Source organism: Oncorhynchus mykiss, chromosome 1, assembly GCF_013265735.2.
Source record: "Oncorhynchus mykiss isolate Arlee chromosome 1, USDA_OmykA_1.1, whole genome shotgun sequence".
NCBI lineage: Eukaryota > Metazoa > Chordata > Actinopteri > Salmoniformes > Salmonidae > Oncorhynchus > Oncorhynchus mykiss.
In genome coordinates, this window is record NC_048565.1 from 47,408,705 (window position 1) to 47,633,162 (window position 224,458).

General features: G+C 42.7%; 2 protein-coding genes and 1 long non-coding RNA gene across 5 annotated transcripts; 1 reads left to right on the forward strand and 2 right to left on the reverse strand.

Moving 5' to 3' along the window:
* Positions 1–21,947: 21,947 nt before the first annotated feature.
* On the forward strand, positions 21,948–170,458 carry LOC110524112 (mitochondrial inner membrane protease subunit 2). Of its 2 annotated transcripts, XM_036979007.1 has the most exons (7): positions 22,031–22,096; positions 49,959–50,014; positions 50,623–50,760; positions 57,730–57,836; positions 155,476–155,541; positions 158,581–158,683; positions 168,720–170,458. In XM_036979007.1, the coding sequence occupies exons 3-7, from the start codon at positions 50,626–50,628 to the stop codon at positions 168,858–168,860; spliced, it is 552 nt and encodes a 183-aa protein (XP_036834902.1). In that variant the 5' UTR covers positions 22,031–22,096; positions 49,959–50,014; positions 50,623–50,625; the 3' UTR covers positions 168,861–170,458. The 2 variants fall into 2 exon arrangements, with proteins under 2 accessions (XP_021459140.1, XP_036834902.1); XM_021603465.2 differs by lacking the exon at positions 49,959–50,014 and having other exon boundaries at positions 21,948–22,096.
* On the reverse strand, positions 132,520–152,519 carry LOC110524104 (leucine-rich repeat neuronal protein 3-like). 2 transcript variants are annotated; one of them, XM_036978980.1, is made up of 2 exons: positions 152,269–152,519; positions 132,520–135,337 (listed from the first exon to the last, which is right to left on the reverse strand). In XM_036978980.1, exon 2 carries the CDS (start codon positions 134,964–134,966, stop codon positions 132,855–132,857), a length of 2,112 nt encoding a protein of 703 aa, XP_036834875.1. In that variant the 5' UTR covers positions 134,967–135,337; positions 152,269–152,519; the 3' UTR covers positions 132,520–132,854. The 2 variants fall into 2 exon arrangements, with proteins under 2 accessions (XP_036834875.1, XP_036834881.1); XM_036978986.1 differs by lacking the exon at positions 152,269–152,519 and adding an exon at positions 140,422–140,878.
* Positions 170,459–187,999: 17,541 nt separating the features above from the next.
* On the reverse strand, positions 188,000–195,576 carry LOC118964710. Its single transcript, XR_005051934.1, has 2 exons — positions 194,758–195,576; positions 188,000–188,401 (listed from the first exon to the last, which is right to left on the reverse strand). It is a non-coding gene; the product is annotated as an uncharacterized LOC118964710 (long non-coding RNA).
* Positions 195,577–224,458: the final 28,882 nt, after the last annotated feature.

Consider the following 224,458-nt stretch of genomic DNA (forward strand, 5'->3'; position numbering starts at 1 on the left):
TATATGAACTGTAACTCAGTAAAATCTTAGAAATTGTTGTATGTTGTGTTTTTATATTTTTATATTTTTGTTCAGTGTGTGTGTGTGTAATGTAATATATGTAATATATATATATATATATAATTATAATTTGTAAAAATCCAAATAACTTCACAGATCTTCATTGCAAAGGGTTTAAACAGTGTTTCCCGTGCTTGTTCAATAAACCATAAACAATTAATGAACATGCACCTGTGGAACGGTCGTTAAGACACTAAAAGCTTAGACAGTAGGCAGTTATGAGACCTTAGGACACTAAAGAGGCCTTTCTACTGACTCTGAATAACACCAAAAGAAAGATGCCCAGGGTCCCTGCTCATCTGCGTGAACGTGCCTTAGGCATGCTGCAAGGAGGCATGAGGACTGCAGATGTGGCCAGGGCAATACATTTCAATGTCCGTACTGTGAGACGCCTAAAACAACGCTACAGGGAGACAGGATGGACAGCTGATCGGCCTCGCAGTGGCAGACCACGTGTAACTTCACCTGCACAGGATAGGTACATCAGAACATCACACCTGTGGGTCAGGTACAGGATGGCAACAGCATCTGCCCTAGTTACACCAGGAACGCACAATCCCTCCATCAGTGCTCAGACTGTCCGCAATAGGCTGAGAGAGGCTGGACTGATGGCTTGTAGGTCTGTTGTAAGGCAGGTCCTCACCAGACATTACCGGCAACAACGCCGCCTATGGGCACAAACCCACCATCGCTGGATCAGACAGGACTGGCAAAAAGTGCTCTTCACTGACGAGTTGCGGTTTTGTCTCACCGGGGGTGATTGTCGGATTCACGTTTATCGTTGAAGGAATGAGCGTTACACCAAGGCTTGTACTCTGGAGCGGGATCGATTTAGAGGTGGAGGGTCCATCATGGTCTGGGGCGGTGTGTCACAGCATCATCGGACTGAGCTTGTTGTCATTGCAGGCGATCTCAACGCTGTGCGTTACAGGGAAGACATCCTCCTCCCTCATGTGGTAATCTTCCTGCAGGCTCATCCTGACATGACCCTCCAGCATGACAATGCCACCAGCCATACTGCTCGTTCTGTGCGTGATTTCCTGCAAGACAGGAATGTCAGTGTTCTGCCGTGGCCAGGAAGAGCCCGGATCTCAAACCCGTTGAGAACATCTGTGACCTGTTGGATCGGAGGATGAAGGCTAGGGCCATTCCCCCCAGAAATGTCTGGGAACTTGCAGGTGCCTTGGTGGAAGAGTGGGATAACATCTCACAGCAAGAACTGGCAAATCTGGTGCAGCCCATGAGGAGGAGATGCAGTGCAGTACTTAATGCAGCTGATGGCCACACCAGATACTGACTGTCACTTTTGATTTTGACCCCCCCCCCTCCTTTGTTCAGGGACACATTATTCAATTTCTGTTTGTCACATGTCTGTGGAACTTGTTCAGTTTATGTCTCAGTTGTTGAATCTTGTTATGGTCATACAAATATTTACACATGTTAAGTTTGCTGAAAATAAACGCAGTTGACAGCAAGAGGACATATATATATTATATACAGTGCCTTGCGAAAGTATTCGGCCCCCTTGAACTTTGCGACCTTTTGCCACATTTCAGGCTTCAAACATAAATATATAAAACTGTATTTTTTTGTGAAGAATCAACAACAAGTGGGACATGATCATGAAGTGGAACGACATTTATTGGATATTTCAAACTTTTTTAACAAATCAAAAACTGAAAAATTGGGCGTGCAAAATTATTCAGCCCCTTTACTTTCAGTGCAGCAAACTCTCTCCAGAAGTTCAGTGAGGATCTCTGAATGATCCAATGTTGACCTAAATGACTAATGATGATAAATACAATCCACCTGTGTGTAATCAAGTCTCCGTATAAATGCACCTGCACTGTGATAGTCTCAGAGGTCCGTTAAAAGCGCAGAGAGCATCATGAAGAAAAAGGAACACACCAGGCAGGTCCGAGATACTGTTGTGAAGAAGTTTAAAGCCGGATTTGGATACAAAAAGATTTCCCAAGCTTTAAACATCCCAAGGAGCACTGTGCAAGCGATAATATTGAAATGGAAGGAGTATCAGACCACTGCAAATCTACCAAGATCTGGCCGTCCCTCTAAACTTTCAGCTCATACAAGGAGAAGACTGATCAGAGATGCAGCCAAGAGGCCCATGATCACTCTGGATGAACTGCAGAGATCTACAGCTGAGGTGGGAGACTCTGTCCATAGGACAACAATCAGTCGTATATTGCACAAATCTGGCCTTTATGGAAGAGTGGCAAGAAAGCCATTTCTTAAAGATATCCATAAAAAGTGTTGTTTAACGTTTGCCACAAGCCACCTGGGAGACACACCAAACATGTGGAAGAAGGTGCTCTGGTCAGATGAAACCAAAATTGAACTTTTTGGCAACAATGCAAAACGTTATGTTTAGCGTAAAAGCAACACAGCTGAACACACCATCCCCACTGTCAAACATGGTGGTGGCAGCATCATGGTTTGGGCCTGCTTTTCTTCAGCAGGGACAGGGAAGATGGTTAAAATTGATGGGAAGATGGATGGAGCCAAATACAGGACCATTCTGGAAGAAAACCTGATGTAGTCTGCAAAAGACCTGAGACTGGGACGGAGATTTGTCTTCCAACAAGACAATAATCCAAAACATAAAGCAAAATCTACAATGGAATGGTTCAAAAATAAACATATCCAGGTGTTAGAATGGCCAAGTCAAAGTCCAGACCTGAATCCAATCGAGAATCTGTGGAAAGAACTGAAAACTGCTGTTCACAAATGCTCTCCATCCAACCTCACTGAGCTCGAGCTGTTTTGCAAGGAGGAATGGGAAAACATTTCAGTCTCTCGATGTGCAAAACTGATAGAGACATACCCCAAGCGACTTACAGCTGTAATCGCAGCAAAAGGTGGCGCTACAAAGTATTAACTTAAGGGGGCTGAATAATTTTGCACGCCCTATTTTTCAGTTTTTGATTTGTTAAAAAAGTTTGAAATATCCAATAAATGTCGTTCCACTTCATGATTGTGTCCCACTTGTTGTTGATTCTTCACAAAAAAATACAGTTTTATATCTTTATGTTTGAAGCCTGAAATGTGGCAAAAGGTCGCAAAGTTCAAGGGGGCCGAATACTTTCGCAAGGCACTGTATATACACACACATTACAAGCTATAGTATACTTTTCCTACACACAGTTCTTAATTAATTTCCAGGACGCCCCCCAGTTTGGAGACTTCACCTTGCAGTGGGCAGAGTATAACTGCAACTCAGGCAGCGCCGTCTAGTTGTTGGAGAGGGGAAGGATCAGATCAAATAAAATGTTATTTGTCACATACACATGGTTAGCAGATGTTAATGCGAGTGTAGCGAAATGCTTGTGCTTCTAGTTCCGACAATGCAGTAATAACCAACAAGTAATCTAACTAACAATTCCAAAACTACTGTCTTATACACAGTGTAAGGGGATAAAGAATATGTACATAAAGATATATGGATGAGTGATGGTACAGAGCAGCATAGGCAAGATACAGTAGATGGTATCGAGTACAGTATATACATATGAGATGAGTATGTAAACAAAGTGGCATAGTTAAAGTGGCTAGTGATACATGTATTACATAAGGATGCAGTAGATGATATAGAGTACAGTATATACGTATACATATGAGATGAATAATGTAGGGTATATAAACATTATATTAGGTAGCATTGTTTAAAGTGGCTAGTGATATATTTGACATAATTTCCCATCAATTCCCATTATTAAAGTGGCTGGAGTTGAGTCAGTGTGTTGGCAGCAGCCACTCAATGTTAGTGGTGGCTGTTTAACAGTCTGATGGCCTTGAGATAGAATCTGTTTTTCAGTCTCTCGGTCCCAGCTTTGATGCACCTGTACTGACCTCGCCTTCTGGATGATAGCGGGGTGAGCAGGCAGTGGCTCGGGTGGTTGTTGTCCTTGATGATCTTAATGGCCTTCCTGTAACATCGGGTGGTGTAGGTGTCCTGGAGGGCAGGTAGTTTGCCCCCGGTGATGCGTTGTGCAGACCTCACTACCCTCTGGAGAGCCTTACGGTTGTGGGCGGAGCAGTTGCCGTACCAGGCGGTGATACAGCCCGCCAGGATGCTCTCGATTGTGCATCTGTAGAAGTTTGTGAGTGCTTTTGGTGACAAGCCAAATTTCTTCTGCCTCCTGAGGTTGAAGAGGCGCTGCTGCGCCTTCTTCACAATGCTGTCTGTGTGAGTGGACCAATTCAGTTTGTCTGTGATGTGTATGCCGAGGAACTTAAAACTTACTACCCTCTCCACTACTGTTCCATCGATGTGGATAGGGGGGTGTTCCCTCTGCTGTTTCCTGAAGTCCACAATCATCTCCTTAGTTTTGTTGACGTTGAGTGTGAGGTTATTTTCCTGACACCACACTCCGGGGGCCCTCACCTCCTCCCTGTAGGCCGTCTCGTCGTTGTTGGTAATCAAGCCTACCACTGTTGTGTCGTCCGCGAACTTGATGATTGAGTTGGAGGCGTGCGTGGCCACGCAGTCGTGGGTGAACAGGGAGTACAGGAGAGGGCTCAGAACGCACCCTTGTGGGGCCCCAGTGTTGAGGATCAGCGGGGAGGAGATGTTGTTGCCTACCCTCACCACCTGGGGGCGGCCCGTCAGGAAGTCCAGTACCCAGTTGCACAGGGCGGGGTCGAGACCCAGGGTCTCGAGCTTGATGACGAGCTTGGAGGGTACTATGGTGTTTATTGCCGAGCTGTAGTCGATGAACAGCATTCTCACATAGGTATTCCTCTTGTCCAGATGGGTTAGAGCAGTGTGCAGTGTGGTTGAGATTGCATCGTCTGTGGACCTATTTGGGCGGTAAGCAAATTGGAGTGGGTCTAGGGTGTCAGGTAGGGTGGAGGTGATATGGTCCTTGACTAGTCTCTCAAAGCACTTCATGATGACGGAAGTGAGTGCTATGGGGCGGTAGTCATTTTGCTCAGTTACCTTAGCTTTCTTGGGAACAGGAACAATGGTGGCCCTCTTGAAGCATGTGGGAACAGCAGACTGGTATAGGGATTGATTGAATATGTCCGTAAACACACCGGCCAGCTGGTCTGCGCATGCTCTGAGGGCGCGGCTGGGGATGCCGTCTGGGCCTGCAGCCTTGCGAGGGTTAACACGTTTAAATGTTTTACTCACCTCGGCTGCAGTGAAGGAGAGTCTGCATGTTTTCGTTGCAGGCCGTGTCAGTGGCACTGTATTGTTCTCAAAGCGGGCAAAAAAGTGATTTAGTCTGCCTGGGAGCAAGACATCCTGGTCCGTGACTGGGCTGGTTTTCTTCTTGTAGTCCGTGATTGACTGTAGGCCCTGCCACATACCTCTTGTGTCTGAGCCGTTGAATTGAGATTCTACTTTGTCTTTATACTGACGCTTAGCTTGTTTAATAGCCTTGCGTAGGGAATAGCTGCACTGTTTGTATTCGGTCATGTTACCAGTCACCTTGCCCTGATTAAAAGCAGTGGTTCGCGCTTTCAGTTTCACGCGAATGCTGCCATCAATCCACGGTTTCTGGTTAGGGAATGTTTTAATCGTTGCTTTGGGAACGACATCTTCAACGCACGTTCTAATGAACTCGCACACCGAATCAGCGTATTCGTCAATGTTGTTATCTGACGCAATACGAAACATATCCCAGTCCACGTGATGGAAGCAGTCTTGGAGTGTGGAATCAGCTTGGTCGGACCAGCGTTGGACAGACCACAGCGTAGGAGCTTCTTGTTTTAGTTTCTGTCTGTAGGCAGGGATCAGCAAAATGGAGTCGTGGTCAGCTTTTCCGAAAGGAGGGCGGGGCAGGGCCATATATGCGTCGCGGAAGTTAGAATAACAATGATCCAAGGTTTTTCCAGCCCTGGTTGCGCAATCGATATGTTGATACAATTTAGGGAGTCTTGTTTTCAGATTAGCCTTGTTAAAATCCCCAGCTAGAATGAATGCAGCCTCAGGATGTATGGATTCCAGTTTGCAAAGAGTCAAATAAAGTTCGTTCAGAGCCATCAATGTGTCTGCTTGGGGGGGAATATATACGGCTGTGATTATAATCGAAGAGAATTCTCTTGGTAGATAATGCGGTCGACATTTGATTGTGAGGAATTCTAAATCAGGTGAACAGAAGGATTTGAGTTCCTGTATGTTTCTGTGATCACACCACGTCTTGTTAGCCATAAGGCATACGCCCCCGCCCCTCTTCTTACCAGAAAGATGTTTGTTTCTGTCGGCGCGATGTGTGGAGAAACCCGCTGGCTGCACCGCCTCCGATAGCGTCTCTCCAGTGAGCCATGTTTCCGTGAAGCAAAGAACGTTACAGTCTCTGATGTCCCTCTGGAATGCTACCCTTGCTCGGATTTCATCAACCTTGTTGTCAAGAGACTGGACATTGGCGAGAAGAATGCTAGGGTGTGGTGCACGATGTGCCCGTCTCCGGAGTCTGACCAGAAGACCGCCTCGTTTCCCTCTTTTACGGAATCGTTTTTTTGGGTCGCCGGCTGGGATCCATTCCGTTGTCCTGGTTGAAAGGCAGAACACAGGATCCGCTTTGCGAAAATCATATTCTTGGTTGTACTGATGGTGAGTTGACGCTGATCTTATATTCAGTAGTTCTTCTCGACTGTATGTAATGAAACCTAAGATGACCTGGGGTACTAATGTAAGAAATAACACGTAAAAAAACAAAAAACTGCATAGTTTCCTAGGAACATGAAGCGAGGCGGCCATCTCTGTCGGCGCCATGGCAACATATGATCACTGCCATCTGTGGCAACTCCAAGCACTGGAGCAACTACACGCTGCACCTGCCCACAGGAAGTGGCATCACAAAACACTGGAGGATATACTTCCCCAGGATGACCTACCTCGTTCGTTCCCCAGTTGGTGTCCTGGTTCTGTGGGCTGAATATGCTCTGGCTCTGCAGCATCTGTCTACAATGAGTCAAACTCAGAGTCAAACTCAACTCATTCCCCCAGCCATACTTGACACGGGCCAGGAGTTCAAGGGTTAAAGCTGGTCAAATCTTCGAAATGCACCTTTGTGTGAATGATACTGACTAAAGCTTCTTCACTTTGTCTTTTATAATAGTTTTTCACAGTTCGGGAGCGTTTTCTAAATCAGGTTTTGTAGTTGATTAATTGGTTCTGTGATATTGAGCTCTGAGTTTTTAGCACCCTCAGTAAAGGCAGCTGTTGATGGGGAAACCTTACTGACCAACCAGTTATTGATACACAATGTGTGATCTATACGTTTAGCTTCTGAGTGCTATTAGTTTACTCATTTTGATGTACCACTACCACCACCTCTTTACCGAAGTGTTGGTAGGCTGTTTCTTACCAGTTGCTCTATGCATTGGTGGTGGTGGTGGTGGTGGTGGTGATTTGATTGATTCCATTTTTTGTTTTAAATCAATTAATTGATCATCTTTCGGTGGGTTTATTGGGGTAGTGATACTGTTTTCTGAACCCAAGGTGCTTATTCCCACCTTGTTGGAGTTCTCTCAATTTTGATTGAATTCTATCAGTAGTGATGAGGGGGGAGGGAATCGCTAGTTACAGTGGTTCGTTCTTTAAAAGTTGCAGCGTACTGCAGCACAGCTTGCGTGTCCCGCAGAATTGTATGGCACGTTATTTAAGTGCCAACCACTGGTACCATTGATGCTTGTTAGTGCTAGTTTGACCACCAGAGGGCATCTTTGAGAAGCATTGAGAGCCTTCACTAGTGGCTGTCCTAGAGAATTTAAAACCTTTTTTTGTAAGAAAATAGTATATGGGACTGATTTTAAGAAATGTTGCTTAATTAATTTGATTAATATTACACGGAACCCAAACCGGCTGCGCGCATGCGCCATCGTGCGCTATCGTGCATAAATGTATTTTGCCCCCCCCCCCCACACCAAACTCAATCACGACACTCAGGTTAAAATATCAAAACAAACTCTGAACCAATGACATTAATTTTGGGACAGGTCGAAAAGCATTAAACATGTATGGCAATTTAGCTAGTTAGCTAGCACCTGCTAGCTAATGTTAATTTGTCCTATTTAGCTTGCTTGCTGTTGCTAGCTAATTTGTCCTGGGATATAAACTTTGAGTTGTTATTTTACCTGAAATGCACAAGGACCTCTACTTCGACAATTAATCCACACATAAAACGGCCAACCGAATCGTTTCTAGTCATCTCTCCTCCTTCCATGCTTTTTCATTGTTTAACTTATATGGTGATTGCATCTAAACTTTCATTGTATTACCACGACTACCGGCAAAACAGTTCGTCTTTCATTCACCCATGTGTGTATAACCAATGAGGAGATGGCACCTGCTTCTATAAACCAATGAGATGGAAAAGGCAGGACTTGCAGCGCGATCTGCGTCAGAAATAGGAATGAGTTCAATTTTAGCCCTTGGCGTCGCAGACGCTCGTTGGCGCGCGCGAGCAGTGTGGACGCAATAATTGAATAACAAGGATTTCCAATTTTATTTTGCGACTCTCGCGCACGCGACGTGTCTGGTCTGGTCAGCATGTTATGGTGTATCTTTTCCAAGAAAAAATAAAAATCCTCTAGGTTTCCGTTAGGATGGAACGGAAAATATGGCGCTGTACAACGTGATGGTCGGAAGTAGGCTACAATACTTGGCTATTTAGCTAAAGAATCTCCAGGGTCAAAATAAAAATCTCATTGATTTATCAAGATCAGTCCCTATGCAGCACGAAACGGTGCTAAAATTGTTGTAGGCTATTGCTTCAAATCCTATTGCTTCTAATTATACTCTTTAAATAAATAAGATCTACACCACTTTTAACAGCGTATTACTCAACACTAGTGAGACTCATGTCACCTAGGGTAGGCCTACAGTATATCAAAAAATATGACGTGAATCTCTGCCAATAATTACATATAGAAGATTGGAGGATATTTCTGTAATTCAGGGATATTTATTCCCATAGTAATTTGTTATGGATCCATAACTAAATAAACATTGGCATTTTGAAAGCGTATTTTTATTAATTTATTAACGAAAGCATAAAGATTACATTCTTAGATGCCATTCTTGGCACTAAGAACAGCGGGAACATATCCCTTCCCTTCCTCCTCCTCCCTTCCCCATGGGCTAGGTCCATCTTCTGTGCGCGGCTCTGAGGCCCATCCCGTGCCCCCTGCCCTCGCGCCTTGAACCGCTTTCAGTGGATACAGCTGGAGAACTGCAAGGCAATCCCATTGTACGCCACTTGGGAGCCATGACCAATATACAGTGCCTTGCGAAAGTATTCGGCCCCCTTGAACTTTGCGACCTTTTGCCACATTTCAGGCTTCAAACAAAAAGATATAAAACTGTATTTTTTTGTGAAGAATCAACAACAAGTGGGACACAATCATGAAGTGGAAAAACATTTATTGGATATTTCAAACTTTTTTAACAAATCAAAAACTGAAAAATTGGGCGTGCAAAATTATTCAGCCCCCTTTAGTTAATACTTTGTAGCGCCACCTTTTGCTGCGATTACAGCTGTAAGTCGCTTGGGTTTTGTCTCTATCAGTTTTGCACATCGAGGGACTGAAATTTTTTCCCATTCCTCCTTGCAAAACAGCTCAAGCTCAGTGAGGTTGGATGGAGAGCATTTGTGAACAGCAGTTTTCAGTTCTTTCCACAGATTCTCGATTGGATTCAGGTCTGGACTTTGACTTGGCCATTCTAACACCTGGATATGTTTATTTTTGAACCATTCCATTGTAGATTTTGCTTTATGTTTTGGATCATTGTCTTGTTGGAAGACACATCTCCGTCCCAGTCTCAGGTCTTTTGCAGACTCCATCAGGTTTTCTTCCAGAATGGTCCTGTATTTGGCTCCATCCATCTTCCCATCAATTTTAACCATCTTCCCTGTCCCTGCTGAAGAAAAGCAGGCCCAAACCATGATGCTGCCACCACCATGTTTGACAGTGGGGATGGTGTGTTCAGATGTGTTGCTTTTACGCCAAACATAACGTTTTGCATTGTTGCCAAAAAGTTCAATTTTGGTTTCATCTGACCAGAGCACCTTCTTCCACATGTTTGGTGTGTCTCCCAAGTGGCTTGTGGCAAACTTTAAACAACACTTTTTATGGATATCTTTAAGAAATGGCTTTCTTCTTGCCACTCTTCCATAAAGGCCAGATTTGTGCAATATACGACTGATTGTTGTCCTATGGACAGAGTCTCCCACCTCAGCTGTAGATCTCTGCAGTTCATCCAGAGTGATCATGGGCCTCTTGGCTGCATCTCTGATCAGTCTTCTCCTTGTATGAGCTGAAAGTTTAGAGGGACGGCCAGGTCTTGGTAGATTTGCAGTGGTCTGATACTCCTTCCATTTCAATATTATCACTTGCACAGTGCTCCTTGGGATGTTTAAAGCTTGGGAAATCTTTTTGTATCCAAATCCGGCTTTAAACTTGTTCACAACAGTATCTCGGACCTGCCTGGTGTGTTCCTTGTTCTTCATGATGCTCTCTGCGCTTTTAACGGACCTCTGAGACTATCACAGTGTAGGTGCATTTAAGAGGAGACTTGATTACACACAGGTGGATTGTATTTATCATCATTAGTCATTTAGGTCAACATTGGATCATTCAGAGATCCTCACTGAACTTCTGGAGAGAGTTTGCTGCACTGAAAGTAAAGGGGCTGAATAATTTTGCACGGCCAATTTTTCAGTTTTTGATTTGTTAAAAAAGTTTGAAATATCCAATAAATGTCGTTCCACTTCATGATTGTGTCCCACTTGTTGTTGATTCTTCACAAAAAAATACAGTTTTATATCTTTATGTTTGAAGCCTGAAATGTGGCAAAAGGTCGCAAAGTTCAAGGGGGCCGAATACTTTCGCAAGGCACTGTATATTGTCCTGCCTTTAACAGAGTTAATAATATATCTGAGAATATCCAAGGGGCTTTTATATCACTCTAAATTAATAATAATAATCGCTTTGTTAAAAAACAACTATATTTTTAAGGTTATTTTGTTTTCAAATCATGTAAAATGAGAGAAAAATGCCATTTTTTATCATGTGGTGAGACATTGTTACTAATTTGTAAATAAAGCCAGATAATTATTTAGAATGATTTATTTCTGTTTTTAGAGGGAGAGAAACCAAAAACCTACAGTCATCTCATGGGTTGCCCAGGCGAGACCGGCATGGGTATTGAACCAGCATCTGTAGCAACACAGCTTGCTATGCAGTGTCTTAGACCTTCCGACACTCAGGTGCTGCACAACGTGACCGGTCGGGAGTGGGCTACACTACTACAGTAAGAGCAAAATAAAATAAGAAATACGTTAGTGTAACAACAGTTTTAGTAAGTAATACTGAAGTCGTGCACAATTATCAGTTTTTATTTAGGTTGATGTCGCTCATTCATTGTCAGTTAGAGACACAGTAGGACCCAAAAGCAGAATCAGTGCTCTAACTCCCCCTTGCACTGGTCTGGAGCAATAAAGTGGTGACGCAGGGTACCGTAGTAAACCACAAACTACCTCTAAGTCCCGCAGCATAATCACAAAACATTTAGTGGAGCAACCACTGTACATATCGCAATATTTTTGGACAATATTATATTGATATTTGACTCAAAGTATTGATTAGTAAAAAATAAAGTCTGCTGTACCTGTGCCAGAACTCCAGAATTTTTCATCCAAGGCTTGTTCTCCATTTTCTTTTAAAATTGTGAGCCAACATGTTTTCAGCACTTATTTCCCAGACTGATCAAAACATTTCTCATGCTCTCTAGTCTCTCTGCAGCAGACGTATTGTGAGCAATATGTTTGGAACATCGAATCGCAGTATCGAATCGCAATAGATATTCTATCGGTACCTAAGTATCATGATAATTGCATCATGAGGAAGCTCCCTAGCAATTTCCAGACCCATTTATCAGTATTTGAAGCCGAGAATGTTACCGTACCACTGTTGATGGAAGTGGTATCGTATTGTCACTCTCCGACATTAGATTCTCATGCAACAAAGCGGTTACACTGATTGCACCATTCAGACATTTTAAATTGTGCTTTTGTATTATGACCGATACATGCATACATCCAGCTCTGTGAAACTGATCATATTTTTCACAGGTGGCCTTTGTCCCACTCCCAAAATGTTTCTCAGTTTACTAAGATATTGTATTTGTAGCTATGTTGTTTATTTTCAAGTGTGGAATGTTTTTGATTTATAATTCGATAACTTCATTTTATTCCTATCCAAGTATTTCCATTTGTATATGCAGCTTTTAATGCACTATTTTATATCAAAGCCTTGAAAAGTGTCATTGCTGTGCCACAGCTGCTATTCATCTCTTTTGTATGATTTCTTTCTTTGAAGAGTATAATTACTGCAGGGACTCTAATTGTTGTTACTGTACCTATACCGATTGCAATACTTGGAGGAATGGAGTGAGGAATATGGAGCCAATTTATGTGATCTTGCATTTGTGTGTTTTGTTTTGAGGTTTATCATATCCTACAGGGACTTTGATGTGCAAGCTTGATCTTAACTGTTTGTATATGGAAATGGAAATATTTTCATCTAAAGCGTTGACTGAGGTCTCTATGCAATAAAAATAAAGATTTCACGGTCTTTTTAATGATATTGATTGATATACAGATGCGTTATGGCACACTTTCGGTGGACAAATTATGCCCCCTGCTGGTAAGAAATAAACTAGGCATGTCTATTCCATTTTGCTTTAAAATTATTTTCTGTAATCAATAATAATCTATTTCATCATGAATTAATACATAACATTCATTAGTGTAAATTACTAATGCAGCCACGCACTTTCTTTCAGGCTATCGGAGAACATTCCCTATTATAGGAGTTTACAGGTTTGGAACAAACTTTTTTGTAAGTTTGTAAGTGTGACTCAATGCACATGAATCGTACACCAGTGTTTCTTATTCCTTGTCCTGGGGACCCACAGAAGTGCAATGTTATGTTTTAGCACAGCACTTACCTGATACCCCCCCCCCCGCAACTTGAGCTCGTGAGTGTGTGAAGACATTTTTAGGGCTTCAACTTGGGCAGTGATGCCTCAGTGAGTGATGTAAACAATGTTGATGACAGTGAACCAGCGTGGGGTCTGCGAGAGGCAGGGAACCATTCAGGGATGCTGTCGCTGAATTTGATGATCTGTGTCCATCTCCCTCTACTCCACCTGCGGGTGCTGAGTCTACAACTGAATGCAATGTGGTGATTAGGCTCTTTTGTCATTTGTATCATTTGCTACACAGCTATACTTACTTAAGCAATAACTTGTCTCAGACGCAACGCGGAGTGCTAGGACAGCCCTTAGTCGTGGTATATTCGCCATATATCTCAAACCCCCGAGGTGCCTTATTGCTATTATGAACTGGTTTCCAATGTAATCAGAGCAGTAAAAATAAATGTTTTGTCATAACCGTGGTATAAGATCTGTGTTTCGTGTAGGCTTACCCTGGCGTGACGTTTTGATAACCATGGAAACTCATTGTGATTGGCTGGGCCTGGCTCCCAAGGCCCACCCATGGCTGCGCCCCTGCCCAGTCATGTGAAATCCACAGATTAGGGCCTAAGGAATTCATTTAAATTGACTGATTTCCTTATATGAGCTGTAACTCAGTAAAATCATTAATTCTTACATATTGCATTTATATATTTTTTTCAGTATAGTTAGGATTTTGTACAAAAATGTTCAACTGACCAGTAGCTTAGCGAGTAAGGAACTATGGAACATTCAGGAACTTGAGGGTATGAGGTGAAATGCCAGTTGAAGGGTATTTTGAAAATTGTTTTGCGAAACCACCCTTTCTGCACTGTTGTTCAAATAATTAGTTTTATTTAGTCTTGTATAAGCTCCTGTCTTGAGTGTCCTAAATAATGCCATAGATTCAGTTTTTTAAGTATTTTAAACTTGAAGGCGAAAAGGGAAGCATGATATAAGATGCAAACGATATTCCAACTGATTACAGGCTACTAAAGCCAATGATTTACAGCTGCACCACAGTTTTGCTGAAAAAGTGGAGAAAAAACACGTCTCTCTAAATAATCACACACTTATTTATTACTGACCAGCAGATGTCACTAATGTGCACAGATGTGAACAGATAATTAAGCTCAGAATAATGAACCGTTTTTCAGCACAATTTGTTGAAAACAGCGAAGCCTTCAGAAAGCCTTTGTTTGCCATCACTACCACAGAGAGTCACACAAAGAAAACATTTGCAATTCCTATCATATCTAAAGCATTCCTTGATAAGGAGTGCTTTTTCAACATCGGAAATCTGTGAGTCTCCTTAATATTACCAGAGTGAGACAGTGCAGGAGCAGACCAATGAATTCAATGATGTCACTTTTCTACTCAAGCTTAACGTTATTGTCATCTATCGCCCACCAGGGGCCCTTGGAGAGTTCCTCAATGAGCTTGACACCTTGATAAACTCATTTCACGACGATGGCTCACCGCTCTACGTACTTGGCGACTTCAACCTCTCGACGTTTCCCTTCGATTCATTTCTTCCCCACTCTCTCTTTCCCTTCCTTGCCTCTTTCGACCTCACCCTTTCCCAATCCCCTCCAACTCACAAGGCAGACAATATGCTTGACCTCATCTTTACTAGAGGCTGCTCTCCTACCAATCTCACTGCAACCCCCCTCCGGGTCTCTGTTTCTTTTTCTGTCTCCTTTTCTCTCAACCTGGATGTCAGCCCACCACATCAAGCTCAACCTCAAGCTGCTCTTCCTCCCGGGAAAGGTCTGCCCACTCAAAGAGCTCTCCATCATGTTTGACAACTCCACAGTGTCGCCCTCCTAGAGTGCAAAGAATCTTGGTGTGACCCTGTCGCTCTCTGCAAACATCACTTGCACTTGACCCCCCCACTTCTAGCTCTGACTGATAGCTACTTTATTGAGGACAAATGTACTTTCTAGGCCTGTGATATGTAGTTGTCCCACCAAGCTATCTTAAGATGAATGCGCTAAGTCGCTCTGGATAAGAGTGTCTGCTAAATGACTAAAAAGTCAAATGCATCAGTGGACTCACCAATGGCAGGCACCAATGTGCGTTTCCTGGTATCAAGGAATGCCCCGAATTGTGGTCTACAATTACACCGTATTGAGCAAATATAATTTGACCAAATCAAATTGAGAAAAGGCCATGGTCTAAGATCCCTCCCAACGTGTTTTCTAATCTCATAAAACATTTTAGGCTCAGTGTCGCCATCTTCGCAATGGGAGGGTGCTAGAGCAATGAAAGCAGGGGTGCCAATCATTTTGGCCCCTATCCTTTTAAGATATGTTTGTATTACTTGTTAAACAACATGTTGTTCTCTGAGCAACTGTATAAGTATAAAATAACATACTTTTCCCAAAAATGTTTTGCATACAATATAGCTCAGTATTTTGTATGATTTATTTGAAACAGTCTTTGTTGCTCATCTTCATCAAGGGTGTAATCATACACATGCTCAGTGCATTCCAGCTGCAATGTGTACAAAATCCACTAGATGGTCATCTTGTAAAGGGTTTTTCATAGCATTTTCAAACCCATTTAAATTTGTCATAGACTTAACAAAAAAAAACGGATTTTAACCCACTGCATTTCATTTATTGTAGACAGACATGTATCTATCATGTTCACATGAGTGGATAAATGTATTTTATTATCTTCTATGCCATAGCCTTGGAGGGTACCAGTACATTGGGGAAACTTCTTCCTACATCTGTTAAAAAAACAACGAATCATCTCTCCCTCCTTCCCTCCCTCCCGCTCTATCCCCCCCTCTCTCACTATCCCTCTCTCTCGCTCTCCCTTTCTCTCTATTTCTCCCTCTTTTTCTCTCTTTCTGTCTGTCATTCTCTCTGTTTGAGCAGAGCACATTCAGGTGTGCTCAGGTGTTGCAATACTCAGACAGCGCTTAGAGAGCCTAATTAAACTCAAGGGATTGGGTATAGAGGGGTGGCTGTGATGGTAAGGGAAGATGGAGGTTAGGGTACCATTCATTTCATTCCAGCTGTTACTATGAGCCGTCCTCCCTTCAACAGCCTCCACTATGGTGGTGAGGGAAGATTGCTCAACCAATCTCAACTCCAAAAACTGAAGAGAGAGCAGGATCTTATTACCTGTGAATATAATGATTTCAGATATAAACTGTGTGTGATTGCTATGGCAATATCCCCTTTAAATGTAATTATAACAGCACGCTCAAATGGAATCTAATTGGTCATGAAACTGTTGAACCAACTGCACTAGATTTTTTTTTTTTATACACATTTTCATACACTCAGTGTATACTTTATAAAAGGTTTATAAATGACTTGTTTTTCCCCAAAAGCTGGCCGCATTAGTAGACAGTACCTGACACTCCACCAATGACTAAAAATAACCTAAAACATTCAATGTTAAAAAAAGCATACAATTTATTTTTGTTAACAGAGCATCTCCAGAGTCAACTTTATTGCATGAACTTCTTGCATGAACAATTTCAGTTACATATTTCATAAGCTTCATAACTGCAGCCATTAACAAAGGCCTGATAAATCACAAGTGAAAATCAACTTAAATAGCATTTTTTATTTAATTATGTTACGGTGCCAAGTTAACCTAAAACCTGCAATGAGCAAGTTTTGGCTGTTTTTTTGACATTGGTGGAGCGTCAGGTACTGTCTACTAATGTGGCCAGCTTTTGGGGAGTAACAAGTTGTTTATAAACCTTTTATAAAGTACACACTGAGTGAACAAAACATTAGAAACACCTTCCTAATATTGAGTTGCACCCCCTTTTGCCTTCAGAACAGCCTCAATTAATCGTGGTATGGATTCTACATGGTGTCAAAAGCATTTCACAGGGATGCTGGCCCATGTTGACTACAATGCTTCCCACAGTAGTGTCAAGTTGGCTGGATGTCCTTTGGGTGGTGGACCATTCTTGGTACACACGGGAAACTATTGAGTGTGAAAAACACAGCGGAATTGCAGTTCTTGACACACTCAAACCAGTGCGCCTGGCCCCTACTCTACCATACCCCGTTCAAAGGCAGTTAAATATTTTGTCTTGCCCATTCACCCTATAAATGGCACACACACCCAAGTCATGTCTCAATTGTCTCAAGGCAGAAAAATCATTATTTAACCTGTCTTTTCCCCTTCATCTACACCGATTGAAGTGGATTTAACAAGCGACATCAATACGGGATCATTGTTTTCACCTGGATTCACCTGGTCAGTCCATGTCATGGAAAGAGCAGGTGTCCTTAATGTCTTGTACACCCAGAGTAGGCCTGTTTAGTGGCAGTGCACACTTTAGATTAGTGGCTGCAAAATAGTTTATTAATATTATTAATAATTAGCAAATCAGCTGGGCTAGACAATCTGGACCCTCTTTTCCTAAAATTATCCGCCGCCATTGTTGCTACCTGCCGATTCTAGGTTTAACTTTGGATTGGAGATGCTTAATGTGAGTCTGGAAGGAGAGTTTACAGTCTAGCCAGACACCTAGGTATATATAGTTGTCCACATATTCAGAACCGTCCAGAGTAGTGATGCTAGTCAGGCAGGCGGGTGCGGGCAGCGATCGGTTGAAGAGCGTGCATTTTGTTTTACTAACATTTAAGAGCAGTTGGAGGCCACGGAAGGAGAGTTGTATGGCGTTGAAGCTCGTTTGCAGGTTTGATAACACAGTGTCCAAAGAAGGGCCAGATGTATACAGAATGGTGTCGTCTGCGTAGAGGTGGATCAGAGAATCACCAGCAGCAAGAGCGACATCATTGATATATACAGAGAAAAGTGTCGGCCCGAGAATTGAACCCTGTGGCACCCCCATAGAGACTGCCAGAGGTCCGGACAACAGGCCCTCCGATTTGACACACTGAACTCTATCTGAGAAGTTGTTAGTGAACCAGGCTAGGCAGTCATTAGAGAAACCAAGGCTGTTGAGTCTGCCGATAAGAATACGGGGATTGACAGAGTCGAAAGTTGACATCAATAAGGGATCATATATTTCTACTTGCACATCCTCATCTGCACATATCACTCTAATGTAAATTACTAAATTGTAATTACTTTGCTACTATTGGCCTATTTATTACCTTACCTCCTTACTTCATTTGCACACACTGTATACAGATGTTTCTATTGTGTGATTGACTGCACATTTGTTTATCCCATGTGTAACTCAGTGTTGTTGATTTTGTCGCACTGCTTTGCTTTATCTTGGCCAGGTCGCAGTTGTAAATGAGAGCTTGTTCTCAACTGGCCGACCTGGTTAAATAAAGGTGAAATAAATGAGGATCTCCATTAATCATCCACTGAGGTATTAGTAAGTGCATATACTCACATGTATAAATGCATTTATTAACAATTCATAAATATACCATTCACAAGATATATAAATACATGAATACATATGTATGTCAATGATGAGTCAAACCATTAATAAACCATTAACAAATGCCTTATAAATAATCTTATGAGTTGACAATAACTCCTTCATAACATTGTTAATCATTTAGAAATTGTGAACATACTATGATCAAACAACTTATTAATGACATTACAAATAATGAATAAATCATTTAAAATAGTGTTGATAAATGCAGCAATTACTATTTAGAGATTGCTTATTAACATTCACAAATGCCGGAATAATCATTTAGTAATTGGTAAGCAAACTGTTAACAAATCATTTATTAAAGGACTTTGTTATAAAATGTTACCCTTCTTTCTATTTATGTTTCAACGTAAATATAGATGTCTGGGTTGTAGCATGGTCATACAGAATGTTCCTTCTATGATACAATGGGCGTGAATTGAAGCAATCAATACCGCATTGTACATTTACAATAACGCTTTGGATTAAATGCTACTCTGAATTTCAAACCATTTAGATTTTCTCTGACAATAAGAACCACTACGCTCGACTCTTTACCACCAGATGAGCCTGAGCTGCACGTTGCCTATTAACCTGGTAAAGTCTCCTCCCCCCCGTGGTTTCGGCAGCCTTTTAGAGTTCCCCACAGTGTTTTTGAAGGGTGTTTATTAACCACCTCTGTGTGTGCTCACTCCTTTCTCCTGAAGCCCACCTGGCTGCTGCGTGCATCGCACCCGATTGTTGCATAGCAACCGCCTTCTCAGCACCTGTTTTTATCATTTGCGAGTCTGCAGACTCAAATGTGTGGGCAGAACCACCCATGTGGGTCAGTGTCTGACTCTGCCAGTGTCCAAAAAAATGCGCCTTCCTTTTCGAGACAGTGCTGATGCATGCTGGGTAACCAGCTACTGTTACTCATGGGTTGAGTACCAAAATGTCATTGTCACTATAGTGCTCTACTTTTGAACAGAGCCCTATAGGCCCTGTACAAAGGCAACACACCATATAAAGGGAATAGGGTGCCATTTGGGACACAGACATTACTCCATTGAGCATGCTCTCTGTGACACAAATTATGGCTAGATATCATGCCATATAGCCCCCTAGAGAAACACATCCCGTTTATGTCTGATATATTGTTACCTAACAAATATGGTGACTGATAGGTAAAGTGGCCACGGTGTTGATGGCACTGCAGGGCTATGGACTGATAATGGCTCTTAGATTGTCAAATTTAAATTAAGACCTCAAGGAAAATCCAGACTGTATCACCAGTGAAGCCTTATACATCTAAATTCACATTTGGAGAAGATAAGTGCATGCATGATGGCCCCATTTAACACTGTGCTGCTTATCGACCCTCTAGTCTATTCGACTCTGAGTGACTTGTTTCTTAGGCTAATGCTGAGCTTATTAATCTGTTTACTTCTACACACGCAACCAACAACTGGAAAGTAATTGATTACTTTCTTTGTAAACAGCTCTTCTGTTGTGTTCAGAGGGTAAGTTGAGCAGCACATCTTCTATGGGAACATTGGTTGGCTTCAGTGTGCACTTTGTGCCATTTGCCAAGTTTAAATCATTGAGTCACATCGCCATTCACTCAAATGAGTTGAATACTTAATGGATTCCCGTAACCCATCTATAGCGGACTTCATTCATTACATAATGTTTTCATATTGTGTTAAATGCTTAGTTCTGTGATGCACACATGAAGATGTCTAGATGACAGCTTGCTATTATAATTAATGTCACGTGGAGGTATAGTGAAGGCTTTGATATAGTACATAAACAGTATATATGGAACTATTCGTAGAGTGTGTAGCTCAAGCCGTTGGCACTCTCCCTGTTATCTATTTCCAGGTGACCCTCAATAAAAAATAAATATTCTGAACATTAATGGAGAAAATAATATTGTTCCCTGTAGATACCAACTCTACACTGTTGTGCGGTGTTCATAGAATCAGGGAAGACTCATGTCTGTACTGACCTTGCCTTTGGTAGCTCTGTGTTGAGATGATGTCCACCCTGCAGCTACTCCAGCATTATCAAAGACAACCGATATGAGAATCTGATAGGCTCTGTAAACAAATCCAACTGTAGAGCATCCTCCAGCTTTTATTCATCCATTCCTAACCAATAACCAATAAGCCAATAAGCCTGTGAATGAGGAGATATTGTAGCCAACACCCAATTTATCTTCATAGGCCATTTAAGACATTCGGCTGAGAGTACAGTATGTTCTGTCCCAAAAGAGATAAGAATGATATAGTGTCCAAGGTTCTGTCAGAGGACATTTGTCACTGCCCTTATCACTAAACTTAATCGAATGCTCAACAAGATTCAGGGCTGAATCTCCAACGAGGAGAAAAGTTACCTGCTCTAGCTATTAATTGGCACATTTACTTCTGCATACTTCATTAAATACTTTCGTTATCGCCCGTTTCCCCTCTCAGTTAAGAAGTTCTTATTTGACACCCAGGCTTCCAATATACTGTAGCTGTGAGGCTCAATTTCTCATCTTAAATGGTTTAAGGAGTCAGGATGAAAGTGCTGTGTGAGTAATAATTCACTCCTTTTGTATTTCCATAGCTCTAAGCATGTGAATGAGAAGATATTGTAGCCAATACCCAATTTATCTTCCTAGGCCATTTAAGACATTCAGCTGAGAGTACAGTATGTTCTGTCCCAAAAGAGATAAGAATGATAGTGTCCTGTTCTGAGCTCTCTTCAATCGGTTCCTTTTATTAAACCCATAAGTATCTGCCCAAATTAGAGCAACACTAGTTCAAAAGTTTTTGATAACTTTCTATCAATAGAAAACACAAAAATCAGCATGTTTGTAGATTCACGAATACAACAATACATTCTAGGGTTTATACATGTTAAAGCTTCACTGCATACTGTAACTATCTGTGTACAGGTGTTTTTGGATTCCCCTCTGGCAAGAATTTGGTCTTTTATTTGTAGATTTGAACACGATTTCCCATAAACCCCGTTCTCATAGGTAGTTTTGCTGAGGCCCAATGCAGCCGTTTTTATCTCAATATCAAATCATTTCTGGGTAACAATTAAGTACCCTACTGTGATTGTTTTCAATTAAAATTGTTTAAAAAAAATGATTCTTAGCAAAGAGCAATTTCTCAAACAAGAATTTAGCTAGGACTGTCTGGGAGGGGTCTGAGAGAGGGGAAACCTGAAAACTAGCTGTTATTGGCAGAGAGGTTTGGAACTCTCTTTCTTATTTGTCTATTAACTAATTTACAGCCTGGTGACGTCACCAGCAGGTCAAAACCAAAACCCACCAAAACAGGCAGAAATTTCAGGTGGTCTTTTCAAACAGCTCTTACACTAAAGGGCATTATCATAATTTCACAATATTATTTCAACCTTGTAGTGTGGAAATGTATATAAAACACAAGACAATCAGGTTTTTGACAGCACTGGGCCTTTAATATAGAGGAGAAAAGTTGAATTTGTATGATAAGATCAAGCACCCATATATGAAGTAAAGTCAACATAGCAGCTTACTTGGGGGAGGCAACAGAGGAGACGGAAAGAAAATGCCATGCACAAAACTAAATTGACTCTCGCTAGGACCTGGAGGGGTGCTGGTGGGTGTTCCAGAAGTGACAGAAAGGAGAACGAGCACGGAAGTCAAATATCTGGTAGGTGAAATGAATGTAGGCTGCTGTTGAGTGAGAACGAAGGATTTTAAGGGGAACAGAAAGTATCAAAGAGAAGGAAATTGGTTATATTTTCCCCTGTTTTAGTAGTAGGAGATTGGCGTGGTTTGCTTTCAATGCACATTGACAGCTAGTGCACGCGTGAACCTTGGCTGGCTAGCTAGCTAGCTAACGTGACATAATCCGTGCAGTGATGAGGTCGTGAGGTGACTGGGTTAGTTTATTTCAAACATGTGGCACAAATATATGAAATAACTATTTATATTTCTTTGTAATACATTGTCATGCTTTTGTCCCGAAGCTGTCATCAGTATTCAAAAGTATGCTACACACATGTTGTGCATAGTGCTGCAGACCAAGACAGGGCACATTGTTTACCATCGGAGAGTCTAACCTACACAAATGAAAGTCAATTATGCATTTTATTATATTTTCACAATCAAATTCAAATAGCACGTGATGGCAATGTTGTGGTGGTCACTGCTCAATGAATGCCATTACAAGTTTCCCATGACGACAACATTGAAAAAGTATACTTGTTTTTTTTCCCCTGATAAGGTCAACGTGATCAATTTCATTATATAAAAAAAACAAGGCACTCTAAATACTAAAATGCCCTTATTGCAGTAGTGTAGCATAAAAAACGCACCAGTGGTGAGTGAACATCTAGAAGGTTAAACTCAACTCCACGATTTATGATGGACTAGTGCGGTGACTAGTGTGGGCGGACTGGAGTTCCGAATCAAATCCCATTTTATTGGTCGCATACACATATTCAGTAGATAAGTTGCCGGTGTAGCGAAATGGTTGTGTGCCTAGCTTCAGCAGTGCACTAATATGTAACAATATACATAAATCTAAAAAGTTAAAAATATAGAAATATTAGGATGAGCAATGTCCGGAGTGTGTATCTACAGAATTGATAGACAATCTGAATACAGTGCCTTCGGAAAGTATTCAGACACCTTGACTTTTTCGACATTTTGTTATGTTACAGCCGTATTCTAAAATTGATTTTAAAAAAACTTTAAAAAAACTCAACCATCTACACAATACCCCATAATGATAAAGCAAAACAGTTTTTTTGAATTTTTGGCAAATTTATTACAAATAAAAAAACATACCTTATTTACATATGTATTCAGACCCTTTGCTATGAGACTCGAAATTCAACTCAGGTGCATCCTGTTTCCATTGATCATCCTTGAGATGTTTCTACAGCTTGATTGGAGTCCACCTGTGGTAAATTCAATTGATTGGACATGATTTGGAAAGGCACACACTTGTCTATGAGGTGCCACAGTTGACAGTGCATGTCAGAGCAAAAACCAAGCCATGAGGTTGAAGGAATTGTCCGTAGAGCTCTGAGACAGGATTGTGTCGAGGCACAGATCTGGGGAATGGTACCCACAACATTCTGCAGCATTGAAGGTCCCCATGAACACAATGGCCTCCATCATTCTTAAATGGAAGTGGTTTCAAACTTCTTCCAAGACTCTTTCTAGAGCTGGCTGCCCGGCCAAACTAAGCAATCGGGGGAGAAGGGCCAGAACTCGATGGTCACTCTGACAGAGCTCTGGAGTTCCTTTGTGGAGATGGGAGAACCTTCCAGAAGGACAACCATCTCTGCTGCACTCCACCAATCAGGCCTTTATATTAGACCGGCCAGATGGAAGCCACTCCTCATTAAAAGGCACATGACAGTCCACTTGGAGTTTGCCAAAAGGCACTTAAATACTCTCAGACCATGAGAAACAAGATTCTCTGGTCTGATGAAACCAAGATTAAACTATTTTACCTGAATGCCAAGCGTCACATCTGGAGGAAACCTGGCACCATCTCTACGGCGAAGCATGGTGGTGGCAGCACCATCCTGTGGGAATGTTTTTCAGAGGCAGAGACTGGGAGACTAGTCAGGATCGAGGCAAAGATAAACAGCAAAGTACAGAGAGATCCTTGATGAAAACTTGCTCCAGAGCGCTCAGGACCTCAGACTTGGGCGAAGGTTCACCTTCCAACAGGACAACGACGCTAAGCACACAGGCAAGACAACACAGGAGTGTCTTTGGGACAAGTCTCTGAATATCCTTGAGTGGCCCAGCCAGAGCCCTGACTTGAACCTGAACTCTCAAAATACAGGTGTGCCAAGCTTGTAGAGTCAAACCCAAGAAGACTTGAGGCTGTAATCGCTGCCAAAGTTTTCTTCAATTAAGTACTGAGTAAAGGGTCTGAATACTTATGTACATTTTATTTCTATTTTAAAATGTTTAATACATTTGGCATTATGGGGTATTGTGTGTAGATTGAGGGACAAAAAAATTATATAATACATTTTAGAATAAGGCTGTAAAGTAACAATATGAAAAAGTGAAGGGGTCTGAATACTTTCCGAAGGCACTATGTACAGCAATAGTTAAATAGGATAGGCCTTGACTAGAATACAGTATATATATATATATATATATATATATATATATGAAGTGGGTAAAACAGTATGTGACATTATTAAAGTGACCAGTGTTCCATGACTATGTACATAGGGCAGCAGCCTCTATGGTGCATGTTAGAGTTAATTGGGTGGTAGCCGGCTAGTGACAGTGACTAAAGTTCGAGGCAGGGTACTGGGTGGAGGCAGGCGAGTGGTGACTATTTAACAGTCTTGGTCCCTGCTTTGATGCACCTGTACTCACCTCGCTTTTTGGATTGTAGCGGGCTGAACCGGTCTTGGCTCGGGTGGCTGAGGTCCTTGATAATCATCTAGGCCTTCCAACATCATAATTACACACAACATTGTTCTGTGTAATTGGTGGCTATTCTTTGGGTGCTACAATCAGTCGTTTTTGATAAAAACTTAATTTTATGTGACATCGGAGATCCAGTCTGCCCACACTAGTCGCTGCTCAACTCCATTGTAAATCGTTGAGTTTTTAGTCGGCTAGTAAACATCATGCAATGATAAAGTGGGCTAATTCACAAGAAAGTATTTTTGTGCCTGGCCCCTGCAGCAAGCAATCAGATTGTTTTCTCTGGCATTATTTCCCTGCTGCATCAATAATGACTGAGGGTACATTTGTGACCGACCGTCTCGATTCGGTCTTACATTGGATAAAAGTAGTAACTCAGAAAATGGTATATCATACACTACAGTTGAGGAACAATTGGAAAGTAATTCTGATTTTGAAAGTTGATAAAGTAACCCCACTTTTGAGAAAATGGCCTTGAATGTTTTGGTACACCTACTGGAGAGCTCTTCTTTGTCTACACCCATTCAGCATCGTTTACACCTTCTTAAGCCTTAGCCCCACCCATCTCTTTAAGGATTCACATGTGAGGCCATGTGGTAAACACACGCTACATCAAATAAAATCTATGTTTATTTGTCACATGCACAGGATACAGAAGGTACGTTATGTTACAGTGAAGTGGTTACTTGCATTGTAGCAATGTCATAAACAGAAAGTGTCCAGATAAATATTTGATCATTATTAGATGACGCTTACCCGATACACTTGTCTAAATTGATGGGTCATGTGAAAGAAATGCTATAACCCCCCCCCCCCCCCCAATAGACGGCCGTAATCATCCCCAGACGCACATGGCTAATTTGATGGGTCATGTAATAATCTGGCCAAAGTGGTCTTTTGTTTAGAAATGTAGCTAGCTAGCTAAACAATAAACCGGCATAATCCCAACTCATACTACTACCAATACAACATGATCATAGCTGTAGTAGGAATCTACAGGTAGCTAAAGCTAACAAACTAGGTTCAATGTTAGCTAGCTAACATTAGGCTATAACTAGCAATGCAAATGGTTTCTGATTCAAATAATATTACTACACAGATCATACACGTAACGTTAGCTAGCGAGGCAGCAAGCTAACGTCTGCTAGCTATCTAACAGTAAGCTTTAATTTGCAATAAAAATGACTTTCTCACAAAACTTGAAACTTCTATCTGAAAGTGTAGCTAGACTTTTACCCGTATACAGTGGGGCAAAAAAGTATTTAGTCAGCCCCCAATTGTGCAAGTTCTCCCACTTAAAAAGATGAGAGGCCTGTAATTTTCATCATAGGTACACTTCAACTATGACAGACAAAATGAGAAAATAAAATCTAGAAAATCACATTGTATCATTTTTAATGAATTTATTTGCAAATTATTATTTATCTGCCTTTTTCTGTGGCTAAACCAACTAGGCTCGTAATTTAACAATTTTCTTCGTATTTATGAATGGAATACAAGGTTGTTATTAAAGCACATGAAAGTTCACATGGTGCAGAAGGCAATTCTGGCAAAAAACACATTTTTATTAAAAAAATAAATGTTTACGTTCAAATGCCGCTCCTGTGAACTAGTGACGTGCCACCTAGTTTCCTAAAACGAGTCACATTTGATTTATTCTACACTTCTGAGTGGTATTTACAGTATTATGTCTCAAAAATAAGTAGGCTATACCCTTCATAGTGATTAGCCTACATTTGGCACTGACCTCAAACTCCCCATTGAATGCCCAAGGTATCAGAAGCTGGGATTTGTTGTAATGCTCATTCCAAGTGCAGGCAGACAGTGAGTCTGATGTTCTGCTTGAGAGACAAATCCCATTTGTGGGCCTGGGCAGTACCCATGAGCTCAATTAATCACCTTAGTTTTGGCTGAGCGACCATGGTCCTGCCCTACATCACACCAGGCTGCTCGGTGTCTGGAGGAGATGAATAAACAGTGATTAGGGTAAAGGGATTAGTCGGTGTACAACTTATTTTATACAACCGTTTGAAGACTTCTGAAGACTATACCACTACCCAGCCTCACTACTCAAACTAGATTGTAATACAGTATATGAATCACAAATGAAAAAAGATTGATTAAATATATAGCGTCAGCAAAGCAGACATTCCCCCCCTTCTTCGGGAACGATACATACATCTGCCATGCACCATTTCACACAGCTTGCTGTGTGGACTGGCCACATGGACCCTGCCTGCTGAGCAGAGCGATAGTGGTAGTCACAGACGGAGGCAGTGAGGTGCTACTTCTCCATCTGCGGGGGACTCTTGTCTTTAATTAAGCACTCATCAGGAAAAGTCTATCTACTGCTCGCTGGCTGGCTCTCAGTGGTGTGCTGTCTCTCTCTCTCTCTGGGGTCTCATGAAAAAAAAGGGTCTCTCATATTGATAATGGGATTCTCTAATTGGTGCTTTAGTCCTGTAGTTGGTGAAAAGATGGAGAGAGAAATAGTTGGTGTTTTTGAGCACACTGGACAAAGTTTACTTATTTGTTTGTTGCTTGTTATGAGGCTGTTTCTTTCGGTGTAGTCCATGCAGAGTCTGAACCCACTGAACCTTTCAGGACTGGTGAGATGGGCTAACTGACGACAGGCCTGGTTGTGGTGAGATTTGCATGGCAAGCTCTCAGACCAATGTTTCGCTTCCTTTAGGCTATATGGGCGGCAGGTAGCTTAGTGGTTAAGAGCATCAGGCCAGTAGCTTAGCGGTTGAGTGTTGGGCCAGTAACTGAAAGATGTCTGGTTCGAATCCCCGTGCTGGCAAGGTGGAAAAATCTGCCATTCTGCCCTTGAGCAAGGCAGTTAACCCCCAACAACAACTGCTCCCCGATGACGTCGGGTTAAGGCAGGCGCCCCGCACCTCTCTGATTCAGAGGTAGGGTTAAATGCGGAAGACACATTTCGATTGAATGCATTCAGTTGTGCAACATACTAGGTATTCCCTTTCCCCTTACTAGCTAGGCGCCTAGCTCTGTTGCCCTCACTCCCCCACATGACAATGGTGATTATTGATTTCAAATGTGTTGCTGTCTGAAGCTCTGAATGTTGCTTCAGGGTTCTTAAACATCTAGAAAAATACTGTCTTCGTAGCCGATTTACCAAATAGTTACCATATTTATTTTTCAGAAGTTTAGTATTTTTGTAAGCCATTACATTTGGAACTTTGGGATCCCAGAGGCATACTACTACCCATGATTACAGTGCTCTAGTAATGGGGCAGTGGTCTGCTTGCTACATCTATGTGTCTTCATCTGTGTATTCACGAGTGTTCTCTTGATGAAACTGCTTGAGCCTTAGCTAAAACAAACCAGAGACGAGCAGTGATTGTAGCCCTACGTGTGTTAGAGGTCATCTGTTTATGCTGTGCTCCAAAAGTTTACGTTTCCCAGTGCAACATACATTAGGCATGGCTTCGTGAGAGAGCAGCTGGTACTTGGCTCAATTGTTTTGCTTCTAGGTAGGCTACTGACTTCATCTCTCGCATCAGTGTTTGTTTGCTGATATTCCTGTAGCCTAAATGTCATCCAAAGAAATGATCAATCATTGAGGTTATTTGACCTTACAGCATTCATTACCTACATTTAATTGATTCTGAAGTTTGATCCATCGCTCAGTATTATGCATGGTCTTGACATGGTAAAGTCTTGGTTGGTACCCTGCCCTTTTCTCCAGTTTATTCTGTTGCTACAGCCGAGCTATGGCTTTTTTTCAAGCTCTAATCAAGCCCCTTCTCCGGGTCATGGGTTTTGTGGGGATTGGAGTGCTCTCCTGGTAAAACTGGGGAGAAATGCTGCGACGGCAGAACTGCAGAGAGTTTTGGGGAAAGCTAGTGACGTCTGGCTGTAATCAGTATCCCTCGGTGCCTTAGTGTATCATCCCTGGTGGATTTATTGGTCTGAAATGCCTTTCCTGTGTGAACATTACTCATTGGCTGATATGATACACGGAGCCCTGGAAATCCAATTGTAGCCAAATAGAACTCATCATTTGATGTAGGGTAGAGACAATGGGGAAAACACAGCAACAACGGATCTACTTTCTCATGCATCTGAATATGGGGCCTTTGTGAAATGCGTTTGTTGTGCGTGCGCCCAATGATTTTTATGGTTAAATTCGTTCCAAACCGTAAAATGATGTGACCAACGGAATATACTGTGCATGGAACAGAAATGTTACAAAAAGAGCTTTTACATTTTTTTTTTTAATGGGATAATAGCGAGCCTATCATCTCATATTATTGAACATGCAACTACTGTAGCCTGGTTGCCATCTCTGTTCAGCTGTTACATTCCGCTCATTTAAAATGACAGGAGTGGCAAGAAGTGGAATGTTAGCTGTCGTCTGGGGACCAGTCTTTTTAACTATGTAATGAAGCAGCAGGGGTTTGAACCAAAATAATTTTCCAATCGTTTCATTCTGAACAGAGTCATTTTTGTTGTTGTTGTTCCGTTCCACTGTTCCAACCAGCAAATTACAGTTCTGAACCGGTTCGAACGGTTTATATCGTTCCTTTCTAAACCTAAACCTGAAATTAGCACATTAAAAAAATAATTTAGCTCTACATTAAAGTACTTCACCAATGGATAGAGCAGCTTGCTATGGAGTGGGCAAGTGTAGTGTAGGATGCAACAAAAACTTTGCGGGTGAAGAGAGAATGCTGGGCGTGAAGAGTTGGGCATCTTGTTGTTATAACATGCATTATCTGAACAAAGCCCACAGAATTATACCTACGAAAGAGCGGCTTCTATGAAGGAACTTCAGTGATCACTATTCAACGGCTCAGACACGATACGTTATGTGGCAGGGACTCCAGACAATCACGGATTACAAAGGGAAAACCAGCCATGTCGTGGACACCGACGTCTTGCTCCCGGACAAGCTAAACACCTGCTTTGAGGATAACACAGTGCCACCAACACGGGCCGCTCCCGAGGCCTGTGAGCTCTTGTTCTCCGTGGCCGACGTGAGTAAGACATTTAAGGCTGCCGGCCCAGACAGCACATTTTTTTTGTCCATTTAAAATAACATCAAATTGATCAGAAATACATTGTAGACATGGTTAATGTTGTAAATGACTATTGTAGCTGGAAACTAGAGGTAGACCGATTAATCGGAATGGGCGATTAATTAGGGCCGATTTCACGTTTTTTTTTTACACCTTTATTTAATCTTTATTTAACCAGGCAAGTCAGTTAAGAACACATTCTTATTTTCAATGACTGCCTAGGAACGGTGTGTTAACTGCCTCGTTCAGGGGCAGAACGACAGATTTTTACCTTGTCAGCTCGGGGGATTCAATCTTGCAACCTTACAGTTAACTAGTCCAACGCTCTAACCACCTGATTACATTGCACTCCACGAGGAGACTGCCTGTTACGCGAATGCAGTAAGCCAAGGTAAGTTGCTAGCTAGCATTAAACTTATCTTATAAAAAACAATTAATCAATCAATCATAATCACTAGTTAACTACACATGGTTGATGATATAACTAGTTTATCTAGCGTGTCCTGCGTTGCATATAATCGATGCGGTGCGTATCGTTGCTCCAATGTGTACCTAACCATAAACATCAATGCCTTTCTTAAAATCAATACACAGAAGTATATATTTTTAAACCTGCATATTTAGCTAAAAGAAATCCAGGTTAGCAGGCAATATTAACCAGGTTGTGTCACTTCTCTTGCATTCATTGCACACAGAGTCAGTGTATATGCAACAGTTTGGGCTGCCTAATTTGCCAGAATTTTACATAATTATAACATTGAAGGTTGTGCAATGTAACATGAATATTTATACTTATTGATGCCAACCGCTAGATAAAACATGTAACGGTTCCGTATTTCACTGAAAGAATAAACGTCTTGTTTTCGAGATGATAGTTTCCGGAATCTACCATATTAATGACCTAAGGCTCGTATTTCTGTGTGTTATCATGTTATAACTAAGTCTATGATTTGATAGAGCACTCTGACTGACTGGTGGTAGGCAGCAGCAGGCTCGTAAGCATTCATTCCAACAGCATTTTCGTGCGTTTGTCAGCAGCGGTTTATGACTTCAAGCCTATCAACTCCCGGGATTAGGCTGGTGTAACCGATGTTAGTTAGCGGGATGCGCGCTAATAGCGTTTCAAACGTCACTCGCGCTGAGACTTGGAGTTGTTGTTCCCCTTGCTCTGCAAGTGCCGCGGCTTTTGTGGAGCGATGCGTAACGCTGCTTTGAGGGTGGCTGTTGTCGTTGTGTTCCTGGTTCGAGCCCAGGTAGGAGCGAGGAGAGGGATGGAAGCTATACTGTTACACTGGCAATACTATAGTGCCTATAAGAACATCCAATAGTCAAAGGTATATGAAATACAAATGGTATAGAGAGAAATAGTCCTATAATGCCTATAATAACTACAACCTAAAACTTCTTACCTGGGAATATTGAAGACTCATGTTAAAAGGAACCACCAGCTTTCATATGTTCTCATGTTCTGAGCAAGGAACTTAAACTTTAGCTTTTTTACATGGCAATAAATTGCACTTTTACTTTCTTCTCCAACACTTTGTTTTTGCATTATTTAAACCAAATTGAACATGTTTCATTATTTATTTGAGGCTAAATTGATTTTATTGATGTATTATATTAAATTAAGTAAAAATAAGTGTTCATTCAGCATTGTTGTAATTGTCATTATTACAAATGTAAAAAATAAATAAATCGTCCGATTAATCGGTATTGGCTTTTTTTTTTGGTTTTCCAATAATCGGTATCGGCGTTGAAAAATAATAATCAGTCAACCTCTACTGGAAACGGCTGATTTATTTATTCCCCATTATCAGCAACCATCACTCCTGTGTTCCAATGGCATACTGTGTTAGCTAATCCAAGTTGATCATTTTCAAAGGCTAATTGATCATTAGAAAACCCTTTTGCAATTATGTTAGCACAGCTGAAAACTGTGGTGCTGATTTAAAGAAACAATACAACTGGCCTTCTAGCTGAGTATCTGGAGCATCAGCAGTTGTGCATTCGATTACAGGCTCAAAATGGGCAGAAACAAAGAACTTTCTTCTGAAACTCGTCAGTCTATTCTTGTTCTGAGTAAGGAAAGCTGTTCCATGTGAGAAATTGCCAAGAAACTGAAGATCTTGTACAACACTGTGTACTACTCCCTTCACAGAACAGTGCAAACTGTCTCTAACCAGAATAGAAAGAGGAGTGGGAGGCCCGGTGCACAACTGAGCAAGAGGACAACTACATTAGTGTCTAGTTTGAGAAACAGATGCCTCACAAGTCCTCAACTGGCAGGTTCATTAAATAGTACCCGCAAAACAACCCGCATCTCAACGTCAACAGTGAAGAGGTGACTTCGGGATGCTGGCCTTCTAGGCAGAGTTGCAAAGAAAAAGCCAAATCTCAGACTGGCCAATAAAAGAAAAGATGGGCAAAAGGACACAGACACTGGATAGAGGAAGTTTGGAAAAAAGTTTTATGGACAGACAAATTTAAGTTTGTGTTCGGATCACAAAGAAGAACATTTGGAAGACGCAGAAAAAATGAAAAGATGCTGGAGATCGACGTCATCTGTCAAGCATGGTGGAGGCAATGTGATGGTCTGGTGGTGGTAAAGTGGGAGATGTGTACAGCGTAAAAGGGATCTTGAAGAAGGAAGGCTATCACTCCATTTTGCAATGCCATGCCATACCCTGTGGACTGCGCTTAATTGGAGCCAATTTGCTCCTACAACAAGACAATGACCCAAAGCACAGCTCCAAACTATGCAATAACTATTTAGAGAAGAAGCAGTCAGCTGGTATTCTGTTTATAATGGAGTGGCCAGCACAGTCACCGGATCTCAACCCTACTGAGCTGTTGTGGGAGCAGCTTGACCACATGGTACGTAAGAAGTGCCCATCAAGCCAATCCAACTTGTGGGAAGTGCTTCAGGAAGCGTGGGATGAAATCCCTTCAAATTACCTCAACAAATTGACAACTAGAATGTCAAAAGGTCTGCAAGGCTGTAATTGCTGCAAATGGAGGATTCTTTGACAAAAGCAAAGTTTGAAGGACAATTATTATTTCAATTAAAATTCATTATTATTTATAACCTTGTTAACGTCTTGACTATATTTCCTATTCATCTTGCAACTCATTTCTTTTATTTTTTTCATGGATAACAAGTACATTTCTAAGTGACCACAAAACCTTTGAACGGTAGTGTACATGGAAAACTGGTCACTTTAATAATAGAACACTTTTCACTTTAATAATGTTTACATACTGTTTTATAGGGCTGACCTCATTTACTCAACCGGTCGATTGTTTGGTCGATTGGCTGTTTGACCAAGATTTTCTTTAGTCGAGCAGTGGCAAAAATATCTATAAAAAAAAATATACGGCACACGAGACACCTGATTCATGCCTGTCTGATTGGACTAATCCATTGCGGAGGCTGCGGAGGTGGCACACCAGTGTCACCAGTAGTACATTTGGTTAAGTTAATTAGCATAATTTGTAATCTACAATGTTTGTTTGGTTACGGTAATTTCTGTTAATGCATTCAATATTATATTAATATGGAGGCGCTGGTGAGCAGCAACGTTTTCTCGGTGCTCCTGTCTAGGGAGAACAATTAACTATTAATACTTGACCAACACCTTTCCTACCGTGTTAATTTTGTAACATTTAATTAGGAATCAAACCCAACTCACTTTTTTTCTGACATTTGTGGTGGAAATGACAAGATTATGTTATAATGCTATTATTGCATCAAACGGTTAGTTTATGCAACAGAATAAAGGGTTGGTAGAAGGCTCACCTGTGTGTGTTCTACTGAGGATGGGCCTCTGGGAGATAACACTGACAGGAGATTTACCATGTCTTTTGGGTGATAAAACCTCAAAAGGCCGCATTCCAGAGCATGAGTTAATGTTTCTGTTCTATATGGTACCAGGGAGAGAGAACTGTTTTAACAGCAGATACGGTCTGCTGTGAATTATAAGTATCTTTCATACAAATCTTAACCTTGTGACCCATTCTATACATCTGTTGTTCGTCATGTATCTTGGCTATAAAATACCTTTTGTACTTTTGTCTCGGGGGTCTCAACGAATCATCTGAGGGTGATTCGTCGACCAGCCATCATTATCGTAGAGCACTCAATCGATTCACTTTATATGTGTGCGTTGTATCGACCTGCTCCCTTATTAATAAGTGATTCAATATTTAGTTGGATAGATCTCTACTGAGGTTCAGTTTAACACGGTAGTATTTTGCTCTAGTCTAGGGGAGGTAGATGCAGCCTTCCAACAGGGGGAAGGCCAGCATTGGGGTCCAAGGTTTTCTTCTGGGTATTTTTTGTTTTTAGCTGTTTTTTGTTGTTTTCTTTATATTCTTACACTGGCCATGTGATTGTACTAACATTAATTTCTAAGTTGGGGGCTCCCAGGTGGTGCAGCGGTCTAAGGCACTGCATCTCAATGCTAGAGCCGTCACTCCAGACACCCTGGTTCGTATCCAGGCTGTATCACAACCGGCCGTGATTGAGAGTCCCATAGGGCGGCGCAAAATTGTCCCAGCGTCGTCCGGGTTTGGCCGTTGTAAATAAGAATTTATTCTTCACTGACTTGCCTAGTTAAATAAAGGTTAAATAAAGAAAAACTTTAAAAAAACTAAACGATGAATGCCAGATTCACATACTCCAGGCTCCACTTGCTTTATCAGCTGGAACTTAAAAGGAATTAACCATGTGGTCAAGCGTAGCCGAGTTTATGCTCATCTTAAGTCTTTAAGTCCGGACATTGTTTTTCTCCAAGAAACCCATCTCCGGTAGCAACCATGATAAACTAAAGAGAGGATGGAATAAGTAGACCAAATATTTCACTCCAACTGTGGTGCTGAGGCCAGAGGGGCAGCCAGGAGCCAGGAGCCAGGAGCCAGGAGCCAGGAGCCAGGAGCAATCCCACTGCTAAACAGTACTCCTTTTTTCTCCAGTCCACCACTCGTACTCTAGGATTGACTTTTTCCTGCCGGACAATAGAATTCTAATAGCCAATATCACAGCATCATTATCTCAGACCATTGCCCTGTCCTGCTAGATATCCGCTTTCCGGGCAGTACTGCGTCACAACACGTGACGACTTGACCCACTACTACTATCCTGGAATTCCTTTAAAAAATACACATCTTTATACATATCAACCGCACCCCTGACGTGTCTCACTCTACTGCGTGGTAGTCGTTAAAAGCATATCTAAGGGGCCAAATTATTTCATACACAGCCTATGACGATAAACAGTGCACAAAACGCTTATGGGAGCCATCTCAACTCATTCTAGATGTGGACAACAGGTATGCCTCTTCTCTGACTCCTGAACTCTACAAAGAGAGACTGCTACACCAATTGGAATTTGACAATCTTACCACTAAACAAACGGAGCAGCTTCTGTTTAAGTCGAGTCAGACATTTTATGAACAGAGAGAGAAGGCTGGCAAGTTGTTATCTCACAAGCTTCGACAATCCGCTGCTAGAGGCACCATACCTGAAGTCTGTGTTGCTTCTGATTTAACTTCTACCAATCCCAAAGAAATCAACAATCAATTTAAGCAATTCTACTCTGCTCTTTGCTCTTCCTGACACATCTCAGATGCATGCATTTCTAGACAATCTGGACATCCCCTGTCTCAATTAAAATGAACAAACTAATACGGATGCCTGAATAAGTGATGATGAAGCTACTCTGGCAATCCAGTCCATGCAGAGCGATAAAGCCCCTGGGCCTGATGGCTTCCCTATTGAATTTGATAAACATTCTCTTCTAAACTATTCCCTATCCTCAGCTCAATGTACAATTAAATGTTTTTTTAGTCAGAAACGGCCCCAGACACTTACCCAGGCGACTATTTTGATTTTGCTTAAAAAGGACAAGAATCCCCTAGACTGTGGCTCTTACAGCCCTATAAGCCTTTGTGCTGCGATTTTGTAAAATTCTCACTAATGTTCTCTCATGCCGTTTAGAGACAGTGATGCCTCATAATTAACTCTAACCAAACCAGATTTATCTCAGGTAGGCAATTTTTCTATAATATGCGGCGGCTATTTAATGTTCTTTATACTGCCCACTCAACTCCACAGCCAGAGGTCGTAATCTGTCTTGATGCTGAGAAGGCTTTCGACTGGGTTGATGGGAATAACTATTTACAATACTAGAGAGATTTGGGTTTGACCCGTCATTCCTTTCCTAGATTAAGAATTTGTACTCGTCCCCAGTGGCTTCTGTTTGCAACTACAGTGTTACCTCCAGCTATTTCCCTCTCCACAGGGGGGCCAGGCAGGGTTGCTGTTTATCCCCTTTCCTATTTGATATGGCCATTGAGCCTCTTGCTATCACCCTGCACCCAGAGGAGAGGTTTAAGGGAATACTAAAACACATCTTATTTTATACATCTCTAACCCTGTGGAGTCTATACCTTATCTCTTGGACATGCTACAAGGTTTTGGGACATTCTCTGGTTATGTTAAACCTAACAAAGTGTGCTGCTCCCCATTAATCAGTTAGCAGAAGGTATTGGGTATGCCAATTTCCCATTTAAGGTGAAGCATCAGGTCTTTACTTATTTGGGGATAAAGGTGACGCTCATTTAAGGCTCTGTTTAAATATAAATTGGTCATCTCTTCCCATTTCATTAGCAGGTCGCATTAATTCTGTTGATGACTGTACTACCTAGGTTGTTGTACTTAATCCAAATGATTCCCACTTTTTTGCCAAAGTCGATGTTCAAACAACTGGAGAGCTACATTTCCAACTTCATTTGGAATAAGTCAAATCCACAAATGAGAAGGGCCCGCAGGCTGACTGGGCCTTCCCATTTTTTTTACACTACTACTGGCCAACAAATATATCTAAATGTGTTTATTGAGTTTCTAAATTTGAAAACTAGGATGGTCCAACTTGGGCCATCATGGAGTTAGTCAAGCCTTCCAACTTCTCCTGTCTCGCTCTTGTGCTCCCCACTGCTCATGAACCTAGGCGTGTTCTGAATCCCATTGTCAAGAACTCCCTTAAAATCTGGTTCCAATTCCGAAATAAATTTAGCCTTAAACAAGCAAGCTGCTTCTTTTTATTACATTTTTTAAATACATGCTGGCCTTCTAGGCAGAGTTCCTCTGTCCAGTGTCTATGTTCTTTTGCCCATCTTAATATTTTCGTTTTATTGGCCAGTCTGAGATACAGCTTTTTCTTTGCAACACTGCCTAGAAGGCCAGCATCCCGGAGTCGCCTCTTCACTGTTGACGCTGAGACTGGTGTTTTGCGGGTACTATTTAATGAAGCTGCCAGTTGAGGACTTGTGAGGCGTCTGTTTCTCAAACTAGACACACTTGCTCAGTTGTGCACCGGGGCCTCCCACTCCTCTTTCTATTCTGGATAGAGACAGTTTGCACTGTTCTGTGAAGGGAGTAGTCCACAGCGTTGTACTAGATCTTCAGTTTCTTGGCAATTTCTCGCATGGAATAGCCTTCATTTCTCAGAACAAGAATAGATTGACAAGTTTCAGAAGAAAGTTATTTGTTTCTAGACATTTTGAGCATGGAATCGAACCCACAAATGCTGATGCTCCAGATACTCAACTAGTCTAAAGACGGACAGTTTTATTGCTTCTTTAAATCAGCACCACAGTTTTCAGCTGTGCTAACATAATTGCAAAAGGGTTTTCTAATGATCAATTAGCCTTTTTAAAGTGATAAACTTGGATTAACTAACACAGTATGCCATTGGAACACAGAAGTGATGGTTGCTGATAATGTATGCCTATTCCATTAAAATAATCTGCCGTTTCCAGCTACAATAGTCATTTACAACATTAACAATGTCTACACTGTATTTCTGAACTAATTCATGTTATTTTAACGGACAAAATACTTACACTACGTTTGAACGGTAGTGTAAGTATTCAGACCCTTTACTCAGTACTTTGTTGAAGCACCTTTGGCAGCGATTACAGCCTTACAGCGTCTTCTTGGGTATGACGCTACAAGCTTGGCACATCTGTATTTAGGGAGTTTCTCCCTTCTCTGGTCACAGATGCATAAAAAAAGGTAGGGGTACAGTATGGATCAGAAAACCAATCAGTATCTGGTGTCACCACCATTTGCTTCATCTCCTTTGCATAGAGTTGATCAGGCTGTTGATTATGGCCTGTGGAATGTTGTGCCACTCCTCTTCAATGGCTGTTTGAAGTTGCTGGATATTATCGGGAAATGAAACACACTGTTGTACATGTTGATCCAGACCATACCAAACATGCTCAATGGGTGACATGTATGGTGAGTATGCAGGCCATGGAGGAACTGGGACATTTTCAGCTTCCAGGAATTGTGTATAGATCCTTGCGACATGGGGTCGTGCATTATCATGCCAAAACATTAAGTTATGGCGGTGGATGAATGGCACGACAATGCGCCTCAGGATCTCGTCACGGTATCTCTGTGCATTCAAATTGCCATCGATAAAATGCAATTGTGTTCGTCGTCCGCAGCTTATGCCTGCCCATACCATAACCTCTGTTCACAACGCTAACATCAGCAAACCGCTCGCCCCACAAACTGTTGCCACAAAGTTGGAAGTACAGAATCGTCTAGAATGTTACTGTATGCTGTAGCGTTAAGATTTCTCTTCACTGAAACTAAGAGGCCCATGAAGGTCATTATACTGCCAATGTTTGTCTATGGAGATTGCATGACTGTGTGACCTATTTTATACACCTGTCAGCAATCATAACTGGCACGCAGATTGGTAGAAATGGTCGGATAAATTGTAAGCATCCCCAAACGTAAAACTCACGAGCCAACTATGGTCTTTACTGTAACACCCATTAAAGAAATTGTGCAAGCGCGTGCACACACAGGTTCCATAGTTGTCCCCCCTGTGAGATTGAATGTCGCCGGCCCTGGGTTTCATGTGGCAGAGGTGAGCATCTCCGTTAGAAACTTAGAAAGAGGGGAAATCTAAATATGCAACAACTAGGATGGGTTGTTAACAGGACTAGGATAATGCTTTTGGACAACGAAAGAAAGTTGATATAAAAACCAGTAGAACAGGAGAGAACATTCTGAAGAACTTTATCGGTTCCTAGCTTAGCTGTTGTTAGCTGCTGCGTGCTGCTCCACTCGGTCTCTCCCTCAGCTCCACTGCTGCAGCCTGCATCTGTGAGTTGCCTAGCAATGAGTCTCCACTCTGGCATTAGTTGATGTTAAGCAGGCTACTTCCTAACTTTATAAATTCACTGTACATTACTGTTTTGGGCAAAATAATAATTCCGGATTTATGACTGACGAGAATTGTTTCATTCTGACACCAATTTAATTCCATGAAAGTATGTTTGCATACTATAGACTGATAAGCATGACCTTTTACATTTATTTTTGGCGGCTAACTGACTAACGTTTAACTATTAACATCACTAAGCTGAACAGAACAGTATGCCAGTGGAAGGGGGGACAGTAGCAGGTGGTCAGAACTATGGTTTGTGACTACTACGATTTCCCATTGTAGACAATTCAATTGCAGTAATTCCGTTACAGATTTTTACCGATTTGGTAACAGAATTACGAGTTTTAATCACTTAATAATTTGTAAATAAATTTGATATCAGTTAAAGAAACTACAACTAACTACCTTGACTTGTTGCTTCTGTGAACATTCATTATCCTCCCTTCTCATGAGGGATAGAATTGAGAAAATATCTATGTGGGTTTTTGGTAAAGGAATTACCAGGCGCAAGGGAATGTTTCTTTAAAAAGTACAGAATGCAAATAATTTCTTCAAAACTGAACATAAGTGTTGATATTAGTTGGCATTATTGTGTTTTGATGTATTTCTATTGTAATCCCTTTTTTTGTGTGTGTATTTTACCCCCATTTTCTCCCCAATTTCGATCTTGTCTCATCGCTGCAACTCCCCAATGGCCTTGGGAGGTCGAAGGTCGAGTCATGCTCTGAAACATGACCCGCCTAACTGCGCTTCTTACCACCTGCCCGCTTAACCCGTAAGCCAGCCGCAGCAATGCGTTGGAGGAAAGAATGTTCAACTGACGACTGAGGTCAGCTTGCAGGCACCCGGGCCGACACAAGGAGTCGCTAGAGCGCGATGAACCAAGTAAAGCCCTCCCGGCCAAACCCTCCCCTAACCCGGACGACACTGGGCCAATTGTGCACCGCCCTATGCGGCTCCCGATCACGGCCAGTTGTGATACAGCTCGGGATCGAACCATGGTCTTTAGTGACGCCTTAGACCGCTGTGCCACTCTGGAGGCCCTAATACCTTTGAATACTTTTTCTGGTAGATGTTGTCTAAGACCCCTTTTCCATCTATTTGACCAGAAATCAAAGACTTAGCTTATTCCAATTCTTTGGGGATGGAAAATGGTTGAAAAATGTTTATATGCCTTCATTAAAAAAAAATATAGACTCTTAGCTTTCATTTAACGCTCAATTTGACATGCGCTTCACATGTTGGTGCCCATGGGTCCTTTTGAAATGGAAATGCCATTTTGTGTATTTTTCAGAGAGTATGCGACACCAATAGAAACTCTGTTTTCATAAGGCTTAGGCCTATGCTAGTTCCATTCTTAGTTCCAATGTATTTTTGGAAATGTTCAGATATGGGCTTCATAAACGGATTACTTTGGGTAGCTACACTGTCATGACTTTGTAACAACTACAGTCCATTGTCTTTTTCAGCAACAAAATCTCGGATGCCCGCTTTTACGGAGCAGCACAATAGAGTAACATCACCAGATAAATGCTTGTATATGATAACCTGTCTAGTGTATTGCCACAGCTCGTTACAGAGCTTGCTCCTGCACATTTGGGTATTGACATGAATACAAAATGCTCAAAGAGGGATGTAGTGCGTTAACTCGTTTGTCACCGTGTCGGCAGTATTAATGCATTTGCCTCAAGACTTGATGAAGGCTTTTTCCCTCAGTGGAGCTCACTTTTTAATGTGCTTTGAGTGCAGTTGTCAAATCACAGTAAACAATGCCACGCTAAGGCCCTCTGTGCACGATTGATAGGCCGACAGATAATACTGTAAAGGAAGATGTTTCGGGCCAGTGGCACAAAATGCAAAACCTATGGTAGAAAAGAACCAGGAGAGGTGAGGTTTAGGGTGGTTGGTCATGGCTCAGTGTGGGGAGGAAAAGTTAATTCCTCATGCATTAGCCTGTGTGCACTCACACACACACATGCTCACACACACACACACACACACACACACACACACACACACACACACACACACACACACACACACACACACACAGTGTGTTACCTTGACATACCATCAGCCAACTCCGGTACCTCGGGCTATACCTCAAGCTCTATAACCTCTGTCTCACCTTTCTTATTCTGACTCTTTCTTTGATACTGCATTCACGCTCTCTCCTCGCTCTGTAGTCTTGTCATGGCTGAATGGAGAAAACGCATGGGGAAATTTACATTGAGAAACTAGACTTTTGTTTCCCAGATACCGGGTAATGTGGTGGAAATAGTATCCTAATGGGTTTACAGATCTATACTGTTTTACTGTATTGTCTAGTAGTGATGAGGGGAAAACATCTATGCAGTTACATATCGCATTATTATAATTAGATTTTTTTTGCTACTGAAGGTAGTGTTAGCTAGAGATAGTCGGCTGTACCTGTGCCAAAACTGTTCTCCATCTTATTTTTAAATAGTGAGCCAACATATTTATCTCCCTGACTGATCAAAACTCATGCTCTCTCTCTCTGCAGCAGACATAAAATGAGCAATATACAGTTGAAGTAGGAAGTTTACATACTCTTAGGTTGGAGTCTTTAAAACTTATTTTTCAACCACTCCACAAATTTCTTGTTAACAAACTTTAGTTTTGGCAGTCGGTTAGGACATCTACTTTGTGCATGACACAAGTCATTTTTCCAATAATTGTTTACAGACAGATTATTTCACTTATAATTCACTGAATCACAATTCCAGTGGGTCAGAAGTTTGCATACACTAAGTTGACTGTGCCTTTTAAACAGCTTGGAAAAATCCAGAAAAGGATGTCATGGCTTTAGAAACTTCTGATATTCTAATTGACATCATTTGAGTCAATTGAAGGTGTACCTGTGGATGTATTTCAAGGCCTACCTTCCAACTCAGTGCCTCTTTGCTTGATATCATGGGAAAATCTAAATAAATCAGCAAGACATCAGAAAAAAAATTGTAGATCTCCACGAATCGGATTCATCCTTGGGAGCAATTTCCAAATGCCTGAAGATACCACGTTCATCTGTAAAAACAGTAGTACGCAAGTATAAACACCTTTGACCACATTGCTCAGGAAGGAGACGTGTTCGTTGGTGCAAAAAGTGCAAATCAATCCCAGGACAACAGCAAAGGACCTTGTGAAGATGCTGTAGGAAACCGGTACAAAAGTATCTACATCCACAGTAAAAGGAGTCTAATATCGACATAACCTGAAAGGCCGCTCATCAAGGAAGACGCCATTGCTCCAAAACCGACATAAAAAAGCCAGACTACGGTTTACAACTGCACATGGGGACAAAGATCGTACTTTTTGGATAAATGTCCTCTGGTCTGATGAAACAAAAATTGAACTGTTGGCCATAATGACCATCGTTATGTTTGGAGGAAAAAGGGGGAGGCTTGCAAGCCGAAGAACACCATCCCATCCGTGAAGCACGGGGGTCGCAGCATCATGTTGTGGGGGTGCTCTGCTGCAGGAGGGACTGGTGCACTTCATAAAATAGATGGCATCATGAGGTAGGAAAATGATGTGGATATATTGAAGCAACACCTCAAGACATCAGTCAGGAAGTTAAAGCTTGGTCGCAAATGGGTCTTCCAAATGGCCAATGACCTCAAGCATACTTCCAAAGTTGTGACAAAATGGCTTAAGGACAACAAAGTCAAGGTATTGGAGTGCCCATCACAAATCCCTGACCTCATCCTATAGAAAATGTGTGGACAGAACTGAAAAAGCGTGTGCGACCAAGGAGGCCTACAAACCTGACTCAGTTACACCAGCTCTGTCTGGAGGAATGGGCCAAAATTCACCCAACTTATTGTAGGAAGCTTGTGGAAGGCTTTTCAAAATGTTTGACCCAAGTTAAACAATTTCAGGGCAATGCTACCACATACTAATTGAGTGTATGTAAACTTCTGACACACTGGAAATGTGATGGAAGAAATAAAAGCTGAAATAAATCATTCTCTCTACTATTATTCTGACATTTCACATTGTTTAAAAAAGTGGTGATCCTAACTGACCTAAGACAGGTAAGTTTTACTAGGATTAAATGTCAGGAATTGTGAAAAACTTAGTTTAAATGTATTTGGCTAAGGTGTATGTAAACTTCTGACTTCAACTGTATTTGGAACATCAAATTGCAAATTAAATCACATTATCGAATCACAATACATATAGAATCGTGAGAATTGCAATACATATTGCATTGGCACCTAAGAATCGTGATAGTATCATGAGGTCCCTGGCAATTCCCAGCCCTATTGGCTAGAGATTGATATGAATCAATGAAAGGCTGTCAGTTACCATGAACACAACTCTGCAAGAAGTCAGCACAGGAGGAAAGCCGGCCTAATGCAGCACAGCTGCTCTGTGCCACCCTCACACCTCACTGAAGCGCTCTGTAGGCCTTATGCGATTCAATTTGTTTTGATATGGATTATGTACTCTATTAATGTGCAGGAATGGCAATATGTTCATGTCAGGATGGATTGTTATGCTACAATGGATTTTCTGCCAACCATGCTGGAGTGCCTCTCCCTCTAGCACATGGTAACTGATGTCTTACAATATCCTATGGTGGGTTCGGAAAATAGATTACTGTGTTTAATAGGACGTAAAAAAAAAATATACAGGGGCGCGGAAATCGTTCATTTGTTAAGGGTAGATGCTGTAGGGCTATGTGGGCAGGCTACATAATGTGTGTAGGCTACACACCCACTGGGCACCCAACGTCATTTCATTGTGGGAATTGCGTACTTTTTTTGCTCATCCATATATCGTCCATATATTTATAGATTCTTATTCCATTCCTTACTTAGATTTGTGTGTATTAGGTATTTGTTGTGGAATTGTTAGATATTACTTGATAGATATTGCTGCACGTCGGAACTAGAAGCACAAATCTTTTGTCACACTCGCAATAACTTCTGCTAACCATGTGTGTGTGACCAATTTAAAATTTCATTTTGATATTTGGTTGATCAATGAGATTACAACCTATTTTCACCTAGTCAAAAAAACTGCCAAAATGTTGTTGAATTCAAAATGTGTTATCACTATGCTTTCAACCATCTAAAAGTACAACCAAATTCCAATAGAAAATCAATGTCTGATTTTTTGGTTTAGATGTCACCTACAGTTGAAGTCAGAAGTTCACATACACTTAGGTTGGCGTCATTAAAACTTGTTTTTCAACCACTCCATACATATTCTTGTTAAACTATAGTTCTGGAAAGTCGGTTAGGACATCTACTTTGTGATTGACACAAGTAATTTTTCAAAACATTATTTGCAGACAGATTATTTCATAATTCACCATATCACAATTCCAGTGGGTCAGAAGTTTACATACACTAAGTTGACTGTGCCTTTAAACAGCTTGGGAAATTCCAGAAAAGGATGTCATGGCTTTAGAAGCTTCTGATAGGCTAATTGACATCATTTGAGTCAATTGGAGGTGTACCTGTGGATGTATTTCAAGACCAACCTTCAACCTCTGTGCTTCTTTGCTTGACATCATTGGAAAATCAAAAGAAATCAGCCAAGACCTCAGAAAAATAATTGTAGACCTCCACAAGTCTGGTTCATCCTTGGGAGCAATTTTCAAACGCCTAAAGGTACCACATTCATCTGTACAAACAATAGTACGCAAGTACAAACACCATGGGACCACGCAGCCTTCATACCACTCAGAAAGGAGACGTGTTCTGTCTCCTAGAGATGAATGTACTCTGGTGCAAAAGGTGTAAATCAATCCCAGAACAACAGCAAAAGACCTTGTGAAGATACAAAAGTATCTATAGCCACAGTAAAACGAGTCCTATATCGACATAACCTGAAAGGCCACTCAGCAAGGCAGAAGCCACTGCTCCAAAACCTCCATAAAAAGGCCAGATTACAGTTTGCAACTGCACATGGGGACAAAGATTGTACTTTTTGGAGAAATGTCCTCTGGTCTGATGAAACAAATATAGAACTGTTTAGTCATAATGACCATTGTTATGTTTGGAGGAAACAGGGGGAGGCTTGCAAACAACCCAAGCATACTTCCAAAGTTGAGGCAAAATGGCTTAAGGACAACAAAGTCAAGGTATTGGAGTGGCCATCACAAAGCCCTGACCTCAATCCCATAGAAAATGTGTGGGCAGAACTGAAAAAGCGTGTGCATGCAAGGAGGCCTACAAACCTGACTCAGTTACACCAACTCTGTCAGGAGGAATGGGCCAAAATTCCCCAACTTCTTGTGGGAAGCTTGTGGAAGGTTACCCAAAACTAATTGAGTGTATGTAAACTTCTGACCCACTGTGAATATGATGGGGGAAAAAAAAGCTGAAATGAATGATTCTCTCTACTATTATTCAGACATTTCACATTCTTAAAATAAAGTGGCGATCCTAAGTGACCTAAGACAGGGAATTTTTACTAGGATTAAATGTGAAATTGTGAAACACTGAGTTTAAATGTATTTGGCTAAGGTGTATGTAAACTTCCTACTCAACTGTAAATGAGTTATCACTGTGCGATTAACTGTCTAAAAGCACACAAGTTCAAATGGGAAAACAATGTCAGATACCGTTTTTATTTGTACACCAATTTAATTGCGTTATCACTGTGCTTCAGCTAATAGCACAACCAAATGACCTGGATTGCAGTTGAGATTACATTAAAGTACATGGTGCAAGTGGTCAATGCCTCTGCAGATTATTACAGCATTTGTGAACAATTCCACAGACCTGCGACCATTGCATGTTATCTTGAACATGCATGCTTTCTATGATTACATAAGAATACATTTGTTACAGTAACCTCAATGTGGCCATGATGTGTTATTCATTTTAAGGTCAAATAAATACTGTGACATTAGTTTGTAAGATAGCCTTAAAGGAAAGGCTCACCCATTTTTGAATGTTATATTGTTTTTGTGCATCTCTGAGTGACGTTACTTGCTGATGTTGTCTTTGGTATTATTGTGTATACCTACATTTGCTAGCTAGCCAGCCAATAGAGAGAGCATTGCATTGTGGGTTTGTAGATGTCTTAAGCTACAACAGATATTCGGAACAATATTCCATGTTTATTATAACGCCAAAATGAAACATTTGTTCGCAAAAATATTGTAAATGAAAGGAATGAGTGGTTTTGGGTGTTTTTAATTTTGTATTATTGTTTATTGTAGACTATTTACTGTATTACAAAGGTAATATTGAGTTTGGTTGTATTTGGTTGACAACTCAACCAAATATCAACATTTTAAAGGAGATGGATCTACTGCCTGGATAGTTCTGTCTGAGCCACAGGCTTAATCACATTCTTTAACTTTTTATTTTTGAATGAGATGGAGAATTGAATCGAACATTTTGATTGTATTGTAAAAGGGATATTGGTTGTCAACGCAACAAAATATCAATGTTTGAAGGAGATGTATCTTCTGCTTGGATAGTTCTTTCTGTGCCACTGAGTCTGGCTATAATTCAGTTTGTCTACAAATTAATAATTCACATGTTGGATTCACGTCTCTATTTCAACCAAGCATCTAAGTTAAAGAATGTGAATGAATCAAATCAAACTTTAAATGCACATTAAATACAGTCCTATTCTTTAACTTAGATTTTTGTTTGAGATGGAGATGTGAATCCAACATATTTGGTATTAACTTTTAAATTCCATTTAAAATCAACCAAAAGTTGGAATCCTAGGCCGATAGGGACTGTCTATATCATATTTTATGTAAGGTTTGTCTGTTGAAAATTGGTTAACATGATGTCAAACTCCTGTGGTTGAAATTTCACAAAACAGTTTTGTAAAATGGATTACTTATTTTCCACATATATTTCCAAATTACGTTGAAACAACGTTGATTTAACCAATGTGTGCCAAGTGGGTTTTGTGTGTGTTTCCTCAACCCTTTGTGAGTGCTATGGGTACAGGTTGACTCCACCTGCTATGTGCTTGGCCTTTTTAAAGCTGTAATATGTGACTTTTTGGGCGACCTGACGAAATTCACATAGAAAATGAGTTACAGATCTGTCATTCCCATTGACAGCAAGTCTAAGAAGCTGTAGATCTGTTTTATGTACGCTATTTCTATGCTTTCATTCTTAAGTTTCATTTTTGCGTCTTAAACTTTTGGTGTTGTACACCAGCTTCAAACAGCTGAAAATACAATAGTTTTGGTTATGGGAAATATATTTCACAGCAGTTTAGATGGTACAATGATTCTCTACACCATAGTTTCTTGTTTTGTCAGAAACTGAAATTAAGTGAACAATTAGAATTTTAGCAACCAGGGAATGGCGTAGAGATTTCTGCATAGCTTTAATTAGCTTCATTACAGCAGGTTGACTCGGGCTGGAGCAGAGCAGTCATGGGGCCAGAGGCTGAGAGGATGTGTGATGCAGGTTGGCCTTAATTGGCTAGGCGGTTGTGTCCTTGGGCGGATCTTGTTCTGTCCGGGTCTACTTTTCTACTTCTTTTACTTCTAACTCAGTCGCGTTCATTAACACTGTTTAGGCAACTTTTTGCACAAAAGGTTGATGCAACACTAATGCAGGAAGTTGAAACAATATTGTTGACAATATTTGCCAGCCATTGGAAAACAATATTTGCACGGAGGGTTGTTATTGTTTCAAAGCAATAGCCACTAGTGTTGTCATGATACCAGCATTTTGATTACAAAACCGATACCAGATTTAGTGTATTTTTCCATATCGAGACTGAAATCATCAACAATATATAGGCTACTTTGCCTACAAATTACTAAAGAGTGAGCCAGAGATTAATATATCTTAACCAGAAGAAGGAAAATACGGATCCCTACCCGACCCCCCTCCTTTCGCTGCCTGCTGCTGCTGGCAATCCCTGATTCTGCCTTTATGCTCCTGAAGTTTCCGGTAATAGGCTACACCAGCTTTCGGCAACCTTTTCCATTTGGAGTGCCAAGTAATTGTACCATTTATTTCTACCGATCTGCATGCCAGTTATGATTTTCATACGCACATTTTGTGGAACAGGTTAATTTAATTTATAATAAAGTCTCTAAGTGGTTAATAAAAATTCTATCTAATTGACAATTATACTTTTAGATTTGTAACTTCTATTGCCTTTGCCAATATGTAAAAATAGCCTACATAAAGCTAACAAATAATTATATTTTAGCCCACAGGTAGAAAATAACCATATTTTTAAAAATAAATATCCTATACATCGCATGGCCTATCTGCAAGGAACTTAACATTGTATCAACTATTAACTTGGGTCCAGCTTGATGCTGGTACTAGCAAACTTGCAACATTGTATAAAATATTCTGGGCCCTCAAGAGTTTCTGTGCCAGTGAGCTCTGGACAGACAGACACAGCTGTAAGCTATTTGCGCAAGGGATGAGAGGTAATCAGGTAGGCCTTTTTTCCACCAGATCAGAGCATGACATGTTTTCCACTTTCATGCTGAGCGGTTATTGAAAGGGAGAGAGCTGGAAAGACTTTTCAAATAGGCTACGTTAAGGAGCTATTGTCATTCTCAATGGATGTAAAAACAGACTTTGTTTACTTTGCTTTTTGAGGTCGAAGAAAGAATGACTTTGATAAGCTCCACAGTGATGCTGATTTTAAGACAATCAGAAATACTATCAAATCCCCAAATGGGAACATTCATGAGCCTACATTTGCGCACAGGCCAGGTAGCCTAGACCTAGTTCTATGCGTAATCAGGTACCCCATGTCCTTATTCATAAATGGAATGAGATAAACCAAACTTAGGTTGTGCGCTCTGCAAACGTGTCCGCTCCTTCAATGTGAACGGTAAGACTGTAATAAAAATATATTGAATGCATTAACATAAATGGCCATAACCAAACAAACATTGTAGATTACAAATGATGGTAATTAACACTAAATGTACTACTGGTGATACTGGTGTGCCATCCCTGTGGCCTCCGCAATGGATTAGTCCAATCAGACAGGTGTCTCATGTGCCAAATATCTATATTTTTTTTATATATATTTGCCACTGCCAGACTAAGAATATCTCAGTTCAATATCATTACATTATCATTTTTTATGTCAATATTTTTCAGAGACAGCCGTGTATGCATTAATTAATAAATTATACAATCAACTTGACTTTATTTTTAACCAACTACATGACAACATAATGGTAATAATTTATTTGAAAGGTAAATCTCTGTTGATAAACTTGGTAAATCAAGATGTAGCTTAGACCTATTCACAATACAGGTGAATTCATATTCAATAGGAGTGTGCGTGCATTGAGTTATTGAGCTTCTTTTGGCTGATTGCATGGGGCTACAGATGACAAACAATCAGTTTCCATTCCATTTCGGACTTATTTTTAATAATTTTTTTATTGTGCTTATCAACAACATTTGCATAGAAGTAGCTTATTTTTACAAGAATGTGTCTTTAAGCAGTAATGACATCATTCACGGGAGAAGAGGGGGCGGCCCGTCGGAGCACAATCAATTCGATGACACAATAGATCATCTTTGGGAGAGATGTGGGAATTAATTTAGTTTTTTGTGTCAATCAGCATATTTTGCGTAATGGTTTGCATATTACCATAAATAAAGTACTAGAGTATTGAGTTGATGTTAGCTTTAGCTGTCAGCTAGCAACAAAAGTTAGCCTGCAAAGTTGGAAGCTACCGGTATCTTTTTGCATTGTGCAAGTCTTCTAGCTTATATGGACATTGTTTTGCGAACAGTAATTAACAGTTTTAAAATTTCTTCATGCCGTGTCGGATTCAAATGTGTTATCTTCTGTGCAGCATGAGTGGGGAGCTAACATGACGCAGCCCAGACTCCCAGTGCAGGCTTGCAATGGGTAAGTGGAGCAGGTACGGTGCACGCTATAGTAAGGGATCGGCTGCGCTGACAGACAGGCTTGATTCGTGAGACACATTAACAGAAATACAGAAAGTAAAAAAATTATATATATATATTAGTACCCGGGACGTTATTCATGTTCTAGTATCAAAAGTACCGAAGTTTCGGTATAACGTGCAACACTAAGGATAGGTAAGGACATGCTACAGTACCACCAAGGAATATTTGATGCACCTCTGAAGCATAAACTTTTTGAAGCATCTCACGATCACAATCAGTAACAACAAAGTTTGAGTATCTGCCTGGTGGCTGTGTTATTTAAAGCCGCTGATGCATTAGCCTGTCCTAGGGTCTTTGGTCTGTCACTCTGTTATTTCACACTTGTCTTGCTGTCCTGCTGTCGTTTTTGAGAACAGAGGGCAGAGAAGGATGAGAAATGCCTGCATGCAATATGTGTTCTCTCTTTGAGTGAGAAATGACTGAAATTACATCCTGTTCTTGCCAATACAAACTGCCTACTATCTGATTCTCCATTTGCTGTTGCATGCTGAGTTCTTATGGCTGTGTTCCAATTATGATGGCTGAACTGTGTTCTTCTGTCCCTAGGTGATGGCTCAGCAGGCCGGGGCTGGGCGCAGGTATATCAGGGCGTTTGTGAGCGGCTTCTTCGTGGCAGTGCCCGTAACTGTCACTGTTCTGGACCGCTTTGCCTATGTAGCACGAGTAGAAGGAGCCTCAATGCAGGTGAGACACACGCTCTCTGCTTTCTCCATCAATTCCTACTGATCTTGTTTGTACTTTTTTCAAAGCCCCACTTTCCTTTTGTAACAGAGTTGATTGCATCTCGGTATCTACTGTATCATGCAGTAAAGAGAGGGAGAGGTTCTATTGAATGGAATGAATTGGCCTTACCTCAACCCACAATTCAAATACCAATACCACAGAAGACATTTAGCCGTGCTCGGATTCAGAAGCCATACAATACAACAGAAGTCATACTTCATGGCCTGGGTTGACACTTGGTCGTGATGAAATACATCAAATGCATCTCACGTCTTTGCTCACGTTACGAAAACGCACATAAACACTTGTTTTAAACCTCTATGCTCAATGCACGTTCATCTTTCATTCTGATGTCAAACAGAGTTAATCAGGCATACATCTGTAGCTATGTAGGCATCGAGGTAAGTCAGTCGGGCAGCTGAGACCCATTGGTATCGCGTCATTGGCTGGGGCTTGTCCTCCCTGTTGACAGTGTTGGATGGCAGTTTAGCTTCTTGTGAATGGTTGACAAGAGAATCTATACAGCGTGATATAGTTTCGTTTGTACCATCCCATGTGACGTAATTAGAATCCAAGTATATTTGCATGGTTTTCTAAGTAAGTAAGAAGGAAAGAAATGTAACAACAAATGTTTGTCTGAAGAAGATCGTTATTGATCTCCCTCCTCTCCTCCCATACTTCTAATTAGTAAGTCAATACGTTCAGATACTGAAGGCTGTTTACATTGTTGGAGTTGTTAGGATTTCGCCAGGTTCTAGTTGTGTAGACAGGCCGTTGCCTCACTTTGCCTCTCCTCCTACAAGACCGTGATAGTTTAAACAAGAATCCTTTCAAAACCCCTGCGTTGTCTTGCCTAAGGCTGCAGTGCTCACAAGATTGAATTGTTGACCAGACAATCTTATTTGATCTAACTTTCCTTGTCTCCTGTGTTGTTGTTTTTTTCTCAGGTTTTTATTAATTCTAGGGTGCTTTCAAGCTAGCAAGATAAACGTCTTTGAAACAATACAGCATGTAATATGGTAAAATATGACTGAAAGTGAAAATGATAACGTATCCAACTGTAACAGATACATTCTGCGGCTGGCAGCACTCGTATGGGATATTTATTTTCAGCAGACGGATAAGAGATATTCTGTCAATTACCCCGGCAAGCGTGAAATGGCCTGTGCACATCCTGTTTAATGAATCATTCTTCCTGTGTCATGTCACCCGCTGCTTGGAGTGGGGCTTCGTCACACACTAGCTCTTCGATAAAGTGACAGAAACTAAGTTGTAAGAATGAATTATTTCTGTGGGTGGGGGGGGGGGGGGGGGATTTCACAGACTATAGGCATACTACACTGTATACAATAGAGTTAGTCATGGTTGTTGAGAAACCCTCTTGTGTTTCCCATTGAGGGTGAAATTGTTAATTTTGTGGACTCACTGGGTAAAGAGAAAATTATACTGGGTCATGTTCACAAGGTACAAACCTGAGGGAAACTGGAAGGTACTAAACTTGTCCAACCCTGATGTACTCTGTAAGGTACTGTAGGAGATATGTGCATCATCTTGTTTGTGTTGTTGTTTAGATTATTGACCTCTGTACTGACCCTTGCCCCGAGACATGACTGTAGACTTCTATGGCGTCAGACTTTATAGTTAATTAGTCTACAGCCACATCTCAGGGCAACCGTTCCACTCCAATAGATTTTAATATTATGACGTATGTTTCACCCACATCTGTCGGTGTGAATCTGTAGGCACGGGAAGACATACAGATATATATATATATAAAATGGTGCCGGAAGAAATGGCTGCAGTTTAACAGGCGCCCAACTTATTGTGCTATTATGTGTTTTTTTTGTTGCATTATTTGTAGCTTATTTTGTACAAAATGTTTCTGCAACTGTATCTTATGGCAAAAAAGAGCTTCTGGATGTCAGGACAGCGATCACTCACCTCGGATTAGACCAAGATTTTTTCTCAGTCAGCTTTTTCTCAGTCAGCTTTTTCTCAGTCAGCTTTTTCTCAGTCAGCTTTTTCTCAGTCAGCTGTATAAGGAAATAAGCAAACAAGAAACCGCTCACCCAGAGGCGGCGCTCGTAGTAGCCGGATACTTTAATGCAGGGAAACTTAAATCAGTTCTACCTAATTTCTATCAACATGTTAAATGTCCAACCAGAGAGAGAACAATTCTAGATCACCTGTACTCCACACACAGAGACGCGTACAAAGCTCTCCCTCACCCTCCGTTTGGTAAATCCGACCATAATTCTATCCTCCTGATTCCTGCTTACAAGCAAAAATTAAAGCAGGAAGCACCAGTGACTCAATCAATAAAAAAAAGTGGTCAGTTGAAGCAGATGCTAAACTACAGGACTGTTTTGCTATCAGACTGGAACATGTTCCGGGATTCTCCCGATGGCATTGAGGAGTACACCACATCAGTCACTGGCAATATCAATAAGTGCATCGAGGACATCGTCCCCACAGTGACTGTATGTACATACCCCAAAAAGAAGCCATGGATTACAGGCAACATTCGCACTGAGCTAAAGGATAGAGCTGCTGCTTTCAAGGTGCGGGACTGTAACCCGGAAGCTTATAAGAAATCCCGCTATGCCCTCCAACGAACCATCAAACAGGCAAAGCGTCAATACAGGGCTAAGATTGAATCGTACTACACCGGCTCCGATGCTCGTCTTATGTCACAGGGCTTGCAAACTATTACAGACTACATAGGGAAGCACATCCACGAGCTGCCCAGTGACACGAGCCTACCAGACGAGCTAAATCACTCCTATTCTTGCTTCGAGGCAAGCAACACTGAAGCATGCATGAGAGCATCAGCTGTTCCTGGTCGACTGTGTAATCACGCTCTCCATAGCCGACGTGAGTAAGACCTTTAAACAGGTCAACATTCACAAGGCTGCGGGGCCAGACGGATTTCCAGGACGTGTGCTCCTGGCATGTGCTGACCACCTGGCAGGTGTCTTCACTGACGTTTTCAACATGTCCCTGATTGAGTCTGAAATACCAACATGTTTCAAGCAGACCACCATAGTCCCTGTGCCCAAGAACACGAAGGCAACCTGCCTAAATGACTACAGACTTAGCACTCAGGTCCGTAGCCATGAAGTGTTTTGAAAGGCTGGTAAGGGCTCACATCAACACCATTATCCCAGAAACCCTAGACCCACTCCAATTTGCATACCTCACAAACAGATCCACAGATGATGCAATCTCTATTGTGCTCCACACTGCCCTTTCCCACCTGGACAAAAGGAACACCTATGTGAGAATGCTATTCATTGACTACAGCTCAGCGTTTAACACCATATTACCCTCAAAGCTCATCACTAAGCTAAGGATCCTGGGACTAAATACCTCCCTCTGCAACTGGATCCTGTACTTCCTGATGGGCCGCCCCAAGGTGGTGAGGGTAGGTAGCAACCCATCTGCCACGCTGATCCTCAACACTGGAGCCCCTCCAGGGATGTATGCTCAGTCCCCTCCTGTACTCCCTGTTCACCCACGACTGCATGGCCAGGCACGACTCCAACACCTTCATCAAGTTTGCAGACAACACAACAGTGGTAGGCCTGACCACCGACAATGATGAGACTACAGGGAGGAGGCCAGGGACCTGGCCGGGTGGTGCCAGAATAACAACCTATCCCTCAAAGTAACCATGACTAAGGAGATGATTGTGGACTACAGGAAAAGGAGGACGAGCACGCCCCCATTCTCATCGACGGGACTGTAGTGGAGCAAGTTGAGAGCTTCAAGTTCCTTGGTGTCCACATCAACAATAAACTAGAATGGTCCAAACACACCAAGACAGTCGTGAAGAGGGCACGACTAAGCCTATTCCCCCTCAGGAAACTAAAAAGATTTGACATGGGTCCTGAGATCCTCAAATGGTTCTACAGCTGCAACATCAAGAGCATGGTTGCATCACTGCCTGGTACGGCAATTGCTCGGCCTCTGACCGCAAGGCACTACAGAGGGTAGTGCATTTGGCCCAATTCTTCACTGGGGCAAAGCAGCCTGCCATCCAGGACCTCTACACCAGGCGGTGTCAGAGGAAGGCCCTAAAAAGACAGGCTGTTCTCTCTATGACCGCATGGCAAGCGGTACAGTAGTGCCAAGTCTAGGACAGTTTTTACCCCAAAGCCATAAGATTCCTGAACAGGTAGTCAAATGGCTACCCAGACTATTTGCATTGTGTGCCTCCACCAACCACTATTTTACGCTGCTGCTACTCTCTGTTTATCATATATGCATAGTCACTTTAACTATACGTTCATGTGCATACAGTTGACGTCGGAAGTTTACATACACTTTAGGTAGGAGTCATTAAAACTTGTTTTTCAACCAGTCCACAAATTTCTTGTTAACAAACTATAGTTTTTGCAAGTCGGTTAGGACATCTGCTTTGTGCATGACACAAGTAATTTTTCCAACTGTTCTGTCTCCTAGAGATGAATGTACTTTGGTGCGAAAAGTGCAAATCAATCCCAGAACAACAGCAAAGACCCTGTGAAGATGCTGGAGGAAACTGGTACAAAAGTATCTATATCCACAGTTAAACGAGTCCTATATCGACAACCTGAAAGGCCGCTCAGCAAGGCAGAAGCCACTGCTCCAAAACCGCCACAAAAAAAGCCAGACTACAGTTTGCAACTGCACATGGGGACAAAGATCGTACTTTGGAGAAATATCCTCTGGTCTGATGAAACAAAAATAGAACTGTTTAGCCATAATAACCATTGTTATGTTGAAGAACTCCATCCCATCCATTAAGCACGGGGGTGGCAGCATAATGTTGTGGGGGTGCTTTGCTGCAGGAGGGACTGGTGCACTTCACAAAATAGATGGAATCATGAGGTAGGAAAATTATGTGGAGATATTGAAGCAACACCTCAAGACATCAGTCAGGAAGTTGGTCGCAAATGGGTCTTCCAAATGGACAATGACACCAAGCATACTTCCAAAATTGTGGCAAAATGGCTTAAGGACATCAAAGTCAAGGTTTTGGAGTGGCCATCACAAAGCCCTGACCTCAATCCTATGGAACATTTGTGAGCAGAACTGAAAAAGTATGTGTGAGCAAGGAGGCCTACAAATTATAGGCATTTAGCAAGACCACTTCTCAGTTCCTATGCTTCCTGGCTGATGTTTTGGTCACTTTTGAATGCTGGCGGTGCTTTCACTCTAGTGGTAGCATGAGACGGAGTCTACAACCCACACAAGTGGCTCAGGTAGTGCAGCTCATCCAGGATGGTACGAGGATGCGAGATGTGGCAAGAAGGTTGCTGTGTCTGTCAGCGTAGTGTCCAGAGCATGGAGGCGCTACCAGGAGACAGGCCAGTACATCATGAGACATGGAGGAGGCCGTAGAGGGCAACAACCCAGCAGCAGGACCGCTACCTCCTCCTTTGTGCAAGGAGGAGAAGGAGGAGCACTGCCAGAGCCCTGCAAAATGACCTCCAGCAGGCCACAAATGTGCATGTGTCTGCTCAAATGGTCAGAAACAGACTCCATGAGGGTGGTATGAGGGCCCGACGTCCACAGGTGGGGGTTGTGCTTACAGCCCAACACCGTGCAGGACGTTTGGCATTTGCCAGAGAACACCAAGATTGGCAAATTCGCCACTGGCGCCCTGTGCTCTTCACAGATGAAAGCAGGTTCACACTGAGCACATGTGACAGACGTGACAGTCTGGAGACGCCGTGGAGAACGTTCTGCTGCCTGCAACATCCTCCAGCATGACCGGTTTGGCGGTGGGTCAGTCATGGTGTGGGGTGACATTTCTTTGGCTCCATGTGCTTGCCAGAGGTAGCCTGACCTCCATTAGGTACCGAGATGAGATCCTCAGACCCCTTGTGAGACCATATGCTGGTGTGGTTGGCCCTGGGTTCCTCCTAATGCAAGACAATGCTAGACCTCATGTGGCTGGAGTGTGTCAGCAGTTCCTGCAAGAGGAAGGCATTGATGCTATGGACTGGCCCGCCCGTTCCCCAGACCTGAATCCAATTGAGCACATCTGGGACATCATGTCTCGCTCCATCCACCAACGCCACAGACTGTCCAGGAGTTGGCGGATGCTTTAGTCCAGGTCTGGGAGGAGATCCCTCAGGAGACCATCCGCCACCTCATCAGGAGCATGCCCAGGCGTTGTAGGGAGGTCATACAGGCACGTGGAGGCCACACACACTACTGAGCCTCATTTTGACTTGTTTTAAGTCCAAAGTTGGATCAGCCTGTAGTGTGGTTTTCCACTTTAATTTTGAGTGTGACTCCAAATCCAGACCTCCATGGGTTGATAAATTTGATTTCCAGAGATCATTTTTGTGTGATTTTGTCAGCACATTCAACTATGTAAAGAAAAAAGTATTTAATAAGAATATTTAATTCATTCAGATCTAGGATGGGTTATTTTAGTGTTCCCTTTATTTTTTTGAGCAGTGTTTATGCATAGTCACTTTTTAACCATATCTACATGTACATACTACCTCAATCAGCCCGACTAACCGGTGCCTGTATATAGACTCGCTACTGTTATTTTTCACTGTCTTTTTACTGTTGTTTTACTTCTCTACTTACCTATTGTTCACCTAGTACCTTTTTTTGCACTGTTGGTTAGTGCCTGTAAGTAAGCGTTTCACTGTTTTATTCAGCGCACGTGACAAATCAACTTTGATTTGGTAGGCTAGACACAGCATTTAGCTCAGTATGGCAGGAGTCCGCTTCACTTCTCTAAGAGGAATATGTCATTCAGTCTGTCTTCTGTTCCCTGGTTGCCCTCTGCTTGGCCCTTGCTGCTCTTTCTTCTTTCCAGGCCACCGATGACAATGTTGCTCGTTTCCCCTGTTCCTTGTTTCTTTCCGATGTGACTGACTCGCCTCTTTTTGTGTTTTGTGTGCATGTGTGTTGTCGTCTCAGCCTTCCCTGAATCCTGAGGGGAATGTGACAGGTTCTGACGTGGTGCTCCTGAACCGCTGGAGTGTGAGGAACTACCAAGTACGTCGAGGAGACATTGTATCAGTCCTGTAAGTAACCAAGTTTCAACCACGTTTACATCAACTCTTGTTTGTTTTGTTTGCTGTCAGACATGCTGGGACCTTGTTAGTTGCTAAGATCAAGTGGATTTGGAGACACATCCTCGCCCTTTCTCTCCCTCCACCTCTGGAGTAGGCCCCTCTGCCAATGGCTGGCTGAGCAGTGACGCTCTGCTCCCCTATAACTCCCCTGTGCTGTTTTTAAAATGGAGGACCTGTTGACACTGTTGGCTCCACAAGAGAGGGAGGGAGAGGGGGAGCGAGAGAGAGAGAGAGCAATTAGAGCGCCACACAGCCACGCGAAGGCTCCCTGCTTTCAGACATACTCTTTGTTCTGAAGCACCGTGGGAAGCCAAATGTGGCCCTGGCTGCTAATGAAAAAGACTCAGTCACAAATGGCATCATATTCCCTATATAGTGCACGACCTTTGACCATAGGGCTCTGGCCAAAAGCAGTACACTATGTCGGAAGTAGGGTGTTATTTGGGACGCAAGTCAAAATCTCCCCTGAAAGAAAGTATTTTCTCTCTCTTTCTCTCCTCGTATGCTCACGTCCCCGGGCGCACTTATCCCAGGCTACTTATCTCAGTCTTTGTTTTTGCGATGGCTTCTGAGACTTCAATGTGTGATAACGCAGCTGTCTGATGAATTTGTGCTGCGTTGCCTTGATGGGATTCAGGTTTGATGATTGTTTCATGCAGAAGAGCAGAGCAGAGGTCATGAATAGGCCGACATCGAGGTACGGTCAAGGAATATTACTGCATTATGTATTTGATGTGTTCATTAGTTAAACTGGGTTTGACAACCTCAGGGTAAAGTTTTGCCACGACTGGTTTAATAGGGTTCGACATGACTATTGTGATTCAGCACAGGTGTCCAGAAACCACCCATCCATGCAGGTTTCCCTTAGAAAATAGGTATTCTGACTACCTGTTTAAATATAATAATACCTCAAAGAAAATCCTATTAAATGCCACGATTTGCTGCTGTGGGGTTTGATGTGATGTGGATTGTGTGGGCTCAGACAGACAGACAGCGGCAGGCAGGCAGGATAAATCCCTCTTCCATAATTACCCCAAGATGGCAGCCTCTCCCTTCCCTTCCCTGCAGGGGACGTGTTGCGCTTGTGAACAGGACGTTCAGCCATTTATGAAGCACCATTCCTAGCAGAGCGGAGGGAGGGGGTGAAGGTGAGGGCGGGAGAAAGAGGGAAGGGGAGAGGGGGAAGTGATCGAAAGCGAGTGAGAGAGCTAGCGTGGAATGCTAATCTAATGTACACTGACAAACTAAATTGTAAGAATGAATTATTTCTGTGTGGGGGATTTCACAGACTATAGGCGTACTACACTGTATACGATAGAGTTAGTCATGGTTGTTGAGAAACCCTCTTGTGTTTCCCCTTGAGGATGAAATTGTTAATTTTGTGGACTCACTGGGTAAAGAGAAAATTATACCGGGTCATGTTCACAAAGTACAAACCTGAGGGAAACTGGAAGGTACTAAACTTGTCCAACCCTGATATACTCTGTAAGGTACTGTAGGAGATATGTGCATCATCTTGTTTGTGTTGTTTAGATTATTGACCTCTGTACTGACCCTTGCCCCGAGACCTGACTGTAGACTTCTATGGCGTCAGACTCTATAGTTAGTTAGCCTACAGCTGCGTCTCAGGGCAACCGTTCCACTCCAATAGATTTTAAAGTTATGACGTGTGTTTCACCCACATCTGTCGGTGTGAATCTGTAGGCACAGGAAGACATACAGATAGGCTAGACACAGCATTTAGCTCAGTATGGCAGGAGTCCGCTTCACTTCTCTAAGAGGAATATGTCATAGATACACCAATTAACCTGCATGCTTTTGAAAATGGTTTTTTTTCTTCTAAAGCAACATTTATGAGGAAGGGCAACGTGTCAAGTAGATCTGTATCAACAACTGTTGTTGGGTGGGAAAAAATGTAAAAGCCTATTTCTCATCTGCCAAAGAATTCCACCCTGGCCTGTACTGTATTTACATGTGAAGTGTGATAGTGGACTACTGCTTCAGCAAGGCAGACTGAATTCCCTCTTCTAATTTGAAAAGCAAATTGTCCAAGGCAATATTCTGGTCCTCTGAATAATTTCTTATTTACAGGATAGAATACTCCTCGTTTCAGGTCCATAGTAGTGGATGAGGAAAATGGTCACCGTGTTTGAGTGCAAATATGGCAATTTATCTGCCACATCGGGTTTTTGTCATGCTATTAATAAGCTGATTTGATTTTATGTTCTCCTTGTTAACATGACCATTTAATTAAAAACATTTTTTTTTTTTTTAGGCAGCTCCAGTAGGAAAAATGCTCCTCTCCGGGTTATAAATAGCGGGTTAATGAATCCCCTTTCCTGGCACCGTTCTTTTGTTAATGACAAGGTTTTAGGTTTACCATCCTGGTACAAGACGATAGAAAAACAGATGTTGAAAGTTTTGACGTGGTACGTTTGTTGAGGGTGTGTGAGTATTCATGGCATGCACAGCAGCAGTTGTGTAAACCTTCAAAAGCTTCAAGTCTGTAGTTGCTTCTCTTCCCGTAGCTTGTCTTTGAAGTGTGGATGCCAGGAAGAGAGAAACATCACCCCTCTTGTTCGTTTGGACGGTACTGAGCTTCTGTCATTTTTAGCATCAACAGAATCCAGTTTGGATTTGTTGAGGTGTGTTTTAGCCAGCCGAAACTAAAGCCCATTGTTTTGGGATTGGGTTTACCAAAAAAAGAGAAGACCGAGCTGGGGGAAAAAAGGAAAACAAAAACCTCTGAGATACTTAATCTAGGATACTCTGAGCTGACAATCTCTCCTCTGCAGACGTGTTGTTCGGGCAACAGTAGAACGCGGTCTGTGGAGGTAGGAATTCCTTCCTGGACACAGGAAAAGGGGAGCTGACTGGCTTGGCCACCCTTCCATGAGCCATTAGGCCACTGTGGAACACACTCTGGCCCCCAGGGAGGGGATAGGAGGGGAGGGCAGGGGAGGTTAATAGGGTTTGTTTTTGCCAAAAGAGATCGCTTCAGTCTGTCTCCTAATCTAGCAGATAGATAGGGATGTTTTGACATGTCTGCTGCCTGGCTGGCTGTAATAGTGTTATTATCTATCATTTGTGTGATTTCAGCAGCGTGATGGCTGGGTAATGGCCTCTGTTAAAAGGAAGACATTGGCCTCTTGAGCTAAGAATCCCACTCTGCGAAACACACACACAAGCTTGTGCGTGCGCACACACACACACACACACACACATGGTGCTCAGAGCACGCACACCTGCATTGATTACATGTGTTTCATTTTATCTTAAAAGTTCGATAAAGGTTGGCGTTTCCTCCAACCAGCTTAGAGGCAGCCATTTCATTCAACATGTAAACAAGAACGACCTGAATTAGTAAATTAATTCAATGCCCTGCGAAATCAAATTGAATGTAATTTGTCACGTGCTTCGTAGACAAGTGTAGACTAACAATGGAATGCTTACTTACACGTGCATTACCAAAAATAGAGAGTTAAAGATAAAATAGAATAAATAGAAATAGTGACATGAGGAATTAATACACAGTGCATAACGAATAAAAAAATAACAAGTAAAATAACATGGTTATACAGTTGAAGTGGGAAGTTTACATACACCTTAGCAAAATACATTTGAACTCCAGTTTTTCACAATTCCTGACATTTAATCCATTTGAAAATTCCCTGTCTTAGGTCAGTTAGGATCAGCACTTTATTTTAAGAATTTGAAATGTCAGAATAATAGTAGAGAGTGATTTATTTCAGCTTTAATTTTTTTCATCAGATGTTTACATACACTAAATTTAACTTCTGGTAGCCTTCCACAAGCTTCTCACAATAAGTTGGGTGAATTTTGGCCCAGTCCTCCTGACAGAGCTGGTGTAACTGAGTCAGGTTTGTAGGCCTCCTTGCTCGTACACACTTTTTTTTTTAGTTCTGCCCACAAATTCTCTATAGGATTGAGGTCAGGGCTTTGTGATGGCCACTCCATTACCTTGACTTTGTTGTCCTTAAGTCATTTTGCCACAACTGTAAGTATGCTTGGGGTCATTGTCCATTTGGAAGACCCATTTGCGACCAAGCTTTAACTTCCCGAATGATGTCTTGAGATGTTGCTTGAATATATCAACATCATTTTCCTCCCTCATGAAGCCATCTGTTTTGTGAAGTGCACCAGTCCCTCCTGCAGCAAAGCACCCCCACAACATGATGATGATGACCCCCGTGTTCACGGTTGGGATGGTGTTCTTCGGCTTGCCAGCCTCTCCCTTTTTCCTCCAAACATAACGATCATTATGGCCAACAGTTCTATTTTTGTTTGATTAGACCAGAGGGCATTTCTCCAAAAATTACGCTTTGTCCCATGTGCAGTTCCAAACCGTAGTCTAGCTTTTTTGTGGTGGCTTTGGAGCAGTGGCTTCTGCCTTGCTGAGCGACCTTTCAGGTTATGTCGATATAGGACTTGTTTTACTGTGGATGTAGATACTTTGGTACCGGTTTCCTCCAGCATCTTCACAAGGTCCTTTGCTGCTGTTCCTGGATTGATTTGAACTTTTCGCACCAAAGTATATTAATTTCTAGGAGACAGAAAGCGTCTCCTTCCTGAGCGCTATGACAGCTGCGTAGTCCCATGGTGTTTATACTTGTATACTATTTCTTGTACAGATGAACGCATACCTTCAGCCGTTTGGAAATTGCTCCCAAGGATGAACCAGACTTGTGGATGTCTACAATTTTTTTTCTAAGGTCTTGGCTGATTTCTTGATTTTCCCATGATGTCAAGCAAAGAGGCACTGAGTTTGAAGGTAGGCCTTGAAATACATTCACAGGTACAACTCCAATTGACTCAAATTATGCAAATTAGCCTATCAGAAGCCTATGAAGCCATGACATAATTTTCTGGAATTTTCCAAGCTGAAGGCACAGTCAAATTAGTGTATGTAAATGTCTGACCCACTGGAATTGTGGTACAGTGAATTATAAGTGAAATAATCTATTTGTAAACAATTGTTGGAAAAATGACTTGTGTCATGCACAAAGTAGAAGTCCTAACTGACTTGCCAAAACTATAGTTTGTTAACATGAAATTTGTGGAGTGGTTGAAAAACTAGTTTTAATGACTCCAACCTAAGTGTAGTAGAAAATAACATACAGGGAGTACCAGTACCGAGTCGATGTGCATGGGTACCAGGTAATTGAGGTAGATATGCAATAGTGATTAAAAAAATAAATAATTATTTAACCTTTATTTAGCTAGGCAGTGATGCACGGTTTGTGTCGCCCTCCTCGCGGGACAGTTGAGCTAACGTGCGCTAATGTGAATAGCATGACGATGTAAGTAACAAGAACATTTCCCATTTCCCAACATTTCCCAGGACAGACATGTCTTATATGGGCAGAAAGCTTAAATTCTTGTTAATCTAACTGCACTGTCCAATTTACAGTAGCTATTACAGTAAAATAAGAACATGCTATTGTTTGAGGAGAGTGCACAACAACAAAACTTGCACAGCAACTGGTTTGATACATTCACCTCTGAAGGTAAATAATATACTTACATTCAGTAATCTTGCTCTAATTTGTCAGGCTGAGGGTCCCAGAGATAAAATGTAGCATAGTTTTGATAAAAAACACTTTATATTCAAATGTAGGAACTGGGTTCTACAGTTTGAACCCCTGCTGTGTATCAATTGACCAATTCGGCACATTTGGGCTGACTTGATACAACATTTAGAACAGTAATGCAATGGTTCATTGGATCAGACTAAAATGTTGCACATACACTGCTGACATTTAGTGTCCAAAATGTAAATTGCGCCCAGACTCCCAAGGGATATATTGGCCTTTGTCTTGCATTTCACAGATGGATAATACAATTTTAAAAAAATAATGTGTTTTTCTTTATATTACCAGATCTAATGTGTTATATTCTCCTACATTAATTTCACATTTCCACAAACTTCAAAGTGTTTCCTTTCAAATGGTATCAAGAATATGCATATTCTTGTTTCAGGTCCTGAGCTACAGGCAGTTACAGTGCCTTGCGAAAGTATTCGGCCCCCTTGAACTTTGCGACCTTTTGCCACATTTCAGGCTTCAAACATAAAGATATAAAACTGTATTTTTTTGTGAAGAATCAACAACAAGTGGGACACAATCATGAAGTGGAACGACATTTATTGGATATTTCAAACTTTTTTAACAAATCAAAAACTGAAAAATTGGGCGTGCAAAATTATTCAGCCCCCTAAAGTTAATACTTTGTAGCGCCACCTTTTGCTGCGATTACAGCTGTAAGTTGCTTGGGGTATGTCTCTATCAGTTTTGCACATCGAGAGACTGACATTTTTTCCCATTCCTCCTTGCAAAACAGCTCGAGGTTGGATGGAGAGCATTTGTGAACAGCAGTTTTCAGTTCTTTCCACAGATTCTCGATTGGATTCAGGTCTGGACTTTGACTTGGCCATTCTAACACCTGGATATGTTTATTTTTGAACCATTCCATTGTAGATTTTGCTTTATGTTTTGGATCATTGTCTTGTTGGAAGACAAATCTCTGTCCCAGTCTCAGGTCTTTTGCAGACTCCATCAGGTTTTCTTCCAGAATGGTCCTGTATTTGGCTCCATCCATCTTCCCATCAATTTTAACCATCTTCCCTGTCCCTGCTGAAGAAAAGCAGGCCCAAACCATGATGCTGCCACCACCATGTTTGACAGTGGGGATGGTGGGTTCAGCTGTGTTGCTTTTACGCCAAACATAACGTTTTGCATTGTTGCCAAAAAGTTCAATTTTGGTTTCATCTGACCAGAGCACCTTCTTCCACATGTTTGGTGTGTCTCCCAGGTGGCTTGTGGCAAACTTTAAACGGCACATTTTATGGATATCTTTAAGAAATGGCTTTCTTCTTGCCACTCTTCAATAAAGGCCAGATTTGTGCAATATACGACTGATTGTTGTCCTACGGACAGAGTCTCCCACCTCAGCTGTAGATCTCTGCAGTTCATCCAGAGTGATCATGGGCCTCTTGGCTGCATCTCTGATCAGTCTTCTCCTTGTATGAGCTGAAAGTTTAGAGGGACGGCCAGGTCTTGGTAGATTTGCAGTGGTCTGATACTCCTTCCATTTCAATATTATCGCTTGCACAGTGCTCCTTGGGATGTTTAAAGCTTGGGAAATCTTTTTGTATCCAAATCTGGCTTTAAACTTCTTCACAACAGTATCTCGGACCTGCCTGGTGTGTTCCTTGTTCTTCATGATGCTCTCTGCGCTTTTAACGGACCTCTGAGACTATCACAGTGCAGGTGCATTTATACGGAGACTTGATTACACACAGGTGGATTGTATTTATCATCATTAGTCATTTAGGTCAACATTGGATCATTCAGAGATCCTCACTGAACTTCTGGAGAGAGTTTGCTGCACTGAAAGTAAAGGGGCTGAATAATTTTGCACGCCCAATTTTTCAGTTTTTGATTTGTTAAAAAGGTTTGAAATATCCAATAAATGTCGTTCCACTTCATGATTGTGTCCCACTTGTTGTTGATTCTTCACAAAAAAATAAAGTTTTATTACTTTATGTTTGAAGCCTGAAATGTGGCAAAAGGTCGCAAAGTTCAAGGGGGCCGAATACTTTCGCAAGGCACTGTAGATTTGGGTATGTCATTTTAGGGGATTGTTTAAAAAAAAGGGTACGATCCTTAAGAGGTTTTATCCACCTAGCCTGGAGAGGTTAAGAGGTTTTATATCATTTTTTTCCCTTCATCAATCTACACACAATACCCCATAATTACAAAACAAAAAACAGGTTTTTAGATTATGGAAAAAACCCCGCCTGAAATATCACATTTACATTTACATAAGTATTCAGACCCTTTACTTTGTTGAAGCGCCTTTGGCAGCGATTACAGCCTTGAATCTTCTTGGGTATGATGCTACAAGTTTGGCACACCTGTATTTCAGGAGTTTCTCCCATTCTACTCTGCAGATCCTCTCAAGCTCTGTCAGGTCGGATGGGCTGTGTCGCTTCACCGCTATTTTCAGGTTTCTCCAGAGATGTTCGATTTTGTTCCTGTCTGGGCTCTGGCTGGGCCACTCAAGGACATTCAGAGACTTGTCCTGAAGCCACTCCTGTGTTGTCTTGGCTGTGTGCTTAGGGTCGTTGTCCTGTTGGAAGGTGAACCTTCGGTTTTCATCAAGGATCTCTGTACTTTGCTCCGTTCATCTTTCCCTTGATCCTGAATAGTCTCCCAGTCCCTGCTACTGAAAAACATCCCCACAGCATGATGCTGCCACCACCATGCTTCACCATAGGGATGGTGCCAGGTTTCCTTCAGATGTGACGCTTGGCATTCAGGCCAGAGTTAAATCTTGGTTTCATCAGACCAGAGAATCTAGTTTCTTATGGTTTGACAGTCTTTAGGTGCCTTTTGGCAACTCCAAGTGGACTGTTGTGCATTTTACTGAGGAGTGGCTTCTACCATAAAGGCCTGATTGGTGGAGTGCTGCAGAGATGGTTGTCCTTCTGGAAGGTTCTCCCATCAGAGGATCTCAACAGAGGATCTCTGGAATTCTGTCAGAATGACCATTGGGTTATTGGTCACCTCCCAGACCATGTCCCTTCTCCCCTGATTGCTCAGTTTGGCCGTGCGGCCAGCTCTAGGAAGAGTCGTGGTGGTTCTGAACTTCTTCCATTTAAGAGTGATAGAGCCCACTGTGTTCTAGGGGACCTTCAATGCTGCAGACATTTTTAGGTAACCTTCCCCAGATCTGTGCCTCAACACAATCCTGTCTTGGAGCTCTACTGACAATTCCTTCAACCTCATGGCTTGGTTTTGTGCCTTTACACATTATGTCCAATCAATTTAAATTACTCACAGGTGGACTCCCAAGTTGTAGAAACATCTCAAGGATGATTAATGGAAACATGATGCACCTGAGCTCAATTTAGAGTCTCAAAGCAAAGGGTCTGAATACTTATGTAATAAGGTGCACTGTATGTGTCACCTTATTCTGAATTATTCAATTGTATTTGTCACATTCGCTGAATACAACTCTTTGCCTGTTTGATGGTTGATCTAAGGGCATAGCAGGATTTCTTATAAGTGTCCGGTTTAGAGTCCTGCTCCATGAAAGTATCTCCTCTACCCTTTAGCTCAGTGCGGATGTTGCCTGTAATCCATGGCTTCTGGTTGGGGTATGTACGTACTAGAGGTCGACAGATTATGATTTTTCAACACTGATACCGATTATTGGAGGACCACTAAAAGCCCGATACCGATGAATTGGCCGATATTTTTATTTTTTTATTTTTTTTTATTTTAATTTTTTTTATATATAAAATTTATTTTATATAATTCAAAAAAATATTTTATTTTTCTTATTTTTATATATATTTGTAATAATGACAATTACAACAATACTGAATGATTTATTATTTTAACTTGATATAGTACATCAATAAATAATGAAACATGTTCAATTTGGTTTAAATAATGCAAAAATAAAGTGTTGGAGAAGAAAGTAAAAGTGCAATATTTACCATGTAAAAAAGCTAACGTTTAAGTTCTTTGCTCAGAACATGAGAACATATGAAAGCTGGTGGTTCCTTTTAACATGAGTCTTCAATTTTCCCAGGTAATAAGTTTTAGGTTGTAGTTATTATAGGACTATTTCTCTCTTTTACCATTTGTATTTGATATACCTTTGACTATTGGATGTTCTTATAGGCACTATAGTATTGCCAGCCTAATCTCGGGATTTGATAGGCTTGAAGTCATAAACAGCGCAATTCTGGCAAATGAATTAGTCTTTGTTAGGAAGAAATGGTCTTCATGCAGTTCACAACGAGCCAGGCGGCCCAAACTGCTGCATACACCCAGACTCTGTTGCACAGAACGCAAGACAAGTGACACAATTTCCCTAGTTAAAAGAAATTCATGTTAGCAGGCACTATTAACTAAATATTCAGGTTTAAAAATATATACTTGTGTATTGATTTTAAGAAAGGCATTGATGATTATGGTTAGGTACACTGGTGCAACGATTGTGCTTTTGTTGTTAAATCATCACCCGTTTGGCAAAGTAGGCGGTGATTTGATGATAAATTAACAGTCACCGCATCGATTATATGCAACGCAGGACAAGCTAGATAAACTAGTAATATCATCAACCATGTGTAGTTAACTAGTGATTATGTTAAGATTGATTTGTTTTTTGTAAGATAAGTTTAATGCTAGCTAGCAACTTACCTAGGCTCCTTGCTGCACTCGCGTAACAGGTAGTCAGCCTGCCACGCAGTCTCCTCGTGGAGTGCAATGTAATCGGCCATAATCGGCGTCCAACAATACTGATTATCGATTGTTATAACTTGAAATCGGCCATTCCGATTAATCGGTTGACCCCTAGTACGTACGGTCACTGTGGGGACAACGTCATCGATGCACTTATTGATGAAGCCGGTGATTTATGTGGTATACTCCTCAATGCCATCAGATGAGTCCCGGAACATATTCCAGTCTGTGCTAGCAAAACAGTCCTATAGCTTAGCATCTGCGTCATCTGACCACTTGCGTATTGAGCGAGTCACTGGTAGTTTCTGCTTTAGTTTTTGCTTGTAAGCAGGAATTGGGAGGATAGAATTATGGTCAGATTGGCCAAATGGAGGGCGAGAGAGAGCTTTGTATGCATTTCTTTGTGTAGAGTAAAGGTGGTTTTGGAGACCAATAGGCTATTTTTCACATTGCGTTATCCTTTTAACAGGTAGACCTCTCAAAGTTACTACAGTACAAGGATGTCAGGAGTAAACCACACAACACACTACTATCTTTCCCTCTACCTCAGCCTTTTTGCCTCTCCCGTTGCAGGCCTGTTGTCCCTCAACGTGTCAAATTGGCAACCTACGTAAACCTCTACCTACTACAGTACAATGATTTTGAGGTTTAAATGACAAAGCAGACTACTATACTCCCTAACGCAGCCCTCTGCCTTTCTCCTGTAGGGACGTTCTCCCTCATCCCCTCTCACACAGTGACTCAGCTCCCTGTTCCTTTCCACTTATCAGATGTGATGAATGAATGCGTCCACCTCTGGTACATTTCAACGTTTAGATAGGTCCACTTGAACTCGGATGTGCCTCTGAAAAGTTGATTGGGGTAAAATTCCACAGTATACAACAGGGAAACATTTCTGAGAGCCCTTTAGTAGTTGTATATGTCAACATGAGCTATGAAGGAAGAGAGCAGCAGCATGCCAGTGTAATAAGAACCTCTGAGAGATTGAGAGAGAGGCGCTGCGGACAGATTAAAGCAGGGCTGCTTGGGTGGAATGAGGTTTGGGGTTCAGTTCATCAGAACTGCTGCAAGTACAGTTGAAGTCGGAAGTTTACATACACCTTAGCCAAATACATTTAAACTCAGTTTTTCACTATTCCTGTCATTTTAATCCTAGTAAAAAAATGTCTGTCTTAGGTCAGTTATGATCACCACTTTTATTTTAAGAATGTGAAATGTCAGAATAATAGTTGAGTGATTTTATTTCTTTCATCACATTTCCAGTGGGTCAGAAGTTTACATACACTCAATTAGGATTTGGTAGCGTTGCCTTTCAATTGTTTAACTTGGGTCAAACGTTTCGAGTAGCCTTCCACAAGCTTCTCACAATAAGTTGGGTGAATTTTGGCCCATTACTCCTGACAGAGCTGGTGTAGCTGAGTCAGGTTTGTAGGCCTCCTTGCTCGCAGACGCTTTTTCAGTTCTGTCCACACATTTTCTATAGGATTGAGGTCAGGGCTTTGTGATGGCCACTCCAATACCTTGACTTTGTTGTCCTTAAGCCATTTTGCCACAACTTTGTAAGTATGCTTGGGGTCATTGTCTATTTGGAAGACCCATTTGCGACCAAGCTTTAACTTCCTGACTGATGTCTTGAGATGTTGCTTGAATATATCCACATAATTTCCCTACCTCATGATGCTATCAATTTTGTGAAGTGCACCAGCCCTCCTGCAGCAAAGCACCCCCACAACATGATGCTGCCACCCCTGTGCTTCACGGTTGGGATAGTGTTCTTCGTCTTGTCGTTCTTTCCTCCAAACATAACAATGGTCATTATGGCCAAACAGTTCTATTTTTGTTTCTTCAGACCAGAGAACATTTCTCCAAAAGGTATGATCTTTGTCCCCATGTGCAGTTGCAAATGGGTTCTTCCTTGCTGAGCGGCCTTTCAGAATATGTCGATATTGGACTGGATTTGCTGTGGATATAGATACTTTTGTACTTCATCCAGCATCTTCACAAGGTCCTTTGCTGTTGTTCTGGGATTGATTTGCACTTTTTGCACCAAAGAACGCGTCTCCTTCCTGAGAGGTATGACGGCTGCGTGGTCCCATGGTGTTTATACTTGCGTACTATTGTTTGTACAGATGAACGTGGTACCTTCAGGCGTTTGGAAATTGTTCCTGAGAGTGAACCAGACTTGTGGAGGTCTACATTTTTTTTCTGAGGTCTTTGCTGATTTCTTTTGATTTTCCCATGATGTCAAGCAAAGAGGCACTGAGTTTGAAGGTAGGCCTTGAAATACATCTACAGGTACATCTCCAATTGACTCAAATGATGTCAATTAGCCTATTAGCTTCTAAAGCCATGACATCATTTTCTGGCATTTTCCAAGCTGAAGGCACAGTCAACTTAGTGTATGTAAACTTTTGACCCACTGGAATTGTGATGCAGTGTCATGCACAAAGTAGATGTCCTAACCGACTTGCCAGAACTATAGTTTGTTACCAAGAAACGTGTGGAGTGGTTGAAAAACAAGTTTTAATGACTCCAACCTAAGTGGATGTAAACTTCCGACTTCAACTGTATATCTGCAATGATACGTGCCCGTAGTCCTAATAATAGGATTTTACTGTAAATCAGAATCTATATACAGTAAACATTGGGTTTGCATAAACATAATGAGGTTGGCTTACATTCAGAGGGAACCACATAGATAGCAGCAGGTTTTCATGGAATGTGGAAAATACCCACTTGGCTGTGGTGGTCTGTTTTCAGCTTAATTTCTTTCAGCCATCCCTTGCTTCCTGGCTTCGTGTTCCTCTCTCTCTCCCTTCCTTCTGGTGATTTTCCTGATGTTCCTTTTCAGAACCTGCATTCACACGGAGACAACGTGGTTGAGGAGAAAACAACCTGTCTCCAAACACAAATGATGTTTTTCATTACACGGGAGCTCTGTCATCAGCCCCAGCGGGTACTTTGGTTATGCAGCGAGGAGATATTCCTCTCATTCAGCCGCCGTGTAATTGTACAAACATCAAAGCTGCTTTCCTGGCATTCACATCCATCAACAGGCATGCAATGAAATGGGAATGACCTCGACATGAAATATTCCCTCATTTCTCCCCGTTTTAACAGAAGCAGCTTGGAAAGCACCCTGCCGATACAGAGTGAGCTGTGCGTAGTGGGCAGGTTACTCACTTGACACATTGAGGGCATAAAAGCTTTAAATTAAAATTGGGCTCTGGATGGAAGGAAATTGGTGTTTCAAATGCCACAGGGACAGGATTTATCATTTAGGCTGTTACAGTGACACATTTCCAAGTCAGAGATAGTATTCGCATTATGCCCATGCCCTAAATGAAGGATGGTTAAGGAACTAAACCAGACTAGTTGGAACCTGGAGTTCGCTTGCTTCCGAGGGGTAGGCCTACAAACTAAGTGACCCTGAACTGGCTTCTTCATTGGTAAAATGTGACAGATAAAGGATAAGTGAAAAATGAAGTGACTCCTTGAGGGTAGAGTTCTCAACGAATGTAACCATTTACTGACAGAGTACATTTTGAATCCCCAGTGAATAACATATCTCATCCTTCCAAGCGTCTTATCCAGTTATAATGTGCCGTTTGAAACAAGAATCCGTCCCAGCTTATTTTCAACGCTCGACTGCTCCGTGGCCTATTTGAGAAATGGCTGATGGTTTGTGGTTGTCCCACATGCTACCTACAGGGCTCTGTGTTAAATTCCCTGACACACACACACACACACACACATACACACACATATATATACACACACACACACACACACATATACACACATACACACACATACACACACACACACACACACACACACACACACACACACACACACACACACACACACACACACACACACACACACACACACACACACACACACACACACACAGTGCTATGTTAAATTGGCTGTCAGTGGCATTTTAGAACAGTTATGCAAATTGGGCTGAGGGTTAGCATAGCGGCGGTGTCAGACCCGTGTGGGGTTTGGAGGGCTACAGATTAAGACACAGACAGCCACTGTCAACACACTGTGCCCATTAATAAAGACCCCACCCCTTGATATGACTGGAGGAAGAGAGCAGTCAGAGCAGGGCAATGTGTGGGTGGAGGGGGGGGGGGGGGGGGGGGGGGGAAATGTGTGTGTTTTGGGTGTGTGTGCGTTTGTCATCTTACTTCTCTCATGCTTGTTACGCTAATGCAGGTCAGGGCCAGGCGACATCATCTTGCTCTGGGGTAGCAGAAAAGGTGAGAAGGTAAGATCATAGAAACATGAATGTTCTTTCCTCTGGCAACAGAAAGAGCAAACAAGAACAGCGTTATCAGTAAGTAGGAGAAGGATGATTAATCCCTGTAATTTAGCTAAACTGTGCCTCTTTAATGTTCAATGCTTCATGCTTTGTGAAGTGCTTCTCCTCCAATAGCTCAGACTTTACTGCCCTCTCGCTCTCTCTCTCTCTCTGCCAGTTTGGCAGGCATACATGAACTTAAAAATAGATTGTATCGCTGTGCGTTGGCAGATCATTCCAGAGGTAAAGGTTTTTTCATCAAGCCTCACATGCATCATGGATGTTCATGCACGTGTCTCAGTCACACTACTGGTGACAGCTAGGCCTATACAGCTAGCTATAGGGGAGAAATTACAAATCAAATAGATATGCAGTCAATCTTCAGAGAATATTAGTCTCTGCCAGGAAAACTTCAATTTTCTCAGACTTATGCCTGAAAGTGGACCTTGCGTCTTGGTGTCTGCGTGTAGCAGACCTACAGTATATACATATGGGATGAGTTATGCAAGATATGTAAACACCATTATTAAAGTGGCATTAATAAAATGACTAGTGATCCATTTATTAGAGTGGCCAATGATTTCAAGTCTGTATGTAGGCAGCAGCCTCTGTGTTAGGGATGGCTGTTTAACAGTCTGATGGCCTTGAGATAGACTGAAAAATAGCTTCTATTGGTCCCAGCTTTGATGCACATGTACTGACCTCGCCTTCTGAATGATAGCGGGGTGAACAGGCAGTGGCTTGGGTGGTTGTTGTTCTTAATGATCTTTTTGGCCTTCTTGTGACATCGGGTGCTGTAGGTCTCTTGGAGGGCAGGTAGTTTGCCCCCGCCCCCCCCCCCCGGTGATGCGTTGTGCAGACCGCACCACCCTCTGGAGAGCCCTGCGGTTGTGGGCGGTGCAGTTGCCGTACCAGGCGGTGATGCAGCCCGACAGGATGCTCTCAATTGTGCATCTGTTAAAGTTTGTGAGGGTTTTAGGTGACAAGCCAAATTTCTTCAGCCTCCTGAGGTGGAAGAGGCGCTGTTGCGCCTTCTTCACCACACTGTTTTGTTGGTGGACCATTTCAGTTTGTCCGTGATGTGTATGGCGCGGATCTTCGAACGTTCCACCTTCTCCAATACTGTCACGTCGATGTGGATGGGGGGGTGCTTCCTCTGCTGTGTCCTGAAGTCCACGATCAGCTCCTTCATTTTGTTGATATTGAGGGAGAGGTTATTTTCCTGGCACCACTCCGCCAGGTCCCTCACCTCCTCTCTGTAGGCTGTCTCGTCGTTGTTGCTGATCAAGCCTACTACCTTTGTCGTCTGCAAACTTGATGATTGAGTTGGAGGCGTGCATGGACACGCAGTCATGGGTGAACAGGGAGTACAGGAGGGGTCTGAACACGCACTCTTGTGGGGCCCCAGTGTTGAGGACCAGCGAAGTGGAGATGATGTTTTCTACCGTCACCACCTGGGGGCGGCCCGTCAGGAAGTCCAGGACCAAATTGCGCAGGGCGGGGTTGAGACCTAGGGCCTCAAGCTTAATGATGAGCTTGCAGTGAACTATGGTGTTGAATGCCGAGCTACAGTCCATGAACAGCATTCTTACATAGGTATTCCTCTTATCCAGATGGGATAGGGCAGTATGATGGCGATTGCATCGTCTGTGGAACTGGGGCGGTATGTAAATTGAAGTGGCTCTAGGGTGACAGGTAAGGTCGAGGTGATATGATCCCTGACTAGTCTCTCAAAGCACTTCATGATGACAGAAGTGAGTGCTACGGGGCAATAGGCATCTAGTTCAGTTACCTTCGCCTTATTGTGTACAGGAGCAATGGTTGGCCATCTTGAAAAATGTGGGGACAGCAGGCTAGGATAGGGAGAGATTGAATATGTCAATAAACACATCAGCTGCTGGTCTGCGCATGCTCTGAGGATGCGATTAGAGATGCCCTCTGGGCCAGGCAGCCTTACGAGGGTTAACGCATTTAAATGTCTTACTCACGTCAGCCACGGCGAAGGAGAGCCCATAGTACTTGGTAGCGGGCCATGTCTTTGGCACTGTATTATCCTCAAAGCGGGCAAAGAAGCTGTTTAGTTTGTCTGGAAGCAAGACATTGGTGTCAGTGACGTGGCTGGTTTTCCTTTTGTAGTCCGTGATTGACTGTAGACCCTGCCACATAGGTCTCGTGTCTGAGCCGTTGAATTGCGACTCCACTTTGTCCCTATACTGACATTTTGCTTGTTTGATTGCCTTGTGGAGGGAATAACTACACACACTCCATTGAGTCAATAGGTGGACTTCACAGTCTGGGAACTGTGGTTAACCTACAGGCCACTTAACCGTTTCTCATGTTGTTAACTTGCGATTGAATTTACTGCAGAGCTAACTCAGTGTTACACACCCTAACCCCCTCAAAACAAGATTGTCAATAAAGATACATGATAAGGAGAGGAGAACTGCAACCAAGGTTATAGCCTACCAATGCTGTTAACACACTCCCCTCCCTGCTCTCAGGCTAAAGCTTGTAAACTACATGGTCAGTGTGTGCTCACAGCTCGGGGTGTGGTCCTTGGAGAGACTGACTCAATGGAGTGTGTGATGAACAGACTCCTCCAACACCACTGCTTGGCAGACCTGGGTTCTAATACTATTTGAAATTATTTCAAAATGTTTTTTCTGTGCTTGATGATTAAGCATGCCTGTGGAGGTCCAATAGAATAGTCCCAAAACTGCAAACCCTGCACCTAATATAGCACTGCAGTCAGGTTACAGCCAACGCTCAAAGTATTTAAAATATCTCATAGTATTTGAACCCATGTCTGCTGCTGGGGGGGGGGGGGGTCTCTGTTATCGCTCATCTCAGCTGGGCAGCAGATCCAGCCAAGCAGCAGAGGGGAGGAGAGGGGATGAAAAGAGAGGAAGATGACCCATAGCCTTAGGCTGGGGTGTCTGTGCCACACTCCACAGCTCAGGACCAGGGACGAGCTCCCACAGCGGCGCTGCTTTAAAGATGATAAAGGACAGGCACACCAAGGGTAGCCCCTCGATAACGTGAGGAAACGAAAGGGAAAGGTGGATAGCTAGTCAATTGTGCAACTGAATGCATTCAACTGAAATGTGTCTTCTGACCCAGCTATCAGCTGAGGAATAAAACCTCCTAATCGTTCAATAAAGGTGATGTTCTGTGACACGGAGTTCCAATGGCTTCTATAACTCTGAATGTACACTTACAAGTGCATTGGTTTAATGGGACTAACATTTTATAATGGAATAAGGTTGTCATTCAATGGCTCTCCGAAACGGTATTATGCATAATAGTCATGTGCCTTATACTCCATTGGGACTCTTCAGAAATATTCTGAAGTCTTGCACGTTGTCATGTAGCACCCACTCCTCTCTACCCCAACCCTGTGTGTGTGTCCGTTGCCGTAAACTGCCACTTCCACTTACTGTTGTTTGTACCATTTCTGACAGTCAGGTCACGCACGGTGCATCCAGCAGGCAACCTGCCTGTCTGTCACAACGCCCTCCCTCACTGGAGTACCAGGCCGACTTCCTCTGCCTGCGTGTGCACCCGTTGCTATGGTAACACGGGGACATTGAGCCTCTGCTGCTATCTGCCATCTCTACCTCCGTCCACGGATGACTTTTTTTTCTCATAGGTCACGCCCAAATTCGGCGTGCATGTACAGGTTGTAGCCATTTTAATGCAAATTGGAAAGGCAACGATGATTACGGAGGCGACATTTGAATGAACAGGACTGGAGAGCTGCGATTGACTTCAGGAAATTCCAACACTTAAAAAAAAATGTACTTCACACAACTACAACTTTTTTGTATTTTTGATACAAGTACAGCATTATCTTTATGCAGCCAGATATTCTATTTCATTTTACAATTCAAACGTGAACTAGGATTCGATGAAGGTTCTTGTATTATATATATTTTTATTTTACAGGGAAGTGATAACAACACATGACCTATTCAAGCAGTATGTTAATAAGATATTTCAGCACAATAGATTTCCCTTTTCTGTTTAGCTTTTCTTTTTTTTATGGGAAAATGTAAATCTTATGTTCTCGAGACTCAGTATGACAACAGTATTTTGTCATATGATTGAAAATTGGAAATGTGGAAATGTGTGCATTATGATTGTATGGAACGTATTGAGTATGATGGTGATATAGGCCTATATGGTCAAACTAACACAAGACCATGTAAGGGTACAGTCAGCAGTTTAAATGCTGTTCATACATTGCCTTTTCAGAGGTGTGCCTTAGACTGCACTACTACATCCTTTTAATTGAAGAGTGAAGGATTTCCTGCTCTTGTTTCATTCATTTTCATTTGCAAAGGTATTTGGCGATGGACACAAAGCCATTTGTCATCTGCTAATTAGACGTAGCTAGGGTCCTTTTTGAGTTCAAGACTGTCCCAACACAAACCGTAGGCTGTGTCAAACAGTGAATTCTCCAGGTTTGCATTTGACGTGTATTTTCAACAGGATTGAGTGGTACAGTCACTTCCTCTTACTCCAATGTGGATATCTTATGTTAGGCCTAGATGTATTGAAACAACATCAAAAGTGTCCCCCTCAAACATAATGTAATCGGCTGGCACACATAGATGTTCATAGGTGAAATCCAAAAAGATTTTTCTCCGGTAACCATTCTTTGATGCGTCAATCATTGTCTTTATGATATGGTTTCCGGCTGTCTTTTCCTTTTTTTAATTGAGGGGAAACAGCCTTGTGTAGGAATATGTTGCTCTCCCCCAGGAATAGCCCAGATATCTGTTATATTTTGTGCATTAAAAGGGGCCTGTGAAAGACCTGTGTCCTTTTGCAGACCTGTGTCCTTTTGCAGACCTGTGCTTCAAAGGGAGTGCTGTGTTCACCGACTGCTCAGGTGTATTCATTGGGCTCGCTGTCACTCAAGCACCAAAGTAATTTGGCACTGGATCAAATGTTTGGTCTTAATTAGTCGAATATTTAGTCGGCCCTTTATCCTTTTGCTCTGTTTTCTGCCGTGTCGTGTATGCAGTAATTATCTCAAATGAATTTTGCATGAGTGAGAGGAGAAAGAGCGAGCACTCATTTATATTTCGAGCACAGCAAGCAAGCACACAGTGCAAATGAATCTTACATTATAATAGGTCACTGAATTAATTTCCTAAATGGCAATTGGTGTGATTTCTCCCGGGAAAAGTGACTGGCGTGTTGGCCTGGCTGGTGTGTCACTGCACCTGTAGGTGTGCATTTCAAGTTATGAGGAGGAGATCAGATGCAGTCGACTCCACATGCTTTGACACAAATCACACCCCATTCCCTTTTATCGTGTCCTGTGGGCCCTGGTCAAAAGTAGTGCGCTACATCGAGAAGAGGGTGCCGTTTGGGACGTAGCCTAACATGCTATGTCTGTCGTGGGAAGATGCACGCAGCTTAGTGTGTAACTGAAATGGTTTCTTAGGCGTAACACAGAAAAAGAGACTTCTGACCGAAATGGCTGCTCAGCTGAGTCCTAGTCGCTCACTCGGTTCCGTCCGGAATGGAATCGGCAGGAAGCTCTGACGCAAAGGAAAACATTTTCAGTTGGTGGGTGTGGAATTGATGAGGCTTTGATGTAATAGAGTGAAGTGGATGCCCCTTGAAAGCCGTCATTTAAATCCGAGCAGTAGTGGTAGGCCTATTCACCTTTTAGTCAGTCACTGAGGACGGACTGGATGTTTCTATTTTCTCCCGTTTTTTTTTAAAGAATTCATAAATTTAATGGATTGATTGGTCAATCACCAATCTCATAACCTGGTTTCCCATACAGGTCCTAGTCCGTCGCTGATATAGAATTAAAATGAATACCTATGCCGTGAAGCTAGACTACAATTCTCTTGATGATCCTGTTGAGACACAACAATTTCCCCCCCCGTAGCTTTGTAACATTTGCTGAGGTAAACTGTTTATCCATTGAACCGTAGGAGACCATTAGGAGACCGGTGTGAAAAATGAGTGGATGTGACTTTGACTAATTGCCTCAAACGAGTTAGGCGGGAAGTTCAGGATTGTTTCCACTGATTAAACTTCAGCTGCTAAGTAATTGTTGCTCAGAGACTGCGATGTCTGTAAGTTACAATAACTGTTCTCTGGCCTCCATATTGGAAACAGGAAATGCCCCAAACAGCATCTTTCGACTAGCAAGAACAACTCCAAAAGCCTTGAAGTATTCTCTGTCACTAAACAAAGCTATTATCTCACAAACCCACTCATTAACAGGGCATGGCTATATTATTTCCCCCCGGCATGTAACTACTATTGGCATGGGACAGTTTGTTACTTGTGTACTTAAATCCTTGGAGAACCTTCTGGAATCAATGGGAAGTACCAGCATAAAACACAGCCATTGAGCTGGACACGGTCCTGTGTTGAATGCCATGGAAAGAAACAGCACGGCTTGCTGCAGATATGTTGCATCCCAAATGACACACTATTCCCTTTATAGTGCACTTCTTTTGACCAGGGCTGATGGGGCTACGTAGGTAATAGGGTGTCTAATGGGACATAGCGGGGCGGCAGGTAGCCTAGTGGTTAGAGCGGTTGGACTAGTAACCGGAAGGTTGCAAGATCGAATCCCCGAGCTGACAAGGTAAAAATCTGTCGTTCTGCCTCTGGCAGTTAACCCACTGTTCCTTGGCCGCCATTGAAAATAAGAATTTGTCCTTAACTGACTTGCCTAGTTAAATAAAGGCAAAAAGAAATATAGCCATTACTTAGCAATGACTGAGCAGAAGAGGTCTCGGGCAGACTCTAGAACATCCCATGAGGCTGGTGTCATCATTTTTTAGGCCACTTTTGACATCAAGTGCGACCTCTCCCTTTTGAAAGTCAGTGGGCCTTTGTACAGGTTGTCGCCATTACACAGGCAATTAAGCCTGTGGTGTTGCCTTCATTAATGTAGTGCAGTCGCCCAGCCTGTTCACTTTTAATCAAGGCCCGTTTTGGGAGATGGAAATGAGCATCGTTTGTAGTTACCGCAGGCTAATTTTCACCAGACTCAAGGAGCTAAGATCTGCCGGTACTTGTCAACGCCACTGATTTATACTGTTCATCATATACATTTAAATCACGCTTAGTACATTGTTCTCCAAGCCGAGACTAAGATACAATGGATCCAGTTCAGTACGACCAGCTTTTTTTTGTCAACGAGGACTGACGTGTCCCCAATGTCACTCTAGGTAATAGGATGGCATTTGGGAGATGTCCTTTATATACTCCTGTCTAGAGCAGGAGATGTGCTACTGCGCCAATAACGTCGCTGGACCTTAGTTTCAGAACCAACGCTCTAGTCTGTTTTAGATGGAATATTCGTCCTGTAAGGCATGGGAAAACATGTCTGTTTTCTCCCTCGTTTGAATTTTTGTGTGTCATTTTATTGTCTGTTCGGTTCCCCGTTTCTGGGTGTATAGCTCAGTGGCAGGTCATTATGCACCTGTCGGTTAGCTGTGTCTGGACTGGGTTGCATCCGAAATGGCAGCCTTATTCCCTACTAAGTGCACTGATTTTGACCAGAGAGCTATGCAGACCCTGGCCAAAGTAGCACACTATATAGGGAATAGGGTTCAATTTGGGAAGTAGCCAAGAATGTGAGCTGACTCTAAGCAGTCTGACAGGATGTTGTAAGAATAGTTTTGGCATGGCTGTGGTTATGTGAAGCTGTCTGTGTTGGCTGTCTCTCGCTATGTGAAGCTGTCTGTGTGGCTGTCTGACTGTGGTTATGTGAAGGTGGCTGTCTGGAGTCTCGTCTGCCTTCATACAGTGACAGGCCTAGTTTACTACCCTGCCCAAGGGACAGTTCTGTTCTTGACTCCATGTTAGCCTTATTCCTCTTTCAGATGAAGAGATGGCCCTGCAATCCCAAATGGCACCCTATTCCCTTTATAGTGCACTACATTTGACCAGGGCCCATCGTTTTAAAAGCCGCTTCTCAGATTGCTGCGCTTGACTCGTAATATAATTTCATCAGCGCGAGTTAGTTATCAGAAACCATGTGGGAGCCAAAACAAGCCGAGGAATCTAATTTATAAATAGGATGCGTGGTGTTTATGATCCACTGGCTCCTGTGCTGTGTCTTGAAGGCTAAATTCCAAATGGTGCCCTATTCCCTATAGGCTAGTGCACTACTTTTGACCAGGGCCCTGACCAAAGCATATGGGTCCTGGTTCAAAAGAAGTGCACTATGTAGGGAATAGGGTGCCATTTGGGACATTTCCTTAACCTTCGCGCACCATGATAAATGTGATTCTGACAGCTGTTAGAGACAATGCGATGCAGAGAAGAGGACAGGAAATGTGGCTTCAAACTAGTGTTTTGTGATGTGATCCGTCTCCCACCAGGACTCTGGCCGACTCGGGTTTAAGCATGTTTGAGTTCCCAGGCTGTCTGGTTTATGGAAGTGGTCTTATTTCGCAGCCGACGGAGACCACACCCTATTCTCTATACTTTTGACCGGAGACATGTGGGCCCTAATGCACTAAATAGGGAATAGGGTGCCATTTGGGATACAGTCTGAGCGAGAGCGCTGATCTCTCTGCGAATCTTGATAACGGAGACTGAAGTTCGACTGCAGCTGGAGAATCAGATTGCTGCTGCTGCTGTTCTGCTCTTTTTAGAGGCGTGTCTGTTGGAGCCTGAACGCCTCGTCTGACTTCCTCTTTCTGTTTGATAGAGTTAGCCTGTTGGCTGCTCACGACTCTTCCAGCCAAGAAGTGTATTCTGTCTGATATTTCATGTTCTCCTTTTTGTTTTTTTGAACCGAGGATGTTGTAACTTATTAGCTCCCTCCTGGGGTTTATTTATGCATCTGTCGATCTGAGCTTCAGAGTGTTGGTTTGTTTTGTCTCTCGTAGTTGTGTTTGTAGGGGTCGGTTGTAAGTGACGCTGCCTTTGGGTTGTCTCAACTACGCCCTGTTGGACAGTCTGCACAGTTAATTATTTCATATTCCCTATTTCCTTTCCTATTCACATTCCCTCTTCCCTAGTCCGTATTCCTAATTATTTATTTCCTAGCAACTATTTTCTATTCGCCACACCACCTCCTGCTGCTGTTTGGAAACTCTCTGGTTCAGTGTGAAAAGGCCAGAGCGTCTGGTGTGTGTTGCACTGTGCCGTGAGGGTGAGACGCCATCGAGGAGATATAACGTCACCTGTCACAGTGAAGCCCGGTAGCAAGGCGTAGCGGGGGATGGCTTCCCGCGATAAGACGGCAGAATGAGACGACGGGCCTCTCCTGAGAGGCCCTGTTTACGAGTCTGAGACGTCTTACAGTGTTATGTCTTTCTAAAGGCCTGTTTTCAGTAACACTCTAACACCAGATCATCTGTCCTTGTCGTTACATCTAGGTGTACTCCCTCCCATGGTTTGTTTCTGTCTCCCAGACTGCATTGTGATTTGAAATAATGCTGTGTGACATAATGTTGATGTCGCTTGTCTCGGCCACAGAAGTGTCCATTCTTTCAGGTAGGTGGACAGACAAACTTTTATATATTTACTTACTGTATTCTTTATTTAGCCAGGCAAGCCAATTCGAAAAAAAAATCTTATTTACGAAGACACCTGATCAACTGATATTGACACGTTTTGGTAGCATAGCAATTAGCTGGTTTCCTGACATTAACGTGGAGTTGGTTTGAACTGCGTGGTTGATAGCAAGACTACAAATGACTTGATTAGTGTAGAGCAGGGGGTCGTCGACACGGGACTCATTATTATGAAGATAGCGTTCTGTTTGTTTGGCTAATTGCTCGTCAGAACTCTATTTACAGCCAGGGTGAATGTAGATATGAACAGCCGCGGCAGTTTCTGTTTAAAAATGCGAGACCATTACACCCTGTAACATTTGTCTTCGTTTACCGTTTATCCCAAAAGGTAACCATATGGAAGGGTGCTTGTCTCTGAATGGCGATGAAATTCTGTATAATGCAGCGGTGGGCTGATAGAACTCCATTCCCCATCAGTCAGAATCGACAGTATGGAACCAACCGTTGACTCTGGGTGAGAGAAGTCAAGCTAGGCAACACTCTGCCCACTTCAGGCACAGTAAAGGCAAGTAAAGCTAACACTCCCAGTGATCGGACATTTTGATTGGTTGTCCTTTTAAGAATCTGTAGTATGTAACAAACCGTTGCAACCTACCGCTGACTCTTGCTGAGAGGAGTCGAGCTATACTGTGTCTGGCCCACAGCTAGGCCAGGGCACAGACAAGTAAAGTACAGCTAACACACAGGTATCCCAGTGAGTGGATGTTGCGGATGATTGTCCTTCAGAATCTATTCCACAGTATGCGACTGACCATTGACTCGGGCTGAGAGGAGTCAAGCTACACTGTCCAACTGGCCAGAGCAGGACACACAGGTACTTCAAGCAAGTACAGCTAACACACTGGTCTCTCAGTGAGTGGACATTATCTATGGATGGTGAAACAGAGTCGTCCATCTCTGATTCCGAGCGGTGATGGGTCTCTCGGGGCTTTAGTGCCGGTCCTTGCCGGCCCTCCCACTCACAGCAATTATTTTTTTGTATTATTATGTTAAGGGCCAGCCTGTGGACTCAAGGGCCCAGTCAGAGAGATATGATACTTTTTATAAATTGTGGCTGCCCTTTTTGCCACTGGTTCTAATTTTAATTAAACAAAGGGAGATGAGCGGGAGGGAGGAAGGGAGAGGGAGGGGGAGAGAAAGAGGGGGCGAGACAGAGATGAGAGAGGCAGTGGAGGAAGAGAGAGAGCGAGGTAGTGGGGTGGGGGAGAGTGGGAGGGGGAGAGCGAGCGAGCGAGGGTAGTGGGCAGGGGGAGGGAGAGAGATAGGGAAAGGGAGATGAGGGGGAGAGAAAGGGATGGTGTATAGGTTTTTTGATAACATAGTGGAGGACAGTGGTGGGATGAATAAGAGGCTGGTTGGACCTACCTGGAGAAAATACTCCCTTCACTGACAGCATTCTATCCTATCCAGTGTATTTCATGACTGTGGTATTATTATCTGCATGTAGAACCATACTGTTAGGAACATGAACATCGCATGCAGTCTGGTGGTGTCTGATATAGAAAGTGCAGGCTACAGTACAGAACCGTATTGTGTGTGCACAGATAAGAGTATTCATGTCAGTGTGTTGTGGAGTCGTTGACAGATGTACACACAGGATGAGGTTGATACAAGTCAAACCTGTTCCGTAGTACGAGACTCTGCTGCACAGCTGTCTAAACGCAAAGAAGCCAAAGAAGTCTGTTAAATGGTTCCCCGGGAAACGCTCCAGTGCCTTTACTTTCATGCTTCTCTCTCTCACTCCCCCCCCCCCCCTTGTATAATCTAGCTCCACAACTAGCCTACGTCCCCCCCCAAACCAGACACCTGCAGTCGCTCTCCCATCTCTGTCTCAAATTGGCTCACATCTACAGATACTGATGTCTTTTATGGTAGGAGCAGTGGAAGAGAGGAGGATAAAATGACAGAGAATTGTTGAATTAATGGTCTGGTGTGCCGCAGTACTGTGTGTGCGAGTGAGTGTGTGTGTGTGTGTGTGTGTGTGTGTGTGTGTGCAAGAGAGTACGTTGTGTGTGTATATGGCAGAGAGAGAGAGAGGGGAAGAAAAGAAAGAGAAGTGTTAGCTGCCGTCAGTGTGCGACAGGGTCTGGATCCATCTTTACTCGCTTAAACCCTCGTTTGTTAATGATGGCGAGGCGTCTGCGGGCTCTGCAGATGAAGGATGGGGGCGCTCGGAGGACAGAGCAGCCCACGGCTTTAATTCTCACTCACTCACCCCAATGTCATGGTATCCAATTGGTAGTTACAGTCTTGTCTCATCGCTGCAACTCCCGTACGGATTCGGGAGAGGCGAAGGTCAAGAGCCGAGCGTCCTCCGAAACACAACCCAAGCAACGCCGCACTGCTTCTTGACACTATGCCCACTTAACCCGGAAGCCAGCCGGGTTAACACATCCCAATGTGTCGGAGGAAACACTGTGCACCTGTCGACCGTGCATGATGGGACAAGGACATCCCTGCCGGCCTAACCCGGGCGGCAACGCTGGGCCAATTGTGCGCCGCCTCATGGGTCTCCAAGGTCGCGGCCGGCTGCGACAGAGCCTAGACTCGAACCAAGAGTCTCTAGTGGCACTGATAGCACTGCGATGCAGTGCCTTAGACCACTGCGCCACTCGGGAGGCCTTGTGGTCTCTTCTACCATCTCACCGATGACACAACACCATTAGCCTGTTTTCTGAGCTCTTTCTTTTGTATGAGCATCTTCTGACTTTGAGGGAGCGGCTGGATGGCTCCTTCCTTATGCCCCTCTGTCCAAGAGCCAGTCAGAAAATAGCTCCTTTTGACATGGAAGTATTTGTACGTGGTGTATTTTTTGTCTGCGTTTGGATTTGTATCAATGTATGATGTGCTTTCAGTATGTGTCCCTTGCTTTGACGAGACAAAGTAAACTATCCTTAGTGTCAAATGTTGATAAGATGCCAGCAGTGCTTGTTATCTTTCGAGTTGGACTGAGCCTTCATTTATGTGTGCCATCTTTTTGTGACGCAACTAGCGCAATTCTATCTAGTTCGTCAACACGTTTCTTCAGCATTACTCAGAGAACAGACTTTCATGTTTCTCTCTCTCTCTCTCTCTCTCTCTCTCTTTCTTTTTTTTGTCTCTCGCTGTTGCCTTTCCATTAACGGGGGAACATTTCTAAATGTCAGTGTGAAATTAGGCCACCTAATTGGCAGGCTAATGAGCAGATAGACGAGCATTAAGGGCTTTACTATGCAGTCGTAGCCATTTTAGGCACGCTCCCCCAATTGATGCCTGCTGTCTCCTCCTCTTTATCATTATTTCTCTCTGTCGTTGGGAGGACACCGTCAAAAAGAGCAGTGTCTCACCGTATGGCGTACCGTATGGATGGGGATAAACAGGCTGTTTTGACACAATGGTTTTGAGAAAAACAGAGGGGACTAGCAAGAGCAGAGAAGAAAAAAAACGTCTCCATTTACTGGCTGGGTTGAGTGAAGGAGCAGCGCTCTGCGACATTGGATTTCAGGAGCCCCGTGCAGAATGCTAACCTGGGGACCCCGGTGCTCTAAAGCAGTGGTTCCCAAACTGTGAGGTCGGTGGTGGGGGCACAAGGTTCACTCCAAACATCACTCCTGTGTTCCAATGGCACGCTGTTAGCTAATCCAAGTTGATCATTTTAAAAGGCTAATTGATCATTAGAAAACCCTTTTGCAATTATGTTAGCAGAGCTGAAAACTGTTGTTCTGATTTAAAAGAAGCAATAAAACTGGCCTTAGATTAGTTGAGTATCTGGAGTGTCAGCATTTGTGGGTTCGATTACAGGCTCAAAATGGCCAGAAACAAAGTCCTTTCTTCTGAAACTCGTCAGTCTATTCTTGTTCTGAGAAATGAAGGCTATTCCATGCGAGACATTGCCAAGAAACTGATGATCTCCGACAACGCAGTGTACTACTCCCTTCACCGAACAGCACAAACTGTCTCTAACCAGAATAGAAAGAGGAGTGGGAGGCCCCGGTCCACAACTGAGACAGAGGACAAGTACATTAGTGTCTAGTTTGAGAAACACATGCCTCACAAGTCCTCAACTGGCAGCTTCATTAAATAGTACCTGCAAAACTCCAGTCTCAACGTCAACAGTGAAGAGGCGACTCCGGGATGCTGGCCTTCTAGGCAGAGTTGCAAAGATAAAGCCAAATCTCAGACTGGCCAATAAAAAGAAAAGATGGGCAAAAGAACACCAACACTGGACAGAGGAACTCTCTCTCTCAAACGTTGAGACTGGTGTTTTGCGGTTACTATTTAATGAAGCTGCCAGTTGAGGACTTGTGAAGTGTCTGTTTGTCAAACTAGACACACTAATGTACTTGTCCTCTTGCTCAGTTGTGCACCGGGGCCTCCCACTCCTCTTCCTATTTCTAGTCCAGATCAACTAGCCCATGTCAGCAAAAACATTTTAGCTACAGTTGAAGTCAGAAGTTTACAAACACCTTAGCCAAAATCATTTAAATTCATTTTTTCACAATTCACATTGACTGGTTTGAAGACACCCCCCCCTTCATTTAGGCCTGTAGTTGAGGTCCATTAGGAATGCATGATCTCAGATCCCCAGACAGTCAGTGTATTACTTGGTATTCAGGTCACATTACTTAATTATCGCTTGATTTACTGGAGGAATATGTTCCTTAAAACCAATTCATCAAGCTAGTATCATGTGGATTATGGAAACCAGACTAGCTGTATTGGAATGTTGAATACTCATAAATTAACCGACGGCTGCTGGCAAGTTTTTAGAAAATTAGTAGCACAGGTTCACATGACATGAATCACTGTGGCTAGCCCCTTCTGTAACACAGTACTGTGTGTGTGTGTGTGTGTTTGTTTGTTTGTTTGTGTTAGGGTTGAATCGACTACATTAAACTAAGAAAGAGCTCTTGGTAGAATATTATGATTAACCAGATGGGTCATTTTTGCCCATACACATAAACACACGACGACCACCACCACCACCAACAACAACAACCGCGTTTAAATGGTTGTATCATGTCCTGCTGTTTCATCTCTCAGACTCACTGTGTTCTTCCCGCTGAGCGCAACACAATGTTTTCCTCGCCGCTACTAGGTATAGGCCTACTATAGTACACACACTACAAAACAATACAACTTTAATCTCACCCCGCAGGGCAACTAAACGGGCTGAAGTCAGCAGAGGCAAACGCATTGACGCATACCCTACTCTACACACAGTGGCTAGGTATGGCTAAGGCTTTTAACTCTGAACTTTATGCCAAGTATTACTGTCTTACCTTCCTTTTTTCTTTTATTTTTTGGTGTGGCTGGTATTTCATGACTTTGCATCCCCCCCCCACCCCCCGTGAGCATTAACATAACACAACCTGCACTTCACCACGGGATTCATTGCACCACAGCTAAGTCAAGTCCAGCCCTTATTCCTGCCAGGGATTAGCTTGTTATTCACATGGATTCTTAGAGCGTCTTCGACATTGACATACAGTACAGGCCAGGCAGGAGGTAGGTAGCTAGATAAGCCATCTGATAGCAGGGGTAGTGGGCTTGTATCTGGGGCTAGGTCCTAAATGGCATCCTATTCCCTACATAGTGCACTACTTTTGTACAGGGCCCTGGTCAACTGTAGTGCACTATATAGGGAATAGGGTGTCATTTGCGACGTGACCCGGATTACTCTCCACTTCAGGCTGTTTTTTTTCTCCCCCTCTCCAGCAGATTGCACTGGGACACTTGTCTGCTCAGAACCGTGGAGTCTGAAGCTTGCATATTAAAAAGAGCAGCCTATAGTTTTTTGATGTGGTAAGAAATGTTTACTTTAATGTGGACTGGACTTTTATCTTTAAAGCCAACTTCATCACCTCAGTTTATTTTATTGTTTAAGTAGACTTCCCCTCTAAGTGAGTTGCGCGAACTGTACATTTTTTAATTTCATCTGTCGGGAAATGGCTGGATATGAAGAGGTTTTACATGAAAGTATTTGGTGCTTTTCTTTCAGTCCTGTATTCTTATTTGCATCATGTGCACTTGGGCCTTGGCTAGTGTAATTACTTCAACTTGCGATTCAGAACTCACAGAAGCCTTCAGAAATCACGACAAACCAGCAGAATTTGCTCTAATCGTAATCGTTGACTTCAAACAAATGCATGTGCTGGATTGGGTTTCGAATGAGTCTAGGAACGTGTCGGAATTTTTGAATATTTACCTCGTGTATTGAAACACTTTGAATCTTGGTCCTGGTATGGAGCTTTAGATGATACAGCTACTGAACAGACAGCTCAGAGAGGAGAGGAGGTGACGGGACACTAGGGATTTATGATGTTCATCATAAACTTTCTTCACCGTGGAGTGGAGTTTAGTCCACTAAGCATTACTATGATTGACACACATGATTCATACCAGTTACAGAAGACAACGTGTACATACATTCCACTCCAGCAGTCATTTTGAGTGCATGAAATCAACAAAGACGATTTACATCTAATGTGGTTGAGGATTTAATGTTTTTTTTTTTTTTTTTCAAACTTTTATTTGCCATTCTATTTAGCTGGAGTAGTGGATGTTGTAGCACCTACCGCCATTTTTTTTTAGGCTAACCTAGTGGGGTTTATGCATGCTTATGCTCACTATTCAGTGGGTGGAGTGAAATAGGTCATTTCAGTGCAGTGACTCTGAAACGCTTGAATATTATGAGTATTCCCATTGTTCACATTCAGAAGACCTGGTAGTTATTTCCTTGATTTAAACTCACGAAAGGCAGCAGGCAGCGGACTAGAAGGGTCCATTCCCGACAGAGTCCAGTTGTTTTGGATGAAATTATATAGGAGGTCTGTTTTCCTTGTATAACTAACTCATTACAATTGCTCGTTTTAGGGGGTTGATCATTCATCATACTATTTATTATGGTTTTAGGCGTAATAGTGCATGAATAATGTCCCTTATTTATCTTATTCTGTCATGGCAAATTCTCAGCTTTACTGTAGTTGTGTGTGTGTGTGTGTGTGTGTGTGTGTGTGTGTGTGAGAGACTTTTTCAGAATCAACACGCATCACAGATGTTCTAATTGTTGGTTATAAATCTCGACACTAATGGTGCTGTCAAATACACTCATATTAGTGTGCAAATACTGGAAGCATTCGGTGATGCACTATGTCTTTAGAGGTAATTAGTCAATGGTAATTGGGATGCAACATTTAATGCAGCACAATGTTATCACTCCCTGTAATGGACATTACTGCACCTATTTCAGTCTGTGTCCCATAGATAAAAAAACATGTTGTGCTGTCTCCATGGTCTGTCCTCTCTAGTGGGAAAAACAGACCCTTTCCCTGTGGACAATTTGTGTGAAGTAGTTCAGGTTTCATATTTTATATGTAGTCCTATTAGATATGGGCAATTAGACACTTTGACTCCGATTTAGTTTTCTTCCCTTTTCTAAAAGAACATTGATTTAAAAGTTTTACAAACCATACAACTACATGCACAAGGACTACTTTGACAATTTACACAAAGTTCTACATTTAATGGAGGAACTATGCTGATGCACATTTTGGTAACAGAATTACGGTAAAATCTCCCTCCGTTTGTGACCACCTTTTTCCAAAAACTCTGTTATTTTTCTGCTTCAAATTAAGATTCAAAGATGTCTGCAGAAAGAATGGGGGTGTCAGCTATGACATGACTACTTGAGTTTGAAAAAATATATATTTTGGTTATTGAACTACAGTAGGTGAAGTGGATTTACATCTGGTAACAGAATTACATCATGGGTCCCTGATCAAATACAGAAATGCATAATTATGGATATGAATTTGGGTATCATTCCACACACGGGCTATTATTGTAATGAGCTCCGCACCCAAAAAAACAACCCCACGTTTGGTTGGACCAGAGCAAATCTGAAACAATTACAGAGATCCATGTTTCACAAGTTTGGACACCACAGTAGAGTAGAGTACCCCCTGTCCATCTGTTTCCACCAGAAATCAAAGCCTTTGCTTATTCCTAAAAACTGAAATACCATTCTTATAATAGATATCCAGACCCTTTGCTATGACACTCGAAATTGAGATCAGATGTATCCTGTTTCCATTGATCATCCTCGAGATGTTTCTACAACTTGATTGGAGTCCACCTGTGGTAAATTCAATTGATTGGACATGATTTGGAAAGGCACATCTGTCTATATAAGGTCCCACAGTTGGTCAGAGGGGTGACCGCTTGGAGTTTGCCAAAAGGCACCGTAAGGAATTTCAGACCATGAGAAACAAGATTCTCTGATCTGATGAAACCAAGATTAAACTCTTTGGCCTGAATGCCAAGTGTCACATCTGGAGGAAACCTGGCACCATCCCTACGGTGAAGCATGGTGGTGGCAGCATCATGCTGTGGGGATGTTTTTCAGCAGCAGGGACTAGGAGACAAGTCAGGATAGAGGGGAAAGATGAGAGAGATCCTTGATGAAGGACCTCACTGGGGGTGAAGGTTCACCTTCCAATTGGACAATGACCCTAAGCACACAGCCAAGACAACGCAGGAGTGGCTTCGGGAGGCTGCAATCGCTGCCAAAGGTCTTCAACAAAGTACTGAGTAAAGGGTTTGAACACTTTCAAGGGCACTGTAGGTAATGCTCTTCCAGCTGACTGGCTTTCAGCTAACCTATACTAACTCTCCCGCTGTTGAAGAAATTGTTAAATGCACAGACAAGTTGTCTTTTCAGGAGAAATCAGTAGAGCTTGACTCTATAACTAGTCACTTACTAATGCACCCAGGGAAGCAAGGGGGTGAAACACCACTGCGTAAAGGAGGTTGAAGTGTCCTGTTCTATGAAATAGTGTCACAGTTGCAGCCCCACTGTTCAGTACCATAACTAAAGAAAGGGTGTGCGTGTGCGCCTCAACGAGGATAGGTTAATACCCATAGTATTGATCCTGGCATGCTTCTGAGGAGTGTGGCTTAGGGACGTGTGACCTGATCCAGATGTAGCCACAGAGCCAGGCTGGATCAGGTCTAACGTACAGCACAAGCCGAAGGCCGCTCCGAGAGCAATTCTCAGAGGTTGAGGGAGGCCATGACAAACTATACCAGAGCCTTGGCTCACCGTGCATCTGCTTCCAAGAGAAATAGTCTTTACCCTTTTTCCTAATTCTCTCCTCCTGCTCTTCCTTTTCTTCCTCCTCTACCTCATTTTCTTCTTCCTCTTCTTCTTTGTCCACCACCTCCTCTTCTTCCTCATTGACTGTAGTTTCTCCTTCACATACTCCTCCCTGTCCTTTTCGTACTTATACCAATAGACTAGCTGTAAGTCCAGATTCACTTCTCTCCTCCTCAGTCCTCTCTGTCACACAATCATTTTAAAGCCGATCCATCAATCACTCTATTTAGTGCCAATCAATAGGAGGCTCTGATCTATCAGCTGTCATCATGTCTAAGGTTCTAAATTATGTCACCGCTGCCCTTGATTCTAACCAATGTTGTGCTGCTATTTTTATTGACTTGGCCAAAGCTTTTGACACGGTAGACCATTCCATTCTTGTGGGTCAGCTAGTATTGGTATCTCTGAGGGGTCTTTGGCCTGGTTTGCTAACTACCTCTCTCAAAGAGTGCAATGTGTAAAGTCAGAACCTCTGCTCTCTCAGCTACTGCCTGTCACCAAGGGAGTACCCCAAGGCTTGATCCAAGCCCCCCGCTCCGTTCAACTTACCCCTGCTCATGCAAGCTCTCTCAAGCATTTATATGCAGATGATAATCTTCCACACAGATGGCTCCTTCCCAGATTTAGTGTTTAACACTCTACAAAAAGCTTTCTTAGTGGCCATCAAGTTTTCTCTTGAATGAATGCCCCCCCCCCACCCCTTGTGGGAGTGTGTTTAGACGGTACTCTGTCCTTCTCTCAGCATATATCCAAGCTGCTGGTTAAGGTTACATTTAGACTTGGTTTCCTCTTTCGTAATTGCTCCTCTTTCACCCCAGCTGCCAGACTAACCCTGATTCAGATTACCATCCTACCCATACTAGATTACGGAGGTGTATTTTATAGATTGGTAGGTGGTACTGCAAATATCTTGTGTAACACCGCACTCTTTTTGTTACGCTGTACTTAAATCACTCCAATAAAGGTTTCTAAGTAATCCCGGGCATGAAACAGAACCAATCTCATGGGCGTGCACTAGTATGTTTTAGCACATTTATTTTCTTCAACGAATAAAACGTGGACAAACTAACTAAACATTCGATGATTTAAAAAAAAAAAAAAAAGTTTTAGTTTCCATTCCGTATTCACAGTCATACCATCTAGGGCTAAGCATATATTTTATAGGTTGTCCTGTAAAATGGTACACGGAATAATACATATTCCATGATGTCACCCCTGGGATGGAAAGGATCAAGGCAACTAATTGAAAAGTGTTTTCTAACTTATAACAGAAAGGAAACATGAAAGGAAATGCATGTATTGATGTCTTTTGATGTCTTTTGTTGCTGATGTTCTCCTTTGTTGCAAAAGTGCAATAGAATTTGAATTCCTTGTAGAGTGTTCAAAATAAATGGTTTCAAAATAGTTTATTTAACTGTTATTATCTAGGAAGTGACTGAGTTTTGTGTAGTATATTTTCCTAAGATTACCATGTGAACAGGTCTTATGTTCTAAGACTAGCCTATCTATGGTGTATTACCACGTGTACAGGTCTTATGTTCTATGACTAGCCTATCTATGGTGTATTACCATGTGTACAGGTCTTATGTTCTAAGACTAGCCTATCTAAATCAAATCAAATCAAATCAAATTTTATTTGTCACATACACATGGTTAGCAGATGTTAATGCGAGTGTAGCGAAATGCTTGTGCTTCTAGTTCCGACAATGCAGTAATAACCAACAAGTAATCTAACTAACAATTCCAAAACTACTGTCTTGTACACAGTGTAAGGGGATAAAGAATATGAACATAAGGATATATGAATGAGTGATGGTACAGAGCAGCATAGGCAAGATACAGTAGATGGTATCGAGTACAGTATATACATATGAGATGAGTATGTAAACAAAGTGGCATAGTTAAAGTGGCTAGTGATACATGTATTACATAAGGATACAGTCGATGGTATAGAGTACAGTATATACGTATGCATATGAGATGAATAATGTAGGGTAAGTAACATTATATAAGGTAGCATTGTTTAAAGTGGCTAGTGATATATTTACATCATTTCCCATCAATTCCCATTATTAAAGTGGCTGGAGTTGAGTCAGTGTCAGTGTGTTGGCAGCAGCCACTCAATGTTAGTGGTGGCTGTTTAACAGTCTGATGGCCTTGAGATAGAAGCTGTTTTTCAGTCTCTCGGTCCCAGCTTTGATGCACCTGTACTGACCTCGCCTTCTGGATGATAGCGGGGTGAACAGGCAGTGGCTTGGGTGGTTGATGTCCTTGATGATCTTTATGGCCTTCCTGTGACATCAGGTGGTGTAGGTGTCCTGGAGGCCAGGTAGTTTGCCCCCGGTGATGCGTTGTGCAGACCTCACTACCCTCTGGAGAGCCTTACGGTTGAGGGCGGAGCAGTTGCCGTACCAGGCGGTGATACAGCCCGCCAGGATGCTCTCGATTGTGCATCTGTAGAAGTTTGTGAGTGCTTTTGGTGACAGGCCGAATTTCTTCAGCCTCCTGAGGTTGAAGAGGCGCTGCTGCGCCTTCTTCACAATGCTGTCTGTGTGAGTGGACCAATTCAGTTTGTCTGTGATGTGTATGCCGAGGAACTTAAAACTTGCTACCCTCTCCACTACTGTTCCATCGATGTGGATAGGGGGGTGTTCCCTCTGCTGTTTCCTGAAGTCCACAATCATCTCCTTAGTTTTGTTGACGTTGAGTGTGAGGTTATTTTCCTGACACCACACTCCGAGGGCCCTCACCTCCTCCCTGTAGGCCGTCTCGTCATTGTTGGTAATCAAGCCTACCACTGTTGTGTCGTCCGCAAACTTGATGATTGAGTTGGAGGCGTGCGTGGCCACGCAGTCGTGGGTGAACAGGGAGTACAGGAGAGGGCTCAGAACGCACCCTTGTGGGGCCCCAGTGTTGAGGATCAGCGGGGAGGAGATGTTGTTGCCTACCCTCACCACCTGGGGGCGGCCCGTCAGGAAGTCCAGTACCCAGTTGCACAGGGCGGGGTCGAGACCCAGGGTCTCGAGCTTGATGACGAGCTTGGAGGGTACTATGGTGTTGAATGCCAAGCTGTAGTCAATGATCAGCATTCTCACATAGGTATTCCTCTTGTCCAGATGGGTTAGGGCAGTGTGCAGTGTGGTTGAGATTGCATCGTCTGTGGACCTATTTGGGCGGTAAGCAAATTGGAGTGGGTCTAGGGTGTCAGGTAGGGTGGAGGTGATATGGTCCTTGACTAGTCTCTCAAAGCACTTCATGATGACGGAAGTGAGTGCTACGGGGCGGTAGTCGTTTAGCTCAGTTACCTTAGCTTTCTTGGGAACAGGAACAATGGTGGCCCTCTTGAAGCATGTGGGAACAGCAGACTGGTATAGGGATTGATTGAATATGTCCGTAAACACACCGGCCAGCTGGTCTGCGCATGCTCTGAGGGCGCGGCTGGGGATGCCGTCTGGGCCTGCAGCCTTGCGAGGGTTAACACGTTTAAATGTCTTACTCACCTCGGCTGCAGTGAAGGAGAGACCGCATGTTTTCGTTGCAGGCCGTGTCAGTGGCACTGTATTGTCCTCAAAGCGGGCAAAAAAGTTATTTAGTCTGCCTGGGAGCAGGACATCCTGGTCCGTGACTGGGCTGGATTTCTTCCTGTAGTCCGTGATTGACTGTAGACCCTGCCACATGCCTCTTGTGTCTGAGCCGTTGAATCTATGGTGTATTACCACGTGTACAGGTCTTATGTTCTAAGACTAGCCTATCTATGGTGTATTACCATGTGTACAGGTCTTATGTTCTAAGACTAGCCTATCTATGGAGTATTGTGCATCATTTTATCTTTGCTATGACCAGCTTCACGTTTCTCCATTGTCCTCCTTAAATATATACTGCAATAAGCAAAACAAATATACTGCAATAAGGTTAAATGTTCTCAAGCCCGCTGGACTGTCTCTTTTTCTTCCTCTCTCTCTCGACACCTCGACCTCTCTCTCTCGACACCTCGACCTCTCTCTCTCTCGACACCTCGACCTCTCTCTCTCTCTCGACACCTCGACCTCTCTCTCTCTCGACACCTCGACCTCTCTCTCTCTTTTCACCTCGACCTCTCTCTCTCTCTCGACACCTCGACCTCTCTCTCTCTCGACACCTCAACCTCTCTCTCTCGACACCTCTCTCTCTCTCTCTCTCTCGACACCTCGACCTCTCTCTCTCTCGACACCTCGACCTCTCTCTCTCTCTCTCGACACCTCGACCTCTCTCTCTCTCTCGACACCTCGACCTCGACCTCTCTCTCTCTCTCGACACCTCGACCTCGACCTCTCTCTCTCTCTCGACACCTCGACCTCGACCTCTCTCTAGACACCTCGACCTCGACCTCTCTCTCGACACCTCGACCTCTCTCTCTCTCTCGACACCTCGACCTCTCTCTCTCTCGACACCTCGACCTCTCTCTCTCTCGACACCTCGACCTCTCTCTCTCTCTCTCGACACCTCGACCTCTCTCTCTCGACACCTCGACCTCTCTCTCTCTCTCTCTTTCTCGACACCTCTCGCTCTCGCTCTCTCTCTCTCTCCAGACCTCTCTCTCTCTCTCTCTCTCCAGACCTCTCTCTCTCTCTCTCTCTCTCCAGACCTCTCTCTCTCTCTCTCTCTCCAGACCTCTCTCTCTCTCTCTCTCTCTCCAGACCTCTCTCTCTCTCTCTCTCTCTCTCCAGACCTCTCTATCTCTCCAGATGTCTCTCTCTCTCTCTCTCTCTCTCTCTCTCTCTCTCTCCAGACCTCTTTCTCTCTCCAGATGTCTCTCTCTCTCTCCAGATGTCTCTCTCTCTCTCCAGATGTCTCTCTCTCTCCAGACCTCTCTCTCTCTCTCGACACCTCTCTCGCTCTCTCTCTCTCTCTTTCTCTCTCTCTCCAGACCTCTCTATCTCTCCAGATGTGTCTCTCCAGATGTGTCTCTCTCTCTCCAGACCTCTCTCTCTTTCTCTCTCTCCAGACCTCTCTCTCTCTCTCTCTCTCCAGACCTCTCTCTCTCCAGATGTCTCTCTCCAGACCTCTCTCTCTCTCTCTCTCCAGACCTCTCTCTCTCTCTCTCTCGACACCTCTCTCTCTCTCTCTCTCTCCAGACCTCTCTCTCTCTCCAGATGTCTCTCTCTCGCTCTCTCTCCAGACCTCTCTCTCTCCAGATGTCTCTCTCTCTCTCCAGATGTCTCTCTCTCTCTCCAGATGTCTCTCTCTGTCTCTCTCTCTCTCTCTCCAGACCTCTCTCTCTCCAGACCTCTCTCTCTCTCTCGACACCTCTCTCTCTCTCTCTCTCTCCAGACCTCTCTATCTCTCCAGATGTCTCTCTCTCTCTCAATTCAATTCAATTCAAGGGCTTTATTGGGAAACATGTGTTAACATTGCCAAAGCAAGTGAGGTAGACAACATACAAAGTGAATATATAAAGTGAAAAACAACAAAAATTAACAGTAAACATTACACATACAGAGGTTTCAAAACAGTAAAGACATTACAAATGTCATATTACAGACTAGACTCTCTCTCTCTCTCTCTCCAGACCTCTCTCTCTCTCTCTCCAGACCTCTCTATCTCTCCAGATGTCTCTCTCGCTCTCTCTCTCTCTCTCCAGATGTCTCTCTCTCTCTCTCCAGATGTCTCTCTCTCTCTCCAGATGTCTCTCCCTCTCCAGACCTCTCTATCTCTCCAGATGTCTCTCTCTCTCGCTCTCTCTCTCGCTCTCTCTCTCTCTCCAGATGTCTCTCTCTCTCTCCAGATGTCTCTCTCTCTCTCCAGATGTCTCTCTCTCCAGATGTCTCTCTCTCTCCAGACCTCTCTCTCTCTCGACACCTCTCTCTCTCTCTCTCTCTCTCTCTCTCTCTCCAGACCTCTCTATCTCTCCAGATGTCTCTCTCTCTCTCTCTCCAGACCTCTCTCTCTCCAGACCTCTCTCTCTCCAGACCTCTCTCTCTCCAGACGTCTCTCTCTCTCCAGACGTCTCTCTCTCTCCAGACCTCTCTCTCTCTCCAGACCTCTCTCTCTCGACACCTCTCTCTCTCTCTCTCTCCAGACCTCCCTCTCTCTCTCTCCAGACCTCTCTCTCTTGTGTAGCCGTGTGTTGTCTTCTCCGCCCTGATGCGCACCTCAATAACTTCCTGTAATAAGAGCGCGGCCGCTCGGCCCAGTGCAAAACATTTAGCATGGCGCCAGGAACTATTGATCCGCAGAGTTCATTGTTATGGTTATCTGATGTTCCTTTAGAGCCCTTAAATGCCCTTGGAGATAATGACAGAGATCAGAATCAACAAACGCAAAAACACATGCACTCGCACACCATCAAAAGGCTTGCTGAGCAGCATGTTAAGTTTGACCACGCAGTATTGTCAGTCACCTACAGTGCAGTGAGACAGCCAACAAACATGTTGTAGAAGCTAGGAACACAAGCATTTTGCAACAACTGCAATAACATCTGCTAAATATGTGAATGTAACCAATAAGATTTGATTTGAGTTAAACAACCCTGCTTGCCTGGTGAGGGCACTGATTTCATTTGATTGGCATCTGTCAATCATGCTATCTTTTAAGGCGAGTAGTGGTAACTGGCACTTTCTTACATAGAAATGGGATAAACTTTACATACATATGTTCAGTAACTGAGGTAGTACAGCCACTCACCATAGGCCGGAATTTAATCATTGCAGATAGCGGATTTTGCAAGTTGGGGGGGGATCCATAATCTGCAACTATTGAATTCCAGCCTTAGTCTTTGTACATTGCATGTATCCGAATGCCACAGAGTTTTATGTCATTTGACATAGAGAAACACATAAAAGCACCTTGTCTCCATTATTACTAGGAGGCATTATTCGATACATTATTTATTGTAGTAAATCGGCCCACCACTCTCTTTATTATATGGTCCCTGAAGGTTTTGCTCTGAAATTCTGTCTATACTAAGAATATGTCACGAGTTTGTAGCCTGGGATTGTTTAGGATAAACAATGTATTACAAATGCATATTCCTTAAGTACAGAGGCGGTTCAGCACGTCGAGCTGAGTGTGTGTGCGCGTGCGGGTGTGTGGACCCCATTATCCTCGTGCATGTGGAGGTTACTTGTGTAGTATCCAGCCAGCCTGAGACAGTGCGATGGGTTTCTCGCACAAGTTCCAGGCTTTATGACTCCACGGTATGTTCCTGTAGTTCGCCAACACGCCTGTACATTACAGACGTCGTTCAGCACGCGGGGTTGCGTGTGGACGGTTACCCTTGTGTCCGCGGAGGTAACCTAGTACTTAACCAGCCAGGACAATGTTCTCTCCTTTCCTAGTGGGGTGGGTTTCACTCTCTGTCAGGTGCCGTGCCAAAAGGAGGGAGTGCTGGTGTCTGACCTGCGGTGTAGAGGGATTTTATTTAGCTGTTTTATTCTCCCCTCTGCGAGGGCGAGCTACCCTTTGAACCAAGGCCTCTCTATAACCTCCACTCTTTTATTGGTGCCTCTCCTCCCCCCCCTCTCTCCCTCTCCTCCACCTTTTCTGGGACCACAGCTCTTTCATTATGGCCACTTCATATTTCACTCCGTCTTTCATCAATCCGCAGGCTGGAGAGGTGGAGTGGGAGAGAGCTTTTCGGCGATTCCACGAGGCTTGAAACAAACAGCTGCGTTGGGAGATGCACTGCAGAAACCACACGGGTGCAACTTGTGCCCGCTGAAGTCAAGTCTTCCAGTCCGCCAACCTTTTGCTTGTCATAAATCCTATTTCGTGTCATTCGAGGCAGACAAGAAGCATGTACATAACTCTCATCTGAAATTTTTTTGCCTATATGGAGTTAATATTTTCTACTCACAATGTATGTCTGCCTGATTCACTATCATTCAAATACTACACCCGATGGCTTGTTTGATAGCATGAAGCCACGCCTTTTAGACAAACAGTATAACATGTATATTAGGCAGCTACTTTTTATGTTTGAAAGTTCAAAGTAGAGCCGTAGAACAGCCTCCACCTCTTGGGCGACTTGTTTAGGTATTGGAGCCTATAATACAGGGGGTGGTATGGTGTAGGTCGACACAAAGCTGCCAAGGGAGTGTGTCTCTGACCAGACCGGTGAGGGGGTTGGCACGGTGACTGAGAGTGGGAGGGAGAGCAGTGCAGGGCGAGCAGCACAGGTGATGAGACGCACTTATTAGTGTAAAGAAAAGTCATACTGTCGGACAAGGTGACGCAGAGCAATGTTAGTATGTACGGGTAACTGCTACTATAATGGAATCGGCGCCTATTGAAAGCAGGTGCTTCCACATAGTTGTGGTTCCTGAGTTAATTAAGCAATTATCATCCCATTAGGCTTAGTGTCATGTCTAAAAATGCTGGGCAGTCCGTTATTTTGGCCGTAGGATGATAATGCCCCCATCCACAGGGCATGACTGGTCACTGAATGGTTTGATGAGCATGAGAACGATGTAAACCATATGCCATGGCCGTCTGTTCACCAGAACTCTACCCAAGCACCAAATAACGGAATTTCTGCTGGAAGAATGGTGTCTCATTCCTCCAATAGAGTTCCCAGACACTTGTATCTATGTCAAGGTGCATTGAAGCTGTTCTGGCTCGTGGTGGTCCAACGCCCTATTAAGACACTTATGTTGGTGTTTCCTTTATTTTGGCAGTTACCTGTATATCGTCTCAGTAGAAGGGTCATATTAACAGCTGAGAAACATTATGGAAAGGGTAATAAAATAGGGGAACAGGTATTCATCTATTCCCTTTTCCATGCTGTCCTACGCAAACAGGCTCACTAATCATGTTCAGCCACTGTTCAGTTATTGTTCTCAACGTTGTACCACCCAGAACAATTCCTTGAATGTCACCGGCAAAAACATTGAATGGTTCTGTCTTTGCTTTCGTTGAGTCTGAATGTGTCCGGAACATTTGTTGACTCAGTCCTCAATGACTATACAACTCAATGGCAGGAAACGATTCTCTCCGGGCCTCCAAAAGTTCACCCTGGCTGCGTGCCAAATGGCACCTTTTTCCTTATATATAGTGCACTACTTTTGACCAGAGTCCTATGGGTGCCCTATGGGCCCTGGTCAAAAGTAGTGCACTATATAGGGACAAGTGTGTCATTTTGGATGTAGGCCCTGAACCTGATGAGCCAAGGGAAGTCGTTATGCTAGCGATCTCCGGGGCATTTAACCAGAAGCAGACTTACTCCACGGTTCAGACTAGCCTGGCCCATTGATCTACCACACTGGACTCCTTACGTAAGGCAACAAATCCAATGGTACACAATGCTAAGGCATTCTTGAGAGTGGAACAGCACATTAAGACTCTTGCTCTGTTCTCTTCAAGATAGCTACATTTTTGGCATTCTTTCAAACTGCCGTTGCCTGAATTCGCTGCTGATGAGGTTTCAGGGGTTTGAATGTGGGGCTTATATAAGATACACAATTAGGAAATGTTACCAGCATCGAGGCAGCTCACTTTTCAGGACAGGTAAGGAAAGCATGTTGTGTCGTATTTAGGTGTGCCAGCACCACTAAATGTCCCCAGTACTGGGGTGCTTATCTGGGTATATGATGTTTGTTGTTGATTTTAGTACTTTTCTTTCTCTCTGATGTGGTGTCCATTGTCCAAGTGTGTTATTCATTTGCTTTTAAGTTCTTGTGAAGCAACGTTCACAGTTTGCGTAGTTGTTTTTCTTCCTCCTGATCCAGCCAAACCTCCTGCATGTCATGCTCGCTGTGCTTTGATCGTCCAGGGCCATATTTTTGCAGACGTCGACTCGACGTCTATTCCACCTTGGTGCAACGTAATTGAAATGACGTGGGGAAACAACGTTGATTCAAGCAGTGTGCGCCCAGTGGGTTCTATCAATAAAGGATGGGTTTTGGCCTTCTCTTTCTGTGTGATTTAAAAATAAAAAAAGATCAAAGAAGCATCTTTCCCCAGCCGTTTGGTCTCAGTAAAAGGTCCCTCTTAGCTGCTCTCTCTCTCTCTCTCTCTCTCTCTCTCTCTCTCTCTCTCTCTCTCTCTCTCTCTCTCTCTCTCTCTCTCTCTCTCTCTCTCTCTCTCTCTCTCTCTCTCTCTCTCTCTCTCTGTCTCTCTCTGTCTCTGTCTCTCTCTCTGTCTCTCTCTCTCTGTCTCTCTCTCTCTGTCTCTCTCTCTCTGTCTCTCTCTCTCTGTCTCTCTCTCTCTCTCTCTCTCTCTCTCTCTCTCTCTCTCTCTCTCTCTGTCTCTCTCTGTCTCTCTCTGTCTCTCTCTGTCTCTCTCTCTCTGTCTCTCTCTCTCTCTCTCTCTCTCTCTCTCTCTCTCTCTCTCTCTCTCTCTCTCTCTCTCTCTCTCTCTCTCTCTCTCTCTCTCTCTCTCTCTCTCTCTCTCTCTCTCTCTCTCTCTCTCTCTCTCTCTCTCTCTCTCTCTCTCTCTCTCTCTCTCTCTCTCTCTCTCTCTCTCTCTCTCAAGCTACTTTATGCTTTTTCAGAAAAACAGCTCCCTTCTCCCCTCTCTTAAGAAATAGTCACGGTTAATGCAGCCTACATCTCTCACGTTCTGTTTTCAGAAAGATACAATTATGTCCTTTGAATGTATGAGTACCCAAGGAGAGGAGGATGTGTAGAAAGCCAAATATAAGTATAATATGTCGCCCAGTCAGTAATGGTGGATTGGCTCGATGCACTCTGTTGGAGGCTACTGTGTACATTGTGCATCTACTCTTAGGTGAGTTGAAAAGATGGGCTACCATTTAGAGTCCTACCTAGCAGTAGCCACGCTCAAATCTCTTGTTAATAAATAAGGTTATACAGTGCATTCGGAAAGTATTCAGAGCCCCTGATTTTTTTCCTATGTTTTGTTACATTACAGCCTTATTCTAAAATGTTTTTTTCCCCTCATTAATCTACACACAATACCCCACAACAAAAAAACAAATGTTTAGGTAAAAAACAACAAAAACACTAAAATAGGACATTTACTTACGTATTCAGACCCTTTACTCAGTACTTTATTGTAGCACCTTTGGCAGCGATTTCAGCCTCGAGTCTTCTTGGGTATGACGCTACAAGCTTGGCACACCTGTATTTGGGGAGTTTCTCCCATTCTTCTCTGCAGATCCTCTCAAGCTCTGTCAGGTTGGATGGAGAGCGTTACTGCACAGCTATTTTCAGGTCTCTCCAGACATGTTCGATTGGGTTCAAGTCGGGGCTCTGGCTGGGCCACCTCAGGACATTCAGAGACTTGTCCTGAAGCCACTCCTGCATTGTGTTGGCTGTGTGCTTAGGGTCGTTGTCCAGTTGGAAGGTGAACCTTCGACCCAGTCTGAGCTCCTGAGTGCACTGGAGCAGGTTTTCATCAAGGATTTCGCTGTACTTTTCTCCGTTCATCTTTCCCTCGTCTCCCAGTCGGCAAACTCCAAGCAGGCTGTCATGTGACTTTTACTGAGGAGTGGCTTCTGTCGAGCGCTCTACCTTCTGTCCTTCTGGAAGGTTCTCCCATCTCCACAGAGGAACTCTGGAGCTCTGACAGAGTGACCAAGGTTTTTTTGGTCACCTTCCTGACCAAGGCCCTTCTCCCCTGATTTCTCAGTTTGGCCGGGCAGCCAGCTCTAGGAAGAGTCTTGGTAGTTCCAAACTTGTTCCGTTTAAGAATGATGGAGGCCACTGTGTCAAGCCAGGTGGGTCCTTCACCAGATTTGATTTCACGCTGACATATCGCCCAGGTCAAAAAAATAACATCAAAGCCGATGCCCTGTCCTGTCTCTACAATTTGGGAGAGGTTCCTGTCTTGAGTGCCCCATAATTCCGCCCTTTCGAGTCGCCAGGCACTGGAGAGGGAACCCGCATCTGCTAGTTGTCCTCCTGAGCGCACCTACGTTCCCATCGGGATAAGGGATCGGCTGTTGACCTGGGTGCACACAGCTGTTGTCGCTGGACATCCAGGTATGACCAGCACCATTCAGTCCATCTCTGGAAAGTATTGGCGGCCCACCATGGCGCAGGATGTCAACTCCTGTTCCGTATGTGCCCAATCCAAAAACTCCCGGAACACTCCAGCATGGAAACTCCTTCCCCTTCCCGTGTCTCAGCGTCCCAGGTCTCATCTGTCCATTTATTTTGTCACTGATCTTCCCTCTTCTGATGGTTTTACCACCATTTTTGCGATAGTGGACAGATTCTCTAAATCATTCCGTGTCATCCCTCTCTCTGGTCTCCCTACTGCTATCCAGATCACTGAGGCATTGGCCTTCCAGAGGATATTATCTCCGATCGCGGTCCCCAATTCAAATCACGTGTATGGAAGGCCTTCATGGAGAAGCTGGGGAACACAAGGCTTTATCGTTGTTGTTTTTTTACAGGAATGTTTGGCGATCGACTAGGATTTTTATATATTTTTTTACCTTTATTTAACTAGGCAAGTCAGTTAAGAACAAATTCTTATTTTCAATGACGGCCTAGGAACAGTGGGTTAACTGCCTGTTCGGGGGCAGAACGACAGATTTGCACCTTGTCAGGGTTTGAACTTGCAACCTTCCGGTTACTAGTCCAACGCTCTAACCACTAGGCTACCCTGCCAATGCCTTGAAGATCGGCCAGCTGGTGGTCACTGCTCTAGAAAGTTCAATCTCGTTTTCTCTGTGGACTGATATTTCCACGCGGCAGTCCTGGGGCAGTCCTGTGGGAGGCTGCTCTGCAGTCTCGGGTATATTGAGCAGTCTCGGGTATATTGAGCAGTCTTGTGTATATTGAGCAGTCTCGTGTATACTGAGCAGTCTCGTGTATACTGAGCAGTCTCGTGTATATTGAGCAGTCTCGTGTATATTGAGTAGTCTCGTGTATATTGAGCAGTCTCGGGTATATTGAGCAGTCTCGGGTATATTGAGCAGTCTCGGGTATATTGAGCAGTCTCGGGTATATTGAGCAGTCTCGGGTATAGCTTAGAGGGAACATTGCTGAGCAAGCGCCTTGTTTGGAGTATCTGCCCATGCACGTTTCTTTAACCTTTTACTGCAGTGGGCTAAATCATGGTCACAGTGTTTCTTGGTAGTCTTAAACAAATCTACTTTGAAACAAACGTATAGACCACACCGACATGGTTATGGTCTTAAAAAAAGAAGACACCTGTACCATGTCAGATATAGAGTTGAAATGTATACAATTTTGAGTTTGCATCCCAATATTACAATTTATTTATACAACGGGTGGGTCTAATCCTGAATGATTATTGGTTAAAAGCCCATTCCAGCCTGTGCCTATTCCACAAATTACCACTGGCTAAATCTATGACGTTAAAATGCCTATTTACTCTGTTCCATCTGACTGCGCAAGCCACTGTCTCATCAGCCCAGCCAGGCAAATTTATAAAGTTGATATCCACTATTAAAAACATCACCTCACATTGCTTTTAGACTAACATTTAATTTTCAACAGCGGAGATTTGTATCAACCTTGCTGTCTGCCTCTCCGACATTTGCAACATTGTTTCAATATTCGATCTCCAGCTGTCCCATAGTAATGAAGGTGTGGGAGTCGGGACAAGACAGACAGGCAGGCAGCGTTTCTCAGCCAGTCAAAATCATGAATCAGCTGGCATAATTGTTTATGAATAAATAAAAAGTTATAAAGAAACGAAGTGCAGCTAGTTTGCAGTCTTACAGCTTCAGTGTTTGAAGTGATTGTGTTAGCTGTGCTGTTGGCTAGCTACTCTGAACAACAGTGTCCTGACGAGAGAGCACATTTTCTGTACCAGACGAAATCGCTTCTCATTAGCTCATTGTTACGGATTTATCAAAATAAATGTCACTAGAAAACATCTTAAACAATTGCAAATGCAGCTACTGTTGTTATTATTTTTGAAGTTTGACATGACTCTAAGTTATCCATACTTAGCGAGCTTGCAAGCAAGTGATAAGAATGTTGCCAGCCAGTATGGCAATGGAGCCGTTAGAACGAACGACTGGGTCGCGTCCATAGAAACAGAACAAAAAGACTCTGGCAACCGAACCAATAGAACAAACGACCAGCCGCCTTGGGTAGCAACCCTAGATTTGTGTCAGGGCTATATATTATGGAAGGATGAAATGGTATGAATAAATGAATGCAAAATAAAGTTTTTAATGAAAATATGTCAATCATTATTTGAATATGTTGGTAACCCATTGTGTAAAAGTGATAAATACATCACAGAAGACGGAAATATAACAAAACTGTTTGACATAGACACAGGTTTTTTTAAATGATGTTTATTTGTTATAAAATTCTGAAAAATATTCTTTACATTCCACCCATGAGGCCAGTAGGTCATTTGACTGCAGGAAAGGGCTACCCCTACTACTCCTCCCCCGATTGGAGTAAACTGACAGACAGTAGTATGTCTTCTACTTCTCCTTATAGCTATTTTCACTCACGTATACTGTACACTCTGATCTTAATTCCAACACTCAGGTGTCTACAGACCAACGCATCTTTGCCAGTTCACTACCCTTTTACTATTTGGTTTTGCAACACATCCTATTTTTACTGTGATTGTCTTACGAGGGCAGGGACACCGAAAAAATAGTGTAGTGAGACGGCATTTGCCACAGCACTTTTCAATTAGGTGAAATAAAATATATCAACGCTAAGCATTAAAAAGAGAGCCACGGTGTTGTTTTTTTACCTCGCCTGGTGATTTAACAAATCGCGTCCAATTTCTCTGCCCTTCACATCGGAGTGCTGCTGCATGCTCTTTGCGTGTCTTGACCAATCAGATTCATGGAATTGCAGGTCATCCAAGAATGTTTTTTTTTTTTACGCCACACCACTCTGGGACCCTATACGAGGGTCTTGAACCTCTATTTGTACAATTTCTACTGAGATTTCCCTTTAAATAAATATTTTACCTAAGAGTATAATCACGTTTCCCATTAGTTGATGGTGGTTTTTCAGATGTCCTAACAGTAGTACTGTTTATAGGTCCATCTGAACACAGACAATATGACTTGACTTAACCACTCCAGGACCTGACTCCAAAAGCGAGTCACCAAAAGAGATGCTCTATTGATTCTGTTTCCTTGTGGCAGAGTCTGCACAGAGCTGGCTGTTCAATGCCCCATATACTGAGCATTATTTTTGCGGCAAGAATTGTATATAATAGTTTAAACTGAGAAGATCAGATTGATGCGTCAATTGTTGTTTTCTATGTCAGTTCATAATCCCGATGTCATGGTATTGGCACATAAAAAAAAAGCTGTTTCCAACTATCTTGACTTTTATGCAGCATAGTTGTCAAACCTCCCGACTTTAAGTGAAACTGATACAGTTGAAGTCGGAAGTTCACATACACTTAGGTTGGAGTCATTAAAACTCGTTTTTCAACCACTCAACAAATTTCTTGTTAACAAACTATTGTTTTGGCAAGTTGGTTAGGACATCTACTTTGTGCGTGACACAAGTAATTTTTCCACTTCACTTATAATTCACTGTATCACAATTCCAGTGGGTCAGAGGTTTACATACACTAAGTTGACTGTGCCTTTTAAACAACTTGGAAAATTCCAGAAAATGATGTCATGGCTTTAGAAGCTTCTGATAGGCTAATTGACATAATTAGAGTCAATTGGAGGTGTACCTGTAGATGTATTTCAAGGCCTAACTTTAAACCCAGTGCCTCAGCTTGACATCATAGGAAAATCAAAAGAAATCAGCTAAGACCTCCACAAGTCTGGTTCATCCTTGGGAGCAATTTCCAAATGCCTGAAGGTACCACATTCAACTGTACAAAAAATAGTACGTAAGTATAAACACCATGGGACCACGCAGCCGTCATACTGCTCAGGAAGGAGACACGTTCTGTCTCCTAAAAAAAAGTGAAAATCAATCCCAGAACAACAGCAAAGGACCTGGATGAGGATGCTGGAGGAAACGGGTACAAAATTATCTACATCCACAGTAAAACGAGACCTATATCGACAACCTGAAAGGTCGCTCAGCAAGGAAAAAGCCACTGCTCCAAAACCGCCATAAAAAAGCCAAATTACAGTTTGCAACTGCACATGGGGACAAAGATCGTACTTTTTGGTGAAATGTCCTCTGCTCTGATGAAACAAAAATAGAACTGTTTGGCCATAATGACCATCATTATGTTTAGAGGAAAAAGGGGGAGACTTGCAAGCCAAAGAAAACCATCCCAACCGTGAAGCACGGGGGTGGCAGCATCATGTTGTGGGGTTCTTTGCTGCAGGAGGGCCTGGTGCACTTCACAAAATAGATGGCATCATGAGAAAGGAAAATTATGTGGATATATTCAAGCAACATCTCAAGACATCAGTCATGAAGTTAAAGCTTGGTAACAAATGGGTCTTCCAAATGGACAATGACCCCAAGCATACTTCCAAAGTTGTGGCAAAATGGCTTAAGGACAACCAAGTCCAGGTATTGAGTGGCCATCACAAAGCACTGACCTCAATCCTATAGAAAGTTGTGGGCAGAACTGAAAAGGCGTGTGCGAGCAAGGAGGCCTACAAACCTGACTCAGTTACACCAGCTCTGTCAGGAGGAATGGGCCAAAATTCACCCAACTTATTGTGGGACGCTTGTGGAAGGCTACCCAAAATGTTTGACCCAAGTTAAACAATTGAAAGGCGATGCTACCGAATACTAATTGAGTGTATGTACACTTCTGACCCACTGTGAATGTGATGAAAGAAATAAAAGCTGAAATAAATCATTTTCTCTACTATTATTCTGACCTTTCACATTCTTAAAATAAAGTGGCGATCCTAACTGACCTAAGACAGGGAATTGTTAGTCGGATTAAATGTCAGGAATTGTTAACTTAGTCTAAATGTAATTGGCTAAGGTATGTGTAAACTTGTTACTTCAACTGTACATACGATTTATACTAGTCATTTTAAGCCATGCATGGGTTCTCATTGGAGGCAGACAAACCAATTGTATTCCTTTCTCTTTTCAGTCATTGCCTCTTCTGTTTATGTGGCAGAGCTGTGTTGAGTTGGTTATACTTTTGTATTGAGCATACGTCTCCATACACCTTTTGTTAATCGCTTGTGTGACAATTTTACCAACCTTCTTTACAATTTAATTAATAAACATGATACCTTATGCCTTTTTTAAAAAAGTAAATATGTCTTTCCTCTGAGATATGGCGCCAATAGACATGGCCACCTTGTTTCTGGCTCCTAAGCATCTTTGTAGTATTATTATTTTTTGTTTTGGTGTTATTTCTCATATTATTAGCCCATAACATTTTTTGCATTATTATATACAGCCGGAAATAACTTTTGGATATCATCACCAGCATTTTGACTAGAAATTACTTTCCTGAATTGGATCCTTTGTTTGTATCCCCCAAGGCAATTTAACTTATCCCAGAGGCTGCTCCAAGAGGCCACTGGCGTAAAAGAGATATTCGGCGTGGTATTTTAGTCCATCCACTGCTTCAGAGTATATTACTCGCTAATGTTCAGTCCCTGGACAATAAAGTAGATGAGCTCAGGGCGAGGATCTCCATCCAGAGAGACATCAGGGACTGTAACAAACTCTGTTTCACAGAATCATGGCTCTCTCCGGATCTACGGTCCCCGTCCATAGAGCCAGCTTGGTGTATGCAAATTGCAGTGTGTCCAGGGTGCCGTTTAAGGTGGAGGTGATATGATCCTAAACTACGATCTCCATCCAGAGAGGAGGAACACAGGAGTGATGGTTGCTGATAATGGGCCTCTGTACGCATATGTATATATTCTATTACAAATCAGCCGTTTCCAGCTACAATAGTCATTTACAACATTACCAATGTCTACACTGTATTTTTTATCAATTTAATATTATTTTAATGGAATAAAAATGAGCTTTTCTTTCAAAAACAAGGACATTTCTAAGTGACCCCAAACTTTTGAACGGTAGTGTGTATATATATACTCTATTTATACAGTGGCGATTTTAGCATGCAAATCTTTGTGGGGCAAACTTAAAAAAAAATTTAAAAAATGGTTTAGCAGAGACCAATGTTGACCACAAACTGTTGGGATAGCTTTGTGTAAGCCCTAACAGCAGAGCTTTCTTTTAAGTACCATGGAGCCTGGCAGCTAAACAGTTCATTCAGCCTTATTTACTGCTAGCAGACATGTCTGACTTGCTTCAACAAATGTGGTTAAGTGATTTATTCTCCTTAAATAAAACAAACGCCAAAATGAGTTTTGATATTTGAACCATACACAAACGTTATTACATTAATGTTCAGTAAATTCATAATGTTTATAATTTTCTCATTTACACTTCCACTCCCAAGTATAAGCAAGTACAAGAAAAAGAGCTCCGATTTTGTTCAGCACTTTCAAAATGGACACCGACAGAAGTTATTTCAGATAAATTCAGCATGGTGTTGAGGCCTTAACTTGAGAGAGAGATTTTATTAGGCCTATGTGTTCTAAAAAGAAAGGGAAATACAATCATTAGGATCCACTTTAAATACAATATACAGACGCACAGACAGCACAAAACCACCCTCGCAATATCAACTGGAATTACATGGGTCTATTACTGAACTTTTTGTCAAACAAATATTTGAATGGGAAGAGACTGCCACTGGCGAACATGGTTTACAGACCCAACAACATTATACAGTGCCTTGCGAAAGTATTCGGCCCCCTTGAACTTTGCGACCTTTTGCCACATTTCAGGCTTCAAACATAAAGATATACAACTGTATTTTTTTGTGAAGAATCAACAACAAGTGGGACACAATCATGAAGTGGAACGACATTTATTGGATATTTCAAACTTTTTTAACAAATCAAAAACTGAAAAATTGGCCGTGCAAAATTATTCAGCCCCTTTACTTTCAGTGCAGCAAACTCTCTCCAGAAGTTCAGTGAGGATCTCTGAATGATCCAATGTTGACCTAAATGACTAATGATGATAAATACAATCCACCTGTGTGTAATCAAGTCTCCGTATAAATGCACCTGCACTGTGATAGTCTCAGAGGTCCGTTAAAAGCGCAGAGAGCATCATGAAGAACAAGGAACACACCAGGCAGGTCCGAGATACTGTTGTGAAGAAGTTTAAAGCCGGATTTGGATACAAAAAGATTTCCCAAGCTTTAAACATCCCAAGGAGCACTGTGCAAGCGATAATATTGAAATGGAAGGAGTATCAGACCACTGCAAATCTACCAAGACCTGGCCGTCCCTCTAAACTTTCAGCTCATACAAGGAGAAGACTGATCAGAGATGCAGCCAAGAGGCCCATGATCACTCTGGATGAACTGCAGAGATCTACAGCTGAGGTGGGAGACTGTCCATAGGACAACAATCAGTCGTATATTGCACAAATCTGGCCTTTATGGAAGAGTGGCAAGAAGAAAGCCATTTCTTAAAGATATCCATAAAAAGTGTCGTTTAAAGTTTGCCACAAGCCACCTGGGAGTCACACCAAACATGTGGAAGAAGGTGCTCTGGTCAGATGAAACCAAAATGGAACTTTTTGGCAACAATGCAAAACGTTATGTTTGGCGTAAAAGCAACACAGCTCATCACCCTGAACATACCATCCCCACTGTCAAACATGGTGGTGGCAGCATCATGGTTTGGGCCTGCTTTTCTTCAGCAGGGACAGGGAAGATGGTTAAAATTGATGGGAAGATGGATGGAGCCAAATACAGGACCATTCTGGAAGAAAACCTGATGGAGTCTGCAAAAGACCTGAGACTGGGACAGAGATTTGTCTTCCAACAAGGCAATGATCCAAAACATAAAGCAAAATCTACAATGGAATGGTTCAAAAATAAACATATCCAGGTGTTAGAATGGCCAAGTCAAAGTCCAGACCTGAATCCAATCGAGAATCTGTGGAAAGAACTGAAAACTGCTGTTCACAAATGTTCTCCATCCAACCTCACTGAGCTCGAGCTGTTTTGCAAAGAGGAATGGGAAAAAATGTCAGTCTCTCGATGTGCAAAACTGATAGAGACATACCCCAAGCGACTTACAGCTGTAATCGCAGCAAAAGGTGGCGCTACAAAGTATTAACTTAAGGGGGCTGAATAATTTTGCACGCCCAATTTTTCTGTTTTTGATTTGTTAAAAAAGTTTGAAATATCCAATAAATGTCGTTCCACTTCATGATTGTGTCCCACTTGTTGTTGATTCTTCACAAAAAAATACAGTTTTATATCTTTATGTTTGAAGCCTGAAATGTGGCAAAAGGTCGCAAAGTTCAAGGGGGCCGAATACTTTCGCAAGGCACTGTATAGTATCTCCTCCTTGTCAAGAGGAGCACATACGCTAATTATAATACACAAAGTAAGCAAAACAATGAAATCATTCCAACATTGCCTGAAAGGATGAATGAGATAGACAGACATATGTAAGCAATAGGCCTATAACAATTGAGATGTACAAACTATAGCATATGGGAACAATGAGTGGATGAGAGGCAATCTGTCATTTTGATTAAGACTTTAATGAGCGGGTTTAGATAAATATTTTGTTCAGCACTTTTGAAATATTCAACGACAGAATTCAGAACATGGGCCGTTCTTACAGTAATCTCCCTGTATACCAAGTCAGAACTGTAGGATAAGTACAAAAACAAAAAAGACAATCCATCTCATTGCAGTTACATCGTAGGGTTCATTCATATGGGCACAGAAGACAACAAACAGTTTTTCACATTTTTTTAAAGCTGCCCAGAGAGGATGTCGTTTTTATGGGCAAAGGTAACTCATTTCACTATGAGGCTCCAGTATACAATGTAGCTTTCCCAGCATTACTATTGAACCTGTATAAGCACACATTAGCAACACCTGATCTGGTGCTGTGATTGTGTGCATCCCTAACACGGGGAAAGTAATCAGTTAGATATCTGGCCGCAGAACCATTAATTCTCCTGTAAACCAAACCTAGTCTAATCAACAGGCAGCCAGTTGATTTCCTGAAAGCAGCTCCTGCCTATGTGACTACGTGGACTTCAATACTATCCTGATCAGCTTATTCTGGGCTATCTTGGAGTTTTATCATTTTATCTGTGGCCAATGACCTTGAGCCTTCTTGGATGGGCACTTCTGATGTAAATCTATGGCAGCCCCCAAGGGGGCTTGAACTGCCTAGCACTCCCTGTGGATTCTGCAGTGACATAGTGTCCCAGCGCGTGACAGAACAATGACAGAGCAAATAAAGAACATTACCAACCCCTATGCTCTGTTTTCCGCTGGCTGCCCCTCTACCACAGAAAGTACTGCGTTAGGCTGAAACACTTTCATTTTGGAGCTGTCTTACTCAAGAAAACAAAAAAGAGACCATGTTTTTATGTGGCTTTATTCACAAAATAAATGTGTTTTTACATTGTTTGCAAACTGATTTGTGACACGAGTTAGTGCTAAAATAACATGCAAAACAGGTGGGGCTCTGCCCTGAATAAGTAGCCCAGTGGGTAAAGCATTGAGCCAGTAACCAAAAGGTTACTGGATCGAATCCCCGAGCTGACAAGGTAAAAATCTGTCGTTCTGCCCCTGAGCAAGGCAGTTAACCGACTGTTCCCCGGGCGCCAAAGACGTGGATGTCGATTTAAGGCAGCCCCACCCCCCCTCTCACCTCTCTGATTGAGGGGTTGGTTTAAATGCGGAAGACACATTTCAGTTGAAGGCACTCAGTTGTACAACTGACTAGGTATCCCCCTTTCCCTATATACACTACCATTCAAAAGTTTGGGGTCACTTAGAAATGTCCTTGTTTTTGAAAGAAAATCAATTTTTTTGTCCATTTACAATAACATCAAATTGATCAGAAATACATTGTAGACATTGTCAATGTTGTAAATGATTATTGTAGCTGAAAACGGCAGATTTTTTTATGGATTATCTACATTGTAAGGTTCTGTATTTATTTTCTTAGTCAACCTTGTTCTGTTTCGTTGTGTTCTTGAACGTAGCCCTGTTTCTTTGTGTTCATTGATTTCACCTGTGTTAGTTACTCATCTGGTCTCATCAGCTCCTTATTTAGTTAATTTCATTCTGTTTGAGGTATTGTTCGTTTTGACTCTACTAAGCCTTTTCCTAGCTCGTTTGTGAGAACCAGTTATAGGCTTAAGTCCTAGTTGTGATTCATCTGCCTGTTTGCCTACCTGTGTATGACCATTGCCTGCATGTGACAATGATTCCTGCCTTCTGCGAAGGTGAAATGAACACCTGCCGCACTCTGCACGTGAATCTACACCTTTTTCTCCCTGAGTAGTCATTAACACCCTGCAGCATTTCTTTGCAACTCTGCCTAGAAGGCCAACATCCCGGTGTCGCCTCTTCGCTGTTGACGTTGAGACTGGTGTTTTGTGGGTACTATTTAATGAAGCTGCCTGTTGAGCCTGTAATCGAACCCACAAATGCTGGTGCTCTAGATTCTCAACTAGTCCAAAGAAGACCAGTTTTATTGCTTTTTTTTAATGAGAACAGCAGTTTTCAGCTGTTGCAAAAATTGCAAAGGGGTTATCTAATGATCAATTAGCCTTTTAAAATGATATACTTGGATTAGCTAACACAACTTGCCATTGGAACACAGGAGTGATGGTTGCTGATAATGGGCCTCTGTACTCCTATATTCCATAGAAAAATGTCTACACTGTATTTCTGATCAATTTGATGTTATTTTAATGGACAAAAAATGTGCTTTTCTTTCAAAAACAAGGACATTTCTAAGTAACTCCGAACTTTTGAACGGTAGTGTGTGTATTCACACTACATGGTCAGATGTATGTGGACATCCATTCAAATTTGTCTATTTCAACCACACATGTTGCTAACAGGTGTATATAATTGAGCATACAGCCATGCAATCTCCATAGACAAACATTGGCAGTAGAATGGCCCGTACTGAAGAGCTCAGTGACTTTCAATGTAGTACCGTCATAAGATGCCACCTTTCCAACAAGTCAGTTTGTCAATGGCTTTGCCCTGCTAGAGCTGCCCCGGTCAACTGTTAGTGCTGTTATTGTGAGGTGGCAACGTCTATGAGCAACAACAGCTCAGCCGCGACGTGGAAGGCTATACAAGTTCACAGAACTGGACCGCTGAAGTGCATTGTGCGTAAGAATTGTCTGTCCTCGGTTTCAACACTCGCTACCGAGTTCCAAACTGCCTCTGGAAGCAATGTCTGCACAACAACTGTTCGTAGGGAGCTTCATGAAATGGGTTTCCATGGCTGAGCAGCCGCACACAAGCCCAAGATCACGATGCGCAATGCCAAACGTCGGCTAGAGTGGTGTAAACGCATTCTCTGGAGTGATGAATCACTCTTCATCTGGCAGTCCGACAGACAAATCTGGATTTGGCAGAAACCAGGAGAATGCTACCTGCCCCAATGCACAGTGCCAACTGTAAAGTTTGGTGGAGGAGGAATAATGGTCTGGGGCTTTTTTTCATGGTTCGGCTAGGCACCTTAGTTCCAGTGAAGGGAAATCTCAACCCTACAGCAAACATTCTAGACGATTCTGTGCTTCCAACTTTATGGCAACAGTTTAGGGAAGGCCCTTTCCTGTTTCAGCATGACAATGCCCCTGTGCACAAAGTGAGGTCACTACAGAAATTGTTTGTCAAGATCGGTGTGGAAGAACTTGACTTGCCTGCACAGAGCCCTGACCTCAACCCTATAGAACACATTTTGGATTAATTGGAATGTCGACTGCGAGCCAGGCCTAATCACCCAATGTCAGGGCCTGACGTCACTAATGCTCTTGTGGCTCATTATTCCAACATCTAGTGGAAAACTTTCCCAGAAGAGTGGAGGCTGTTATAGCAGAAAAGGGGGGACCAACTCCATATTAATGCTCATTATTTTGGAATGCAGTGTCGACCAGCATGCGTCCACATACTTTTGGTCATGTAGTGTAGGCCGGACAAGTTGAGCACTCGTCTTGCAACTGTTAACTTTGAAGGAAAACTGCAAAAGAGAGAGGATCTTGAAACCGTGTAGAGGGAAACACCTGTCCATCTACGGGAAAGTAACACTGATTAATTCTCTAGTGATATAGTAGTTTACATATTTATTCATGGCTCTCTCCAGGAGAATCTTTTCTCAAGTCATGCAAGATTTTTTCCCCTCATTTTATTTGGAATGGCAAACCAGATTAAGTTAAATGGACATATTTACATAACGAACATGAGTTTAAAGGGGTACAACTATTCAATATTGCCTCCAGAGAGACACAGAAGTCTAAGGCACTGCATTGCAGTGCTAGAGGCATTTCTGAAGACCCGGGTTAATTCCCGGCTGTGCCACAACCAGCCGTGGCCTGGAGTCCCATAGGACGGCCCAGCATCATCCGGGTTAGAAGAGGGTTTGGCCAGGGGGGCTTTACTTGGCTCATCACGCTCTAGCGACTCCTTGTGGTGGGCCTGGTGCCTGCAGGGTGACACATCCTCCGACACATTGGTGCGGCTGGCTTCCGGGTTAAGCTGCCGGGTGTTAAGGAGCACGGTTACGCAGGTCATGTTTCGGAGGACGCATGACTTCACCTTCGCCTCTCCAGAGCCGGTTGTGGAGTTGCAGCAATGAGACTAGATAAAAAAAAGGGGGGGGGGGGTATCAAATAAAAAATTATACAAATAAGCTATTCAATATTAAGGCATTTAACGTCTCTTTTAAAGCTTCCATTATGCCGTAATTATATCTAAATCCAAACTGATTTTCCAGCAGGCTACAAAGTGAGGCACATCTAATGTTCAAAAGTGGTATTTTTGCCATTATACAGATTAAAACCAATCATTTCCAATGGAACCATGTTTAAAGTATCCCTTTTTAAATGAAGCCATACAAAGTTGGTTACAATTCCAATTTCATCCTCCAGAAGAGGCAGAGCAAATATTACAGCAAATAACATGGTTAAACTCCAATGTACTGATATAGAATCAAATCATATTTGATTGGTCGCATACACATATTTAGCTGATGTTATTGCGGGTGTAGCGAAATGCTTCTGTTCATAGTTCCAACAGTGCAGTAATATCTAACAATACGAACGTCTAAAAGAATGGAATTAAGAAATGTAGAAATACTGTATTAGGACAAGCAATGTCGGAGTCTGGAGTGTGTGTATGTATACAGTTGAAGTCGGACGTTTACATACACCTTAGCCAAACACATTTTAAACTCAGTTTTCACCATTCCTGACATTTAATCCTAGTAAAAATTCCCTGTCTTAGGTCAGTTAGGATCACCACTTTATTTTATGAATGTGAAATGTCAGAATAATAGAGAAGGATGTATTTCATCTTTTATTTCTTTCATCACATTCACAGTGGGTCAGAAGTTAACATACACTCAATTAGTATTTGGTAGCATTGCCTTTAAATTGTTTAACTTGGGTTAAACGTTTCGGGTGGCCTTCCACAAGCTTCCCACAATAAGTTGGGTGAATTTTGGCCCATTCCTCCTGACAGAGCTGGTGTAACTGAGTAAGGTTTGTAGGCCTCCTTGCTCGCACACACTTTTTCAGTTCTGCCCACAAATTCTCTATAGGATTGAGGTCAGGGCTTTGTGATGGCCACTCCAATACCTTGACTTTGTTGTCCTTAATCCATTTTGCCACAACTTTGGAAGTATACTTGGGGTCATTGTCCATTTGGAAGACCCATCTGCGACCAAGCCTTCCTGACTGATGTTTTGATATGTTGCTTGAATATATCCACATCATTTTCCTTTCTCATGATTCCATCTATTTTGTGAAGTGCACCAGACCCTCCTGCAGCAAAGCACCCCCACAACATGATGCTGCTACCGCCGTGCTTCACGGATGGGATGGTGTTCTTCGGCTTGCAAGCCTCCCCCTTTTTCCTCCAAACATAACGATGGTCATTATGGCCAAACAGTTCTATTTTTGTTTCATCAGACCAGAGGACATTTCTCCAAAAAGTACGATCTTTGTCCCCATGTGCAGTTGCAAACCGTAGTCTGGCTTTTTTTATGGCAGTTTTGGTGCAGTGGCTTCTTCCTTGCTGAACGGCCTTTCAGGTTGTCGATATAGGACTTGTTTTACTGTGGATGTAGATTAATTTGTACCTGTTTCCTCCAGGTCCTTTGCTGTTGTTCTGGGATTGATTTGCACTTTTCGCACCAAAGTACATTCATCTCTAGGAGACAGAACGCGTGTCCTTCCTGAGCTGTATGACGGCTGCATGGTCCCATGGTGTTTATACCTGCGTACTATTGTTTGTACAGATAAAAATGGTACCTTCAGGCGTTTGGAAATTTCTCCCAAGGATGAACCAGACTTCTGGAGGTCTACAATTTATTTTCTTTCTGTGATCTTGGCTGATTTCTTTTGATTTTCCCATGATGTCAAGCAAAGAGGCACTGAGTTGGAAGGTAGGCCTTTAAATACATCCACAAGTACACCTCCAATTGACTCAAATGATGTCAATTAGCCTATCAGCAGCTTTTAAAGCCATGACATAATTGTCTGGAATTTTCCAAGATTTTTAAAAGCTCAGTCAACTTTAGTATACTTCTGAACCACTGGAATTGTGATACAGTGAAATAATCTGTCTGTAAACAATTGTTGGAAAAATTACTTGTCATGCACAAAGTAGATATCCTAACCGACTTGCTAAAACTATAATTTGTTAGCAAGAGATTTGTGGAGTGGTTGAAAAAATGAGTTTTAATGACTCCAACCTAAGTGTATGTAAACTTCCGACTTCAACTGTGTGTATGTATTGTATGTGTGTGTGTGTGTGTGTATATATATATATATATATATATATATATATATATATATATATATATATATATATATATATATATATATATATATATAAAATAAATATTTATTTATTTATATAAATGTGTGTGTGTGTAGATACACACGTGACAGTTGTTGCATATCAAGAAACTGATTAAACAGCATGATCATTACACAGGTGCACCTTGTGCTGGGGACAATAAAAGGCCACTCTAAAATGTGCAGTTTTGTCACACAACACAATGTTAATTTTCCAACATAAGCCGCCTCTAATGTTGTTTTGGAGAATTTGGCAGTGCATCCAACCGGCCTCACAACCTGTGTATGGCGTCGTGTGGGCAAGCGGTTTGCTGATGTCAACGTTTTGAACAGTGTGCCCCTGGTGGCAGTGGGGTTATGGTATGGGCAGGAATAAGCTATGGGCAACGAACACAATTGTATTTTATCAATGGAAACTTGAGTGCACAGAAATACCGTAACGAGATCCTGACGCCCATTGTCGTGCCATTCATCCGCCGCATTGACGTCATGTTCTCTAAGGAAAGTTATGAGTGGCTTGTGAGCATCTCTAACAGGTTGTGGTATAACTGGCCGATGAAAGACCATCTTAGGTTGTGGGGACGTTGTCGACGACTAAGAACACCATGATGTTCCTTCAGGAAAAGTAACGTTCTTCTATGTCTTCGTCTAAGATCTGATGGAAGGACAATCTCAGAGGGAGCATTTGTTTGTTTTTACTGTCTTCCAAGTCTTAATCAGAGTTCTGTTTATGTCCTAAGATGACATTTCATTTGACCATCTTGGTCGTTTGGGTTCAGCATTATGAGAGTACCGCCCCAGCAGCACTAACGAGCCTAATGGTATGTCTATGGGATAGACAACCCCTCCTGAGCCAGTGGTAATTCCTTCTAATCTACCTCTGTCACCTTGGCTCCCAGCTACTGTATAATCACTGCACTAGGAGGAGGAAGGCGCTGTTTAAATGGACCAGCTTACCGGGTCATTAGGAAAAGTTAAATTATTCATTACGGAATGTGTAATTATAGCAGAGCCTTGGTGGCAGGCAGCTGTATAGCATAACCATACTCGCTTCTTGTAATGCTATATACGCTGCTGGAAGAGGGATAAGGGAATTCTCTCAGTCCCACCTTTTGAGCGCTAGCTAAGCTAACCATGCTCGCCCGCTTGGCGCTCACCACTCGCTCACATTGGCAGGAGCCATGAAGAAGCGCTGGGATCAAAGGGTCCAGAAAGAGGTTAGGGAGCTGTGTGCAAATTGCGTTGGTAATTAACTATGTAGCAACTCAGAATTCTCATCACGCATGCCAGGGTTTGTGTTTAGTTGGTTGTTGTTGCTGCTGCAGCTGCCCCCCTTGCGTGAAGAGCCTCACTCAGTGAACAACACGTAGGCTAGATATAGCCTCGAGTGGTGAGGTGACACTTGACTGTCCAGTACTAAAGCCATTCTTGGAGTTGGCACACAGTTTATACAGTTCCAAAGTGTGATTGTGCTATGGTAGCCTCATTACTTACAGATTTACCCACCATAGAATTAAATAGAACACAATGGAATGTATCCTATGGATATAACCACAGGCACATCCTACATAATGTAGAGCTGTTGCTCATAATGAATTGCCTTTTTTTTAAATTAAATGTTTCCTTGGCATGTATGTAAGAGGTATTTAAAAAAAAAAAATGTTACATCTACTGCTAGTCTTATTGTTGGAGAAGCTTCAGATGTAGATGTAGTTGCTTTCTGGCTTCCGTCTGTCTCTGCCCACAGTGTGGTATTGATGGTCATCCCATACAGCAGTGATGAATGCTTTAGAGTTCTTCCTTTCCTTATTAAACTCTGAATTGACACATAGAATACCAGTATTCAGATGGACTTTTCCCCCACATTTTGTTACGTTACAGCCTTATTCTAAAATGTATTGAATAAATGTTTTCCCTCAACATTCTACACACAATACCGCATAATGAGTAAAAAACAGGTTTTATAAATGTTATGCTAATTTTAGTTTTTTTTAAATAACTGAAAAATCACATTTACATAAATAAGTAGTCAGACCCTTTGCTATGAGACTCGAAATTGAGCTCAGGTGCATCATGTTTCCATTGATCATCCTTGAGATGTTTCTACAACTTGATTGGAGTCCACCTGTGGTAAATTCCACTGATTGGACATGATTTGGAAAGGCACACACCTGTCTATCTTTGGTCCCACATTTGACAGTGCATGTCAGAGCATAAAAACAAGCCATGAGGTTGAAGAAATTGTCCGTACAGCTCAGAGACAGGATTGTGTCGAGGCACAGATCTGGGGAAGGGTACCCATAAATCTATGCTGCATTGAAGGTCCCCCAGAACACGTTGGCCTCCATCATTCTAAATTGGAAGAAGTTTGGAACCATCAAGACTCTTCCTAGAGCTGGCCGCCAGGCCAATCTGAATAATCGGGAGAGAAGGGCCTTGGTCAGGGAGGTGACCAAGAACACAATGGTCACTCTGACAGAGGTCCAGAGTTCCTCTGTGGAGATGGGAGAACCTTCCAGAAGGACAACCATCTCTGCAGCACTCCACCAATCAGGCCTTTATGGTAGAGTGGCCAGACAAAAGGCACATGACAGCCCGCTTGGAGTTTGCCAAAAGGCACCTAAAGGACTTAGACCATGAGAAACAAGATTATTTGGTCTGATGAAACGAAGATTGAACCCCGAAGCATGGTGGTGGCAACATCATGCTGTAAGGATGTTTTTTAGCAGCAGGGACTGGGAAACCGGTCAGGATCGAGGGAAAGATGAACGGAGCAAAGTATAGAGAGATCCTGGATGAAAACCTGCTCCAGAGCGCTCAGGACCTCAGACTGGTGCTGAAGGTTCACCTTTCAACAGGACAACGTCCCTAAGCACACAGCCAAGACAACGCAGGAGTGGCTTCGGGACTAGTCTCTGAATGTCTTTGAGTGGCCCAGCCAGAACTCGGACTTGAACCCGATCGAATATCTCTGGAGAGACCTGAAAATAGTTATGTGGCGATGCTCTCCATCCAACCTGACAGAGCTTGAGAGGATCTGCAGAGAAGAATGGGAGAAACTCCCCAAATACAGGTGTGACAAGCTTGTAGCGTCATGTGTGCTGCTAGTCGGGAAGCAAGTTCAGGGAGTGAGTGTTTTTAATAAATAAATGAAGCATAATACAAAACAAGAAACACGAACAATGCACAGACGGGAAACTGAAACAGAAACAATGATAATCAAGGAGGTAATGGAGTCCAGGTGAGTGTCATAATGCGCTGATGCGCGTAACGGTGGTGGCAGGTGTGCGCCATAACGAGCAACCTGGTGACCTAGAGGCCGAGGTGGAGCACATGTAACAATACCCAAGAAGACTTGAGGCTGTAATCACTGCCAAAGGTGCTTTATCAAAGTACTGAGTAAAGGGTCTGAATACTTATGTAAATGTGATATTTCAGGTTTTTATTTTTAATAAATAAAAGGGGGAAAAAAACAATGTATCCATTTTAGAAAAAGGCTGTAACGTAAAAAAAATGTGGGAAAATGAATGATTTCCGAATGCACTGTATTTCCACAGTGAGTTTGGAGTAATACTGTTAAATTGTGAAAATTATGATAATTGCCTTTTAGTGTCGGAGCTGTTTGAAAAGACTGTGGCAGAAATGTCCGCCTGTTTTGGCGGGATGGAGTTTTGTTCTGCCTGATGACCTCCCCAGGCAGTAAATGAGTTAACCCTATCCGTCCCGAGACCCAGCTTTTCATTTATCTGACTGTCATTTATCTGCATGTCCAGCCCTTATATTTAGCCTCACAATGAAGTGTTTTACCTTTTTTTAATTTTCAGGACTACAAAACATTTGATAAAACATTTGCAAGTTCTATTGACAATGCAAAAACCTGATAAATGAATGTATAATAATGCTGTATGTACAGAAATGGTTTGCTCAGTGGGAAATTAATATCCATCTAGTTAGTGACAGCTGTTTTGCGTTTGTGACAGCCGCTATGTGAGCTTATTACAGTAATATAGACACAATGTCCTGGGATTTCCTATGTAGAATAACCCTTTACCTTGTGTAGATTGTGAGTGACATAGAGCAAAACTTGTGCATGTGCTTTTAATAGTTTGGAGCTCATACCCCCTTCAGGATCTGCCCTTGTCTCACAAAACCCCCTCTAGCTCAGCCCCCGTTTACATCACACAGACTAATGGTTGGTATCAACGATGTCTGTTGCTCAAACACACAATGTTTTAAAGGGGTTACACGTCCAAATGCGCCTGCGTCGCGGTGGAACTGCAGGCGTCAATAGACGAATACGCTAAGCGCTCGTTTTCCCCTCCCCACTCAGACCACTCCTTGACTGTCCCAGCAAAATTCTTGCTTGAGAAGTTGCTTTTTTTGCTAAGAAGCTATTCTTGTTTCTTTTGACCACTTTAACTGAAAACAATCACAGTAAGGTACTTAATACTTACCCAGAAATTATTGGAAAATGAGATTTAAAAAAAAAAAAACTGCTGCATTGGACCTTTAATAAAAAGGACTTTGGCAGTTCTAGTGTAGCTCTGCAAGGCTTTTCCTATTTCCTGTGGTGAGCCGCAAGGATAGTCTTCCTCCTCAGAAACACTCACTGGTCTGTTAGTTGTCATCAGTGTGTTCGTCACTATGAGGGAGTGCAATTTCTCACTTTGTTTGACCTTTTTTATGTCTGTTTAATCCAATATGATTTTGGGTGTAAGGGAGAGCAGTCCTCAATGCCTATTCAAACACTCAAAAACAAATCAAAAGTTACAAAGTTGTTCATAATCATAGCCAGTTTATCAGCAAAGATTAAGTTTCCCCGTCTCGGAGTTAAAGTAATGAAATACACAACAACAACAAAAATGACAAACCCCTATTACAAGATTGCACAAAGTCACCAGTGTTGTTTTAACTTAGTGGGCCACTGAGTGGGGTAATAATTACTTCAAGCCCAAGGTGCAGTTTGAGGAAAGCTTGAGAAAATGTCAGCATTTCTATTTTAACACTGTAGGCTACTTACTCTAAGCAACGAGCTGGAGGTCTGGCCCCAATACAACAACCGGATAATGGGGCAATATTTCAAAATGGGATGACTTCACACAACTGTTGAAAAAAAAAAGTATATATCCACAGATTAGGCTATTTTCTGGCCTGACAAATCGCAGAGGATTTGGGCATTTTAGAAGTGGAAACATTATAATAAGAGATATTTGTTTACTTCAACTAGAGGTCATTATGCTGTTCTCCCAGATGTTTTCCAGAAATGAAAATAAACAACCGAAGAATGTACTAAAACCCTGTATTCTACGACTAAAATGTGCATTTGAATTGCATTAAGTTCTGAGACTTGGCTTTGGTCTATGTGATTTGATTACATTTTGATCATGTCATCACAGTGGATCTTGATTGCTATTGATAGTACTGCATTGTTATGGAAAGTTAGCAAGTTAGCATTTCACTGTACCGTTTCAACCTGTACCCAGTGCACCTGTCCAATAAACATTGATTTTGATTTGACAGATACATTACCCGGTCTGCTGGATAGTTTTTCTTTGACATGTTATTGTCCTCTCTGGGCATGCCTCCCCTTTCACCGCTGAACCCAATCACCGCCCTCTCTGCCCTCTTCTCACTCCCAGGCTTTCATTCTTCTATACCACAATTCTCTTATCTAATTTTCTCACATATTGTCTAGGTCAGGGATCATCAACTAGATTCAGCCGCGGGATGTTTTTGTTTCTTGAGCAGATGTTCGGGGGACCGGAATATAATTTGTAACCTGCAAGTTGACCGCAAAAATGTCCAAACGGATATATATATATATATATATATATATTTGACTAAATCATAATAATTTCAAACCTTGCTTACATTTCTATATTATGCGTGGGAATACTTGGGAACAGAATACTTGGCATTGTTTTCCTGGTGTTTTTTGTAGTCTTATGTCCGCGGGCCGCCAGTTGGCAAACCCTGGCCTGGGTACTGTACACTTGGAAAATAATGATAAATCCACAGCTTTTGAATTGAGAGTATCTACACCTGCTATTGTACCCAATGTATTCAACTAATATCCTACTTCCTCTGAGGAGTTTGTATTTCTTTAGTTATTGGGTGACTATTCAAGGGTTATACATTTGCCATTTGAGGTTTTATATACCTGTATCGTTAATTTTCATATAAACCACTGTATTGATGTCAATGACAGATTTGCAGTTTATGTAACAGCTCAAGGTCAGGTTGCACGTGAATATCTCCGATTATAGGATTCTGCCCTACATTATTACTCGTACACTATACATTTGAAGTCGGAAGTTTACATACACCTTAGCTAAATACATTTGAACTCAGCATTTCACAATTCCTGACATTTAATCCTAGTAAAAAAATCCCTGTTTTCGGTCAGTTAGGATCACCACTTTATTTTAAGAATGTGAAATGTCAGAATAATAGTAGAAAGAATGATTTATTTAAGCTTTTATTTCTAACATCACATTCCCAGTGGTTTACATACACTCAATTAGTATTTGGTAGCATTGCCTTTCAATTGTTTAACTTGGGTCAAACGTTTCGGGTAGCCTTCCACAAGCTTCCCACAATAAGTTAGGTGAATTTTGGCTAATTCTTCCTGACAGAGCTCGTGCACACTTTTTCAGTTCTGCCCACAAATTTTCTATAGGATGAGGTCAGGGCTTTGTGATGGCCACGCCAATACCTTGACTTTGTTGTCCTTAAGTCATTTTGCCTCATCTTTGGAAGTATCCTTGGGCTCATTGTCCATTTGGAAGGTCCATTTGCGACCAAGCTTTAACTTCCTGACTGATGTCTTGAGATGTTGCTTGACTATATCCACATAAGTTCTTGCCTCATGATTCAATCTATTTTGTGAAGTGCACCAGTCCCTCCTGCAGCAAAGCACCCCCACAACATGATACTGCGTCCCCTGTGCTTCACGGTTGGGGGAGGTTCTTCGGCTTGCAAACCTCCCCCTTTTTCCTCCAAACATAACGATGGTCATGATGGCCAAACAGTTCTATTTTTGTTTCATCAGACCAGAGGACATTTCTCCAAAAAGTACGATCTTTGTCCCATGTGCAGTTGCAAACTGTAGTCTGGCTTTTTTATGTCAGTTTTGGAGCAGGGGCTACTTCCTTGCTGAGCAGCCTTTCAGGTTATGTCGATATAGGACTCGTTTTACTGTGGATATAGATACTTTTGTACCTATTTGGTCCAGCATCTTCACAAGGTCCTTTGCTGTTGATTGATTTGCACTTTTCGCACCAAAGTATGTTCATCTCTAGGAGACAGAATGTGTCTCCTTCCTGAGAGGTATGACGGCTGTGTGGTCCCATGGTGTTTATACTTGCATACTATTGTTTGTACAGTTGAACGTGGTACCTTCAGGCATTTGGAAATTGCTCCCAAGGATGAACCTGACTTGTGGAGGTCAACAAAAAAGGTCTTGGCTGATTTCTTTTGATTTTCCCATGATGTCAAGCAAAGAGGCACTGAGTTTGAAGGTAGGCCTTGAAATACATCCACAGGTATACCTCTAATTGACTCAAATTATGTAGCACGTTAAAATCGTCTCCTCGTTTGCGACACTCACTACGAGATCCAAACTGCCTCTGGAAGCAATGTCAGCACAATAACTGATCGTCGGGAGGTTCATGAAGTGAGTTTCCATGGCTGAGCAGCCGCACACAAGCCTAAAATCACAACATGCAATGCCAAGTGTAGGCTGGAGTGGTGTATAGCTCGCCGCCATTGGATGAATCAGGCTTCGCCATCTGGCAGTCCGACGTACAAATCTGGGTTTGACGGATGCCAGGAGAACGCCACCTGCCCGAATGAATTGTGCCAACTGTGAAGTTTGGTGGAGGAGGAATAATGGTTTGGGGCTGTATTTCATCTTTCCGGCTAGGCCACTTAGTTCCGTTGAATGGCAATCATAATACAATGACATTCTAGAGACGATTCTGTGCTTACAACTTTGTGGCAACAGTTTGGGGAAGGCCCTTTCCTGTTTCAGCATGACAATGCCCCCATGTACAAAGTGAGGTCCATACAGAAATTGTTTGTTGAGATCAGTGTGGAAGAACTTGACAGGCCTGAACAGAGCAAGTCCCTGCTGCAATCTTCCAACATCTAGTAGAAAGCCTTCCCAGAAGAGTTGTAGGCTGTTATAGCAGCAAATGGGGGACCAACTCCATATTAATACCCATGATTTCGGAATGTGATGTTCGACGAGCAGGTGTCCACATACTTTTGGTCATGTAGTGTATCTCCATGAAAAGCATAAAGCTCTAAATTCCCTTTGCATAGAATTTGTTGCCTTCAATTATAATATCCTAATTGCAGATATGCAAACACTGTCTTGTCCTGCTTGGGAGATTATATTCAAAATGACAATGGATTACTTTATATGTGGAGGTAGAAAAATGACTTACTAATTTTCCCAGATCTGCCCATGAATATCATAATTCAAATGCAGTGTATCATATGCTGCCTATTTGTCATACGCAATGTTATACACATATTTCCCTGAGAGAATGATCAGTGGGTTAATCATATCTACATAAGAGGAATGCCCACCAGTGTGTGTGCGGTTACTGTTGAGGGATTCGGTGATTTAACACTCATAACACACCCCCGTCGGAACAAGATTAACTTAATTTACTGAGAAGTATGGCACTTACACCCCCGTTGATTGATACTGGTGTGCCGCAGACATTAATATCAAAAGCTGTTGAACATGTTATTATGACACTGTAGTGTAGGAGTTTTATTGTTGGAAACAGTTTATCAGTTTAACAGTTAAAATTAGGGCTGCAAATGACGGGAACTTTCAATAAATTCCCTGGGTTTTACAGAAGTCCTGTTAGAAAAACAAACAAAAAAACAGACAAACAGAGGAATGAAGAATATGTGATGAAACCTCAGTGGAGATCCTGTCAGTTCTTCTCCTTTCAAGTAAGCTACCCTAATGAACCAGGGAATATTAATACAGACCCAAGATCTCCAAACAAGCATTCTTATCTTATCTCGTGGAGCAATTATCTCTCTTTGCCAGTAAATTAAAATGAAAAAAAAAACATAAAAAATACACACATCTCTAATACCTACAGCAGTCTAGTTGTACCACTTTCTAGATATCAAACTTGTTCCTCGTCTGTCCCTTCTGATTTATGGCCCTTGTCAGTGTTGTGTATTCTCCGCCAAGATAGAACTGCCGAAGAGGGAGGGGTCACAATCTACTGCAGAGATAGTCTGCAGAGTTCTGTCATGCTATCCAGGTCTGTGCCCAAACAGTTAGAGCTTCTACTTCTAAAAATCCACCTTTCCAGAAATGTCTCTCACTGTTGCCGCTTGCTATAGGCCCCCCCTCAGCCCCCAGTTGTGCCTTGGACTCCATATGCAAGTTGATTGCCCCCCATTTATCTTCAGAGTCTGTACTGTTAGGCGACCTAAACTGGGATATGCTTAACACCCCTTGCCGTTCTACAATCTAAGCTAAATGCCCTCAATCTCACACAAATTATCAAGGAACCTACCAGGTACAACTCCATATCCGTAAACACGGCACCCTTATAGATACCAACCTGCCCTCAAAATACACCTCTGCTGTCTTCAACCTGGATCTCAGCGATCACTGCCTCATTGCCTGTGTCTGTAATGGGTCCACTGTCTAACGCTCCCTAAAACACTTCAGCGAGCAGGCCTTTCTAATCGACCTGGCCTGGGTATCCTGGAAGGATATTGACCTCATCCCGTCAGTAGAGGATACCTGGTTATTCTTTTAAAAGTGCTTCTTTCCTCACCATCTTAAATAAGCATGCCCCATTCAAAAAATGTGGAACTAAGAACACATATAGCCCTTGGTTAACTCCAGACTTGACTGCCCTTGACCAGCACAAAAACATCCTGTGGCATACTGCATTAGCATCGAATAGCCCCTGAGAAATGCAACTTTTCAGGGACGTTAGGAACCAATATACACAGTCAGTTAGGAAAGCAAAGGCTAGCTTTTTCAAACAGAAATTTGCATCCTGTAGTACCAATTCCAAAAAGTTTTGGGACACTGTAAAGTCTATGGAGAATAAGAGCACCCCCTCCCAGCTTGGCTAGGAAACAGTGTCACCACTAATAATCACCACGATAATCAAGAATTTCAATAGAATTTTTTCTAAGGCTGGTCATGCTTTCCACCTGGCTAAAGCTACCCCACACAGCAACTTGCCCAAGCCCCCCCACCCCCCGCTTCTCCTTCACCCAAATCCAGATAGCTGATGTCCTGACAGAGTTACAAAATCTGGACCCCTACAAACCAGCAGGGATAGACAATCTGGACCCTCTATTTCTAAAATTTTGCGCCGCAATTGTTGCAACCCCTATTACTAGCCTGTTCAACCTCTCATATCGTCTGAGATCCCTAAAGATTGGAAAGCTGCCACGGTTATCCCCCTCTTCAAAGGGGGAGACACTCTAAACCCAAACTGTTACAGACCTATATCCATCCTGCCCTGCCTTTCTAACGTCTTCAAAGGCCAAGTTAACGAACAGGTCACCGACCATTTCGAATCCCACCGTACTTTCTCTGCTACGAAATCTGGTTTCTGAGCTGGTCATGGGTGCACCTCAGCCACACTCAAGGTCCTAAACGATAAAACTGCCATCAATAAAAGACAGTACTGTGCAACCGTCTTCATTTACCTGGCCAAGGCTTTCGACTCTGTCAATCACCGCATTCTTAACGGCAGACTCGACAACCTTGGTTTCTCAAATGACTGCCTCGTCTGGTTCACCAACTACTTCTCAGATAGAGTTCAGTGTGTCAAATCTGAGGACCTGTTGTCTGAACCTCTGGCAGTCTCTATGGGGGTGCCACAGGGTTCAATTCTCAGGCCAACTCTTTTCTCTGTATATATCAATGATGTCGCTCTTGCTGCTGGTGATCCTCTGATCCACCTCTACGCAGACGACACCATTCTGTATACATCTGGCCCTTCGTTGGACACTGTGTTTTCCAAACGAGCTTCAACGCCATACAACACTCCTTCCGTGGCCTCCAACTGCTCTTAAATGTTAGTAAAAATGAAATGCACGCTCTTCAACTGATCACTGCCCGCACCCGCCAGCCTGACTAGCATCACTACTATGGACGGTTCTGAGTTAGAATATGTGGACAACTACAAATACGTAGGTGTCTGGTTAGACTGTAAACTCTCCTTCCAGACTCACATTAAGCATCTTCAATCCAAAATGTAATCTAGAATCGGCTTCCTATTCCGCAACAAAGCCTCCTTCATTCATGCTGCTAAACATACCCTCGTAAAGCTGACAATCCTACCGATCCTTGACTTCGGTGATGTCATTTACAAAATTGCCTCCAACACTCTACTCAGCAAATTAGATGTAGTCTATCACCGTGCCATCCGTTTTGTCACCAAAATCCCATATACTACCCTCCACTGCGACCTGTATGCTCTTGTTGGCTGGCCCTCTCTTTATATTTGTCGCCAAACCCACTGGCTCCAGGTCATCTATAAGTCTCTGCTAGGTAAAGCCCTGCATTATCTCAGCTCACTGGTCACCAAGGCAACACCCACCCGTAGCACGTGCTCCAACAGGTATATTTCACTGGTCATCCCCAAAGCCAACTTTGGCCCCCTTTCCTACCAGTTCTCTGCTGCCAACGACTGGAACGAATTGCAAAAATCACTGAAGCTGGAGACGTATATCTCCCTCACTAACTTTAAGCATCAGCTGTCAGAGCAGCTTACCGATCACTGCATCTGTACACAGACCATCTGTAAATAGCCCACCCAAATACCTCATCCACATATTGTTATATAGTTTTGCTCTTTGCACCCCATTATCTCTACTTGCACATCATCATCTGCACATCTATCACTCCAGTGTTAATGCTAAATTGTAATTATTTCGCCACTATTGCCTATTTATTGCCTTACCTCCCTAATCTCAGTACATTTGCCACACTGTATATGGATTTTTCTATTGTGTTATTGACTGTACGTTTGTTTATCCCATGTGTAACTGTGTTGATGTTTTTGTCGCACTGCTTTGCTTTATCTTGGCCAGGTCGCAGTTGTAAATGAGAACATGTTCTCAACTGCCTACCTGGTTAAATAAAGGTGAAATAAAAAAAATATATATTTTAAATAATCATGGATGCCAACGGATGCCAGGCTTCCACAAAAAAATGGACCAAGAAAAAAATGTTTTTCTCTGTGTTTCATAATTTTCCTTTACTTCGCTGAATGTATCTCCAAGCGAGCGAAACAGCGCCCTTCTGTCTATGTATGTCTAGGCCATCTATCTGATGCTGTCTGGTCCAAAATAATGACATTATTGCCGCCCGTAGCATTGTATGCAAGAGAAGCCAGCAAGCATTTGTCCTCCCTTGATAAAAAAAATAATAGCCAATCAGCTAAACTGTGAATGGTCCTGGAACATCAAAAAAAATTGTCAAGAGAAGCCAGTATGGATTTGGCTTCACTCCGATCACATCGCATCAAGAATATACGTAACTGACAGAAACTTGTTATGCATCTCGTTGTGTTGATGTGCTCCGTTAGCTAGCTAGCTAAAATTATCCCTTTCCTATATCAGCCAGGGAAGGAGATAGGGATCTGGACTTGGGGTTTTACTTAATTCTCCGTACTGGCCAATGATTATAACGGCAATTCTGACCCAACCATTCATTTATACATTGTTGTGCCCCTGGCCTGAGAGGATGGAAGTTCAATATGTAGCTAGATGTAGAAGGCTAATGTTAACTAGCTAATGTTACCCATGAAGGGAAGTTAGGCTAGCAAGCAAGCTTTTTAGAATGCTAGCCTAGGCCAACAAATGAAAGCGTGTACTGTATGAGTGAAAGATGGTTTCTTCAACATGAAAAAATCTAATCAAAGAGATGGCGTTGGCGTTTCTCTACACTGAGTCAACATGTTTTTTTCTACTTGCATGAACGTGTGCACACACACACGCAGAAATAAAAACCATGGGCAGCCACATCATATTTCGCTTATGTTGATTGGACTAAATAGTTTTTGGAATCGTTTAGTTGTCACTGTATTTGACTAAGCGTATGTGATTTGATAATTAAAATGGGGCTGGAATAGTGGAGGCAGCTCCGGGTTTCGTTGCGATTTGCGGTAACTCTCCGTGGTTCTAAGTCAATAGTTGTTTGTTTACTGGTCCGAAAATGTCTGAAACATTAACTTGCTTGACCATGCAGTAGGTCGTGTAAATGTTTGTTACATGCAGTATGCTTTGTGTACTTCACCGGACAGAGGTTGCTCTCCAGTTTTGTGATTAAAGAAAGGTGTGGTTGAATTTATTCTGCCATTTTGTTCTTATGGTCTTGGCTTTAGTTCATATGCCTTGCGACCGTGATATATAGGCCTAACAGGTTATAGAGAAAACAACACAATTATCACAACATTGGTTGCATTATGGCTTTTTTTCTGGCTTGGCTTCCCCAGTGATTTTACCCACGCACCTCTACTGGCCCTAGTAGGTACTTTGTCCTAATTTTGCACTCCATTTGTCTCCTTCCCCTCTCGGTGGGTCGGTTCAATGTGAAGTGCTTAGCAAATTAGCTAGAGAGTTGCTGAGCTGTTCTTGTAATGGCGTCCGTGTTTCACCAGGGTCATGGAGGGAAGGGGAGCACTGCACTGCGCTTAGGGGCTAGCAGCCTCCAAGTTTCTTGCTGACCTATTCACTACCTGCGCTCTAATGGGTCATATTTTAGGTTCTGTGGCGTTGACAAATGGCACCACTCTAAAAGCCCTGTCCAAGGTGCTGAAACTCAGTTGATATATGGTGGAGTCCCTCTGATAAATGCCCCCCATCAGTCCGCATGTGTCGCCTATTCATCACCTCTGTGAGGTTTGTGTTAGGAATCCATATTGGATTTTTAATGAAAGAGAATATAATGCAGTTCAAAGTCAATGGGTTTTTCTGATGCCGCACACACACACACACAGTACAGTGTGTATACACGCACACACTCCTACTCCCAGGTCATTGACAAAACACGTCCTCCTGCCTGAGATTGCATTTTGGTAACAATGTTAAAATGTCCGCCTTCAAGGGCAGTCCCAGTAATTGTGTTTGTCTACATCACTCTGTTTTCCTCTTGCAATGTTTAGACCGTGACATGGAAAGATTTATGGGACTCATATTTATGAATTATAACATTTTCCATTTCATGGACAACTGAATGTTATTGTTGAAGGGAGCTTAGATTGTTTACTTTCAGAGTATCCCAATATCGTATTCAGATTGTCCTAAGCAAATCATCCTTGAAGTTGGGTCTTTCATAATTACAATGTACTGTTTTTAATGAAAAACGTGATCATAAAATTGTTTACATCATATACACTGTTATTGTCTACTAATCTAACACGTTTTTCCATTATAAACTGTATATGAGCGGTATTTCTTAATGATGATCCTTGAGTGTTGATTAAACAGCACAGGAAATATTCCTCATTGTGGACCACAAAGACATCTCCACAAGGCGTTATAAAGCACAAAGCCATAACAAGAGAGAGACAACAGTCTTTGTGCTCTGCTTTATTCCAGTTGCACTTCATGAATGACAGACCAGTAGCCACGTATATCACAATCTAGATACCGGTCTGTGAAAGTTTTTTCCGCAACGACACAAATTTGTTGTATAAAATAGTCTATGGGTCAGAGTTTAGCTGGTTAAATATTTAAGCGTGAGGGCTCCGGCTTCTGATTCCATCGTGTTCCAGGAGTTTCAGAACGCGGTGTCCTGTCATTGTCACGAAATGAGGGGGCACGAATCAACATAGTTCTGTGTCCATCACTATTTCACCTTGTTTAAAATCCAGAACATTAATTTTCCTTCTCAAGGACGTTTCTTACATTACATGGAGTTTTCTGGCAAGTCTATCACTGTCGCCCTCACCTTGACTCCAGCCACACAGAGTTCTGTGAGAGAAGAGGCGGAGCCGGGGCGGGTGCTAGGACTGAGCAATGACTGAGATTGGTCCACCATCAACTTCCTGTAAAAGTGTTGGCTTTGCAGAGATGTGTATATGAGAGAGCAAGCCACAGCGACCACAATGAATAGCACAGCACAGGCAGCCATCACCACTGTGTTCCACGTTTCCCTGCTCTCCACGGGGTGAGCCAGTCCCTTTGTGGTGACATTGACACAGTCCCTGTTGTGTCCGAGTTGCATGCTCATGACTTCCACACAAACACGGTACTGGGTGAAGGGGTTCAGGTGGGTGAGACGGTACTCCTTCACATCGGATGGTACTCTCGCAGTGTGTGCCATGGAGGGGTGCTTAGCATTTGCCACTGTGAACCACTTTATATTGGATACAAGACCACCGTGAGTATTATCCCAAGACACTGAAACAGAGTTGGGCTGCACTGATCTAACGTATATATGTAAAGCGTTAACAGAAGGATGTGGAAAGTATCTGTCAACCACCACCAACACAGACTTAAGGTCTGCGCCAACAAGATTGTGAGCGACACAGGTGTACAGTCCTGCCTCACGCTTTGTAATGTCATAGATTTCAAAGGTCCCCTCTGGATGCATGTAGTGCTTATCAGACACACTGTTGGGCAGGACTCTGTCCCCAGAGGGGGTGACCCAGTAGATCTCTGGCTCCGGCTCTCCAAATGCCCGGCAGTGCAGCGTCACCAAGCTCCCTCTCCCGACCGTGACTCGATCTGGAAGGCTCCCAGGCGAGATGAGTGGGAGGCAGATCTCGGTCATCTCCCGGAAGTGAACCTGACGGACGTGCTGGCCCTGGTACTCAGGCGGCTCCACACAGAGCAGGGAATTGGGCTCCATGAAGCGTACTCCGGTCCGATTCATGTTGATCCAGCGGATGACGCAGTCACAGCGGATGGGGTTGCTGTGCATGCTGACCTCGCGCAGGTTGGGCAGGGAGTCCACAGTGCCGCGGTGCAGAGCGCTGAGGGCGTTGCTGTTCAGCATCAGCGTCTCAAGTCTCGGCAGCTTGTGAAAGGCATTGGGATGGATGTAGGACAGCTTTGGGTTGTTGGTGGCCTCTATCTTGGTCAGCTCTGGGAGGTTGTTCAGGGCGAAACTGTCAATGGACACCAGTGCAGGCATGCTGTTGATGCCCAGCTCTTTGAGATGGAACATGTCCACAAAATCCCCTCTCTGAATCCGCTCAATGGGGTTTTTGTTGAGATCCAGAAACTTCAGGCTCTTGGCTTTCTTCAGAGCAGCCCGGGGAACTCTGACAAACAGGTTGTCGAAAAACGAGATGCTCTCCAGATTGTCGAGGCCGACCAGAGTGTCATCTGGGATTTCGGACATATTCATCCTGGCCAGAACCAAGCTGCGTAGGTTGACCAGGGGCTTAAAGTTCATGTCTGACAATTGGACGATGGGGTTCTCCCCAATCATCAGGATCTCCAGGCGGGGTAGCGGCTGGAACCACTCCCTGCTGATACCCCTTAGACGGTTGGAGTTGAGATGGAGCCGCAGGAGCCTCCCCAGCCCCTGGAAGGCCCCAGGACTGATGGAGGAGATCAGGTTGTGGTTGATGTAGAACTCCTGGAGGTTGGGCAGGGACGGGAGACAGCTATCTGATAAGGCCGGAACCCAGTTCTCTTCCATGTGCAGTGACAGCAGATGGGGAAGAGGACCCAGACGGACATCGCTCACAGAGGATATGTTATTCTGGGATAAGTCTATATCTGTGACATTAGCCAGGTAATCCAAAGATTTCTCGATGCTGATGATATTGTTGGTCTGTAACAATAGCACCTGTGTGTCTGAGGGCAGTTTCTCTGGCATGGTCAATAGGCCTAAATCATTACAGTCCACCGTGGGAGCCTCTGTATAAATAGAGCTGGGAGAGAACCAGGGTCGTATCTCACACCGGCACAATGCAGGGCAATGAGCAGTGCCCCCCTCTGAGGCCAGAACAAAGGCAGTCAGAGCTAGCTCCGCTAACAAACAAGCCACAAACACAGTCTCCTTCATCTTGGCCCACTATTCCCTTCAGATAGTAATTGGTCCTTATGGAGTCTGATGTTAGCACTGTTAACTTCACAAATAAAGGCTCATTTGTTACCGTGGCCAGACAGAGCAGATTTCTGCTGTCACCTGGTCCCCAAAGCTTTGGCCCTGTTGTAGTCGTTTCGTCCTTGGCAGAGAGGAGAGAAGCAACCTTTCAATGTACCCTGCTCTAGTTTGTCAGGCAAGCTGGATGTGTGAAGGTCAATGTATCCTTCAGATGGCCGGACGGTGAAGCGAAGGAAGGGTTGAGGAGGAATGCTCTGGCTTGGGCTGGATCACTCTGTCTTCCATCATTGTTATCCTCAATCACTGTCGCTCATCGTGTCAATTTCCATCTGGGGAGAAAATGGACAGAAAAAAATCAGCTCAGTACAACAAGGCATTATTGAGAGACTGAGGCATGTATTGACATTCAGGAATATTGACACATTCAGTGCTCATTTTATTTTATTGCTGTCACTTTGCCATCAAAATTAGAAGTTATGGTTGACTTGACACTGGAGTCACTCAATATCACTGAAGGGCAAGAGATCTGCTGGAAGATCAGAATTTTTAAACAGCGATTCATATCTTGCTCACAGCAGTAAAACAACCCCCCCCCCCCCCCCAGTTTTACCATACTCCCCAATTAGCTGAATTTCTCTCTGCCATGAATATATTAACTATTCACATGCACACATCAACTCTCTCTCTCTCTCTCTCTCTCTCTGTTACACACAACCACCCATGGAGAAGGTGGTAGCTGCAGCTCAATATGGCGGCCGGAGTACAGCATGGTTGTGTGGAAAGGAAAGTAGTGGGTGTGTGGAAAGGAAAGTAGTGGGTGGGTGGAAAGGAAAGTAGTGGGTGTGTGGAAAGGAAAGTAGTGGGTGGGTGGAAAGGAAAGTAGTGGGGGGGTGTGGAAAGGAAAGTAGTGGGGGGGGGGAGTAGTGGGGGGGTGTGGAAAGGAAAGTAGTGGGGGGGAGGAGTAGTGGGGTGTGTGGAAAGGAAAGTAGTGGGGGGGGCAGAAAGTAGTGGGGGGGGGGGGGGGGGGGGGTGGAAAGGAAAGTAGTGGGGGGTGTGTGGAAAGGAAAGTAGTGGGTGTGTGGGAAGGAAAGTAGTGGGTGTGTGGGAAGGAAAGTAGTGGGGGGGGGAAGTAGTGGGGGGTGTGGAAAGGAAAGTAGTGGGGGGTGTGGAAAGGAAAGTAGTGGGGGGGGGGCAGAAAGTAGTGGGGGGGGTGTGGAAAGGAAAGTAGTGGGGGGTGTGTGGAAAGGAAAGTAGTGGGTGTGTGGGAAGGAAAGTAGTGGGTGTGTGGGAAGGAAAGTATTGGGTGTGTGGAAAGGAAAGTATTGGGTGTGTGGAAAGGAAAGTAGTGGGTGTGTGGAAAGGAAAGTAGTGGGGGGGGAAGTAGTGGGGGGTGTGGAAAGGGAAGTAGTGGGGGGGGGGGTGGAAAGGAAAGTAGTGGGGGGGGGGAAGTAGTGGGTGGTGTGGAAAGGAAAGTAGTGGGGGGTTAGAAAGTAGTGGGGGGGGGCAGAAAGTAGTGGGGGGGGGTGTGGAAAGGAAAGTAGTAGGGGGGTGTGGAAAGGAAAGTAGTAGGGGGTGTGTGGAAAGGAAAGTAGTGGGGGGTGTGTGGAAAGGAAAGTAGTGGGTGTGTGGGAAGGAAAGTAGTGGGTGTGTGGGAAGGAAAGTAGTGGGGGGGGGGAAGTAGTGGGGGGTGTGGAAAGGAAAGTAGTGGGGGGGGGGAAGTAGTGGGGGGTGTGGGAAGGAAAGTAGTGGGTGTGTGGGAAGGAAAGTAGTGGGTGTGTGGAAAGGAAAGTAGTGGGTGTGTGGAAAGGAAAGTAGTGGGGGGGGGGGGGGAAGTAGTGGGGGGTGTGGGAAGGAAAGTAGTGGGTGTGTGGGAAGGAAAGTAGTGGGTGTGTGGAAAGGAAAGTAGTGGGTGTGTGGAAAGGAAAGTAGTGGGGGGGGGGGGAAGTAGTGGGGGGTGTGGAAAGGAAAGTAGTGGGGGGGGAAGTAGTGGGGGGTGTGGAAAGGAAAGTAGTGGGGGGGGGCAGAAAGTAGTGGGGGGGGTGGAAAGGAAAGTAGTAGGGGGTGTGTGGAAAGGAAAGTAGTGGGCGGTGTGTGGAAAGGAAAGTAGTGGGTGTGTGGGAAGGAAAGTAGTGGGTGTGTGGGAAGGAAAGTAGTGGGTGTGTGGAAAGGAAAGTAGTGGGTGTGTGGAAAGGAAAGTAGTGGGGGGAGAAGTAGTGGGGGGTGTGGAAAGGAAAGTAGTGGGGGGAAAGGAAAGTAGTGGGGGGGGGCGAAAGTAGTGGGGGGGGCAGAAAGTAGTGGGGGGGGGCAGAAAGTAGTGGGGGGGCAGAAAGTAGTGGGGGGGGGGGGTGGAAAGGAAAGTAGTGGGGGGTGTGTGGAAAGGAAAGTAGTGGGTGTGTGGAAAGGAAAGTAGTGGGTGTGTGGGAAGGAAAGTAGTGGGTGTGTGGGAAGGAAAGTAGTGGGTGTGTGGGAAGGAAAGTAGTGGGGGGGGGAAGTAGTGGGGGGGGGTGGAAAGGAAAGTAGTGGGGGGGAAGTAGTGGGGGGTGTGGAAAGGAAAGTAGTGGGGGGGGCAGAAAGTAGTGGATGGGTGTGGAAAGGAAAGTAGTGGGGGGGGGCAGAAAGTAGTGGGGGGGGGGTGTGGAAAGGAAAGTAGTGGGGGGTGTGTGGAAAGGAAAGTAGTAGTGGGTGTGTGGAAAGGAAAGTAGCGGGTGTGTGGAAAGGAAAGTAGTGGGTGGGTGGAAAGGAAAGTAGTGGGTGTGTGGAAAGGAAAGTAGTGGGTGTGTGGAAAGGAAAGTAGTGGGGGGGTGCGGAAAGGAAAGTAGTGGATGTGTGGAAAGGAAAGTAGTGGATGTGTGGAAAGGAAAGTAGTGGATGTGTGGAAAGGAAAGTAGTGGATGTGTGGAAAGGAAAGTAGTGGATGTGTGGAAAGGAAAGTAGTGGGTGTGTGGAAAGGAAAGTAGTGGATGTGTGGAAAGGAAAGTAGTGGGTGTGTGGAAAGGAAAGTAGTGGATGTGTGGAAAGGAAAGTAGTGGATGTGTGGAAAGGAAAGTAGTGGATGTGTGGAAAGGAAAGTAGTGGATGTGTGGAAAGGAAAGTAGTGGATGTGTGGAAAGGAAAGTAGTGGATGTGTGGAAAGGAAAGTAGTGGGTGTGTGGAAAGGAAAGTAGTGGATGTGTGGAAAGGAAAGTAGTGGGTGTGTGGAAAGGAAAGTAGTGGATGTGTGGAAAGGAAAGTAGTGGGTGTGTGGAAAGGAAAGTAGTGGATGTGTGGAAAGGAAAGTAGTGGATGTGTGGAAAGGAAAGTAGTGGGTGTGTGGAAAGGAAAGTAGTGGGTGTGTGGAAAGGAAAGTAGTGGGTGTGTGGAAAGGAAAGTAGTGGGTGTGTGGAAAGGAAAGTAGTGGGTGTGTGGAAAGGAAAGTAGTGGATGTGTGGAAAGGAAAGTAGTGGATGTGTGGAAAGGAAAGTAGTGGATGTGTGGAAAGGAAAGTAGTGGGTGTGTGGAAAGGAAAGTAGTGGATGTGTGGAAAGGAAAGTAGTGGATGTGTGGAAAGGAAAGTAGTGGATGTGTGGAAAGGAAAGTAGTGGATGTGTGGAAAGGAAAGTAGTGGATGTGTGGAAAGGAAAGTAGTGGATGTGTGGAAAGGAAAGTAGTGGATGTGTGGAAAGGAAAGTAGTGGGTGTGTGGAAAGGAAAGTAGTGGGTGTGTGGAAAGGAAAGTAGTGGATGTGTGGAAAGGAAAGTAGTGGATGTGTGGAAAGGAAAGTAGTGGGTGTGTGGAAAGGAAAGTAGTGGATGTGTGGAAAGGAAAGTAGTGGATGTGTGGAAAGGAAAGTAGTGGGTGTGTGGAAAGGAAAGTAGTGGATGTGTGGAAAGGAAAGTAGTGGATGTGTGGAAAGGAAAGTAGTGGGTGTGTGGAAAGGAAAGTAGTGGGTGTGTGGAAAGGAAAGTAGTGGGTGTGTGGAAAGGAAAGTAGTGGATGTGTGGAAAGGAAAGTAGTGGATGTGTGGAAAGGAAAGTAGTGGATGTGTGGAAAGGAAAGTAGTGGGTGTGTGGAAAGGAAAGTAGTGGGTGTGTGGAAAGGAAAGTAGTGGATGTGTGGAAAGGAAAGTAGTGGATGTGTGGAAAGGAAAGTAGTGGATGTGTGGAAAGGAAAGTAGTGGATGTGTGGAAAGGAAAGTAGTGGATGTGTGGAAAGGAAAGTAGTGGATGTGTGGAAAGGAAAGTAGTGGATGTGTGGAAAGGAAAGTAGTGGATGTGTGGAAAGGTTAGACTGTTTTGATTGAGGAGTGTTTTTTTCTTCTTCTGTTTCTTACCACACAACTACCGAAGGGGCATTGTCTCCCGTTGTTGTTGCCATTCATGCCCTCCCCATTGAGTAGACTGTATGTGCATATATCCAGGTGACATCTAGATGGTTTTCAATATTAGTTATTTCTTGTGTAGGCTGCTATTCTACTTGAAATCAAATCATGGGAGGGGGAAAAAATGCCACGTTAGTTACCGCCGGAGACACGATCGTGTCAGGTCTCCGGTTGGTAGGCATGTTCATACGACACCGGTGTACTGGTCGTGCAGCCCAATCAGCCATGCAAAACGGTCTTGAGAAGTAACAAATCTGCTCAATTAGCTGACCTCAAGGCATTTCAGATTCTGCCAAAATAGCTCCGAAGCTTGCCACAGGTCTTGTTCTGTGACTCTTCTTCCCTATTGCATATTTATGATGAGTTGAATCAAATTGTTCCCACAGGTGTCCATGCCGGGTTTTGCTTGTGTCGACTGCACATATTGATGTTTTGATTCATTTAGGACCTTGAGGGCAGAAGCCAAAACCTTGAGGGCAGAAGCCAAAGGCTCTGTGGGCCATGGTAGAGGAAGCTGTCTATAAGGCTATACGAGCAAGGCTGCTGAGGAAGACGCACTATGACCGAGCGTGCCTATATTAGCTTGTTTATGGCAGTCAGTCAACACACGCAGGTGGAACCAAGTGGTGGAAGAATTTTTAGTGTGCCTAATGGTCTCCTGCTCAGCCATCTGTGTAGAACCTGTGTACAGATTTTGTCCAAGCTGCTCCATGTCTGATATTACACAACATGTTGAATATTCACACACATTTGGCGTTTTATTTCAAAGCTTTTTATGTTAAGTGTTGAAAGAAATACTAAGAGACAGTGAGCGAGTTAAGTGTGGTAGTGCTAGCTTCCGCGATGCTCACGAGCATTTCCCGGTTAGTTATTTCATCTGGAATCCATAGCGGTGAAACTGACACGTCCGTTTTGTGGTATTGCAACAACAAAGACGTTACTCCAAACAAAGAACACTGTTTTTTTCCCCCCCTCTGACATCATTGCACGCGCAATAGAACAGCAGAGTCATTTCCTCAAAAACAAAACAAATGCGCCTGGGGCTGTTTTACATACCTTCCACTCTTAATTAGATCAAATGGAGGCTTGAGTGGTGTGATATGCTCTTCCGTCATGACGTAGCTGACACTGCTTGCTTGTGTTTTCACATTGGCGATAACACCATGCACTTGTATAACGTATTGTCCAGTTATTCATCGTATTCAGCTCCCTTAGTGATTTCACTTATGCCGCAGAGTAGTTTCAAGATGCAACAGCAGAACACTTATTTAATGTACCTCTTCTCGCTCTCGCTCGCTCTCTCTCTCTCTCTGAGATGACATTGCCTCTCTGAATTGCTGCGATTACATTGTCCCAGAATCGGCTTCAGCAGATCAAACAGAGTAAAGAAATACCCGTTTTTTTCTTTAACAGTGCATGGAAGTAGGAGTTGTGGCCATGAGGTTGAGGTAACGGGAAACAATTGACGTCTGTGGAGCCATTTGTGGTGCGGGAACAGAGGGACAAGTCCACTCAGTCAGCCGCATGCCCGTTAGTAGAGTGCATTGCATTACCAAGTACCAAATGCTGCAGTTGGGCACAGTGCAAAGGCAGCATTCTTTAAATAAACCTCAACTCTACCAAAATACAGCACACTTACAAAAATCCCTTCAAAGACTACAAAAATGGAATTGTGTTTGTTACTTATAAAAGGGAGAAGAATATGTTCTAATAATAAATGCCATTTATCAGACACTTTTATCCATCCATTTTACATATGGGTGGTTACTGGGAATCGAACCTGGCGTTACAAGCACAATGCTCTAACAATTGGGCTGCAATTTACGACAACAATGTGTGAAGTTGCTGGCATGCTAACAAAGAATAGCTGGGAAAGTGTTATAGCTATATAAAAGCTATCTACCTCACAATTAAATGATTGTACTATATTTAACCCTGCGAGGTTGCATGCCACAGCATTTTTAAGTGCTGAATATTGACATTCTCCAAATGGATTATGGGTGTATGGCAGAAAGGAAGGGGGGTTGAGATGCACCTAAAATATTGATGTGCCTTTTCATACAGTGAAACAGGCTCTGTACTGTGAGGCCACAGTGCAGTGAATTCCTTCCATCCACCTCCTTATGTGGTAAACATCTCATAAAGTGGTCCCATTCCACCATGTTTTATTCACAATCCATTCAGGCTAGCAGTGATGAGGAGCAGATTGCAGTGACAGGGGTTATGATAAACAGTATGGTAAGGGGATCTGGTCATGTGAACATTTAAGTGTAAGGATTTTCCCATAATATCTTTGTCTTATTATCTAGCCCCCCTGAGAACAGATTAATCACATTATAAGACCAAAAGACAGAGTCACCAAACTGGCCAAAATGTGACTGCAACTCCCCTCCTCTTAATATACTACCAATTAGCTACAGTGCCTTCAGAAAGTATTCATACCCCTCGACTTATTCCACATTTTGTTGTGTTACAGCCTGGATTCATAATGAATTTAATGCACACAATACCCCATAATGACAAAGTGAAAATGTGTTTTTAGAAACATTTGCACATTTACGGAACAGAAATATCTGTATTCACGCCCGAGTCAATACGAGTGAGGATGAGCTTTGGAGGTGAATACAGCGGCGAGTCTTTCTGGCCTTTGCACACCTGGATTGTACAATATTGCACTTCTTTTCTTTAACGTATTCCAGATCTGTCAAGTTGGTTGTTGATCATTGATCAGCCATCTTTCAGTTTTACGTCAGTGATTTATTGAAAACGGGATGCATGTTTTGGAATATTTGTATTCCGTACGGGCTTCCTTCTTTTCACACTGTCATTAAAGTGCATTTGGAAAGTTTTCAGACGCCTTGACTTTTCCCACATTTTGTTACGTTAGCCTTCTTCTAAAACAATCAAATCTGCATGCAATACCCCATAATGACAAAATGAAACAGGTTTATCATTTTTTGCAAAGATATTAAAAATAAGAAACAGAAATACCTTAAACATAAGTATTCAGACCCTTTGCTATGAGATTCTAAATTGAGCTCAGATGCATCCTGTTTCCATTGGTCCTCCTTGATGTTTCTATAACTTGATTGGAGTCCACCTGTGGTAAATTCAATTGTTTGGACATGATTTAGAAAGGCACACCTGTCTATATAAGGTTCCACAGTTGACAGTGCATGTCAGAGCAATAACCTAGCCACAATGTCGAAGGAATTGTCGGTAGAGCTCTGAAACAGGAATGTTTCGAGGCACATATCTGGGGAAGGGTACGAACAGCCAAACTGAACAATCGGGGGAGAAAGGCATTGGTCAGGGAGGTGACCAAGATCCCGATCGTCACTCTGACACAGCTCCAGAGTTCCTCTGTGGAGATGGGAGACCCTTCCAGAAGGACAACCATCTCTGCAGCACTCCGCCAATCAGGCCTTTATGGAAGAGTGGCCAGACGGAAATCTCTCAGTAAAAGGCACGACAGCCCACTTGGAGTTTGCCGAATGGCACCTAAAGGACTGACCATGAGAAACAAGATTCTCTGGTCTGATGAAACCAAGATGGAACACTTTTTAGCCTGAATGCCAAGCGTCACGTCTGGAGGAAACCTGGCATCATCCCTACGGTGAAGCATGGTGGTGGCAGCATCATGCTGTGGAGATGTTCTTCAGCGGCAGGGACTGGGAGACTAGTCAGGATCGACGGAAAGATAAACAGAGCAAAGTACAAAGAAATATTTGATGAAAACCTGCTCCATAGCGCTCAGGATCTCAGACTGTGGCGCAGGTTCACCTTCCAACCCTAAGCACACAGCCAAGACAACGCAGGAGTGGCTTCGGGTCATGTCCTTCAGTGGCCCAGCCAGAGCCCGGACTTGATCTCGATCGAATATCTCTGGAGAGACCTGAAAATAGCTGTGCAGCGACTCTTCCCATCCAGTCTGACATAGCTTGAGAGGATCTGCATAGAAGAATGGGATAAACTCCCCAAATACAGGTGTGCCAAGCTTGTAGCGTCATACCCAAGAAGACTTGAGGCTGTAAAGGTGCTTCAACAAAGTACTGAGTAAAGGGTGTGAATACTTATTTAAATGTGATAATTATTTAACTTTTTTACATTTGCTAAAAAACAGTTTTTGCTTTGTCATTATGGGGAATTGAGTGTCAATTGTGTGTAGATTTTTTAAAGAAAAAAAATGATTTAATACATTTTTGAATAAGGCTATAACGTAACAAAATGTGGGGAAAGGGGGGTCTCAATGCGAATGCACTGTATGTTAGTATTGTGGAGTAACTACAATGTTGTTGATCCATCCTCAGTTTTCTCCAGTCATTAAAGATTGGCCTCATGGTGAAATCCCTGAGCGGTTTCTTTCCACTCCGGCAACTGCGTTAGGAGGGACGCCTGTATGTTTGTGATGACTGGATGTTTTGATACAGCATTCAAAGTGTAATTAATAACTTCACCATGCTCAAAGGGAAATTCAATACACCCATATATATATTATTATTCTTCTTTTTTTTTTTTTTATCTACCAATAGGTGCCCTTCTTTGCAAAGCATTGGAAACATTGGAAAACATCCCTGATCGGAGCGGCAGGTAGCCTAGTGGTTAGAGCGTTGGACTTGTAACCGAAAGGTTGCAATTTCGAATCCCCGAGCTGACAAGGTACAAATCTGTCGTTCTGCCCCTGAACAGGCAGTTAACCCACTGTTCCTTGGCCGTCATTGAAAATAAGAATTTGTTCTTAACTGACTTGCCTAGTTAAATAAAGGTGAAAAGAAACAAGATCTTTGATGTTTGAAATTCACTCCTGGACTGAGGGTATCTTACAGTTAATTGTATGTGTGGGGTGCAGAGATGAGGCAGTCATTGAAAAACCATGTTAAACAATATACAGTGCCTTGCGAAAGTATTCGGCCCCCTTGAACTTTGAGCATTTCAGGCTTCAAACATAAAGATATAAAACTCTATTTTTTTGTGAAGAATCAACAACAAGTGGGACACAATCATGAAGTGGAATGACATTTATTGGATATTTCTAACTTTTTTAACAAATCAAAAACTGAAAAATTGGGCGTGCAAAATTATTCAGCCCCCTTAAGTTAATACTTTGTAGTGCCACCTTTTGCTGCGATTACAGCTGTAAGTTGCTTGGGGTATGTCTCTATCAGTTTTGCACATCGAGAGACTGACATTTTTCCCATTCCTCCTTGCAAAACAGCTCGAGCTCAGTGAGGTTGGATGGAGAGCATTTGTGAACTGGCAGTTTTCAGTTCTTTCCACAGATTCTCTATTGGATTCAGGTCTGGACTTTGACTTGGCCATTCTAACATCTGGATATGTTTATTTTTGAACCATTCCATTGTAGATTTTGCTTTATGTTTTGGATCATTGTCTTGTTGGAAGACAAATCTCCGTCCCAGTCTCAGGTCTTTTGCAGACTCCATCAGGTTTTCTTCCAGAATGTTCCTGTATTTGGCTCCATCCATCTTCTCATCAATTTTAACCATCTTCCCTGTCCCTGCTGAAGAAAGCAGGCCCAAACCATGATGCTGCCACCACCATGTTTGACAGTGGGGATGGTGTGTTCAGGGGGATGAGCTGTGTTGCTTTTACGCCAAACATAACGTCTTGCATTGTTGCCAAAAAGTTCAATTTTGGTTTCATCTGACCAGAGCACCTTCTTCCACATGTTTGGTGTGTCTCCCAGGTGGCTTGTGGCAAACTTTAAGCGACACTTTTTATGGATATCTTTAAGAAATGGCTTTCTTCTTGCCACTCTTCCATAAAGGCCAGATTTGTGCAATATATGACTGATTGTTGTCCTATGGACAGAGTCTCCCACCTCAGCTGTAGATCTCTGCAGTTCATCCAGAGTGATCATGGGCCTCTTGGCTGCATCTCTGATCAGTCTTCTCCTTGAATGAGCTGAAAGTTTAGAGGGACGGCCAGGTCTTGGTAGATTTTCAGTGGTCTGATACTCCTTCCATTTCAATATTATCGCTTGCACAGTGCTCCTTGGGATGTTTAAAGCTTGGGAAATATTTTTGTATCCAAATCCGGCTTTAAACTTCTTCACAACAGTATCTCGGACCTGCCTGGTGTGTTCCTTGTTCTTCATGATGCTCTCTGCGCTTTTAACGGACCTCTGAGACTATCACAGTGCAGGTGCATTTATACCGAGACTTGATTACACAAAGGTGGATTGTATTTATCATCATTAGTCATTTAGGTCAACATTGGATCATTCAGAGATCCTCACTGAACTTCTGGAGAGAGTTTGCTGCACTGAAAGTAAAGGGGCTGAATAATTTTGCACGCCCAATTTTTCAGTTCTTGATTTGTTAAAAAAGTTTGAAATATCCAATAAATGTCGTTCCACTTCATGATTGTGTCCCACTTGTTGTTGATTCTTCACAAAAAAATACAGTTTTATATCTTTATGTTTGAAGCCTGAAATGTGGCAAAAGGTCGCAAAGTTCAAGGGGGCCGAATACTTTCGCAAGGCACTGTAATTGCACACAGAGTGAGTCCATGCAACTTATTATGTGACTTGTTAAGCACATTTTTACTCCTGAACATATTTAGGCTTTTCATAACAAAGCGGTTGATACGTACTAATTCAAGACATTTCAGCTTTTCATTTTGTAAAACTGTCTAAAAACCAATTCCAGTTTGACATTATGGGGTATTGCGTGTACTGTAGGCTAGTGACATTTTTTAATTCAGTCTGTAACACAACAAAATGTTGGAAAGTCAAGGAGTGTGAATACTTTCTGAAGACACTGTATATCCCAGCTGGGAGCCTGTTTGTGGTCTTTCCATCGACAGACCATGCCCTCTGTTGTTCTGTGTTACACAGTCGACCATGCGCTCGGTCATACCCTTCCCACCCCTCTGCACCCAAGGGAATTATTGATCCCTCTCCATCTCTCAGCACCTCTCTGTTGTGTAGGATGTTAGAGTCTTAACTACATCAAGAGGCCACAGCCTGGCCGTGTGCATGCTGCTGATGCCTCGGGGTGGGCGGGGGAGGTGGGGTGAGGGAAATGGAGTGAGCTAAGTGCCCCTCTTTGTCTATGGCCCCCACCCCCATGTCTTTTCATTGATTAACCATTAAATCTGTCCCAGCTAAAACTGTGTTCCTTCAACGTGACCTGCTCCCCTGTGTTTCCATACAGTACTGCCTGCTACAATATCACAGCCTGCTATGTATCCTAAGTCAACAGCAACAACAACATGTTTTGCCTGCGCAGCCCGCCATGAAAACCTGCATTAGCTATGCTAGAAATGTGCCTGTCATTAGCATTAGCAGTATGACTACATTTATTAGGCCAGCCTATTGTGTGGTACCCATGCATAATGTAATCTGGAGAGGAGAGCTTCCCTCTCACATCTGCTCAACGCCGCCTGCAAATAATCAGCAAGTCAACAATTCATTAGGGATCGGTGTTCAGCTGTCAGCTCCCCACGGTGTCCTACCAGCCCTTTCCTCCTACCCACCCACCCCATCTCCTATGGTCTACTGCCACACACAAGCAACATGCGTGCGCACACCAGACACACACACAAGTAAGGTGCACATGTACACATGAACTGCCTGTTATTTGTATGTATAAACCTTAATCAATACGTTTTGTTTGGTGCAATGGACTAGCCACATGTACATTTTTCACTTTGGATTAAGCTATCAATATGACCGATCATTGCATTAATACCTAATGCAATATATTAACTGGAAATGCTTGGGGTGTTAGATGTCGCCATTCCCTTTCCACGGGCCCAGGTAGGACTTGCTCTGCTGCGCTGACTGAAAAATGCATGGCGCTTCAGAATCCGAGTCGTACCTGCTGGGAATGAGTTTTCCCAGTGTATCAAATCAATCTTTGTTTAGCCCATGAATCCATGTGCTACGGTATATTGATATTCCCAGAGTGGGGATTTTGTAGGATAGGTAGGTCGTGTGGCGCGGTTTCCATTTGGCTATTTTCTTTATTAATAAGCAAGGAGGTTTTCATAAATGAATTGATTGTTTTCACGCTTGGCTCTGACAAGGCATGGTACAGATGTCGGATCTTAACTTGATCAATCTTTTGTTGTGGAAAATGTTCGAGCGCATCAGGAAATTCAAATGAGCCTCATGAAATCCACAGTTCTCTTTCTATCCATGTGGGGGCAGTCTAGTCATTCGGAACCTGTGGAGCCATATTTGTTCATATTCTGTAGTCTATCCATTGTCACAACAATGAAGTGTGAAAATCGAGTTCAATCGGGGCCTGGGGCGCACATACACTGAGTATACAAAATATTAGGAACACCTTGCTAATATTGAGTTGCATCCTTTTTGCTCTCAGAACAGCCTCAATTCGTCGGGGCATTGGACTCTACAAGGTGTCGAAAGCGTTCCACAGGGGTGCTGGCCCATGTTGACTCCAATGCTTCCCACAGTTGTGTCAAGTTGGCTGGTTGTCCTTTGGGTGGTGGACCATTCTTGATACACACGGAAACTGTTGAGCGTGAGAAACCCAGCAGCGTTGCAGTTCTTGACACACTCAATCCATTGCACCTGGCACCTACTACCATACCCCGTTCAAAGGCACGTAAATATTTTGCCTTGCTCATTCACCCTCTGAATTGCACACATTCGCAATCCAAGTCTCAATTGTCTCAAGGCTTAAAAATAATTTTCTTTTTACTTGTCTCCTCTCCTTCATCTACACTGATTTGAAGTGACATCAATAAGGGGTCATAGCTTTCACCTGGTCAGTCCATGTCATGGAAAGAGCAGGTGTTCCTAAAGTTTTGTACGCTCAGTATATAGGCCCACACCGTTCTGGCTCAAATAACTCATTCCCCTCCGATTGACTAAATGTAGTTACACATTTCAAATATGGACAGTCCAGGGATATTTTACCCCCGATCTTGATAAGAAATGACCATACCAGACACTTTCATTTTAGTCCGTGGCTGAGGATCCAACTTTTTCAGGATCTTCGTCTTCTGGACAAAAAGATCCAGAGCATCCAGAAGCCTCTGCGCATGTGTACACGTCGAGAACAGGCTACTCAGACAAATGGTGCTCGTTTTAATACATTTAGGTCAAAGCTGAATCAATGTCTGCAAGATCACATAATGATAGTATTCTACAATACAGAACCAAATATAATAGTATATTGTTACCGTAAGACAAAGACACCACCGCATTCAATCGTGAATGTTCATTCTTTAAGTTTTACTGGTGAAACTTCCATACATTATCTGCATACAGTGCACATTTTCACATAAGTATTCAGACCCTTTGCTATGAGACTCGAAATTGAGCTCAGGTGCATCCTGTTTCTATTGATCATCCTTGAGATGTTTCTACAACTTGATTGGAGTCCGCTTGTGGTAAATTCAATTGATTGGACATCATTTGGAAAGGCACTCACCTGTCTATATAAGGTCCCACAGTTGACAGTGCATGTCAGAGCAATAACCACGTCATGAGGTCGAAGGAATTGTTAGTAGAGCTTCGAGAGGATTGTGTCATGGTACAGATCTGGGGAAGGGTACCAAAAAATGTCTGCAGCATTGAAGATCCCAAAGAAGACAGTGGACTCCATCATTCATAAATGGAAGAAGTTTGGAACCACCAAGACTCTTCCTAGAACTGGCGTCTGGAGGAAACCTGGCACCATCCCATCGGTGAAGCATGGTGGTGGCAGCATCATGCTGTCGGGATGTTTTTCAGCGGCAGGGACTGGGAGACTAGTCAGGATCGATGGAAAGATGAACGGAGCAAAGTAAAGAGAGATCTTGATGAAAACCTGCTCCAGAGCGCTTCGGACCTCAGACTGGGGGCGAAAGTTCACCTTCCAAACAGGACAACGGCCCTAACCACACTACCAAGACAAAGCAGGAGTGGCTTCGGGACAAGTCTCTGAATGTCCTTGACTGGCCCAGTCAGAGACTGTAATTGAACCCGATCGAACATCTTTGGAGAGACCTGAAAATAGCTGTGCAGTGACGCTCCCCATCGAACCTGAGAGAGCTTGAGAAGATCTGCCCAAATACATGTGTGCCAAGCTTGTAGCATCATATCCAAGAATAATCAAGGCTGTAATCGCTGCCAAAGGTGCTTCAACAAAGTTGACAGAGTAAAGGGTCTGAAATCTTATGTAAATGTGATATTTCAGTCATTTCTTTCTTAAAACCTGTTTTTGCTTTGTCATTAATAGGGTATTGTGTGTAGATTGAGGACATTTTTGAATAAGGCTGTAACGTAACAAAACGTGGAAAAAATCAAGGGGTCTGAATACTTTCCGAAGGCACTGTTGTAACCATTTGATTTCAATCAGTTTGACGGGGACATGCATGTAGATCTTGAGTTATCGTGTTGTGAATGATGTAGCCTACAGTAAGATATGGTGATAAACATATATATGATAGCATAGCCTACCTGTGTATTTAGCTTAGTGACACGCGCTGTTGAGTTTTGGCCACGAGAGAGAGAGAAATGCTGTGTTTTTTGTGTGTCTTACAGTAACATTATACTGTGCTATTATACCGTATTTGGTTCTGTTATGTAGAATACTGTGATCGTTATGTGACTGTGATCTTGCGGACATTGATGCAGCTGTGATGTAAATAATTGAACAAATTAAACAAGCACTATTCATCTGAGTAACCTGTTCTCTACATGTAAAGTAGAGAATGTACACATCCGCAGAAGCTTCAGGAATAAATGGCGTGGCTGTGGATCGGACTTTTCCGCGATCTTTAGTCCCGAAAAAGTTGGATACGCAGCCACGCCGTTTATTTTACTTATTATTATGATTATTATTTATTTTAAAGACAGTTGTATTTAATGGATAACATAAATAAGGATCAGTTTGTAGAGCATAGTGCTTGCAACGCCAGGGATTTGGGTTCGATTCCCAAGGGGGACCAGTAAGGGAAAATGTAAATAATTTAAGTCGCTTTGGATAAGAGTATCTGCTAAATGACACAAAAAAAAGTTAAATATCAGTAGGCTACACAGTTTCCATGTATATAAAGTATCAAAACGATTGCCTAGCACTGAGAGCGAACTCATGATGCTCGGAGCCAAAGCATGCTGCAAAGACCACTCCTCTACGGGGAATACTTGATGATAGAAGGTTGGTTCGTGACGGCCTCACCAAATCGTAGCCTAGGTACATTGTACAGCCTTCAAACACTGCTACCAGCTGCCCCCTGGCGGCAAATTCTAAATATTCAATATTAATTCAAATCCTCCTGCAACGAAATGGGTCAAATTAAGACCTGACATCTGTAGGCTACACAGGAGTTTGAGGTTTGCATGTGGATCTCAAGTCAAGATTCCAGTAACAAATTGAAACTGCTTGTCATAAATAATTCACGTCTCATAGTAATGCCATCTCACATCGTTTCAATTAGCCTGCATTTTATGTTTGCGATAAACTCAATACACAGTAGTGTCTATTGAGAGATGCAAACATTACCGCCATTATTCTGCCATGGAATGGTGTTGCGTGTGAGGTTACAGTATCTTGTAGCAACCTATTCATCCTATTCGTTCACTTGTTTCTGTGCAGCCTGACACTCGGATAGTGTTTTGCTTTAGTGCGGTCTGTTAAGACTGACATCAGAGATTCACCGTGTACACTTTCACTTTTTTTCTCACACGTGTAAAGCGCTAGTCTTGCGTTCTCTTGTGGATTCATCTCCCCCACCGGTCTACATAGAGACCCTTGGGAAAGCAGGATGGCCATAGAGGACTACTGTATGACGACTGCTTCTTTAAACATATGCAGAGCCAGGATATTCAGCGTGATATTGGTGCATTTTTTTTGGCATTTTTATGCATGATTAGGCTAATTCTGACCCCATTTAGTAGCTAATGTTGTGACAGTGCTGAATGAGGTCTGCTGCTCCCTAAAGATGCCTCAGTATGATGATGTTTAATTATGAACAAGCCCTAAATACAGCCAGAGTGATGGGAGACGGAGAGGGAACGAGGGAGAGGGGGGAAAGAGAGTGGGTGAGAGATGGAGATGGAGGGGGGAGCGTGTGCCGTTCTGGTAAATTAGGCAGGCAGTGGTGGGAATGTCTTTTCCGATGGTTTGAGGATTACTCCCAGCACTCCAGCGCTCGCCTCATATTAACCTACCTCACCTGGATTCCTTAAAGACGCTAACAAATCTTAAATAAATCCGCGTAGAAATCCTATATCTTCCTCCTCTTGGCACACACAGCCAAATAGTGTTTAACTTTAGACACATCCAGTATTTATGTGTTATGATGTGCTTTCACTGAAAACAGAGGGGGTTCTATTTTACCTCAGGCTTATTACTGGTTTACCTCGTTATATTCTGGTCTTTTCTACTGACGGCAGATTCCCTGTCTTGTCTTCCTATCTGTTCAAGCCCTGACGGACACACAGAGGCGAGTATACTTCAGGGCTGTTCTTTTTCTCAAATGTACCTGTAGAGCGATGCTGCCGAGAGAACACCACGTCCATTCTGCTCCAGCCTGAAACCCACATCTGTCTCATTTGCTTTCAAAATACACCAGAAAATCTAAATGTCACCAGAAGGGAAAGCCCGGCGCAAATAACAGGTAGTTCCCTCTCTAAAACCTCTGTGGCGCCTACATATTCATCCAACCCGTGCATAAAGTATCAACAACAAAAGCCCGTGTTGGACTGAGCAGCTTTCTCTTTCCTCAACCCTCCCCCTCAGCCAAGCCTCCCACATAACTATAGGCTGTGCCCTCTGCCTTCTCTGCTGCAAACTCCCTCCACACTCAAGGACTACCGCAGTGCCACACTGAAAACCAGACCTCTGTCGTCGTCGTCGTCCCCCCCCACCCCCCAACCAACCACATATGACTCATACACATAGGCGAGAGAGATTAGTAACTTACCCGCGGGAGTGAGCCCCCTCACATACTGTATTGAGCAGCAGCAGGTATTCACCTCATGGCTGGGACCCATGTTTTAGAGCAGCAGTCCAGCGTGACACCGTGAGACTCAGATCACAGACGGTTTTTCATGTGTATTTCCAAGTCCAATAGTCTTCTTCTCCTTTCGTTGTGAGAGAGGCAGAGGGAAAGAGAGAGAAACAGGAGAGGGAGGGAGAGATGGGTAGCTCCAGCTCTGATGCTGTTCCACTGTGTGTGTGTGTGAGAGAGAGAGAGAGAGAGAGAGAGAGGCTCTGTTAAGTTAAAGATGCTGGGTACAGAGCAGAGCGACGGGGCGGGCGCTGTTCCCTGTCTATCCCTCCGTTTCTCCATTGCGGTTAGAGAGCAGATCACTCAGCTGATCAACCATCACTCTGCCCTGCTGCTGCCAGCTCCACTGTCATTAATAACAGAAACGTTTTGGAACCAACAGCTCACTGAAGACGGGACATTCGGGTATTCGTGCGGCTAAGTCTGTTTCTGCGATCATGTGGACTCTTAAAAATGTGATAACTTTGTTGCTCCTTGCTGAAAACACCTGAAAAAAGGTGTTGTGGCAAACAAGTCTTTAGTTGCCATGGCAACACCACCCTCCCTGCAGCAGAATGGAAAGAACAGGCTTGGAACCTCTAACCATGGCACTTTGACTGGTAAAAAGATTCCTAAAACCTCCTAAGAGATTTTTCGGAACGCCTAAGTTCAATCAGTGTAAACTTAAACGACTAAAACCAGATATAAGGTACACTACATGACCAAAAGTATGTGGACTGCTCGTCGAACATCTTATTCCAAACTCATGGGCATTAATATGGAGTTGGTCCCCCCTTTGCTTCTATAACAGCCTCCACTCTTCTGGGAAGGTTTTTCATTAGATGTTGGAACATTGCTGCGGGGACTTGCTTCCATTCTTTCACAAGAGCATTAGTGAGGTCGGGCACTGATGTTGGGCGATTAGGTCTGACTCACAGTTGCCGTTACAATTGACCTCAAAGGTGTTCGATGGGGTTGAGGTCAGGGCTCTGTTCAGGCCAGTCAAGTTCTTCCACACCGATCTCAACAAACCATTTATGTATGGACCTCACCTTATCCAAACTGTTGCCAGAAAGTTGCAAGCACAGAATCGTCTAGAATATTGTTGTATGCTGTAGCGTAAAGATTTGCCTTCACTGAATTTAGGGGCCTAGACCGAACCATGAAAAACAGCCCCAGAACATTATTCCTCCTCCACCAAACTTTTCAGTTGGCACTATGCATTCGGGCACGTAGCGTTCTCCTGGCATCCGCCCAAACCAGATTAGTCCATCGGACTGACAGATGGTGAAGCGTGATTCATCTCTCCAGTGAACGTGTTTCCACTGCTCCAGAGTCCAATGGCAACGAGCTTTACACCACTCCAGCCGACGCTTGGCATTGTGCATGGTGATCTTAGGGTTGTGTGCAGAAATTGGCTTCAGCATGTAGAAAAATCTCTACACCGCCAAGATGGGGGCCTCTAAAATAATCTAAAAAATTCAGTCATGCCGACCTCGCCAATTGCCAAGCCCCATGCCACGGCCACCACCTAAGCTCCTTTTCGATCCAGAGAAAACCCTGGAAACAATGGCTGCCTGGTATTGTGACGCAATCATTGTCATGGTAATGTAGAATGTTTGTTCAATATGTTAACTGATGTGGCTTATGCAATGGGATGTCTTTTTTTGTTATGTCAGTTGAGTTGAATCAACAAATCACAGCACATATTGATCGATACACTTCCTGCTTTGATCCTCGCAGCGGCTGCCAGTCCACATATTATATTATCATTGACTTGAATATGGATACCCGTTCTATTCATTATATTTCTATGGCAGCACATGCAGTCAGGAATGGAGAAAATGTGCTTAAAACAGATGTTATGTATAACAGTTTTTTGTGTTGCTATTCAAACGGTTATTACGTTGACCGTGGTCATTTGGCTGGCCAATTACCATCATCCAAAAATCCATGACCGTCACAGCCCTAATACACACACACACACAGCCTCTCTAGAGACAGGTTAACCCCTGGTTAGCTTGCGGGCTCTGTTCTCTGAGCTGCTGGTAATTCTGATTGGCTGATCGGGCTGCCAATCAGTCATGATCCCCTGTATCCCTGAGGCAAAGAGGGAGGGGGGTATGTGGAGGAGGAAGAGAGAGAGCAAATGTGTGTGTATGTGTGGTAGAGAGTGGGAGAAAGGGAGTGACAGAGTGTGTGTGTGTGTGTCTCTATGTATAAGTGTGTGTGGGCCTCTATGTATCAGTGTGTGTGTTAAAGGGAGAGCAGGGAGGGATGGAGAATGGATGTGGCTTCTTATTAAGACTGGCATTTCTGTTTGATTCTCTGGGCATTTGAAGGCAACGTTTAACAAACTGCGGTTTCTGTGGGTCATTATTCAATGCCTTTGTGTAGACGTCCCTCATTTGGCCAGACACTCTCAACTGAACACCATTGTATCTCTGGCTCCCTGGTTGCCTCACATTTATCTATAAAACCTGTGGATGGGAATAGAAGAATGTTGATCATTGTAATACTGTTGATCATGGCCTTGAACAATATGCCCAAGCGAGAGAGTGAAAGACGACAAATCTTTTCTAAATTACCCATTTATTAGACTGATTTTGTGTCCAGAATGCGAATGCCATTGCTTTGTATGTTCTCAAAAGGACTGTCGTTGTTGATATCAAATGAATCGTGTCCTCTGTTGGCTACTTAGAAGTATTTCGTGGCTTGGAGAAGGTCATCAGCATTGGCAATAATGGTTGTAGAATTCATTAACTGAGCATTGTGGTATTACGGGTTATTAAGGGTTTATTCTATGGTAGAGCTCTCTCTACCATGGTGCTGCTATGTTTGTGTTCCCCGGTGGTGTGTGAGGTCCACATGTGGAGGGAGGGAGGGAGGGAGGAGGAATGAGACCCTGGTACTTGAACCCACCCAATACTCACTGCAGTATAGTCCATTTCTCTGTCTGCTGGTGAGGAACACTGATTCCAGTTCAATCTAGTGTTGTGAATAGGGTCTTTTATTCATTTTGATGAAAGCGTGGAGTGAACAGGGTCGCTACCGCACAGGGTTTATTGGTGCTAGGAGCTGATGGATATACATCTCTTCATCGCATATCTTAATTGATGTCATGTATCTTTATTGTTTCAGGTCTCCCAAGAACCCGCAGCAGAAGATCATCAAGCGGGTCATAGCCCTTGAGGGAGACTTCATCAAGTACGTACACATTATACAGTAAAAACGAAACAAAAGGCAATTAAATCATGTAAAACCAAAGGGCGTCTTAAAGGCCTGTTCAGAGACTTCCTATGAGAAGACTGCTGCTACAAGTCAACTCGTTGTTTACTCGGGAATTTGAAGCTCTGTCTTAAACCTCTATTTCTTATCTACCAGCATCAAATCTTCGGGTGCCACTACTCGTACCACAATGTCGCCATGTGAATCCCTCTGGCAGCTATTTGTGACGGGTGCCGCTGAACAAATTACGAGTCACTTGTATTGCCTGGGAGGAGATGGATGAATAATTAACTTGGGGGTTTGATGATGGCCTAAACTAGCTGAGGCTGGTGTGTGTGTGTGCATGTGTGTTAGCCTGCGGGCCCGCCATGCTATAAATCACAGCTATGGTTTTAATCTTGCTACGCACAGAGACTGTCTGCTCTGCCTGACACAGGAAGAGGCCTCTCAGCCAATTATAGCCCTCTGAGTGGTGTGTGTGTGTGTGTGTTTTTGCTATGTGTATCCCTCTGAACTGAGCCCTTCAGAGATATAGAGGGCCATTTCGGAGATTCATCTCCAAACAATGATGGCTTACGGGACATAAATCGCGTTGCAATCGAATCGCGGCTTTAAAAAACCCCAGAAAGCCCAAGTGTTACGCCACTGTATTGTCAGTGTTGCTACGCTGTGTGGATAGCTGATGACTGGAATGCATACATTGAGGGAAATGCGGAGTATATTCATGTGAGGTGTATGAGGAAGAGCTACCTCAAGATGGAGATTCTGGTGTTCGTAGAGGTACGGAACAACCCAGTGCGGTGTGCCAGGCAGACTGTCAGACATGGCTGGTGGACAAGACTATGGCTGTGGGTTCCCATGTCCATGATAGCATACCGCTTAGGATGCATGTCAACACATTTGATTCATTCGCAGTGGAATACTTCCTGGTCTAAATATCACAACTGAACCTTTGACTTGACCTGTCCAATTCACCTCAGGCTTTTATACATCATCGTCGTCATTATCGTGTTTCATATGTCCCATTATCGTGTGTATCTGTGCCCTATAGGTCTCCCGAGTGGCGCAGCGGTCTAAGGCACTGCATCGCGGTGCTAGAGGTGTCACTACAGACCCGGTTCGATCCCGGGCTGTAAAACAACAGGCCGGGATCAGGAGTCCCATAGGGCGGCGCACAATTGGCCCAGCGTCGCCCGGGTTAGGGGAGGGTTTGGCCGAGATAGGCCGTCATTGTAAATAAGAATTTGTTCTTAACTGACTTGCCTAGTTTAAACAAAGGTTAAGTAACCTCCATCAAACCTCCACTGTACCAGGCAGCTATAGTTTAAACCTGCTACACTGAGAGGTAGAGAGTGCATACATTTTTAACACAACTCAATGCTGAGAATCTGCCCAAACCCCTGAACGCAACCTAAACCCTTTGTAGCTGCTAGACACTGCCAGGCAGTGAGTCGCATACAAACAGCATTAATACAGGGGTCTGTCTATTCTGCTTTGAACTCTGTATATTCACTTTTCTCTGCGTCCCAAATGGCACCCTATTTAGTGCACTACCTTTGACCCAGACCCAACAAGCTCTGGTCAAAGTAGGGCACTATGTAGGGAATAGGGTTCCAGTTGGGATGCAACCTGTTTTTGTCTTCCCACAAAACTCAAGACTGTTCTTTTTTTCCTGAGCATAGCCGGGGTAGCTGATTAGGTAACACTTTATAATAATGTTCATTAATAAACTATTTGATAAACTATTAATAAGTACGTAGTGTAAGCCCCATTTGAATTATCATTTATTAATACATGTATATGAACACGGCTTATAAATAGATAACAAATGTCTCGTTAAAGTTACTATAAAGTTCTACTGCAAACTATTCTACTGTACAAATAAGATGGGGACTATTTGGATTCTATGGGATATAGTCACTAGATTTTGAAGTAGCCAGTATTTTGGTTGTCGTATTGTTTGTGTTCAGATGCTGTATGTAGACGCCTGACCCCTGACATTTAAAAGTCACTGAACTTCAGTTTGCTGGAGAACAGACGGGGCAAAAGGTAGCCTAGCGTTTAGAGCGTTGGGCCAGTATCCGAGAGGTCGCAGGTTCGAATACCCGAGTAGACAAGTTGAAAAATGTGTTTGATGTGCTCTTGAGCAAGGCACTTAACCTTAATTTGCTCCAGTGGCGCTATACTACTATGGCTGACCCTGTAAAACAACATATTTCACCACCTATCCGTTGTATGTGGCAATAAAAACATTTTCCCCTCCCAGCAGCAAAATCAATATTTTTGTCCAAGGTCTAAAGAGTAGTCATTTAGGCTCCTGTAACATTGCCCTGGAAAGGAATAGGAGAAGAATTGTCATTTTAAAAAGTCATTTCTCCCGTAATTTACAATGTTCCGGAGATGAACCATGCATCAGGGCTCAGTCACAGCTAAGTGCACAGGTGATTGATGGCGTACACCACCCTGTCCTCACGCCGCAAAATAGTTGATTGACGCTAAACAAGTCTGGAGGGGAACTGATCAGATAGAGGTTACGTGCCAAATGGACCCTATTCCCTAATATAGTGTGCTACTTTTGACCAGGGCCCAAAATAGGGGATAGTGTGGCGTTAAGAGACACAACCAGAGACTAGACCTAAGGGAGTGTGCTGTCCTGTCCATATCTCATTAGTCATTACACACAATCGATTTTTGTCTACAAAATAGTCTAATCTAAAGGGAGGATGACTGGCAGATGGATTATTTAGTAAAAAGGTGATACACCACAATGAAATGAAAATGTCAATTTCCTTAATGCAGATGTAGGTAGATGAACTTTATTCTCAATTTAAGTTTTGCCTTTTGTCTTGTCTAATTTCAATGTGTTTATTGTTGTTTTCAATTGATCCCGTAGCTCAATCAATGTTAAAGACTGCCTTTCTTTCGTAGCTAGGTTCTGAAGTAAATTTGGGTTGTATTAACCTGGCTAATGCGTTTTATCCATGATCCAAACCTCCCGCCCTCCATTTCCCTCTGCAGGACGCTTGGCTATAAGAACCGCTATCTCAGGGTCCCGGATGGCCACTTTTGGATCGAGGGGGACCATCACGGCCACAGTCTGGACAGCAACAGCTTTGGACCGGTAAGCCACTTTTCTGCTCAGTCCTCTACTACTCAATGGGAATGGCACATGCCAGAGCCTTATACTTGCATATAAAAGCCTTATATTTGTATATAAGTACAAGGCTTTGGCCCATGCCATTGAAAAGCAAAGCAAAGCACAGCTTGTCTGAGTCGTGTCCAGCAGCTCCACATTTGAACTCCAACAATGGGGCCTAAAAAGACCCTGGGAGTCCTTAAAAGGAAAATAATTGAATAGCCATGCGTTGGAGAACAAACCTGGGTTCTAAATTTGTCATTTTTGTGCTGCTTATTAAGACAAAGCTGTTCCCTTAGAGGAAAGAAACTCTGAACAGTTTCTCCATTATGGCAGGTAGGTACAGTTAGTGCTATTAATCTCTGGCAGGCCTCATTGGGCATGTGGGCCCGGCAGCCTCTCCTGCCTGTGGAGAAAGAAGGCTTAGCGTATTTCATTGTTGTATTTTCCATACATATCCTCATCCTTGTCGGGCAATAACAAATGTGTCTTGATAAGGGTCTGAAAGTAGTGACGAGGAGTGAGTGATCGGGTAGCGAGGCGCTCTGTGCTTTTTGGGTTTTGACAAAGTATTTCAGGGAGCTGTCATTGGATGGAGGAAGGAAGCAGCAGAGCCGAGTAGAGGCCAGGGAATTATCTATCTGTAGCATTCCAATCCTATAAAGGAACAACTTTGTACTTGACATTTAACTGGGTCAGCTGCTGGTTTGTGGAGGGATTTATTTTCTGAAGTTGGTTTTGGATGGTTCCATGTCAGTCAGTATTCTCTCTGTCTGTTGCTGGATCTGAACATTGAATTATTTGGGTGGATTGGGGGTGATTTTGTGGATGACATTATTGTAAGCAGTTTATCGGCCATGAACAGAATACTATAAGGGAACAGTTAATTTAAGGAAACCGTTTCCTCAACCCATTGTCTTATTATACCTTATTTCCCGTTGGATCTACAAGCTCTCTGTAATGGATATATGGTTACTTCTTATCTAGGCCTATACAGTGCGGTACTGTATGTATGCACTATGACCACTATTCGCTTATGCCTGCATGCTTATTAGGCCATCTCACCACCTCAATAAGAAATGCATTGGTCATACTGACATTGTCATTTGCGTTGTTTCCCAGTGCAGGCATGTGTGGCACATTTTAAACGCATGAAAGCCATTGAGGGCATTGCAAAAACAGACTTTTTATCCAAACCCAAATTGTTTAAATGGTTAAATAATTTAACAGTGCACCAGAGGGGTGTATAGCCAGATGTGCCCAGGCTTTTCTGAAATGGGCTAGCTTCAGTTAACTTCACATTCCAGCTCAGGCTTCATCCGTATTACGACGGTGCATATTGCTCATTCGCCTGCCGCTAACTCTAGCAGGCTTGTAACTGCGTGTGCATATCGCACGCAGTGTTGCCAACTCCTCAGTAAGGAAAGTAGCTATTGGCTGTCCTAAAATTCGCTAGAAGTCGCTAAATGACATCATCACCTAATTTGCATAATTGGGCATGTGCATGTAATTGTGATGGACGCTTTAGGAGAGAGGAATAACGTCGTGGGAGAGACAGAAAGTGAGTCAAAAACACCCTCAATATGTTTAGAACTACAAATGAACTTCTGTCGATTCTTGTTATTTTTATGTCACAATTCCAACTCTCCGCCGATTTTCAAGTTTCCATAACAATTGGTAAATCGGCGTTTTTGGACGCCTATTACATTGCAAACCATGAGGAGACTACGTGGCAGGCTGTGACCACCTGTTACGCGAGTGCAGCAAGGAGCCAAGGTAAGATGCTAGCTAGCGTTAAACTTATCTTATAAAAAACAATCAATCTTAACATAATCACTAGTTAACTACACATGGTTGATGATATTACTAGTTTAACTAGCTTGTCCTGCGATGCCTATAATCAATGTGGTGCCTGTTAATTTATATCATTGAATCACAGCCTACTTTGCCAAACGGGTGACGATTTAACAAGCGCTTTCGCGAAAAAAGCACAATCGTTGCACCAATTAACCTAACCATAAAACATCAATGCCTTGCTTAAAATCAATACACAAGTATATATTTTTAAACCTGCATATTTAGTTAAAATAAATTCATGTTAGCAGGCAATATTAACTAGGGAAATTGTGTCGCTTCTCTTGCGTTCAGTGCAAGCAGAGTCAGGGTATATGCAGCAGTTTGGGCCGCCTGGCTCGTTGCGTACTGTGTGGACCATTTCTTCCTAACAAAGACAATAATTCCTTTTCCAGAATTTTACATAATTATGACATAACAGCAATATTTAGACTGGCAATACTAAAGTGCCTATAAGAACATCCAATAATCAAAGGTATATGAAATATAAATGGTATAGAGAGAAATAGTCCTATAATTCCTATAAGAACTACAACCTAAAACTTCTTAACTGGGAATATTGAAGACTCATGTTAAAAGGAACCACCAGCTTTCATATGTTCTCATGTTCTGATTTTTGCACTTTTACTTACTTCTCCAACACTGTGTTTTTGCATTATTTAAACCAAATGTTTCATTATTTATTTATGTATTATATTAAGTTAAAATAAAAGTGCTCATTGTTAATTTAGTATTGTTGTAATTGTCATTATTACAAATATATATATAACGGCCGATTAATCGGTATCTGCTTTTTTTGGTCCTCCATTAATCGGTATCAGCGTTGAAAAATCATAATCGTTCGATCTCTACTTTGTATGCATCTCTGTTTGTGGAGTAAAGGTGGTCTACAGTTTTCTTCCCTCTGGTTGCACATGTGACATGTTGGTAAAAATGAGGTAAAACGGATTTAAGTTTGCCTGCATTAAAGACCCCGGCCACTAGGAGCGCCACTTCTGGATTAGCATGTTCTTGTTTGCTTAGGGCTTTATACAGCTCGTTGAGTGCGGTCTTAGTGCCAGCATCGGTTTGTGGTGGTAAATAGACGGCTACAAATAATACAGATGAGAACTCTTGGTAGACATCGCGCACCAGCAGGCATTGACAAATACACCCCCCTCGTCTAACCAGACAAAGCTGCTCTGTCCTGCAGAAGCACGGAAAACCCAGACAGCTGTATATTATCCATGTTGTCGTTCAGCCACAACTCGGTGAAACATAAGATGTTACCGTTTTTAATGTCCTGTTGGTAGGATAGTCTCGACCATAGATCGAGTTTGTTTTCCAGTGATTGCCAATAGAATGGATGGTAGTGGCGATTTACTCACTCATCTCCGAATCCTGACCTTCTCCCTCTGTATTTCGCCTTTTCTTCACGCGAATGGCGGGGATTTTTTCTGATGTCCAGAAGCTCTTTTTGGTCATAAGAGACGGTAGCAACAATTTTATGTACAAAATAAGTTAAACAATGTGATAAAATGTAACAAAATAGAACATTTGGTTAGGGGCCCATGAAACGGCAGCCATCCCCTCCGGCGCCGTAATAGGGTATATTGTATGTAGGCTTGTGACAAAAAAATATCAATTGAATCCATTTTAAATTCAGGCTGTGTAACAACAAAATGTGGAAAAAGTGAAGGGGTGTGAATACTTTCTGAAGGCATAAAAAAAAAAAAATTGTGAAATGTAAATCCTGTCTTGATTAACATTTCACAGAAAGTGTGTTCCACTGACGTGAAAGGTTCTTTGTTCCTAAAATATATGTGGAACAACCAAAGAGGAAGAAATGTTCAAATTTTCTGTTGTGTTGACTTAATTTTAAATGGGTGCTCTGAACCTTGTTTTGCTCCGAAATGTAAGTATATTTCTCACTAGGAAGTGAATTAACATGCCTCTCAGTAAAGCGCATACCTGCCACTCCCTCGCTTTCTTTCTCTCTCTTCTATCCCTCTCTTTCTCTTCTGTCCCTCTTTCTTCTCTCTCTCCAACCCCCCTCCCTCTTCCCCCCCCCCCCCCCCCCCCCCCCCCCTCTTACCCCCTCTCTCTTTCTCTCGCTTTGTTATTTATACTTGTCTAAAACCCCATAGGCTCTTTGGACTCCCTGGAGAGCCAGGTGCTGTATAAAGTGCTGCGTGAGATGAAGTTGCTGAGTGAGCTGTCAGGTTGGATAGACCTAAACAAATATCACAGTCATACCTTTTTGCCAAAATCAGATTATGTCTTGTAGCTTGAAATATGCTGAATGCCTGAAATGGCGTTCAACGGTTGCTTTGCATACAGGTTTTGGGAGTACAAACAGCAAAAATAAATGTAACTTTATTGTATTGCGGGGCTTCAATGTCTTACTCTTTTCCAGGTCACAGATTTCTCAGCGGCATTTAAAATGACATTTAAAACTCAAATCTAAAAAGCAAGCATAGTCGTCGTCCAGATCAAGTCAATAAATGGCATAGTGGTCATCACCCACCCAACAACAGCAATACGCTTGTGAGTTGTGTAACAAATCCATCCCTATATGACAACCTTTAGTGGCTCTTTTCTCACTCCCAGTCTCTAAACTAAGCCTTCTGAGGAAGGAGTGTTGGTATTCTGGAGCCATTTCTCAGATACCCCTGATGTCTTCAAGGCCGTAGCACTCATTTTTCCTGTGAGGGACCGAGTGGACAAGCTAGTTTAGCCTTCTACGCTCCCTTGCCTCACTCCCACAGCCTTGAAATGTTATTTGAAGATTATATTGTGTATTTATGAAAGCCTTGGCATCCGTCTCCAGTCCTTTGTGTGTAAGATTTTTTTCTATGTACCTAAGCACCTTGCTTTTGTCTTTCTATATCATTATCCCAAAATGGCTGATTGATGCAGTGCCTTCAGAAAGTATTCATACCCCTTAACCTTTTCCTAATTTTGTCGTACAGCCTGAATTCAAAATGGATTCAATAGATAAACACAATACCCCATAATGACAAAGTGAAAAAATATTTTTAGAAATGTTTGCAAGTTAATTGAAAATGGGGAATTGGGATTCCTGGAAAAATGTTGTCAGAGGTTGCAACAGTAACCAAGGGGTTCGGGCTTGGTGAAGGGTCTCTCTCTCTCCTCTTTCTCTCCTCTTTCCCACCTCCAAAGACATAATATTGACACAGGCAACACAGACAGGGAGGAGACAGACATACGCATGCACACAGACACATACAGTTAAGTCAACCCCCCCCCCCCCCCCCCCCCCCAACAATTATTTTTGACCAACATCTCCTTCTGAATGAATTCTAACAAGGCTCTTGGTTTCTAGAACTGCAAGATCATTGTATCCAATTGAGTTTTTTTTTTTTTTTTTTAAATGCTTCAAATGCTTTTGCGTAGATTGGCTTCAAATTTTATTTGGCGGGTCATGGCGGTCCCCCGGTCTGCAGGAAGAGAATGGAGCACCATGTTGAGGATGGATTAAGCTATTTCCTGTTGCCGCAGTAAGCTGAATCTCAACACAGGAGAGCATCCTTGTAAGGTCATGATGGGTTGTGTGTAAGGACGGTTAGCTAGCTCAGTTGCAGTCCACGGTTATGTGAGGGCTGTAGGCAATGATTTTATATGGAAGAAAGGCCTCGTTCTCTGTGGGACCTAGTTTTCACTGTGAAGAGTTGAAATTGGTTGACACTCATGTCCCATTGACTGGAAATGTATTGACATAAGGATCCAGCCTGTGACCCTCATATTTTCCCATTGAATGAAATGGATTGACGTAAGTGTCAATTGGTTGAAACTCATATTTTCTCATTGAATGCAATGTATTGACATAAGCATCAACCCTGTGACATCTTTTCCCATTGAATGCAGGGAATTGACACAGGCGTCAATAGGGTGGCACTTACCTTTTCGCATTGACGTAAGCGTCAACCTTGTGACGCTCTTCTTTTCCCGTTGAATGCAGTGTAGGGAAACGTTCTGAATGGACATATGGGTACAGGAAGAATCAGCAAACTCACTCACGCACACCCGTGTAAATGCACCCGTCAATCAAAACCGCCAGCGTGTTTCAGACACAAGCAAATATTTCTCCTTTCCTTAAAATGTGTTTTAAAACAATCTAGGCCTTCCTTATGTTTTCAAGAAAGTAGGCTACAATATAATGAGTCGACAAGTAAGGTATGAAGGGGAGGGTTTATACTATGAAGATTCAATTGACTATCATTCAAATAGAACCAAGTAAAAGCAACATGTCCATAGCCTATTTATCGGTGAAGCTGATTACTGAGGGGGGAGGGTGTTGGAAAGATTGTTCAAGTACTGTGAGATATATATATATATATATATATATATATATATATATATATATATATATATATATATATATATATATATATATATATATATATATATATATATATATATATATATATATATATATATATATATATATAAAACGGACTTTGTTGACTTACTGCACCATGTGACGTGAAGAAAATAAATGACTGAGAAGCCCGGCTTATTAGCCCAACCACATGGGTGGGCACTTTCCTACAGTTTGACATTTGTGAGAAGCAGGCCAGGTGCTTCTGTGTGCGCTCAGGCGCGCGTGCTCTCCATCAACATTAACAGGGCAGATAAACCAGACCCGTTGCTCACGTGGAGCGTGTAAATGATGGTATGAAATAAACCGAGACTTTCTCACAAGTGTCTCAGGTTGTGAACTCTGCAATCAGTGTTTCCACTCTGAGAATGCGAATGGTATGCGACTGTAATTAACACATGCATGAAGAGAAATTAATGTAACCAAATGACAGGGAATAATGGTAAATTGTCTGTTTTACAAATGGTTGGCTACAGCATGGGCATTCATAAAAGGTCCATTGCGGGCCCACACTGTATAGCCTAGGCTACCGTTTTACTTTGCAGGGATAGGAGGTCAGCGTATCGTCCGGGCCTGATCAGTGTATGCAGTCTGTATCAAATTATACTATGCCAGGTTCGAGAGAATTATCCATTTGACACAACATTAGTGCATTATAGGCCTCAGAGCCTGAACAACCTTGTCAACTGCTGTTTATACATAATTAATGAATAGTCAGACACATCCAACCTTTTTAAAGGCCAAATGATGTATTTACTAGCAAGCAATGAAAACATGCATGGTATAAAATCAAGTTTTTACTGAAATGCCTATAGCGCTCTACCCCCCCAGTGAATCTAGCGATTTGGCTGCTCAAGCATCAAAGGACAGTTGGAAAGAGGAGGTGAAGTAGTCCGTTTCATAGACAGATTAAGTTACCAAAATATTTTGTAATCATTAAATACTCCTGCTATTAGGGAACTTTTTTTTATCCTAAAATGAATGTAGGTAGGCCTATTTTTAAATGGTTTTGACAGTTACTTTATCATGATGGTCTTCATCCAAAACCATCAATTACTGGATAATTCAGTTCCAGCCCCAGTTCCACCCAGCACAGCAGTAGCCCCCTGCATGGTGATGGTGATGGAAGGGAGCCCCCCCCCCCCCCCTTCACAGTCTCTGGCTTGGTGCCGTTTGGGACACAGCCTTTGTCTCTTCTTGCCACCTCGCCTCTCCTCTGTGGAATTGAAGTGTTTATGCTGGCTGCTGTGAGGGAAATTACACTCTGATCCCCAGGCCAGGGCTCAACTCTAAAGCTCTCCTCACAATGTGCTGCTGCAAGGGGAGATGACTTCATTTGCACTGCACAAAAATTGAAACGCAACAATTTAAGAAGTTTTACTATTACAGTTCATATAAGGAATCAGTCAACGGAAATAAATTAATTAGGCCCAAATGTATGGATTTCACATGACTGGGAATACAGATATGCATCTGTTGGTCATGGATACCTTGCTTTTTTTTTTTTAAGTAGGTGCGTGGATTAAAAAAAAAGTCTCTGGTGTGACCACCATTTGCCTCATGCAGCGCATCACCTTCACATAGACTTGATCGGGCTGGGCTGTTGATTGTGGTCTGTGGAATGTTGTCCCATTCCTCTTCAATAGCTGTGCGAAGTTTCTGAATATTTTTATTTATTTATTTCACCTTTATTTATATTGGCGGGAACTGGAACACACTGTCGATCCAGAGCATCCCAAACCTGCTCAATGGGTGACATGTCTGGTGAGTGTACAGGCCATGGAAGAACTGGGACATGTTCAGCTTCCAGGAATTGTGTACAGATCCTTGCGACAAGGGCAGTGCATTTTCATGCTGAAACAGGAGGTGATGGCGGCGGATCAATGGCACGACAATGGGCCTCAGGATCTCGCCACGGTATCTCTGTGCATTTAAATTGCCATCGATAAAATGCAATGGTGTTTGTTGTCCGTAGCTTATGCCTGCCCATACCATAACCCCACCGCCACCATGAAGCACTCTGTTCACAACGTTGACATCAGCAAACCACATGACGCCATAGACGCTGTCTGAAATCTGCCCGGTACAGTTGAAACTGGGATCCATCCGTGAAGAGCACACTTCTCCAGCGTGCCAGTGGCCATCAGTGGTGAGCATTTGCCCACTGAAGTCGGTTACGACGCCGAACCGCAGTCAGGTCAAGAAACTGGGGAGGACGACAAAGCACTCAGATGAGCTTCCCTGAGACGGTTTCTGACAGTTTATGCATAAATTCTTTGGTTGTGCAAACCCACAGTTTCATCAGCTGTCCGGGTGGCTGGTCTCAGATGTTCCCGCAGGTGAAGAAGCCGATGTGGAGTTCCTGGGCTGGCGTGGTTACACATGGTCTGCGGTTGTGAGACCGGTTGGACGTACTGCCAAATTCTCTAAAATAACATTGGAAGCTGCTCATGACAGATAAATTATTATATTCTCTGGCAACAGCTCTGGTGGACATTCTGCAGAGACATCTGTGGCATTGTGTTGTGACAAAACTGCACATTTTAGAGTGGCCTTTTATTGTTCCCAGCACAAGGTGCACCTGTGTAATGATCATGCTGTTTAATTAGCTTTTCACCTGTCAGGTGGATGGATTTTCTTGGCAAAGGAGAAATTCTCACTAATGGGTATGTAAACAAATTTGTGCACAACATTTGAAAGAAATCAGCTTTTTGTACATATGGTAAATGTATAGCATCTTTTTATTTCAGCTAATGAAACATGGGAGCAACACTTTACATGTTGCGTTTATATTTCTGTTCAGTGTATTAGGGGATTATTGAAGGAAGGTTCTGTAATGGAATGGCACTGTACTGGATCTCTGTCTGTTGTATATTATGTCTGGTAGGACAATATATTTGGAAATACTGACCAAATTGTTTTATTTATTTTTTCTGTACCAATACCCGGGAATGAAGCATGGGCCAAATTAATTTAAGGGAATATTACTTAATCTATTTATCAGCCAGGAATTAGTGTAGTTCAATTGAAGTAGAGAAGAAGAATAAATGAATCCATTAATTTAATTATATTTCAATCTTGACATGCCAGAATTAAGGTATTGGTAGTTTAAATGTTCTTTTAAATTATTCATGGCCAGAGACCTATGTTGTGCTGATATCACCCCCCAGGACATGTATTACCAAGGGAGTCAGAAAGGCCTCCTCCTCTATCCGAGTCTGAAAAGGCACCGTATTCCCTATATTGTAGTGTGCTATTTAGGGAATAGGGTGCCATTTCGTACTCACAGAGCAAGCCCTGTGGCATGAGCCAAACTCCGCCTTACCTTCAAGGAGAACAGAATAATTGTGTTTCTCGTTTGTAAATAACAGGCCTTATGAAAGATAAGCATCATTAATAGCAGTTGATATTGGTCAGTGTGTTTTGTGCTAAGCGCTTAATTGACATAGACGTGATTGTCTGGGAAAACAAGAACAAACTTTTGTAGTTTAATGTGCTTAACAGTCCACATATTAAAGTCTATTTAACTTATGTCGTGACATCACAGCTAAAATAATAATTGAATCAATTCCATTTTTAAAAAATTACTTTTTTTTATTAGAATCAGTTTCCATGTTATATTTGTCTTGAAAAAGACGACCAGCACTATTCACAGTGGACAAGTTTCTGCCATCAAGCCTTCTGCAGCCAAGGAACTGCCCCTTTATTCTAATGATCACTTAGAATGAGCGATAGTATCATAGTTCTTTGACCAGGGTCTTCTCCTCCCTATATTCCTCTCCGCAGGTGTCTCTGGGGTTGGTCCACGGCCGTGCCTCCCACATCATCTGGCCGCCCAATCGGTGGCAGAGGATCGAGCCGTCCCTCCCCCCTGAGCGGAAGCCCTTGTTGAACTGGCACGGGGACACAACAGAGGAGGAGGACTGAGGAGAGGCCTGCTCATGGCTGTATACATACTGTACCTACTACCTGCACTCTCTGTCATACAGTACATGTGAAAATGTCATAATCCTTTGATGTGGCACAGTTATGATATCTCTTTGTTGTTGAGAAGCTGAGTGTGTCAATGGATCAGATACCCATTACCCATACAGTTGCGGCCACATTTATAGGCACCCTTGCACTTTTCTTAAATAATTGCCTATTTCTTCTACAATAAGTTGAAAAATAAAGTTTGGTCTCCACACCTTGTTTTTGGGATATTCAACATTGCAGAACCTATTTTGTTTTTGTAAATATAAGTTTAACATTTTTATTTAAAAAATAAAGACCAATGGCATGGATGCAATTATTGGCACCCCGGAGCTAGTACTTAGTTGCACAGCCTTTGTCAAAGATAACTGCCAAGAAATGCTTATTGTAGCACACTTCTACTGTTTTCACCTCTCGCCATAGGTTATGATTCAGATCTGGACTCTTTACTGGCCACTCCAGAACAGATTTCTTCTTGAACCTTTCCATGGTGATTTCTATGTATGTTTGGGGGTTGTTGTCCTACTGTGGAAGCCAGTTTTTGGACACTGGATTGAACATTGCACTCCAAAACACCCTTGATAATCTGCTGATTTCATGGCTTGCACACATTCAAGGCGCCCAGTACCAGAGGCAGCAAAGCAATCCCACATCATTATTGAACCTCCTCCATAATTGGTTTTAGTCTTGGTAAACATAGGAAGACCCCACTGCTGAAGGAGACAAGTAAGCCTGATTGAACTTCTCAAAACCCCACCTAAACAAGGCTAAATCCTGGGGGGGGGGATGCTCTGTGGGCCAATGAAACAAAATTAGAGCTCTTTGGCAATACAGATCAGCGTTCTGTTTACTGGCCAAATTAAGCGTTCAATGAAAAAAAGAACCCTCCCTACAATGAAAGATAAGGGAGGTTTAATCATGCTGTGGTGTTGCTTTGCTGCCTCTGGTACTGGGGACCTTGAATGTGCACAATCCCAGTGTCCAAAAACTGGGTCTCCATTGAAGGTTGTGTCTTCCAGCGGGACAACGACCCCAAACACACATCAAAAAGCACCCAGGAATGGTTAAGAAGAGATGTTGGACTGTTCTGGAGTGGCCAGCGAAAAGTACAGCTCTGAATTACATCCAAAACCTACGGCGAGGTCCAATATGGCGAACGGTTGGTAAAGGGCACCCATCAAATGTTGAATAATTACAGCAGTTTGCTTCTGAAAAGTGGGCCAAATTGCTAGTAGAAAGGTACAGAAAGCTCATTGATGGTTACAAGAAGCATAAACTTATGTTGACAAAATATATTTTTTGAATGTCATCTTATTTTAGAAGAAATAGGGAATTATTTAAGAAAAGTATGAAACTGTATGTCTGTGGCCAATTGTAAAAAATATTTTTAAAACATTTTGCAAACATGTAATGTGAACAACTGAACGCTGAGATATATATTTGTATGTTGTGTTATCAGAATTTCAGACTAGTGCAGTACCATGTTATTACATGTATGGAAATATTAAACTAAAACGGGTTGGGCTTTGAAGGAGCCTGTGGCATGAAAGGCTGATTGAAACTACCTCGATTTATAGATTGTACACTTGATACAGTTGAAGTCGGAAGTTTACATACACTTAGATTGGAGTCATTAATTAAAACTCGTTTTTCAAACACTCCACAAATTTCTTGATAACAAACTATAGTTTTGGCAAGTCGGTTAGGACATCTACTCTGTGCATGACGCAAGTCATTTTACCAGCAATTGTTTACAAACAGATTATTTCACTGTATCGCAATTCCAGTTGGTCAGAAGTTCACATACACTAAGTTGACTGTGCCTTTTAACAGCTTGGAAAATTCCAAGAAAATTATGTCATGGTTTTAGAAGCTTCTGATAGGCTAATTGACATCATTTGAGTCAATTGGAGGTGTACCTGTGGAAGTATTTCAAGGCCTACCTTCAAACTCCGTGCCTCTGTTTGATATCATGGGAAAATCAAAAGAAATCAGCCAAGACCTCAGAAAAATAATTGTAGACCACAAGTCTGGTTCATCCTTGGGAGCAATTTCCAAAAGCCTGAAGGTACCACATTCATCTGTACAAACAATAGTACGCAAGTATAAACACCATGGGACCACGCAGCCGTCATACCGCTCAGGAAGAAGACGCGTTCTGTCTCCTAAAGATGTACATACTTTGGTGCGAAAAGTGCAAATAAATCCTAGAACAACAGCAAAGGGCCTTGTGAAGATGCTGGAGGAAACAGGTACAAAAGTATCTATATCCACAGTAAAACGAGTCCTATATCGACATAACCTGAAAGGCCGCTCAGCAAGGAAGAAGCCACTGCTCCAAAACCGCCATAAAAAAGCCAGACTACGATTTGCAACTGCACATGGGCACAAAGACAGTACTTTTTGGAGAAATGTCCTCTGGTCTGATGAAACAAAAATAGAACTGTTCGGCGGAAAAGGGGGAGGCTTGCAAGCCGAAGAACACCATCCCAACCGTGAAGCATGGGGGTGGAAGCATCATGTTGTGGGGGTGCTTTGCTGCAGGAGCGACTGGTGCACACAAAATAGATAGCGTCATGAGAAAGGAAAATAATGTGGATATATTCAAGCAACATCTCAAGACATCAGTCAGGAAGTTAAAGCTTGGTTGCAAATGGGTCTTCCAAATGGACAATGACCCCAACCATACTTCCAAAGTTGTGGCAAAATGGCTTAAGGACAACAAAGTCAAGGTATTGGAGTGGCCATCACAAAGCCCTGACCTCAATCCCATAGAACATTTGTGGCCAAAAATGAAAAAGCGTGTACGAGCAAGGAGGCCTACAAACCTGACTCAGTTACACTAGCTCTGTCAAGAAGAATGGGCCAAAAATCACCCAACTTATTGTGGGAAGCTTGTGGAAGGCTACCCAAAACATTTGACCCAAGTTAAACAATTGAAAGGCAGTGCTCCCAAATACCAATTGAGTGTACGTAAACTTCTGACCCACTGGGAATGTGATGAAAGAAACAAAAGCGGAAATAAATCATTCTCTCTACTATTATTCTGACATTTCACATTCTTAAAATAAAGTGGTGATCCTAACTGACCTAATACAGGGCATTTATTACTAGGATTAAATGTCAAGCATTGTGAAAAACTGAGTTTAAATGTATTTGGCTAAGGTGTATGTAAACTTCTGCCTTCAGCTGTACATGGACTTCATATTTGATAATTACTTGAAACATGGCCCACATCAGTGATGTGCAGTGAAGTTATCAAAGCCAGACCTACTCAGAAATTAACCTTGATGAAGCCCCAAGTTCACCATACAACAGCTCCAACAACCAGAGTGACATAGGCTATTAACCAGAATAGACAAATATTTCCGCCATACAGTGCCTTGCGAAAGTATTCGGCCCCCTTGAACTTTGCGACCTTGTGCCACATTTCAGGCTTCAAACATAAAGATATAAAACTGTATTTTTTTGTGAAGAATCAACAACAAGTGGGACACAATCATGAAGTGGAACGACATTTATTGGATATTTCAAACTTTTTTAACAAACCAAAAACTGAAAAATTGGGCGTGCAAAATTATTCAGCCCCCTTAAGTTAATACTTTGTAGCGCCACCTTTTGCTGCGATTACAGCTGTAAGTCGCTTGGGGTATGTCTCTATCAGTTTTGCACATCGAGAGACTGACATTTTTTCCCATTCCTCCTTGCAAAACAGCTCGAGCTCAGTGAGGTTGGATGGAGAGCATTTGTGAACAGCAGTTTTCAGTTCTTTCCACAGATTCTCGATTGGATTCAGGTCTGGACTTTGACTTGGCCATTCTAACACCTGGATATGTTTATTTTTGAACCATTCCATTGTAGATTTTGCTTTATGTTTTGGATCATTGTCTTATTGGAAGACAAATCTCCGTCCCAGTCTCAGGTCTTTTGCAGACTCCATCAGGTTTTCTTCCAGAATGGTCCTGTATTTGGCTCCATCCATCTTACCATCAATTTTAACCATCTTCCCTGTCCCTGCTGAAGAAAAGCAGGCCCAAACCATGATGCTGCCACCACCATGTTTGACAGTGGGGATGGTGTGTTCAGCTGTGTTGCTTTTACGCCAAACATAACGTTTTGCATTGTTGCCAAAAAGTTCCATTTTGGTTTCATCTGACCAGAGCACCTTCTTCCACATGTTTGGTGTGTCTCCCAGGTGGCTTGTGGCAAACTTTAAACAACACTTTTTATGGATATCTTTAAGAAATGGCTTTCTTCTTGCCACTCTTCCATAAAGGCCAGATTTGTGCAATATACGACTGATTGTTGTCCTATGGACAGAGTCTCCCACCTCAGCTGTAGATCTCTGCAGTTCATCCAGAGTGATCATGGGCCTCTTGGCTGCATCTCTGATCAGTCTTCTCCTTGTATGAGCTGAAAGTTTAGAGGGACGGCCAGGTCTTGGTAGATTTGCAGTGGTCTGATACTCCTTCCATTTCAATATTATCGCTTGCACAGTGCTCCTTGGGATGTTTAAAGCTTGGGAAATCTTTTTGTATCCAAATCCGGCTTTAAACTTCTTCACAACAGTATCTCGGACCTGCCTGGTGTGTTCCTTGTTCTTCATGATGCTCTCTGTGCTTTTAACGGACCTCTGAGACTATCACAGTGCAGGTGCATTTATACGGAGACTTGATTACACACAGGTGGATTGTATTTATCATCATTAGTCATTTAGGTCAACATTGGATCATTCAGAGATCCTCACTGAACTTCTGGAGAGAGTTTGCTGCACTGAAAGTAAAGGGGCTGAATAATTGTGCACGCCCAATTCTTCAGTTTTTGATTTGTTAAAAAAGTTTGAAATATCCAATAAATGTCGTTCCACTTCATGATTGTGTCCCACTTGTTGTTGATTCTTCACAAAAAAATACAGTTTTATATCTTTATGTTTAAAGCCTGAAATGTGGCAAAAGGTCGCAAAGTTCAAGGGGGCCGAATACTTTCGCAAGGCACTGTATATAAAAAACCAAATATGCCGCCATCGCTTGTGTAGCCAAGATACACAAGCTGTTGGCGGCATATTTCAAATCATCTGACAAAATAACACACTGCTCAACTCAGCTCAGCCATAGCATCCACAGTTATAACGGAGGTGGCACTAAAATACCAATATGGACACATTTCATCAGAATAATTTGCAACGCAAACTCCATAGCCTTTCACAATGGATTTACAATTCTTCCAATGCACACGTAAACACACACACACACACATAATAAAGCTATGAAATGTTATAGAGCTCTTTGGCAATATATAATCAATAAGGTTCTAATGACATTTCCATATCAACAATCGAAATGACTGAAAAACGCAGTTCAAAACTTTTTTAATCGAAAACAAAATTCAAGCTTGATAAGTCAAATGCATCATTGGGATGTTGTTCGTAAATCCAAACCGTACAGCTAGACCGCTTTAGGAAATTAAATGCACATATTAAAGACGCTAAAGTATAGGCAATGGTCGAAAATGAGGAAGTAAGCTACAAATGTAAATATTTCGCTCATATGATAGCCTACAGGTTAACTCCATGGTGCTGAATGGACAACAGCACCATTCTCTTTTTCATTCAACAGTAGCCTAACCCACACACAAAAAAAAGAGGCCTACTTGTAAATGAAGTACATCAGGGTGAACCTCTCAGTGACAGCGTTGAAGTCTTTATTCCTTTTGAGTTTGAAAAGTCTCAGTTGACATGAGGGCCTAGGAGGGCGCAGTTGTACTTCCCCAACACTCCCAATACATAATCCACCAAGGCCACAGCTTGTTTGTCATCGCACACCTGTTTGTCATCGCACACATCATCATACCAAATACGCCTCCTTGACTTCACTTTTAGCCACAATGCAAAATCATAAAGATCTGGCCTTTGTTTGTCGTATCTAGCAGTTGTCTCATCTACTGCAACAAACGTGGCTGCATTAATCTCCTCTTCAATGTCATTTCAAATCACATCCTTGACTGCTTCAATGAAATCATACTGTATTCTGTTTGATATTCCTGGAAACACTGTGGAAGTCTCAAGTGTCTTGCTAACATTTCACATTTTTCAGCAAAGGTATCCAATAACTCTACATAGTTGCCAAGATTACATGAACCTGTACTCACATCATTACCACAAAATGCTAATTCGTGTTTCCCTAGGTAGCATGTTACTCTAATAAGGTCCTTCAAAATCTCAGTTTTCCCCTGCAAACAGAAGAGGTCCTGAGGACATTCAGCCATGTTTTCTCTGGGGGATCTCTGTGTAGTTCCTTGTAAGTTTCCAGGACATCACTGAGGGCCATGTCAGGATCTTTTTAGGACATTCTTAGTCCTTAGGACACCGTGTGATGGTCCCAAGGGACCTGTTTTAATTTCCCGGTTTGTCCTGAGACGTTTTTGGGACGTTGTGTCATGGTCCCCTGAACATTCTTAGGATGTTGTCATGGTCCCCTGGAGGTTTTTATCACGTTGATGGTCCCAGGTTTTCCAAACCATTATAAGTCAGGTAATGAAATGTTATGTGGGTTTTAAGGTAAGTGGTACGCTGTTCAACTAAAATAGCGTAACAATCTTTAATCAAGGACAATATGATTACATTTGGCATGCTCACTTAGTACTGTTTTTTTCCATATGACCCCACCTGGGACTTGAACTCATAACATGTGGATTTGGGTTATGCTGATCTTTCACAAAGTCTGTACAATTTCAGGAGTCCACTACACATTCATTACCTATAATACATATCTGCACAGATGGCAAAAGAATGCCATCTGCACTGCTATTTTAGTTATCAGTTAATCTAACTATTTGTAGGATAAATAAAGGGGGCATTGTTAGAGGAATGTAATACTTATGTTTGTTAACCAATTCAATTATAACAAAGCAAAACACTTTGTCCGATTCTAAGAATTTGTAAGGTTCTTATTTGCATAAAATAGACAAAGATCAGTCTCAAAATGAATCAATAGCGTTTATTCCCGAGAGCTCTGGTCATAATACCATGTACATTGGTTTATATGCCTCACATTTCGTCATAAATGTCCCTCCTCTCAGATACAATGGCAAAATAGTTCACAAGCCTTCTCACATTGTCTGCCACCTGTTAAACAATCTACTACAAGCCCAAGGTCTCTCCCGTCCCTGGGTGGGGACAGAATGTCCTGTAAGGAACACAGTATTCCAGCCGGTCTGACGATAGCTCCATTCGTTTCTAACAAGGAACAGAAAGTCCTTGTTCTAATTCTTGACTAAAACTACGCACCTTATATTCAGTATTATGATTTTCATACATTCATACAGTAACAGAGTAGTATTCTGTTTATTTGTAGTTCTAAGTTAAATGTATACATAATTTAGTCATTCATAAAAATCCCATAACAGGCATATAAGCAGACAATGAAAGTTCTTACAATATTAGATGACATTACTCTAAAACAGGCTATAGGCTACATGTGCACCACCAAGTCAGAACAGTAGGCTAAGTTATGAGGGGGAAAGGGAACACATTATTAGGGTGAGGCACATGTGCTTCTAACAGCTTACTACACAACATACACTTAGTATTACTTTCTTAGCTACGGTATACATATCTCCCTGGCATATTACATCATTTATGCAGCAGCATACAAGACATTTTTGGACTCACATTTGTGCTGTGTTCAGTTGAACAGGAAGGTCAGGAAGGTCAACTGGTCACGGTGGTCCTTGTGGGCAAATTCATGAAACCTTGTCATCAAAGTCTGGCATGCTCTGGATTTATGGTGCTTTCAAGACAACTGGGAACTCTGGAAAAAACTGTTGAATCATGACATCAGTGATCTTCAGGTCGGAGCCCTCGAAAGAGGCCTGAGTTTCCGACTTGGAATTCCGACTTGGAGTTCACAGTTGTCTTGAACTCACTGTATCCTGAGATTTCCCAGTTCAGAGTTTCCAGTTGTTTTGAACATGGCAAAAGTCATGCTGGATTAACAGAAGGGCCAATGTATTCAACCTTTTCTGGCCCATGGTGTTGCTTGTGAATTTTAACCCATTTACGCTTTGAAAATACATTTTTAATCAATCAAATGTATTTATAAAGTACTTTTTACATCAGCAGATGTCACAAAGTGCTATACAGAAACCCAGCCTAAAACCTCCAAGTAATGCAGATGTAGAAGCACAGACATGGACCAAGACTTGGACCAAACACACTCTCCACCGAATAGCAGGTAAGGGAAGCAAAATAGGGATTGCTTTGCAATGCTTGCAGTTAGATTCCTTCCAAACCACTCATTGTTTAAATTCGTTTTCCAACTCGTGTAATGTTTATGTTCAATGGCCGATGAGCACTGATACGTTTTATCTATAATATATCTCTTCAGATGAACAAAGATTAAAAAGTATTTGCCAGTAGGTTGTCAACGTGATTTATGATGACTCCTTGTCTAGCTAAGATTTTGAAAAGTAGATATAACGATTTTGGATGTAGATACAGTGCCTTGCGAAAGTATTCGGCCCCCTTGAACTTTGCGACCTTTTGCCACATTTCAGGCTTCAAACATAAAGATATAAAACTGTATTTTTTTGTGAAGAATCAACAACAAGTGGGACACAATCATGAAGTGGAACGACATTTATTGGATGTTTCAAACTTTTTTAACAAATCAAAAACTGAAAAATTGGGCGTGCAAAATTATTCAGCCCCCTTAAGTTAATACTTTGTAGCGCCACCTTTTGCTGCGATTACAGCTGTAAGTTGCTTGGGGTATGTCTCTATCAGTTTTGCACATCGAGAGACTGAAATTTTTTCCCATTCCTCCTTGCAAAACAGCTCGAGCTCAGTGAGGTTGGATGGAGAGCATTTGTGAACAGCAGTTTTCAGTTCTTTCCACAGATTCTTGATTGGATTCAGGTCTGGACTTTGACTTGGCCATTCTAACACCTGGATATGTTTATTTTTGAACCATTCCATTGTAGATTTTGCTTTATGTTTTGGATCATTGTCTTGTTGGAAGACAAATCTCCGTCCCAGTCTCAGGTCTTTTGCAGACTCCATCAGGTTTTCTTCCAGAATGGTCCTGTATTTGGCTCCATCCATCTTCCCATCAATTTTAACCATCTTCCCTGTCCCTGCTGAAGAAAAGCAGGCCCAAACCATGATGCTGCCGCCACCATGTTTGACAGTGGGGATGGTGTGTTCAGCTGTGTTGCTTTTACGCCAAACATAACGTTTTGCATTGTTGCCAAAAAGTTCAATTTTGGTTTCCTCTGACCAGAGCACCTTCTTCCACATGTTTGGTGTGTCTCCCAGGTGGCTTGTGGCAAACTTTAAACGACACTTTATGGATATCTTTAAGAAATGGCTTTCTTCTTGCCACTCTTCCATAAAGGCCAGATTTGTGCAATATAAGACTGATTGTTGTCCTATGGACAGAGTCTCCCACCTCAGCTGTAGATCTCTGCAGTTCATCCAGAGTGATCATGGTCCTCTTGGCTGCATCTCTGATCAGTCTTCTCCTTGTATGAGCTGAAAGTTTAGAGGGACGGCCAGGTCTTGGTAGATTTGCAGTGGTCTGATACTCCTTCCATTTCAATATTATCGCTTGCACAGTGCTCCTTGGGATGTTTAAAGCTTGGGAAATCTTTTGTATCCAAATCCGGCTTTAAACTTCTTCACAACAGTATCTCGGACCTGCCTGGTGTGTTCCTTGTTCTTCATGATGCTCTCTGCGCTTTTGACGGACTTCTGAGACTATCACAGTGCAGGTGCATTTATACGGAGACTTGATTGCACACAGGTGGATTGTATTTATCATCATTAGTCATTTAGGTCAACATTGGATCATTCAGAGATCCTCACTGAACTTCTGGAGAGAGTTTGCTGCACTGAAAGTAAAGGGGCTGAATAATTTTGCACGCCCAATTTTTCAGTTTTTGATTTGTTAAAAAAGTTTGAAATATCCAATAAATGTTGTTCCACTTCATGATTGTGTCCCACTTGTTGTTGATTCTTCACAAAAAAATACAGTTTTATATCTTTATGTTTGAAGCCTGAAATGTGGCAAAAGGTCGCAAAGTTCAAGGGGGCCGAATACTTTCGCAAGGCACTGTATAACGTTATTTGACGTCATTTAATCTGTGGCCAATGACAAGGTCATTGGAATATTTTAGGCTTCCCTGGTCTTTGTGGTTGAATCTGTGTTTTAAATTCACTGTTCGACTGAGGGACCTTACAGATAAAGTGCATTCGGAAAGCATTCAGACCCCTTGATTTGTTTTCTACATTTTGTTATCGTTACAGCCTTATTCTAAAATGGATTAAATAGTTTTTTCCCCTCAATCTAAACACAATACCCCAAAATAAAAAATAAAAAAACATGTATTAAAAATTTTAAAAAATGATCACATTTACATACGTATTTAGACCCTTTACTCAGTACTTTGTTGAAGCACCTTTGGCAGCGATTACAGCATTGAGTCTTCTTGGGTATGACGCTACCATCTTGGCACACCTGTATTTGAGGAGTTTCTCCAATTCTTCTCTGCAGATCCTCTTAAGCTCTGTCAGGTTGGATGGGGAGTGTCGCTGCACAGCTATTTTCAGGTCTCCAGAGATGTTTGATCGGGTTCAAGTCCGGGATCTGTCTGGGCCACTCAAGGACATTCAGAAACTTGTCCCGAAGCCACTCCTGCGTTGTCTTGGCTGTGTGCTTAGGGTCATCGTGTTGGAAGGTGAACCTTCGCCCCAGTCTGAGCACTCTGGAGCAGGTTTTCATCAAGGATCTCTCTGTGTAGTACTTTGCTCCATTCATCTTTCCCTCAATCCTTTCTAGTCTCCCAATCCCTACCACTGAAAAACATCCCACAGCATGACGCTGCCACAAACCCGCTTCACCGTAGGGATGGTGCCAGGTTTCCTCCAGATGTGACGCTTGGCATTTAGGCCAAAGAGTTCAATCTTGGTTTCGTCAGACCAGAACATCTTGTTTCTCATGGTCTGAGAGTCTTTAGGTGTCTTTAGGCAAACTCCAAGCGGGCTGTCATGTGCCTTTTACTGAGGAGTGGTTTCCATCTGGCCACTACCATAAAGGCCTGATTAGTGGAGTGCTGCAGAGATGATTGTCCTTCTGGAATGTTCTCCCAACTCCACAGAGGAACTCTGGAGCTCTGTCAGAGTGACCATCAGGTTCTTGGTCACCTCCCTGACCAAGGCCTTTCTCCTCCGATTGCTCAGTTTGGCTGGGCGGCCAGCTCTAGGAAGAGTGTTGGTGGTTCCAAACTTCTTCCATTTAAGAATGATGGAAGCCACTAGGTTCTTGGGGACCTTCAATGCTGCAGAAATGTGTTGGTACACTTCCCCAGATCTGTGCCTCGACACAATTCTGCTCGGAGCTCTACGGACAATTCCTTCGATCATGGCAATCAATTGAACTTAAAAAAATATATTAAAAAAACATGAGCTGGTGCACACCCAGAAAATAGTTAGTGTGGAGGTGCTGACTAACGGTGAATAAACTATAAAAATGAAGAAAGTCGCACACTCACATTCCCAACAATTTAATGGGCATTTAACAATGTTTCGGCATCACTGTGCCTTCCTCAGGGTAACGTCATAAATACTTGAACCAGGTTATATAGACACACAGTGCAATTAGTGTAACCAATGACAATGAGCTTACCACAGGTGGACTTCAATCAAGTTGTAGAAACATCAAGGATAATCAATGGGAACAGGATGCAGGAAGTCTTATTTAAATAAGGTTTTATTTGTAATAAATGTATCAATTTCTAAAAACCTGTTTTCACTTTGTCATTATGGGGTATGGTCTGTAGATTGGTGAGGAACATTTTTAATTTAAACCATTTTAGAACAAGGCTGTATCGTAACAAAATGTGGAAAAATTCAAGGGGTCTGAATACTTTCTGAATGCACTGTAATTGCATGTGTGGGTTACAGAGGTGAGGTAGTCATTCAAAAATCATCTTAAACACTATTATTGCACAGTGAGTCCATGCAACTTATGTGACTTGTTGAGCAGATTTTTTATTTAGGGTTGCCATAACAAAGGGGTTGAATACTTATTGACTCAAGACATTTCAGTTTTGGATTTTTTATTAATTTGTAAAATTTTCAAAAAACATAATTCCAATTTGACATTATGGGTGGGGCATGTGTGTAGGCCAATTACAAAATATCTAATTGTAATCCATTTAAAATTCAGGCTGTAACACAACAAAATGTGGAAAAAGTCAAGGGGTGTGAATACTTTATGAGGCACTATATGTCAGTGTGTCAAATATGTAAGTTGAAAAGCACTGTTTGTTTGTGTGGGGGTGTTGGTGGCCCTAACATATCCAAAAGACAAAGAGCTGTGACTGGATCAGTGGTTCACCAATCAGGGCCTTGATGGACTTGGCAAAAGTAACAAGGGGTGATGTGTAATGAAACTAGGTATAATGTATGATTATTTTTGCAAACATCAGGTGACAAACCAAGAACTGGAGATAAACTTCCATGGGATCATGACAATGTCCAAAGAACATTCAGGGGACCCTGACACAACATCCCAAGAAAGTACTAAAAACGTCCTCGGGGGACGTTCCCAAGACAAACCGGAAACTAGACAAAACCGTGACACAACGTCCTGACAACTTCAGGCCACCATTCCGTGACGTCCCGGGGACATCCTAACGACTCTTTGTTGTTTGCAGGGTAGTTCCCTCTAAGTTCCCACAAAATCACTGAGGACCATGTCTAAACCTTTTTAGGATGTTCTCAGGACTTTCATTTTACTAGTTCTTAGGATGTCGTGTGATGTTCCCAAGGTAATGTTCTCTGGGGATCTTTTTTCTAGTTTCCTGTTTGTTCCGGGGACTTCCCCGAAGACACTTTTAGAATGTTCTTGTGACGTTGTGCCATGGTTCCCTGGGTGTCTTGTCTAGATCCCGGTTTGTCCCGGGGACATCCCTGAGGCTGTTTATGACGTTCTTGGGACGTTGTGTCATTGTCCCCTGGAGGTTTTGTCTAGTTCCCGGTTTGTCCTGGGGACATCCCAGAGGATGGCTTTTCATAACACCTTTTTCATAACATATTTTTTTATTAGATTAGCATTGCCTACAGTACACGTTTAAAGCTGTACAGTACATTCTAAGTGCAATTCCAGATGAAGTTGAAATCAGCATGGCGTTTAATTGTATTCTGTGGAATCAATGATGTGATGTGCTTCACATTTCCATATCATAAAATTCATGTCCTATACAGTGTCAATTTTATGATCACTATGTTTGATGTACAGTTACAAGATGACATGGCTTCATGCCCTGGATTGTTCTGAAGCGAATGTGCCTATGCTTGTCTATTGCGAAGAAACAGCACGCACCTCAATGCACTCATGACTCCTTTCGATGTGCACCAAAATTATGATCCTTTTCCCCGAATTGCATTGTGAAAGCCTGACAGTGTAATATCGTATTTTATAACTTAGCTAGTCACGTTAGCTATAGAACCAGCTTTCAATCGATGCCCACAAGCCCCAGACAGATTTATAATGGACCGTTTTTGGATTACGTGAACATCCGTAATTGTATGATGGCGGGGATGCATGGCTGTGTTCCAAACAAAACAACTACAAGTGTGCTCGCTCTAGTTCCTCAACGGCACAGCTAGGAGAGCTCCAAAAAACACCTTATAGTTGAAGACTCTTCTTTGAGTCATAAAAGTGCATTGAAATGACTGTGCTGAGGTGTGTGGCCACTTGGAGACACCAGTTAAGTCCTCTCACTTAAACCCTTGTAAATTGGTTGTCTTATGTTGCACCTACTCCACATGTTCTAGGGATATTCTTATCACGTTACTGAATGTATCCAGAGTATTTTCAGATTTCGTTATCAACAAATGCAGCGAAAAGTACAGTCATTCTAAAATGCTAATAAAATCAACAGTGTAATGTTTGACATCAGTCTTGTGTCAGGTGAACTGTGTCCTCACCTTCGGAATAATAATTGTCCCATAATAATCCCCAAACAGTTCCCTTTCAATTGCTACCACTGCCATGGTTATGCATATGCTTTTCAAATTTCCTCTGTAAGAAACATTTCAATTTAGCTCTATCCATGGGGTTCATTTCCAACATACCAGTACATCTTAAACACTCAACAAGATGACGTCGTCATACTCAGAGGGGCATCCTACTAACAGAAAACAATATCAGCAAATTGTGTTTTGACAGATTTTAATTATGTCATTTCTGTTGGCTTCTGTAAGTAGGAAGTTGACCCCAGTTGTGTATCTATGATGATGTAGTTTTGCTGAGTGTACCTTTTAACATTTTATGCGACAATACTGACGTGATGATGATCGTGTACTGCCAGCAGATCTTAATTTGCTTCATGTGAGTAGGCTGTTTTCTTTATGCGAGAACTCATCGCGAGCGGGCTTTCTTTAGTAGGAAACACTACTCCCATCCCCTCTAGAAACTGCTGATCCATGTTGAGTCCTCCACATGACACATTTGTTCGAACTCGTAATTTGACTTCAAATTGACTGCAACAGAGAATGTGGAAGTTCACTACTACTGAGATTTTATTGAAGCATTTTGGAGCCAGAAACTCTTCTTCTGGTAAATGTAGCGAATTGAGCAGTGTGGTTGTTGACTGTGGGATGGGAACAGCTGTGTCAGTCTAGCATGAGAGAGAATCAGTCTTCTGCCCGCCCACTGAGTCAACACACACACAATGCTGTGATGATAAAATATGCATAATTAAGAGAATTATATTTGAATAGTCTGAAATGTAATACTGTAAGATTTCCAGTCCCAAGACCTTAATTTTCTGTAAACGCATGCAAACACAAGTATTTGTGTGCACACCAATGGCATAACAAATTGTCCCAATGCTTGTTTATAATGGACACATTTGAGATTGTGTCTACCATATTTCATTGCATTAGTTAAGAATGAATATCCAAGATGTTGCTGGTAACTACAGTCCGAGGACTTAATAAAGCATCTCTGAAATGTTGAATTAATACTTGCATCTACCAAGTTTACAAAAACGCTGAAAAGGCTGACCTCTTTATACATTTATATTCCGTTACCTTGCCAACAAACCATGCACGCTGCAGCTGCTAAGATACTCTGGTCCTCTTGTTGAGATATGCCCTTATTTAGGCACGCAACCAACTGACTCAGACTCCAAGCAATGGAGTTCTCTTTAGAAGAACAGCTTAGCAAACACTGCACAGAGAGAGGCCCATCCTTCTGCTGTCAGCGGATGGAGAGAGAGAGAGAGAGCGGCCTCCTTCAGACTTAGTCTTATCCACAATTTATGGCTTGTTCAGGATGTGTTGCTTGGAAATACATTAAATTATACGAAGGGAAATGTAATGCATGAAGTGATTTAAGAATTCTGACAATGGTATATCCCAAGCTAATAGGCCCACCAGTCAGCCATATGTCAGTATGACGTTACTGCTCCCCAGTTCCCCCCGCTTATTAGTATGTTATTGCTCATGTTGTCTATGCTCACTGTTCCTGAGTCCACCGAGGGTGACATTACAATACAATATTGTACCTACAGTAGTATTACCTTACACCAAGGTGCTACTGCCAATCTTAAAGTAAGAACACCTTGCGAACAATAACAGAGATGAGTCATTGCTAGACCCTGAACGTTACACAACGCAGAAGGGAATAAAAATCCTCCATTTCACAATGTCATGTGTTCATACATATTGCAATAGTTTTTGCCCTGGTACTGCCCTCTGTCGGTTTTCCCTACTCTGTAATGAAGTCTTGAGGCAGTCTGTGACGTGCCATGCCTCATTTGGCCGCTTGATTGGTCTCTTTGTTACGGTTTTGACCAGTTTGAAATGCAATTATGATCAATCGGAGCACGGTCCAGGGTCACTACAGCACTTTGGGGCTCATACCTTGCCTCAATGTCTTACCCACACCACCCCCTCTCCTCCCTACCTCCTCTCCTTCCTACCCCCATACTCCGAAGGCGTTTGGGTGATCAAAGGGCGTATAATCTGGCCCAGTAATGGATATTAAACAGTGAGTGGAATGCTGAACGAACCTTCCCTCACTCGTGAGGGCTTCCGAGTGGCGCAGCGGTCTAAGGCACTGCATCTCAGTGCTAGAGGCGTCACTAAAGACCCTGGTTCGATTGCAGGCTGTATCACAACCGGCCCGTGATTGGGAGTCCCATAGGGTGGCGCACAATTGGCCCGGGTTTGTCCGAGGTAGGCCGTCATTGTAAATAAGAATTTGTTCTTAACTGACTTGCCAGTTAAAGCTTAAATGTAAAAAAAAAATGTAAATAAAGGGGGCTAGGAGCAGAGTGATTGTCTCTTTGACTTTAAATGAACCTTGCCGTGATGGTTTTTGCCCGCGGTACTCCTTCATAAAGGCTGCGGAAGGTCAAGGCAGCAGAAGCAACCAAAATCCTTTATATCATGTTTGATACCTAACAAGTGGTCTAACCCCTAATGATGAGTAGGAGTGTTTACTGTGAGATATTAATACTGTATTGTTTACAGAGCTACGAGACTTTGGGCGGAGAGGAAGAGGGCGGCAGATGTGTGTTTAGAAGCATGGAATAAATTTGCCCTGGGCTCACGCTGATATAATAACCTAGAGAGTTCCTCTCACTAGTCTATTCTGGGATAATTGTATACGGTTAGTCAGTGTGAGCATTCAGCAGCCATTAACCTGCTATTTCTGATCCTCATCAACACTTCACACCAAGCAGGAGATCAGGGGAGAAGTCAGTCTAAAAGCAAAAGTTACAATTTTAAAAACGAGTGTTGTTTTTTTATTCGACGGTCATAGAGATTGGTCAGTGGAATGTTAACGTACATTCAAGTCTTTAAAAAATCTGAAAGAATAATTAGACCTTTAAAACCTATATCATTACCCGATAACAATCGTAAGTGCAATAGTATTCAAGGTCAGCATCTCTAGGTCAATTTTATTCACATACATCATGAACTGCCCTGAAGCTGTATTGGTTGACCTTCATCTACACACTGGTGCTCTATCTATGTCCCCTTCACCTCCAGTTCTTGCCTTTACTGCTGATTTCGTACTCAAGGGCAGGGTGCTTTAGGCCTGGTAAAAGATGTCCTCCATTTTGAAAATCTAGAGTTGCATATGACACCAAGACTTTGCCCTCGGCCATGGCTGATGCTAGTGAGACTGTGAGAGTTGAGTCAGAGTTCAAACCGGAGGTGGGTCAAAAGGAAGACGGTTGCTCCAGGAGTCATATAGAAGTCTGAAAAGTTCCTGTGCCAGAATGTGACAACCAAATATGTATACAGCATAATAACTAACTAGCTGTATTGGCGGCAGGTAGCCTATAGCCATTAAGTGTTGGGCCAGTAACCGAAAAGGTCGCTGGTTTGAATCCTCGAGCCGACTAGGGACAAATCTGTCTGTGCCCTTGAGCAAGGCACTTAACCCTAATGGCTCATGTAGTCACTCTGGATAAGAGAGTCTGCTCAATGACTAAAATGTATTTGGAAGGTTAAGTCAGCCCTTTGTCTTCGCAAAGCTACTGGCAAAATCCAAGCCGCTATATATGCTGTTCTGATACTTGTTAATAATCCTTTTTAGCACGAGAGCCCATGTCCAACACTTTTCTCCTCGGTGATGGATAAATTATTCTCTGACAATGACAATAATATTGATTCCGTGAGATAACAACTGCTTTTTGCATATTTAGAGTTGCATGATGCTAAGATTATTGCAGCCTTGGACAAAAATGTAAGTTAATTATCTGCAGGCGATGTTCTCGTCTTGAAAGATGTCTTTAAAAAATAAAAAAAAAGTATGTTATGCTCTTATTGCAATTTAAAACTGTAACGATAACATTCAAATTGCAGTATCACCAGCCATTTTGAATGAACCTTCAATGGATCTGTATCTCCTCCATAAGCCACAACCTTTATACGTTATCAAGAAAGTATCTTTTAACATGCATGTGTCATCTTAAATTGATCCAATAATGTCATATTTAAAGATAATGAAGTATGTATTTAGAGTGAGATTAAAACACAGTATTATTATCCCATTAAAGCATGAATCCACAAGTTGACAAACTGATATTTGAGAATGATTCTAGAAAATCCTGTGGGGTTTCAAAATTCTCCAGGTCTCATGAAGGGTTCTACAGTATGTTCGTGTTTGTTTAAATGTTTTTATGAATATCACTACCAATAATATAATTAACACATTTTGGATGACATACCTACTGTCAAAAAGAGGAGAATACCTTCTTACTATTTCTTAACTCATAATATTGAGCATATTACACTCACTGAAGTATCTGACATTGGCTTTGAAAAAGCATCAGCAAATAGGCTACCATTGCTACAAGTGCCACTGGCTGCTGGTAAGCTTTCTTGACTTGGCTATACATTTTTGCCAACACAGATGCAATAGATGGTATTAAACAGCTGCTCTTAGAAAAAAATGTGTTTGGAGTTACCTTTCTAGTTAATAGGCTATGTTAGAGTTTACACTTCCTCTTCCAATTATAATTTGGGGAAGTCAAAGTAATGAAAAACGACAAATCTATAAATGTTGATTTCTTATCCTTGTTATTATCATTCACCTGGTAACACAAAATAGGTGATTTTGTATTATTTTTGTTAATGTATGATGGGAGGAGGTTCCTGGGCAAGAAAAGGTTGAAGACGCCTGCTGTATTGGATCGACATACAACTGAGGTAAAAACCGATTTTAAACTGAGCACAGTGTTACCTAATCACTGTGGCAATAAGCCTTGTTGAACTCCTTGTGTAGCCGAGGAAGCATATTTTGGTCCTCTTGTTGTGCTAGCAGTTGGGATAAAGGGTGATCCTTTCATTAGGTATAACAATGCAGTGGAGGCTGCTGAGGGGTGGACGGCTCATAATAATGTCTGGAACAGAATAAATGGAACGGTATCAAACACATGGAGCCCATGTGTTTAATGTATTTGATACTGTTCCACCTATTCCGCTCCAGCCATTACCACGAGCCCTTTCTCCCCAATTAAGGTGTCGCCAACCGCTTATGCTGTAGCTAAAGTAGGTCAATGCAATTGGACAAGTTCAAGTTTGTTTATTAGTCATATACTGTACACATGATATACGTCGATTACATGCTGACCACACCGCTCGCGTCACAAAATAAATGGATACATACATGTTATTCAATCATTGCACCAACACAGTTTGCGCGCTTCAACAACCGTCTGCGTAGCCAGGTGCTAAAATAAAACTTATATTTGTGATCCTTGATGCGCTGCAAGTCCCGCCTCTCTCATCTTCTCATTGGGTTTTAGGAGCATATCCATGTCCATGCCATGTCCTCATTGTTTTTTAGGAGCATATACCCACGTGGGTGATTGAAAGATGAGCTGAGGTCCACACTCCAGTCCAGTTGGTAGTGGTAATGCACCTTAAAGTTGGTTTCCAACCGTCATATAAAGTCCAAAGAAGAAGAAGCCTGAAGGTGGAGAGATTACCAGAAACAAACTTTTACCCTTTTATCTGTGGATTAATTGTGTATTTCAGGTAAAATAGCAACCCAATGTTTATATCCCAGGACAAATTAGCTAGCAACAGCAAGCTAGCTAGCTAAATTGCCATAAATGTTTAATGCTTTTCAACCTGTCCCCAAATTAATTTAGTTGGTTCAGAGTTCGTTTTGATATTTGTTAAACGATATCTTAACCGCCATCGATAAGAAACAATACAGTGCAGCCGTATTCATTGACCTGGCCAAGGCTTTCGACTCTGTCAATTACCACATCCTCATCGGCAGACTCGATAACCTTGGTTTCTCAAATGATTGCCTCGCCTAATTCACCAACTATTTCTCTGATAGAGTTCAGTGTGTCAAATCGGAGGGCCTGTTGTCTGGGCCCCTGGCAGTTTCTATGGGGGTACCACAGGGTTAAATTCTTGGACTGACTCTCTTCTCTGTATACATCAATGATGTCGCTCTTGCTGCTGGTGAGTCTCTGATCCACCTCTATGCAGATGACACCATTCTGTATACTTCTGGCCCTTCTTTGGACTCTGTGTTAACAACCCTCCAGACGAGCTTCAATGCCATACAACTCTCCTTCCGTGGCCTCCAACTGTTCTTAAATACAAGTAAAACCAAATGCATGCTCTTCAACCGATCGCTGCCTGCACCTGCCCGCCCATCCACCTCACTACTCTGGACGGTTCTGAATTAGAATATGTGGACAACTACAAATACCTAGGTGTCTTGTTAGCCTGTAAATTCTCCTTCCAGACTCACATCAAACATCTCCAATCCAAAATTAAATCTAGAATTGGCTTCCTATTTCGCAACAAAGCCTCCTTCACTCATGCTGCCAAACATACCCTTGTAAAACTGACCATCCTACCGATCCTCGACTTCGGCGACGTCATTTACAAAATAGCCCCCAATACCCTACTCAATAAATTGGATGCTGTCTATCACAGTGCCATCCGTTTTGTCACCAAAGCCCCATATACTACCCACCACTGTGACCTGTATGCTCTCGTTGGCTGGCCCACGCTTCATACTTGTCGCCAAACCCACTGGCTCCAGGTCATCTACAAGACCCTGCTAGGTAAAGTCCCCCCTTGTCTCACCTCGCTAGTCACCATAGCAGTACCCACCTGTAGCACACGCTCCAGCAGGTATATCTCTCTGGTCACCCCCAAAACCAATTATTACTTTGGCCGCCTCTCCTTCTAGATCTCTGCTGCCAATGACTGGAACTAACTGCACAAATCTCTGAAACTGGAAACACTTATCCTCCTCACTAGCTTTAAGCACCAGCTGTCAGAGCAGCTCACAGATTACTGCACCTGTACATAGCCCATCTATAATTTAGCCCAAACAACTACCTCTCCCCCTACTGTATTTATTTTGCTCCCCCATTATTTCTATCTCTACTTTGCACATTATTCCACTGCAAATCTACCATTCCAGTGTTTATTTTTATTTTTTTTACTTGCTACATTGTATTTACTTCGCCACCATGGCCTTTTTTGCCTTTACCTCCCTTATCTCACTTCATTTACACACATTGTATATAGACTTATTTTTCTACTGTATTATTGACTGTATGTTTGTTTTACTCCATGCGTAACTCTGTGTCGTTGTACCTGTCGAACTGCTTTGCTTTATCTTGGCCAGGTCTCAGTTGTAAATGAGAACTTGTTCTCAACTAGCCTATCTGGTTAAATAAAGGTGAAATAAAAAATGTAATTTTTAAGGCTGATTTTTAATTACAGCCTGTGGCATGTCATTAGTAAAGATTGAAAAAAGTAAGGGGTCTAGACAGCTGCCCTGGGGAATTTTTTATTCTACTTGGATTATGTTGGAGAGGCTTCCATTAAAGAACACCCTCTGTGTTCTGTTACAGGGTAACTCTTATCCACAATATAGCAGGGGTGTAAAGCCATAACACATACATTTTTCCATCAGCAGACTATGATCGATAATGTCATAAGCCGCACTGAAGTCTAACAAAACAGCCTCCACAATCTTTTTATCATCAATTTCTCTCAGCCAATCATCAGTCATTTGTATAAGTGCCTTGCTTGTTGAATGTCCTTCCCTATATGGGTGCTGAAAATCTGTTGTTAATTTGTTTACAGTAAAATAGCATTGTATCTGGTCCAACACAATTTTTTACAAAAGTTTTTGACAGTTTGTAACAGGCTGATTCTTCGGCTATTTGAGCCAGTATAGAGGGCTTTACTATTCTTGCGTAGCAGAATTACTTTTGCTTCCTTCCAGGCCTGAGGGCACACACTTTCTAATAGGCATTGATGAACCAGCTAGCGAGTTAAAGTTAGCCTACTACATCTAGCTACATATTGAACGTCCATCCTCTTAAGCCAGCGGCACAATGTATGATTTTATGGTTGGATCAGAATCGCCGTTATAATCGTTGGCCGGTACACAAGTTCAAATCCTTATCTCCATCAATGATTCATTTTGGAAAGGGACAATTTTAGCTAGCTAGCCACTGGAGGACAACTATACAACCATTCAAATTTTTCTGTCAATTGCGTTTTGATGTGATTGGAATTGGCTTCACACAAATCCCAAACTTTCTTCCATTGACACTTTTTTTTGGGTGCGCCAGGACCATTCACAGTTGAGCTCATTCAGGTTAGTTCAATGCTGATTGGTTATTCTTTTCAACAACAACAAAAAATATAAAGGGAGGCCAAATGGTCGCTTGCTATCCTTGCTATTAATTCAATACTACGGGCGGCAACAATGTCATACTCTTTTTTACCAGCCCACATCAGATAGATGCATCAGATAGAAGGGCTACACGTACGAAGATAGAGGGACGCTGTTTTGCTTACTCTGATGATTTCTCAGGTGAAATACATTCAGCCACTTACGAATTGAAGTACAATTATGAAACACAGAGGCAAAATATCCGTTCTTTTGTTCTTGGTCAAATTTTTTGGGAAGCCTGAGTTCACTTCACTGGAGAGACGCTATCAGAGTCGGTGCAGCCAGCTGGTTTCTCCACGCATCGCGCCGACAGAAACAAACATATTTCTGGCAAGAAGAGGGGCGGGGGCGTATGCTTTATGGTTAACGAGACATGGTGTGGTGTGGTCACAACAACATACAGGAACTCAAGTCCTTCTGTTCACCTGATTTAGAATTCCTCACAATCAAATGTCGACCGCATTATCTACCAAGGGAATTCTCCAAGCATTTCGCTACACTCGCATTAACATCTGCTAACCATGTGTATGTGACAAATAAAATTTGATGGGATCCATGAATACACACCACTGTACACACCACTGTAGCCTACAGATGAAATAAGTTATGATGAACTTCAGTAGGGTGAAAGTGCACGGCAATGAGCTTGATGCTCCTTTCCAATAAATATCAAGGGTCTTATTCTGGTGACATGATGATCGATCCTTGGCTGCTCTTTTGTACATAATAATCTCATCATGTAGGCTAGCCTATCTGCCAGCTGTTGGCTAGAGCACACGTGCCAAGACCAGAGTGGGCACATTTGCCATATATTGCAAAAAAATATACACTACCGGTCAAAAGTTTTAGAACACCTACTCATTCAAGGAGAATGCCAAGATTGTGCAAAGCTGTCATCCCGGCAAAGGTTGGCTATTTGAAGAATCTCAAATATAAAATATATTTTGATTTGTTTAACACTTTTTTGGTTACTACATGATTCATGATTGTGCTATTTCATAGTTTTGATGTCTTCACTATTATTCTACAATGTAGAAAATAGTAAAAATAAAGAAAACCCTTGAATGAGTTGGTGTTCTAAAACTTTTAACCGGTAGTGTATATTTGGCAAAATCATCAGCAGAGGTGAAAATGCGATGGAATCCCATTTAACTTTAATTTTTTATTCGGTACATGGGGATTTAACCGCAAAAGTTATTTTTATGTGCACATCATCATCATGCACAGCCTTTTGTCCGCAACAAGTCACTTAGATTGAAACAACATCTATGGTGGGAAAATGTTTATATGCAGATATTAGAATATTCGCATGAAAATCTGTCGCCAATTGGATGGAAACCTAGCTAGTGTTAACCATTCACTTTCCAACACAACTGAAGAGATTAAATCAGAATATCATTTAAATTATAGAAAATATTAAATAGAAATGAAAATGTTTATTTAAAATATAATAAATAATTTTATAAATCCGTAGGCCTTCTCCGAAGGCCCTTACTGTTCAACACTGTTAAAGGAGCTGTAAAAGTGCTATTAATGAGAAATTTGGCCAAAAAAATAATCTCATTCTGTCCTGACCCAGGTTTATTCAACAAAATCAATGTCGCAAAAAAAGCATTGTGACATGAATATGTAAATAGCAGCTATAGAGAAATGTTCTAAAGATCAACTAAATGTTTATCTGTTCGATTGGGGATTTTTTTTTGTCAACCTTTATTTATTACAACAAATTATGATAGAAGCTGTGCTTTTCGAATAAATTATGATTGTTGAATAATTTTGAAGGTAGACAGGGCGTGTGATGTCATCGCGTAAACAAACTACAGTATAAAGCGCCCCCAAAGATTCTTTAGAAATTCTGTGGCTCAACTCCACATATAATTCTAAATGCCCACTGCTTGTTAAATACATTTCTTTCAACTATAAAAAATGATGTTTATTTGCAGGACAAGGATTGTCTTGACTTTCAAGAATGCCTGAATTGTTTTACTGGTTGGCTGGATGTTTCATCATCCAATTATTTCAGATCTACAGGAGTGCAATGTTCACCACATGTACGGGCTGTGGCGAAACATTGGAACATGAAAACGTTACATCTGCTCCTGCCACGCCCTCTACTTCTCATCCTGAACCTCCCTAAACCTGCCACCACTCCCCCCAGTGCTCTCTCCCTCTCCCTCTGTGTGTATGTGATTGTGTGTGTGGAGACAGGTGTGCTGGAAGCAGAGCGGATTCCCACCAGCTGCAACCTGTGCCATAATCAAGAACCCTACAAATACTCAGCCCTGCCACTGCCAGATCATATCCTCTACTCAGTCAGTCTGCATTTCTAGCTGTTTGTTCCTGCATAGATTTTGTTATCCTGTTGTGCCTGTTTTCCCTAGCCTCACACTGCTTTTTCTCTCCACTACAGTCCCGTCTGTTCTGACACTGGTACCTGTCTCCAGTCCCTCATCTCCTCAGTCCTGCTTCCCTGCCCTGGATCCCTGCTTCATTGGATTCCGCTCCAGACCTGCTTACCCAGTTCCTAATCTCCTTGCCCCCAGCCTCAGTCTGGATTCCCTACTACCCAGCCAAGTTTCCCCTGGACTGCACCCCATCTCCTTTCCCAATTTTCAATAAATACATTGGTTACATATCGTTGTCTCCTCATCTGAGTCTGCATTTGGGTTCACCTGCTCCGCCCAGCGTTTCATAGAATTATTAGAATATGGCAAATATAGTAGTAATTTCTTGCATTCTCTCCATGCTGGCTTTTGCGGGCCACCTGAGACATGAACCATATAGATGGGAGGGCATACAGTCTGTCACCAATTTATGAATGCGCAATTTGCCTAAATGGATAATGGAAACCACATCATTTTTATTCAACACTAGATTTTTGCGAGAATTTTTTTCTCTCCCAATGTGACATCATTATGTCCAGCTGTTTTCATCAACCCAAGGCAGTTAAATGGAAACGCACCGTAGCAGGCAGTTGTTGCATCAATTTTCTACTTCAGTGACATGAGGTCGGTGGCTGGGTAGGCACTGGCTATTATCAAAGGCAGATTTACTCACAAATAAACCTTGATCAAGCCCAAGTTCACCATACAACCAGAGTGACATAAGCTATTAACAGAAATGTACAAATATTTCCACCAAATATATAAATTCCAATGTAGCCAAGATATACACAAGTGATAGCCTCCGATTGCGGCATATCTGACAAAATGACACACTACTCAACTCAGCCATAGGCCGATGTAGCATCCACAGTTACAACTGAGAGGTGGCACTAAAATAACAATGTACACATTTCATCAGAATAATTTGCAATGGAAACTCCATAACCTTTCACAATGGATTTACAATTCTTCCAATGCACTGCACACGGCGCGCACAAACATTCACACAATAATATGTGAAATATTAGTACACACACTTATATAATAAATAAGGTTCTAATGACATTTCCATATCAACAATCAAAATGACAGAAAAATGCAATTCCAATCATCAAAAAAAGTGTCTTATCAAAACAAAATTCTAGCTTGATAAATTAAATGCATTCAAAGGGATGTTAACCTGCAAATGGCAGAGGAAAATGCATTTAGGCCTACCTTCTATTAAATGAAGTCCATTCTTCTGTCCTTAAGGGTAAACCTCTCAGTGTCAGCATTGTTGAAGTCACAGCAGAACCCTATGTCAATTATTTTATTCTGCATACACACAGCAGGCCCACCATCCCGAGATCTCTTTTGGTTCCATTTTCATAGTGACACAAAAAGTCACACACACAAACAGTAGCTAGTAGCAAAGTTATCCCATGCAGCACACATGTAGGCAGCTCCATCCATTAGGGCATCCAGGCGGCCAGAGAGCAGAATAATCCCACGCCAGTGCAACCCCATGCAACCATGCACTTAGAATTGTTGTAGTGTATTTAGTCGCATCTATCTTGTAGAAACCAAGGCTCGGGCCCGTTTTGAGTGGCGGGAGAAGCCCCATTCCCACTACGTCCACACAGCCAAAGTAAATGAGTGTAAAAGTCTGGGTAAAAAGTATTAATTGGTAATGACGTTTCAGACAAGTGGACAGTCCAGTACTTAGCCTTCCTGACAGCTACTGTAGCAGTATGGGAGATGGTGGCTATCTTGCCTGTCATGAATAAAGTAATGTCTTGTAGAGCTCCTGTATGCTGACTCTGTCTGGTCTAAACTTTCATTATAGTTTACGTTCCACTCTTCGAACCCACCAAACGACTCTTTACATTATTCCAACTTGGAAAATTATTTGAGGTGCAGTAGTGTCTGGTTGTTTTTGCTAGCATTGTTCAGTTCAAGGGATGAGCATGTAGACGCCCAAATGTTTACCCCAGGCAATACCGCGTCTTTCTTTTTGCCAACGCAGTTAGGCCAAAGCCACGCCCCGTTATTCAGAGGGCGAGTCACTGATTAATAACATGTGCCCTTGTTTTTCAAGATTGAAAAATATAATAACATAATGTCGTGGACCGAGCTAACCATTAACGTCCCTTAATGCTCAAAGACAGATTCAATGGCTGTAGCATAGCATATTCGACTGAATGATTAGCTAATAACTATTTGAGAAATTATGAATAATAAGCATATGCTTTTACCTGATAATAGACTCAATGATAATGTTACAACTTCAAATACAGAGCTAGTAACGTTAAGTAGCCTAGGTTAATTTAGCTGACCTTCAATTGAAGGAATTCAGCAATGTGAGTTCTCTGAGACATTTTTACAACTCATTGAAACTGAAAATAAATACATGGGCAAATGTTCCCAAACATCATGATAATAGGCCTGCATTACGGTAGGCAGATAAATTATTATATTATACTTTCCATACTTACCTTGGAAGGTCACTGTCTCTGCGCTGATTGCCTGTGAGTGAGACGATGCTAGCTAGCCAATGGGAGCGTAGTAGAACGTCCCTCTGAATAACGTGGTGGAGTTTTGGCAAAATCGGCTCAATGCAACAAATTATGCTACTTCTAGCTAGGCAAAGTAATGACTGGAGTCAGGAAAAGCAGCACGCATCAAATCAAAGTTTATTTGTCACGTGCGCCGAATACAACAGTGAATAGTTTACAGTGCAACAGTGCAAAAAAGGCATTAGGTGAACAATAGATAAGTAAAGGAATAACAAAAACAGTAAAAAGACAGTGAAAAATAACAGTAGCGAGGCTATATACAGGCACTGGTTGGTCGGGCCAATTGAGGTAGTATGTACATTAATGTATAATTAAAGTGACTGCATATATGATAAACAGAGAGTAGTAGCAGCGTAAAATAGGGGTTGGGGGGGTCACACAATGCAAATAGTCCGGGTAGCCATTTGATTACCTGTTCAGGAGTCTTGTGGCTTGGGGTAAAAACTGTTGAGAAGCCTTTTTGTCCTAGACCTGGCACTCTGGTTCCTTTTGCCATGCGGTAGTAGAGAGAACAGTCTGTGGCTGGGGTCTTTGACAATATTTAGGGCCTTCCTCTGACACCGCCTGGTATAGAGGTCCTGGATGGCAGGCAGATTAGCCCCAGTGATGTACTGGGCCGTACTACCCTCTGTAGTGCCTTGCGTGCAACCGGTCAGGATGCTCTCCATGATGCAGCTGTAGAACCTTTTGAGGATCTGATTATTTGAATGGATGGAAAGAAATGGATGAATGGCGCCTTTGCTGAGGTTTTGATGCAGTTGAGCAAATTTTGAGATTTTGAGCATAAAAAAACAACAGAGCCATTGAGAAAAAAAACATTAGACATGCAAAAATAATGACAATTATTTATATAATTACATTTTAATTTGTTATTAGATTATCACAGGGTAAGCACTGCCATACCGTGGGGGTATGTCTGTTGAAGGTGGCAGTTCTAGGGGTGAAAATCATACTTCAACTGGATCTATAAGAAGCACATACCAATAGATTGATGTTTACTCTATTGCTATTGTTCTAAATAGAAATTCAAAAGATTCATTCATTTCACTTCCGTGTATTCAATTTGCATATCTTTCCACACGATGGAGGCCTCCAGACATGACAGCTTGTAACCGTTCAAAATGGCTCATCCAGTCTTCCCAGTAAACAAGCTGTCTTGTTTGTAAGAAAACATATAATTCAAATAAGCTTTTAATCTGTTCAAGAATGACCCGGAGGACAGCCACTGTCATAGCTCCTTATTCCAATACTCCAGAAAGCCCCTTGGATGAGCATCGTCCTCTTATTGAACACGACAATCATATTACCAACACAGCAATAGAAAGCAATAGAAATTAAATGGTAAATTGAATTCATAAAACCGAGTGAAGAGAATGTGGCTTTTCCAGCGGAGAAACTTTTTTTGTTGTTGGTCAAAATCACTTACAGGAAGGTTTTTGGGGCCTGGCAGTTTGAGCTATTTTCTTTCACACTCTACTTCTTATTCATGCTGCAACATGTCTAAACTGAGTACAGGTCATGGCGCTGTGAGCGATGCCCATCTGAAATGTAATTCGCCTGCGCCTGGAGGCGCGCTACCTCCAAATGTGGGGGAGCTTTCAACCATGGAGGTGTGAGAGACCGCCTTGACTCCAGCACACCCCACTAGCTCCTAAGGTTGAAATATAGCATAGATAAGACTAAACTTGATCTGTTGATTTTGTAAACAGCAGTAGTGATGGTTCATTTACATCATGGATGCAATGTAGATTCACTGCATAATGGTTCACCAGCCAGTCACAGAATTAATTAAGCAAATTGGGTTGTTTTCAGGGAGGGTCTGGACATTTTGTTTTTGTTTTTAAGGGTAGAATAAAATTCTCTGACTGCATTTCATATTTGGGCAGCTTTAATATTCATGACATGTTATTATTCAAGACATCATGATAAAGGATGTGCTGCTGGGAGACATGGGTCACCAGTTCTTGAACCATAGCCTCTTCTGGAAAGAATTATGGATTCTGAAATGGCTACTCAACCCAAAGCAGGCCAAGTCAAAGGTCCACACAGTAAAACAGAGCATACCTAATGCCTAGATAGGATTCCTCAGTCTAGCCAGGGAGCCCTGGACCCCTGGCTTGCTTCATTATATAACCCCAGGGTCTTTATGGTATCGGTATCTCCTAGTATCACAGCCAAACCCAGCCTTGTCTCATAGACTACACGTAATATAGTAAACGTAAATCCGTGACACTCAAATTAGAATGATGTGTTACGTTTGGTATGGTTACATAAAGCCCTATTCGGACGGGATAAGTTTTACAAGGGGGGCCATGTCAGTCATTTCTAATTGGCAGGAAGGTTATTATCCCAGCCCTAAAAACTCCAAGGTCCTCTGATAATACTTATCCGGTGCGAATCATCATCCCCTAATCGTCATTGTCACCACTGTGAGGGATATTACAGAGTTGAACAGGTGTTGCACTCAGTTTATTTTATTTGATTTATTTCACCTTTATTTAACCAGGTAGGCAAGTTGAGAACAAGTTCTCATTTACAATTGCAACCTGGCCAAGATAAAGCAAAGCAGTTCGACACATACAACAACACAGAGTTACACGTGGAGTAAAACAAACATACAGTCAATAATACAGTAGAAACAAGTCTATATACGATGTGAGCAAATGAGGTGAGACAAGGGAGGTAAAGGCAAAAAAAGGCCATGGTGGCAAAGTAAATACAATATGGAAGAATGTGCAAAGTAGAAATAAAAATAACGGGGTGCAAAGAAGCAAAATAAATAAAATAAATACAGTAGGGAAAGATGTAGTTGTTTGGGCTACATTATAGGTGGGCTATGTACAGGTGCAGTAATCTGTGAGCTGCTCTGACAGCTGGTGATTAAAGCTAGTGAGGGAGATAAGTGTTTCCAGTTTCAGAATTTTTTGTAGTTCGTTCCAGTCATTGGCAGCTGAGAACTGGAGGCGGCCAAAGAAAGAATTGGTTTTGGGGGTGACCAGAGAGATATACCTGCTGGAGCGCGTGCTACTGGTGGTTGATGCTATGGTGACCAGCGAGCTGAGATAAGGGGGGACTTTACCTAGCAGGGTCTTGTAGATGACATGGAGCCAGTGGGTGTGGCGACGAGTATGAAGCGAGGGCCAGCCAACGAGAGCGTACAGTTCGCAATGGTGGGTAGTATATGGGGCTTTGGTGACAAAACGGATGGCACTGTGATAGACTGCATTCAATTCGTTGAGTAGGGTATTGGAGGCTATTTTGTAAATGACATCGCCGAAGTCGAGGATTGGTAGGATGGTCAGTTTTACAAGGGTATGTTTGGCAGCATGAGTGAAGGAGGCTTTGTTGCGAAATAGGAAGCCAATTATAGATTTAACTTTGGATTGGAGATGTTTGATGTGGGTCTGGAAGGAGAGTTTACAGTCTAACCAGTAAGGGTAAGAACATGGGAACAAATGCTTAAAACAAAGTGCAGATGAATGATCTGTTTTCTCATATATCAACGTTCCTAGTGCCATACTTCTCTTGTAAAATATGAAGTGGACAATATTGTGCCAATTAATTGATAAATTGCCAAATATGTCAGGTAATTAAATGTCAGCATAGGTTACTGTTCATAGTTCTTATTCGTATGCATTATTATTTTGACTTTCTCCAAACTGAAGGCCATTAGGCCAATATTAGGCTATACCTAGAAGAGCCTTCAGGCTTCCATCATAATGTTCAATTGTGAATGAGGGGAAAAAATAATTACCGGGGTAGTTTGGTCAAACTAATCCCGCCTGAATCGTCCACTGGAAAAACGGACATGCTGGGGTAATAATTACGTAACCTACGTTTTGTAGTAAAACTAGTCCCTTGCCAATAGAGCATTAATAAGACAGAAGGTTATTTAAGACAAAAAATAAAGTCAGGGTGGAGGGGTCAGTGTATAACGCAAACGTCTAGCAACCCGAAGGTTGCGTGTTCGAATCTCATCATGGACAACTTTAGAATTTTTACTAATTAACAATTTTGCAACTACTTACTACTTTTGTAGCTACTTTGCAACTAATTAGCCACCTAGCTAATATTAGCATTAGCCACAACAAATTGTAATTCATAATATATCATACATTTTGCAAATTCGAAAACATATTGTATGAGTTGCAATTCATAACATATCGCACAAATTATAATTTGTGACATATCATGCAAAATAAATGATGGACATCCAGAAATGAATACACACCATACGAAATGTAACATATCATACTAATTCTAGTGTCCCGGATTGACTTTTACTGTGTTACGTCTACCCCCGAGCCCAGATTGCCAAACCAGATACTATAGCCAAGTAGTCTCTTCCCACAGCCACTGGAGTGCCATTAGTCTGGCAAATAGCACTAGACTAGTTATAGCCCTAACCATTGGTGGGAAAAGTACCCAACTGTCACACTTGAGTAAAAGTAAAGATACCTTAATAGAAAATTATGTTACGATGTGTTATGAATTGCAACTCATACAATATGTTTTCAAATTTGCAAAATGTATGATATATTATGAATTACAATTTGTAATGCTAATATTAGCTAGGTGGCTAATTAGTTGCAAAGTAGCTACAAAAGTAGTAAGTAGTTGCAAAATTGTTAATTAGTAAAAATTCTAAAGTTGTCCATGATGAGATTCGAACACGCAACCTTTGGTAAAAGTCACCCAGTAAAATTCTACTTGAGTAAAAGTCTAAAAGCATTTGGTTTAAAATATCAAAGGTGAAAGTATAAATCATTTCAAATTCCTTCTATTAGGCAAACCAGATGGCACCATTTTCTTGTTTGTTTAATTTACAGAAAGCCATAGGCACACTCCAACATCACTTACAAATGAAGCAGGTGTGTCAACCTTATTTTTTATTTAACTTGGCAAGTCAGTTAAGAACAAACTCTTACCTACAATGACAATCACTCTGCCAAACCAATCACGGCCAGTTGTGATACTGCCTGGATTTGAACCTGGGTGTCTGTAGTGATGCCTCTAGCACTGAGATGCAGTGCTTTAGACCACTGCGCCACTCGGGAGCCCCAAAAATAAAGGAAAAGGAAAAAAGTAAACGTGTAAAAGTACAGATACCACAAAAAACGACTTAAGTAAAAAATACTACTGAAGTACGTTACACTACTGGCCCCAACAGGCATCTCAAATGCCACCCTCAGTGACGGACTGGTGCCCCAGCCCCAACATAGAGCAGAACCAATTAATACTCAATTCAGCCGCTCATTTTCCTGCAGAGAGAGTGACAGGCCGGTCAGCCTGATAAGAGGCTCAGCAACATGTTATACCAGCAGCATTACCAGGCTGTTCTACAACTGGAGCTGTCACACTTATCTGTCCCAGTGCTATCTCTATGTCTAAAACTGGTGTCATCAACAGACAATTTACAGAGGTTAGAGGCTAATTATGCTAGCTAATACAACTCAGTGTATGTTTTCTGTTATCACACAATTCACAACATGTCTGGGTGTACCCAAGGGGGTAGGTAATCTATGTGTAAATTATGTAAACACATTTATTAGATGTATTTCTCTAAATATTGTTAGGCTATAACACAGCGGTCAGATCAAGTTGTTGATTGGGTTTGCTTTTCTTCCGAATTCCTGGTGCACAGTGAGAAAACAAGCAAATATTTGAGTCTCTTTTCCTTGGCACTTATCTCACCAAGGGAATTCACCGGAACACATAATGCAGCCTGGGACCCAAAGGCCTCTATCTCGAATCTTATTCGCTTCCTCCCTCCGCCAATTGTTTTCTCTATCTCCCTTGCTCCCCTCTTCTCGCTCTTTTTTTCCCCCTCCTCTCATTCTTTCTTTCTCTTCCTCTGTCTTGCCCTTACCCCAGTGTGAGAGAGGAAGCGACACAAAATGTCCATGTAAAGTTATTGTATTGTGTTCTACAGAGGTGGCATGCATGCCTTGACCTGTTCAGACAAAGACAGGCTATCCCAGTCAGTCTTCTTTACTGGACAGGGCTCTGTAAAGGTCAGGGGTCAGGTATTGCAACATGCCTCATATAACACACACACACACATAGTGGACATGAGTCGGGCTTATGGTCTAGTGATGACGTAGCCCTGCTTGGACTTCAAAATCTGTGTCACCCTAGGACCAAAAGGTAATTTCCTTTTGGTCTAATGATCAATACATTGGTTTCTCCTGTGGGAGACCTGGGTTCAGATCTCTCTGACAATGGTGTCCAACTTTGGACGGTTTCTCGTGGGGGAGGAGGTCAAAGAGAGCGAATGTAGTGGGCTTGACACAGGTTCATTGTCTCATGCAGAGGTATTCCAGCCTGTGACTTCAAAATTCGTGTCGCCCAAGAGGAAAAGTTTTCTCGGTCTATAGATCAGATGTTGGTTTCTCCCGTGGGAGACCAAGGTTCAGATCCCACCCGTGACACATACACACACATCCACACAAACTTCATGGATTTTAGAAAAGTTTAACATATTGTATTGCTAGAAGCTTTATGAATTTACACAGGTAGCCTAATTCTGATATTTTGTCCAATTAATGTCAAAAGATCTGATTGGTCAAAAGACCAATTAGTGAAAAAATATCAGAATTGGGCTGCCTGTGTAAATGCAGTCTGAGGAAGTCTCAGGAAAATGTTTACCTTGTGATGATTGAGACATAAGATGTACACAGCTGATGTTCCCTTGTAAACAGTAGTGTACTGCTACTGCCCTCTAGTGACAAATTACACAAAGTCACCGTCGGGAATACAATAGTAAAATCTACAGTAGTGGTATTCAAAGTTTTCCAGGGGGAACCCGTTTTTTTGGGGGGGGGAAGCCTGGCTTCCCTTGTCCTCCATGAATACCATGTATGCCAAGGGAAGCCAGGCTTCCCCAAAAAATGTACCAATAAAATAATGTATCTTTCATCTCTTTGTGTTTCATCTTTTTTTTTTTTATTCAAAAGAGGCTGAATGTATCTCACCGGATCGAGCAAAACAGTGCCCCTCTGTCTCTGTATGTGTAGCCCATCTATCTGATGCTTTCTGGTCAAAAATGGTTTGAAATTGTTGTCGTACACAGCAAGGGAAGCCAGTGAGCATTAGGCCTCCTTGATATTTTTAGACAGTAATAGCCAATCAGCGTTGCGCTAAACTGAGTGAGCTCAACTGTGAATGGTCATTTTGCACCAAAAAAGTGTCAAGGGAAGCCAGTTTAGATTTGGCTTCACACCAATCACATCAAGCCAAACGTCACTGACAAACCATTTTTTGTTGTGTTGTTGTCCTCCGGTGGCTAGCTATTTAAAATTGTCCCTCTCCTAAATTAGCCATGGACTGAGATAGGGATTTGGACTTACTTAATTTTTTACGTAATTCTCTGTAATGTTCAAAAAGTTATAATTATAAATCATCTGTCCATAGAACATTCTTTCAAGAGTCTTGATGATCATCCAGGTGTTTTTTGGCAAACTTGAGTCGACTTCTTGGACGACATGGAGCCCATTATGCCTGGCGAAAACCAAACACTGCGTTCCACAGTAAGAACATCATACCAACAGTCCAGCATGATGGTGGTAGTGTGATGGTTTTGGGGAGGCTTTGCTGCCTCGACACCTGGACCACTTGCCTTAATAGAAGGGACCATTATGCTGCTCTGTATCAGAGTATTCTACAGGAGAATGTCAGGCCATCCGTCTGTGAGCTGAAACTGAAGCGCAGCTGGGTCATGCAACAAGACAATTATCCCAACACACACAATCAAGTCTACATGAAAATGGCTAAAAAGCAACACATTTGAAGTTTTGGAATGGCCTAGTCCAGACCTAATCCCAATTGAAATGTTGTGGCAGGACTTGAAATGAGCAGTTCATGCTTCAAAACCCACAAATGGCGCCGAGTTACAGCAGTTCTGCGTGGAAGAGTGGGCCATAATTCCTCCACGGTGGCGTGAGAGGCTGATCAACAACAGGAAGCGTTTGGTTGGAGTCATTGCAGCTAACGGTGGCACAACCAGTTATAGAATGTAAGGGTTACTTTTTTCACAAATAACTAAATACTTTTTGTTTTTAGTTATTTGTAAACTCAGATTTCCATGACCTAAAATTTAAGTTTGGTTGAAGATCTGATAACATTCAGTATCAAAAATATGCAAACACTTAGAAAATCAAGGAGGGGGCAAATCATTTTTCACAGCACTGTAGGTATTGTACCAAAACACACAATATGCTCAGTTGTGATGACATTCATACAATGTTTAATTTACGATAGGTTGCATTCCTACAATGTTGTAATAATGTTGACAGAACACCTGCTCTAAGTTCTTTAAAGGTTCCCAGAACATTTAATTAAGTTATGGGAGTTGCCCTCCCTTCCAATTGCATTGCTGGGAATTCTTTGTTGTTGTACTTCATCATCCTCAAGTCTCATTATGAATTTCACAGAATGTATGCAGCACACAACGTGCTGTAATTAGTGTGTTTATTATGTCAATGTGAGAGTCATTGCGTTGAAGCAAACACCTCCATCTTCCCTTCAGTCGAGCAAAAGCCCTATACAGTCATGCAAGAACTACTGAGCCTCTCATTAAAGTTGGTTAAGCACAGGTGGGATTCCCTTCTCTCTCTGAGTAGAGCTTCATCAGCCACGGAAGAAGTACGTAGGCAGCGTCTCCTAATATTACAAGTGGCACATTCACTCCATGAAAGGTCTGTCCATCTTGGGAGGAGTCTCCCCTCCTGACCCTTGGTAAATAGTGCTGAGTTGGCCAGCACATGGCTATCATGAACTGTGGCAGCCCAACCAATGTGTATGTCCCAAAACGTTAATTTGTGACCTCCAACCCCTTGTAGGACCACTGATTAAAACCCCTTTCTGTTATAATAGTCTTCCTTGTCTTGTTGTGGTGCTACGATGGTTATATGAGTGCCATCGATTGCTCCACAGCATTGAGGGAATCTGTGGTGACGGTCCCGGGATCCGTTTACTATGTCCCTGAACTCAGCCTCTATTGGTCTCTTGATGTAAACGTGCAACATTTTCTCCCGGATGAGACTGGCAATTTGATTAGGGACAGCAGTTGGAAAAACCTACACCAAAAAATAACGAGATGGTTGGGTACTCTACATTAGTGGCAAGTCTCCACAGACAAATGGCAACACGCTGCTCCACAGACAGTGCTTTCCTGTAAATGACACTGTTAATGGACAAGAGAAGGACCAAGAATATCACATAGACTGAGGAACGTTGTCTTCCTCATCCTAAAGTTCGCCCCCATCTCTGTCAGTTCAGGCTTCAAATGCGGTCATCCACTGTGCCTCCCTTGGAACAACCCATTTACTACTGGTAAAAGAGATTTACAAGGTTTAGGCTTAGGCTGCTACTTCAAATTGTAAAAATGAATGGTAGGCTACCTTATAACAATTCTAGCCAGGATAGGTCTTAACAGACCTTAAACATAGGTCTGAAAGTGCATGCATGTCAATAACACTTATTTGAAAACAGAATATAAAACATTTCAAAGGAAATTATATATGCCTGCCATCGTGTCATTTTTTATTTATTTTATTTAATTAGGCCAGTCAGCTAAGAACAAATTATTATCTACAATGGCCAAACCCGGACGACGCTGGGCCAATTGTGTGCCGCCCTATGGGACTCCCAATCACGGCCGGATGTGATATAGCCTGGAATCAAACCAGGGACTGTAGTGATGCCTCTTGCTCTGAGATGCAGTGCCTTAGACCGCTGCATCCATGTGTGTGTGTTAACTATTTAACTGTACTATAATGCTTAAAAGGCCACAAAAATTGTAAATATCGGTTCTCTGTATATTTATTTTTTTGCAAGGAAAATATCGGATACCGGTATGTAATATCGCTGCATCACTAATTTGTTTAACACTTTTTTTGGTTACTACATGATTCCATATGTGTTATTTCATAGTATTGATGTCTTCACTATTATTCTACAATGTAGAAAATAGTAACAATAAAGAAAAACCCTTGAATGAGTTGGTGTGTCCAAACTTTTGACTGTTACTGTACTTAATTATCAAAAGTAAATGTAATTTCTATTGATACATATAGTAAAATTATAAATAATTTCAAATTCCTTATATTAAGCAAACCAGATGGCACTTTTTCTTGTTTTTTAAATTTGATTTACTGATAGCCAGGGCCACACTCCAACACTCAGACATCATTTACAAATGAAGCATGAGTGTTTAGTGAGTCTGCAGATCAGTGGCAGTAGGGATGAGGGACGTTCCTTCATAGGTGTGTGAATTGGACCATTTTCCTATCCTGACAAGCATTTAAAATGTAACGAGTACATTTGGGTGTCAGGAAAAATAAATGTAGTGAAGGAAAAGTTATCAAAAATATAAATAGTTAAGTACAGATACCCCCTAAAAAACTACTTAAGTAGTACTTGAAAGTATTTGTACTTAGGTACTTTACACCACTGCAAATAAGTCCGTTTTTATGACATTCATAGCATATGTTTCAGGTTTAGCATAATGCTCCATTGATGTTCACGGTATATACATTTTACTTTGCCTTGGAGGTCCTCAGAACATTTCAAGAACATTTAGAAAATGTTATTTTATATTTTACCTAATATTACTACAACATTCTCAGCATACAAATGTGTAGCTCCTTAAAGCGTAAGAAAGCAGATTGGAATACATCCCATTGGAATACATCCCCATTATGTTTCTCTCCATATTTAATGGCAATTCGCATTTTGAAGGTGATCTAGAGACACATGGCATTATAATTAAATTCATAGGACATTTGAACAGCTTTTAATCATACAAACACAACTAGGGCCGGATTAAGAAATCATTGGCCCTGGGGCTTTGATGGCTGATGTGTTGGCAATAGCCTATCTCACAATGAGCTACTTAGGAAAACAGTACTGCTCTTCGCCAGAAATTGGGAGGTTGAGATTTTTTTTCTTCTATTGGGTCTTCAATTATATTTAGAAAATAGCAAAAGGCAAACCGACAGCCCCAACCAAGCATGAAAATATAATCCATAGATGATAGTTCCCATTCAAATCAGGACTGACAGCTATTGCTAGTGAACCCATGAGTTTAACACAAAAAATGCCAGGGTAAGAGTTTCCAAAATCCAACTATGGATTATGCCTATTTTTGTTTGTTTCTTTGCCACTTGAGCACAGCCCGACTCACACAATTGACAAGTCACATGTATTTATTATGCAGTATATGTCATGTACTGTCATGTTGTGTCTTGTCTCTGTCCTTTCCCTTCACCCTGTCTCCCTCTGCTGGTCGTTGTTAGGTTACCTTTTCTCCTCCTCTTTCCCCCAGCTGTGCCTTGTCTCCTCCTAACTACCCATTCACCCCGTTTCCCACCTGTTCCCTTTTTCCCTCTGATTAGGTCCCTATATCTCTCTCTGTTTTTGTTCCTGTCCTTGTCGGATTCTTGTTTGTTGTGTTTCATGCCTGAACCAGACTGTCGTCATGTTTGCTGTAACCTTGTCTTGTCCTGTCGGAATCTGCCGGTCCGTCTGAGCCTACCTATGTTTGGTAATTAAAGAAGCTCTGTCTAAGTTAATTCGCTTTTGGGTCCTCATTCACGCACCGTAACAGAAGAATCCGACCAAGAATGGACCCAGCGACTTCGGATCCTCTCCACTCAGCCGTCGGGATCCAGGGAGCGATGCTAGGCAGACACGAGCAGGAAGTGTCTGCTGCTCGACATGCCGTTGAGACCCTGGCCACCCAAGTCTCCAACCTCACAGAACAGGTTCACCATCTCCGCCTCGATCCACCGGCCACTTCCAGGGCTTTCGAATCTCCGGAGCCCAGAATCAATAACCCGCCGTGTTACTCTGGGGAGCCCACTGAATGCCGCTCGTTCCTCACCCAGTGTGATATTGTGTTTTCTCTCCAGCCCAACACTTACTCCAGGAGCACTGCTCGTGTCGCCTACGTCATATCTCTCCTTATTGGACGGGCTCGTGAGTGGGGCACGGCAATCTGGGAGGCAAGGGCTGAGTGTACTAACCAGTATCAGGACTTTAAGGAGGAGATGATACGGGTTTTTGATCTATCTGTTTTTGGGGAGGAGGCTTCCAGGGCCCTGTCTTCCCTATGTCAAGGCAATCGATCCATAACAGACTACTCTATTGAGTTTCGCACTCTTGCTGTCTCCAGTGGCTGGAACGAGCCGGCCTTGCTCGCTCGTCTTCTGGAGGGTCTCCGCGCAGAGGTAAAGGATGAGATTCTCTCCCGGGAGGTTCCTTCCAGCGTGGATTCCTTGATTGAACTCGCTATTCGCATTGAGCGACGGGTTGATCTTCGTCACCGAGCTCGTGGAAAGGAGCTCGCGCTCTCCGTCGCCCCCCTCTCCGCATCACTACCATCTTCCTCTGCCGGCTCGGGTGCTGAGCCCATGCAGCTGGGAGGTATCCGCATCTCGACTAAGGAGAGGGAACGGAGAATCACCAACCGCCTCTGTCTCTATTGCGGTTCCGCTGGTCATTTTGTCACTTCATGTCCAGTAAAAGGCCAGAGCTCGTCAGTAAGCGGAGGGCTACTGGTGAGCGCTACTACTCCTGTCTCTCCTTCAAGATCCTGCACTACCTTGTCGGTCCATCTACGCTGGACCGGTTCGTCAGCTTCCTGCAGTGCCTTAATAGACTCTGGGGCGGAGGGCTGTTTTATGGACGAGACCTGGGCTCGGGAACATGACATTCCTCTCAGACAGTTAAAGGAGCCCACGGCCTTGTTCGCCCTGGATGGTAGTCCTCTCCCCAGGATTCAGCGTGAGACGCTACCTTTAACCCTCACTGTTTCTGGTAATCATAGTGAAACCATTTCTTTTTTAATTTTTCGTTCACCTTTTACACCTGTTGTTTTGGGCCATCCCTGGCTAGTTTGTCATAATCCTTCCATTAATTGGTCTAGTAATTCTATCCTCTCCTGGAACGTCTCTTGTCATGTGAAATGTTTAATGTCTGCTATCCCTCCTGTTTCCTCTGTCTCTTCTTCACAGGAGGAGCCTGGTGATTTGACAGGGGTGCCGGAGGAATATCACGATCTGCGCACGGTGTTCAGTCGGTCCAGGGCCACCTCTCTTCCTCCACACCGGTCGTATGATTGTAGTATTGATCTCCTTCCGGGAACCACCCCCCCCCGGGGTAGACTATACTCTCTGTCGGCTCCCGAACGTAAGGCTCTCGAAGATTATTTGTCTGTAGCTCTTGACGCCGGTACCATAGTCCCCTCCTCCTCTCCCGCCGGAGCAGGGTTTTTTTTTGTCAAGAAGAAGGACGGGTCTCTGCGCCCCTGCATAGATTATCGAGGGCTGAATGACATAACAGTGAAGAATCGTTATCCGCTTCCTCTTATGTCTTCAGCCTTCGAGATCCTGCAGGGAGCCAGGTTTTTCACTAAGTTGGACCTTCGTAACGCTTACCATCTTGTGCGCATCAGGGAGGGGGACGAGTGGAAGACGGCGTTTAACACTCCGTTAGGGCACTTTGAATACCGGGTTCTTCCTTTCGGCCTCGCTAACGCTCCAGCTGTCTTTCAGGCATTAGTCAATGATGTCCTGAGAGACATGCTGAACATCTTTGTTTTCGTTTACCTTGACGATATCCTGATTTTTTCACCGTCACTCCAGATTCATGTTCAGCACGTTCGACGTGTCCTCCAGCGCCTTTTAGAGAATTGTCTTTTTGTGAAGGCTGAGAAGTGCACTTTTCATGCCTCCTCCGTCACATTTCTCGGTTCTGTTATTTCCGCTGAAGGCATTAAGATGGATCCCGCTAAGGTCCAAGCTGTCATTGATTGGCCCGTCCCTAAGTCACGCGTCGAGCTGCAGCGCTTTCTCGGCTTCGCGAACTTCTATCGTTGTTTCATCCGTAATTTCGGTCAGGTGGCAGCTCCTCTCACAGCCCTTACTTCTGTCAAGACGTGCTTTAAGTGGTCCGTTTCCGCCCAGGGAGCTTTTGATCTCCTCAAGAATCGTTTTACATCCGCTCCTATCCTTGTTACACCTGACGTCTCTAGACAGTTCGTTGTCGAGGTTGACGCGTCAGAGGTGGGCGTGGGAGCCATTCTTTCTCAGCGCTCCCTCTCTGACGACAAGGTCCACCCATGCGCGTATTTTTCTCATCGCCTGTCGCCGTCGGAACGTAACTATGATGTGGGTAACCGCGAACTGCTCGCCATCCGGTTAGCCCTAGGCGAATGGCGACAGTGGTTGGAGGGGGCGACCGTTCCTTTTGTCGTTTGGACTGACCATAGGAACCTTGAGTACATCCGTTCTGCCAAACGACTTAATGCGCGTCAGGCGCGTTGGGCGCTGTTTTTCGCTCGTTTCGAGTTCGTGATTTCTTATCGTCCGGGCTCTGAGAACACCAAGCCTGATGCTTTGTCTCGTCTCTTCAGTTCTTCAGTAGCCTCCACTGACCCCGAGGGGATTCTCCCTGAGGGGCGTGTTGTCGGGTTGACTGTCTGGGGAATTGAGAGGCAGGTAAAACAAGCGCTCACTCACACTCCGTCGCCGCGCGCTTGTCCTAGGAACCTTCTTTTCGTTCCCGTTCCTACTCGTCTGGCCGTTCTTCAGTGGGCTCACTCTGCCAAGTTAGCCGGCCACCCTGGCGTTCGGGGTACGCTTGCTTCCATTCGCCAGCGTTTTTGGTGGCCCACCCGGGAGCATGACACGCGTCGTTTCGTGGCTGCTTGTTCGGTCTGCGCGCAGACTAAGTCCGGTAACTCTCCTCCTGCCGGCCGTCTCAGGCCGCTTCCTATTCCCTCTCGACCGTGGTCTCACATCGCCTTAGATTTTGTCACCGGACTGCCTTCGTCAGCGGGGAAGACTGTTATTCTTACGGTTGTCGATAGGTTCTCTAAGGCGGCTCATTTCATTCCCCTTGCTAAGCTTCCTTCTGCTAAAGAGACGGCACAAATCATCATCGAGAATGTTTTCAGAATTCATGGCCTTCCGTCAGACGTCGTTTCGGACAGAGGTCCGCAATTCACGTCTCAATTTTGGAGGGAGTTTTGCCGTTTGATTGGGGCTTCCGTCAGTCTCTCTTCCGGCTTTCACCCCCAGTCTAACGGTCAAGCAGAACGGGCCAATCAGACTATTGGTCGCATCTTACGCAGTCTTTCTTTTCGTAACCCTGCGTCTTGGTCAGAACAGCTCCCCTGGGCAGAATACGCCCACAACTCGCTTCCTTCGTCTGCGACCGGGCTATCTCCTTTTCAGAGTAGCCTCGGGTACCAGCCTCCGCTGTTCTCATCTCAGTTCGCCGAGTCCAGCGTCCCCTCCGCTCAGGCTTTTGTCCAACGTTGCGAGCGCACCTGGAAGAGGGTCAGGTCTGCACTTTGCCGTTATAGGACGCAGACTGTGAGGGCTGCTAATAAGCGTAGAACTAAGAGTCCTAGATATTGTCGCGGTCAGAGAGTTTGGCTCTCCACTCAGAACCTTCCCCTTAAGACGGCTTCTCGCAAGTTGACCCCGCGGTTCATTGGTCCGTTCCGTATTTCTCGGGTCATTAATCCTGTCGCAGTTCGACTTCTTCTTCCGCGATACCTTCGTCGCGTCCACCCGGTCTTCCATGTCTCCTGCATCAAGCCCGTCCTTCGCGCCCCCGCTCGTCTTCCCCCCCCCCCCCCCCCATCCTTGTCGAGGGCGCACCCATCTACAGGGTCCGTAGAATTTTGGACATGCGTCCTCGGGGCCGTGGTCACCAGTACCTCGTAGATTGGGAGGGGTACGGTCCTGAGGAGAGGAGTTGGGTTCCCTCTCGGGACGTGCTGGACCGTGCGCTGATCGAGGATTTCCTCCGTTGCCGCCAGGTTTCCTCCTCGAGTGCGCCAGGAGGCGCTCGGTGAGTGGGGGGGTACTGTCATGTACTGTCATGTTGTGTCTTGTCTCTGTCCTTTCCCTTCACCCTGTCTCCCTCTGCTGGTCGTTGTTAGGTTACCTTTTCTCCTCCTCTTTCCCCCAGCTGTGCCTTGTCTCCTCCTAACTACCCATTCACCCCGTTTCCCACCTGTTCCCTTTTTCCCTCTGATTAGGTCCCTATATCTCTCTCTGTTTTTGTTCCTGTCCTTGTCGGATTCTTGTTTGTTGTGTTTCATGCCTGAACCAGACTGTCGTCATGTTTGCTGTAACCTTGTCTTGTCCTGTCGGAATCTGCCGGTCCGTCTGAGCCTACCTATGTTTGGTAATTAAAGAAGCTCTGTCTAAGTTAATTCGCTTTTGGGTCCTCATTCACGCACCGTAACAGTATATGCAGCATTTTCTATTAATCCATTTCCCAATCAAGGCAGCCCCCCCCCCCCCCCCCCCCCCGGTTAACCACGTGGGCCCCCTACCTCCAATCCTCTTCCCATCTGATGAGTACCAGTGCAGCAGCAGCAGGCTGGCTACACTCGTTGAGAGTGGGCTCCTGAATCCTCCTGTAGTTGGCGGTTGTAGTGTAAGAAAAAAATATGTATATGATATGTTGTTGTTTTTGCCTATTGTGCCTCCCACGCTCTGCATTAATCCGGACCTGAACACTATATTCTTTACACTTCATATGTTGACATTCTGCACATGATTTCCTTCATAGGATATTTGAACAGCATTTAATCATACAGACACAACCACATTTGTTACACTTCATTGTGCTGACAATCTGTACATTATTTAATTCATAGGACATTTGAACAGCATTTAAATCATACAAACACAACCATAGTTGTTATACTTTATATATTGACAATCTGTACATTTGTACAAGCAGGTATTTTATCCTCCTCGCCACTAGGGAAGCTCTCGTACATATTTTTTTCTGTATATAGCCATGCCAGTACGGTCAATTAGGATTTCCATGCTTCCTGTTTAAACTTCTGACATATAACTAACCCAGGGAAATACTGGTAACTGGACCCGATTCAAGGAAAACCTTGACCTAGAAAATATAAAAAACTATCGTCTATCGAATCGTCTACTATCGAATCTCCCATTCCTCTCCAAAACAAATGAAAAAGCTGTTGCACAGCAACTCACTGAAGACAAGCAATGTATACGAAAAGCTTCAGTCTGGTTTTAGACCCCATCATAGCACTGAGACTGCACTTGTGATCGATCACCACATTCTTTTGGAGAGATTGGAAACCCAAATTGGTCTACACGGACAGGTTCTGGCCTGGTTTAGATCTTATCTGTCAGAAAGATATGTTTGTCTCTGTGGATGGTTTGTCCTCTGACAAATCAACTGTACATTTCGGTGTTCCTCAAGGCTCTGTTTTAGGACCACTATTGTTTACCTCTTGGTGATGTCATTCGGAAGCATAATGTTAACTTTCACTGCTATGCAGATGACACACAGCTGTACATTTCGATGAAACATGGTGAAGCTCAAAATTGCCTGTTTCAAGGACAGCTTTTTTCCATCTTCGTAACATTGCAAAAATCAGAAACTTTCCAAAAATTATGCAGAAAAATTAATCCATGCTTTGTCACTTCTAGGTTAGACTGCTGCAATGCTCTACTTTTCGGCTACCCGGATAAAGCACTAAATAAACTTCAGTTAGTGCTAAACACGGCTGCTAGAATCTTGACTTGAAACAAAAAAATGTGATCATATTACTCCAGTGCTAGCCTCTACACTGGCTTCCTGTTAACTTCTTAAGGGCCGGGGGCAGTGTTCGGAAATTCGGATGACTGACATGCCCAAGGTAAACTTCCTGTTACTCAGGCCCAGAAGATAGGATATGCATATAATTGGTAGTATTGGATAGAAAACACTCTGAAATTTCTAAAACTGTTAAAATAATGTCTGTGAGTATAACAGAACTGACATGGCAGGTGAAAACCCGAGGAGAATCCATCCGGATATTTATTTTGAGGTTACCACCATTTAAATTGCCTGTCTATGGGAAAATCAAAATAATACCTCCCAGTTTGCAGTTCCTATGGCTTCCACTAGATGCCAACAGTCTTTAGAAAGGGTTTCAGGCTTGTTTTTTGAAAACTGAGCTAGATTTTGTAGTTTTTCTTGGTGGCTCTCATTTTGACTGTAATGTTGTGGCGCGAGTGGATGAGGGTGCGCACTTCGTTATTTATCTCCGGTTATTTATCTCCGGTAATGAACATACTATTCTCCGTCTTAAATTTCATTGTTTATTTACATATTAGGGTACCTGAGGATTGATTAGAAACGTTGTTTGACTTGTTTGGACGAAGTTTATTAGTAACTTTTGTGATTCTTTGTATGCATGTTGAACTAGTGGAACGGGTGGATTACTGAATCAAACGCGCCAACTAAACTGACTTTTGTGGGATATAAAGAAAGACTTTATTGAACAAAATGACCATTTGATGTGTAGCTGGGACTCTTGGGATTGCAAACAGAGGAAGATCTTCAAAGGTAAGTGATTTGTTTTATCGCTATTTCTGACTTCGCCTGTGCTGGTTTGGAAAATGTTTTTAATGCTTTTGTGTGTGGGGCGCTGTCCTCAGATAAACGCATGGTATGCTTTTGCCGTAAAGCCTTTTTGAAATATGATAAAGCGGCTGGATTAACAAGAAGTTAAGCTTTTAAATGATTTAGGACACTTGTATGTTCATGAATGTTTAATATTACAATTTTGTAACTTGAATTTGGCGCACTCCAGCTTCACCGGATGTTGTCGATTTAACGGGATCCGTGCGCTAATTAAGGCAAGGGCTAATTTCAAGGTTTTACTGCTAACCTACAAAGCATTAAATGGGCTTGCTCCTACCTATCTTTCCGATTTGGTCCTGCTGTACATACCTACACGTATGCTACGGTCACAAGACACAGGCCTCCTAATTGTCACTAGAATTTCCAAGCAAACACCTGGAGGCAGGGCTTTCTCCTATAGAGCTCAATTTTTATGAAATGGTCTGCCTATCCATGTGAGAGACGCAGACTCGGTCTCAACCTTTAAGTCTTTATTGAAGACTCATCTCTTCAGTAGGTCCTATGATTGAGTGTAGTCTGGCCCAGGAGTGTGAAGGTGAACGGAAAGGCACTGGAGCAATGAACCGCCCTTGCTGTCTCTGCCTGGCCAGTTCCCCTCTCTCCACTGGGATTCTCTGCCTCTAACCCTATTACAGGAGCTGAGTCACTGGCTTACTGGTGCTCTCCCATGACGTCCCTAGGAGGGGTGCATCACTTGAGTGGGTTGAGTCACTGACGTGATCTTCCTGTCTGGGTTGACGCCACCCCTTGGGTTGTGCCATGGCGGAGATCTTTGTGGGCTATACTCGGCCTTGTCTCAAGATGGTAAGTTGGTGGTTGAAGATATCCCTCTAGTGGTGTGGGGGCTGTGCTTTGGCAAAGTGGGTGGGGTTATATCCTGCCTGTTTGGCCCTGTCCGGGGGTATCGTCAGACAGGGACACAGTGTCTCCCGACCCCTCCTGTCTCAGCCTCCAGTATTTATGCTGCAGTAGTTTATTTGTCGGGGGGCTAGGGTCAGTCTGTTATATCTGGCCCCAGTCCACCTGGCTGTGCTGCTGCTCCAGTTTCAACTGTTCTGCCAGCGGCTATGGAACCTTGACCTGTTCACTGGACATGCTACCTGTCCCAGACCTGCTGTTTTGAACCAAAGCAAATACTGTTTTGGTATAAGCAGAGCCAAAATCGACTAGAATCTTTCAAGGCCTGAATTCAATAGACCCACTTTAGAATGCATCGTGTCCTGTTTTCATGACTCACATTAATAAGACATTGTTAGTTTGAGGATCACTGGATCAAGTAATAAACAGACAGAATGACTCATGGATAGATTTAATGCCAAAGTGTGAAAGCGGCAGGAGCATCAACTTAATTCAGTCCAGGCATTAATGCTCTGTACTCCTGGGGTGAGAGAGACTGATTAAAGCTGTAATATCTATGACAGAACCCAGTCCCTGGTCTGGCTATAGCTCCCAAACAGAACATTTAAAATGCAGCATGGGAAAATTTTTACTATGCACATTTCTTGTCTGCCAGACTAATTCAATGGATAGATAGTAGTTCCTGATTGTGGACTACATAAAACAGAGGGCAGAGCATGCCCCCATCCACATCAATGGGGCTGTAGTGGAGCGGGTCAAATAATTTAGCTCATGTTGATTTAGCTTGCCTGGTGCAATGGAACCAATGGAATAGTCCCAAAAGTGCAACTGCAAACCCTGTCCGTCTGGCAAATTCACTGCCCAAAGTATTTGAAAGACAAGTACTTTTTGAAGCCGGACGTGTTAATGTTATGGGGCCAGAGGACATGGGTGTGCTAATGGAGTCCGTGCTGCCCAGAGCCTCATCATCATTAGGGCTGATTAGCCAGCGCTGCTAATAGATTACTACCATTAACAGGAGCATGAGAAACAGAAGGAGCTAAATGGATATCGATGGAATAGAGAAAATTAAATGGAAAAAACACAGGGTAACATACAGGACAAAATATTCAAACAAAAACATCCATAGTCAAGTGTGCACAAGTAGAGCATTGAAAGGTAATAAATAGGAGGAACCCTTTTTAATTGGCATCATTCACACTGTCCATAATAGACTGCAATTTGAAAATCCAGGCTAGCAGATTAGGAACCGGAAGTGTTCCATTGAAGTCTATAGAAAACAGTGCTTTTAAGCTGGGATGAGAAATTGGGCGGCCAGCTTGCAATGCGAGAACCTTGTAAGGGTGAAATACATGTAAGTTCAAGCTCATAGAATATTCATGAGAGATATACTTTCTACACTGTATTCGGGTGTCTTGTGTTTAGAGAAAAGCCTGAAGAGTCGCTAACTGTTTCAGCGTAACCGCTGAGGGGATGTCTATCTGCATATTGTATGGGTGTTACTTTCGCGCATGCTCTTAGCCCAACAGATACTAAGGCCTGATGCAGAAAACAACAACAAAACTAGTAGGGACTACTGATGTAATTTATTTTCATAGGAACATTAACATTGATGTGGAAGCCAAACTGTTGATTAATGTGTCCTTTCCCAGTTAAATAAAATGCATACATACGTAAATGGAGTAGTTCTGACAGCTAGGAGAGAAATTAAGATACTGGATGAGTTTTGGGGCCTCACTGTCAAAGTGGAAAAAGTGGTTGTGCTGGTTGAGGTGTTGCCGTGCCTTGGGCCCGGGGCCTCCAGGGCCCATGTTATCCTCCAGCAGGGGCTCCCTCTGCCTCTCCTCTCTCTCCCTTCCGGCCCCCTCATTGATGTTAAGAGACATATGGCATGTGGGACACGACGTGTACTGCACCAACCAAGAGCGCGTGCAGGAGCTGGCCACACAAAGGCATTTACATGTTCTACATATATTCTACATTTACAATACCAGTCAAAGGTTTGCACACACCTACTCATTCAAGGGTTTTTCTTTATTTTGACTATTTTCTACACTGTAAAATAATAGTGAAGACATCAAAACTATGAAATAACACATATGGAATCATGTAGTAACCAAACAAGTGTTAAACAAATCCAAATATATTTTATATTCTTCAAAGTAGCCAACCTTTGCCTTGATGACAGCTTGCACACTCCTGGCATTCTCTCAACCAGATTTATGAGGAATGCTTTTCCAACAGTCTTCAAGTAGTTCCAACATATGCTGAGCACTTGTTGGCTGGTTTTCCTTCACTCTGCAGTTCAACTCATCCCAAACTATCTCAATTGGGTTGAGGTCGGGGGATTGTGGAGGTCAGGTCATCTGATGCAGCACTCCATCATTCTCCTTCTTGGCCAAATAGCCCTTACACAGCCTGGAGGTGTGTTTTGGATCATTGTCCTATTGAAAAACAAATGATAGTCCCACTAAGTGCAAACCAGATGAGATGGCGTATCGCTGCAGAATGCTGTGGTAGCCATGCTGGTGAAGTGTGCCTTGAATTCTAAATAAATCCCTGACAGTGTCACCAGAAAAGTACCCCCACACCATCACACCTCCTCCTCCATGCTCCACTTTGGGAACCAGACATGCAGAGATCATCCGTTCACCTACTCTGTGTCTCACAAAGACACGGCGGTTGGAACCAAAAATCTCAAATTTGGAATCATCAGACCAAAAGACATATTTCCACAGGTCTAATGTCCATTGCTCATGTTTCTTGGCCCAAGTAAGTCTCTTCTTCTTATTGGTGTCCTTTAGTAGTATTTTTTGTTGTTGCAGCAATTCAACCATGAAGGCCTGATTCATACAGTCTCCTCTGACCAGTTGATGTTGAAATGTGTCTGTTACTTAAACTCTGTGAAGCATTTATTTGGGCTGGAATTCTGAGGCTGGTAACTCCTAATGAACGTATTCTCTGCAGCAGAGGTAACTCTGGGTCTTCCTTTCCTGTGGCGGTCCTCATGAGAGTCAGTTTCATCATAACGATTGATGTTTTTTGCGAATTCCCTTGAAGAAACTTTAAAAGGTCATGAAATGTTCTGGATTGACTGACCTTGATGGAATGTCGTTTCTCTTTGCTTATTTGAGCTGTTCTTGCCTTAATATGGACTTGGTCTTTTACCAAATAGGGCTATGTTCTGTTTACCAACCCTACATTGTCACAACACAACTGTTTGGCTCAAACGCATTAAGAAGGAAATAAATTCCACAAATTAACTTTTAACAAGGCACACTTGTTAATTGAAAAGCATTCCAGGTGACTACCTCATGAAGCTGGTTGAGAGAATGCCAAGAGTCTGCAAAGCTGTCATCAAGGCAAAGTTTGGCTACTTTGAAGAATCTCAAATATAAAATATATTTTGATTCGTTTAATACTTTTTTGGTAACTATATGATTCCATATGTGTTATTTCATAGTTTTGATGTCTTCACTGTTATTCTACAATGTAGAAAATAGTAAAAAAGAAAGAAAGAAAAACCCTAGAATGAGTAGGTGTGTCCAAACTTTTGACTGGTACTGTGTATATTATACATTTATATCGCACTTCCACATTGGATGGTGGAGGACTCACATCATTCATTCACTATCAGTTGATGTCCACCAGCCAAAAATATTTTACCCAGCCATTTAAACATCAATATATACATATCCATCAGCCTTTGCAAACGAAAACAGATATATGTTGCGGTTGTTCAAATGTGCACAGCGGTGGAGAAAAAATTGTTACAGTTTACAGACAGCTGCTCACTTGTGGAAGAGATGTCCAAACGGCAGCTTGCGTTCTGTAGTCATGGAGTCCCAGCAGATAGCACAGTCATCATTGTCGGCTACCAGCTCATCAGAGGTGGCCACAGCAAACCTGCAATCAACCAATCAGCAACATATTTAGACAAACAACACTCTGTCCATTTTCTTCTTAGATCACGGAAATCCGTTTTCTGCTTCCATTTTGCCTTCAAATGTGCCTCAGAGCACAGATAGGCACCGTATAAAAGGTCATTGAAACACGTACTGTAGGCTACACGTACTGCCACGCTCTTTGAAGACGGATAAAGCTAGCGGATTGAGCAACAAACCGGGCCTCTCCATGTTGTGGATGACGCGGAGGTAGTTCTTGTGGCAACGGACTTCGTCAAGCAGGTAGCGTAGCTGCAACGGAGATCACAACGCTAGCCATGGAGATACAGATGGCACACAAAAGCTGAGAGGTTGGAGGGGTAAGAAGTGGAGAGAAAGAAGACCTTACGGTTACAACAAGAAGGGACCTACAGATGGAAGGACCTTAGCAACAACGCTAGTAATGCAAATAGTAATAACAGATGTGACAGAACGTCTGAGGACGGGGGTTTTGAACTGTGGATGTGGTGCGTGGAGGTCCAGCCCCAGCAGAGCCAGCTCCATCACAAAATCAATGGAGTAGATGTATGATACCTTACTCTAGGCCCCTCATGGTTCAGGTCCCACAGGTGGATAGAGTACCTGGAGGAAGCAGGAACATGTGGTTCAGTGTGTGTGTGTGTGTGCATGTGTACCCTTTTCAGATGTACCACCAGTTGGTAATGGGTTCGTTCGTACAAGATATGCATTATTTTGGTAATTGCCAGCACAATCACTTACCAGATAATGACATGTCCAGTTCTAACGGACACCAGTACTTACTGAAAGGAAACATGAGAAAACAATGAAAGCAGGGAGCATCATCAGATAAGTTCATGCTGTACACATAAAACAGAGAGAAGCACTTCACTAAACATGTTGATCCATATACATTAGAGCAACAAAGGTAAGAGGATCCAACAGAATTTTTAAAGTTGTCTCTAAATTAAAATGCGTCGGAAACCACCCGGTAACCATTTTGTCATTGATAAGCACCTACATTTAAACACAGTGGCTGTACATTAACATTCTATACAGTGCATTTCGGAAAGTATTCAGACCCCTTAACTTTTTCCATATTTTGTTAAGTTACAGCCTTATTCTAAAATGGATTAAGTTGTCCCCCCCACCCCCTCAATCTACACACAATACCCTCTAATGACAAAGCAAAACGTTTTTTTAGACATTTTTGCAAATGTATATATTTAAAAAAAAAAACGTTCATATCACATTTACATAAGTATTCAGACCATTTTCTCAGTACTTTGTTGAAGCACCTTTAGCAGCGATTACAGCCATGAGTCTTCTTGGGTATGACTCTACAAGCTTGGAACACTTGTATTTGGGGAGTTTCTCCCATTCTTCTCTGCAGATCCTGTCAAGCTCTGTCAGGTTGGATGGAGAGCGTTGCTGCACAGCTATTTTAAGGTCTCTCCAGAAATGTTTGATCGGTTTCAAGTCCGGGCTCTATTTGGGCCACTCAAGGACATTCAGAGACTTGTCCTGAAGCCACTACTGTGTTGTATTGGATGTGTGCTTAGGGTCGTTGTCCTGTTGGAAGGTGAACCTTGACCCCAGTCTGGGGTCCTGAGCGCTCTGGAACAGGTTTTCATCAAGGATCTCTCTGTACTGATCTCTCTGTACTTTGCTCCATTCATCTTTGCTGAAAAACATTCCCACAGCATGATGCTGACACCACCATGCTTCACCGTAGAGATGGTGCCAGGTTTCCTCCAGACGTGACACTTGGCGTTCAGTCCAAAGAGTTCAATCTTGGTTTCATCACACCAGAGAATCTTGTTTCTCATGGTCTGAGCGTCCTTTAGGGGCCTCTTGGCAAACTCCAAGCTGGCTGTCATGTGCCTTTTACTGAGGAGTGGCTTATGTCAGGCCACTCTACCATAAAGTCCTGATTGGTGGAGTGCTGCAAAGATGGTTGTCCTTCTGGAAGGTTCTCCCATCTCCACAGAGGATCTCTGGATCTCTGTCAGAGAGACCATCGGGTTCTTGGTCACCTCCCTAACCAATGCCCTTCTCCCCCGATTGCTCAGTTTGGCCGGGCGGCCAGCTCTAGGAGTCTAGGTGGTTTCAAACTTCTTCCATTTACGAATGATGGAGGCCACTGTGTTTTTGGGGACCTTAAATGCTGCAGAATTTTTTTTGTTTCTTCCCCAGATCTGTACCTCGACACAATCCTGTCTCGGAGCTTTACTGGCTCTCTTCTTTACTGGCTCTCTTCTTTACATCGCTGTATGGGTTTCATCTGTACGCGTGTACCTTGCGCAACAAAAACATGCCCCCATCCCTTCTGCTAATTGGGCCACTTTAGCAAATGTGTTGTTTGTTGTCTGAGTGAGGGGAATGCTGTAAATCGAGAGGAGTCAATGTGTTCTGAAAGATGAGATGTTGGGTTTTTTAATAATACCGCTTTGATGTCATACAAGCAAACCACAGACCCGTGGGTTCAAATGTGCACTTCACATGAACATATTTGGAACAGACTGAGCGTTTGATTGTCATACTGTGAAGACAATTTGCCGGAGAACACGCACTTGAATGAAACTCAGGACTCCATTCTGTGCGTACCAAAATTACAATCTGTTTGTCTGAAGGGTTTTATGAAAGCCTAACACTGTAAGATTGTATTTTATAACTTAGCTGGTCACGTTGGCAATAGAATAAGCTTTAAAATGATGCCCACCTGACTCAGATTGTGATTTATTAAACAACAATAGTAATTGTGTGATGGTGGGGGGGCTGAAGGGCTGTGTTGCAAATAAAAACTTAGTGTATTGCTTCAGTTCCTCAACGGGACAGCTAGGAAAGCTCAAAAAAGCACCTTATAGTTGAAGGCTCTTTCCTTGAGTCATAAAAGTGCATTGAAATAACTTAGTAACCACGCATATTTTGGAGAGGTGTGTTGCCACTTAGAAACACCAGTTAGACAATTCACTCCAACCCTTGTAATCGTTTTTTATTATGTTGCACCTACCACCAAATGTACATGAATATTTTTACATTACTAAAGTATCCAGAGTATTTTCTGATTGTGTTATTGACAAATGCTGCGAAAAGTACAATAAATGTCAAATGCACATACAGTGCCTTCAGAAAGTATTCACACATCTTGACTTTTTCCCCCAAAAAATTGGTGTTACAATGTGTGATTAAAATGGATTTAATTTAAAAAAATGTTGTCAACAATCTACACAAAATATTCTGTAATGTCAAAGTGTAGGAACAATTCTAAAAACAATAAAAAATCTAATATATCTTGATTAGATAAGTATTCAATCACATTAGTCAATATGTTATAATCACCTCTGTCAGTGATTACAGCTGTGAGTCTTTCTCGGTAAGTCTAAAATAAGAGCTTTCCACACATGAAATGTGCAATATTACCCTTTTATTATTTTCAGAAATCTTCAAGCTCTGACAAATTGGTTAATGATCATTGCTAGACAACACTTTTCAGTTCTTGCCATAGATTATCAAGCAGGTTTAAGTCAAAACTGTAACTCGGACACTCAGAAACATTCACTGTCTTCTTGGTAAGCAACTCCAGTGTAGATTTGGCCTTGTGTTTTGTGTTATTGTCCTGCTGAACGGGATGAATGTTTTGGAATATTTTTATTCTTTCCCCTCTGTCAGTTAGGTTAGTATTGTGGAGTAACTACAATGTTGTTGATCCATCCTCAGTTTTCGCCTATCAACGCCATTAAACTCTGTAACTGTTTTAAAGTCACCATTGTCCTCATGATGAAATTCCTGACCGGTTTCCTTCTTCTCTGGCAACTGCGTTAGGAAGGACGCCTGTATCTTTGTAGTGACTGGGTTTATTTATACACCATCCAAAGTGTAATCAATAACTTTACCATGCTCAAAGGGATATTAAATGTCTTGAATAAGATATTTGACAGTCTAGGTTTGAGATCAAATATGTCAACAATTACTGTTCCAAAAGGATTTTAAAGAAATTCAAGAAACATATTTTGTCAGGTATTCTACTGAATAGTGGCACTCTAAACATGTGCAAATTCCCATAGTATCACAGACATTTTAAAAGTGCAGGGTTTGTGCAACATTGCTATGCCTTCATTTTTTTTCTTACATGAATGATTTACATACTGTATGAAGAGAAAGCTGAAGTCTCTAGCTATCCATTGATGTAAATAAATATATCACTTGTCTGATTCCCAGTTAATCCACTAGATGGCAGTAGTAGATCACATGATGTCTCTTGGCCACTTGAAACCAGTTGTGTCTGGTTTTGGTAGTGAGTTACTGTGCCAAAATGGCTGAAATGGTTTTCAAGCCTGACATCTTAAAATTACCGTAGCAATCAGGGCTAACTACCTTAGCAATCAGAGCTTTCACGTTTTTTGTTGTTGTTGAAATTACACACAGACAGGTGAAGACACTTCAAACTTTTTTTCCCATTCACTTTTCCTACTGTAAACAATGATCTAACTAAACAGAGGATGGGTGGCTGGGGGGAGATTCTTATGACATTGCCAGCTGTAAGAGAGGGGGGGACCCCCCCAAACTCAATGGGCCTTGTACAGGACCCAAAACAATCACTCTGAGTTTTTACCCATCTACCAATAGGTGCTCTTCCTTGCAAGGCATTAGAAAACCTCCCTGGTCATTGTGGTTGAATCTGTTTGAAATTCACTGCTCGACTAAGGGACCTTAGAAATAATTGTATGTGTGGGGTACAGAGATGAGGTAGTCACTTAAAAAATCAAGTTAAACACTATTATTGCACACACAGTGAGTTTATTCCTAGGCTTTTTCTTTAATTATCTAGGCTTTTGATAACAAAGCGGTTGAATTCTTATTGACACAAGACATTTGTTTTTTTTATTTATTAATAAAAAATGTAAAATACAGTTTGACATTTTAGGGCATTGTGTGTAGGTCAGTAACAAATCTCAATTTAATACATTTTAAATTCAGGCTGTAACAACAAAATGTGGAAAAGTCTGTAAATATGCATGTATACAAATTAAGGCACTAATATCAACCGTGTAATGTTTGGATTCAGTCTTGTGTCAGGTGAACTGTTCTGTCCTCACTTTTGGTCTGAATCTCCAGTGTTCTCTT

Coding starts and splice junctions, on each gene's coding strand:
- LOC110524112 (XM_021603465.2), top strand. CDS start 50,626: ATGGCTCAGCAGGCCGGGGCTGGGCGCAGGTATATCAGGGCGTTTGTG. Junction 50,761..57,729: donor TAGAAGGAGCCTCAATGCAG/GTGAGACACACG, acceptor TTGTCGTCTCAG/CCTTCCCTGAATCCTGAGGG. Junction 57,837..155,475: donor GGAGACATTGTATCAGTCCT/GTAAGTAACCAA, acceptor TTATTGTTTCAG/GTCTCCCAAGAACCCGCAGC.
- LOC110524104 (XM_036978980.1), bottom strand. CDS start 134,966: ATGAAGGAGACTGTGTTTGTGGCTTGTTTGTTAGCGGAGCTAGCTCTG.